Source organism: Trachinotus anak, unplaced genomic scaffold (genome assembly GCF_046630095.1).
Source record: "Trachinotus anak isolate AG129_WGS33_773 ecotype Australia unplaced genomic scaffold, CSIRO_AGI_Tana_v1 ptg000013l, whole genome shotgun sequence".
Classification (NCBI taxonomy): domain Eukaryota; kingdom Metazoa; phylum Chordata; class Actinopteri; order Carangiformes; family Carangidae; genus Trachinotus; species Trachinotus anak.
Window position 1 is genome coordinate 23,190,806 of NW_027273864.1, and position 237,860 is coordinate 23,428,665.

At 39.5% G+C, this 237,860-nt stretch overlaps 14 protein-coding genes and 2 long non-coding RNA genes across 29 annotated transcripts; 10 read left to right on the forward strand and 6 right to left on the reverse strand.

Moving 5' to 3' along the window:
- Positions 1–23,354: 23,354 nt before the first annotated feature.
- slc16a1a (solute carrier family 16 member 1a) lies at positions 23,355–53,843 on the forward strand. The gene is made up of 5 exons (XM_071495563.1): positions 23,355–43,785; positions 48,805–49,073; positions 51,519–51,662; positions 51,865–52,638; positions 52,720–53,843. Exons 2-5 carry the CDS (start codon positions 48,857–48,859, stop codon positions 52,953–52,955), a joined length of 1,371 nt encoding a protein of 456 aa, XP_071351664.1. The 5' UTR covers positions 23,355–43,785; positions 48,805–48,856; the 3' UTR covers positions 52,956–53,843.
- A 994-nt stretch (positions 53,844–54,837) lies between these two features.
- Positions 54,838–64,038, forward strand: sycp1 (synaptonemal complex protein 1). 2 transcript variants are annotated; one of them, XM_071495560.1, is made up of 35 exons: positions 54,838–55,525; positions 56,433–56,562; positions 56,842–56,926; positions 57,048–57,091; positions 57,206–57,370; positions 57,526–57,593; positions 57,732–57,805; positions 57,905–57,963; positions 58,091–58,157; positions 58,327–58,400; positions 58,497–58,605; positions 59,250–59,344; positions 59,436–59,620; positions 59,724–59,791; positions 59,871–59,932; positions 60,044–60,160; positions 60,263–60,367; positions 60,494–60,597; positions 60,701–60,818; positions 60,966–61,036; positions 61,118–61,199; positions 61,305–61,367; positions 61,448–61,510; positions 61,600–61,662; positions 61,766–61,882; positions 61,968–62,078; positions 62,174–62,266; positions 62,373–62,447; positions 62,561–62,647; positions 62,760–62,882; positions 63,130–63,183; positions 63,317–63,385; positions 63,475–63,582; positions 63,729–63,794; positions 63,898–64,038. In XM_071495560.1, the coding sequence occupies exons 2-35, from the start codon at positions 56,434–56,436 to the stop codon at positions 64,036–64,038; spliced, it is 3,114 nt and encodes a 1,037-aa protein (XP_071351661.1). In that variant the 5' UTR covers positions 54,838–55,525; position 56,433. The 2 variants fall into 2 exon arrangements, with proteins under 2 accessions (XP_071351661.1, XP_071351660.1); XM_071495559.1 differs by having other exon boundaries at positions 54,854–55,525; positions 62,736–62,882.
- Positions 64,039–64,404: 366 nt separating this feature from the next.
- slc5a8l (solute carrier family 5 member 8, like) lies at positions 64,405–75,739 on the reverse strand. 2 transcript variants are annotated; one of them, XM_071495562.1, is made up of 18 exons: positions 73,532–75,739; positions 73,044–73,109; positions 72,770–72,821; positions 72,387–72,454; positions 71,861–72,015; positions 71,439–71,579; positions 71,221–71,350; positions 71,036–71,124; positions 70,590–70,702; positions 69,523–69,590; positions 69,318–69,404; positions 68,996–69,189; positions 67,704–67,813; positions 67,526–67,611; positions 66,101–67,409; positions 65,180–65,664; positions 64,912–65,064; positions 64,405–64,831 (listed from the first exon to the last, which is right to left on the reverse strand). In XM_071495562.1, exons 1-15 carry the CDS (start codon positions 73,883–73,885, stop codon positions 67,296–67,298), a joined length of 1,827 nt encoding a protein of 608 aa, XP_071351663.1. In that variant the 5' UTR covers positions 73,886–75,739; the 3' UTR covers positions 64,405–64,831; positions 64,912–65,064; positions 65,180–65,664; positions 66,101–67,295. The 2 variants fall into 2 exon arrangements, with proteins under 2 accessions (XP_071351663.1, XP_071351662.1); XM_071495561.1 differs by having other exon boundaries at positions 65,180–65,669.
- On the forward strand, positions 69,425–73,674 carry LOC139631366 (uncharacterized). The gene is made up of 3 exons (XR_011693364.1): positions 69,425–70,913; positions 71,029–71,112; positions 73,539–73,674. It is a non-coding gene; the product is annotated as an uncharacterized lncRNA (long non-coding RNA).
- A 163-nt stretch (positions 75,740–75,902) lies between the features above and the next one.
- On the forward strand, positions 75,903–77,632 carry tshba (thyroid stimulating hormone subunit beta a). The gene is made up of 3 exons (XM_071495568.1): positions 75,903–76,024; positions 76,139–76,339; positions 76,974–77,632. The coding sequence occupies exons 2-3, from the start codon at positions 76,178–76,180 to the stop codon at positions 77,250–77,252; spliced, it is 441 nt and encodes a 146-aa protein (XP_071351669.1). The 5' UTR covers positions 75,903–76,024; positions 76,139–76,177; the 3' UTR covers positions 77,253–77,632.
- A 4,517-nt stretch (positions 77,633–82,149) lies between these two features.
- Positions 82,150–87,480, forward strand: slc25a55a (solute carrier family 25 member 55a). Of its 2 annotated transcripts, XM_071495564.1 has the most exons (10): positions 82,150–82,304; positions 82,867–82,978; positions 83,123–83,248; positions 83,727–83,782; positions 85,109–85,199; positions 85,288–85,406; positions 85,508–85,703; positions 85,809–85,963; positions 86,049–86,124; positions 86,221–87,480. In XM_071495564.1, exons 2-10 carry the CDS (start codon positions 82,959–82,961, stop codon positions 86,378–86,380), a joined length of 999 nt encoding a protein of 332 aa, XP_071351665.1. In that variant the 5' UTR covers positions 82,150–82,304; positions 82,867–82,958; the 3' UTR covers positions 86,381–87,480. The 2 variants fall into 2 exon arrangements, with proteins under 2 accessions (XP_071351665.1, XP_071351667.1); XM_071495566.1 differs by lacking the exons at positions 82,150–82,304; positions 82,867–82,978; positions 83,123–83,248; positions 83,727–83,782 and adding an exon at positions 83,816–84,341.
- A 798-nt stretch (positions 87,481–88,278) lies between these two features.
- Positions 88,279–97,785, reverse strand: tspan2a (tetraspanin 2a). The gene is made up of 8 exons (XM_071495567.1): positions 97,525–97,785; positions 94,683–94,785; positions 90,672–90,769; positions 90,154–90,228; positions 89,965–90,057; positions 89,804–89,875; positions 89,538–89,621; positions 88,279–89,423 (listed from the first exon to the last, which is right to left on the reverse strand). The coding sequence occupies exons 1-8, from the start codon at positions 97,591–97,593 to the stop codon at positions 89,358–89,360; spliced, it is 660 nt and encodes a 219-aa protein (XP_071351668.1). The 5' UTR covers positions 97,594–97,785; the 3' UTR covers positions 88,279–89,357.
- A 3,903-nt stretch (positions 97,786–101,688) lies between these two features.
- Positions 101,689–128,320, reverse strand: ngfb (nerve growth factor b (beta polypeptide)). The gene is made up of 3 exons (XM_071493609.1): positions 125,287–128,320; positions 107,562–107,712; positions 101,689–104,293 (listed from the first exon to the last, which is right to left on the reverse strand). The coding sequence occupies exon 3, from the start codon at positions 104,280–104,282 to the stop codon at positions 103,689–103,691; it is 594 nt and encodes a 197-aa protein (XP_071349710.1). The 5' UTR covers positions 104,283–104,293; positions 107,562–107,712; positions 125,287–128,320; the 3' UTR covers positions 101,689–103,688.
- Positions 111,692–190,729, forward strand: LOC139630304 (potassium voltage-gated channel subfamily A member 10). Of its 6 annotated transcripts, none has more exons than XM_071493605.1 (4): positions 178,285–180,809; positions 181,136–181,222; positions 185,451–186,773; positions 187,772–190,729. In XM_071493605.1, the coding sequence occupies exon 4, from the start codon at positions 187,943–187,945 to the stop codon at positions 189,632–189,634; it is 1,692 nt and encodes a 563-aa protein (XP_071349706.1). In that variant the 5' UTR covers positions 178,285–180,809; positions 181,136–181,222; positions 185,451–186,773; positions 187,772–187,942; the 3' UTR covers positions 189,635–190,729. The 6 variants fall into 6 exon arrangements, with proteins under 6 accessions (XP_071349708.1, XP_071349706.1, XP_071349704.1 ...); XM_071493603.1 differs by having other exon boundaries at positions 185,451–185,569; positions 185,796–190,729; XM_071493602.1 differs by having other exon boundaries at positions 185,451–190,729.
- On the forward strand, positions 111,720–172,569 carry LOC139630305 (potassium voltage-gated channel subfamily A member 2). Its single transcript, XM_071493608.1, has 3 exons — positions 111,720–111,828; positions 165,642–165,740; positions 166,682–172,569. The coding sequence occupies exon 3, from the start codon at positions 166,819–166,821 to the stop codon at positions 168,313–168,315; it is 1,497 nt and encodes a 498-aa protein (XP_071349709.1). The 5' UTR covers positions 111,720–111,828; positions 165,642–165,740; positions 166,682–166,818; the 3' UTR covers positions 168,316–172,569.
- Positions 150,700–153,501, forward strand: LOC139631167 (potassium voltage-gated channel subfamily A member 3-like). Its single transcript, XM_071495157.1, has one exon. It carries the CDS (start codon positions 151,193–151,195, stop codon positions 152,744–152,746), a length of 1,554 nt encoding a protein of 517 aa, XP_071351258.1. The 5' UTR covers positions 150,700–151,192; the 3' UTR covers positions 152,747–153,501.
- A 7,750-nt stretch (positions 190,730–198,479) lies between the features above and the next one.
- LOC139631077 (apoptosis facilitator Bcl-2-like protein 14) lies at positions 198,480–203,039 on the forward strand. 2 transcript variants are annotated; one of them, XM_071495036.1, is made up of 6 exons: positions 198,480–198,620; positions 199,579–200,180; positions 200,395–200,505; positions 200,870–200,931; positions 201,945–202,205; positions 202,411–203,039. In XM_071495036.1, exons 2-6 carry the CDS (start codon positions 199,589–199,591, stop codon positions 202,447–202,449), a joined length of 1,065 nt encoding a protein of 354 aa, XP_071351137.1. In that variant the 5' UTR covers positions 198,480–198,620; positions 199,579–199,588; the 3' UTR covers positions 202,450–203,039. The 2 variants fall into 2 exon arrangements, with proteins under 2 accessions (XP_071351137.1, XP_071351136.1); XM_071495035.1 differs by having other exon boundaries at positions 200,359–200,505; positions 202,411–202,584.
- A 2,171-nt stretch (positions 203,040–205,210) lies between these two features.
- rplp2 (ribosomal protein, large P2) lies at positions 205,211–207,934 on the reverse strand. Its single transcript, XM_071495040.1, has 5 exons — positions 207,796–207,934; positions 205,936–206,059; positions 205,784–205,832; positions 205,597–205,695; positions 205,211–205,339 (listed from the first exon to the last, which is right to left on the reverse strand). Exons 2-5 carry the CDS (start codon positions 206,056–206,058, stop codon positions 205,263–205,265), a joined length of 348 nt encoding a protein of 115 aa, XP_071351141.1. The 5' UTR covers position 206,059; positions 207,796–207,934; the 3' UTR covers positions 205,211–205,262.
- Positions 207,935–209,364: 1,430 nt separating this feature from the next.
- Positions 209,365–210,580, reverse strand: LOC139630727 (uncharacterized). Its single transcript, XR_011693211.1, has 2 exons — positions 210,116–210,580; positions 209,365–209,973 (listed from the first exon to the last, which is right to left on the reverse strand). It is a non-coding gene; the product is annotated as an uncharacterized lncRNA (long non-coding RNA).
- Positions 210,581–210,587: 7 nt separating this feature from the next.
- LOC139630725 (adenosine receptor A1) lies at positions 210,588–216,718 on the reverse strand. Its single transcript, XM_071494408.1, has 2 exons — positions 213,397–216,718; positions 210,588–212,375 (listed from the first exon to the last, which is right to left on the reverse strand). The coding sequence occupies exons 1-2, from the start codon at positions 213,750–213,752 to the stop codon at positions 211,739–211,741; spliced, it is 993 nt and encodes a 330-aa protein (XP_071350509.1). The 5' UTR covers positions 213,753–216,718; the 3' UTR covers positions 210,588–211,738.
- A 180-nt stretch (positions 216,719–216,898) lies between these two features.
- Positions 216,899–222,039, forward strand: LOC139630726 (adenosine receptor A1-like). Of its 5 annotated transcripts, XR_011693208.1 has the most exons (4): positions 216,901–217,084; positions 218,397–218,533; positions 220,693–220,726; positions 220,995–221,097. XR_011693208.1 is itself a non-coding variant. In XM_071494410.1 (3 exons), the coding sequence occupies exons 1-2, from the start codon at positions 220,398–220,400 to the stop codon at positions 221,644–221,646; spliced, it is 981 nt and encodes a 326-aa protein (XP_071350511.1). In that variant the 5' UTR covers positions 219,908–220,397; the 3' UTR covers positions 221,647–221,648; positions 221,876–222,039. The 5 variants fall into 5 exon arrangements, 2 of the variants coding, with proteins under 2 accessions (XP_071350511.1, XP_071350510.1); XR_011693210.1 differs by lacking the exon at positions 220,693–220,726 and having other exon boundaries at positions 216,899–217,084; positions 220,995–221,132; XR_011693209.1 differs by lacking the exon at positions 220,995–221,097 and having other exon boundaries at positions 216,899–217,084; positions 220,570–220,700.
- Positions 222,040–237,860: the final 15,821 nt, after the last annotated feature.

Sequence of the window (237,860 nt, forward strand, 5' to 3'; positions counted from 1 at the left end):
TTTATTCAATGATACAGACCTCTGAGTGTTAAGTAGGATTCAATTTTCACGGAAATCGTGTCAGGAAATTGCAAATGAAAGAATTGTGCCAATCCGTTCACCTGCTGCAGTGCTGCCAGTCTGTCTGTGTGAGAGAGTAAGGCTGTAAGAAGGCTATTTTAAGGATACTCAGACCTAGATTTATCCGCATCCACTGGGAATGGAATAATCTGAACTAATTTCAAGATTAATCAGTAATTACCTCAAAACTGCACATTTCCCAAGTGGGCACATATAAGCAGATTCTCTGAAATTGTTGAACTGATTTCAAAGAGGCAACCCTCTGAGTCTGAAAAAAAACACCAGATGGTAATTTGTGGAATAATTACAGGAATGTCTTTTTTAAAGTTTTTATTTTGTGTGTTTCCTAATTACTTTCACACACTTCAAGATTTAGACTTAATGCTGACAACTGTAGATGCTTGGGTATATTACTAAAATTGCTGTACCTTGGGTCTTTGGAGATCCTTATAAAATATTGAATCACAAATTACAATAACTGTAAGTACATAATATTCACAGTGATAAACCCTCAAAACATATTGTAATACAGTAGATGCCAAAAAGTGTTCTATGCATCCTATGTTCTATGTAGCCTGTTATATTTTACAAAAATTAGTCATCGCAGTGTATGTATATGTATATGTATATGTGTGTGTCTATATATATATATATATATATATATATATATATATATATAATTTTTTCTACTGACACTTGAGGTCAAAAACAAACGAAGAAGGTTTCTTCATCTGTCACTGTGCAAAGGAGGCTGCTGACATCTCTCTCTGCCTGGAAAAAGAAAGCCATCAAATGAGAATTCCAGCCTCTCTACCTGCAAATCTCCCTCCATCTGTTGATTACATTTAAGTCCTCCAAAACCTTGGGCTGGTGCTACATCAGAGGATGTGCGGTGCCGGGGAAGTTACGTAACTCATTAAGACCTCACTGCTCTCTCCTGGGTAGGTTCCTCATCCCTCTAAACTTGCAGCCTTTGAGCAAATAAAGCCATATAAGACGGTTGAACTATAAGGCACCCGCAAACTCTGTAAAACTTTCTGATCTAACAGCTTGAATTCAACTTGAGGGCAGCACATTTGAACTGCATCCTTATGCCCACTGCTTTGCTTTCTAATCAGTGGTATTACTCCCATTCTGGACAGTATGGATTAACAACATACGGGAAATAATGGCTCAGTGTTGGTAACGTTTGTAATTACAAACAATACATGATAGTGCTCAGATCTTGACCAGAATAGGAAAATATAATTCTTCAAGTATACTTAAGAACTGAGAGACAGCTGCTTGTATTATTCTTCAGATTCTGTGGAAAAGTTTGATAAGTTTCATTGTTTTTAATGCATATTTTCTCCACCACAATCCACACCTGTCGGCTTTTCTCTCCTAATAACTTCTTTGTCCTTCAGGAGGATCTTGGCCTCAGGCTTCCATTACCTGTCTTTCATACGGCACATTAGAAGAACACTACTATGATTGGCATTCTGCATTAGCAATCCCCTCCCCTAGCCCTTTTCCTATTGTCATTCCACAGCAGCACTGGGCTGCAATGTTCTCCCTCACTCTCTCTGAACTGCCATGACAACGTGCTGGAAAAGCCTGACGAAGCCCGAAGGCCTCCTCAGTCAAGAGGGCTCTGTTCGCCTCTGCAGATGACTGCACTGTTTCATTTATTTGCATGAAGGAAAACAAAAGGCAAGATTGAACAGCGGATAAGGCAGCCCAGCTAAACATGCCTGAGAGACTGACCCCACATACTGTAGTTGGCAGTGCACAATTTGCCACAGGAATCTATGCTGTCTGCAGAGACCAGAAATGATAGAAATATTTCTGTGTGGGTTTAATTACAGTCTCTGCTTTGGGTACTGAAATAATGTTCTAGCTTTCAGCTTGATGTTCATTTGCTAAACTTGCAAAATTATCGATGCAGATCAAAACACCAAATTGATCTCTTTGTCCTGCTGATACTTGTATCACCGGCACATGATTGATGATGATAATCATGGTTGAAATTCAGAGGAATAGGTCAATATTTTGAGAAATAGCCTTATTTGTTTTCTTGTTGAGTTCTGAAGGGAGATACAAAGCTGCAGGCAGCAGCTGCTTACCTTAGTTTTACATAAACACTGGAAATGGGCAGCAAGCCAGGGCAGCAAGCCTGCCTCATTCTAAGGTAACTAAACGTTCCCTACCATCATCTCCAAAGGTCACTAATCAACACATTATAACTGGTTAGTTTAATCCATACTAAACCAAACTGCGATTTCCTGGAGTCTTGTCATCACTGACTCATTTTTACATTTCTGATACATTTGACGTGTGTTTGTTTTATTTGTTTAAATTTAAAGGTTTTGGTAGCAGGGTTTTTATACTATGGAGCTGACATTAGATTGATATCAATCTTCTCGACTGTTCCTATTTGGCCAGGGGATGTGGGGAGTAACACAAATTTAAACCCAGGGAAAAGGAGAGGAGGAAAGCGGAAATATACAAAAAAAGATAATTTATTTACAATGACTAACACAAAGAAACATCAATGAAAAGCGGACTTCTTTGGAAGGAAGTGGTCATTCTGCCTGAAACAGAGATACAACAAAGAATTAAATTAGCACCAAGACCTGGGTTAACCACTCTACCGAATCCGGTACACAACAACTGCTCACAGCTCTCACACACACAGCACTCAAGCTGCCGAATGGCCCACTGGCACCGACTAGGTTCCTCCTCGAACTTTAAATACCCAAGCCACCTGATTAGTTAAGTGAACACTGGTGGGTTCACTTGCCATGAGAACGGGGGAAGGGAAAAAAGAAGGCGGATACCTGGAATGAGAGGAGGGAAACACACAACCACACCTACACACGGCTCAACAGCCGTAACATCGACTAACTATTCCTTTGATCCACTGGATGTCAGCAAAAACGAGCTGCTGTTGTGATGCTTTTACATGAAGGATGAAGGGTGGGAATGTTCAAAAGTTGGAGGACTTTACTGCCTGTATTTTTTGGTACATCATCATAGATAGATAGATAGATAGATAGATAGATAGATAGATAGATAGATTCCTGCACATTTCTACAATTTGAATGTGATTTGGGGAAGTTGCAGATGGCAGCCTGTTCTCCTTTGGAAGCCTTCAACCATCGTTCATCCATGCCCACTTCTTTCTGCTTTGAAAGTGCTGCATCTGCCAAACCATCAGAGGAAGCATGCCGAGGAGGCCTCTCTTCTCTGAGATCCCTTGCTGCTTTGATGCCTCAATAGACCTGCAGTCAATAAGACACAAAAATAGGTGGAGAGATTACTGATGCAACATATCTGAGTTTTATAGCTCAATGAGGCACGTTGGGGTCAAAGTAGAAAGTCAGTACACTCAGCGAGAAGAACTTTTTCATACAACGTCAAGTTTGTAGCTTTATCATGTACTCACCTGTCACATCCGTGGTGGTGGTGAGATTTCTTTTACCTGCTAATGACAAATCACTTACCTCTCTGTTTGTTAGTATTAGTTAAATCACTGCTCTCTTGAAATATATTCCAACAAAACTTGGCCAGTCCAAAGGGATTGAAACTTTGTTAGTGCGGGTAAAATATTTGGTAAAACTACAAAGTAAATTTGCCCTGACATCATCTCATTTGCGTGTACATTCAGTGTATGGGATTTTATTTCTCTGGTATGAAGAAGGTTATGAGCAAAATTATTTCAAACTGGTTATGAGCAGAATTAGCAGATCTTCAGTTCATATTTCATTCATGATGCACCTTTAATCTGCTGTTCTGCTTGGATATCTCATATTTCATTCACCAAGATTTTGCTCTGCAACAAAAATGTCCATTTCACTTGAATATAAAACTAACCACTGGAAACAGATGAGAGGTGCAGAGGATGTCTGGGTGTTACTGTAGATAATGTTGGGGATATGATTGTGGATGTGCTTTTAGCCAATGTACCCTCTGCCTCAACCTTGCCCGGAGCTAGTGTAGAGTTAGGGCAGCATGCCTCAGGCCTGGTCATGTCTGAGTGATTAGATAAAGCAGGAGAGGCCAAGCAGTGGGAGCCGTAGCCAAGTTTATGCTGCAATGACCACTCTGTGCCTGACATCACATCGGCGGGCACGACAGGAGGCTGTCATCGCTTTTATTCATTCACAACACCTTGAAAGGAAGTAAACACTGCAAGCGACCATGCTGATTCGTGTAAACATTTTCAGTTCTGATTCATTTTCCAAAACAAAAAATCTTTTCCTCATTTGTGGCACTCGTTATGCCTCAAACATAAGCTATGACAGCACAGTTGGCTGGGGGACACTGTTATATATTTCATGCTGCGTAAGTGCAGCTTTTTCTCTACCCTGCTTTATGGTAATGAGATTCACTGAGGTGTCAAATACTGCTCTGGGCGTATTCCCATCTCCCAGTTCAGGTCAGAAGAGACCAACGCTTCGACAGTTGCACATGTAGCCATATCATGTTTGACATGACAGTGAGGTTTGAAAATGCTGCAGCAAAAACACTTTGGCCTTCTCCTACACAAACAGAATGTCCTTTTAAGACCACAACGCAGCAGCATCCGAAAAAAGGCCTCTGATTTAAATGAGACAGATTTTTATGTGCACATGAATTCATTACAGCCATGTTATCTATCCATCCATTAAATCAAACCCCCGGGTGCTGAAATGCATTTGGGGAAATGTGAAAATCTCATACAACAACAATATGTAGTTCTGTTGGGAACTCTGTTTTATTTTGCTGAGAGCTGACTATCAAGCAGAGAGGAATGTTTTTTAATGGGATTCACACTGCACCAAACCAGCAGTCATGGACCTCAGAGTTGTCCACGGCGGAAGCTCAGGGGATTCATGAGAGCAGGGATGAGGCAGCCCTCGCCAGGATTTCTGTCTTCCCTATCACTTAGTTTTACTTATAATCTTTGACAATAGCCACATGACTTATCTCACTGGATAAATCTATAGCTTTAGTAAATGTCACAGCACTGAGCATGTGCGGTGTCAAAACCCAGATGTATGCAAAATCCTGCATCTCGTGTTGCAGCTACAAACGAATAGTCAAGATTTTTCTTGTAGAAAAGAAGCTTATAGGAAAAGTAAGAATAAAGAATGAGCAGCTTTATCTTTGATGCAATAGCATTTCTCTTTTTTCTTCTCTCTCTTTTTTTTTTTTTTTTTGGCTATTGTCCCACAAAGGTTCATGAAAAATGGATAACAAGGTGAATGATCTTCGTGGAAAAACAGATACGCGTCACAGCATGTGTGAATGCACAATATGACGATAATTTTGAAAAACAACATTAGTTACGCAGATGCACAGCTATCTCCGAGCTAATTGACAAGTTATGATGATAGAAAGTTATTTTTTCTGAACTCCAGCCAAAGTGCTTCCATGCTCTGAAGCCCACAGGAAACGCACCATCTGCGCAGCGCTCCATAAACGTTTTGCTGTTTTCATTTTTAGACAAATGCGTTCTTGATGAGCAGGTTTTGTTTCATTATCTGCCTTAATGAGTCAAAGGTTTTGTCCCACAGTTTTATTGACATGTTTATAGGGAAGTGTTGGTTCTGTTTTGTAGTGGAAAAATATATAAATTATAATAATGCTGTGAGTTTGATTGATGGCTTTGTTAGTGTTTAACAGCTTCTGGTTTTGGAATGGAGGTGTTTCTTTATCAAATGAAAGAAATTAGCTATATAGAAATCCAAGCCTCTCCAATCCCAGGCTTTTATTTTGCAAATGCCTCTTTTTGGATTATGTCCCTCCAAGATAGCTACATTCTTTTTAATCCCCTTACCTTGCTTACTGGCAGATGTTTGCTTAATTTTGGCTTGCATGGTAGCAATTTATTTCTTGTAGAAGCCATAATAGCACAGAGCAGGTAAACAACAACTGTTAGTGCCTGTTAGTGAAATAGTAAACATGAGCTGATATAGGGCCTAAAGGTGGATCAGTAGTCAGACTCTGACTGGAGCGCACAGTATCTACATTGTTCTGTATGAATGGCCGTGTATGTTTGTCATTGCATGCCACCGTTCCCTGTCAGCCCCCATGGGAACCATAGCATGGACAGTGCTCCATCTACTTCACAGATGGAGTTTGCAATTGGATACCTCTAGTGAATAATCCTCTCATTACTTATCATGATGAACTGTGGCATGCAAATATCAATAAGGGACTGTGGTGAAGCAATCCAATTAAGGCCTAAAACCAGGAGTCTCATTAGTGCTGAGTCTCTCATAATGCAAATGACACCCTACTAGTAATCAACCTTGAATATAAATGGCCCAGGCAAATCCACCACTACAGGTGATTCTGTCTACCTGCATGTGATTAAAGACTCAAGTCAACACTGCTCTGTTTGAGATTTCAGAGAAGAAATTAGCATCCACCCTCTCTGTGTAGTTACAATGGCCAAAAAGCAGTGCCCGAAAGGAAAATATGTTTGAAATCTCAGCTGCGTATATGTGGCCTCTGTTCAGCGTTTTGCATATCACATTACATGTTTGCCATGAAACTTTTGGATGCAGATATTTTATATACACAAGCTAAACCCACTCAGGGCCTGTCATGTCATCATCTTCAACCCTATTAGCAGACACAGATGGCATTGGACAATTTTACAAAACCCCAAGCCTATGTTCTTCAACATCTGTGCATGACATGTGCATTGTGGTTACAACTTGGGAAGGATAGTAGCTTTGGCAAATCAACTATGGCCAAGGTTAGGCAGCTATTTGTAGTTTCTGTAATGTACTGTACAGTTAGTTTGAATGCTGGCAGGAAAGGACTGAGGCTTTCCACAATTAATAACCCAAAAAGATCACAAACAATACTTTAGTTAAGGAAAGACTGTGAGTACGCATGACAGTAAGAAGAATGTTAATTGCAGGTTTATAACTGGACGTAAAAAGCGTAAAAGGCTGACTTGCTACACATCCGTCCTTCTTCCCTTACTTTCAGCCTCACTACATACTACTGTATATAGGGCACTGTGTAGGCACTGAACAATGACATTAGACATAAATCTTGAAGTGTGGAATCCACCATAATGAAGTAATGTCTAGTATACCGAGATTCATCCACAATTTGTTACAGAAGGCTTTCCCTCTCTCTTATCCAGCATGAGTTGTAGAGGTAAGGAAGGTAAAACTGCTACAGGGTTAACAGCTGTTTACTTCAAGGGTCATTGAACAAGTTCAGCTACACAGCAAACACCTCTTTATTCACATTTAAAGCAATGCTCCTTGAAGAAAACAAGGGTTTTAAGACAATACAGGAATTGTATTGCACTACTTCTTTTTGCAGTGTTATCAATATACTGGCACCAAATATTGATGTTTTTATTAAAACACAGAGGTGCTCTAAACGGATCCAATTTGACTTACCAGTTTGATTCACTAGTGGTTAATGACTCCTCATGGTGGCTGTTATATAATGAATGAGGGTAAACCTGCAGTGAAGAGGGAGAAGATCACAGGCAGAACGTGGCAGACAGCGGTGGAAAGAAAATCAGACAGGCACTGTCATCTTTCGAGTCGAAAGTCTGAACCAAAAGTCTGTTGTCAAATTCTGTGAAACTTATACCACATGGCAATGAATGAATACATAGTTCCTGCTTTTAGTTGTTTTAGGGGTATTTTTCTTCTTCACTTACACAGATATCTTGCAATTTATCAAGCAGCACAGAATCACTGTATCATGATCCTATTGTTATTGCGAGCAATGTATCCTGATAGTATCATATTGTGACTTACTCTGTCACCCCCCCCCCCCCCCCCCCCCCCCCCCCCCCCCACTACTTTTAACATTGCATCAGTCTTCACTGGTTTTGAATTAATAATTAATTATATCTTTTTATTGAGTTGTAATGCAGTAGATAGGATGGGTCAGCACAAGCATCACCAGAGAGGGAAGAGAGACATGATGCAACAAAAATGCAACCTGACAGAGAAATCCCTCAGCGTTATTAAAGTCTGTCCAGTGCTCCCATGGCCACATCACACCAGCTGTGGGGGCCTCTTGAGTTTCAGGCACATAGATGGTGATGGTTTGTTTCCACACAAATTACATACCATAAAATCAATCACATTTAAAGTCACAAATTAACCTGTTATATCTCTTTGCTTGCTTTGTCATTTTTACGCTTCTGGTTTTTTACAGATTGAACAAATGAGCTATAACGTGTTGGGGAGGTGTATTTCTGAGCTCTGGAGAGAACCAGACAAGCTGCTGCGCCCTGCTCTGAACCAGAGGTGGGCGAAGTACTCAACTTCAGTACTTAAGTGAAAGTACAGATACTACTGGTCAAATGTTACTCCGCTACAAGTGAAAGTTGCCTGTTCAAAACTCTACTTAAGTGGAAGTACTGAAGTACTTGCTTTAAAAAATACTTAAGTATTAAAGTACAATTTGAAATTGCATTTGTAAGGTATGCCTGACTAGCTTGTAGAAGCCGCAGAATAAGGAACACTAGAATGTTACAGAATGAAGCAATCCAAATGAAATAGAAAATAGTTTATTTTCCATCAATACTCCCTCATTTAAAATGAAAAAGGTGAGAACATTGCCCCTTAAGCACAGAATCATACCTACATATACATACCTATTGTGTACACAAAGGCTGAAATGCATCCCTATGGAGAACACCACATTCAGCCTGAAAACTGACACCATTATCCCAGCGGTCACCGACAATAAAACTTGAAATTTCACCAACTTAAAAAATAAAAAGGCATATGGTTTGTTTATTGGCAAGGTCTAAGTGTAACGGCTGTTTCCTTTTTTTAAATTGGGATTAAAGTGATTAAGTAGAACAAAAAAGCAAGTGCCAGCTAATGACAAACACAAAAAATCCTGCCATCAACTCAGTTTGCTAGAGACTCTTGAAAAGGTCACATTCTCCCTCTCCAGATATACATTTGTGTACCGTCTGTATACATCAATGAACATAAATCAGTGTACTTTTAAACTGGCTTGACTAGCTAAACGGACAGCTGTTAATGCAACAAACAATTTATCAGAGGTCCAACAGTGGCAATCTACTCAACAGGTAGCCATTTAAGTAAACAGAACACACATGGCTAGTGTTTATAGAGTCAGACGCATCAAATCTCAATTGTCAAGTCAGTTGAAGTTGTAAAAGTCCTTATTCAACTTAAGCAGAAGCTGATTCTCGAAGTTGCGGGAGCTGATGGTTGCCCGCTTTGGCCTGAAGATCAAGCCAGCCAAAAAAAAAAAAAATGAATATAGGTTCACCATACTTTATCATTACATCAAGGAGCTAAACTATGCAAGTTAGTTTCAATGTTTCAGAGTAGGCAAAATTAGGACATTTAGAACATCTTCCTTACCAAGCTTGAGGATATTCTCATCAGTAGTCCAGGAGGTTTTGAACTTTGGGTTGAGAATGGCGGCTGCAATAAGCTCCGGATCACCCATCATGCCGCCAAAACGTTTGCTCAAACCACTCAGAAGGGCCTCCACAAGTGGCTTGCAGAATCTCAGTGATGGCTTCATCTTCTCAAGCTTGGTGATGATGGTGGTGATTGTAGGGAGCAGCCATCCCATTTGAACATCCTTTTCTCCTTGCAAGGTGTTGATTGCCTTAGCAACTGGGCTCATGGTGGTGACGTATTCACTCAAAAAGGCCATATCAGCTGGACTGTACCTAACATGCAAAAAAAAAAAAAAAAAAAAACCCTCAGATTACTCATGAATTACACTTAAGGTGCCCAAGAGATCCTGCATGATGTCACTTGTCAACGTTCCACAAAAAAAAAAAACCTATGCTACTCAAAACCATGCTGCTAAAGTAGCCCCTTAAGATTCCACGTACCTCTAGCGGGATGCTGTCAAAGTCGCTGAAAACACTTTACTACAGCACTACACTACTACGACAGTACAGTGAGCCTTTAGTAATACATTACAACTTAGTCATTGCCATTTTACTAACAGCACATTTATTACAGGGGCAGAATCTTAAGGGGTTAATTTTGCTCATGCCCACCCATCCGTAGTGCATGCTCACCAACTTACAGCCCCTGTGATGTCTCCAGAGATCAGACTTTCACTAATGTGTTCAGGGGCAGATGGCAAGCTAAATCAAGGGAAATGCATATGATGACAAAAAAAAAAAAAAGAAAACGTGCTAAAAACATGCAAGATCTCATAGGGCACCTTTGAATTAGAACATTCTTTTCTTCTGTTACCTATTCACAAATAATGTCTAACAGGCAGGTAATGTGGCAAGCATTTCTATAGACAATGAAACCATTAAAAGACAAACTTACATAGGAACTTTGAGTTCAGCACAGACAGCCCTCATGGGTCCTTCTCCTTCATCTTTGAGGATTCTGACGATGCGCTCCACAGCCAAATATAAAGAGTTCCATCTTGTCTTATTTGGCTGTACCAATTGCAACTTGCAGTGCTTCTCAACTGACTCTGCAGCAGGAGTTGACCTCGAAGTCTTGTTCCAGAGAGCCTGGGACTTCGCGAAGGCTGACCTGGAGAGCTTCTTGTAGGCCTCTGCACTGTTCGCATTCTCAACATCCACCGTAGAAACCAAATTGAGCAGGTGGCAAGCGCACCGATGATGCTTTGGTAGTTGGTACTGGAGGCCATCATCTTCAGCCATGATCGCTTCAACATCGAGGAAATCGGTCTCTTCATCAGATCCATCAGAGCCATCATAGTCACCATCTCCTTCCCCAGTTTCCTCCTCAGCAATGTCATTGTGGTTTTCATCCAGTCCAAACTCACGAAAGGCTTTGAGAAAATTTGAACCGTTGTCAGTTGTGGTTCTGACTACCTTCTGTCGGATTTCATACTCCGTGTGTATGTCATTTAATGCACTTGCTAAGGCATCAAATGTATGAGGACCCTTAAGTTGCCTACAAGCAAGTGCCACAAAATGTCTTTGGAAACTGGATGAATCCAGCCAGTGTGCCGTCATGCCTATAAAACTCCTCCTTCTGGCAGTCCAACAGTCAGTTGTTGTGCCGATGTAGGCAGTCTTACTCATTGCTTCTTTGATCTTTGCTTTCATGGTCATCATGGCGGTGTCAATTCTGCGGCACACAGTAGTTCGAGACATTACAACAGCGTTTGAATTCAAGTCCAGGACTAGGGTCTGGAAAGATGGCTGTTCAACGATGGAGAAGGGTTGGAAACCTTGAACAATGAAGCGCAGTATAGAATTTTCCACCGTTTTCTGAGACACTTGCCTTGTTTCCTCAAGCTTTAGTTGTTTGACTTTAGATGCCGTTCCAGGCTCAGTTTTCCTCTTGGAGGCATTTGAGGTTAGTTCACAATACTTTGCCAGTTGACAACTGTGTCTCCTCTATAAAAGAATAGAATTTTAGTTAGCCAATTCAAATCACCACAACCACCCTCCCCCCTCAAATCCAACCAAGACAAACCATATTTAATTATACATTAATCAGATAGTAGTAGCAAGAGTTTTAGCCTATATCTTAGTATACGGATAAAAACAATTCACCCATCAAGACCATGCAGCATGACTTGTTAAGTAGCCATGCTTCTAAAGCAAGTGTTGCTACTGTACAAGAACAAATGGTTTAAAAAAAATCCCTTCTCTCTATACTACAGCGAAGAGCATTCAGTTATTCTCTGAAAAGTTTGACAGAAATGTCCAACTTTATTTTGAAGTCAGATTTATCTGAGCCGTCACAGATGAGAAACACTAGGTCTACATTTCAATAATAATAATAAATCATATTAATTTAAATTAAATCAAATGAAAATGGCTGAGGTGGAGGTATAGTAGCCTTTCCCAGAATCAGTTATTTCCTATGTATATCTCAGACCTTGAGGTACTTAAACAATTTATGTACAAACATTCCACAATTTATGGTAAGTAATGTTGAGCCATTATTTTTGCCTTCCGTAGAAGTCCTGCGTTGTGTTCATTGTGGCTCAGTAGTTTGTATGGACAATGCTTCCCCTTTGTGGAGATATAGGTCGAATCCGCGCTACCAGCCTAATAACCCATTTACTTCCCGCTTTCGTTTCATCAGACAAATATGACAACAGCCCGCAGCCAGGGATTATTGCATGAGAACAATGACTTAAAATAAATACCATATTACTAAACCACGGATTAATGTAGAAATATAGCCTACTACTACCGTATATTAAACACAAACGGGCCACTCCACGTTGCCATTTCACTTCTCAGGATTTTAGGCTAGATAGTTGTTCAGTAAATAGCATTGTCGAGAGCACACGCCCCACGAGGTTATATTAGACCACTTTCTAACATATTCTGCAGATTGGTATTGCAACACTAAAATAAATGTCGTATAGACACGGCAACAAACAGTTAACCTGTGCAGACCTTGTGGTTTTGACATTCTAAAGAATGGTGTGGAAAGCTGCCAGAGCTAACACGAGCTATGCCAACTTGCTGGACCGTTGGCTGTAGGCAGCCAGAGTTCGTAGCCACAATTCATGAGAATTAGGTTTCACGATAGAAACGACAGAAGAGAAATGTCATGATGAGACACTTCGTCCAGCACTACTATTCAGTCATTCTGTCTGACCCCTGGAGCATCACATTAAATTAATGTTATTAGCGTAAATGGAAGTGCATAAAAGTAATATGCAGTGCGTTGGCTCGGTAGCTAGTCCAACCTGCAGTAGGCTATGTCTAACGAAATGACTGCCCTGCCACGTTAAGCCTTATAGCCTTATTTAAGTTTGTAGACAAGTTTCGTTGAGTTAAGAAGTTGTCATTTCACTGGCAATGATAAGCAACCCGAACTGCCACATAGCAAACGTTCACAAACAAAACATTTAGGCTAGTTACATACCTGAATATGCTTCCGCAGGTTCGACGGTGAATTTTTGTATGACGTGATGTAGTTCACTTTTGGCAAACATAGGAGGCATTTGAAACGATAAGAATCGTTTATGAGCTCTGTAAATTGGAACATTCCCTTCAGGTATGGCCATGGGTGTTCCTGCTCATCTGAGCATCCACCACCGTCTCCATCTTCGTCCATCTCGCAGTAGGAAAAGAATGGAAATGACGTTGAACTTTTATTTATAGCCCACGCATATACGTGATGCCACCCTGATTAGTGATAGGCTCCCACCTGGGGCGGACACCCGAGAAAGTAACGAGTAACGAGAGTCTTAACAGAAATGTAGTGAAGTGAAAAGTATGGTATTTGTAATTCAGATGTAGTGAAGTGAAAGTCAAAGTATTTATAAAAAAATAAACTCAAGTAAAGTACAAATACTCAAAAACTGTACTTAAGTACAGTACTTAAGTAAATGTACTTCGTTACTGCCCGCCTCTGCTCTGAACTAAGCTAATCGCCCTCTGGCTCCAATCTTCTCATCTAACTTCCAAAATCTTGAACTATCCCTTTAACTAATCAGTAGAGAGGATGAGAAACTCCACTCAACTTGAACAAATAATACTATGTACTCTTCTTTTTTCACATTTTGTATTTATCTCTGTAGCTTCTGCTACTGTGTTTTTCATGTTCCCGTCTCATGTTTTCTGGTATTCTTGTAGTATGACATGGATTTCACTTAGATCATCACACAGGGGTGTCTTAGAAATCAAGCGACACTGAAAAAGATCACTGCAATTCATGCCTCCTTCATGTTTTTGCATGTTTGCTATTACAAGATCTGAATATTTTCAGAAAACTCAGCCTCACTAGCTGCAGTATGGGGGCTTCTGGCCATAAGAGGAAATTTCTTGAATCTCTCTGGTTTTTACTTGTCATCTGCAGATTCCGCTTCTCAGTCTCCCTTTCACACCATGACTTCTCCCCAAGCACTTAGGCCAGATGACAACAGTCACAGCAGAACTACAACTTTTTAGATATGTCTGATTTTGTCCAGTCTGGCAGTGCAAGCTGGTGAAGCTTTCCAAGATCTGGCAAGAGTGAAATGAAAGAGCCGTCGTGCCAATAGCCAACGGGAGAAGTGGGAGAAAAAGACAATGAACTGGAAGAAAAGTCATTTTTAACAACTTCCCACTCAGAAATTTCACATCAATAGCAGTTGCAAAATCCATCTGCTCTGCTCTTGATGTTAGTTTTATTCAAAGGGAAAAACAGAAGGAGAAAACATGTTCAATAATGGCAGATGTATCAAAGTTTAATGTCTTTTGCCTGTTATCTTCTAAATTTACACCTCTGCTGCTCTATCTGAGTTTAGTTCAGAAGTAATAAAACACAAGTTTGAGAGACCACAACTGTGTGTGAAATACCATAGCTTTAATAGTGCCCCATGTGTTGCACCATTACAGCAGTTTTCAAAGCACTTTAGATTGGTAACACCTCAGATTATAGGTAGCCTCTTCCATAACAGTAGAACTACCATCTGCTTAGACTTCAGCAGCATCTAGCAAAGATATGGATATGATGCAGCTTGAAACACCCAAACAAACATTCACCAGACCTTTAGGAAACTTTGAAAGTTATATGGTGAGAAATTAAAAAAAAAAAATTTGTATAAACCTTGCAATGCAGTTACACAGCGACTATTAAATTCAGCAATTATATATAATAGAGTCCCATAATGAATTATTCATCATAAGTGTTGGACGAACTGTTCACTGTTCATTAATGCCATACTACACAGAAAAAATATTTAAAATGTGTACATTGTACATCAAGAAATTTATCCTAAAACTGCATATCTTATCTTATCTAATACATTTTCATGTCATAAAGCAGCTTGATTAAAACGGCTGTAAGTATCAGCATGTTACCAGATTACTAAATTATTCTTTATACTCAAACTGGATGTTCTCTGAAGTGCTCCAGCTGCGAACCTTTCAACACATATTATAAGTGAAGTGGGGCTCATTAGGCAGGATGTATTCTGAGGGGTTTGAAGTGTCAGCTTCCTGTATACTTCTGTTAACTTCTCAGGGTCTTCATGTGTGATACAATCTCTGATGCCCTGCCAATCTGTCAAAGCTGTATTTTCAGTCTTCATGTTTTTCTTTTATGGAGCTGTGTAGCAGTTTTCTGTTTCTGACTGTTTGCTAAGCCCCAACCCCTTAGCTACAGCCTGCCACTCAGGTGTTGCTAGCTAGCTATGACTATGTTAAAGGACTTTAATGACATGATATTATGCTAAAAGACTAAAACTGCATGTCACAGGCACAAAGATGGCATCCTCACCAGTTAATGATAATGTCGTTGATATGTAAATAGAAAGAAAAAGCATTGTTGTTGGTTGGCAGTGTGACGCTGGTTAGTCCTTGTAGTATGATAAGGAAGAATGTAAGACCAGTCTGTCATTTGATACTAACATAACCCTGTCTGATTGCTTGGCTTGCAGTGGGGAAATATTACACAGTGTATGTGAGAGTTACAAACAGTTCTTTTTCAGTGTAACCTACAACCCCACAATGAACAGCTGATGATGTGCTCCTTGGCTTCAACTACATCTGTAAGCAGTGAGCAGATAAACACACAGTTTAAATCACTCCTTACACTTTTGCTCTTGTGTTTTTGCTTTCGGCAAGGCTAAAACAAAGACACAGGCTTCCTAACTCCTGAAGTGCAGCGTATTCTTCTTACTACCATCCCATTCATGCTGTTTGCACCGTGTGGAGGATTCCAGTGCTGCTGTGACCTGTGGTCACTAACTTAAGACTAGATAGTCACTCTTTAGAAAATGTGCCTTGCTTTACTTAAGAATAAACTGTATTCTGGTATTGCAACACCAATTCACACGGGTCTAGAACCTCACAGTTCATTTTCAGTTTCTAAGGGGCACTATCAGAGGTCGCAGACCTAAGTGCCTCTGGATGCAATTGGATAGACCTCAAAACAATCAGAGCAACGAAACATGACGCAGCACAGAGCGGGGTCATTCGGTAAATTAGGCTTTTAATCAATCCTCTCGGTGCTATGGCAAACACATCTTTCTTATCAACAAACACCGTGAGTGCAGTTGTTTGTTCTCCTTGTAGAGAAAATACACTGTCCACTTTATTTAATATTGCTGCAATAGAGGATTCCGCAGACCTCTCCACATCAGCAGCAGTTGTCTTGGTTGGTAACGAAACAGCTTCAGCTGCGCTCCTCCGTCAGTCACTTCAGATAAATGGTTGTGATTGGCCCGACCTGTCCCAGGGTGGATGGTAATCTGTCAGAACAGGAGGGCGGCTACACTCATCTGTGAGACCAAGTAAACATGAGCTTGCTGATTGGTCTGGTTTCCAGGCTGAATAAGACCATTTTGTCAAAGGTTTCTCACTTTGTGATAAAATTATTTTTCTCCTCCTCCTACTCCTCCCTTCCTCTTTTTCCTCTTTCACATAAAATCAATGTACATACTGTGAATCCATTTAAATTGTAAAAACTCTTGGGAGGTTGGTCCATGATAGCACATTCACTGCCATCTGGCTTAAGTTATAGACGGGCACCTGTAGACGAGGCCATTTTTCACCGAACTCACTCTCAAGCTCAGTCGGCTTACAATCATTAATATGATAGTGGGCCGAGACTCTGAAAAGCTTTGAGCAGCCTTGAAGAAAATCCAATTATGATCTTTGATTCCTCTCCAGAAACAGATTACCTATCTCACTAATGACATTTTCCTTCCCATTCATGCCCTCTCTAAATGAAACGATTGAGAGACTGTGTGGGTGTTCCAAATGTGCAGGGATGGTGATGACTATCTATTCGTTACAGGTCTATCAGATGGACAGCTCGCATTATGTAGAAATGCTTTTCTCGGGATTCCCAGCTGCATGAGTTGAACTTTATAAGGATTATTCAAACTGCTCCTTATATTAAGTGAAAGCAAGAGAGGAAAGATTTTTTTTTTCACTTTACCAGGATTTTAATTCAAATGAAAAGAAGACAGATTGACATCCAGACAGCTACTGGGCCCTTCATCAGCTGTAGCAGATGGGCTAAAGTCTGTCTGATCCATGAAGGTCTCTGTAGATCCAACCAGTTTAAAAATAAAGCGGTAATTTTGCTTTTTAGCATAATCTAACGACCCCATAAAATATCTTTTAATATTTTGAGGCTAATGCAACAAAGTTGAACTTTTTCACAATGTCAGCTTTTTTAACTATTGTCATTACAATTTACTCTTTTCCTTTGAAAAAAAAAGTACTGTCTTTAAATGATGAATAATTCCATAATTCACACAGCTCATTACAGCTACTAACGATCTTAAAACCCCTAAAATCACAGTGATGATAAGAACCTGGAAAGCTTTCTTTCCTGGGATCACACTGGGATCAGATACTGCAGTCACTTTGTGCATTTTGTTTATTGACCATGCTTTGTGTGATGGAAAGCTACACCATGTACATCAAATCTACTTGGGTAGTGTCAAGCCAGTTGCTAATCACAAGTAGAACATGACTGCTCCCTCCTTAGAGTTGGCACTGATAATTAATGGGTATTGGACATTACATATTGGGGAGATTTTTAAACAATCCTGTAAACACTGTGCCTACAGAAAAAGTTTTTTTTTTTTTCGTCCTCTGGGATTTCATGTCTTTTCACACAGTGTTGCTGGAGGATAGCATGACATTTTCTCTGTAATACACCAAAGTGTAACTACAGCACCTGCACAAATATTCCTGCCAGTGTACCTCTGATACTACCTCCAAAGCTCTGGCAACATTACGGGCATATTGGCACTCAGATGGAGTCCTTACTGCCAACCATTAGAGCTCCACACCTGAGGCTAAGCGAGCAGCAGTCACACAAGCCCCAAAAGAACCAGCTCAGCTTTGCTATGTTGTTGTGTTTGCTTTTTTTTACTCTTCAGACCACATTGAACGAGGGGTTCGTCCTTAATCCAGGTCTTTCCGTTTGCATATACATGCTACAGCGTGTAAACATGAGTGTTGCAGAATAAAGAGCTTATTGTATGTCTCTGCTGGTTTCTTACAATAAATGTCAGTGGTCTTTCATCTTAAGCTTTTCATTTCGGAGAGGCACCCCTGATTCAGCAATCTTTCCAAGACTGAACTGAACGTGAAGGCATGTAACTTCTCAGGGAGAGAAGCAGAAGGATGGTCAGCTGGAACGATGGACAGATCGACAGTCAGAGGGCACGGCTGACTCCTCTTTTCTTCCTTGTCTTGAGTGATCAGAATCTTCATTGGAATTCGGCAATGTACACGGCCGGGTAGTTAGCATGTCTCCAAGGTTAACATTTTTAATGCAAGACTGAGGGATTCAGAGAAGTGCTCCTTTGAAGTTTCTTGTTGGAGTCAGAAGGGAGGCTGCAAGGCTGTTGAAGACTGTCTGCAATATTGACATTAAAACTCAACACATAGAATGATGCCAATTGAAATTTCATAGTGTTCCCTTCGGGAAGCTGGGGAGTTGGGCATGCCAGTGTGAGATGAATAATGAAACTTCCCTCGCTTTGCTCATTTTTTATTTAATGTGGAACTCTCCTTTGTTGCTCCCTGAAGCTCCACAGGAGCCGGTGTGCACATAATACAGGTGTAGAGTCAAAAGAAAAGAGTCAAGTTCTTATTTTATATATGCATAAAACTGGGCATGAAGGTTAAATGATTATGAATAGTCTTTTGTTATGGATTTATGGATCGCTGCTGGCTTTCTCTGTTGTTTGTCAGCACATGCTGAATGTGTAAAGCAGGCTTTTGTAATGAGTTTGGGCTGCATTTTGAATCAGTTTCTTTCTCTCAAGGATTGACAAAGACACCTCAGGGTATAATTGAGTCATACTATTATACACACACAAAAAATGTGGCATGCAGATTTACCTCATCTTCTTGCACATTCAAATTGGGTCACGTGCGCTTACTTACACTGTGAAGTAAGCTCAGGGATTTAATAGGTGTGGTGTCACTTGAAGTTAACTGAATTTAGCAAGAAGTGTTTTTCATGATCTCACCAGTCCAAGGATGGGTGTTGCAGCTAGACTTTAAACTGTTTCATCTTTGCCCACTTGAAAGCATCGTGGCCACATATAAATGACAAAAGAACACAGCAATATTCTGACATTCAAAACAGTAAATGTGTATCAGGCTGCAGCTGATAGCAGACCCCAACATATGCACAATTTACATCTGTTTGACTACTGTTTGCTGAAAACTGGTTTTTGGAAATTCCTGATGCTTTCCAAAAATAAAACTTTCCATTCTTCTTTAGTATGAACAAATGAGTTTGGATTTTGGACATTGTAGGTGAGGTTTGGAAATAAAGATAACTCACTGTTTATTACTGACAAAAAGAAGATTTTAAAGAACACCAGCCTCATTCTTTAACCTAGACATCTTCAGTCCATGTGCTGTAGCTGTGCTGTGCTTGTTATGTCAGCATGAGAGCGAAACCTGTTGCATTGTCACTTGGCAACAGGTATAACCTGGAAGGTAGACTTGACAGCACAGTTAAACCTTTGGGTAAAGGGTACAAGCTCATGGCTGCATTAGAAGCGAGGTTGCAATTTCCCCACAAGGCTGATATTCAACCAGTGATAAATGACACTAGTATCTCACCAGACAAAATAGTACTTTTTTTTTTTTCATTTCTCTGTGAACAATAGTTGTAGGCGTAATGCATTCAGGCAGTGATACAGGGACTCAACACAACAAGACTTTTTAAACATCTGTTGTTTTCCATTTGTCAGAAACAGCTGCCCTACCTGCTCCCATCTCATCCACCCTTCCCTCTCCTTGCTGTTACATCTCCCCTGTTTCTCTTTGCCTGAGTCATCTGATAGTGTTGCAGCGCAGCCTCCGGGGACTCTGTGCTCACCTCTGAATCATAGCTCACCTCCCGAAAGGTTAATAACCTAATGAAAAGTCAAGGGCATCTGTTTGAGTCGTGCCACAGCTGAGTGCTGGGGAAGCAAAAAACAGGAGAGAAACTGCCAGGGCAGTGTATTGGATTTTGATTTAAGTAAACAAAGGTGCTCACCTACTTCAAACCCCGGAAAGAATGACAGTAAGAGCAGTGGTTTTTGGCTTTTAGCTTTTTTTTTTATGAGATCACGAGGTCAAGGAGCGAGAGTGTTGTTGTGTCTCATCATAAGAAAAATGATCCCCTTAACCTTTTGTGATATGAATTGAATCTTTTGCTCTGTCTAGTGCAGACCTACTTTACTCCTGTGCACAGCACCACATCATGAATCACTTCTCATTTCACTGTGAGAAAGCTATCCCCAAAAAGAAGAGTGGTGGCTCTCATATTTAGGGAAAGTTGGTTTTAATCTAATGACTTTGTTCATGAGGTTTCCTCGCTTTTTAAAACCTCCCGAGAGTGAAAATGATCCACCTGTGAGCCTGTGGAATCAGTGAGTCATGCTAATTAGCAATTACATCCACAATCACCCATGTTAATTCACTTAGGGGGAGGTCAGTGTAATTCATTCTCATTTTCAGAAACTAGGAATGACATTAAATTAATGCACCTAAAATAAGTGGCATTTAAGAAGCAGAGTCTCCCAGTCACAGAGGCAGCCACAGGCACACACACTTGTCTCTGTACTATTTTATTCTATTACTCAGTACCTACACACATTCACACTTTCTGTTTGAATCTTTACCTCTCACAGGTTCTGTTTGAAATCTAATTTTCCCTCAGAACAAAGCTTCTATCTCTGTCCAACACACATGTCCTCACATGGGCAGTGTCCTGTGGGACAGCTTACTTGATTTTCCACTTGTTTCTCCTTGAACTACATCTCCTGACTGCTCAGTTACAACCTTTGGCATTTATATCAAATGCAATCTCCAGAGGACAGATTCAATATTATGAGTTATCTGAAACAGTCTGCAGCTTACACTGTCAAGCAAACTATAATCCTATTCACCACACGGTTCTAGGTATTTGTGGCAGATAGCAATATTTGAGAGTTGACAAAAAAATCCAATAATGTATCGGCTGATGTTCTTTTTTTCCACAGAAACATGTAACATTAATAAAAAAAAAAACATTTTTGATAAGGAGCCCTTTAGCTTAATCCAATGTATCTGCGTTTAGCTAAAATCAGCTGATGGAAACCCATTAGTTTGAGGTGTGGCACTTAGGAGGGAAATACTCTTTCAGGATCTAGAGCATATGTTTTTTCATGAGATGTTAAGAAACATGTATAATGAATAAAGCCGCAGACCCAGCTTGAAACCTTACAAGTAAAAGTATCTTTGGGGAAACAGAACATATACTAATGTGTCTTTTCTGTGGCAATACCTAATTGCAACAAGCAATTAAGAATACATTTCAGGGAAAAAAGACAGCACACAATCCATCACGCAGTTCAGATGACCTATCAAGAGATTACTTGATAAGTTGCCCTGCCTAATCTAGTTAACATGGTAATTTTTCAGATTTTAATGATTCATTTCCTCAACACAGTCCAGAGCCAGCCACACAGATTGTGTTGTGTTGTTGCTTGCTCTTGTTGTTTTTGCGAGTGCATTGTAGCAGGAAAAACAGCTCATTAATACAAATTCTAAAATGTTTGTTTATTTATTTATTTATTATTGCTTTTTATATCTAGTCATTTTTACAGTTTGTTACATGCACATACTGTGTATGTGTCAATGTTTTCTAAGCAGTGAGCACAATTATTTGAACTACCCAGAGGTTCAGGGTTCAGGGCCTCAACCTTGTACAGTTGTCATTTAGACACCACCCAAACCCCATGGATTTTCCCATCTGCATTTGCAGATAAACAAGAAACCCAATCCACAGGCTTTGCTGTTTAAGACCAGAGTTCAATTCCAGCTGACAGACTCAGAGGAGATTTTCTTTGTAACCTGTGCTTTCACCATTAACCACAGAATGTGAACTAGCAAACCTGGACATGGAGTAAATTGCATCAGATGCTATCATCAATCTCTATCTGTTGGCAGCATGTCTTATAAACTTACCAGGGCCAAGGAGCTGTAGTTGGCTGGACTGTGCTGTATCTCAGTCACACAGGTCTGTTCAGAAAGTCCTGTGTGACAGGCCATGAAAGAACTCCTTGATAGACCTTCTGTGCCCCTGGGATTTTCAATTTATCCTGAATAAAAAACAAACAAACAATTATTACAGAACAGCTGATGTTTTTGCCAAACTGTTCTCTTATTTGGGAACTAATCTTTATAAGTCATGGTATGATTATATTTGTATTTAAGAGACAGTACTAGCAAGGCATGGTAACGTCAGTCTGTCAGTCAGTCCACCTTGTTAGTCCAGACTCATATATTTCAATAACTGTAAAAGGGATTAACCTGAAATGTTGATGATATATTCTACTTACTTTGGTCATCCTCTGACTTTTCACCTTTGCTGTTCAACCTTTATGGTTCTGAGTGAAGTGTCTCGTCTATTATTGGATGGATTGGCTGAATGTGATTTACATAGTCACATTCTGCAGTTTTAATTGTAAGAATTTTGGTGACCCATTAACTTTTCACATTGTGCTGTCAGCAAGTCATATTTTAATTCTGTCATTACTGGTTAATGACCTAACACTTGCAAAACTAATGACATGCTTACTATAGTACACTGACTATACTTTGTGTTCAGTGCTAATTAGCTTATTTAGCATCCTCACGTGCTAAACTAAGAGAGAAAAACAGCGTTAAACAGAAATTTAAAAAAAAAACTAACAATGTTTAAATAGTATTATAATGACAGTGACATATGTATCATAGATACTACTTATGTTCAGAAAAAAATAAAGACTATTTCTCCACACCTCCTGTTTGTGCTTATGCTATATTCACACAAATAAACTAATACTCCCACACATGCAGTATATCTTAACACTTTCATGCACCTTTCTGATACCCCTCTGATATACAGTAAGTCTGATTTAAGACCATTTTGTGGACCTCACCCTCTGCACAATTAGACAAAAAACAAAAATGCAGGTCCTTACAATTAGCATTGCACTCTCATAGATCTGCCAGTGCTGGCTATCAACTTGATTTTTTAATGATATAGTAAATGTTTTTATTTTTTACTTTTCGTTTACTTTTGTTGCACTCAGATTATGAGTGCACCTAACTTTTGTCATAGTCCCACATTCATAAATATCTAATACTGGAACTTTTTTTGCTGTTTGACTCATACATAATATATCATCTACAGTGTTTGGAAAAAAAAGTGTGTGCTGTACACTTTATGTTTGTATGTTCAGACTTCTGCTGTTTATCCTACAGTGTCTGTATATTCCACAGTATATATATATATATATATATATATATATATATATATATATATATATATATATATATATATATATATATATATATATATATATATATATATATATATATGCAAGAAAGGGTATATGACTTCTTTGAATAACTTGGTTTTCGTCATGGATTGGTAGTAAATTGTGATCTGTTCTTCATCTAAGTCAAGAGTATTATTATAATGTGCTTAGACTAATACAACTCAAACACTGTCAACCTTTCATTTCTTTATTAATCACACCCATTAGACATTCACATCAGGGTGGAAAAAAGTAAGGGAACCCTTTGACTTAAGAAGTGGTTGAACCTCCTGTGGCAGCAATAACCTCAACCAAGCACTTTCGGTTGCTGCAGATCAGACCTGCACAATGTTCAGGGGGGGTTTTTGACTATTCTTCCTTACAGAACTGCTTCAGCTCAGCCAGAGTCTTCAGACATCTGGTGTGTAGAGCTCTCTTGAGGTCATTCTACAGAATCTCAATTGGGTTCAGGTCTGGGCTGTGACTGGGCCACTCCAAAAGGTGGATTTTCTTTTCTTGAAGCCATTCTGTAGTGGATTTCCTTCAATGTGTAGGGTCAGTGACCTGCTGCATCACCCAGCTTCTACTGAGCTTCAGCTGGCACCCTGAAATTATCCTGTAGGATTCCTTGATAAACTTGGGAATTCATCATCCCCTCAATGATGGCAAGCTGTCCAGGCTCCAAAGCAGCAAAGCAGCCCCAAATCATGATGCTTCCTCCGCCCTACTTCACCGCTGGGATGATGAATAAAGTTGAACAATTCAACTTTAGTTTCATCAGTCCACAAAACATTTTACCTGTAGCGTTGTGGAGTGTCAAGGTGCTCTTTGGCAAACTTCAGACACACAGCAATGTTTTTTTTGGACAGCAGCAGCTTCCTCCATGGTGTCCTGCCATCAACACCCTACCAGTTCAATGTTTTTCATATAGTATTCTCATGAAGAGAGATGTTGGTCAGTTCCAGTGATTCCTCCATGTCTTTTGCTGTTACTCTGGGGTGTTTTTTCACCTCATTAAACATCCTGCGTTGTCCCTTTGGAGTCATCTTGGCAGGCGCCCACTTCTAGGCAGAGTAGCCACAGTACGTAATCATCTCCATTTATAGACAATTTGTCTAACTGTAGACTGATGAATATCTAAACTCTTTGAAATGACTTTGTAACCCTTTCCAGTTTTATGTAAATCAACAACTCTTCTGAGAGCTCTTTCTCTTTGACCCATCAAACATCTGTTAACGTCTTCTCCAATCTCACTGAGGAATTTGCTTACTTAAAGGAACATTGATTTCTAATCATAGTATTTTTTTAAATCTGTCTACAGGGAAAAACAAAATACTCTCTCACTGCAAGCTGAACGCTGCAGCTCCATTCGTGAATCACTATTCACTTAAAGTGACTACAATAACTGTTATCAGTCACAGATCAAAGACAAGGAGCAGAGACCAGTCGATTAATTCTGAAGTATTCTGGAGTGCTAACTATCCCCTACTTGACAAATTGCAGCCTGAGATCCTCAAGCAAGAATCTCATAGGCTAAAATCTTTGAAATTAATTCTTTTAAATTTCTGAGTAAGTGCTGTATAGATTACTTCAGGTTTAAAACTTAAGGAGTTTTTGTGCATTTGTGTAGGCAGTCAGTATAAACCTGTGCCAGCATGCTGTGATTTGAGCAGTGAGCAGTTTAGGGACTCAAATGACTATGTGAATTTCACGAAGGCAGCCCTCGTAGTCGCTCTCAGTGAAATTAGGCGCAGGTCAGCGGTTTACTGCTTGCTCCACGTTGTTACCCTGAGAAGATCAATATCCAATTCAGACTACACTGGCTTTCGCCAATAACCACCTTACAGACTGAATCACTTGTCCTAAAAATCTGTCGCGCCACAACTGCCTTTGTCTGCTTCTGCCTCTGGCCTAATGAGATGTCGCTATGACAACAACCACTCATGCCAGCATCACCACCTTCACCATCACTGTCACCATCATCACTCTGCCTGTAAAACTTCATCCTGGTGATATTCCTGTCACATGCACCCTGTGGTCACTTCATTAGGTACAGCCAGTGGCGTAGCGGGACACTGAATTTTACCAGGAAATTACAAGTTCCAGCGGCCGTAATAATACACATATTATAAGATATCTTGTCCGAAATTTCTATGTGTTGCAATCATAACATTCATTTTCTAATTTTATACAATATAATTCTGCAATATTACAACCTAGCCCTAAATAATCCATCCCATCCTTTGCACTGACAATGCCAGTTTGCACACCTGTAGCTGTGCTTTCCCTGCTACCTCCACCTAGCCCTGTCACTTCAGCGTCACTGGGCTGACTTTGTGGTAACACACAAATGATGTGAAAAATGTTTTATATTTGAATTATGTGTGTTAGCCAGCGGTTAATAACACACAAAGTGAAATAGCCAGCTAATACAAGCATTTTAATTCTAGCCTTCTCAGCACCACCTTTCTCCTTTCTCTTTGTGCTGCCGTCTATGCATCCGATCCCATATGAACAATGAGCACACATTCCCTGGATAATACTAACACGACTCTGATAACTTTAAATGAGCCTGAAGGAGAGCTCATAGCTGTTATTGGGTCTCTAGCTGACCAGTTAGAAATTCAGGGCACTCTGGGGTTGTCCCACTTTAGGAGGGGCCACTCATTTACCCCCATACTGCAAATAAAATTGGTTGTGGCGAATGAGCAGGGATTTACTTTACTTTATTTAACGCAATATTGTGAGCCTACATAGTAATCAGTGCAGTTCTTACCACTCTGCTGATGGGTACAACTGTAAAACCTAATGAAATCCAACACAGCAGCTCAGCCTTAAATTCAACATTTACAAGATAAAAATGTTCAGTTATAATTGACACTGTCAGTTTCATATATGGCCTGGCTGAATCACCAAAAATTCTAAGTGGGACTGAGTAGAATACATTACCTTAATTTATTAGTGGTATACAATTTTTACTTGTGTACTGTTCCATAATGGAAAAATGGAGCTAGCAAGGAGGACAAAAGTATGCAAACCTCAGAACAATTAGATTTGAGAATTGCCAAATAAGGATGAAATAGACCAACTTTTTTTTACAAAGCTGATGTCACCTGAAAAAACAACTGGGGGAACAAAATGATTTGACCTGTAAGTAAAAAAAAACAAAAAACAAACAAACAAGTGAAAGTAAAAAGAAACAGCAATGCCACCGGAGGGGTGCAGAGTACTAGCTAAGTGTTAATCGTAGACATTCATACACATCCAGCATGCAGAGTCAGGATAAATGTATTGTGTGGTGTCAGAGTTAGCAGGGATGATGACTTTGTTGAGTTGTCAGTGTCTATGTATTAAAATCCCATATGCATATGCATCCCATGTGCAAACTGGAGAACATCTCATGATTTATTGGCCCACACATTAACTTTCAGTATGCTGCCTGGTGGTCCATAAACTACTTAGTGTGTGCTCCTGACAGTCATTCATGGCAAAGCCATAATTGCTGTGGGCTTGCCCATATTTGTGATTGTTAGAGAGAAAACTTAATTGTAGCAATGAGGGAACAGGTTTGTTTGTCAGCATGATTAATACTGAGTCAATGTGCACCAAACTTGGTGGAGGGCTGGGGCATAGGCCAGGGCAGAACCTATTTAAAGGAGCAGATCCAGGAATTTTTTATCACTTTACTAGACATTGCGGGCATTTTTTGACACTTTGGTCAGTTTCTAAGGAAGTAATGCATGGACCTTGATGTATAAAATCTTTCACATTAATGGTGTTCAGATCTGTCTTTGTACAATGTGTTGCAGATCCACATGTGTAGGATTGCTTGGCCTTGGTCGGGCTATGCGCTGCTGAGTACCATTCTAGTTTTGTATGAATTGCAGTTACAAGACCATATGCAAGCTTTGCATCTGACATATTCGGCCAGCAGCACATGACCTTTTAATTAAAGTGTCTTTGCTCCTAAACCAGAGCTGTGGATTGGAAGATTATTATTAGATCATGTCAAATTTATCACAAGTCTGAAATGCAGTGCTTTTTTCCACAACAATTCCCTCTTTCTTTGAAAAGATAGCATGTTTTGTTGTGTATAGATTTTTTTTGAGAGGATATAAAGACATGAATCACCTTCAGTTTAAAAAAACACAATTTAACAGTTGGTATAAAAATACCTAAAAAAATAATATAACTGGTTTCCAAACCTTATAAGTATGTTTCTCTTTTGCCTTTACATTATAATCCACCAATTGCAATATTTTTTGACAATTCAAATATTTCTTATACTTGACAGCTACACAAACCTTTTGTAGCTTTTCTTTGAACAATTCAATTGTATGTTGTATGAATTATTGACTAGGCATCATGGAATACCTACAGAATCAGAAGGTCTATCAGGATGGTCAGTGTTTTTAGAAACTGTAATAACTGTAATAATCTAGATTCAGATTCATCCTGTTTTTTGCTTACATCAGATATTGAATGGATTTAGGTGGTATAGTGTATTAGGAGCTTTGGATTTAAGTACAGATTATAATTGTTTGAAATAATTTTTTATCTGTGAGTGAGAAAAAATCCTTAATGCAACAAATGCGTAAAATCTGCAACTTTTACAGTGACCTTTTGTGTTTCAAGTTCAATCAAATCAGATCCTCAAGTCGTCCACCACCTGATCTCAGCAAGCTGTGAAAAGCAGGAGTCATCATCCAACACCAGCAGCAGACAGATCCTGACATTTAAATAAAAGATGATGCAATTCAAAAGAAACGCCAGGCTTCATAGAAAATCTGATAACACGGAATAGCTTTTACCTTGATTTCATAAAGAGGTCCTCACTTGAAGGCAGCATTATTTTTATCTTCTGTGCTACATTGCCAGAAAATTAAATATTCATGGTCTCCTTTCCCCATATTTACATACAATGTGTTTTTTCTCTGTAGGTGAGCGTTTTTCAAGGACAGTGTTGTTATCACTGTGATTCACTAACCTCTCATTTAATTGTGCTGTTGAATTTCAAGTGTCTACTTCGCTTTGGCACTTGAGCTCTGAATTAAACAAGCAGAAATTATGTAATGAAAGTTCCCTTTTGAGGCATTTGAAAGTGAGACCATTGTCATGTAGCTTCATTGTCAAAAGACAGCTACTGATAAATATTTCAGCCCTCCTGCCTACTGAACCTTTCCTGCCTGCTTACAGATGTTCACAGCATTAAAACGTTGTTGTGGTCCATGGAGTTTCTTGTATCCAAGGTCTTAAAGTCATAAAGCTGCATTTGATCCTTTCCCGATCCCTTGCAGCAATACTGAAGCTAGTTAAGTTGGAGGACGCAATATGAGGGTAGAGTTATTGATGAAGTATTATTTAAATATTATTAGTGTTAGTGTAATTGTTTTTATTATATAAGAGCTAGGATATCAACATTTCTTGTTAATAACAGTTATATGCAGGAAATTATTGTGCAAAACCAGAGAATCTGGATTGTGTGTACAATCCCAGTTGGGTACCACTGCAAGAGAAAAGCAGTGTCATACAATGAAAAAACAGTCGTTGTCTGCACAGTAAGCTGTGTAGGTTCAGAGGTATTTAATTAAGCAAAAAGCTGACCAACAAAGTGTTTATGGGAGAAACAGTCTAAGATGACAGCTTCCACTACAGTTAGGAAATAACATCATCCAAAAAAAACCTCCAAAAAGCCAAAAATTATCCACTATATACATAAAACTGTGCAATTGCCTTAAAATAGTGTGGCACTGTAAGAGAACGGGAGTACAATAAGGGAGATATGTGCTGTTGCATGATGATGCATGAGAGAATAACTTGCATGTACTAATCTAGCTCAGGTGGTAGTATGGGTCATTAATGGAAGAGGTTTGTGGTTTGATCCCTGGCCCATCCACATGTCGAAGTGTCCTTGAGCAGGACACTGAACGCCAAATTATTCCCTGTGTGTGAGTGTGTGTGTGTGTATGAACTCTTTCACAACAGCATCTGTTAAAGCATCTCAATATTAACCTAGTTACCATGAACACTAATAAACCAAACGGCAGTTTTAAAGGGAGTTGGGTGGATTGTTAGGCTTTAGTCGCACAAACCTAAATATGTCTTTGATGTAAGTACAGGGGCGTGACAATTGAAAGCCCCTTAAAACTTGGAATCAAATCTGAAATATTTCAATATAACATTAAGTATTGGTGATGAAATAAGCAACAATCAAAGTTAAAGTTAAGAAAAAAAAATCTAAGGTAGTATTTATCAGGAATAAGGCTGTATCTGATATATTACTCAAATAACAGTATGTTAACATTTTGCTCGTATTAATGAACCTACACAGAATTATCTCTTCCCACAGTGTTATGGAGCTATTTAGTGAGTTTCAGCTCATTGTTTGGCTGTTTAATCCTTAAATTTACTGTTTTCAGTTCACAACAGTTTTTACTGCCCCCAAGTGGCCAAGAAAAATCATGTATTGCAGGTTTAAGCACTCAGGGACAAACCTGTTTCATCTGTGTGTGTGTGTGTGTGTGTGTGTGGTTTTTCATTGACAGTGGGCTGACAACATAAGCAAACAGCTCCACAACTGTCTTTAGATTTTGAGTGTAATGAGTGAAGAGACAGTTGTGCATTCATGTAGAAAGACGCTGATTGAGAAAACAGGTTCTCAGGACAGGTCAGTAAGCACAATGTACCAACAGTCCAAACAAAAACTATGGAGAGGCAGCTTTCTGTCATTATGGAGCAAAACTGTGCAACGGCCTTCCCATTAATATCTGACGGATTCTGTTCGGATTCTGTGAGTTGCTCTGAAAAAAGATTTTGTTTTGTTTTATTTCACATTTTATTGTAGTCTCTTGTTTGTCTGCAAACTAAGTGCCATTGCTAAATGCCTTAGATTTTTGTTTTTATGAAATCTATATAAGGTACCTTGAGCTGCATTTATTAAAGGTGCCATGCAAATAAAGTTATTGTTATTATTGTTATTATTTAAGTATTTCTAACTAGGGTTTAATAACAAATTATCATCAGTAGCAGAAGCAGGAGCAGCATTCTTGTCCTGAATGTGTGAAAAAAGTCCTGACTGACTGTGAACTTTTTGGCTCATACAGTATGTACTGCACATACAGGACAGCATGGTAGTGTTTCCACCGCTCCCCCGCGCTGCGCCACCATTCTGCTGCCTTATTCCTTGGAGACCGCCATGGCATTATGAGGTATGAGAACAGCTCCTCTCAAGCCATTTGGCCTCCTGCAGAAAGGTTGCCGCAAATCCACCACGCACAGGCTGGAAGAAGCTATGAAGCATGCCAGGCTTTTACAACAGGGTGGGATTTGTTGATGTCATTATTGTTTTTTCCAAATAAATCCTCAGGCTATGAGCTGTTGTCCCATGCATCTTTTCCGTGATGAATATTGCATGGAGTCCAACTTGACTGGGCCAGCCAGCCACGGTTCTTAATAAAATCGCTGTGAAACGATGAGGTAAATTATGCCCTAACTGCAGTGGCACCAATTAATTATTCATGAGGAGCTTTTCAAACAGTCCAGACCTACATACCTTTACTGACAAAGCGTCTGATGACAAGGTAGAATTAGCATTCAGAGAAAGTTCTGTAAGGCAGAAATAAAGGATTGTCTGTACCTGTCATGGAAACAGATGTATGAAATGCAAATGGCATTGTATTACAGGCTTCTCCACTTCCTCAAAACTTTGTTTAGTCCGTGTTTGTCTTGGAATTACCATTTTTATTCACTGAAAAAGGTGAGATCATTACAACGGATGTGGCTGTGTCGCATGCTACCACTCTTGAGCTAGCAAAGTCAAGCACACACACATTACACAAGGAACTGAAACATTTGATACAGTAGTGTCTTGATGCATTCAGGGTTTCAATTAAATTACTGTGCTGACCACTGCAGTCCAGGATAAAAAAGAGTGGGCTCCTCAAATAAAGTGCAACATGGGAATTTGTTGAATATATCAAAAGAACTACACCTACATGTACAAGAAAAGGACAACCGTATAAACAACTGTGTAATCCTTCCTAAATAGCCAACAAACCTGATTTCAGAAAGAGACCAAGGTAGTGCTTTGGCTGCATAATCCATTATTTTACTCAAGCATACACAGCATTTTTTTTTTATGTGCCTCTATGGGAAAGAAGCTGCATCCTAAATTCCTCTACACACCTCAGTATATTAATGAGAGTGCAAGTGCTGATGGTTTTTGTTTGCAGCATGGTCGCGCAAGGTCTCTTGAGCTGTTGAAAACCATGCATACCTGCGCCACACTCTGATGCCCTGTGTCTAACCATGTGAGTGGAAAGTGCAGCTACTTTGCATGGAGCAATTCGAAGTCAATTTTCCTAACTTCCTCAAGCGGAAAATGAGCAGAGCACAGATAAGGTGTGAAAGTGCATTGTCGACTGTGTAGTATATCTGCTTTATGATGGCATACAGTTAAAATCCTGTAGACTATCAGCAGGGAACCAACTGTAACTCGGATCATATTGCATAAATATTCTTCCATGGTCTCCACGGTAATGTGGCCAGCTCATCCGACCATTTCTGGCTCTGATTCTGTTTTGTTATGCTTTCATTAGGTGTTAGCCAATATATATGCTTCACTCCTCAAGCTGACAAAGCTGTATAGTTCTGGATTCATGGATAAATGGATTTACTAAACCTGGGATAAATGCTTGCGATGCAGCCATGGCATTGCAAAGACATTAATGAATGCAGTTAAATCAACATATAACTAGAATGAATGAGTCATTGACCCAAGCAGTCACACAATGATGCGATTTGAATTATAATAAGATAGAAAATGTTTTAAAACCGTACAGCACTTGGATTGACATGTCACCACTAGAACAGCTGCTGAAAAATATAAAATATGGTCATATGTGTTTTTTTTTGTTTTGTTTTGTTTTATCTATTGTCAGTTTTATTTATTTCTGTATTTTGTCATAACTACACTATCAGCAGGACTGAAGTATGGCAATGTTGGTTGGTGGATTGCCATGATATTTTGCACAAGCGGTCATGGTACCCTGACCTTTCATCTACTGCCACCCATGTTTTAGTGACATTTCCCCTATCTTATCTTATATCATGACAATTGTTGGATGGATTGCCATAAAGCATGGTACAAACATTTATGTCCCCCTCAGGATGAATTTTTACTGGTTTTTCATTTCTCGCATCACCATCAAGCCAATATTTAAGAATATTTTGGTTTGCTACCAAAGAGCTGCAAAATTAATTCCATCAGCCTCAGCTGTAGTTTGTGTATTGCATATATTACAAGATGTGTGTGTGCTTATATGCTAAATTAAGATGCTGAACATGGTAAACATTATATATGCTAAACATCACCATGTTAGCATTTAGCTCAAAGTGCTACTGTTCAGTCTCAAAGAGCCAAATGGCTGCAGACTTTTGGTCTTCTCTTTGTTGCTTGAAACTAAATGGAACATGGGTCAGAAGCCTGTCCCTCTTTGATCTGCTACAGTACATTGCCAGACCAATGATGCATCCCTCCAAAAATGTAATGTCCACTTCCAGCGAATGCAAATCCATACATGCAGACATACTTGCAAGCAGCTTAGTTAAGTTTAATTGTTAAGTGACCTCTAGTCGACAAAACGCAGGACAGGAAATGAACAGCAGTCCCTTGTGTATAGTCAGCAATGTCACCTCTTTTATCCATATCCCATAATACCTTGACAATAAAGGTTTAGTATGCCTGCTGCTAGTACACTCCTATGGGTCATTTCCCAGCATAGGGACTTATTGAAGGACTTGTGTATAGTACATGCCAACAGCAAGTGAGAGAAAGTGCACATAAATACAAAACATAAAAATAATATTACAAGGTAAAATTCTCTCACAAAGCATATAAGAGAGAAATAATTTGACAAATCTATAGACTTTTAGTTGACTAGATCTTCCCCCAGCATGTACCACTTCCCAATTCTCATGTCCCACCCTCCCCACAAATAAAGAAATCCAAGAGGCTTGATCTGATCTCCATCAATACAGCTTCCCAGAATTCTTGTTACAGATTATAGCGTTTAGTTTTATTTTGCTTTTTGGTGCAAGAATCTGAATGAAAGCATGAATGTAATGAATGAATGTAGCCACAGATATAAAAACACCAACACCAAATTGATGTTATCATTTAGTATAAACACTTGTTATGAATCCATCAGATCCAATAATGGATCTGATGGATTCAATGATCTGGATTCTTAAGAATGGCACTGATGAGATCTGTTACAGGATGATCTAGCTTGACACCAAAACCTATTTACTCTCTGGTGGCCTCTTTTGCATTTCACATCAACACAGTGCAAAGTAACCTTTGTCCACAAGGTGTCCTCAGTCATTAATATATTATTTGGGTTTATGAGTCAAATATTTTGCTTCACAAAAAGATTTTATTTTTAGAACATCTCAGCAAAAGCCCATTCAGTTTGAAACTATTTGCATGTGGATGTCCTGTATAACTCACCATCTTCATTATGTTGTCTTGCCGCTCTGTGAAAACTGCAGCATCTGAACTGGGCTCAGTCTGTTGGCCACGCAGGAGGGGAAGATAATGAAGGGGAATTCAAATGTTGTGCCGGAGTTATGTGCTCATTGCAGCCTCGACTGTAGCTGGGGCCCAAGCCAGAGAGTCTCATGCTATAACAGTGCTCTTGTCTCTCAAATTTTATCACTCAATAGACCTGCCATCTGGCCAGTCTCAGAGGTGCAAAGAGACAGTGATCCAAAATAGAAGCAGTAATAGAAAAAGGTCAGACACAGAGTAAAGGCATCTGTAAAATTACTCTCTCTTGGCATTACACCGTAACAAAGTGACAGATTTAGTGCAGATCTTTGATGTCTTTTCTATACTGAGGAGGAATATGTTTTGGTCACAGATGAGGATATTCATTTTTATCGCCAGTAATAATAACAACATTAATGCCTGTATCCTCTAGATAATAACCTGTTCCATGTCCTTGATATGTAAAATAATTGAAGGGAACATTGTGTAATTGCCTCTTAAAGAAGATTTGAGTTGGACCGCAGCCAGCGCGGCAAGGCCACAAATAGCAGGAGATAAATCTGCTGATGCATGTTTTCCTGCATCACAAATCCTCATGATTACCCCCCTCTTCTGTGTTTTGTGTGAATGATTTGCCGGAGCTTGATCAGTGGTTCAGTCATTCAAAAATGGATCTATCCTAACCTCTCCCCATGAAGGCACGTGCAGGCTTGAAAACTCTGATGTATGGTACTGCAGCAGGAATTGACCCTCATCGGATAAACCGCTCCAAATTGCCTCCCTGATATATAGCTGGCCCTTGTTACCGCTCTCCCCTCTGTCAATTTTCCCTTCCCCTCAAGGTCAGCTCTCCGTGCTGTTGGACAAAGTAGCAGAACAGCTCTCGTGTTATTGCCTGCCTACCTCACATCCAGCTCTCCAGTCCTCCTGCCTCCACCCCTCTGCCCCTGTGGTCCAATCACATTTCAGATACGTTAATGACTACAACCACCTTCCTGCAGCACCACAAGGGTTAGAGGGGAAGGAACAGGTTGACATCACAAAATGGCTCCAAATCAAGGAGATTTGAGGTTTAGGAACACTATTAAAGCCTAAAGGCATTCAACTATCTCCAAAATGCATGAGATGGCTCAAGAGTTGTTTCATTCTTGCAAGTCCCAAAAGAAAAACTACATTAACTTTATCATCAGATAAAGATTTGGGAGAGCTGCAAGCAATGATCATTTTCATTACTGATCAATCTTTCAATTTCATTTTCTAATGAATGATTCAGCCTGTAAGATGTAAGTACAATCACAGTTTCCTAAAGCCAAAGGCGACGTTTTCAAATATCTTGTTTTGCCTGACCAAGACTTCAAAACCCAAAGATACTTGGTACTAATCTATTAAATAACTCATTTGTTTTAGCTTTAGTTGGCTCTAACAAGTCCTACAACATAAGTGGCCAAGCAGGTTGTTCATCAGCGCCCTCCAAAACGTGTACTGCATGGGAGTGACAGAAGTTCAGGCGACGAAAACTATTTGGCTAAGGTGACAGAGAAAGATTGTGGTCAGGGATAAAAAAAGAACAAAAAACCCAATGTTGACTGACACTTTGTACACTCACCCACCCACCCTACCATGACCACCTCTCTGTGAGCTTACACACTGTCATGATAACATCATGCTACTGTACTGCCTTCTTTGCTTCTGAGAGACAACACTTCTATTCAGCCAGCCACATGAAATCCTTATTAGGAAGACATAGTTTGTTTTCCTTGTTTAGGTATATTTTTATTAAAACATGAAACATATACTTTGGTATAGTAAATATCTAATCCACCTTTGTAGGTTTCTGTTCTGATCTAAACATCAAGGGCACAAAATAAAAAAAAGAACAAGGGACAAGAAAAAAAAAGAGACATTTCATTATTTTGTAGTGTATCCCAGTATTAGGATAATACCCAGAGAGACTACAGAGATAGAATTTATAATTAGAGAATAAATGATTAGTTGATTGGTTAATCAACAGAAAATGAATCGGCTACTACTCTTAAGTGATATTTCTAAAAAAAGTGACTTTCAAACATTCCCTAGTTTGATTAAACCAGCACTGATATTGTTGTTCCACTGAGGGCAGTGTCCACTGTATCCTTTTGTTCATACTTTAAAGCAAATCTATGTATCTTTTGTTGACAACAGCCACTGTGGCCACAAGTCAAGGTCACATCATTTCCTTAAATGCCTGTTCATCAAACAATAGGACCCCTGCGATGACGGAACATTCCCCACCATAGGTACGTTATCTGTTTACACAGGAACCCACTCTGCAGAGTGTTTGATGTGTGACAAGTCTCCACTAGACTGAAGGCGACATTCTCCACAGAAGAAGAAAGACATGTTAGATACTTACAGTTTTTTCTGTGGATAAATATGTGCTTTGTGCAGGGTGTGTGTTTAGATTAGATTAGATTTTTTTTTAGATTAGCTGAATCTGTAATGATCCCCGTAGGAAAATTGGGCCGTTGGTGCTGCAGGAAACGAGTTATAGATAAGACTGGAGCAAGAACAGAGAATATGGAAGATAATAAAACAAATAACCACAACAAAAGAAAATTCTGGAGATAAAACAGCTAGTACCTAAACAAAAGCACATGGTCTTTGTTGCAGATGTAGGTAGGAAAAATAAAAAATGCATTTGATAATCTGAAATATTAACAGCTATAAGAATGCTTGCATCAGATATACTCTTGCTTGTGTGTATGTATGCATAAAAAAACACACTGACTAACCTGTGCTGCTGGAGGTTTTCCTTGACACAGATAATAACATTTGACTTCATTCAGGCAAATCTGTACCGAAAGCCATTCACATGATCTGTCTTTCAGGTGACATTTTGCTTTTGGCTGAAAATTGCTTCAAAATTTAAATGTTTCAGAAAAATAAATGAATTAAAAACTGCCTAATCAAAGTTTGATCTTGACCTTGGAAATAGTTGACGAAACAATCTCACGGTAAGGTTTGTGAAGTAACTGCTCTGGAGCTTTCGGTTGTATCACAGGGTCTACCTCAGTAGATGGAGCTGTTCAGATTTCCATTTTTCTGATTGTGTGAAAATTAAGAAGAGCTACTAAATAGAGTGCTCCATACATTCCTGCCACTGGTTTTCCACTATTCCACTAAATGTGAGTGTGTGTTTTGGATAGAAACACTTCATGTAAACAGAAACCTCTGATCTGCCCATAACACGCAGAAGTGCATTGTCTGATTGTGTTTTAAGACGGAAGTGTCCCTATATATGTCATGTTCATAAAAACATACCAGCTCCTATAAACGGCACAGGAAAACTGTGCACATATGGCAGGTGCACAGAGAGAATGGAGAAGGAGAGAGTGCAGCCTGTGCCCCCAGTCCAACACAACTTATAGAGGGCTACGATTGAAACCTTTATGGCAGGAAGTATTGTGTAACTAGATGCCTGTCAACACAAAGGAGTGCTTGAAGTGCTCCATTTCAGAAAGAGAATACACTGTGTGTGTGTGTGTGTGTGTGCGCACGTGTGTGTGTGTGTGTGTGAGGGTTTGATGGAAGGGGAAGGGGGCTTGTAAACAAACAGAAGATCAAAACAGACCTTGTATGACTGAGGTATTTATCAGGAAACCTTCAAGTTGTAGTTTCCGATCCTTTCACCGACAACTTTGTGCGGCGCCCATTGGTATGGATCACTGTGTACCATGTGTGTCTCAAAATCTGTGCGATAACATTGAATTTGCTCTAACATGTAACAATGCATTCGACAACCCCCCCCCCCCCCCCCCCAAAAAAAAAATAATTGTTTGTGTAATTTAATAGATGTAATACATCTGTGCATGTTGCGGAGGCCCAGGCACAGACCTGTACACTGGCCTGTTTGTTCACATTAGGATGCACAGTCACCCTTGTGTTTAGCCACGCAACACGGTACAAATTAGAAAGATTAAATTGTGTAGTAGCATTATTGCACTCAGGTGTATCTAGAAAATAACTGAGTGTTGTAGCTGGTGTAATCATTATCCAGGATGCACCCCACTGAATGTAGACACAGCTGGCAGTTATGATACATGATCAGGTTAATTTTCAAATCGCCATGGACACCAGGTTTTTAATCTTAACATGAAATTTAAAGTTTAATGACGACTATAAATAATGTGGAGTCAGTTTTCTGTGTTGTTTGGACTTTACTTTGAAGAATAGAAACACGCCCAGTGTTTCTCAACCTGGGTTGTCTTCTCATAATTGTGGGTCACACTAACATTGATCTGTGTGTTAGGGCAATCAGCACAAGCCTCCTAAAGCTTTCCAAACAATCTCAGTGCATATGATCAATATTTTTATATAACAATGGATCACATGACTGCTTGTGATGGATACAGCTTCAGCTTGCCCCCTTTTAGCATCTTTTAGCTAATTGTTTTGATTTTTACAACACATGACTTTACTGTTTTGTTTGACTCTCACCTCTCTCATGTATCTTTCCACCGCACCAAGCAGCTGTTTTCAGTGAGAGAGCCTTGATAAAGCCACTTCTACACTACCTGTCCAGCACTAAATGTCAGCCAGGCAAAGGTGGGGAAACGCTGGTGAACATATAGTGGAGCATTTAGTAGTTAAAGAGCCAGCTGTTTCCCATAGGAGTTGGTTGAGACCAGAAGCAGAGATAACAGGAAAGTTGATACTTGATTTATATTCATTATGTGAATGGTAATGTTCCTCCATGTCTGCTAGAAGCAGGGTTGCCATGGGATTGTCCTGTATGATACGGGATTGTTCCATACTTGAAAGTGAAATGCTGCCTCCCATATTGAATCAATACGCAACGCAATTTGACCCATATTTTTGTACACATAATTTCTTATGTAAACCATGTCCTCAGAATGTGAATAATGTAACGTCAGGTAAAACCAAACCAGTTATAGTCTTCAAGTGGATTGGAAGAGTTTATTGATGAGCAGTGGACTGGAAAGCTCCGTGTGCCGTATGAAAAAAAACATCTCGTGACAACAGTGTCCTGGTGGTTCACCTGGTAGAGCACATACCATAAAGGCTTAGTCCTGACTGCAGAGCCCCAGGTTTGATTCTATCCCTCACTGACTTTCCTGTCTGTCTCTCACTGTGGATATCAGAAGAAAGAAAAAGAAAAAAAAAAACTGTCTGCAGTTATTTATTTTTTAATTCATAAATATAATTAATATCACATGCACAATTTCAAATTTCTACATAAATATACCCTACTAAATAAACCATATCCTGTAAAATTCATAAACATAACCTACACATTTAAAAAACATTTTTAATCTGTCTTAGGAAAAAAGCTCTCATCACATAAACACTGTCAAGTTCACCATAAATGTCATATGACAGTGCTGGTTTAAATTTTGCATATGATTTTGAGTCTCTAAGCCTGACCAAAAGAAACAAGCCCTGCGGATTAGTTGCTTTTGCTAACTGTAATAGTATCTGCATGTATAAACAAGACCTTACAAAGCAATCAGTGCTAACGTTTGGCACTTGGCAGTTCAGTCAGTTGGTACTTAAAAGTACTGAGGTTCGATACAAAGCCACGGCTCTGTATATGAGGGTAGTCTGGGTCTCCAGAGATAAAACAGAGCATACTTTGGGGATCCAAAAAATGCATCATATCCCTGTGTGATAGGTGTGTTGCCTCAAGGATCTAATGAGAGCTTTCTATCCTCTAGTAAGCCATTCAAGTGACTAATGTCCCCTGAACTGCTTTTTCTGAGCAACTTATGCATTGCTGTTGAAGCCAGAGCTAGACAGACCCTCAGTCACTTTCAGGCTCCGTGTCTCAGTGACTCTGTTGCCTGGCCTTGTTCCACTGTGGAAAATGTCTGCCAAAAACGGCTTTTCTGTCCTGAGAGCACCAGAGACAAACACACAAAGAGTTTATGTGTGATTGAGCTGGAGGCGCGGTAGGGCCTTTTTATACATTGTACCAAGTGAAAGCTCTCCTGTCTCTGCAGCCACTAAATGAAATAGATGTTTTCCTACTTTTATGTGTGAGCTAATTGGCTTTTGCAACACCCTGCCCTCACCCTGACCCTTATGAAGACCGCTGTCTCTCACTGTCTCTCTCAGTTCAGCTAACCAGGATTTACTCCACTTTCATCTGTACCAAAAGGTAATTGCCACTGACTTTCGACCTGTGAGTGTCAATTCTGTGGGCCACAATGCCATTACATTGAGTCCTGTCCATTCTCTAGCTGAAGGTGGTAAAATGTTTATTCGAGTCCTGGTTGCACTGCTGATGTTGTTTTTGTAAACTTTGTGAGACGTCCCTTCCTCTAATTATATAGCCGATCATATTTATTTTGTAATATCTGAGTAATATCATGATGAAGTGGGGTCCACAGTCTAGTTCAGCAAAGTATTGCATTTGAAAACAAGACAAATCACTCACAGTAATGAACAAAGAACATAAGTGGGAGTGTCCCAGTATGACCGAGAATGTATGGCACTCTTGCTATAGCTTATTATAGTGTATAGAAGCTGCATTTCACATAGCTGAGCCAATCAATTTTAATCCCTCTGACAATGCTATAAGTCTTTTAAAGCAGGGGTCCCCAACCACTGAGCTGCAGGCCAGTACTTTTGGTAGCAGCCAGAGAGGAAATATTATTATTCATTTAAACACATACACACACACACACACACACACACACACACACACACACATATACCTTTTGCCAGGGTTTCACCTTTTGCTTCTGACAATTTCTGTTACTTTCCAGAACCAACAATTTGACAATCTAGCCCACTTCACGCAGCAGGTGTGCAGAGGTGAAGACCATTTACTTCTCCCTCAAACACTGTTTTCATTGTTTACACAACTATTTCTGTTGCTTTTGCTGTGTACATACAGGTGCAACAGTACAAATGCCGGCCAGGAAAAATTGTCTGAAAGTGTAAACCATTATTTATCATATTCAAACAGTCATTGCATCTTCTCCCTCTTAATACGACAAGTTTTTGAGTGTGGCCATAAATATTTTTTCCTTCCCAAATGGTTGTATGAACTACTGTATATAGAGAGTGTTTCTGAATGCTGCAGATACTGAGATGTGGTCTGGCTTTTTTTTTTACATGTAGCTGTAGCTGTCTGTTGACACTGATTATTGGACATGAACCCCTGACTAAGCATGCCCCCCCTGCATGCTCAGAAACTTCTCTGGTTCCTGACTACTCATACAATAGGATTAGAACAATTAATTCCCAGGGCAGCGAGAGGTCTGACACGTAGGCCACAGACAACCAGACATCATGGGATGGGATGGGAGAAAGGATGATGTCATATTTCCTGAGTCGTCCGGTCGGGATTTGGCTCACTAAGAGTGATTACGCTGATAAAGCGTGCAGGTTCTGTACCTTCACTGATCTGCTGCACTACTGAAAATTCTTCATTTCTTCAGAGGGATTGCACAGGGAGACAAACAGCGAGGCTCAGACTGTACAGACCCTCGCAGTTCACACAAAAGATACAATCAGAGAAACAAGAGAAAGGCGTGCTGTGGTGATGTGGTTTAATCTGACAGAAACACTGGAGCCCTTTTCAGATTTAAAGCCAAAATGTCAGCTAATAGTAACTGTGTATGAAGAAACAAGACTAAAATTCGACAACTATGCTAGTGGCTCTATGAGGGTACACTTAAGATCTGTGGATACTTTTAAAAAGCAGGTTAAGACCAGCCTTATTAGACTTGCCTTTGGGTAGAATTTTACCTATTTACCTCTTAATATTTTATAGTGCATCACTTTGTGATGTCTGAACTAGAAAGCTGCTATATAAATGGATCAAAGTTATTCCAATTCATCCTCTTGGGAACCGTGAATGTCGGTACCAAATTTCATGGCAATCCATCCAATAGTTGTAGAGATATTTTAATAAAAATGTGAACCTCATGGAGGCACTACAGGAAAAGTCAAGGGATTACCAAAGTCATTAGAAAATATCATCTTAGAATCATAAATGTCAGAGCAAAATTTTGTGCCAATCAATCTCGTAGATATTGCAACCAGCCCTCCAACCTGAACAACCATACAGGTCATTTTTCTCAACCCCCTTATACCACTCATAGGAGTGTCTCCTGGAAGAGCGTCCCTATGGCGGCGGTGCACCAGACCTTAGCACAATTTACACTAAAATAAGTACTTCTTAAACAACAAGACTTTGTTGTCATGGTTACAATAATAACAACAACGTGGTCAAACAACAAGTTTGTCTTATGGTCATAGATAATTGAAATAACATTAAATGCTACTTCTACATGGGAATCAAACAGCACTCTCCTGTATCAAAGTCCTGTATTTTGTTGGCCCATCATTCCACCACTACCTCCTCCACACGCACACTTTGTCGAGTTACTGCACTTTTCCCTTTGCTCCTGTCATAATTACCTCGGCCACTGGATGTTGCCTAACAACAAAACATAACTATGGGTCATCATAATCTTCTGCACAAACGACCTATGGCCTGTTTTTTTTTTTTTTCCAACAGGAGGTCAGTCTCAGATATTGAAAATTTCACTTAATAAGAAATATTTGACCTGATGGTGGCACCACAAGAAAAGTCAGAGAATCCTCAAAGCCATTAGATTTTATCTTCTACATCTACAGACTGAATATCTGTGGCAAATTTAATGGCAGCACATATCATCACCAGGGCCATTAGGATTCATCGTTCTGGGACCATGAAAGCCTGTACCATCCAATCCATCCAGTAGTTTCTGAGATATTTCAGTCTGAACCAAAGTGCTGGACTAACTGAGCACCAGACCAACACTGTCATCACAGTGCCACTACCATGGCTAAAAAATAAGGAAGATGCACTTAGAGGCTTCACAAAATATATGTGTTTAGAATTTTAAAGCATGTATTTTTGGAAAAATGCAGGTTGTATGCATATGTGTCTATATACTGTATAAATGTCTGTTTGTTTGAGTGACTTTGTTTCTGCAAATATGAAAGGTTTTTCACAATGACGAATGAATAAATGCAAGCACAGGAGAAAACAATAAATTGTAGGTGCAGCTCTATTTCATCCTCAGTTTGAAGAGCAATAAAAATTCTTATTGGCGTGAAAAAATGAAGGGAACAACATAACAAAGAGAAATAATGTATCAAGCATGTCAGGAATTTGAAGGCACTTTGCAAGTACACTGTTTCAATAACCTCATGTACTCAGACCTTTCCTGTCCCAAGCCCTTCCACAGAATCATTTATATCTCCTCAGGGAATTCAGGAGAAAGGCTCAACCAGGACTGACCCCTGAAAGCTTCAGAAATCTTTCTTCCAGGTGGTTGAAGTAGACAATGCCTGTTGTTCAAGTAAACCGGATTTCTTATAGCTGCAACTTCAATATTCAATGGAATAACACAGATAAATCAGCTGTTACAGGATATCAGCATCTCACAAAGCATCTTATCTCTTAGAAGGCAGATATTATTCGATATCCTTTAAGGCCACACATACTATAGGGCCATGCAATGAAACTCTAAGCTTGTGTGTGAGCTCAGCACATGACAGAGGGGTGGAGAAAGTATTGTAGGGGCACGGCACTAAGCCTCCCACAGCCAATAAGAACTTGACTGACCTCACCATTTACCAACATAGTGTCCAGATCGTCCTGCAGTTTGATCTGGGCACTGAATGAACTCAACTTTTCAACTTCACTTTAGTCACTGGAAACAGATGAAGTCTGAGGCTGAGGTGCCACTGGCAACGTCTGGACTGTCACAGCGGATATAGACTCAGAGATCACTTCTGGAGTATCTGTGAAACATATGCAGTGACTTTTCTTTTATTTCATACATATTGAGAGACTGTCAGTCTTATTCAGTGATGTCTGCAGTGTGTTAACGTGCCTCAGGAACCACCGTTGACCTGCAGAGCTCATCCTGCCTTGTTCAAGAGCTCCTCTAAAGGTAAGATGCTTGACAAAGACACAATGCACATTCAACATTTGCAACATTTGCACATTCAACAGACATCACTTTAAAGATAATTACTTGCACAAGTAGTCTATTTTCAGCTGGATGTTCATGAAAGATGTATTGCTTTTTCAATACTTATTATGTGAGTGTGCAGTTTCCCTGAGCAAATATTTAACACACTATTTTAATCTATAATTAATCATACAAATTCACTAGATCTAGTAGCCTAAGTGGTTTTACAAACCTAAGGTCATTAGAGGCCCAGAGCATGAATGAAAACTATTTTGCCAGAAGCACAAAAACAAATAAAAAAAAGAAATTAGCTAAAGATGTAAAATTGTATGTTCATTCAACATTATTTCTGCTGCTTTTGAATTAACCAAACTCTTAATCAAAAAGTAAAGAAATGAAAAATAAAAAAAGATAAATCTGAATTTAATTACCTAAAAAGAAAGTTTGGCCTGACACTCTACTAGCAAGCATTTGAATGCAGCATATAGGCAATATTTCTATGTGATCGGGTGTTTTTTTTTAACAGGGTTTCACTGCTTCACAAAACGAAACCAGGGTCTTGGCTGGTCTGCAAATAAGTGACCCACATTAGTCAAATGAATTCCAGAGAAGATTCAACCTTATATTCCTTATGCATTGACATGTTGTCCCTTTGCTACTACTCTGCTGACTACTCATGTCATTCTCCTACCTGGCTTAAATGAATCAGCTCTGCACTTTTCACTGAATTGTTTTATACTTTTCTCTCCATTTTACATCCAAGTGATCAATCCTTAGTGTGAAATTATCTGTTTTATTCATTACTTCCACACTTGTGTCATTTTATCTGGAGTCCTGTCTGTCTTAACTCATTCCTCTATTCATCATCTAATGTCACCCACTGAATTTTTCATTCTTTAAAACTACTGTCAATGCTGTCTCTGCTGCCATTTCCCCAGAACACTGTCCTATTTGAGAGGCTGCCTTGTGGATGTGTGCTGACTATTTTAAGACAGTAAAATCTTTCAACCGACCTTTCTTGTAACTGTGCAGACGTCCTGTTTTGAAAATGGAAACAGTGACAGGTGTGAAGTGAAATCCAGATCGTTCACCTCCTCTATTTATCAAAGGTGGACACAGGTCATAACTGTTAGACTAAACCACCACATGACAAAAATCACAGTCTTACTTATATGTAGCCCACATTTAACAACACTGGTATCAAGTAAAAGAAGCAACCACTAAAAAGTTCCTCCAATAAGAATGTACTCCAAACATCAGAAAGTAGAGGAAGAACAAATACTTAATATGCAAGCTGATTGCCAAGTACCATCAATTAGACTAATGGTGTCTCCAGCTTGGACATTGGTGATTTGTAAGACAGTATTGCAGCATTGCAGCCACTTAACAGTGAAAAGTCTGGGCTGCGGTGATTATTATACTGGCAGAATAGAACTCTGGTTAGAAATCTAACCAACCGAATAAAGTTGAATACAAATATTTAATATCACATAAGAATCAAATATTTAACCACCATGGAATTGTCTAAGGAGTTAAAACAAATACAATAAAAGACAGAACTAATGGGAAAAAGGAATATTTATGACAAAAGAAATAGCATATCAGGAAATTCACACACTTGCTTTCTTTCCAAGAGCAGGATGAGGAGATCTATAAGATTTGTCTGTATGTGCAGTAAACACAGAGCTGTGCTTAGCTTAGCTTTTTCTTAGCATAAACCCTGGGAGTACAGGGAAACAGCTGACTGTTAAGAACTCACTCTAGCATATAACCTTTACATCCCATCCCTTTTTACACACTGGTTTAATTAATAAAACACATTTCATTTAGTATTGCTGTATGTTGTAATTTTTAAAGGCTTCCTGTTTCTCCATTGTGCTAGGCTAGGTTAACTACACCAACCCTGTACTTCATGCACAGATTAATACTGATTATTCTCTTTGCCATATTTGGGTGTAAATGGTGGTCTAAAAACCTTTAAAGAATGTATAAAGCACAGCACTTTATGCTCAAATATGTTCACTTTATGTGTTTCCCATATGCAAATATAATTTGTTGTAGCCAAGTGGTTACTATCTAATTATTCCACAACGTCAGAATGAATAAAGACAAGGAGACAAGTTCCTACTTCCATTACCTATTGCATCTGTAAAATAATGCAGGAGGCATATTTACAGCTGCATAGCCACAGCTAAAATCCCAGCTCAATAACAAAAGTTCTTTAACACATTAAATATTCACTACTTGCTGCACACAACTGGCTTATCCAATAGGTTTTCAGAGTGCTAAACCAATTCATCAACCAAATCAAGTCCTCCTTGGCTGAAAAACACTAGATCATCACCTACTCCCGAGCATAGCCCTGAGCTATTGAGTTGTGTGAATTCAACCTGTATTCACAGTCTGATCGATGTTCTCTGTGGATATTCTCCTCTGTGTAAACAATACAGTAAGTTGTTTGACTCTGCAGATGGACTCTTATTCATCACCTCTAAAGAGAATGTGGAAGATGTGGTGGGAGCTCAGTGAATACATGCAGAGAGCAATTCAAATCAAAGCAAGACCGGAAATGTATTCCTTAATCTTAAACTGTCATTGAGTTAGGGAAAGCAAAAACATTTCAGATGTGACGAGCACTTACTGGTTGTTAAAAAGACATGAAACATGGCTATAATTGTATAATTGAAGGGTGAAAAGGTTTGCACTTTTGCAGTAGCAATTCTGGGTGATTTGCTTCTTCTACTGTCTGTTTGACGTGAGCACAGTGTTTTGTCCTCAGTTTTGAAACATTTGACACCAACGCCTCCGAACAGTGCTGAACAGTGCTGTAGCAAATATGCAACTAAAAACCTTCAGTTCAACCACATCTTCCCACATTTCCACCCTTATAAATGTTCTTTTTTTTTAATGAAGTAAACCCTGCATAAAAAGTGTTTGACAAACAGGTGTCTGAACCACAAATCGCAGCCATAATTCATTTCTACCATTGCTGAGAGTCAAAGGTGAACGTGCAGGTGATAGGGTGATATGTAGCCTAGTGACAATGTTAGCAAACTTTAGCAACATAAAATTTCCAAACTGCCTGTCTCTTTTTTTGAAACCTTTATCAAATGTTTTGATTCGATTCTAAAATTGTAATAAATTACATTTATTACACATTTACTATTTAAATATTTTATTAACAAATTAGATACTGTATGATGAAATACTTTATAACCAGGGGTTCAATTGGGCCTGAGCTGAGCTTCCTCTTAGTTAAAATCACATCATCATGTCTCACTTGTACTCTTCTAAATCTGCCAGACCTGATAGCATATGGCTCTTGATCAGTCATTCTCTAGACTTCAAAGAGAAAGATTTGAGCCGATTGCTTCAACCAAACCAACGTTAACAACGAGCATTTTATGTCACTGTTATCAATTATCAGACGTCATCAGACGGAGACTGCGCGATAAGAAACTGTCAACGCACCGAGACGCAGGACAGAGCAGCACAGCGCCACAGCAGCGACTTACTCAGACCAGGGGGAATTGAGAAATATTCACATATCTGTTCTTGTTATTTATTCCCATGCAAGTTGCTCCAGGTGCGTTAGTGAGTTGCGTTAGTTACAGCGACACTCTGTGTCTCAGTGTCTCCGAAACATTCTCATGATTCAATAACAGGTTTGCCTTTAGAAAAATCATGAATATAATTGACCATCTATACTGAAATCTAGTAATATAATTTTAGATATTTGGTTAACATAATTAAAGAAAGAGGAAACCTCAGCGCCATCATGAAGAAATATAATTATATAGGCCTATGTTAAATAGACTTTCTGAGCACACAGGACAAAGTCTGAACATCAGGGCGCAGTTTATGTGCTTCATTTGAGATAATGTGGGTTCAAATGATCTGCTGTTGAAGTTATGATTATGCATTCCTGTATAACATTAGAATTACAGTAGCTAGTGGGGCCATGAGAATAGCTACCACTGGAGCGAGTAAAATAAACAGGTGGTATTAGATAGTTGTTATGAGACCACTTCATTCATCCCGATTGTTCGTACTTTGTTCCAGTTGTTAGACTTTTAAGATGGTCTTGTGAGTATTGAGCAACCTTCAGGTTTAACATTGTTTAACAAGCAAGGGGTTTGATCATTCAAATTATATTGTGATGTGTTGTAAGGTCATAAATGTAAATCGTTTGTCATTGTTTGAACCTGAAGATGGTCTAGTAGGCTGCAACCTACCAACCCTTACTACATGATACACTACATGATGTTTTTATAAATACCTTTTTAAATATGAAATAGCCATTCTCCTAATAATCACTTCCTGTCCTGTTCCAACCATTTATAAACTGTCCTTGATGCATTCTTGGTTTTTTTATCACACCTCAATCTAACTAATCCAGACTAGTGCAGGTGCTGTTTCTTGACTTAATCCAAGAGGTTGGGTGGTGTAAAAATCTATGCATCTGCTTTTTATTTTTTCTTAAACTTATGTCCAATATGCACACCCCGACACACACACACACACACACACACACACACACACACACACACACACACACACACACACACACACACACACACATAGACAAAGGCTCCCCCTCATCACAAATCACATCACAACCCCTGTTTATAACCATTTGCAAGGCTCCTTACAGGAGTATGTGTTGTTGTTGCTGACATTTTACATTCTGCTGAAAAAGTAAACAGAGAGGTATCACCAGCAGACAGGGTAAAGTCATATAATTTGATGTATTTAGTGATGGTTTGTTATATTTATTTCACTCCTTTACTTTAAACGATCCAAGAATGTATTATTTATTTAACCCTCAGTCAATTAACTATTCTTAAAAACATGTTCTATTAAGTTCTTCCGGCCTCAATAGTAAACAGAAATCTGAAAGAACCGGGAAAAATACATACATACATACATATAATACATACGTACATAACGAAGGCTAATCAAGCAATTTCCTGTGCTGCTTTGTTCTCTTCTGAACAGGTACTCATTCATAAAAACGTCTTGAAGTTGAAGAGGAGTTTTGTGAGCAAAAATGGCTCCTGCCATCGGTGGTCCTCAAGGCTACACACCGCCTGAAGGTGGCTGGGGATGGATGGTGGTTATTGGGGCCTTCATCTCTATTGGGTTCTCATATGCATTTCCGAAGTCCATCACAGTCTTCTTCAAAGAGATTGAGGTGATCTTCAATGTGAGCAGCAGCCAGGTGTCCTGGATCTCCTCCATCATGTTAGCATGCATGTACGGCGGAGGTGAGTTATGATCCAAAATACAGCCTGCCAAGAAGACTTATAGATTGAATCAGTTTCTGGCTCTTAGCACAATTGTAAAATGTTTATTCTTGCAGTGTTCAGTGAAAAGCCAATCCAAAAGCCACAGCTTTTTGCTTTCATCCAGACTTGTACACTGCAGCCTGTCAGCCTTGGTTTGTCCACAAAGAGGCCACAGATTCTCAGGATTATAGTACATCCTAAATCAAACATTTCGTATTGAGATAAAACAATACTGTAACTCCTTTACTGACGTGTTTATGAAAGTGAAATATTATATGTCTCTGGAGCACATGAATGGTTTTCAGCCCTGTATATCCCCTGATTGTTTTCCCCTGTGCCTTGAGAGTGAAAGACCACCGGGGGTTTGGTTGTGTTCCTGCGCTGATGAAATGACTGAGACACTAGGTGATGTCACACAGGTCTGGCTAGTCCGCAGATGATAAGGCTCTATTCTTGTGCATGATATTCAACACGGAGAGAACAGAGTTCAAAGGAGCCCTCCTCGTCCCTCAAGACCGTCTGCTCTGAAATCAAAACACTGCTCTTCTCTTTACTCTAATGTGTGATAAACTGGGAAAATGATGACACAGGCATCTTTTTCTAATCTCATGGAGGTTTCAGGAAAGTTGCTTTAGTGTGCCAAACTGATGGTGGTGAACTATAACACCATATAAAAACACTGTATATCGAATCTTCTATTCTGGCATTAGTTTAACATTTATTTGCAAGGGATGCAAGCAATCAAACAGTAAAGTATTTTCTCTCCAGGCTAGCATTGCATCCATTGCATTGTGGTCAATATTTTACATAGAAACTTAAATTCACATCATATTTTGCTACATATATTCTCTACAAGCAGATACGTTTCCATATATCTCCTGTTTACTTACAACAGTATTACATGCAAAAGGCAAGCGAAACATCACATCCAAGTTAAGCCCTCATTACTGTACAATGGAAGTACAGGGGTCCCTGTAACGGAATCAATGCTGCTTATTGTTCAGCAACGCATTCTCTTAATAAGTAGATGCAGGGTGGCATGCAAGCGTTGGAAGAAGTGGCTAAAGTTTACTGAGTTACACTGTGAACTTGTCTCTCATTTGGCATTGTGTTAAGTAATATTTTTTTATCAGAAGCAGCACATAATGGATTTAAGTTTGTGTGGATTTACCACCTTTTGTCATGGCTGTAAAGGCGACATGTGCACCTCTCCAAGTTATGACACAGTGCCACAGTGGGGTCAATATCTCTCCGTGTCCAGGTGTAACATTGTTAATTAATGCGAATGCCTATATGTAAATATACACATATGGACGGGTGATAATTGACAGAAAGTGAAAAAGTGTTTATCAGTGCTGTGAGTAGATGACAGTTGACTCTGTTTTTGTCTGTATGTTAAACATGCTGAGCACATCAGCAGGAGTTCATTAACAGCCCACTGTTGCGAACCTCTGTACTCCTTCAATTTTTGATTCATTACATTCATAATATTCTACATTGGTTTGTCTCCAACCTTTTTCATCCAGAGCAACTCTCCCTGCAAGGCGGAAGGAAAGAACTCATTGTTAGTGTGGAGACTCCCTGTATTACAATTTAAAAACCCTTTGTCTTGCATCGTGCTGGCAAATGAGTCTGGACAACCTCTAAACAAAAACTGTCAGTTTCTATTTAGGTTCATTGGGAAGTGCAGAGATTTGGCAGGGAGGCAGAAGTGTCTTCCATGTGGATCCTCATACTCATTTAAGCCAGTTGTTATAAGCCATAGATGGAAATGGTGTTTTGCAACCTGAACCCTCCTTGCATTTTAGGCATTTGTTTACAAGCACATAGTGATTTTCTTGAATTGCTCTTGAATCCAAGGTGCAGACATATTAATAAGTTGATTTACTGTTGCCTGATTCAGTCACTCTTTCTTTGGAATTGTTGTAGCAGGTGCCAGAACTGCAAAAAAAACTGTAGATAAGGACATTTCAGTTGTTATATTAACCCCCACCCCCCTCTCTCTCTCTCTCACACACACAGAAACATACATACATTAATACCACAACCCACTTGTCTGATCTGAGGTACCTCCAATAATCATTTAAAATGCATTTAGAGTCCATTTAATAAGAATTCACAAACAAATTATTCCTCTGTAATTCTTTATGAATCTCTGAACCAAATAAATGATTATTTAATTACACCTTTCATGGTTTTTCTGACAGATCGCATTATTAATGGCATGAGAACACATCTACTGCAGTGCAGCACTGACAAAAATGATTGCAGAAGTTGTTTGAATTTGCTGAGCCACAGCTGTGGCGCCAGAGCCCTCTGGTGGTTAAACATACAACTGTGTATTGATGACTGAATAGAAATCCCCATCTCTCAGCTTCTAATGTGTATGTGTCTTTTGTTGCATTGTTTTTTTTTTCTCTTTAGGTCCTATCAGCAGCATCCTGGTTAATAAATATGGGAGTCGTCCTGTTATGATGGCAGGAGGATGCATGTCTGGATTGGGCCTTGTTGCTGCTTCTTTCTGCAATTCTGTTCAAGCACTGTACTTTTGTATTGGTGTGGTGGGAGGTACCTTATTTTAACTTTATATATCTTTAAGATTGGTCATGACTCACCCTATTATTTTCCTGTGCACTGTTGCCATCTTGTGTTCTTATAAAACAAAAACACCAAGAAATACCTAAAATCTCCAAGTGCTTTATACTTAAGCTCATATTTTTAAGATCATATTTTTAAGATTAACACAATTATTTTGAATTTATTCTTTTAGGCTTGGGATTGGCCTTCAACCTTAACCCAGCCCTCACCATGATTGGAAAGTATTTCTACAAGAAGCGACCTATTGCTAATGGGATTGCCATGGCTGGCAGCCCCGTCTTTCTCTCCACCCTGGCACCTTTAAACACTTGGTTCTTTGACCAGTTTGGCTGGAGGGGAAGCTTCCTTATTCTTGGTGGCCTGCTCTTCAATTGCTGTGTTGCTGGTTCCCTCATGCGGCCTATAGGACCAAAACCAAAACCTGCAGAGAAGACCACAGAGAGGAGGACTGCATTGCAGACAATTAACAGCTTCATTGACCTCTCTTTGTTCAAGCACCGTGGCTTCTTGCTTTATATTTTTGGCAATGTTATCATGTTTTTTGGCCTCTTTGCACCACTGGTGTTCCTCAGTAATTATGCAAAGAGCAAAGAAATCCCCAAAGAAAGGGCAGCTTTCTTATTGTCCGTGCTGGCTTTTGTTGACATGATTGCCCGGCCTTCTATGGGCATTGTGGCTAACACTAAATGGGTGCGTCCCAGAATACAGTACTTCTTTGCTGCCTCTGTGCTGTACAATGGTGTGTGCCACATTCTTGCTCCAGTATCAGTAGACTACAAAGGCTTCGTCATTTATGCGATCTTCTTTGGTTTTGCATTTGGCTGGCTGAGCTCAGTGCTTTTTGAGACCTTAATGGACCTGGTGGGAACTCAGCGCTTCTCCAGTGCTGTTGGGCTGGTCACTATTGTGGAGTGTGGTCCTGTGTTGTTGGGGCCCCCTTTGCTTGGTAAGTTCATCACCCGTTATGTGAAGTGTGGAATGATGACTCACTGATGATTCTGAAGCATTTCTCTTTTTATCTTCACAGGGAGGTTCAAAGACATCTATCACGATTACAAGTACACGTACCAGGGCTGCGGGATCCTCCTCATCGTCTCCAGTTTTTTGCTGTTTGCAGGGATGGGACTCAACTATCGACTTCTGGCCAAAGAGAAAAAAGAGGAGGAGAAGAGGGCCAGGGTGGGAGGTAGAGAACAAAAGTCCAACAGGGACAATGCTGCCAAGGAAGTGGCAGAGGCTAGGAGCACAGAAGACACTGTCTAATATTCTGTACATGTGAAGTTACATTTTTGTTCTGTTTTATGTTGTCTGTGAGGTGTATATTCATGAAAAACAGGTGCTTGTGTGAAACAGTGCAGATGAAGGTTCTTCTGTCTCAGTTATGGCTTCTCTCCTGTTTCATAATGCCCTGTTTTTGAACCTCATATGCAATTCAATGTAAAATATTAACACACTAATTAAAGTCTTTTAAACTCTAATGAACAATCCACATAAAATACCTCTACCATTCTTATAGGGACTGTGTTTGGTAGACTATTCAGGTTTGTTTAGCCTTCTATAGCATTGTATTAGAATATTATGGTTTTTTTTAAATCTCATATGGTATAGCTATAACTCTTCTGTAACTTTGCCTCAGCACATTATATATAGTATACTAGCTTTCTAACCTACCTGATACTAGCTATCAGGTAATTGAAGCTATTTTTCACCAGGGAACTTGTGCAGTAAAGGGTTTTACTTTTTAAAAGAGACTACATTCAAACATTCCCTGTGAACATAATTAACTATAGTATTCACCTCACTTCACATATCATACCATCTCTCAACACATATATAAAGAGCTTTTTTTGTTCACAAGGACCTGATAGCACAGTGCCATTTTTGAAGGTTTGAAAACATTCATGGTCCCACTATCATTTTGTATATTCCACAAATATATTCATAAATTTTTTTCTCTTTTAAACATGTTGTCCTGGTCCATTTCAGATGATGGATGACTGGAATTATCAATAATTCTAAGGGCTTTAAAACTTGTTGCACAACTTTGTGTATTCACATAATAGAAGAATGTGCCAAGGACTACAAGTGACTGTATATGAAACACATGTCAAAAAATCAAATAAACTGTCATCTGACAAGAATATAAAAGTCCTCTGTAGTCTGTGCTTCTCATAAATCTTAGATGAGGAGAAGCGTGAGTTCTTTAGAGATGTACTAACACTATTTTTTTTTTGTAACGACAACCATATCATAGCATTCTTTTTTAAACAATTTGGACGAAGGAGAGTCATAATTAGATTTACTGACACTTGTTGTTTTATAAGACAAATGCCTCCACAGCATTAAGTCATTTTATCAAATTATGCTCTTGCCATAGCTAGACTATAATAATAGTCTAGCTGACATAATTTCCACTGGTTGAGCGTCAACATGTCAACATGTCAACATGTTCAAAACTGTTCATTTGTGCATCGTTGGCAAGTTTCAAAGACACAAATCAGTGTAATACTGCACTTCTCATTAAACAGAATGATATTAATCCAGCCCAGCCGTGCCCTCTCTTGGTACTAAAGGCCTACTTATGAAATAAGTAGCAGCAGATCTTCTACATGAATCAGGAGATTTTTTTATTTTATTTTGCTGCATAAATAAAGTTTAGAAACAGTGGTTATAACAGTGGTGAGAAGATGCATTTTCCCATTCCACTTTTAGACGCAACAATTTTGGTTGTAACTAGAATGAGAAATGTTTTTAGAGAGGTTTAGTCTTAACAGTATCTTTCTTTGGACAAGACTGAAGTGCTGTGATGGGGCCTGGGTGTCATCCTGGACTTGGTCCTTTGGATCAAAATATTACACCTTCAAAATTAATTAAAAACAGCTTGTTCAGTCATTCTTTTTTCCATCTGAGAAATCTTCAAAAAAAAAAAAAAAAGCATCTGTACTGAATTTCAGGGACACAGAGAGGCTGGCACTTTTTCATTTTATTCTGCTTTGCATAATGCACGTCCTGTTCATAGGCCATAAAATGTGTTTAATCACTTTGGAACCTCTTCTTTTTCTTTTTTTTCCCCTTCCAAATTTACTTGTGGCTTTATTGATCAGTTTATACTTGCATGGAAGTAGTGGCACCACATAACACCTCAAGTAAATCCAATGAAGTACCCCCGATTTACCATCACCCACCACTAGTACATGGAAAACTGATCATCAGCTGGCTCATGTTGAGTGACTATAGTTATTGAGGATTAATGTGTACACCAGTTGGTAAAGACACATTTTTATTTATTTATTTATTTATTGATGCTATTGGGTAGCTTGTGAGTTTTCCCCCATGGGCAGTTTTGCAAGTTTTATAATAGTAGGATACATTTTATATTTTTTAAAATTATTTTATACTATTAATCTGAATCTGAAAAGTAACTAAATACATACATGTAGTGGAGTAAAAACCACAATACTTGCCTAACTGGAGTGGAGTTCAAGTATAAAATGATAGGAAACGGACACAGTGAGATACACCTCACTTGAATAAATGACTGAAGTTACTTTCCACACCTGTATGTCAGTAATTCACAGATATTTTAAGTGATTTGTTTCTAAGAAAAGCATGTCCATATCAATTTTTAAAACAGAATATAACGTTGTTTACCGGATTGTTGTCCGATAATGGAAGTAGCCCTCCGGGTGACCGTTGGAATATTTGAAATAAACCGTTAACAACCGGTTGAACAAGATTGTAGCCGGTGCCCGAATACGTGGTCAGATTAAAACCCGTTAACAGTTAACGGTTTAACTAGTCTAACTAAATATTAATTTCCCAGCGACTGGCAGGTAAGGTTGTAAGGCTGCTGTTTGCCAACATAAAGTTTAATGCTTTTGGCTTGTTGCTATTTTGTTTTTTGTTTTGTCGGAATTTCTGATTTTAGCTAACCTACTAGCTAAGTAAGCTATGGTCAAGTGATACCGGTTAACTTGCTATTTGAAACTCATTGGTCAGCTAATCGGTTAAATTAGCCAACGGCTAAACGTAATAATAATAATATATATTAATAATGTGAATAATGGAAATGTGAATTATGTGAATACTGTCTGATATTATCTGTAAAAACTTTTTCCTCCCGTAGTCGATGAAGTTAGACATGAACAGTTAACGTTAGAGCTCAGTAAACTACTTCAGTGGTGGAAAGTAAGTAGTGTTATTATTCATTTAACGTTACTCAAGTAATGTTGCTGCAATTGCAACATAGAGGTACTTGTACTGGAGTATTTCCGTTTTCTGACTCTTAATACATATACTCCACTATTTGATGGGGGAATACTATACTGCATTACATTGATTGGACAGATGTAGTTACTCTATGAATGAAGATGTTATATCAAAACATATAACAAGCATATAAAACACAGGTATAGCAGTGGTGCAGGGGTCAAGTTTGATTTTAATTTTACTTCCTGCAACGAACCAGCACCTGGTCGCTAATATTGGCTGTGCATGGGGAGTTTTGCTCATTTTAGTCATATAAGATTAAACAACTGGCTCCCTAACTTTATGAGTTGTTGCAAAAAAATCTGTGTCTGGTTTGGGCCTCTTGTCAGTTTTTAGAAGTATTCACAGAGACACATCCACTCTCAACATCTCAGGGGGCTTCAGTAAAATAACCGTCGCCTAAAGATGTAAAATTATCTTTCAATTCACGATTCATAATAACAGCTATATCTAACTGTCTGGTCATTTCAGGATGGAGAGAGACAGAGGTTTTAACTTCAAACTGTTGGTGCCCCCAAGGGTGAATAATGGACAGGTATCTGCTGTTAGACCTCAGGAAATTGTTGAGAACTGTGGTGACTTCATGAATTCATTGCAGCAGGTAAGTTAAATAACCCAATAGTTAACCAACAGTAAATATTAATGAATAAACTAATGCCAAAACACTTTGATGCTAGCTCAGCACTGACACAGTCCTTCAGCACAATAATTAGCCAACTTTTTTATAGCATTGAAAGTTTTACACATAGAGTATGTACACTTGTGGGCATTGTTTTCCGTGTTGTAAGCTGAATGTGTTAATGAATGGGGCAGCTGTTGTCTAAGAGGCAGTAATCATTAATGCCTTTGATGACTAAGTGTAATTGCTGTTTTTCCCTAGGGTTACAGCAAGTATTTTGAGAAAGGACAAAGCGTGCCTTTCCAAAATACAAGCATGGTTACACCAACTAAACCAATCAGACAAGGTATTTTCTATTAAGCAACACTAGCTTCATAATTCAAACGCAAAGAACTGGCAGTTATCATACATGTTGATTAACATCATACATGTTGATAAACATGTAAATTCATTATTGTCCTTCAAAGACTTCCCCAAGATGAAAGTTGTGCCACCAATGGAAAAAGATGAGGTAATATTTCCATTGTACAAAAATGTGGAGCATGAATAGAATATGCTTGGCCTTTGCAGCATGTTGATTGCGAAGTACCTCAGTTTACTTCCCATCATTGTGACAATTCCCCAGAATAATTGCAATCCTGGACAGCTTTGTTCCAAGCTGTTTGATGAAGTTGAGAAAATTCAGTGTTGGAAGGTCAAAGTTGACTCTGACACTGTGCAAAAGGAAAGAAGACTCCAAGAAAACAAAAGGACAATAGAAACTCAACGCAAAGCCATTCAAGAGTTACAGGTATGTTCCTTGTTGAGTTTTCTGTCTGTCTCTCTTTCTCTAACCACATACAAAGATTATTGATAATTAAGGAACAGCTCTAACACACTCTAACTCTCTCTAACTACTCTCTTTGACATCTAGTGTTATCTGTTGTGTGTGTTCTCTTTTTACAGTTTGGAAATGAAAGTCTCAGTATAAAGCTGGAGGAACAGATTAGTGAAAATGAGGATTTGAGGAACAAGTATGGGTTTTGTTTGCAAAATGCCCAATAGACATGCTCTGAAAAAGCCTGATAAATGTGACAATCTGAATTTCAAATATAAATGTTTTGTTTATTTAAAATGTTTTGTTTATATATTATTTCAAATTTTAAATGCAGAAACAATGGAACCAGGAACTTGTGTAATATACTCAAAGATACTTTTCAGCGGTCGGCTGAGAAAATGGAGCTGTGTAAGTAAAAAGTGCTTTAAATTTTTCTGCCCATGTACGTCAGCTATATTGTTAAGGTGCAGTGCCACATATTCTATAACAAAATTTAACATTTTGCAGTTGAATCTGAAAGAGAGGAAACACATCACCTCTTTATGGAAAATAGTGAGAGCATTCAGGTGAAACACCTCTAAATTTGTCATAATGAAACAGTTTTTTACTAAAGATTATTTAGTGGACAGGAGCTAGTAAAAGGATAGGACATGAGGTTTGATTGTCAGTTTACAAGTAACTTTATTTCTGTAGAAACTGATTGCAGCATTTGAAACCCTTCGTATTCGAGCAGAAGCGGATCAACAAGAGATGCAGAAAGGTATATTTTGTCTCTGTGTGTTTACTGGGCTATTCACTAAAGTAATCCTTCATAAATAACATGAAGGACAAAATCAACCCTCGAATAACACAGGATGAAATATTGATAGATTTACAAGCAAGATAATATGTCCACCAATAAGAAAATTAATAATTTTATCTTTTTCCAGTGAAAGAGGGCTTGCTACAATTTGAAGAACTAAAAGAGAAATATTGTCAAGAATATAACATGAAGGAGGAAGAGGTTAGTTTAAAAAAGAGAGATCAGTTTATTTGGGAAGTTGTAACATGTAATTACAAGTTTTGAAACAAAACCTAAAGAGTGATGCTGCATTCACAGGTTGTCGGGCTTCAGATAAAACTTAAGAATAAGGAAAGTGAACTACAAAAAATGCTGCTTGACCTCCATGAAACCCAAAAGCATTGCAAACAACTCCAAGAGGCAAAAAGTAAGATCATATTAGCTTTCAAAATATGGTGTTTGTATATGTTTAAATTCAAAATGTTTTGTAATTTGTAGTTTTCAGTTGTTTTGTTTGAACATCATTTTGTTATATAAAATGTTTCAGTGTCAGTTTTTCAGTTTAACAACATTCAGTGTTTTGTTAACAATGTTTTGATAAACATTCCCTTTAAAAGAGAAAGAGAGAAGCTACAAAACATTGTAATAAAAACAATAATATTCACTCACCAGAATGTCTAATTTAATAACAAGTGACAGTGATATTCAAGTAATTCTCTGTGAAGCAGTAGGATTGAATTAATTCAACCATGTGACCCTGAAACTGGGTTCACAGATTTGCATATATCCTGTATTTCACAACAGCCTTTATTGAAACTTAAAATAAATGCTAAACCACCAACTCAGAATGAAATTCTAAAATTCTAAATTCTGAACTATCCATCTAGAAACATTTCTGACCTCTTCAGTGTGCAGTGTCTCAATATGAAAATATGTGACATATTGTAGATATTTTTTTATGTTGCGTCCAAGTCAAGTTCAATGGACTTGAACTTCAGTATTATTTGTGATTTTTTTTTTTTTTTTTTTGAGGATACCAAAAATTATGGCATATATTTACTATCTTTACAGATCAACAATATGAACTTCTCAAAAGCTCAAAAGCTGAACAGGAATCCCTTCTTCAAAAATTACACACTGCTGAGCAGTGCTTTGAAGAAACTCAGGTGAGTGTGTTAGGATTCTTGTCAGTTTCAGTGAAACTGGGCTCTGTTGTGTTGTATCTGCTTTGACTGAGTCATTATCCCTCCCTCAAAGAAAAACCACGAAGCTATTGCTGCAGCCCTGGAACAAAGTAAAGAAGAATATGCACAGATCATCCAAAGCAAAGACTTAAGTTTGCAGGAGCTCAGCAGAGTAAAAAATCAACAAGCAGAGACGCTGGAGCAGATTCAGACAACCATTAAAGAGCTACAGAATTCATTAGCCCTAGAGATACAGAGGTATTATTGACTCCTGAAAATTCACAGTATTCACAGTAGACCAAATGCAGTTTTTCCTTGTCATTGCATATTTCATTCATTCTTGTTTTCACTCATTTTCAAGCGCCAAAGAACTTGAGGATAAACTCATGGCAAGCAACAAGGAACTTGAAAGGAAAAACACACTTTTACGTAAGTCTCACTGTGTGAAATATGTAGATATTTTTATTTGATGTACTGTCAAGCTAAAAGAAAATGTTTTACTCAACAGGCGAGACCATAGAGCAGAGTGCAAAGAAAGATGCGCAGATCAAAATCCTTGAAGATGAACTGGTAAAGTGTGTTTTAAATTTGAGGAAGAGCGTCTGTGTTTTTTAAGCACTCATTGTAATTTAAACACCACATTCATTGTAAACTAATCTCTGCATGTTGCTGTGTTCCAAGGACATAAAATTAAAATCTATTGAGTCCATGAAGGGTGAGATTGATGTAACTGAACTCAGAGTGAAGGAACTCACAGCTAAGCTTTCAAGGACAACAGAAGAGGTCAAACTATTTAAGGTGATACAAATAGATACTTCATCTCAGAAAAAAGGATGTTTATTTGATAGTCTAATACAAATGCCTAAAATATATGCCTATATGCCCTTTTTATTGATGCAGAATGAAGCAGAGATAACCTTTGCTAAAAATAATCTTCTGAAGAAGGCCTGTGAAGCTGCTGAAAAGGCACAAGAAGATTTAAAGGAGAAGTCAACTGTGACTGAGGTTTTTGACATGATTTTCATTTTCTTGCTCCATTCGTTATCCCTTACCCACTGTGAAAATCTTTTTGGGAAATTTGTTTTATGATGAAAAACTATTCAGTAATATGATGTGTTTTCATGCACTCAGATCAAAGTGCAGGAGCTAGAGGGACAGTTGTTTACTGAAATAAAGAAAAATGAAGAACACACCTTTCAGATGGAGCAACTGAGAAAAGACATCACACTGCATAAGTGAGTTCTTAATAGCCAGCCATTCTACAATATTGGCTTATAGAATATTATATTGAAGTGTTCAAATCTTAATGTCTAATGTTTAATTTATGTCATTTTAAAGAGTAAAGTATGAAGAGCTATTATCCAACTTTAATGAGCTTCATTCTGAGAAGATGGCCATTCAACAGCGGTTCGAGAGTGGATCCTCTAATGTGCAAGCTATTGAGGCAAATATGAAGGTCTGAATTACCCAATCAAATGTAATTTTCATCACACCATTTTCATGCGTGCAGTAGCTGTTTGCGCTATGTGTCAGTTTGTTTTATGTAGTCATTAGTTACTGTATATATGAATGGCAAATGCTGAAAACTGGTTTGACTGATCAGGTCAGCAAGGAGAAGGCTGTGAAGCTAACAAGAGAAATTCAAAGACTCAAAGAAGAAAACCAGTGTTTACGGTGAGTTTGCAGGACAGAGACCTTAAATCTTTGACATTGTGTAGTTTTTTAGATTAAATTTTTACTATTTTCATTAAATAGAGAAGAAGTAAATTCCGTTAAAACCAAAATCCAAGGGAAATGTCAAGAAACTGAGACTCTGCAGAAGAAAATTGAAGAAAATGTAAGAATGCCAACTAAACTAATTCTCAATAGACACACATTGCTTCATAAAGATGCCTGTTCTGAAAGTAGTTAGCAATGATTTCTTTGTGCTTTTTGTGTATAGTGTGAACATCTGCAGGAAAAAATCACAGAAAAAGAAAAACAGATCAAAACTGTTGAAACTAAGGTAATTTAAAAAACTGAAAACTGAAAAAGCTGTTATTATTGTTTACTATTTTCTGGAAATAACAAGAAATGTTCTTTCAGCTGTGCAATCTCAGGAAAAAAATTGAAATTAAACTTAAAGCCCAGGAGGGATACCAGAAAGAGGTTTGTGATGACTATAAAACTATAGATGTATGATACTTGAAATGAATTTGTTATTTATTTAGCTGAACAGTTCACTTGTATATTTTCAGAATAAAATACTGAAGAAACAAATGGCAAAGGAGATTGCAAAATCCAGTCAATTTGAAAATGTGGTATGGTGGTGTTTTTTTTTCTTCCAGTTTGTAATATCAATATAAATTATTTAAACTAATACTAAATACCCTGTTAAATTTAGATGCTTGTTTTTGCCTTTAGATCAGCAGTCTTCAAGATGAGTCCCAGAACCTTAAAGCACTGAATGAGGAGGTCCATCAGAAATTGCAAAAGGATCTTGAGCACAAATCAACCTTTGCAGCAGATCTTGAGAATGAGGTTACTTAGATAATACAAAGTTATTTGGGAGATTTTTGGCTCCCTAGAATTGAATTGAACTGAATAAAATCATCTTGACTTACAGGTACAAAAGCTCAGATTAACAGCAGCAGAGGCTGTCAAGAGAAAGGAAGATGCAGAACTCAAGTGTCAACATAAGATAGCAGATATGGTTGCACTGATGGAAAAACATAAGGTTAGGTTATTATAAATTACATTCTGTTCAAAATGGTCTGTTACAGCATGACTGTCAGTCCAGGAAGGAACTTGACTTGTCCATGTCATTACTAGAGCCAGTATGACCGGATGGTTGAAGAAAAGGATGCAGAGCTTGATGAGAACAAGAAGAAAGAGACGGAGGCTGTTGCCCAGAGGAAATCACTTGTATGAGGCTAAACAATTATAAATGAAGATTTATCTCTATCTATTAACAATTAGATAATGAATCAGTTATATCCTAATGTTTCCAAAATGAATTTCTTAAAATCAGGAGTTGGATCTCTGGAAACATAAGAGTGAAAATGATCAGTTGAAGAAACAGCTGGAGATTGAAACAACAAAGAAGGTATGTCCTAGTCTGAATCCATTACAGTTTTATTTTTGTTTTTTATGGATATGCTTTAACTTTTGAGAGTCAGTTAATTTCTTTTTTCAAAGAAACACTTTCATTGCTATTAGGAAAACCTACAGAAGGAGCTAACTGATTTGAAGAAAGAAATGTCATCACTGAAAATTACTCAGATGTCAGAAGCAGAGAACAAGCAGGTATAAAGTCTGTACATCTGCAAATATGCCACTGCTGATGATGTTGTTTATCATCATTTTACCAAGAAATTATTTTTCAAAATTCTAGTCACCTGCATTGAACTATGAACAGGGACGGTGTTCAGACACTCCAAAAGATAGTGCTTCAAAGAAATGCATGTTTGACTTCTCCAAGACCAGGACAACTCCTTTCTATCGCAAAGATAATGGAAGTGCTGCAGTCATGAAGAATGCTGTGAGTTCAATCTACTAAAATGTTTTTAGATAGGCGAAACAAATTGTCTCATTTCAGGTTTGAATTGTTGCAGTGAGTCAGAAAATAATTTAACAAGCTGTCGTAACTAAATTTGTATTCTTAAGTAATTATTGCTGGGATTTTAATTGGCATTTTCAGGCTCAGGAAAGTTTAAGTACAAATACTGTGTATGAACTTAACTATCATATTCAGACCATCAACACATTTAATGTTTTCTATGGTTAAGGAATCTGACACTGAATCCATCAAAATGTCATGTGGAACAACACCAAAGACCAAGGTAGGTAACAGTTATATCTGTTCATAAAGTAAATAACTGACTATGATAATTAAGACAACTAAAATGTTTTCTTTGATCTGTGTCTCTTTTTACTGGATCATTCATACTAATTTACACTGACTTTGCATCATAGGACGTTCACACTGAAGACCTGAAAACCCCAACAATGACAAACAGGGTTGGCAGAACATCAAAAATCAAAGTAATATACAGAATCATTCTGACATTTTCCCAAATTAATAAAAATATAAATGAATTTTGCTGACATTTACTCTTTGAATTCATTTACAGTCCTACAGAATAAGGACACCACCCTCTGCTGGAAAAGCAGCACACTGGGGGAAGAGCACCATTGAGTTTGACCCCAAGTCTGACAGCTCTGATCCAAATGATCTGTTGGTGAGAAAGATTTTTACTGGTTGATATTTGATTTGTCAGAAGTATGCAGTATTGTACCAGTCTGTTGATTTTTTGAATTTTATGCGATTTTTCTGTGCAAGATGAGCAGATTGGCTGATTTGGCTTTCTCTTTGTCTTCCTGACAGACCTTTGCAAATGCACCCACACCCAATTTTTCAGCTCCACACTGCATACTCAATCCTTTTAAAAAGGTAACACACTGCCATGGTGGTGTGATGCTATTTAAAAATCAGATAGAGATGAAATAAGTCCTGTAATTCTTATTTAAAAAACTAGATCAACTTTTTTTTTCAGATCCAGAGCCCTGTTGGTCATAAATCACCAGGGAACTCGTTGAAGTTAGCTGCAATGAAAAGGATGAGAGATGCTGGTTGGACTGCAGTTACTGGTGGTGACAAGAAAAAGAAGAAGAAGAATGAGAAGATCTTTGCATAAGTAGTGCTATTAAAGGTCAGATAAGCAGTATTATAACAATATTACACAGGAGTTCATACTCAATGAATAATAATATATAATAATAATAACAGGCAAATAATAATAATAATAATAATAGGCAAATATATTTCTTAACATGCATAGAAAATATTCTTATGGATCAGTTAAACAGTATTGTTAATGACAGGAAAATGTAGGTGTTCATACTCCAGCTTTTAAGCAAGTCGAGATTTTGAGTGGAGTCACCCTCACCTTCCATGCTGTTAAGTATTTTGCATAATATTCTGTTCTATGAAATGATTTATATAACTGATGTTCAAATTAAATCTTATTTATTTTGCACAAGTTCATATTGTTAGTGTGGGAAAAGTGAAGAAAAAGTGTTGTTGTTATGTATTACTCTCTTAATATATTTATCTATCCTAGTATTGACATTGATATCAGTAAAAGTTATGTTCAAATTGATCAGTTTTTCCTTTGTTTGAATATTCTCCCCATCATCATTTTCTCTTCCTCTATGCCATTAGCTTCTCATAAAGAGCTTAAATTACAATGTCAAATTTCAGTCTTGAAATTGTACAAATTGGTGGATGTGGAAAAATGTTAGTGTCCTTGTCTGTTATGTTTCAAAGGTGACATCTCATACTGTAGTTAACTCTCTCTCCTCAATGAAGGAACTCAAGTCGAAATTGAGATTGGTCTTCTTGGGCTGTAGGTACATTATCGTAGATCGGATGGCCATCATAAAGTCCTCCAGAAATTATGAGCGCATCATCATCTGCCACGAATGCATCTGTTGAAAATTAGATTCAGGTATTTTTAACTGCTAATAATAAGCAAAACAGATTGTATGATGAATGGGGAACTCCTTACCCGTGTCATTAGTGTTGTTAAGAGGCTGATGCAAGTATTGGATTCTCTGTTTGCATCTGTGAAACATAAACACAACCAATGCCACAGCAAACACTCCCAGTGCAACACTGAAGACAATGGTCGTGTTCTTTTCTGACATGTTCAGTCCAGAACCTAGTAGCACAGGGGAAAGGGAAGTAATTGACAGAGGTTAGATAAAAAGCATGAAATGAGCAATTAAACTATTGATAAAATTCTGCAAATTAGAACATGTAAGCCTAGTACTTACCTTGTTTGATTCCGTACACTGAATCTGAAGTTGTATTGACAGTGTTAGATGAATTTGTAGTTGTAATTACTGAACTATCAGGAGTGCTCATGAAACCTGCTGTGGTCTGGATTGCTGATATTGTCACTGCTGTAAATGATGAAGTGTGAGTGCGAGGTGTGGTGGTTGTCAGTGAGGTACTATTTGTTAGAGTCAAGATGGTTGTTGACTCAGAAGTCTGGGGGTGACTTGTGGTTTCGTTGAATGTTTCATTGTCCCAGGTTGTGCTGGTAAAAGGAGTGTCCACGGTCATGTTTGAGATACCAGTTGCATGTACAGAGGAGTTAGATGACGTTACAAATGCACTTGTGTGTGTCAAGTTTAAGCTAGGGGTTGTTGATGTAGGCGTGATAGTCAAATTCCTTTTTTCTGTTTGTGCCTCAGCAAGAGAAATAGCCAGAAGGCAACAAACCATAGTAGAAAAGATGGTATCCATGCCACTAAATCTGTGCTGAAAAACAAAACATGGGCTGAAAAACACTCAAATCATCAAACATTAAAACGACCTCTTTCCATTAACTTAGTAATATTCAGTTTAAAAACAGAGTCTGAGTTTGCTCATTATGCAAGTTTCTGACGATATTATACAGTAAAAACAATACCTTAACATGGTGCCTTGTGTAAGTAGGTCTTATGCAATACATTTGCAGATTACACTGACATATTTTCAGCAGGAAATGACTGTGCACACTAAATGTGATTTTAAACACTGGAGGAACATACATACATAGCCTTCCAACTCTTTTGTAGTTTTGTAGAAACGTTTTGAATCTCTCTCTCTCATGCTACAGCGCAACTCAAAGTCCAAACTTTGATTAAAAAGTAAATCACTTTTACAGAATTCACTGCTGTAGACTATTTAAAAAAGAAACTCTGGCTCACCTTGTTTTTTCGGTATGACAGAACAGTAACTTAGTTCACTTCCCTGGCATTGAGTTTGCCTCCCTGTCACGGCTGACTCTCCACTTCCTACAAACTTGGAACAGCTAAAGGTTTGATTTGTTGGCATAGTGGCAGGTAAAAGTGGGCAGGTCAGTGCTTTGTAAACTTCCTCTATTGTTTGTTGCCAAGGAGACAAAGGGCACGGTTATTACATAGATCAAAGCTCAATCTCTTTCTCTCTGTCTGTCTCTCACTCTCATTCAGTCCAAATGAATTCTAAGTAGAACAGAAACAACTGCAAAGCACTAACTACACAGCAAATGTTTTTTCCTCACCGTTCTGTATTTTCTTTCACATTCATACACAGGTCATACACTGAAGTTTTCTGAAGTTTGTTTTCAGTCAACACATTTGAACTTGGTACAAAATATTTATTAACAAGTAGATTTTATTTTATTTTCTTTACAGGTAATTCATAAAGAGTGAACAGTTTCTTTATAAAAAATAACAAGGCAATAAAAAAATTTCATAAAGAAATAAACAACAATATTTCAATGTGCTTTTCTATGTCAGTATGAAATGAAGAAGGACAGCATGTAGAATATAGAGCTCGCAGCCGCTATCAGGGAGGACAATTGAGGGCAATAAATGTAAAATGATTCCGCCACATTACAGGACATGAGAACAGAACAATTTGTGTGGGCCAAAAGACATGGTAACCTTGTGCTACTTTAAGTGCACTTTTCCCTATTGTTCTGATTAAGATTACAACACCCAAAAATGTCTTAGTTTAATTAAAGAATTATGTTACAGAAGAACATTTTCCAGCGATTTCTTGTTTTTTTTCTGCTGCTTAAGCTCTGACTTGAGTAACAGCATAAATAGGGAAGTTTTTAAATTTAAATTAAATTTTTTGTAAGTTCAGGTTTAGGTTTATCACTAGTTGTCAAGGTCCTTCTTAATAGAAAAACAAAGTAATTATGTATTTTTAGGAACATTTAAACAACGTTTAAACCTGATAATTCATATTAGGATAAATACAAACATAACAATAATAGAGTTGTTTTTTTTTTATCCAATCAAATGCACCACATCAATGTAGCAGCTAAATAACTGTGGCTTGTCATTTATGTGTTTATAAAAAAAATAGAAAGTAAAATATCTTCCTGAGGAATAGTGTATTGATAGAGCAGCTTTACAGTTTGGTGGCTTTTCCAACATCTTTGCTCATCACATCAAACTCTGTGAATGTGAAGTCGTCCGCTCCAATGTGAAACTCTGGTGCAGCCTTTTCTGTGACCTCTGATACCTATAGTGGGTTAAGAGCATTAGCATAGCATATTAATGAGTATAGTAATGAGTAATCCTGGTACAGTTTATCCTTACTTTGCTACCAGTTACCTGATAAAAGGGTCAACATCTTACCTTTGAGTTACTCAAGCAGCTGAAGCAGATCAGGTCACTCTTCTTCACAAACAGATCAGAGCTCAGCTTCTTTTGTTTGCATCCACCTAAAAAAACAAATTCATATCATCATAACTACAAAATGGCAGCATTGTTCTGTTCCTGCAGTGGAAGTTGAGGTTAGAAAAGGATGTCTCACCTGTGATCATGCTGAGCAGCAGGCCAGAAACAATTGTGGTCACTGTACCCAACAGAGAGAGGTAGAGATAGGACAGAGAGTACCAGGAGTCTGCCAAGGCTGGTCTAACACTGATACACAAAGGAGATCGTTGTCATCAAAGTGCTACATTACATCACATAGTTACAACTCTTAACAATGTCTTCAGTCTTATCACCACATAACACCTTTATGAGGTAATTTAAGCACTTGGTTGGTTGTGAGATATTGGGTGAGTTTGTGTTTGTTTAGATTGTGACTCCATTAGTAACCTTCTGTACAACACTAGCTTCTGATGATCCTACTGTTATTCTACACTTTGATACATTTATCATTTTGACCATGATCTGGTGGAAAAGAAAATTCTAAATCTGCATTACACACAGAGTTGTATTTATTATTGATAGTAAGTAACAGTGCATATGACACCAGCAGTATTTAGGAGTGCTTACAGCAGTATTTCAGTCAACATGCAACTCATAAAATTAGACAATAACAATCACAGTTGCAACACAGCAATGGGACAGTGATACTGCTGTAGAGCTGTATGCTGACATCATGATTTTACACAACAGGTTATAAAACCATACAGCTGTCTTGTGAAAGGGTTAAAGACAGTAAATAAAGCTATACCTGAATAAGTGATTTATGGGATCATTTGGCCTTGGCAACCTTATGTGCTCTGCTGAGTGCCACTCCTCGATTAATTATTTGGTCCATAAAATGTCAAAAATATTCTGAGGTGACATCTTCAAATGTTTTGTTCAGCTAACAGTACAATACCCAAGAATTTCACTTTATTATTATATAAAACAGAAAAAAGCTGCAAATACATCTGACAAAGTGGAAACAGAGAATGTTTGGCATTTTTATTAAATTGGGTAATTAACGGTTTCTGTTGAGTTTTCTGTCTGTCACCCAATCAAACAACTATTAGTTGAATCTCAGGTATAAACTATATATTTTTGTAGGTATAGATTTAGCATCTTCTCTTGATGTAATTATATTTTTACTCTGTCACTGTGCATATGCACATATGTGCTAGCATGCACTGATGAAAGCTGTGAGGCCAAAATGTTTTTAGAGATGGTTTTATTTTTCATGATTATGACGACTTTTAGGTCTTTTTTTAAGCCTTGCATTCGTTTCATCCTCAAGTTGTGGTTTTACCGAACTTGTTTTCAATATGATTAGTGTTTGAAGTCAGCCACCAGTATTCATATTTACTGTGACCATATCATGTGCTTGAGTATTATCAGATGGACATGACTCACTCAGGCTGGGAGGTCAGAGTCACAGGACTGGTCCAGGGTGCTGTCGTTGTATAGTTCTGGCTAATCGTGCTATTGCAGCCTATAGTACTAAGATGGAGAGGATTTGTCCTCTCATCTGTTGGTGGGTAAAGCTGGCCTCCAATTCCCACCCACAGAGTCAGCACTAGACCAATGATCATTCCCAGTAGTCCTCCCTGCAAAGTAAATATTGCAGTCAAATATTTCATGAATGTGTCACATTTGTTTTTTTTAGCAGGATTTGCATGTGTTGTCAGAGGGTGCCATTGTTCTAGTAAATGTTCCAGTAATAAAAGATACTCACTATTGAATTTGATGTGCGGAAAAGCATACCTAACAGATAAAGACCAAGGAGAGGCCCGCTGATCATGCCAAAAATGGACAGAGCTGCCTGAAAATAGAAAATGAAAGGAGGCTTGTGGTTCTTCATATTCAGCTCATGGTGGTGCTGTAGAGCAGTAAATGGCTACAGAAGTGTGTGTTACTGCATGGTGTTGGGAGAGGTTTACCTGCAAAACGCTTCCCATCGCTGAAGCAACTCCAGCCATCCCAATACACACACCGCCAAAGAATACACCTGGAAGATGTTAAAGTCAAGATTATAAAACTGAAAGAAAAGACCTAATCACAACTTCCAGAGTACAGATTCAGATTTTGAAGACAGATGAGCTAATTTTGTACGCACAAATTTTATTTTTATCATATGGATTAAAATTTTCTGACCCAACCTTTCTCATAAATGCAACTGGAGAATAGTGCTTTGTCTTTTTTAATCCAAATTTGGGTTGTCAGTAGACATTTGATGCTTATAAACTAAAAGCAGAATTGTTGTGACAGTGGATTGTGTGTACAGGACGTATCAGTGCCATAATAATGTGAAATAATAAATAATTCTGGATCATACCAACCCAACTGATTTTTGACTCATACTTTTGTCAGTGTGATCATGAAGCACTTCTTAAGTTGCGTTATAAGTGGAGTTAAAAAGGTCGTAGAAAGTTATGAATTTAACAGTGAACCCTGCAGAGACCCTGTTTTCTGTCTGTCTCTCTGTGTGAATACACTGCAAGGAACAGAAACATTGTGACATAGTGACATTGTGTACAAATAATATACAGATCCATAGGAACCAATGTCTCTATTAAATGAAGAAAAAAGTTAAATTAGTTTTCCTGCAGCAGCATTGTTACAGAAAATGAGATTGTACAGTCACGCCCTTAATCGCCACCTTTCCAAAGGAAGTTTACATGCTCCTGTCTGTGCATGTTTATCGCACTAAATCTACCTGCCTGCTGCTTGCTTTGAATAACAAGATAAGATAAGTTATCCTAATGTCTACTGGAATTTAGTGAGTCATACTGTACGGTGATTACGGTGGGATTCATAAAAAAAGAATCTACTGTTAACTCATCCTAGATCCTATCAAGTGTTGGAGGATTTTCACTCAAATTTCCATAAATGTCTTTAATTACTAAGAATGGTTTTTTAAAGTATTTTTCTGAACCATTTCCTCTGTAAATGACAAAAACATGATTAGTCTTTAGCAATTGTGAAGGTTTTTTTTCACACAACTTACTCAGACCCATGTTCATCCAGGACACTTGTTTCTCTGTGAGGTTTTTACACACGGGGAGAATAAAGTCCTCCACAGTGACAGCAACCAGGGCATTAATGCTGGAAGACACCGTGCTGAAAAATAAGCAAGCAAACAGCAAGCTTTTAGTCTCTCAAGAGAACAGTAAGGCAGATGCATTTAAATGGCAGATTATTGAAAGATCAGTCACAGGTGGCATGCAGGTGGTTTCTTGCGCAATATGTAAATAAAATGACTGGAAATGTGAATGGAACAATAACTTGTTCTTTAGTAGTAAGCAGAGCAATGATGTGCAACATAATCCAGGTATTGCTAGTTTATTACTTCCTTACTGCTGTACCTTATCTGCCACAGTATTTCTTTATTGACGCAGCATTCCTGACTCTGTTGATAAATAATACATTTTTCTTTATTTTTGCAGGCCTCACCTAAGGGTCCCACTGTATGCAGCAGCCACAAACAAGCCAGGGACTCCAGGGTAGATTTCCAGAATATCCATCACAAGGTAGGGCAGCAGCTGGTTTACAAATATGAACCATTTTACTATTTACTGTAATACTTTGTTCGATAACAAACAGCATGATAACATGAAGACAATAGCAGCTGCAGTTACCTGGTCAGGTGTGCTTATATCACCGTTTGTGAGTGGGTCGCAGTTTTTGTAAATGGAGTACATGGTGAGGCCAGAAAACACAGCTAGACTCACAGTTACCCACAAGCCAACCATGTTCACGTACAAAGACCTGAGAGATAAAAGAAGACTTGTTAGTTCATGAACCTTTTCCTCACAGTCAGTAGTATAGTGTTGCACGGCCTTGCCAGAACACTCACATCTTGGCATGTCCCAGGGTTTTACAGGCAATGTAACGCTGCACCTGGGACTGGTTGATGGAGTAGATAGACACCCACATCACGCTACCACCAATTATAATGGTCCAGAAAGTATGTCGCTTCAGAGGATCTGGGTCAAAACTGTGAAAAAAAGATCAACAACACAAAAGGATACTGACGGTAATGTTTGGGGACATGACATTACAAATAACATGGGAAGCCATTTTTAAGGTGATAAGAGATCATTTAATCATTGCTACTCATGAGTTACAGGAAATTATAGGAAGGTTGATCTAGTTTGTTTTCCTGTGAAATTATAAGACACTAAATCAATTGCTCTCATTCAGGAGGTCCCACCTTTCTGTTGTAATCACTTCAAAACAAACTCTAACAGCAAACATCTAGTCTGCTTGTGTACCTACTCAAATGCCTTTAGTCGGCCTCCTTGGCTAGCATCTTCCCAAATCTTCGTCAGGCCTCCCTGCAGCACTGCTCCTCTTGCTATAACAGCTGCAAAACCTGCCAGCATGATCACCATCTGAAGCACATCTGTCCAGATGACTGCTTTCAGACCACCCTGAAACAAAATCCACGTTGGGATATCTGAACATTTTCATGTACGTTGGTAGTTTTTCCAATTTGTGCAAGTTAAGGCTTACTGTGTTTTAAATAGTTACAACTATGCATTGTCATGCATAAAATAATTTCAGTTTTATTAACCACAAACTAAAATAGATAAATTGTGATGGTACCAAAGTTTAAAATTGGTCATGAAAACCATTATGAACCAGACTGTATTTGGTCTGACGCGTTAAAGTTGAAGCATGCTTGCGTCTTAAGGATTTCAGTGCTTTTCAGTATACATTATACACTGCTTGTATACTGTTTGGTCCACAGATCATTAATTCCATACAATACATTATACTTTCTGAAATGTACAGTACGAACCAAAGTGCAGTAGAGGATGCAGACTGCTCCTGTAGCCACCAGCACTCCCCACAGATCAAGTCCCGTTACTGTGCAGTAAAAAAAGAGGAAGGCTCCGTCATGATCCATATTTTAAAATAATGTATCCATCTTTTGTAATTTGATGCTCTATTTTGGTTTTCTATTTATTTATAACAAGAACACAAGTGGGACACAGGTTTGACAGAGAAAAAAACTGCACTATATAGTATATTAACTCTGTTGTCTGGACAACATGTATAATAGATAATTGTAAAGAGACTAGACAGACCATTGTATCACAAGGCTACAGTTCAGTAAGGCTAAAACCTAAAAGAAACACTCGTCTACCCTTGTTTTGTGAGCTTTTGTGTGCTTTGGCTTACTTTGATTAAGTGCAAGAGCTGGAGCATAGATGACTAGACCAGTGTACAGGACCTGGAAAAAATAGTCACCATTAGTTGATTAGATAGAAACACAACAAGCAGGTGATTCATAGTCATGGTTTCTTGGGATTGGCATCAAGAATCAGTTTTACATAAAGTCACAAATAAAGGGGCAGGTGCTGTTTACTATGCTAGATTAACACAGCAATTTGTTCCAATCATCACAGTTTTGTAGTTTTATTTTCAATTATCTAGATACAAATTTTTTAGTTACCGTCTGCGCAATGTACATTGATGTCCCAATTAGACGAATGGGCCGGCTGAAGCGCATCTCCAGGTACTAGAAATAAAACAGAAACTTGTCAAACATCAGTAAACTGATGGTTTGGATTGTTCACACATACTGGCTTTGTATACACATCCACATTAAATAAAGGTTTTTGTTATTTTGTTTATTACAAACTTCCCCTCACCTTTTGGAGGAAACACTTGTATAGCGGGTTGAACACAGTACAGCCACATGAGCCATTGATGATTTTAAACAAGGCATGTTGCCCACTATAGTGGATGAATCAGTAGCCACGTTAACCTTTAAGAGCCTTGTGTTTCTGTTGCCTACCAATAAAGTGTGGTTGCTTTATTGATCTTTACATTTATTAACTGTTAACAGCAGTTAATAACTTAAAGGTTACTAACTGCTGCACCTGTCTGCCAGCCTTCAGCCTACTAGTTGAAGTGATTTAGATGTATGTGGCATCCCACCTCATAGGCGCTGGTGATCCCCAGTCGGTAGAAAAGAGGGACAAAGATCTCAGCAGTGACAGCAGACATGATGGCATAGGAGAAGCCGAAGAGCCAGAAGGCAGCTCCAAACCGGTAGGCTTCAGCAGGTGTGCCAATGACTGTGATGCCAGACATGAAGCTGGCAGTGAGCGACATGGCAACCGGCACAGCTGACATTTGCCGTCCACCCAACAAGAACTCGGCACTGCTGGTCTCCTTACGGCCTCGAATAGCCTGGAAGAGACCAATCCCAGCTGCCCCCAAAATTGTCCCTGCGAACACCACATAATCCCACACAGAGAAAGTGGCCACTGGACCACCTGTGCCAGCCATGGTTAGTTCAACAGAAGGAGCTTCCTTCTACACTTTTCTTTGAACTTTAGTTAATGCTTAGATTCCACAGGATTCCTCTATTATGCAATCTTGGTAATGTTTAATGTTCCTGCCTATAAATTATCCTGAAATTGTCTTCAGGTCCAGTACATATACGAATACCAAAAGCAAAAAAAAAAAAAAAATGCTGTTCTCAGTACTTTTCAGAATCAGTCAACTGTCAGACATACTCATATTTAAATCAGCTGCGTTCATATCAAGAGTTTGTCTTCAAACCTTCAAGAAAGAATAGAAAAATCCAAAGATTTCAGGGTTTTGGTCATCTGTGGTTTCCCTTCTCTGCCAATCTGTCAACAGAGTCTCTCCTACTGATAGTCCAGCTCTTAGATCCTATGTCTGGTCTGGTCCACACTGATGTGTTCGGCAGACCATAAAGATTTCTTCACTTTAGTTAATAATCCATCAAGGACACATGGTCCTGTAGTCAGCCATAATTTCAGTGATAGTAAAAGGTGAAGATCCTGTGATTTCTCTGAGGCCGTGTTGACGGCAAATAAAAGACTCTCCGTTGTCAAGATGTCTCCATTCCTTTTGATATGAAGTGATAAAGTGATACACCCAGGAGGTTTCCATATATAGCTTCAGGTTACTGAGTAATTATTGGTTATGTCAGGAATTTTAGGAGGCAGGGCAGGTTTAATCTTTAAGATTGGGTCACTGCTCCTACTACTCTCATCATTTTATATGTAATAACCATTGCTTACTTATCACATGTTTAATCACTCCTGTGGTGCATAAAGAAGCCTGTCATCAGGAACACGTAGGTGTCACAAGAAAAATGTGATAAGTACAGCAAAAAAATTGCACACTTGAGAAAGGAATAGGTGTAAAGCTGCAGCCACATACCTTTGTCAGTACAATGGATATTAAGTGTGATTACTTATAATATTAGTAATCAAACAAACACAGATTTTACAGTTGATTTCATTCAAGTCACTGTTGATGAGAGTATCAGTCCCAGTAAAGTCTCAGAAAGTTAATGTGAAATGGCACACACCGTTAATGTTTGTGAAGATCAGCAGGGGAGAGGGAAAGAGCAGCTAAGATGGACCCTGAACTGTTTTCATTGCATTGTAATATATTGTGAACATTATTAGTCACTGATACATGAGAGAATGGCAACATATGCCAGACAATTAGCTATATGCATTGTAAAAGATGAGACTTAGAGATGAGGATTCTGAGGTACTGTGTACTGTTGTACTGAAATTAAAAAGAATGTAATCAGTCTTTTCAGTGTATTTGTTATATAGGGTGTGTGTTTGTCCAGAGGAATCCTAGTGAAAATCAATCACATACCTAACAATTGTGACTTAATGTGTCAGAGGGACTTTGGCTATCTCGACAATCATTAAACGAAAACATAGATAAGAAAGTCCCTGCAGTCTGGAAGTGCTGTTTGTATTTGAGCATGACTGCTAAGTAGTTTTTATTTTTTACTTACTATGAGAAAAGATTAGATAAAACCCTCTCTGAACATTTTCTACCCATGTTCAATGCAAGTTTGAACTGTCACAGTTTGTTTCTTGACTTTGCACATTGCTGACAGTTCTTAGTGCCATTTTTTTAACCTACAATGCAAAAAGCATCATTTGTACATGCACATTTAGAAGTGCGCTGAAATATAAAAAGCTTCAGTTAATTGTTTATTCAAATGACAGAAAGATTGGGTTTGTTTTGGAGAGGGAAGTAAAACTCAGGTTAAAATTTGAATAGTGCTTTCAAGCAGGAATGAGGCTCTTGGGCATTTTTGTGATATCTACTGGACACTGCTTTAGACTTCTTTAGACAGAATCAGATAGAGAGTTTGACAGATGCTTTCAGCTGGTGCAGACTCTCTTGCGTCATTCTTGGTTACTGCATGAACTCGTCCATGTCCACTGCCCATGGAAGAAATCATTAATTCATGTCATTCACATAATGGACAAAAAGTTCTGTTTTTCCTCTCCGTCACAGATAGAAGATAACGGCTAGCTTGATTAAAGGTTGATCACATAATGTTTGCATAAATACTGTTCAGCGGGGACGTTCAGCCTCACAGCATCATCAGCCCTGCAGCTGACCACATCTCTCGAGCAGGTGACTTTCACAGAGCAGAGCGGCACCGGGAATGCCATGTTTAAGATACCAAACATTCGGTCATCTCTGTTAAATGGTTGTCAATTTGTCTCTTTATCTTTCTCTCTCATGCAGGTCCAAAATTGTTTGGAGAAAAAAGTTACATTACTTAACATGGAGACTGCCGTGTTCAACTGCTGGCTCCTTTTTCTGCTGTTCAGCCCAACAGTTCCTATGTGTTTACCCACAGACTTCACTCTGTATGTGGAGAAGCCAGAGTGTGACTTCTGTGTGGCAATCAACACTACTATCTGCATGGGATTTTGCTACTCAAGGGTGTGTACTAAAAGTCCTTTGTGTGGAGAGAGTAGACTGTCATTACCTTTGCAGGTGGAATGAAACAAACATTGTAAAACAACAAAATCAATCAAAACAAATTTCCTTTTTTATCATAGTCACGCATCTAAGTGTGTAATCAAGTGCTAAACATTGTACATGGAAAGTAAGATAATATATAAAAAATTCTAGGACATGAGGTTCTATATATATATTCTGTATATATATTGTTTGTATGTAATTTTAAGTGGTTATAAATTATATAACATGAATATGAAGACTGAATTTAAAATCTTGAAAATGACCACTAAAACATGACCACAAGTTCCAACTGTAAAAGAGATGAGTATTTCAGTTCATTTTACAAAAAGCCTTATCTCGCTCATCATCCATTACAATTATGTAACCTACGGCTTCTTGCACCCTTACATAAGTACAATATAAAGTATATTCATTGAAAAGGCTCACTGTTTTGTTGACATTAGGTAAGGAAGTCACTAATAAAATGCAACAATCATGGCGCATTTTTCCCCAGCTGCATCTGAACTCTAGCACGCTAAATAATGAGCTCAAGTGAAATGTATTACAAGAGCATTCATGTGCTGTCACTCCTGTGTTTGTGTATGATGAGCAGGACAGCAACATGAGGGAACTACTCGGACGACGCTTCCTCATCCAGAGAGGCTGTACCTATGACAAGGTGGAGTACCGTACAACCATACTGCCTGGCTGTCCAAACGACTCCAACCCTGTTTTCACCTACCCTGTGGCTCTCAGCTGCCACTGTGGTGCCTGCAGGACTGACAGCGATGAGTGCGCACACAGAGCTGGTGGGGACAGAGCTAGGTGCACCAAACCAGTTAGACGTATGTACCCATATCCTGGCCAGAGCAACTACATGATCCCTTTCTGATTGTTTTGTTTTTGTTTTCATTACGTATGTCTTTATTTCGTTAATGTTACTGAACTGAACCTGCATGACCCAAGAATGTTTTTTCATGTTTTTGTTTACGTCACCCTTTAGCTTGTGATGGATACAGGGATATCTGCACTGCCTGCATTGTTACCTACTGTACCAGCCAGTTTTATTGTGCCTTTGTTTCCCGACATGTCTGTGCTGCAGCTCTGCTTCTCAGTTTACAATGGGGGTTTATCCTGGTGCGTATTTCTGACAGCGTCATTATTTATCCTCTTGTACACTCGTGTCTGTGTGTGACCCTCAGATTTGTTATGTTTACTCTGAAAGGGATAACTCTGAATGCAACTCAATTAAAGCTGAAGTCTCTAAATAGCTCTCTGACTAAGCTGTGCTTGACTTAATCACATCCTGTGTTGGACCAAAGCTTTCTGTTTACTACATAACAAACACAAGGCCATGACGCTCCACAATGTCACCTCGGGATGCTATATTTGCCTCCACAGTCACACTGGAAGCACATGATTGTTGACACACAACTTCTTATTAAATGGATTATCAGTGACAATGTCAAACCACAAAGGTTTGGAACAACCCACATCAAAGAGAATAAAGAATCACCTAACATCAAACTTACATTGTGAATTTGTTAGCTGTAGAGTTTGTGAGTAGTTTCACATTCACAAAGGGAATTTGGCAGGACAGCTGGAGCTTATTAATAGCTCAGCAGTTCACAGTGGGAGAACGTGTGATAAATCCATCACATGGATCTCTGACATCGCTCTTTCATCTCTTTATATTATATTCTGTCACTTCTCTATATAACAGTGTTCTGCTACTGACAGTTTTTATGTCAAAGTGTCTCTGTGTTGATAAAACAAAAAAACTATGTTGTTAGGTTTAGACAGTTACTGGATGTAACTGAGCCTTATTTGTCTTATATGATGGCTCTGCAGCTGTGACAGTATCTCACATTTTGAGCAGAATACAGTGAAATACAAAGTAAAATAGAAAGTTGGTGACCTGAAAGACAGCACATCAGAGAGTTAAAGCTATTTATGGCCAAGAGGGTTTTTTCTCTGACAGAAAGAGAAGGTCTTAGTTTTATCAGTTAACAGGAGTGATCCCCACCCATATCAAAAAGACTTTGTGCCACTGATGCCTGACACAATTCACAACATAATGACCCTTGAATCAACTTTGTGTTTCGAGGGCAGAAGTGAAAGAAACTAGATTTGGTCCAGTTCACTGTGTGAGGGGACATCTGGATAGAAAACCAGTTCATAAAATGCTGACACTGGTTGCACTTGTTTTCTTAGCCACTGCAGCTTTGAGGAAGCTTGTACAACCTCTGACAACCTGACACTTTGTTTAACCTAGCAAACAGCTGACAAAATGGAAGAGTATTGCATCCATTCTGGGATTTGTAGTCCATTGCCAATGTCTTTGTCCTCTTGAGTGTATGAAATACCATGCAGCTCAGTTTCCTTTGAACTACATGTGGCTTAAATTGGCTTAATTTGATGTGAGAATTGGCTTTGTTCTTGTTCATACTTTCATTATAATTTGTATAATTTGTTCCTTCTGCAAAGGAGTCCCATATTTAGCGTATTTAAAACATATGGTCCAGATGTCCCTCTGCCCAGCAATGTTTTCCAGATCCTCCAGGGGGATTCCAGAACATTCCCAGGCCAGACCAGATATATATGTCCACCATATTCTGGCTCTCCTGCCTGTTGGATGTGCCCAGAAAACCTCCAATGGAAGGCACCCAGGGACCATAATATATATAGGCATAATATATATTTGTATAGTATATTATAGAATATAGTATTTGTCAGGTCATGACTATTCAAAAGCATAATTTGATTACAAATTCTCTTATGCTCTAGTATGACTTTCCCCATAAATCCACATAACTGGAGGGTTAATAATGCCATTGTTTCATATTGATAGTTGACCTTATATGACTCTAAAATCATCAGTCTGATATGGCACAATGGTTTGAATTGCCCAGCCGAAATTCCATGTGTAGTGGTGTTTTGAAAACCCTAATACCCTAATGGATAAAGCAGTGGATGAAATGGAATTTGCTTCCATCAGCACTCCGAGAGAACCAGCTATGTGGCGCGCATACCGATCACTCTTTCATTCAGACAAACCATACAGTTTTGTTTGTGTTGTGTTTATTCAACTAGAAAAAATGTGAGAATTTTGTTTTAGCTATGCTAGTGGCGCGGCAGGGATGCCAGTGGTGGTTTGTCAGTTGGTTGGTTTGTCCACACAGACTGAGGCTGAGATATCTCATCAACAACTGACTGCAGTGATCCCCTGACTTTTCCTATCACACCACCAGCAGGTTAACATTTTTGTTTTGTAGTGACGTCTTGACAACTATGCATATAAGTACAGATGTCCATGTCGCCCAGACAATGTGAGGACTTTGGTGATAGCGCCCCCTGCTGGTTAAGGTTTTCACTTGTCATATGAAATATCTCAAGATCTATGTAATGGAAATTTTTTGTCAGACATTCATGGTCCCCAGACAGTGAATCCTAATGGCTTTGGTGTTCCCCTGGCCTTACTGCTGGCACCACCACGACATTCACATTTGTAGTTTTAATGTGAAATGTCTTGACAACTATTGGATCAATTGCTATGACATTTGGTTCAAATATTCATGTTTTTTACCTTTGAGTTGAACTGTAATAGCCTGGCTTAATAACTCCTTCACCATCATCAGGTCAACATCTTAATTTGACCATTGCTTTGTCTTATGACCAAGTACTTGCAACAATAATGACATCATTCCAACGTCCCATGATCCAGAGCTGTAGTTCAGATTAACTGCAAATTAGCAGATGATAGAATATCAGCTTGCTAAACTAAGATGTGATAGCATTAATTAATTATTAGATTACATTATACACAAGAGGATACAGACATATTGTTGAATGTGTACAATAGAGAAAGTCAAATGTAACATTCATTGTGACACATACTGTGGTTCAAATTTCTGTGTTGCTTTATTGGTAAAAAAAAAAAAAAAAAGACAAAACAAACCATTTCTTATGCCACTTCTATTAGATCCCAAATATCTATAAAATTGTACAAAACCATTGACGAAACAGACTGTTTGCCCAACCACTGGTGAATTAATCTGAACTATTGTTCCTCCTTCCACATCAGAGGGGTTTTTGATGAATGCTAATATGATACTTGATTATCTGATTCCCGTTTCAACTTCACCTATTCTTAAGTGGATAACTAGATGTTTGGCAATCGTACATATATTTACATAAAAGGAAGAGTTAACAAAAAAGGGTAGAACACTATGGTTATGTATGTATGAGATGCCACAGCTGTATATTTGCAGATCATATGGCTGTTGGACAACTTTTCAGTGTTAGTTATGTAGCTGCAATAAAAAACTGGTTCTTAACTCTATGGAATGTGACCATGCCTTTAAAACAAATATCTCATATAAACTAGTTGTAATGCTAACAAGACCCATCAAGCCTTTGGCATCCACCTTGTAATTTTCCACATCATGCATCTAACACTCACCACCTGTAATTGAAACCCATTCAGTAGTATATAGCAGATGGTCTGACTAATCCCAGGAAAAATCTATTTTGAGTAATTCACTAGGCTACCTTTTGTTCTTGATTTAACCCAGACAAGCAATATAGCATGCCTTACCACATAAAAAAAGATTTTTTCATATTCATCTAAGGTGGATTCACTGAGCATGAGGTCTGCTTCTGCTTCAGTAAAAATCTGCTTCACATGCAAGCACTGGCAGAATCACAAGTGAGTACCTGCCCAGCAGACCCACAGGTGCAGAATAAGAAGTGACTTTCTCAGACACCTGAACAATGGATAATAACAACTTCCGCGACCACATTTATCCTGCTGAGTGACAGAGCGGAAGAACCAGGAGCAGTGGTGGAAGATGAACTCAGATACTTTCCTTAAATTAAAGTAGCATTAACAAAATTTTAAATACTGTATAAAGACTGTAAGACCTGCATTTTAAATTATACTAAAGTAAAAGTGTAGAATTATTATCTGTACCAAAAGTTAAAGTACTCATCATGCGGTATAACAGTCCCATTCTGAGTTAAATATACTGTAGTTTTCATATTGTTTATGCATAAACATAAGCAGCATTTTTGTTGCAACACATCAAATTAGCACATTTTAACTATGTGGCATACTGTTGGATGACAATGTATCATTCTATAAATAATATGTGTTGTATAATCTTAATAAAATAAAATGGAGTAAAAAAGTATAATATTTCACTCTGAAATGTGGAGTAGAAGTGTAGAGTAGCCTAATGCAAATACCTCAAAACTGTGCTTGTATTTAGTAATGTGTTTTGTTGCTTTTCACTATTGGGATTAACGTTTGAGCACCTGAATAGAACAGAAAAGACTAGAAAAGCCTACAATGAAGTGATGTCACTCCACCGGTGGAGTCAGTAAGCTTACCACATGAACTTAACGCCATGATGATCTTAGCTTTGGGCCAAGATCATATTAACCTTAAGATCCTTTTGGGAAACGGTGTCGTCACCGATTCACCGATCTTTGACAAATCTCTCCGAATAAAAACCTAATATGAATGTCTAACCTTACGCACTGCTATGCGTATACTTTAAATTTAAACCATATTTGAGAGAAGTGCTAGCCGAACAATTAGCCGAACAATGGCTTCTTTCATGTTACACGCTTGACCGTCTTTGTGGCTGTGTGATTGGTGGAACAGTTTGATTGACCCGTCTAGCCTTCTAATGAAACAAGGGGAAGTTTAAGGGTAGCCAATCAAATCCATGTACGTCCCAAGTCCCGGATTAACTAAACGGTGATTGGTTGTAATTCACCGGTAATGTGGCTCTGGGCGTGACGTGCCCGCCCCCCCGTTTAAAATTCAGTGGAAATTTCCTCTCCTCACTCACAGTTAACAGGCACTACCGGCAAAGCGACAGAAAACGGGAACTAAGCTCAAACCAACCTTAAAGACTAAACCCGAGACTATCTTTTGGTAAGTTAAATTCACGTTTTAATCATTAAGCATTTGTTTTAACGTCATTGAGCTGCTCACGATAACCAGCTTGTTCGCTTTTAGGAGGTGGTAATGTTGAATGGGTGTCTGTCTGACGCGGCCTGTTAACCTAACCAACCGTTATGTTTGAAACCGATACAGCTCTTAACCGTTACGAGACAACGCTGTTTAGAAATAAGTGTTTGCTTTGTTTTCACTTACAGAAGGAATTGAAGTAGCTTCTCGTGAATTTGCTTTGCTAACTTCACTTTCAACATGGTATGGGGGGGCTGCTAGAAATTCGGCTTTAGATCGCTATCGGGAATGTATGAAAGGCGGTAATGCCCATGTATGGTGTTCCGATATGTGAACTAGGACACGCCCACCGGGTGTACTTCTCATATTGCAAGTAGCACAGCTGCTACGTCACGATCCCGTGACTCTGAGGCACCTACATAAGCCAAAGCCTCTGCAGTGGGTGGGATCTTTGTGTATATATATTCCTGACTGAAGCCTACCCATATATTCTAAGTAACGGACTCCTACCATTATCTCTGTCTAGATCTCTGTTAATTATTTTTGACTGAAGAGCACTTGGATTTACATCACTTCGTTTCTACATCTTCACTTTTGGTCACTTCATTCAAAGTCATCATGTCTCAGCAGCAGATTAGGTAAGTCTCATATATTCTCCTTTTCTCCATATGGCTATTCTGTTTTCATATATGTGTATACTGGTTGTTTTGTGTTTGACTATTGTTTGAACTTAACAAGACAAGACTTACTTATTGGCATTCCTTTTTGTCATCTCCTTTCAGCCTCCCAGCCAAGCTCATTAATGGTGGTATTGCTGGCATCGTTGGGGTTACTTGTGTCTTTCCCATTGACTTGGCAAAGACCAGGTTGCAGAATCAGAGACAAGGTCAGCAGGTCTACAAGAGCATGTGAGTATTTATAGTTGCTGCTTACTACTGTTGTCTGTTGTTTGACACAACATAGTCAGCAACACTGTTGCTAAATCTCTTGGCATTATACCTACTACGCCTGTGTATAATCCTGTATTATTCTTGCTAATCCCACAATTACACATAGAGGGCATCAGGATGACAGTGTATAATTAGGGAAATTCCTGACTTGGTGGACCATGGTGACTATTCATCTTTTCCATTCCAATCCAATGAGGCCATCCATATCCCTTAGACTGCCTTTGGAGGGTGGAAATATACTTTTTGTCTTTGCTCCATTAATCACTTCAGCATCTGTGTTTCCTTAGAGCAGTCACTATTTTCTCTTGTTAAATATTGTGATAAATATCTGGCCTTAAATTCTTTAAAATAATTAAGATTCTGTCACATATTTATTTATTTTTCAAACAGCTGCTGGATGTGGCCAATAATATTTCTTTGCTTTCTTGTTCTCTAGGATGGACTGCCTTGTCAAGACAGTTCGATCAGAGGGCTACTTTGGCATGTACAGAGGTAAGATTTATTTATGTCTGAATATTAAAAACCAATAGTCTAGAACATGTAGAGGAAGATTAAATCTAGGTAAGGGGAAGATCTTTCTGTGGTGAGGTTGAACATTGATATGATTACTCCCGGGCACTCTTAATTTTTACTGAGGTTTCAGATACAGTGTATCTTCAGTGTCTGGGTTGCTTAATATACTTTAAAAATATGGTAATGAGTTGGAATAAATTGTAAAAGAGAAGTGGCCAAAGCTGTTCTCATGCAAAGTGGGTTTGTAGCTTTAAGCTCTGGTGTTTGTTTGTTTTTTTTATAGCAAACATGCTCAGTCAGTATGAAAACACATGTCCTGTCTTTATCAGTTCACTGATTAAATGTAGAAAAGGAAAAGTGAAATCTTGTGGACATAGTTTAATATGAGCATAATGGAGACCTTTAGTCTGGGTCTCTGCTTGTGTGAGGAATGCTGTTTGTTTGCATCTGTGTTTTTCATATTACAGACTTGGGTCCCCCTGGGATATTGAAGGCTAGCCGATAAGGCGCAGCCACGCTGGAGGCAAATCATTAAATGGTTCTTACAATATTGCTCTATTTAAAACTATAGGCACACGTTTTTGTTTTGCCATCTATTTTTTCTGTAATTTGACTCCTTTTTCAATAACTACTTGGCTGTCTCTTCACTGTCCTGTCAATTTTGTCATGGATCCTCATTTTCTAGACTATGGATTGTGCTCTTTTTAAGACTTTGGTTGATCTTGCAAATGTATCTGTGGTGAACTAATAAGATGATAACTATGATTGTCTGAGATGGTCTCACAGATCCATTTTTAAGTTTGCCCAAAGTCTGTGCACACAGTACATAGTTTGGGATTCTGTCTGTTCTTCCACTAACATCACTGCATTTCTTTAGTTGTCCTTAACTGGTTTACTGACTTGTTGACCTTTGTGTAGACATGTATCCTTTCTGAGAGTTTTCTCCACACAAAGTGGGCCCTGTTATTACAAACTGACTCACTGTACTTCATAAACTTTGTTTGCATTGCATCTTCCTCTGTAATTCATTACCCTCCTCATTTCTTCTCCCATCTTGTGTTTTGCTTGTGTCTCATATTCTACTGAAACATGTGTTTTCAATGTAATTTTTCTTGACATAATCCCCCTCCATCATTATTACTCAAGATACTGTAAATTATTAATTCGTCCTGTCTGTAGATTAGCTATACATTGGCCTTATAACATTCTGATGTTGTAATGATAGTGGCGGGGAATGTTTTTGTACATGAGCTATATAAAAACCTGATTGTGACTTCAGTGCTAACTGTGTCTTTTTTTCCTCAGGTGCTGCTGTAAATCTGACACTGGTTACCCCTGAGAAGGCAATCAAGCTGGCTGCTAATGACTTCTTTCGCCATCATCTTGCAAAGGAGGGGTGAGTAAAAGGATCTTTGCAAATAATTTAATGGAAATGCAGTGTCCTATCGCTTGTGTTACTGAATATTTCTCTTATCTGTTAACAGAAAGGGGCTGACAGTGTTGAAAGAGATGCTGGCAGGTTGTGGTGCGGGCATGTGCCAGGTCGTTGTCACCACCCCCATGGAAATGCTCAAGATCCAGCTACAGGATGCAGGCAGACTCAGTAAGAGGACTATTTAATGTTATTGGTTTACTTGACTCATTGCCAACCTTAACCCCAGTGTCACTGAGTGTATTAATATACATTTTGTCTTTTCCCCAAAGTGGCCCAGCAGCAAAAACCAGTCATGATGTCTCCCACAAAGCTTGTAGCCACCAACACCATGCTCAGCCGCTCATACAACTCTGGCACGGTGGTCTCAGCACCACGAGCTGTGTCAGCCACACAGATTGCGAAGGAACTGCTTCAAACACAGGGCATCCAGGGGCTCTACAAAGGTCTAGGGGCGACACTGATGAGGTAAATATCTTGCTTCCTTAAGAGGAAGCAGGTGTGAACTTGTTAGACCAGTTACTTTGAATGAGAGTTTCATTATGAAACAACACTTTGCTTAATTTCTTTCAGGGATGTTCCCTTTTCTGTTGTCTACTTCCCATTGTTTGCCAACCTGAACCGCCTAGGTAAACCCAGCCCTGAGGAGTCATCACCCTTCTATTGGGCTTTCCTCTCGGGGTGTGTAGCAGGATCTACTGCTGCAGTGGCTGTCAACCCTTGTGATGGTGAGGTTTGAGAAAAATGTCATTGATCTGTTGGGTTAGTAGCGGCTCTGGATGTTATCTAATTAGTATTTTCTCTCTTTTCCAGTGGTGAAGACTAGACTGCAGTCACTGAACAAAGGGTCCAGTGAGGAGACTTACAATGGCGTGGTGGATTGTGTGAGGTAAGACAGTAGAGTCATTCATTGTTGCATAACTACCTTTCTTTATTCTCTCCTTTGTGCTTGTGTATAAATAAACCCATAACTCTGTCTCCACAGTAAAATCATGAGGAAGGAGGGACCCTCTGCCTTCCTGAAAGGTGCAGGCTGCCGAGCTCTGGTCATCGCCCCTCTGTTCGGTATTGCACAGGTTATGTACTTTGTTGGTGTTGGAGAATACATCCTGGACAACTCACCTCTGAGACTACTGTCGGCGTGAGACCACATCAGGTTGCTGGCTATGCATAGGACCTTCTGAGCATAAATGATGGAACAACTGGCAGCTACTTACCACTAGTTTACAGTATAAATATTACACAAGGCTTGTTTGACAAAGTCAGAAAAGCTTCGGCATGTAAGGACCTATGATTTCATCTTGTGTATGGTCTGACAGCTGTGTTGCACTGAAACACTTTCATGACTAATTCAGTAGGCTGTGGCCAATGTTTGCTCAGCTGTTAGCCTTACCATGTTGAGGGACTCAGAGTTGCAGTGTTATTCTTTCTTTGTCCCGAGACAGTCCTGTTCTGTTTCCCTCTGTGAGGGAGGGGAGCTCACTCCATCAAAGAGACAGACCTGTGTCTGTGTTTTCTTCCATGCTATCTCTTTCCATATTATTTTATATGCGTGAGCTAGAGTTTTATTTTTAATTGCTTAATGCAATAGCTTGCAGTACTTTCCGTTTGTATGTTTTGTTTTTTTTCTTCCTCCTCCATTGCTGTCTCATGTTACAAAGCCTTCAAGTACAAGGAAGAAAGGCTTAAAATGGGAGAGACAAAAGGGCCCAACTTACACAACCCATTACAAAGGGATCTTTCTTTTCTTTTTCTTTTTTTTTTTTTTTTTTTACATAAACCTACAGCAATAACTGTGAGTACATGTTTAATTTGACTGATCATGAACCTTCCTACTGACATGGGACCATATAGGTTGCCAAACCATTACCAGCGTCCTGCTATATACTTGACATTAGCCCTAGTCTTGTTTTGTAATCTGTGAACCACAGTCTTTCTATTTTAATATTTGCAAAACCTTGAGATGCATTCATGCACATTATATATGTCAGGTGTTTGACACGTAAACCTCAATTTAGAGATTCACATATGCATACCTACAGTTTCTCTCAAAAGATACATTTTTGGTCTATGCCTTAAGACAGATGATTGGAATTTGTCTCTGAAGGAACATGCTTGTCTAAAAAAAAAAGCATTATTACTGTTACTGTGATCATGTGAAAAATGTCTGTTACTATACTTTATGTGTTTGTGTTCGCTTTTTGTACATACTGTGTATATATTACATAAAATTACAGTGCACTCATTCTGTGTTCATGAATCATTTAATGGCCTTATGGGGTTTGTAGGGAACCATTATGAATCTACATGAAGGTGGTGAACAAAATAACTAATGTTGTATGAAGGTTTTCTTTATTAAACTACTACAGATGGAGTCAATTAACAGATACAGTTTGTGAACTATATTACACGTATCTTTGACAAATTTGAACAATTATGCTGCTTTGTCAGACACTTTAATACCTTAAACTGAAGGTAAGGTAGTGACAGTGCAGCAACAGGCAGGAACAAAAGCATTTAATGTGCAGTGGTAAGAAAATGGCGAAGGACCTTGGCATCAGTCAGCATTATGCTTTAAAGGATTATTAGGCTATGTAAAAATTTGGTTATGGTTATTATTATGTAGAAATTACAGTTGGATAATAGCATATTGATACTGAAGTCAATGTAATATTTGATCTTTAAAAGTTCATTCTTGACCTTGAATAGACAAATATTCTCAACCCATGGTCCATTTGTCAAACCAATGTCATATTGTTTAAAGAATCCTGGGTTTGTCACATATATGTCAGGTTTCGGATTTAGTTTCCTGAACTTACAACCTCATGACTCCAGTTTTGCATTGCGCTGCCATTCTACATGGCTGCCATTTCTCATCAATGTGTCCTCACAGAGCTGACGTGTTCAGGAACCTCACCAACCACAAAATTTACATTCATGCAACAGCACTGCTCTGCTGTCTGCACTCGCTGACACCTTTCACAAAGCAACTTCATGATTCATACGCCTCAAAGACAGGAAACAGAACAGCCAAACATACCAATAAAAGCACCCAATATTTGTTTTTTATTGTTTAACAATATGGCATAAGCTATATTATTCAAGAACTCATATCTTATTGGCACACCAACAAGATCTGCATCCACAATAATTCACACAAAATGGAAACTAGCTCACTGTTACAGATCACACGTGCTCCAGAAGAGCGCAGGATGTGGTGTTAATCATTACTTTTTACATGAATTTGGAAATTTACAGAGTGTCAGTTCTTCATCAGACCTTCCTAACCCTTTGGGTTGATATCATGTGTACACTTCCTCTATTGTGCTTTAAAGTAGCAATACTTCAGAGTGGTGGCAGGGAGCAAGCACACTCTTAATGTACATCTTCAGAGATCACAAGGAGTAGATAAATAGTAGAATAGCTAGAATGTGTGACTAAATAGGCACGTAAATTTACTCTGCAAAGGAAGGCTAGCCCTCAAAACATTTAAGCACACAAAGTATGATTGGCATTAGGCCTTTAAATTACATAAAAAGGACTACAAAGGGCACAGAATAAATAATGTTAACAGCAGATGCATAAAATAGGTGTACATATTTACAACAAATACTCCTCAGTCACAACATTCGTGTGTCAAAGAAGGCTTCGTGTACTGTGTTGTAGCTGCAGTGCAGCAGAGCCGGCAGTGTAACAACAGGATGTTATAACCAGGGAATGTCACGGAGTCGTGCCGAAAGTGGAGCATGTGTTATGGAAGAGAACGGAGAAACAAATGGGTGTTTCAGTGCTGGTGGAGTTGAGGAGAAAGTGTGAAGATAATGATCCAGCTTATCGTGTTGAATATGGCCCGTGGATGACTGGGACGACTGGGATGTATTGTACTCTCTCTGTTTGTGATATCCAGTGAAAACTCCAGATCAGTCTGGACTGTGAAAGATGATGCTGAAATGTGACTTTGGCGTTTCCCTTCTTCTTCTGCAGATGGGTTGATTACGAAGGGTTTGGTGGCCTTGTTGGGGGTCTGGCTGGTGGGGGTGGGGGTGGGGGTGGGGTGAGGGGGGTTGGGGGTGGGGGGGGGTGGGGGGGGGGGGGGTGGTGGGGGGGGGGACGACTCACCATCTATATAACCTCCCTGCTGTTCCTGATGGCACAACACAGCACCATACTGAAAATCATTCCTATGATCTGAAATCACACACATTTTGGGGACATGTTAAAGTAGCAGTTTGAGGATAAATAGTCAGAAATGGTCAAAAACTTCATTCCGTGTTATGAAATTTAGATTTTGCAAAGTCTCACCATTACGCCTGCGACACCAATCCCAATGTATCCAATGATATGCAGCTTTTCATTGAAGAAGTCTGTTATTGCAGACAGACAGTCCTAAAAGAAATCAATAAATGTTTCATATTGATAATCGCAGATACTGTACACAATCCTGCTGTGAATTATTCAGTGATGCACGTGCCATAAAACACCACATTGCAGCAAACTGTGAAATTCTGAAGCAGTGCTGTACTGACACCGTGTGGGTGTAAAGTGTTAGAGCAGGCAGAAGGGTTTACCTGGGTGTCAGGTGGAGCCTCTGCACACAGCTCATTAGACACGTCTGACGAGGAACCTCCACAGCAGTTCAACTGTAAATGTAAAAGTTAAGAACAGTAAAATTGTGACACTAGTGGCATCGGCTGTGACAACCTTATGAACTATATGAAGTTTTACTCACAGTATTGTGGTAAATGAGTGCTATTCCAGTGCCGTTTGAATTGGTGGCGTCAGCAATGGAGCTACTGTAAAACTTTTGAACTTCCTCAACAATCTGTTATTGAGAGAAAATAATAAGAAATCATTTCACTCATGGTTATGAAAAGTATTACAATCTGATTAAATAAAAATGACTTAATTAAGTCTGTACCTGTTCCTTGTTTATGAATCCAAACACACCAGCAGCAATCTCTGCACCAAAGATTATCATAAGGCAAGCGAAGAACTGCAGAGCAGAGAAGAGGTTTATTATTGCCTTCTAGCAAGAGCTCTCTTTAATACAAAAAGAGCTGGCTTCAGTGATTGACCAAGATGGCAACACTTAATTTTACAGGTCAGTTATTTCCCAAGAATTTTTTACTAATATTGGGATTGAAAGTTCATTAAAATTAATTAACTGGAAGTGTAGCAGTAAAATTCTATTTCCCCTCCAATTCGTACCAACTCAGACATTTTTATAGCTTTTTCCATGAAACTTCATGGAAATTATTCAGAAATAACAGACCTCTAAAATAAAGCAGTACCACGAAGAATTTATAGGGATTGTGCTACATATATATTTGAAATGCCAGTAAAGCTGTGGTTCTCAAACTTCTTCTGACATCAACACAATACTACAGAACATGAATAACGCCACGAGAGGCAGCACTTTTGAGCACTTGAACTGACCGATGCAAGAAGACACTGAGATTCACGTACGGCCCCAAAACAACCAAAGAACCCAACGATCATCATCAGGCCTCCTGCACCAAGCAGGATGTAGACCGCTGGAGAGAGAGAAAGACACATAGATGAGTTGTTGTGTTACTCTGTAGAATTAAATCAAGAAATGACCAATCTACCAATCATGTAATGTTCCTGATAAAAGAATTTACAGCCTTAATAGACTAGAAGACAGGAATCCTATCATGGTGTGTTAGTGCTGTCACAGTCGCAGTTCACAGCTTCAGCTAAGGATGGCAGCATTATCCAACTGCTCTCATGTCTTTGTAAGAGTAGGATTTATAAAAGGGGTCTTGTTGTGTTTGACTGCCAGTGGAAGTGTAGGTGGAAACTTCTTTAGTAGCTTAAAACCTCAGAATCGCCTCCCACACTTTACTCTGATTATCAGCCTACTCCTTTGAGTTGAGATGAAACAAGTCTGAAACAAAAAGTCTCTAACATAAACCGCTGCCACTTCTTGATATTTGGTTTATGGCTTCTTTGATCACTTTTAAACAGATTTTTTTTTGTTATTTTGTCCTCACCTGATGAATTAGTACAGTTAACCTGTCAGATTAGGATTGGTGTATAAATCCAGAAGAATATTGATTTCATGATGAATCATTGCGTGTTTAGACAATCCAACAACTGATTCCACTGAAGATAAAAACCTGCAGCAGCCATCTGTCAATGTGGTGAAATAAACAAGATGCGGGACTCTATCCTGCTGCAGGCGAGCTACAAATTACTGGAAATCCTACCTATCTATACATGTCTCAGAGGTGTGGTGAGACTCTGTGCAGTGTCACAATTAAATCTGAATTAAAGCCGATGGAGCTGGAGAGTCTATTGAGAAACAAGGCCTCCGGTTTACACTTTTCATACATTAGTGTTACTTCCAATTACTCAGACTTTGTGCATTTGTGGTCCTGCAGATTACAGCAGTAAACCAGATGCCATCTGTCTGGTAAAAAGGAAAATCAAATTTCCAGGGGTTTGGTTGCTGCTGTATTAGAGTACATCCCTCACCGTCCTAACCCTCCGTGAGCCTGGATGTCGTCACCTCCCCGACCTGCTCCCCTGCTCCCAGCCCTCACTACTGAGCCCTTTAGACTGTAACTATACACCAGGCTGGCCCCTGAGGTCCATGCTAAGGGCCTAATCAGTGACATAGACAGCAACCGCTGCAGCAATTTAATTAATCCACATGGGGGGAATGCAAGCTGTTGTTTTGCTGCTGTTGAACAAAAGGGGAGGGTAAAGACGAGGTGAATCAACTGCTGCGCTGAAGGGAGCCGGAAAAGAGGGATACAACGCTTCAGAGCAGAGTCTCTGGGTTTGCAATGGAAAATATAATGGGCCAAGACAGCCTCTACTGTATATACAAAGTGTCTACACAGACCTGATCTTGGCTGCTGATGTTTCCATCACTTTAATATGCACTGTTTTACTGTGGCACTTCCCCTTAGTGAAATCACTGATATCTTAGAGACAACTGGACTTCCACCTTGTCAAAGGTGCTGGCAGGGACCAGGAAGCTGTCCAAAGTAGTGAGGGTAAACATCTCTTGTATGTGCACATAATGGCTGTTTACTTGCTGGAACACAGAGCAACAAAGGTGAGAGAATGGAAAGTGCATCACCCACAGGAACGCTGCCACTTTTCCTTGTTATGGTATCAAGTCTGTTTAGTCTCCTTGCTGGAGGAACATACAGGCAGCAACACTATTCTGCTCAGGAGGCTCATGAAGATATTTATTTTGTTGCCAAGGCTTCCCTGTAAGATGATCGATCCCCTGCTAAAGTAAATTGATAACTTTCCTTTTAATCTCCTGCAGTCTGTTGTTGCCTAGAAATCCCCCACAAGTAAAAGTATTGTAAAGTATTACAAGCAAAATCTACTTGAAGTATTTAAAGTATAAGCATCCACTATCCACTTTCAGCATTTCATTATAATGACTGGATTATTGTTAGTGATGCATTAAGGAGTAAGCAGCATTTTCTTTATGCATCTGGTCAAGAACAAACATTATTCTGACTGCTTTATACACTGTTGGTTTATATCAATGCATCATTTGTTAAATGATGTATTGTTTTGTGTGTACAATCTTAAAGGAACAGTTCACAGAAATCTTGGGAAATATGTTTATTTGCCTTCTCGCTGAGGGTTACATGAGAAGGTTGATACCACCCTCATGTCAGCCAGCAGCTGGTTAAATTAGCTTAGCATAAAGGTTGGAAGCCAGGGGGAAACTGTTAGCTTGGCTCTGTCCAAAGGGAACTAAATCCACCTATCAGCACATCTAAAGCTCACAAATCAACTCGTTATATCATTTATTCAAACTGAACACAAACTGAAATGTAAAAACGACACGTTGTGGTTTTATGGGGAGGTCATGTGCCAGACTATTTCTGGGCCAGGAGCTGTGGTTTCCTGTGAACCTCGAAGTGACAACAAAACTTGAGGAAGTTGCTTCACGTGGCCAAGAATTCGCCTGTAAAGGCAGTGAAGTGAGAAGAACAATCAATGCCTCTGAAGTTTAGAGGAGCAGAAGTATAAACTAGGAGAAAATGGAAAGACGCAAGTAATATTTAATAAACTACAGTCAGATACAGAATGTGAGTCTATAAAAAAAAAGATGTGGGACAAGTTGGTGGTTATCTCAGAAGTTGAGATTTGCATTTCAGTTTGATCCAAACTGAACAAAAATTATCTCACACTCTGTACTTTGCATAAATATTTGACTCTGAGAACATACAGTAACTGTGTTTTTATGCTTTTCAACTGTGCAAACAAGGATTCACTACATGATATAAGAAAACCTGCTACTAAAGCATAGACTCTTGTCACCTGCCCCACCCAACCTGTTACTCATGTCCTGTGGGAGACAGCCAGTTCCATGAAAGCACAGCAGAGATCTGATGAAGTGAAGTCACCATTTTAGGTCATGTTCTAGACGGGAGTAACAAGAATAGGCTTCTTTCTAATCATCTGCTCCTACGCACAGCGAGGGAGACAGGGCCTATTGTATGGAGTCCTGCAACGCTACTACACACTCCCGGGTGTTTGTTTTGTCTACTGTATATTTTAATCATCCACTGTGTGTTTTATGGGGATCTTTGTGAAGGAGCTCTTCATTCAATAGCAGTCAAAAGCTGAGAGCACAGTGCTTCAAGGATATTTTCAAACAAAGAAACAGAGCTGTCCATTAATCAGCTAAAGGCTCTGGACCATTTGTCACCATTTGTGTATGTCTGATTGATCACCAATAAACCCATAAACCAGAGCGCTACCCCTAATGGTGCATTTCAATAATCATTTGTCTGTTTTTTCCTTTCCCTCTGCACGCAGCACCACAAGTGTCCACCTGCGGGGCGAAGAACATGTCTGAGGATTTAGAATGGAAAACACTTTCCCCTTAAACAGCCCTAATAACTGAGGCTATAAACAATGACTCAAGCCACTCAGAGTTTCACCCATGCACTGTACAGAGGAAGTGTCCCCTGAAAGGTTCTTCAGTTAACAGAAGTTAACAAGAGCTGATTATTCGATCATTACGATACACCGTAAAACGTGATGCCATCAGGTCTGGTGTTGCCCTGTCGAGGAGATTCATTTGGGGGCTTAGATAACACTTACACCTGAAAATATGTTTTAATCTCTGTTGAGCCTGCCTTATTATCTTTTATAGTTTCCCACTTTAAACTTGTTAAACTTGCACCACAGCATTCAAATTCTTCCATATAAATCAAATTGGAGCTGCTTTATGGCCAATAAATCCAGGTGACTTACTCCTTCTCGATATCACTTGTTAAAACCCATAACGAGCTGGATCCCCACTGAATTGACACTATTCATTTATTTTAAATGACTTTACTAAATAAAGACTGTCCATCAGTTCATCACAAGACAACAAACTAAAATGATTTTACTTTAGATACTTTAGTGAGGTGTGAGGCTGCAGGAATTGTGACGTACCTATGAAAAAGGTGTCGGGGGCGCGGTCATCTGTCAAGAGCTTCACTGTTTCTGGGTCAAACCTGAGCCAGAGTCCCACAGCCAGCACCAACAAGCCTGACAGCTGAGGGATGATGAATTATTAAGTCAACATTCATGTCATACTTACACACTGTTGCAGAATACACAATTTTAAAACTGTCTTGAAATATGGTTCCTGTTCTTCAGGCTGTAAGTGACATCATTGGTGATGTGCTGTCAGTGTTGTGGCACGTTTGCCCAGACATCATGTCACACTTTAACACATGTTTCTGTCTTTGGATCTTCAGCTGATTAAGACATGGTGGCGTCTTGATGCTAACTGCCTGTATTTTCTTCAATTTATTCTAAACAAACCAGAAATGTTAATGACCTCTTCTTTAAAAACTCCACTTTTTCCTCAAAGATAATATCCTGTGTATAATCTCATTTTCGTGGCCATATGTTTGAGTATAGACTAAGATGAAAAATAGGATCTCAGGTGTAATGTGGTTGATGAGTTTGACACAACACGGAGAGGACATCATTGCTCCCTTGGCAATCTTTAGCAGAAATAAAACAATCGATTGAGACCAAGGTGTCACTCTGAGAAATTCATCCTTCTGACCTTCTACACAAACCTAGAAAACAGTATTTGGTTTAAACCAGCCTTGTTATATTTAATAAAAGACAGATGAAGGGTTTTAATACTAAATGTGTATAAGTCTGTACTGCTAAAAGTTCATTTTACACAATAAATCAAAAATGCAAACAAATAATTGACAGGTTAGAAATAAAATTACAACCCATAAGTATTATGGGCTTTGGTTATCATGTATGAACTCTAAGAAAAATATAAATCACATCTATAACAAAACCAGCCTGTCTGGTCTAAGATTCCTTTTCTGGTCATTCAGACCTGAGAAGAGAAATATCTGCTGTCAGCGAACGACAGAGAGAATAAAAACGACCGAAGAGGGAACTGAACACTTTGTAACAGCAGCTCCTGTTTCCATATGGACCATCAAAGTGACATATCTGAACGCCAGCACCGCCATCAGCATCAGTGGCCCATCTCCCATGGTGCATTTCAGCCACAGGCTGTGCCAGCCTCACGGTGCCTGGATGATGTAACTCACACTGGCATTGGTTGCTTGTTTGGCTCTGCAACCCAAAATGACAACGTACTGTACACTCCTTTTGGCTCCGACCACAACAGCTCTGCTTTCAGTCCCAAAACTGTTCAACAAAGAGGCTGCTGTCTGTTCGGGTGACACAAGCCAGTCAATGCAGCCGCTTAAACCCATATACACTGCATCATTTAGCAGTAAAACATCAGCATCTATCAGCAGCTGAAACGATTAATCGATCAACAGAAAAACTGATCCTCTACTTTGATAATCGATTAATTGCTGAAGTCATTTTTCAACCTATATAACCAAACATTATTTAGCTCCAGCTGTTCAGCTGTGAGGATTTGTTTCTTTTGTTGGTTTTAAGGTAAAAATCTCTTGGTGTTGTCAGACAAAACAAACGGTTTGAAGATGACACCTCTGGCTTTCAGAAACGATGATTCGAGGAAATACTTGGCGGAGTAATCACTGATGAAAATAACTTTCTATTGCAGCCCTAATAGCATATTCATTTACTGGTTACATTCAAAAAAATGAAGTAATTTTTTACAAAATACACGAATATAGGTTTACAGTGAAGTGGAAGCATAAACTGATTTTTTTTCTCTAAAGTGAGTGGGTCCAAACCTGGGAGCTGCAAGATACATGTGAGGGGTTGTGAACCCGAACAAGAGACTGCTGCACGAACCTGTCTGTGTTTCCAGACTGTCCTTCAATCTTCTAATATTTGCTTTTTTCTTGTGGGTTACTGATTTTTTTTTTTTTTTTACTTCTTTGGGCCTCTTAAAATGATTTAAATGAGGCAATCTGAAACCGAAGATTTTTTTTTAGACAAGCAGCACAGTAGCTTTGTTTTAGGAGCCTAAAAGGCCTGAAAACCCCTGCTCTGAACCGCCTTTACCAAATGCGCACTCTACTAACACAACTAACTGAGTGTCCCTGCTGCAGCTGGAGCCACAGGTAACACTATCTGAGCAGATCTAATGTAGTATAACAAAACCTTCAATGATGTACCCAAAACAGATTAACCCTGTGTGTGAAATAACCAGACCTGCAGCGGGAAAGTCACAGCTCAACGGCAAATCAGGAGAGAGGATCTGAACAGTGGGTGTGCTGGAAAAGTAGCAACACACTGCAGCTCTGTGTGTGCTGCAGGATGACCATGGTACATCACATACTGCATAAATCACACCAGTGGTAAAGACTGAGTGGCTTACAGGCTCTTATTTGATTTACTCATTCATTATTAAAAATATTTCATAGACACAGGATGTGTAAAGAGCTGTAATGAAGCATGATAACACACTTCAATGGAACAAGGATGATTGAGAGTATGATTCAAATAGACAATCTAGGGAAGTGTGAGGCAGAGAGTAATGTGAGCAGAGCAGGTGAGGAGAGGCAGTCTGCACGGTCCCATTATCAGCACCTCAGTTCTGAGGAGCGATGAAGCCAGGTTCATTAAAAACCATATAACAAGATTAACGGACCAGACAGACTGTTCACCTGCAGGATGCTGAACATGTGAACATGACAGTGAGGTGGAGCGCTGACTGGATGATCACTTCATATGAATAAACCAGTCCAAACCACCATCAGCTCCTCTGACAAAACAATAATAATAACAATAACAATGACAATGATAATCAGGCTGTTATTTTAAAATAGCAACATCCTTGTTTCCATGCAGACCGTTTGTGGCGCGGACTTACCCAGAAGATGAAGTTGAACACGAAAAGCAGATATTTCACACATTTCATCCCGCCCTGCACTTTGCTCATGGTTACACCTGACGTGTCCGTGTCTCCGATCTGAAGCCCTCTGAACGCGATTATCTCACAAACGCTCGCTTCCCTCCTTCAGTCGGACATGAACCCATGTAATGATGATGACCTGCGCCGCTCCACCATCCAAACATTCAAACATGCGCACAAGCTGCCCGCACAGGCAGGCTGCTGTTGTTGTTTCACGCCGCTTTGCACCGCCCATCTCCGTGCGTGCCTGCGCGCCTGCGTGCGTGTGGACGCTGAGGTAGCCAAGGTGGGGTTCAGGGACCCCCCCCCCAGAGGGAGGCTCCAGGATGCCCCTCGACAACTAATTATAATGTTATAGCAGAGAAATAATCCCCCAAACTAGATCCTGGTTTACAGTCTTCACACTTTCTCTATTACACCACATTTGCAAAGGAGTATGTGGATATGACTAAATACCAAATGATATAACAGTCTGTGTGGGTGGGAGATGTGAAACCAGTGTAGAAACTCGCCATCTGTTTGCAGTCCCTGTTTTTTGTGCTACTTTCAAGTGATTATAGTGAATTGAAACTGTCCCTCAGTTTGTTGAGGACACTCAGCGCTCCAGTGAGGACTCTCCTCAAGAGCCTTAGACAAGAGTTCATCATCTCAGTGATCGTTCGTTCCTCACACAGATACTTCTATAAACCTGCCCATCACCCTACGTCCTGCCACTGATATCAGTGTTTATTATGAAAATATGGGATCTTGTCTACAGTATGCACCTGATATACAGTGACCTGAGATATGCCACATGACTATAAACTGCAGTCAAGCTGCTAATAACCAAAGACAACCTGACCTCAGTGTCCACAATGGTAGCTACAGGCTAACCATCATTATCAATTCATCTATTATTTTAGTAATTAATCATTTTGGCCTATAAATGTCAGAAAATTGAAAAGTTTTCAATGAAAATGTCGTCATGTGTGCTGATATGTCCCGGCAACAGTCAGAGTTTACAGTCATATCATGCATGACAAAGAAAAGGATGAAATCCTCACATTTGAGGAGCTGGAACAGTGAAATCTCTGACTCAAATGTTTAATCAATTCTCAAAATAGCAGCATGTATTGTGGCGTTGCTTTTGCACACTGAATGCCAACCAGTCCCTGTGAATGAAGACTGCATATTGGAGCGTCACCAAAGCTCCTCTGTGTCTTCTCTGTGAGCCTGGGGGGGTCAGCTCGAGTTCACCCGCTCTCACATTCAAGCCTCTCATGTTTGTGCTGCCTTTGTTTGCTCCCACTGATGTGGGAGGGAAACAGCGACCCCCTGTTTGTCTGCCAGAGTATCAGTGAGCATCAGCCCGGTTTGGATCATGAGACACATCACATCACTGCCTACTTTTTCTATTTTCTGTCAGATGCTCCAGCAAGAGTCATAAAAATATAATTCTGACACACTTTAGATAGATAGATAGATAGATAGATAGATAGATAGATAGATAGATAGATAGATAGATAGTACTGTACCCAGTTGAATTACAAGTGATTAATAGTTTCCATGTAACCCTAAATAGGATTACTGAACTGCATCAATGTTAACCTAATATAAGTTTGGTCATCCAATCCTGTCATGAATTCAGAGCTGTAATTATCACAGTGAAAGTAAAACCCAAACTGAAACCATATCCTCAGGGTATAATGGAGTCAAAATCCCATTATCCTTCCTCAGCCGCCTGCTCCTCGCCCTCCTCTTCTGTGGTTGATATGTAAATCTGAAGCAATAACGTAACCTGATCTCAATATGGCGCAACTGTGAGTCATCCTTATGATCCAAGAGGCATCAAAGGTGCAGAAACAGTGTGATGACACCAAAGTAATTATTGAGCTGGGTATTTTTATGAGGTCGGGGCAATGCCAGTCTGTTCTGGTGCTTTCAACGTGTCAAACAACATTTTGGGAATAGAAGGACAACAAACAGGGTTCAGGTGGTAACTTCATTGTGATGTGACAGTGTCTGTTGGTGCTTTTGTTTTTAAAACTACACTTCAGTATCTTGACAGTGTTTAACAACCCCTGAACACTTGAATGATATATTTGCGTGTGTCACCCAGAGGGAAAAGTACAGCGGAAGCCTCCGAAATGAACAGAGACACAGAAGTTATTATGAGGCTTGATGTCTGCTGTAACCGTGTCACTGTCTCCATCCAGTGGACAGATTGAGATCTGCTGGCTGTACCTGCCCACACTAGTTTGCTGCAGAACAAAAATACTTTTGTCTTGTCTTGATTTAAAGGTATTATTGTCACTTAACCACCTAACCAAGCGTTACGTGGTTTAAGATGTTCAAAATACTTACTCGTCGCAGAACTTTTTGTTTCACATATTACAAGAACACAAACACAGATTCTCTTTAGGCAATTTGACGTTTCTACAGGAAAAATATTACTTACACCATCATCTAAATCTAATCTGCCATCAAACTTGACATTGGCCTGACTGATGCCTTCTTCTTGTGATAATGATGCTTAAATATATAATCTGTGTTGAGGTGTGCAACTGATTAATGGTAGTGTTATAACCATAAGGTCTTTGTCTGTATCCCACACCTGTGAAGCTGTGATTTCATGTATTCACTAGGCTGCATGTTTTGCATTATTGTTCTGTTCAGTAACAAGAACTGAACATGACGCGTGCACAGGGAGACGCACAAACTAAATCGATGAATCAAGAAAATAATCAGCAGATGAATCCGTAATGAAAATAATTATTAAATGCAGTCCTTTTTTCTGCAATGAGTACTTTTACTTTTGAGATTTTATCTATAGTTTCCTGAATATACTGACATACTTTTACTTAAGTAACATTTTAATGGCAGGAGTTTTACTTGTGACACTATTTTTACAGTGTGTAAATAGAGCTTTGTATTTTTACAGTGTGGTATAAGAGCCTTATGTTTGCACAGTGTGGTGTTAATACTTTATGTTTGCACAGTGTGGTATTAGTACTTTATATTTTTATAGTGTGGTATAAGTACTTTATGTTTTACAGTGTGGTATTACTACTTTACATTTTCACAGTGTAGTATAAGTACTTTATGTTTTTACAGTGTGGTATTACTACTTTACATTTTCACAGTGTAGTATAAGTACTTTATGTTTTTACAGTGTGGTATTACTACTTTACGTTTTCACAGTGTAGTATAAGTACTTTATGTTTTACAGTGTGGTATTACTACTTTATGTTTGCACAGTGTGGTATTAGTACTTCATATTTTTATAGTGTGGTATAAGTACTTTAAGTTTTACAGTGTGGTATAAGTACTTTATGTTTTACAGTGTGGTATAAGTACTTTATGTTTTTACAGTGTCTTATATTTTAAAGCTTTGACTTGCAGGATCTGAATAGTCCCTCCACCGAGTTTGGCAGCAGAGTTGTTATTCTTCCTTGGTAAGTTTTACAGTATGTGAAAACATATTAGACATATACCAACGTTGAACCTGTAGAGGGCAGTGTTGCATTATGTTTTGGTCAGTGCAGTGATGCCTGAGATTGAGGTAAACACAGCCAGTAGTAAACTAAACAAATTTGCTCAGAGAATTCAAATTTACAGCTTACAGCTCTTTGGGAATAAAACTCTAGTTCTCCAGAAACATAATCTTGGCAGCTGCCCTCTGTCTCTGTTTCAAGTTTCCCTCCAAGCTCACAAAGCTCACATCAGACATTTTAAATGTCAGTTGTGACACAAACTTGGGCTATGAGCCTAAAAGAATCACGACTGATACCGACTGTCAGCCTTGAGTACAATTAGCAGAGCGCTCACGACACTGAAATGTCACTGGCAAATCAAAGAAAATGACAAGCCATGATATTATCAGCCAGAGTTAGACTGATGAATCATCGGCAGTCTTATTTATGTTTATGTCCCCTTTGTTCCATATCAACTGTAGAGTGAAGAGCAGGCGGAAAATACAAAGCAAAGCCAAAACACCAAATTACTGGCAGTAAACTGAAGCCATATGGCTTTTCTTTTCATTTTTCCATCGAGGCCAAAAAACTAAATTTCTTCTCACGTCAAGACCTAAAGAGATGATAGGGTTAGTATTCATATAATAACCTTCATAAAACACACAGTGCATGTATGTGAGTGTTTAATAAATAACAATGTCAACAATAACATTTTAACAAAGGTTTTGCTTATATCAGACCTGGGTCAAATTGTATTTCTAAAATTTGGGGCGTGGTGTGTGCTATAGGAAAATAGAATTGGTGGCAGAAAAATACTATAATTATCCTGATTGTGTTGTTGTCAAAAGCCTTTAGGGGCCGTCGCTCTGTGACAAGCTTTGCTGTGGTTTCTAGTTCAAGACGTGCTGTCTGGTCTCCTATAGCTGGTGTTGCTTCCTCTGAAGCTGCAGTTTCAGCTCCACCCAAGTTCAGTCCAGACCCAACTACTCTGTCCTGTTGAAATCATCTAAAGGCCACTAGAGGTCAGCGTATCTGAGGCTTAAATGAAAACCTGCTGCAGAGGCTTACGGGTGAAGTTTGAGCTTATAGAGTTCACTATAAATACAGATTTCTACAGCTAAAATCATTTTATTAATCTCTCAAAGTTGCAATGTTTCAACACAGACAATGTCACATCTGCCTTAGTTTGTTTTTGACTCCAGAAAAGTGACTGATTATGTGACAAACTGGAGCAATGTATAAACTAATGTAGAAGCACAAGTCCAGTCCAGTTCCTGAAGACATGAGGTCAGTTTGTCACTAATTTAGGAAAATGAGGCAGGAATTGTTTTAGTTAACTGAAGCTAGAAGTACAATATGATATGATCTGTATTAATTCAGAAAGAAATATTCTTGTGCTCATCAAGAGTATAACTCGACTATAAATGATTAAAAAGAAAATACACTGTATGTTGCTTCAGTGGGATTTTAGTGATAATGGAAACCACACAGCTCAAACCAGACTCCTTAATTACAATTTTTTAATCTCGATCACCTGTGACTGTGTCAAAGCTGCTGTTTAGCTGTGGCAATTTTGGAGGCGAAAGATCAAATTAACTTGGAATAAAAGCTATTTATCAAATCCCCCATGCCTTGAAAATGCTCTTTAATTTAAGAGCATTTCAGAGTAGATCCTAAATGACTGCGGTGCAGAAACACCCTCTGAGACATGATAATGGTCCTGATGAATAATTCGGTAGCTGACGCAACATGTATAATTTGGATTTGGGGTAGTCTCAGCCCATTATTTATACTTGATAGGCTGTTGAACCATTTTTTTCTTTTTTTAATTTCTGTTTGTCACATTATTTATCACACTTTTCATGCATCTTCTAAGTCTGCACTCATTAATGTGGTAATAAATTTCCCTTCTCTGATGCGCCTCATCATACAGGCAGCAGAATTTCTTCCCTGCCTCCTTATTTAATCCATATTTATTGATTCATATACTATTAATATATTACATTTTAATAATTTCACTTGGTTATTGTTACTGGAGATTTACGCAAACAAAATAAATCTTTGTTTTCAGAACATATCAGAGGATAAAATGTAAAGATTTTTCTATAGCTGGTTGCACAATATGGCTGATGTGGGGTAAATTATTTCCTCTAACTGGCTGCTTCTGCTCTGAGCTGACATGTGATCAATCATGTGATCACTTGAGAGTTGCTCCTTACACTTGTGAGTGGGTGGAAGTAGCTTGATAAATGTGTTTTATTCCTCACACATGATGAGCTTTTTTTTTTTTTTTTTTTTAACACCTAAGCTATTTTCTTTTTAGAGCTCATCTCACACAGCCGTCAGGTGCAACTGAGCAGCTGTGTTTTAAAGCAAACTGAGCCTCCTCTAAACCACGGCTAAAACATCCACACTGCAACTGGCCCTTGATATTTGGTGTTCAAAACTAGCCACAAACCAACTGCTGATACCATTTGACCCAGGCCTGCTGTATATACATGCAGTCCTGATACTTTGACATATACCAATAATTTACTTTGTGCAGAGTGAGAAGTCTTTGGTGATAAGTTATGCAGAGAGAGTCACAACTGCATGAGTATGTCTGTGTATGTACTGCACTTGACTTGAGTGTGTGAGCCTGCTTGTGTGTGTGTGTGTGTGTGTGTGTTTTCACTGCCGCCACGACTTGCGGCTGAGCACACACACACAGGCCACGTTGATGCGTATGAGCCTCCAGGCCACCAGGTTTTTGAAGGAGGTCAGCGCTCGCACAAAAGTGTGTGAGTTGGTGCAGTAGGAGTTCCAGTGTCTCGCATCGATTCCCAAACAGCCTGAGCCCCCTGAGCGAGTGCTGTGACACGTCGTCTCAAAGAAGTACTGCTTCTTGTTGACATTGTTGATATTCACATCTGGGAGCACTGTCACCTCGTTGCCTGAGATGTCCGTGGCCTTGGTCTTGTTGCTGACCCAGACGCTGACGCTCTCACACACTGAGTACACCCCACGGTGCTGAGACTGCCCCGCTCGCCTGCGGCTTCTTCTCCCAGCTGCTGGCTCCGCATCAGGGGGGTGAGAGCTGAAGAGCACCCTGGGTGAGAGGTAGTGGCGCTTGGTGAAGAGTTTGGGGTCCACTGTGGGGATGGAGCTGGGGCTATCGCCTGGATCCTGCTGCTGTGCCGCTGTGGCGGCACACGAGTCCCCTCTGATGGCGGCCACTGCCTGGGCACTGTAGAAGAGGAACAGGACCAGCATGGACGACCTCATGGGCACACAACCTGTCAGCAAGCACAGAAACACTTCTGTCATTGTAGATCTACTGTATCTTCACATGGTGGCGAGGCCTGGTGCTATACTGGTTTGTTGACAACTACATTCATCATGCAGTGAAAGTTAAACCTGCACTAACTGAATTTGCTGGGTTCCTGGGGGCAGTGGGAACAAGCCGTTGGCAGAGCACTGACATATTATCACCTGTGATATAGTGATATAGTAAATTGTTAGCAAACAATTCACGTCTAGCTCACAGAGAGCAACGTTAGTATTCATTTGATGTCATGTTTCAAGTCATCTGTAATGTAAATCCATTATTTTTTCCATTTAGCTCTGTCTTTGATCTTGACCAGCTCCTGAGGGAAATAACTGCCTGAGCTGGTGCTAGGTAAGACATGTAATGTTGGTGTAGAGCATTTTAGGTGAAAACAGCTGCCTGCAACACTGTGAGAGCAGTAAGCCTGGACTAAAACAATAGAGTTGAAGGTCAGAAAACCAAAACAAAGAGCTGTATGTTGCTGTAAGGGTCTAAATAATAAAGCTGCAGGGAACTGGTAATTCTCAGAGGTTTCATCACTTTGACTTCTCTCACATCTAAGCAGTCATGTGATCCATCCTTAACATGAAAAATATTGATTATAGTAGCCTCAAAAAAAAAAAAAAAAAATTTCCCTGTGCTTACCACGACACAGTGAAGATACAGTATTTTATATTTATCTGATGCAGTGTCAAGGTACGTCCATCTTATCAAAGGCTGGGTGGAGGATAACAGAGAGTGTCTGAACACTGGATTGGAAGTTGTGGGAGCTTGAGTTCAGTGTGTGATTGATAACAACCAAATTTAGATGTAGCAGCTCCTCTTCACAGTATGAAAACACGTCTTCCACAACACCAAAGGTCAATGGCCTGGCCTCAACTACAGCACATCAATGAAATCAGTGCCTGACATGTTTGTAGTCCAACAGGACTTTTGTGTGGACACTTTATCCAAGGCTGCCTCCTGACTGCAGGATAGATTTAGGTTGGAGATGGTTAAAGGTCCAATCATTTGGATCAAAGATTTTAGCTTTAAGCAAATGAGCTATTCAAAAAAAAAAAAAAAAGAGTCTACAAATTCTAATGGCATTGGCAGCATCCTGAATATGAAGCACTGCCTGAGAGGCTCAACAGAGGGCAACAATGTCCCCAAGTTTGTATTTGTGTATGTAAACAGGAAGTGATTGGAAGTTTCATATCTAATTACATTGTTAATAGTGAAGTTGTTGACTTAATTCTATATACAGAGAGGATGATGAACTCTTTACAGTGCAATGTCCAGCTGTCTGACGTTCTTATGAAGGCTGGAGGACAAATACAGTATGAGATTAGATGATGTGTTACACACACTAAATGGTATTTTCTCTGTTTTATTTCATATATGATGGGACAGTACAATCAGAAAGTTGTAAGGAGGACATAATCCTTATTAAACTTAAATATTAGTTTTTACTACTATTGTTTTTAGTCTGTGGTTTTATTTGATGGATATCTGTTTTTTATGTTCTGTATTCAGCGTTGGCTGGGAATGGGAGCATTGCACTTTCAGGATTTAACCTTGAATATCAAGTTTTCTTCATGACTCCTAAGATATCCACGATTTGATCTAAGCTCTGCAAAGCCCTCAGTTGAATCTAATCTTCAAACTGTGTTCACAGACATGAATAAATAATCGACGAGGCTGTTTCTGGTTAAGCCGGAAACACATTAATTAGTATATCAGGAAAACAGCAAAATACCCTTTGTGGAATAGAAAAGAAGATTTTGTATATCGTTATCCATGGAAATAGGTGTCACATTATCCACAGGAATATAACTGACATTGTTGTGACATCCCATCAGTTTGAAACTAGTTGCTTTTCATCACACCTTGACTCCACTCCACTCTGTGCTTACTGGCTTGCATAAATCTGTCTGTGTACTGTGTTTAACACATTACAACAGGAATCGCAGGCGTGTTTACACCTGTGTTGGCGCTGCTTGCAGGATCCGTCAGGTAGGTTTATTATATGCTACATTCGCCTCAGGTGTGACAGTGAGTGCTCCTGGATTCAAACTGTTGGCACAACAAATCAAAAGAAAAACATAGCCTGTACAAAAGTACATAATGTGAGCTATGATTACACTAATAAATGTTTTTGAGGCAAGTCCAATTCAGCTGAATGTCTCTCGTCACACCTCACCACTGGGCCCTGTCTTCCTGTGTGTGGTGCATCATTTGGACATAAAGAAATCATTACTGCATCAATTTTAGGATGATTAGTATCATTGCTAAACAGGGCAGATCACAGCAGAGGAAGGACACACAGGAAGGTTGCTTTACAGCAGGAAACAGGAGACGTTCACCCAGTGGAAAAAAGAACGAAAACCTTTGGAGTCAAGCATACGGCTGATGAAAAAGAGATGAAGATGAAAGATGATGAAGATGAAAAAAATTAGCACAGTGCCTCCCCAGTGGCAGCAACTCTTTTGCAAAAGGAAGTAAAAGGAACATGATATTGAGAAGCACAACTGATGTGAGACAGGATAAAAATGATCTTTTTTACGTATTGACATATTGATATGTAATGATGATGAAACACAGGTGATTAATAACATTAATGGTGGGTGGATTCCATTCATGTGTCTTAGTTTCAGGGCTTTGTTTTATACTGCTGGATCTCTGACACAGGTGTAGCTAACATTAGGTGTGTCAGTGAGCTCACTGACACACCTAATGTTAGCTACACCTGTGTTTCCTGTGTTAAATCATCTGCAGTGAAAAATGTCTGTAGACAAAGAGGAATACTGTGGAAGTTTTGTGAGTACAGATCAAGGCCAGTTTTTATTAAACTGTTTTGAGTAAAATTTTGGATTCAAGTGGAAGACAAAAGTTTAAAAAAATCTTCACTTTTACATCTGCTACTTTATGAACAAAAGCTGTCACATTTCACATTGCAACTTTGAAATTGCACGTAGATTTGAGAGAACTCCAGAGGTCTGGTTGAGATTAGATCCCAGAAGACTTTTTTGTGAAATCCTGTAAATATTGCATTTTGATTAGTGCAAGTCTGTAATTAATAAAACCTAGTCTTGTTTAGGATGTCATCATGTAGTGAACAACTTGTTTATTGTGTTTGTGACCCAACAAAAGGTTTGAGTGGTTGATTTATGTGCTTCTACATCAATCAATTGACTGTATGTATTTTTTTGTTCACTTCTTTTTGTTTAGAAACAACCATCCATCCATCTTCCTACCTTTTCAGTGTCTCCACGTGAACTGTAGCACCTCAGAGGCTCCTAGAGGACGTGATTAGAGCTCGCTGTGGTCCGGCCTCCTGCCATCAGGCCCAGCCGTGCCCCCCATCCAGCACAACTCTGCCCTCCTCAGCCTCCACTCTTGCAGCAACTGTTGAGAGACAGGCAGACAAAGTGTCTCAGCCTTGCTCATAAACCCACTATAAACACATTCTTTCTGAGACTGATACAGGAAGAGAAAGTTAATATGTTATTCCCGCTCACCAGATCCTCACATACTGAACATACCAAAATATAAAAGCAGACCTGCATAATATAGATGATCTAGTATGGAAACATGTAGTGTGCATGTGTGTGTATGTGGAAAAATCAAATTCTCTGCATTATATGTGTAAACTTTGTCATTTTGTTCTTAGTGAGGCTTAAACACTCCTTAAAAGATAGATATATAGTAGGACAGCTGACGTTTAAAGATTACTTAAGAGCCAATAAACCATATTATTTAGGAGGTTGGTCTTTTGTGTATGAAGCCACGGGTGTCAACACTACATAACATTTTCTTGAATCAGGATTTTGCTGTTGGATGATTCCACCTGGTTTGACTTCCTACATTGCAAGTACCATCATTTATTTTTGAGCAGCGTTGAAGTACAGCTTCCATTCCAGCTAGATAATCCATCACAGTAAAGCAGAAGCTTTAATTTTGTTTTGTAATTTTGTCCTAATGTTATGTGACTGTGCTCAAGAGTGCTTGAGTCAAGTGTTTTCATGTCAACGCACTAGGTGTCATGTTACACCTTACTTAGTGTCAGGCACCTGAAACCCACAGGAATTAAGCTTCCAAAAGCTTAAAATGCTCCAAAATAAATAATCCCTGAAAAAATTGTCGCTCACAAATGTAATTATCATTTTCATATTTAAAACAATCTTTACAAGTAGTTACTTTCCAGTAGCAGAGGAAGTTAGAAACAGTCATTAGGATAAGGCACACTTACAGGAATGTACGGTAAAATTACAGGAATGTAAGCTCAACATAAACAGAAGTAAATGGGCTGTAAATCTAAATGACACTGGTGTAGTCCTGTAAAGAATCCACACAGAGACAGGAGGTGTTCTTGCTCGACAGCCCCTTAACAACGGTGGTCTCTGTCAGACAGGGGATTTTAAACCTGTGACCTTTCATCTGCAAATGGGCTGTTTAATATAGAAGCCACCCTGATTCAGTTCTGTCTGGAACCAAGCGAGCAACGCTGACCGCTGCGCTGTCCTCACACTAACCCCTGCAACCACAGCGTGTGCCTGCGGTGAAGTCCAACTGTAACATATTTGTCTTTTCTGCTGTTGGACGAACACAGAGGATGAATATTTACCAAGTTGCTGGTGATATAAAAGCCTTGGATGAACTGAGAGTCTGCTCCAGCTGTTTGTCCTGGTCTATTTTGTGACAGACACTGCTCGCACTGCATACGGTACATTTATGTGTAGGCAGTTATTTGTATATACATACAATATATACTATTTATTTTAAGCATCAAAGTTCTTTTTCTGGAGCTTTTAACATTACCACACAGCCTTCATCAGCAGAGGACATTTGCTCAGTTGTAATGGAGACGAATTTGTTGGTATGTGATCTCAGTAAACTTATTTATCAGGAGGAGAGGTTTACTGAGATAACAGAGCGATATTGATGAAAGCTCTGGGAAAAAAAGTATGTAAGTCGACCTTTAAGAAAACAGTAACAGGCTCTACCACTGAATTCATATGTATGGAAATAACTCACAAAACTTCTTCCTAGATTGTTTCCTTTTTTAAAATATATGGATGTTTTGTGGTTCTGCCTTGCACAGCATGTATGTGTTGGACCCACAACATCTTGTACAATATCTGTGTGGACCCAGTTGACTGCTGCTAAGGGCTGAAAAAATGTAAAAATGTAAAAATGTAAAAATGTAAGAAAAGTTGTGAATTGAGTGAACCTTGAGTTGGGATTGTTTTCTCAAAAATGTTGTTAAGCTTTCTTCCACACTCTGGTACAAAAGCAAACAGGACTGAAAGGTTCAATTACAGTTTGACTAAATGTTAACATGGACAGGAATGGACAAGAAGTGTGAGTGCCAGATCTGCTCTGAGCCCACATTACCTGAGATTTAGAGTAAATCACAGAATAATACCACAGTGAATTCACAGCAGTGTCATCTGGAGACATAAATAATGTCAATTTGAATCTTTATTTGATCTTGATTGTGATTCTCATTGATAAGTTTCATTATTATTGAAAATTTAGAAACTTAAGGCTACTTGATCTACTCAAGCCGATTTTTATGATGCAATACAACTGAATTAGAGCAACAAAAAGTGAAATCCTAAAAATACAACATTTATTTATTTGTCTTCTTATTTTGCTGCTGTTCAACAAGAACATTATTGTATATTATGGAATGAAAAACATGAAATGCAGACATCATCTTAGTAGAAAACAAACGTCTCAGTTATTAGGAAGATCTGATTTACTCAGTGGTTGAGAAACATGCGGTCAGCAGTCCTGTCCTGTGGTGAGAGGAGAATGGCAACATTCATTCAAACTTCTAGGTGGGCTGCAAATATGCACATAACACCGCTGTACAACATTAGTGTGCACTGGTGCATCTCACATAACTACCCATTGAGCCTTGAAGCAGATGGGCTACAGCAGCACACGTCCACCTGATGACTGAAGAGTGGAAATATGTTGCTTGGTCCGATAATGGTGATGGCGGTGCCACAGTATAGGAAATGGTATTTCTTGGCACAGCTTAGGTCCCTCTGTGCAATTATTAAATTCTCTCAGCTGGATAATGTGCCATGTCAAGGTGGCTGTCACTTTGCCATGTTAGTTTTGATTTGATTTTAGCCTCCATAAAAGAGCCTCAACACTTCCCAGACCTCACCCTATAAAACACGGTGGTGTTGGGCAGGATGTTTGTAGGACAGCGTGCCAGGGATAACACTGCGGGAAAGATTGTTGAATCAGCATGACAAAATCCTTGTTAAGGGCCTGCTTGGGACAATTCAGGCTCTTCTGGGGTCGTATCTTTTATTTGGGACAAAAGTTGAGAAGTGCAGCAAAAACTGTAGCATTCCATGTTGATTTCATCCCTTCAAGTGCAACTTTTGTATATTGCAACTTCCTTATCCCCTTGCTTTATTTGTGATTGTGCGTCAGTGCACTGCACCAGTTAATACCTATGTATGATGACTCTATTATTTTTATTTTTCATGATTCATATAGTGGATGTGTAAGGTAGCTTATTCTAGTTGTTTTTTCTTTATACTGTATCTGGTCTCATCTTCTTTTTACAGCTGCAACAGTTTGGATTTCACATAGATATATAAATATAGTGGAGAAGAAGTAAGAGGTAGGCTACCATAAATACCCAAAGTACAGTACTTTAGTCACAATTACAGATCAATTTTCATCCAGATTCTGAGTCAGTGTCAAAGGGATTTAGCAGCAATTCTGCATTTTATAGCAATTTGCAGTGACAAGGTGCTGCGTGCTATTTTCGCCATATCAAACTGAAGGGAAAATTGCTGCTTTAGTGCGTTCACATTGACAAGTATTGGCAACAACAAGTACCGGGATGGTAAAACTGAGTGCGGACCTATGGTGCGGACATGTCGTCAGTGCCGACGGCGGCCCAAAAAGTTCATTTTCAAGTCAATTGAGCGAAGCAGCTGGCAGACGGGCAGCATGTTGGGTCATTTCAGGTGAGAGGACAGCAAGTGCCACATGTGAGTGTACCTACTGAAGTATCTGATTTACAGAGTGACGGCCGTAACGTAAACATATTGTAATATTATAAATATCCAATCAACTCCAGTGTTTCTCTGTGAAGGAACATCGATTATATCACTGAAAGAACATTTTAGAATCAGGGAGTTATCCACACACCACGTCCAGCACACCTGTCCCCAGTTAGGCTGTTCAACCCACAATGGACTGGAGCTGGTGTAACACACGGATGCATTATGAGCAGAGGATGCCAAAAACTGCGCCCATTCAGTCCAATGCGAACTGCTGGCCTGGCCGTGCATGTACATCCATGGTGGATGTACCTCACACCTCACCTGCCGAGCCTCACATGATCAGGTTGCCTTATAATCGCAGTACATTTGCCACACATGGACACTTCACGCCGGGTTGGCAGAGTTTTGGGACCTCCTGACAAGCTACTTCCCAACACTGAGATGCCGAGGACCACTGCACAGCTTCCCTTCACCAAACATAGTATGTGTTTATTATTATTTTTACCTGTGAGTGAGTGAGTGTTTGTGTTTGTGTGCTAAGCAGTTAGCTTGCTTAAAGGCCTCCTGGCTGTTTGCTGGCTCGGTGTGCTGATGTGCTGATGTCATTTACCTGTATGAGTGTTTTGCACTCTTCATTTTGGGTAATGTGAGCTTAATTTGGGTATTTAATGCTGCCATGCTGTTTATTTATTCGTCGTTGAGGGAGTGTATGTTTTAGTATTATTGGCTGAATTGGTTTTTGCAGCATTTCCTCTTTGGCTGTTGCTGTTGTTCTGTTCCTGCTGGAGACCAGGTATGCAGACATGGTTATACTGAGTGTGTCAAATAACACACAAACATATGATTACTTGCTAGGATAACCTTCACATTTTGTCAACACACTTAATATTCAGTTAGACACTTCTCCTTATTCTTGCTGTCATAATTACTCTAAACTGCTGAACTCTCGTCAACCTGAAGCTTAATTTTGCTGCTAATTAAACTTCAACTCTATTTTGCCCAAGGGGAACAGTTAACATGGCTTTCTGTGATGTTAATATGTGTGAGTTATAGTTGTGTCTGTGCCTGCTGATGCATATCAGTGAACAGCTTTTTTTTTTTTTTAACCTGTTACTGCAGTAAATACACAAGTGCAAGTAACAATATTCATTATGTTCCATTCAAGTGTCTCAATAAGCTATACCACTGAGCCAGCATGCAAAATACCAAAAGTCCTGGAGGTGGGAAACCTAAATGAAAGGCAGACATGGTTGTTATTAGGAACATGTGCTGTCTCTGCTATGATATATCAAACTGTCTGCTTTGAAAATGCTCTAATGCTAAGATTAGATCTATCCATGTCTGTTTACTAGGAGACATAATCCCTTAAAGTAGCTGGACGTGCTTTGATGAGAAATATCCACATATTGTAGTTGCTGCTAGCTTGCCTTCAGGTATCGTAGAAGATGCTCACTTGGTTATTTGCCTTATGTTGGAAATGTCTGGCAGGGTATACGTTTTCGATACATATTTCATTCTTATTCCATATTCCTATTTCCAGATTGTGCGGTTGATATAACAGCTGCTGTCTGTCTCTGTAACTAATGAGGTTTTGTGGCTGAAATTCACTGTTAGTGGTGTTCAGTCACTTTTACTGTGTTGAGGTTGATGTATGCTCTTAGGCAGGGATGAGGTCAGAACCTAGCCACCATATATCTTCTCTCTACCATGTCCTCACGCAGTGATGGCTGTTATATATGTGAGATAGCTGACTGAAATGGGGCAAAGCTTGCACGCTAGTTACTATAATGGTATATTGTTTCAGTAGGGGCTGAAATTATAAGTCAACTGATCAATCGGTCGACTAGCCAAACTGGTCAGAAACTAGGCGCGGAAACAACTTCTGAGACTATTTTATTGAGTAATTTTTCAAGTTAAAATGTTAAATATTCTCTGGTTCAAGCATCTCATCATTGCTTGGTTTATATCATGTCAGGAAAACAGTGAAAACGTCCAGCACGGTTTCTGAGAGTCCAACGTCATGTCTGCAAATGTCTTGGTCTGTAAAGAAGAGTTTCAATTTATGATAATATAACACAGAGAAAACCAGGAAATAATCATAATTGAGTGGCAGACAGAAGTTTTTTTGATTTTGTTTTGTTGCTTGAAAAATGAACGATCATTTAAATCGATTGCAGATTATTTTGCTATTGATCAATTTACCATTTTTGTTGTAGCTCCATAATAGCTACTTTGAGCCCGACTTTGCAGCATTTTGGTGTATCTAAGTTGTCCCGGTCTGTTACTCTGTTACTGTATGCATTGGCCCTCTAGATGCTATAATACTGCTTGGGCCAGCACTTACTTTAGTACTACTGACCTGTATGCTTGACTCGACTTGAGCTGCTGCTGATACTAGCCTTGTGCAGACCATGACCCATACATACCAAACTGCAGCCTGTGTACTGCAGAATACTGAAGTAGCTGCTTTGGAGCTTAGGGGTTCACAAGATTTGTTCATGTACCAGAGTCACGGTAGACTCCACGGTTGTTATCCTGTGGATTTCTGATTCCTGCTGCCTGTGGACTTTGGAGAGACTCGCTGCTGTAGTTTGGTTAAGTTACATGACTTTCAGTCCTCTTTAGTGTTCATTTAAATAACTGAATGTCAGCAGGTTATTATTTCCTATTTCTTCTGCTGTTATAATACAGCATACATTGGTAGGGTTTTGTTTATTTACAGTAAAAGAACACGCACAGCACTGAACTATGAACATTTGTGATTGTTTGAACCTGCCATTAATTCAGATATGCAATGAAAGCAGGCAAAAAACAGCTCTTCCCTTGTTGGCGTGAATTAACTGAATGAGCAAGCCAGTTAGTTATTTGGTCTGTTAGTCCTGAATGGAGAGGCCACCCACAACCACTGACCTACAACTCATTAGCTCTAATGGAGGCAGTTTAATGAACCCCGTCTGGGTTGACTGACACGAAGCCCAGTGTGGCTCACAACCCAGTGTGCAGACCAGGAACAATCCACCTCCCTCTGGAAAAAAAAAAAGGCCGTGGCTTCATTCATATGGTAAAAGTCACACAGTCCCTCTAGTAACCTGATCCACTGAGGCTGGCTCTCATTCAAAGAGGAAGGGAGGTGCAGGTGACTTTATGTGAAAGCCACCAGTGGGCTTTGAATGACATGCCGCTCATTATGTTGCTGCGGTCATTCGTGCAAAACTGCTCAACAGGTTGAAGTGTAGCTTTCTTTCTTTCTTTCTTCCTTCCTTCATTCCTTCCTTCCTTCCTAAATCTACCTTGCCAAAATATGCAAAAGTTTGTGTTCTTCTTAAATAATAGGATGGTTCTGGTTTTGGTGCCAAACCCTGCAAACATTATTATTATTATTATTATCATTATTATAGGTGTCAAAATTGATAAAGACAGAATGCTATAACTCACAAATGTTCTTAAATGCTCCTGTAAACATTTTTCTCCGTATTGAAATGAATTTGACGAATGACTTAATTTCATTGATTTATCGTAATGTTTTCTAAAGCAGAATCTTCATTGTTGTTATCAATATTACAACAGGGACTAATTTATTTCATCTTTAATATTTTCCCACAGTCCCGATTGAAACTTTACACCTTTGCAGAATGGTCATATGTTATTTAAAGAGCAGATCTTATTATGGGGACAGTTTTACCAATGGTGGGTTTATAGAAATTGCTGGAATTTTAAAATCTTATTTTAACAATAGATTCAGTTTCAGTCGCTACATACTGAACAAATGCCAGAAAAAACATTTTTCTCCTTTGTGACTAAATTGCCAGACTGTCAACATATTGCTGCTTGCCACTATAATTAGACTATAGTTACTGGCAGATCATTGCAGCCTGTGCAGTTGTTACAGTAATGTCCTGTTTCTTGAGCCATTCACATCTTAATTGATGGATGAGAATCCCTCAATTAACCGTGCATGCAGCTCTGCTGCGGTGTTTTCATAGATACACAATGAGTAACAGGAAGATACACCAGAGATAGTGTCTAAACATCTCTGAACTTGAATAGTGTTTTCTGTCAAAGGTAAATAAGGCATAATTTTATTGCTATGGCAACTGTACAGTATATTCCTTCCTCAGGCTATTTTTTTTTTTTTACAAGCCAAGTAGATTAGGTACACAGGAGGAGGTCCTGTTAAAGTGGGAGGGAAAAAGTGCTGAGGGGCATGGAAAAGAGAAAAGGTAGCAGCACCTGAAAGTTAAACATTGCTTATGTGCAACTACATTCTGTTTTACTACAAAATAAAGGAAGGGTTTAAACACACAGTGAGGCCTGTTCCAGATTAATGAATTCAGTTCTTGACTAAGGTCCAGCACAAAAAGGTGAATGATAGTTCAGCTCTTGCCCTCTCATTGATACTCCCGTTGGAGAAGTGATGCTCTACAGATCTTGCATCAGGCTGCCCTCAGTGTATTCAAATTAGAGTCAAAGGCCTGAAAACACCTACACAGCACAGCAGAAACATTAGCAGGTGATAGCTGGTAGTTGGCTAAAGACAGTAAGACATTAGGAATTTGTGTGAATGATGAACTGCAGAGAGATCTATCCAGATAGCAGTGTTCAGTTGTGTGCTGTGTTGACCTTTTTAAAATACTAGAAAACCTGAGTGGAAGCAGAAAAAAACTGCATTACTGAGTGATAAACTCAACCACAAGCAGCAGCTTTGCTTCAGGATGAAGTCAATAAATGTCAGTTTAGATCCATTTTGGAGATGTCCAGTAAAAACAGTCTCCTCCTTCACACTAAGATGAATCATTTGCAGTTTTTTTTTTTTTTTTTTACAATATTAGGAAATATCACCTTTACACCAGAGCTTTAAGACTAACCTTTTGAACATGCTTATTTTCTTAAGTCAAACTGTATGAAGATCTGAATACAGAATGGAAACAGAAGCCTAGTTTAAAGGAGACAATCAAAACCACCACAATATGATGTACAGAGTAAATGCAGGTCTTTAAAGCATCAAATTCAAAACCATTAAAAAAGGCCTTAAAAGATAAATTATTTTAGTAGTATTGGTTGTAACTTTTGTTTATGTGGTTGGCAGCTGCTGGGAGATGTTTTACATCTGTAATCTACAAGTGAGTCTGGTACAACACTGGATTGTGCCTGTAAGAGCCCGTTTTATCCTTTTCTGCCACCGGATTCACTGTTGCCACTGCTAACCACAGGGGCTAGGAATCTAATAGACTCATAACAGGCAAGTGTCAATTTTAGCAAAAATATATAACACAAGGAATTATTTTTATGTACTGCACAGGTGGAAAATGTTGACAAAAATGTAAATGTCATGCACTTGATGATAATTGACGCTAGGGAAGGTATTAACTTGCATTCTGTTAAATTAATCTTAAATGTAATTCAGTGAACACTAGAGAAGCTCTGGATGTAACGCAGGTCCAACTTTACTGCACGAATCTGACACAAGCTAACACGTGCTTACGTGTGCTATTGGACGGCTGGCTTCAACACAGTTGTGAACATTGCCTTCAAGGACACACATGCAACACATTTAAGGTTACGTTAGAGATTTGTGCCTTTGCATACCTGCCTCAGCTTGTCCACAAGTTGTAGGGAAGTGAAATGTCTTATTTTGTCTTTTTGGCAACTAGTCAAAGGATACATGTTAAGAAGGATAATAGCATGCCAGCTCATAATTTCCCATTCTTCTCTGCTACTGCTGTCCTGTTGCATCTAGTTGAGGCAATTTTCTGTTTTACCACTCAGAGAGCTATGTGGGAAATCATTTCAAACACAATATGACCTTTGGTTAAGAAATAGGGCCTCTGCTGGCAGTCGGTCGTGATTTAAGGCAGATGTGTGAAAGTCTGTCTGGCGCTGAAACCACATCACGTTCAAACTGAGACCGAACGGAGTCGAGCCAGAGAGCAGATCAGGGAGGGCCAGTCAGTCAGCAAATGCTCAAAGACCAGATTCTGACTTTTCATCCAAAGCATTCAGTGATGCAACAGATAGAAACTTAAGAGTTATCACCGAGAACAGACTCTCTGATTGCAACATCTGGATGACAATAGCAGCCTATTGTTTATGTGCCCTGCGATAGGATACACAATCTGCAGAAAGCATAATGTAGCTTTGTTATTTAGTATTTATAAGCTGAGGAGTTCCCACAAAAGGACTTTGAATATACTTCCTGATGACTGCTGAGATTATACAGCAGATCAAACATCTGTACTGTACAAACACACAACAACATGTAATGAACTTTTTGATGTCAGCTTCAGAAACACTGTGTCATAAACATGTTCAACATCTTTCTTTATATCGCACAAAAACCAAAGAAACCTGAAATATAATCTCTGCCTGAGACAGAAACAACCACATGAGAGCGGTAAATGGCAGATTTAACAAGGACAGTTTCATTCCTCACTGATGGTTGTGTTTGGTCTCACTGCGCTGAGGAAACACAGCTGACCCCAGTCTCTATACACAGTGTAACTAAACACAACGGACTCGGCGGAGAAACAGGCTCTGCTAAAGTACTTCAAATTAGTTAAATAAACTCTTCCATCATTGACTCAAGGGAGTCAGCGTATGTGCGTTTTCATCATCCAGTGGCTCACACTCAACAATGCAGCGGAAGTTTAGTTTGTGCAATTTGCTCAAACCTTGACAGACCTCAAGTCGCCTTAGATGAACTGTACGGTACATTATCATCAAGTCTGCTTGTGAATTAACTTTGGTCCAGTTAAGAGCTGAACATAAAAAAAAAAACAGCCTCAGTGAACTGGAACTGTTTCGAATTCCCCGGCTGATAATGATTGTAACCCCACTTACATTTTTATTTTTTGTTCTCAGGATTAGAGCCAATTATTAGAGGACACTACAACAGCAGATGCCAGATCAGATACGGCTTTCAGCACTTGGACAGAAAAGCTGCTTTGATTTCTCTATTTACTTTAGGAAATTGTTTGGCCAGACCTTTATGTCCCCCAGTGTCCACACTTGGCTGGTGTTTAGTCTATTACTGTTAAGTCTTACCAATAACAACCATGCAGATCCTTTAAAAACAGACACACCTTATTTTTATTTTTTTCCACATTTCAGGAATTCTGCTGAAAAACGTGAAGACACAGTCCAGCTATTTGTCAGTAGAAATACGAAGGACTCATCTGTTTCCTCCTCTGTTTGTGTCTGTCAGTAGTATTACAGAGGAGCACCAGTTCAAATACTCCCAGATTGAATGTTGCTTTTAGTAGCTATGTTATTCTGAAACAATATATTCTTGGTATCAGCCAACCATCCAATAGTCGATGTGGTGGTTTGTAAGATATAGAGTTGTGGTCTGTTGTGTTTGTGGTGAATTTTCTTCTGTGGAGGGTTTTTTTTTTTTTATTATACTGTTGTTTTCATTTTCTCTAAATGAAAACCAGAATACAGAGGGGCCAAAGTGACTCGTAGTGACTCTTTATAGAAGAAAGTACACATTTGTATTTGCAGTAAAAGTACCACATATTGGCTTTGGGCTGTGAAATGCTGACCTTCCTTAGCTAAAGAATTTCAAGTCTCCAAAGGCAGTATGAAGTCGGTGTAAACCATTGCTATCGTTTTGCCACCTTGAGGAAGAGGGACTCCCATTTCCTTTTCTGGCTTTTGTTTCCACCTTTGCTTTGACATTTTGTGGTAAAGTCTGTGCAGATTGATTGTTTAAAGTCTCGGTTCACCCAGTGCGTCATATTTCTGCACCTTTTATGGCCAATCAGACAGCTTCTCACATACACTCTGACACCTTTGTGGCTCTTTTACTGCAGCCTCTGTTTTCGTCACTGCAGTTTTCTGTATCCCTACATTATGGTTACGCCTTCTCCAAATAAATTCATCCCTGCTGTTGTGGAGGGTAAATAAAGTGACGCCACAGAAGTGGCGGTGTGTATGTAAAAATGCATACGTGGTGCTGTGTTTGACGTTTTCTGTTTCTGCACATTTGACTGTTTGTATTCTGTTACTTTTAGTGGTCATGTGGGCGTTTGCCTGATTTGTTTTTAGTGGCTAAAATCAAAAAGAGGATTCCTTTTCACAATTAGTCTGTAATCTGTACCTGACAGGTGACGGCTCAAACTAATTACAAGCTTGAAAAAGTGGAGCTGCCAAAGAGACTATAAATCTGGATATTGGACCAGCCCATTGATCTGTGAGCACAGTTTGCCTTCAGCAGCTCAGTGGAAAGCAACCGTTGGTATCAAGTTTGGATTGAAACACTTATTTAGATTTTAAAAAAGTAACCATATACTGAAAACTTTAAACCTCAGTCATTTTTTATCTTAAAAGCAAGTTTCCCTTCTCCATGTCCATGACTGGACTGTGTCTGGAAGTAACAGATGGATTGTTGGGTTACAGGGTTGAGTTGTAGTTGGCGTGCTGGACGAGGAGCGTGAGTCACAGTTCACACTCTGTGTGTGTGGCCTTACTGTAACTCGCGCTCTGAGATGATAAGGCACTCCTGCTTGCAGGGACACTTCACTGGAGAGAGGCAATACAGCTCAATCACAGGCACAGGCCTGCTGTATCTCTGCTGCTCATTCTCTCAGATATTCACTTTCACAGTGTGTGTGTGTGTGTGTATGTACACACATGTATGTACATATACACATACACATATACACACACACATATATATATATATATATATATATATATATATATATATATATATATATATATATATATATATATATATATATATATATATATATGTGTGTGTGTGTGTATATATATATATATATATATATATATATATATATATATATGTGTGTGTATATATATATATAATATATATATATATATATATGTGTGTGTATATATATATATATAATATATATATGAGCTACATTATAGGATTTTTATAGTTATAAATGTCAAACTTGAACCAATCAACTGCATTAATGTCATATGTGAAATCAGAGGGAGGTGTTCCTCCTGAGTTACTAAGAGAGATAACAATATCTGCCATTGCACAGCAGTAGGTGTAACAGTAACCTAGGTTTTTCTTTTTCATGTTTTGCCAGTGAGTGCCATGTTCCTTGAACTGTGCCTGAGGCTATAAGAGATGATGGGACATGTCTGCGTGGAAGGATAGATGCTAATGCAATTATATATGAAGGGTGGCTAATCAGGTTTAATCCCAGTGAGGGGAGGAATAAGGCAAGCTTCTGTAATTGTAGGCAATTACAGTCCTGCTTATTTGGGGACAGGAAGAGAGGAAAATTATCAAAATATTCATCTTTTGTATTATGACCCTTGAACATGTATAAGCAGATGAGCTGTAAGATGTCAGTGCACATAATTTTAGATTTAAGACTTTAACCACTTTTTACAGTGATTGGCCAGGAGCTCTTGGGCGGAAAATAGTCTGTAAATTCCTTCACTCATTTTTCACATGATGACTTGTCCCACTGTACTTGTCAGCTGCTGACTATAAAACTGTCAGAAAAAAGTGTGTGTACGCCTTTATCGATATTTATTAGGTCCTCTGTAGCCCAGGGATTACTGTCCTTGAGATTTGTTTAAGAAAACTGTAACTGTATAACTGTACCTTCCTGAGATAGGAGCCTTATTGTTTTCTGATTTGCTGCTTTCTTTGTATAGCTTTGATAGGAAGCTGAAACCCCTCCTCAGCTGCTTCATAAATTAAGGACACAGTTTTGATGAAAATATTCTGTAATACACTGCCAGCAAAAAATGTATTCTAACAAAAGTCACAAAGGAACCATCGCAGGTCCTCAACATGAAAAGCTGAAGTATGACATTGCACAGAGTAAGTCCGTTCTTTCCAACGGAGAGAGCGGTGGTGGCCAGCAGTGGCCTGAGTTTCCACCTGGTTTTGCTGCAAAAGATCACCTCAACTGAAATTTGAACTTTGAAGTCCTCCACAATGAGCAGCACTGACAGGAGGAGGAAAAGTTGACTCTCACTTCCTTGAAGTCATGCAGTCTGTAGTATTGTGGTCAGCTGCGCCGAAAAGATTTTATAACAATTGATAAAATCTTTTCTGCTACTTTTCATTAGCTATATTTTCTGATATCTCACTGAATGCCTGTCACTGGCTTGATGAGGCTGGTGTCATCAACACAGTAATGTTGTTTGTTGTTGGAGTGTGGTCAATAAACCTAAAATTATGTGGTTCTCTTGACGCACCACGTATAATTCGCTCAGATGAAAGATTTAAAAAAACTAAAAACTGAATGTAACAGGTGCAAAATGTAGCTAAAAAACACAGAGTGGCATACTAAGAAAAAAGATATGCTGCAAAGATATACTTTGTCAATTTCTCAGGAAATAATGATGAAAAAAATCATCATTTATGGTGTTGAGATCTATGTCTTTGTACAACTTGGTGCAGATCCAGAAAATGTTTGGCCTTGACAGAGGTATTCATGTACTGAGTGCCATTCCAGTTTATCAATGGTTCACTTTGAAACATTGGAAGGTAGGACCGGACCTCATTCAATCTCCAACAAAGCTAAAGAGAAACAGTCAGGTGCCTGTGTGTCGAATGAAAAGAACAGCAGGAATGTAACAGAACTGAGAATGCATTTGTATGTTTATCTCTTCCCTTTTGCTACAACAGACGTTTCTCCTCCTGTCATCTTTTGTTTTATAGCTAGTTTGGAAAAATGTATCAGTGACTGTCCAGTGTGGACGGATGTTTCTTTGAGTGAACATGTTTGTGCAAAAGCCTTTACACGCTCACTCCACTCAGATGGACCATACAGCATCTGTAACCTCTCCAAAGAGTCTGAGCCTGGACTGCCAGACCGTGTTCATCCACCTGTGGAACAGATTGTTCAGCAATGAGGAATTACAGCTGGTGTGCAGAAAATCCTCACTGATATACATTGTTGCTCTGCATGCCAGCAGAGATGGAAAAAGACTGAGACAGAGGACAAGAAGAGAAAGCTGGAACACCTTTTACACTGAGTCTAACACTGAATATAATCATAAAAATGTGAAAATGTGACCAGATCTGGAAAAAATGTAGCGTTGTTACAATATGTGGTCTTTTATTCAGTTAGTTTGCAGCCAAATAGAAGTCAGTTTGGGGTTGAATGAATGCTGGCAGTCATATAGTGTTTCAGCTTTCCTCAGTTGCTATTTAAAAATTTCTTGTTGAATATGTATCCATGTTTCAATATGTATCATTTACATTTTCAGGAATGGTAACATAGGCATGTAGAGTTCAGCATCCATAACTTTTTTTGCTGGGCAGTTTTTCTGTTATTACTGAATGGACGAGAGGGTTTAGACTATTGCTGAAAGATTCAGTTGATTGATCAATTAGGCGATTGTCTTATATGACTTCAAATCAGTATCTCGATTATCCTCCACATATTAAACAAATTAAACAAATTGGTGGTGTTGCCTTTTGCCCGTCCAGAGTACAATGTTTTCGAGAGTTTTCTAACGTAAATGGGCCGGCAGAGTTTTATGGGCTCACAAACGCAGCAGTGGTTTGGATGCCAGGTGTAAACGTAGCAAAAGTGACAAGTTTTAAAACTAAGAAGCATTTGTGTGGACGTAGCCTGAGGCTCAGTGTTTGTGCTTATGTGTGTCATCCACATCGCCAGCTTCGCTTTGAAGGTGGACTAATGTTAGTTGGATGGGGCAGAAGGCGTGTGACTGAGCACAAGGTAGTGTTTTTTTTAAGGGGACAGTTCATGCCTTTGGGGAAAGTACTGACAGAATTAATTAATTAAGAGCAAATGAAGTTGGTGAGAGTCTAAATGTCAGTTTTGATACTCGTTTGGTTAATTGCTCAACCCTACTTTTGCTTGTAAAAGGACTTCAGCATCTTCTGTAGATTAACTTTCTCTCATACATCTCTCTTTCAGTTTGTTAGCTGTGGCGATGTGTTTTTCTCTCTTTTACCATGTTAATGAATAAATTATTATCCAACCAGCATTTTCAACTGCTGGTTGGACAAAGACATGACTGTGGGCTCTGGGAACTTGTGATGGACATTCTCTCCTTTTTTGACATTTTATAGACCAAACAATTGATCATTTTAATTTAAAAAGATAATAAAGAGATTAACCAATAATTAAACAAATCGTAACTTGAATTTATGCCACAACAGTCTCTCAACTGAAGATTCAGAAAGACAGACCAGATGAGGACAAGCCATGGGGAAAACACCCTCCGAACATCCTCCACCTTAATGAGCAATTTAGTTAGGTTAGGTTCAAAGATGCTGAATTACTCTATCATAGTCGAGACACACAGACAGAAGCATGTAGACACACTTTGAGGCATGTAGTCAATAATGTACAGTATAATTTATATCATCAGATCTCTCGTTCTAGTTGCAGCTATCATGTTTGTGGCATCTGACAAAATGTAGCTTCAAGCTTTATTTGAACTTTACAATCTCTTACTGACTTGATTTATGGTGCCTTCAAATGTGGTTGCGTTTATTGTCTTCAGAAGGAGTCCATATGAAATGTATTGTTTAATTGTTTTACAACTGAACAAATTATCAGAAACTTTAGTTTTTTACTCATGCAACCTGTGGAGGGTACATTCTTCTTTTTCCTTGGTTTAAATTCAGTACAAGCAAGAGTCGTGTAGCGTCGCTGTTTGTCATTTGCCAAAACCAGTGCCGAGTCAGCTGCCAAGCGTACTGTGTGCTCAACTTCCCATGTTAAAAAACGTGACCGCAAGTCGACTACCGGCGGCTAGTTCAAAGAGTCTGAAAAAGACTAGATGACAAACTCCACCCCTCATTGCGTGGAGTACGACTGGCCTGAAAATGAAGCTGCCATTGATGAAGGTGAACAAAAAAAACTTTGAACCAACCACAGATACCATCAGAAAGATCTTGAGGCAACGATGCCATTGTCTGCTTTTTATTTCCTGTCCTTTACAAATCAAAAGTACCTGAGACTAACATCCTACCTAGAGCCCAGCCCCCCCGATTTCATCTCCTGACTTCATCACTCTCATTGTCCTTGTAAACTGACCACTGCTTCTATTGTGCAGAGAAGCCTCTCTATTGATAATACACTCTATAACAACCATATGGTTTGCTTTCTGTAAGATGTCTGTAAACTCACTATATATTTGGAAACTAGTGACCACTGTACCCTAGCAAACATCAAGAAAAAAAAATTGTGTTGTTTTTTTTTTTTTTTTTTTTTTTTTTTTTTCAATATAGGAACATAACAACAGGAGAGTAAAAAAATCACATGTGTCCAAAATGAACCATATGCATATTTAAAGGTCTGTTTGAAGTACCTCTTATCAAAATAGCGGAGCAAATCCTCTTGGGTATAATCACCTGCTATTATGTCTAGAATGCAATCATTTGTTTCAACTCTGTGGCACACATAGTTTGAGAAAACCACCCTGCAGCTAGCTCATTGTTTCCAACCCAACATACCATAGATATACAAAAACTCTGCAGGAATATTTTGAGAACAGTACCTAGCCCGAGGAGACGGGTGAAGGTCTGATCGGTGCTATTGTAACCTGATGAGCTCGAGGCTAAGCTTCAGCAGTTTCTGAGGGCATGGAGGAGATGATCAGCTCCCTGACGGGTCTGATCTTCAACAATAAACGCTCATGAGCAGTCTAATACAAAAGGTATTCATCAACAGGTAACTATCACAACACACAGAAACAGGAAATGTAAAAATGCGTCAAGTGCAGCATGTGAAAGAACACCTTACCTTCTTTAACACTTTCCTCCTAACCTTCTTAAAGAGGTTTGACTTTACTTTGAAAAGCTGCACATTAAAACTATTTATTATTCTAAAAAAAAAAACTTGTCAGTAAATTTCTTCAAAGTAATTAAACACATGTCAATATATTTGCTTTGTATTTTATACAGTAGTAAGTTAGTGTGGATCCATGCAGTGTATGTGAAGATAAGATAGTTTTCTACCTCTGCTAAAGCTCTGTCTTCTCTCCACTGATGTAAGAATCCAGAGGATTCCTGAAATATATTCCCGTTTCCAATTCCACAAGATGCCAGGGAGGGGAAGAACAAACTCTTTGTCAATTATCCCAAACAGTCCTTTCTGAGTCTTGCACTTGTTTGAAAATTGTCCTGAGAGTAAGTGAGAAGTGTCCCAGAGGCTGCAGGCTCTGTCTGACTGTGGACTGCTGCAGGTCCTAGTGCCTGCCTCTCTGTGAGCCACCAGCGAGGGTTCATAATTCACTTGATTATATGTTTAAGTATGGTGGTTTACATTCAGAGAAACTTCCACGAAGCAAATCAGTAATCTGCTACTACTATTATTACAGTTACTACTGTAACTTACTGAAACAGACAGAGGTGGGGATTATTTTTCTTTCTTTCTTTCTTTCTCAAACTCAGTCAGCTGCTGTTAACTCTTCCTTCTAAATTGAGCCATGCTTGCAGTGTGTCAGTCAGCTGGTCCACCACTGTTGTCCGGACTGAATTATCTCAACAAATACTGGGTATCTTGCCATGACGGACATTGATGGTCCCAAATTGAATCATAATGGCTTTGAGTTGACATTTTTTTCCTGTTAGTGAAATATTTCATGATGATAAATTGCCATGAAATCTGGATTTAAGTGGTGCCCAGAGTACTTTCACTTAACCAATGACATATCTCTAAAGCTACAAGATTGATTGGCACAGAATTTTTCTTTTTTTTTTTTTTACAAACATTAATTTCTCACAGAGAATAAATCCTATTGACTTTGGTGATCCATCTCCATGAGGTTCACATTTGATGTTTTGAGTGAAATGTCTCAACAACTGTTTGATTCCTGTGAAATTTACAAACTCATGTTCCCCTCAGGAACGAATGCTAAACATCAGCATGACCATTGTGAGCATGTTAGCATGCTGGTGTTAGCAGTTTGCTCAAAGCACCACTGTGTCTCCAGTGACCTGCAGCCTCGAGGATTGTAATTTATAACATAGTAACACTGATTCACCTTATCTGTTTGTGATATTATCTAACTGTAACAAAGATGTACCTTTACCTCTTTTCAATTGCCTATATTTTTTTAACATGGTAACTTGTAACTCATTTTACTGTTTACTAATACTGAGCTCCTATCAAACACACTTTGAACTGAACTCCACAAAACTGAACATTTATAGTGTTGTCTTTAGCCTTTATCAGGTTATGTAGCTATCTCATTATGATGTAATGCATTTTAAAAAAAAATGCAGATTGTTTTCTGTCTCGTTATGATTTCCCAAAATTCCCGAAAGTAGAGTTATCTCATACATGTTCAGCCAGTTCACTGTTCTTATTTTGGGATTCTTCCTGTCAAAACAGGAGCAGATGTTTATGAGATCACCGTCTCAAGCAATCAGTTTCACAGATCAGTGCCTTGGGAAGAGTTGTCATTACAAACGTACTCATTTGGCTGATGTTGCAGTCAGTACTAATGAACCTATGAACTCTAATGCCTGATTACAGTTTTCTGCTGTTATCTTGCTAACCAGGAATCTAAGAATTCATTCATTTATTGATTTATTCATTTACATATCTCATCAGAGTTATTACAGGCGTTTGAATTCCCCCTTTGGTAAATTAGTAAAATTGTTCAACTGTTTTTTTTATTTTTTTTTTAAACTGACGTGATTGTGGACACCAGCTCTGACACAGGATAGAGTTACACGTGTTTGAAGCTCTGAGAGTGTGTTTGAGTGAACAGTCCTAATGTTTCACAAGGAGATTTTGAGCTTGGAGCTGAGACAGCATAAACTAATCCAGGTGTATAAGTACATATGTGGCTATGAGTGTGTTTGCTTGCATCTGTCTCTCCCATCTCACTCTCACAACAAGTTTAACTCAAGGCCACTTAATAGTCTGTGTTTGAAGTTTGTTTTTTTTCTTTTGCCCTCTCCTCATAAATTAGATAATAGTTGAGATTTTTTAAAAACTAAGGGCTTCAGTGTGTTCATATTTATGTCAGCACTAGCCTCCAACATCTGGATCCCAATACGAACATATGGAAGCAAAATCTGCTTACCATATTACATGAGTATTACACACTGGCTTTGATTATTGCTCTGAACTCTTCATGGCACAGCTGGTATTTTTAAGACTGGTCATGGTCATGTTTTGAAAAGCTGCCGTCTCTAGTTTTGTGATTCTTTTTTTGGTAGGAGCCTTTCCATAGCTTCCCTAGCCTACATAATGGATTAGACCCAATTTGTCATCTGTGAACATTACAGTCAGACTTGTCTTTTGGGAATCTGATTGACCAGACTCCCAAGGAAGACGAGTTACAACAGTTGTTTCTTCCTGCTTTGGCATTACAGGGCTTTGGGGATTTGAAACCTGGCCTTCCACTGATCTCCTGTAAAACTCATTTGCAGGAGCCCATTTAATCACTCAAGCCAGACCAGACTCTTCTGCTGTTTATTACAGATTTTAGACAAACTTAGATGTGACCGGAAATAAATGTAACAGAGGAGGGAGTGAAAGTAGCTGAGGAGGAAACATAAGTCATGCATGTTTTCTTGGCGGGGGATACATTTGATCAATGTTTCCAGTGTTAAGGTGTGAACCTGCAGTCACTTTTTATAAGATGTATTTAACCTGACAGGCTGCGTCTGTCTAGCATCTTGTGCAACCACAAAATTGTTTTGAAATTGGGCAGTTTCACACAGCCAATCCATCACTATGGGAAACTATGCGTTTACATGTTATTGGGCTTTATGAGCCTTCCTTGTTCCAGTAACTGTGCTGTTGTGTGAAGGTCAGGATGGGATATACTGTACATTATTACTTTATCTTTGTAATCAGTGTTATTTGAGAACCTGTTCTTGTAAAATGAGATGCAGGCTGGTCGTGCAATGATTGTTTTTTTTTTTGGTGGGGGTGGGGGGAGCTGTTGAAAGTGTGCACAGTAAATAACAGGAAGAGCATTATGGCTCATGTTTGCAGTAGCTCCAGTGGGGAGATGTTGGAGGATGTTTGGCAAAAAGGAATATTGATCACTGCTCTGATAGTGAAATTGAATTTTAAGGGAATGTGACATGCACATAGTAAGAAACCAAGGATTTTACAACTCGAGCAAAATTTGAGCCCTGTCTTAAATTTTTTTTGGTACAAAATTTTCTTACCAAGTGGTTTAAGTGGAACAGCACAAAAAAGGTTTAAATATAGGTTACTTAAGATCTCAAGGGGAGTAAAATAGCCCCAAAAATGTATCCAAAAACGATTGTCATGTCTGTATAATGATAATTTGTGATAGACAGATTCTTGGTAAAGAAATAAAAACCTGAAATTGCAAAAATAATATACTATACTTGTGGTATTAAAGACATCCTTTCCAAAACTAAGCCAGGGTGTTGCTTAATACAGTGTGAACTACGAGTGACATGAATGGTTTCACAGAGGACCTCAGATCAGTTTGTGTGTGTTTATAAAGCAACACTGTAACTCGCAATTTCTCTGAAGAAAGAAAGTGTGTGTGTGTGTGTGCTGTGACGATCCACATCTGGCCTTCATTAGCCACATCAACTCAGACCCAGCGTTTGAAAAGACGGCTGACTTCGTGGAACCGAGCAGGAAGTAAGGGCTTAATCTTCATTCTATGAAACATTCAGATTTGATTAGCACAAAGACATAGCAGAGCAAGATGCAGCACAGGTCATTTTTCTCAGCCTGCAGTAGCTTTCCTCGTTAACAGTGGTTGTGCTACACATTATTTAGGATGCTCGCTTGGAATGAGGTCATATTCGCATTAGCAGATTATATGAAACTGTATTCTCTTGTTTATTAATCAACAGTATACTGTGTTAGATAAAACAGAAAAATTGTGTTAAACTCTGAAAAGTGGTGACTCCAGACAACTGGAATATAAAACTGAACATTTTTTTCAATTAAAACATTCAACCATGAAGAACCGGAACCAGAGGTTAAAGCTTTCTATCTACCAGCCGATCCTGGTTCCAACTCTCACCTCATGAGCTTTGGGTAGTGACTGAAACAATGAGCTTGCAAATACAAGTGGCCAATGCGAATTTTCTCCATAAGGTGGTCAGGCTTACCCTTACAGAAAGGGTAAGAAGCTCAGACATCTGGAGTAGAGCCGCTGCTCCTTTGCAGCAAGAGCTCCAGTTGAGGTGGTCTGGGCATCTGATCAGAATGCCCCTGGGCGCCTTATATTGGGGATTTTCTGTGCATGTCCTACTTGTGGGAGGCCCGGAGTGGACCTAGAACAAGCTAGAGAGACTACATATCTCATTTGGTTTGGGAATGCCTCGGGATCCCTGGGGAGGAGCTGGGCCAAGTTGCAGGAGACTGGGACATTGGGACTACCTTGTTTGACGTATCTCAGGATGAGTCACAGTGGCAGCAGAGGATGGATAGTAGAATCCTGAGAAACACTTTTTTTTTAAATTGCCGCCATAGACAAAGACTGTTTGAGTTTTTGAACTTTAAATAAGTTGTTGCGCACTCCTCATAATTTCTGGCTTGTTTTTTACCCATGCATTTTATCATGGCTCACCCCACCCACACTACCTTTTTGGAGCAGTGATGCTGCTTTGGCTTTCAGTAATACTTGTTGCAGTCAGAGTGGGTTTCAACTGGTTAGTGTGGCCAACAATAGCATTCTATTAGATAGAAATTACACAGCGTTTTGTCAAACATTATCATTATCCTCAATTAAGGCAAAAGTTTGACATCTTGGGAAATACAATTACACAATTATGTCTTGCTGAGAGTTAGATGAAAAGATCCCTGCTACTCTTATGCGAATCAGAAGGGAAAGCTGGCGTGATCGCAGCCACAATGTATTTTAGGATATGCTACATGGGTGGCATTTAAATAAATTCAAACTAATTGTGCTTTCGTTATAATTCAAACATGATTTTTGGAATGAAAAAAAAGATCTTTTACAATATTGATGTGCATGTTAGCAGACACTGTTTGAGTGGCCTGAGGTCGTCTTAATCTGGTTTGAGTTCAGCTATCAGTGGTTGCTTGCGTCTTCTGAAACAAAAGTACCAAAAAAAGAGAGAACCTTTCAAAGGTATGTAAGCACTTTTGTCAGATTATTTTAAGCAAATTGAGCACCTGACCTCAGCAGTGATCTGAAGATTCTGTGCTCAGACCACCAGCCAAAACCAGGCAAAGCATGTGCCCTGTGACCCCCACTCTACCCAGCCCAGATTAGCCTGGGGCCACCAGGCAGATAGCCTTTCAGGAAAAGGCTCCCAAACTCTGGAGGACAATGGCCTTGTTGTATGTGACAGAAAAGACCATTTCTGCATTGGATTATATTTCTTATAGAACAGAAGAATTCAAAAAATTTCCCAACCACTCTATGTAATTTCATGTCAGACAGTTTGAGTCTTCACTGTCTTGGCAGGTTAATGGTTCTCAAATCCATATCTGCACCACATGCAGATATGATCTATAACAGCTGTAATCTAAACTTCAGTTCTCCTCTGGTCTACTTTATTATTAACCATATGTGGCTTTATATCTTTCTAGACCTTGCATGTGTGCATTGGATGTGTTCACAACCTACTGTACTTCCTGTTCAGCCTTGTCTGTTTCTCTGCGATGACACGATTCTCAGCACATCTGTGTTTACAGCTGTGCGATGATGATCGAGGGATCTATTCTCTCTAGTTAGCCTTTGTTTACAAGGGGTTCAGTGTGTGTAGTTGGTGGGAGGCTGCGTCGCTCTCTGAGGACTGACTGCTGACAGATGAGCTCTCATTTACCGCGGTTGTCAAAAGGATGTGCTGATGGTTCAAACAATCACACCAGGACTGTGTTTCTCTTCCTCCTCAGGTTTCTTCCCCGAAGGTGGAATGACCATCCTGTCTCACACTGATGAGTTGCAAAGGCTAAATGCCTAAAATTTAAATGAGTACTGAACTCCAATATCTCTGTCATTTACTTTTATCATGTGCTTTCCCTTTAGAACAATATACTAAATATACTTTAATTTCATCTGCATATAACCTTTGCTTCCCAGTTTGTTTCCCTTAGTGTTATTTTATTACTTTGAAGGTCATGGTGGTTTTACATGATTTAGACTCATTAACTACAAATGCTACTACTTTCTGTTATCAGTGATCATTTTCTGTAGAATATCATACATTTTAAAATTGATAATCCTTCCTTCTAGTAAGCCACGCGTTTTACTGGTTGCTATGATACCTGCACAGCCTTAAAAATGACTTGAGATAGTTGAGTCATCATCATTTCACTTTTTTATTTTTTGCTACCATCACAATGTAGTTGTGGGCAGGGACCAATTTTTTTATGCCAGAAATTTGTTAAACGACCAATTTATGTTATCGTCTTCACAACAAGTTGATTGCTTTAGCTCATTAATGCAAACCTTTTCAGCCACTTATTTAAATCTTGGATAGAACCAAGAGGGTTTTTACAGTGGGCCATACATAACCATGAACTGATAATCTGATTTAGTATAAATAAATAAAGGTCAAGATTTTTTCACTGTGATGTATTGGCTATCTCAAGCAAGATTTAAGTATCAAAAAATATCAACAAATGGCTCCTTTGAAGGAAGAAAATTAATTATTTTCCAAAGCATAGCTTCTTAGGTTAACTATTGCTTAAAGTGCTGTGCAATTTATAAGTAAGTGCCTAAGGCTCAAGATAACACAACAATAGTTGTTTAAACTTCTGCCAGTTGTGTTTCAATGAACATTAAAATTGTCAGCGATACTATAATTTCAATTTCTGTGATCTCAGTGCCAAAGAATGTACATCAGTCAAAGTGGCATTCTGTCAGATTAAGGGTTTGTGATATAGTCTACCATTCTCTACAAGGCTCTAGGGTCTCTGGGTTCGCTCACTCCCCACCACTGATGCCCTGCGGCATTGATTCAAGGCTACTGCCCAGCAGTTTTGTGCTGGAGGGTGATAGACTGAGTCAATGGAAAACACTTTTCAACAGAGGAGTCTACTGTCACATACATCAAGATTATTCTATGAATATTTGTCTATGCAGTTGGAATGTTTCTCTATATGAAATGTACTTGTTGTAAACTGCCTGTATTATTTAGCCCCATTTCCTCATACGGGTACAGACATCTTTGTAAAGTCTCAAGCAAACATTCTCTTGTTAAACACACTGGTTGCCATTGTTTTCCATTTCAACTGAGCTGTAAAATTTCTCCTCCTGGTACCTTTAAGAAAAACACATCTAATTGTTATAAATAGGCATTTTTAACCAACTAACGTCTTAGATCTTAATCTAGTCATAGATTTTAGATTAACATTTACCCTTATCTTTACACCTCTTCAGTTTGCCTTGCTAAGACCAGTGACTCCACACCTACTCATCCAGAAATGCATTTCTATTCCATTTATAAACTACAGAATGGTTTATAAGCCATGACCAATGCTTTCAAGTGGTTGACAAATGCATGAGCCTCAGAGGATCGCTGCAAGGATGTCTCATGTGTCTGCCAAGGCCTGATTTTACAACTGGTTCATAATTTAAACAATTTGCTCTTACTTGCTGGTGGAATTAAGCTAAACCTTATGTAGAACACCAGAGAGGCATCAATACAAGTTTCTGATCTTTTACAAGCTTTCATTTCTTCATCTACATTTCTATTTTCTTGACATGCTTGTCTCTGAACAGCTGAGACGACTTTACCAAGCACAATCAAAAGAGCACAATCCTCTCCCCGGTCTCTTTCGTACCTGTCCAGAACTCATTGATTCCAAGATTGGCCCTTGAAATCAAATATGACTGAAGCTGGTCACTTTGTCCAGGGGCTGGAGAGCTTTTGGTCTGGGGGTGGATTGTTGCCTATTATACTATTGCCCCAAGGCATTGAGGAACCCCAACTACCACACACACACTCACACACACGCACACAGAGGATCAAGTGACCTTCCAACCTTTGAAACTGTGTATGTGATCAAACCTTCCATCTCTGCTAAGCACACACAGGCCTGTGTCTCTTTACAGGCAATTTTTCTCACCCGTCATGTTGCGGTTACAAATACTTGGAAAGGATAAATACAGTAAATGCTCTAAGTTTAGGGCCAACAAAGTGTCCTTGTTTTTTTTTTTTTTTCTTACCAAGGACCCAATGACCGAATGAGAGTGGCGAGAACTGTGTCAGCAGTAATGATGAATGAAGTCAACTTGGAATTGTGTTCTTTTAATTTAAAACTATTATTTCCCCCCTACAGGACCCCTCGGTTTCCCTACACTACTTTTCTCCCGTTTTTAATTCTCTCCACCAGCTATGAGGCAATGTCTTGAATTAGTCAGGAAAGGCTCGTCTTGTATGTTTTTCAATAATGTCACTTTGAACTCTTATGTAACACACTGGCATACTTGTTTTGCACATATCCACACCGCATGACTTGTATCCAATGCAATCAGTAGTGTGCTCAACATGCACGCAGGCAGAATGTGAGGGCTGTTTTATAGTCTCTCAGAAGTAGTTTACTTGTTCATTAACAGTGCCCCAGATGTTGTTTAACCAAAAGAAAATCACCAGTCATACCAATCGCGCTGTAAAGTGGGTGTGAACATCAGATCATTGGTGTCAGAAAGTCACAGAAGCAGGGGATTTCTGACACGGTGTGACCCTTGCAGTTTGGAAGGAGTATATACCATTTAATGGTGTGGAGGTTGGCATGGTGCATAGTTGTCAGACTTTCATGTTGGAGTTTGCAGCCTGTCACAGACCCGCAATTGACATGTGCCTTTTAATTAACCCATTAAGACCAGATGCAATACATGAGCGTATGTCTGCATTCTAAACTCAGCCAAACTTAATTACGCCCACTTGTAGCATGAAAACTAACACGGCTCCCAAATATTTGACAGTCTGTTCACCAGATGTGTCCAATCTATAGCAACATAATTCCCAACACGGGTGCTCCAACACTGCCTGAATTATAATATACTCTCAAAAAGTTGATGTGCTGTAGATGATTTATGGGTTATCATTTACTGGGGTATCCTGTGTGGGATTTATAGTATCCCACAGGTCCCAAATATACATATGTTTTTCTATAGTATAATCTGCCAGAACATGAAAAACACTGAAACAGGTGCAACCACTCACTGAATACTGGTTGAATATATTATACGACAACATGGTCACTATCCAGCCTGTGACCTTCAGGGATGATTTCACCTGAAGAGTAAACACACACTCCTGTGCACCATGCTTAACTGCACATTTTTGTCCTTGACCTGTGAGACCCCAGGCGGCCCTGAAGTTGCAGAGAGCATGTGATTTTCAGTTTAAACACCCATAATCCACACTCAGGTTGGTGGGTCAGTCTGCCATATGAGAGGCTTGAGGAAAAAAAAAAACATTACTAAGCTTTTGCTGTCAATTCCAATTAATCCATCTGGCATCTGTTTCACCGCAACAGTGCTGTTGCTGCTGAATGTCCACAGAAGTTAAACAAGATGGCTAAAAACACCTCGCAGTCTGACATGAGTGAGAGCAAAATCTATCTGCTGCCCTCCTGTGGATTCAGAGCAAAACTGTTCATGTTAGAATATCATACCACATTAAAAATATATATATATACTAACCGAGGCAGCTGTCATGATAATAGACTGATTGTTGTAATGTACATATGGCTCAACTGGATTATCCTACTTTCATAAAGCTAATTCATGTATTTTATTTTGTATCACTGACTTAACATCTTGCATCATCAGTGTAATGTTTTCCTGTGGATTCAACCTAAATATTTAGATGCCAGGGCTGATTATTTAGAAGAAACATAAAAGACATTAAAGTAGGTTTCATAAAGCATTTAGTCATTTAGATGCTGCCAAATGACGGCACTTTTTTTTAAAATTTATTTACTTACTTACTCATTTATTTATTTATTTAAATTTTCTTGTGATGTTTCTCTCCTGGGTCCCCAGCCACTGGATTAACTGTATAGCATAACACATCCTGTTTTGATGCCTATATCCTCAGAGGAGCAGTGACAGGGCAGGTACGCCTGTCCAACTGCTCATTAGAAGAAACGGCAAATTAATCCTCTCAGGGATATTTTCACTATGCGAGGCCATCAACAACAGATGCACAGACAGGCTGCTGGAAAACGCCATAGTTTGGTTAATTAAGCTTTCTTTCTTTTGTGAAGGAAGGTTTGCCCAGATCGTATTGTGAGGACCTGTGGAAGTAGACTAAATGCCAGCAGCAGCAGCAGCAGCAGCAGCAGCATCCACAGCTTGGCATACAGATTAAAGCCCCCAAGGCATGAGCGACGTCATCTTTGTGATGGTCCAAGACTGGAATGAATCATGGTCCGACTGGATGTACACATGGTATAGCACTTTATCAGATAATGCAGAGTGAGTGATCATTCAGGAATAGACAAAAGCTATACAGACAACTACTTTGGAACGAATGCTTTATGCATGCTCATCCATAACGTATTCCTGCATAATAATGATGACTATATATAGACGGCAACATGTATTTCATGCTGCGCAGAGCCTTGGAGTGTAATGTAGTGTAGGATGTAGGATGTAGTGTTGTGAACGTAAACACTGATGGTTCACATAGTATTCTGTCAGTTAGCTGCGTTATTGTATCTGGCATACTATACTGAGAATTAAAAATGAGAATATAAAATGAGAATTACTGTGGTTACAGCCGTTACAGCAGTCTCATTTGAGACCGTCAGCACAACAAAAATACTACATTAGTCAAGTTCCTTAGAAGACTCATGAACAAATTTAACCCAGAAAGGATCTCTAGTGACCACGTGAATTAGGAATTAATACTGATTATTATGACTCTCGTTTGTGAGGCGCAAAGATGCAAGTAGCTCTGCAAAACCTCTTAAGGGATCTGTATGCTTCTTCCTTAGTTTGCTGCTTGTTGGATGGTTGCAACACACACACACACACACACACACACACACACGCACACCTTTCTGACACTGGATTGGGGCTGCAAAGCAAATCTTTGAATGTGTTCCTGTGCACCAATATCCCCCCTTTTTTAAACAGTATCACATCCTCTGGGGGACTTGTTGCTGCTTCATAGAGGAGTGCATAATGAAGCACCTCTGGTGGCTGGACAATTTTAAAGGAATATGGCAAATTTCTGTGAACCCACAGATTCAGAAATTTACGATTAACCCGATTTTGCTTTCCATGTGCTTTCTATTTTGATGAGCCGTAGAAAATCTGGGCAATACTGAATTTGAGAAACGATACAGGAGACCTTTTTTTATTTGATAAGCATCGTTTCATCAGCGTGACATTTTAAAGTTGTAAAAAGTGTGAAACTGACTGTCACTGTTCTCTGATGGACAGACTACTGTATGCAACGGTGACACTGCTTCTAATTTACCTCACACATATCAGTGTTTTTATGTCCCATCTCCATGGTACATGCTGCACAGGACATTATGTGTTCATGCTGGCGTCTGTGACGTCTGTGACACGTTCATGATAACTCAGAGATATAAAAACTTCACACTCAGACCTGATTAGATTTCTGTGTGAAGCTTAAATTTGCAAATTAAGGAGTGAAACACTAATATCCCAGAAATCGTTGTAACTCCTTAAGATAACAAGTTTAAAACAAACATGTTGGTATGAAAAAGATCTTATTTATTTAACATGGTCTGATTAGATTATTACTCTTGCTGCATACATTTGCATATTAATGAGGTAAAAATGTGGTTAAACTGTCAGCCTTCTTAATGACAAATTATTAGTACTGTAAAAATAAGTGTTCTTTCGTCTTGGCAATCATGGTGAGACATAAGGCGATCTGACTGCAGTTTGTTTTTACGGCACTTATCAGCGGACATACTGTATTTTCCAACACAAGTAGAAGCTGATCAGGTAAAATCAGCCAGTTTTATCAGCCGTACAACATATGCGTTGTGCTCTGCTGAGCAACAGCAGCCAATGAAATCTTGACGCTGTGGTTTACAATCCAGGCAGACTTGACTTTACTGTCCTAAATCAGGATAGTGAAATGAGCCTTTTGCTTTAGGGGGGATTTTTCATCACAGAAAATTGCCGCCAATTCTCCTGGGTTCCCTAGAAAGAGTAAAAAAAACAACAAAAAAACATGCACTGATGTGTTGGCTTGGCAGTCTGCTTGCTGGATCAGGTGCAGGTAGTAAATAACTGTGGCTGTCCTCCGACTTACCACACATGCCATTAAATGACAAACATGTCATTATAAAACAACTCTTTGTTGTGTGTTGTATTAACATGTGACAGATGTTTTTTGTATGAAATATTAGAGTAGAAACAGCTGAGTTCAATGAGCCCCAATGGTTTGGAACAACACCACGAATGCAAACTCATTTGTTTTATGAGTTTTTCCTGTTTTTTTTTTTTTTCTTTTTCCCTCAGCCCTTGTTAGAGAGATTTTGGTACCTGATTCCAGCACAGTTCTAATCCTCTTGTCATAGATCACCTGAAGCCAGGAGCAGAGTGGTCTGCTTGTGACGGGTCAGAATATTTATATCTATGTCCCATCTGTGCACAGATTGTTCTCCTTTTCATAAATCATTGAACTAAGGCAATTGCACAGGCAGGAAGGAGTGAGACCTCCTCGTGTTGTGGCAGGAGCAGCTACTGAGTCCAATATCTCTTACTTATTTGTTTAGTGAGATGTGCGGCGAGAACAAATGTGAGCAGTATGAAACATGACACATTTAAAATCTGAGCGGATGTTTTTGAATAAATGTGTCACTGTGTGTCGTCTTCATCATGTGCATGAATTACTGTATCTGTGTACGAGCTCTGCAAGCTTGGCTCGCTACAGTAAACGAGCCCCACGCGCCTCATATTTTATCACATTTTGCACAAATTTGTTCGCTCAAGATAACAGACAGTGGTGAGAGCAGGAACATGTGTGTGCCCGAGTGTTTATTTAGCTGCAATCGTGGGAATGTCTTGTTACTCTGTTCTTAATGTTTTCATGTTTTTATCACAGATGCCGTCTTCAGAAATGTCTGTAATGTTTGTGATGTGTATTCCTACAAGATCTGGGACACATCAGGGGAGGTTTTGGCCTGAGAAGATTATTATTCTTATTTATTATAAATTCCCTGAAATTCAGGTATTTAGAGTTTATATTTTGTTGCTTATTATATGTTGATTGAAGGGTTGTACTTTTCACTAGGTGTGCAGTAGTTTTTCTTTCCTTTTACAGTTGTTTTGTTATTTTGTAGACCCTAACTCCCACTCCAGGAGTTCAGTCATAACAACCACACATTTTTAGCCAATGGTTCACTGTTTAGCTTCTGTTATGAGTGTGTGGGTCTAGATGGAGCCACATTTATCCTCTGCAGCTATAGGATACTCAAGGTCTTATAAGGATGCAGGGAAAAGCATAGGTTTGAGACCTCTTCCAGTCAAGTATGAGTAAAGTAGGCAAATGACAAGACACATAGTATAAATTAGGTAAAAACTTGTGACTGTGACGATGTTTAAGTGACCAAGAGAGTCTTCACACATATAGGTCTAGGCTATAGTTTAGCCTTATTTAACAACATTTAGGTAAGATGCAGAAGAGTTTTGCAACCATGTGATATCAAGGCATGTACACACCCTGTAGGACTAGACATCTTCAGAAATGGATGTGGCATCACTCTGATGCCCTTGTTGTTGTGTTTACTGCTCATCTTTTTCTCCTTACAATAAATACCTCTGCCTGAGAAATCTGAACTCCCGGTGATCAGAGGATTTAAGCCATATTAGAGGTGCACTGGTTTGACATGCTCCATCAGTATTGGTGTAACTCATTAATCAGATATGGTATTGGACATGAAGTGACCAGTCCAGATAAAAAACAAGCCTTTGTCTGTGTCAATATGAAATTCATTGTTCTTGCGATAGGTTCGTTCAGTCACAGCGTGCCACTGACTCTTAAGTGCCACAGCAAGTTACCTTAAATAAAAATAACTTCTAGTGCTTTCCATGCAGTGACATATGCAGATTTTAAATTCAGGGGAAAAAAAACACTACCATTATATCGGCGTTGGCAAATATTAGTCATCAGAATTTGTATCGAAAGCGAACAAGGAGGCTTAATGCATCCTCACCTTTTTATGTTGCGGAGTTGATCGAGGAAGCAAGTTCTCTGCTCTTCTCCGACAAATGCTGTTTCACCCCAGTAACGCAATTTTTATGTCTATTTATCCATATCCACAGTAGACCAAATCTAAACCAGTCTAAATCAGTCATCTATTAGGCCATATTTCTGTACTTTCTCTGGTTCCAGCTCCTCAGATGTGAGGATTTGCTTCTTTTCTCTGATTTATTTTATTGTAAATTATACATGTGTTTGGGTTTTGACTGCACAAAAGAAGCTGAAGATATTTACAGTGGGCTCAGGGGAACATCTGATTTTCACAATTTAAATATCTCTCAAATTAATTAATCAAACAAAATAGATATGGAGAATCAATAGATTACTGGATACTGAAAATAATAAGTAGTCACAGCTGTACAATAAATACCTAAAATGACACAGCATATGATTCTGCCTGACATTGTAGAACACACCTTACATAATTTCTCTAAATCATGTAAAGAGAAATAAAAGGGGCAAACTGGATGTTAAGGGTTAATACTTGATACTGGGTTATGATCTATTATTTTCTATTAACTATGAACCCTGAGGCTGCACAATATGTTTCCGAACCCACAAACAAGCTAATTACAAACTATTTCTCTAAATGGTTTGTGCAGTAATTGCCCTTATTTCTATCACATTTGATCAGTGGAGCCAGAGTCAGTACAAGCCACCAAACCTCTTAATAGAGCCAATAAAACAAAGACTTCAGCAGGATTTATTGGTACACTTTGGCACTGCTCTGCCTTTCAGCAGCAACGTGCCGGCAGTGGAATTGATTAGACTGGCCAGTGATAGTATACACGCACACCACCACTTTGCTTGTCACAGGCTGCAGATATACTACACATTTAAAGCCAAAAACAATACATTCAGCTAATGTGTTCATAATTATAGGAACCCCAGTGGGAGGAAAAGGGAGCTTTCACAGAGATCCATCTGTGATTTAGCACTGAGGATTGTTAATGTCTCTTCAAAGGCATAATACGTCTGATGAGGACTCGCGCTTTGAAGTCTGCCTTCATAAGGCTTTCTGCTTTTGTTTTCTTTTGTTTGGATTTTTTTTTAGAAAAGATGAATTGCTCGACCATTACCATTAAAAGAGAAATCAAGGGCAGCTTCATCATTGGGAGGATTGGATTGGATTGTTATGGTTTAGTAATTGTGATAACCCTTTGAAATTACATAGCATGGTTCTTGGAGAATGACAGCCCCCTATATGCTGCCTCTCCAACTAACCCGTTATGTAACACAATATGAAATGCACCTATAGCAGATGCATGACGAGTCCGCTGTTTTGTTTTGTTTTTTTTACTTCTTCTGGGAAATGCCAGAGAAAATATTATTATTATTATATTACTGTTATTATGCATAAGTAAATGCTGATTATTCTGCTGATTGAATGTGCACTTCAACACTCTCTCCTCTATAATACATTGTGCCTGTGAACGAACACGGGATGCGTTTTTTCACTGGGTCTTTTCCCACAGCTGTGCCCGTGCTCTCTCATCATCTCCACTGACCTGGATCATTACCTCAGTCAGGCCCTTACAGCACTATTGGTAAATATTTCAATCCAAACTGCTGCTGAGGGTGGGTGTAATGGTCCTGTAACACCGAGTCATGTAAGGATGCTGTCACTATCATGTGGTCGTGGTCTCATATCTGCCAACCCACGTGGGGATACAGGAAGTAGGTGGCAGTTATGGGGGTTTTGGTAATAGTCAGTGGAGATGAGACAGATGTTGTGGACTGTAATGGTAACAACAGGTCGTCATTTTTTCATCTATATATTCTGACTCGGTAAAATAGTTGATATCACATTCTCATTTTTTCTATCACATCCTTTCAGGCAGGATAATAAATCCAGTCTTGCTACTTAGAGCTTTATCTCAGATCAGTTGTATCTACAGCTTCGTTTTAATATTTCCTGTTCATGCAATCTGATGGGAAATGTGTATAAAATATTTTATCACAGTATGGTCGATGTTGCTGCATCAGCGATTTAAATAATAATAGATTATCTACAAATGCAATTGAAACAACATCCATTGATAAAATGACCAGATGGGAAGTAAAGAACAAATAAAGAACTTGATCACACTGATGCAAAAAGCCTGTAAATGTAACATTTCATACATTCATAGATTCCACTCCCCATCATATATTTATATATTGCTTACAATTGTTTACAATATCCTCTAAGATCAGAAATATTAGAGATATTTCAGGGGTTTTACACAAGATAATAGCACTTTTCAATTCAAGTAACAAACTTAGTCTGTGCCCTCCATAACTGTAACAAATCACTACTTTTGATATCTGTTTTATGACCTCTGTGGTTAAGGTTTGCTCAGGTTTAGATGCTAAAATGGCTTGTTTAGGTTTTAGGAAATGTGATGGTTTGGGTTAAAATGGCTGCTGTGTTGAGGTTAGGGGACCTTCTTCAGATTAAAGACATGGCTAAGGCTAGGGAGTGATCGTTGTCATGGTTAAAAGAAACCCACATTGGTTTCTGGTAGAAAACAGGAGATGAACAGTGCTCTCCCATGTTAAAGTCCAATGCTTTGTTTACCTATCCATCCCTCCATTCATCCATCGACTCCATTGTTTCATGCTAAATACAGTTTATTGTCACAATCCACATCTGCTGTAAAAGCCTGTGAAGTAAAGGATAGTTCCACTTTTTCTACAATTAAGATCCTTCATGTTGTAGCTTTGGCCATTATTTCTATTAAAATAACGTTAACATAACACTGAAACATTGAAACACTCAGACAATCACAGCGGTTGTAAACAAGCCAACACTCAAACCAGGTTATCTAAATAAATTTATTTGGATGTAAAACTAAAAGCGAAGACACTTTAAATGTCAGAAAGATGTTTATAATGGACAGTTAGGGTAATAATTAGGGGATGTGTCTAAATGAATGATGGACATAAAGATCCAATCTGTAATAAATCACAATGATCCTTTAAGGGATGTACAGAGAGCTCTAATGCAACCTTCCTGCAGTCTACAGCAGGTGTCAGTGAGGAATAATTGGAGTATTCATGATGTTCCTGTCATTGTGCTGATGCTGAGACAGTCAGTCACAAGTGACAGGAACATAATAAGAATCTACTGTACCTGGGGCTGCAGACACTTGGAAAACAACCTCTCAGACAGGCACATCATTAACTGCAGTTGTGTGAAACTTGTGCACGGTGTCAGACTGTTTATGTTTCTGTCCATGCATGGAAGTATGTGATTTGCATTCGTCCACGTAAGCGTACACATATACCGTATATTTCCAGTGTAAATGTGTGCCATGTTTAGATTTTTCTTCTTACTGCAGGAAATGGAAGCCAAATAAGTAGGATATCGCTAATCCTGCTTTGCATATCTCCCTGCCCGTGTGTATAAAAGCATTTAGCGTGTGTGTTTGTGTTTGAGTATACACTTGGGACTTCAGCTGCTTGGAAAGCGATGTGTAGTGGGCAGCAGGCTGTGAAATTTAATCTCAAAGTGTTAATTTGACAGCCTGGAATATGGGTAGGAAAATTCCCATTGCATCATTGAGGCGCTGGGATCCCCCCTTTTTATCATGGTTGCCATGGTTACCTCCAGCATGCCAAAATACCATCAAAGCAATGTCACCATCTGTGTGCGTGCTGATATTAGTTTGACTTGGTCTTATACAGTATACAGTATTGTTAGGTAGCTGGAACAACAGGGCTGCTAACCTTTTGCTTTTTATTTCCTTTTCTTCCTCCTCCTTTCTTCTTCTTCCACTTCCTCCCCCTCCTACTGACTATCACTGGAGCCAAAACAAAAAAAGAACAAAGACCACAAAAATATTCAACAAGTCTGTCAAAATGTCCAACATATTCAGGTATGGGCCTAGGTCTCCTACTGGTGACCCTATAGCAGCCATGTACATCTTTTTTTTTTTTTTCTTTTTACACAAAACATCTATTTATGTCTTGGTTTCTATCCCAAATCAATGTGTATTAGGCTGCGGTTGGCAATGTTGCAGAAATAAAAAGCAGGGCTGCTTCATGGCAGCACTGGATTTTCAGTCATGTTAGTGGTCCACATACAGTACATCATAGTGCAGACCATGTATGTCTGTATTTTTGCTTTAGAATATATCAGTGTGTGTGTGCATGTAACATGGAATAACATCTGGCTGCAAGCAGGTCTATTTTTATCTGTTGAATTAACAATATTAATCACTGATGACTACTTTGTAAAATTACTGTATGGGGCACAGAAAGAATAGTTGGTGCTATGTAATGGTTTTGCTATGTAGTAGTAGCAGTAGTAGCAGATTTGAAGATATTGAAATCAGACTCTTAAATATTACAGATATAGATCTTTTTGCACATCTCTAATGTAGGAACACACTGTGTATTATTATTATTATCATTCTTCTCATATGACTTTTCCTGGAAAGGTCAGTGTGCCTCTGGGGTACTTGACTCTGGAATACATGATTTGTCTCTAAATGGCAGTTTGGCAGTGTTTGTTCAGTGTGTTACCATCAGCATTCATTTACTGACAATGTCAGGGCTGAAAGTGACACATCAGTCAGATTATCTACATTTCAGTTAACGTGTCACCCTCCCACACTCTTAATAAATACCTTCTGACTGGCACATATTTTCATCAGTATTCTTGTGCAGAGGTACTCGGAGACACCTACATCTCGAGGCTCGCAGTGAATCAGGAACAACATCATCTCCTCAGATAAACAAGACAAGAGAATCAGTAGCTGAGAGGACAGAAATTAAATAAGCATATGTCTGGTGTTGTTTATTGTGATAACCACTTAGATTGAGTTCTTGTTCCTCTCCATCCTAGCGATTCCTGCTGCAGCCTGCTACGTTCCCAGATGAGCCGATTTGCCATCTCTCACTGTGACTTGGCAGCGAGACACACACAGCACCAGTCAGGAGTCACATTAGTCTGCCCATCTGCTCCTTACAAACTGTGGTTCGCACTTCAAAGATGTCTCTCACACCAGCTACTGCAGCGAGGTGCAAGCCTGAGACATATTGGAGAAAGACGGTGAAGGAATAACATTTGTTTTTCCCTCCCCAGCTGCATTAATACTGGTTACCTAGTCGATCAAATGCTGATAACTAATGAGTATTACCTATTGAATGTCAATATTCAGACATGTGTTCTCCAATATTGCCCAATATAAGCTTTGTACTGCAGTTATTGATCAATAAATTGATCTGCTAGTGTCTTATAATTGTTAATAATCAAGCCACTGATCAAGTAAAACACCCAAACATTTTATTGTCTCCGCGTCACAAATATATGAATTTGATGCTCTCACCTTTTTTACATTATAGTCAATTGGCTTTTTGACTGTTGGTTAGACAAAGTAAGACACTGAATGACTTTACTGTGCACTCCAGAAAATTAAGATGGATCTTTCCTCTATTTCCTGTTTCCTGTTGTTGTTAGCTGAATAATGGATATAACATTGACCGATGGTGAAAGTAATCTTTAGCTGCAGCCCTAATCAGTCTGCACCTTATGCTAGAATTTATACCTGCATGCAGTTTGTGGAGTGAGTGAGTAAAACTCATTCTTATTCAGGTTTCAACTCAATCTGATTCTGCTTCAGATGAAAAATGATTACTAAATGCAAGACGTGTGTGTGTGTGTGTGTGTGTGTGTGTGTGTGTGTGTGTGTGTGTGTGTGTGTGTGTGTGTGTGTGTGTGTGTGTAAGTAAATCCCAGAGGGCCTACGCTCTCTCTTGATTTCTTCGGCCCTGTCCCCACCTTCAACATTTTAACAAAATATACGACCAAGCTCGGTCTGCATTGAATTGAAGAGACTTTATTAGCATCCAAGCCCATGCCTGTGGTCCCTCTGCTACCGAAAGTGAACTCCTCTCAGCTCAGATATAAAGCAATGGCCCAATGCTCAGGGGGGTCTTTGTGTGTAGCCCCACCAATCCATAACTGTGACAGCATGTCATGCAGGGGCCGGGGAGCTCGTTCTCCCCAGGGATCTCTAATCCAGGAGGCTGGATCTTTTCCCCAACATACACCCTCCTCATTGGCCACGACCTTCACATTTCGCTGCAGGGATGCCATTTGGAATAGCAATGACATGTACGGCGGCACATGCCATATCTGGGGCTGTAATTCTTGATACTTGCATCACATCCTGTCACATCTCAGAGGGTAGTGCGACTCTCGCTCGTGGCTGCACCTCAAATGCCAATTTTGACCCGCTTTGAGTTGAGAGCACCCTGATAAAAATTCATATTTGCTGCCTGTGCTGTTTAAGGTCAGATGATGCTAATCAGAGGTATTTATCATTCAGCTATGGGATTTTGTGTTTGAGCAAAAAAAAAAATTTCATTTCTTTTTTTTTTTTTGTTCTCTGTCCACATTTGCAAGAGATTGTCTTGGAAAGTTCTTGTGTTTTCTGGCCTCGGCTTCTGGCTGTGTGTGTATGTGTGTATGCATGACATGCACAAACACAATCATGCACTATATATAAGTATGCACTGTAAGTGGCATGTCTGCGCTGCCTTTGCGATTGTTTTTTGTAGAGCAACCGTAACATTAAGGCGCAGAAGCTGATGAGATGCTGACTTGAATTCCCTCGTCCGCCTCCACGTGTGTCACGCTCGTTTTATGCAACGCTGTGGCAGCAGCTGCTCGCATTTCCTTGGTGGTGAGACGAACTTACTGAAGCATTTAGCATGTCAAATCAACAAAAATAACATTTATCTACCAATAATTTGCAGCGTACAGTCTGACCCATGGTTTTAATTAACTTACTGACCAAGTAGCGAACGGTTTATTCAGAATATATTTATAATATATTTGTATTGTATATATCATTGGATTCATCAACTAGGTTTCAGTATTTTACAACTTATTGCCCGAAAGAGAAATCAATCTCACTTATTATTTAACCCCTTACTTGCTTGCGCTGAATCGTGGCAGGAAAAGTGTTATATGACCTTGGCCTTCACCTTGACTCATAATAGCTGTGGCAGCGGACTGTGTGAATGTGTAATGATCCAGCACTGGAAGGGATCACATCCAATGCGTGACTGATCAATAGACGCTGGTCTCTCTCTCTCTCTCTCTCTCTCTCTCTCTTTATTGATCAGTCAACATGCGCCTGCGAGCCAGACCGAATAGACAGAGAAAAAGTAAGCCTAGCTCCTCATTACTCAAAGAGCAGTCCAAGCATCATCACTTTTGATGGAATCCAGCCCTCTGTTCCCTCGACACTGTCGACAATGTTGAAGAATGAAAAATGCACTTAAGAAATTTTGGGAAGGATTATTATATCAAATATCCTCATCCCCCTCCAGACCAGTTGTACAATGTCATTTGTAACATCACTTAAAATTCCAGCGTCTGCCAGAGTTAATAAGTCATCTTTTAACTTCCCAGACTGATAAAAAGTCTATCTTTAGCTGCTTGTATCTCCAGAGGTTTGGATATATAATAGGCCCGTTTTATCCTCAGCAGGGAGCCAACAGAATGGCCTAGAAAATAATGGAGAAAATTGACTGATTGACCTATATGATCTGTTTATAAATGCATGTGCGACACAGGCTTGGGTACAGGGACATTTTTTGACTTGTGTTTACAAAGACAATAACCGACTGCTCAAAAAACAGCCTTGTTATGTAGTCTGACACCTTGGCTCTCACACTGATCTTATCTGCATGGGAAATGCATTATAACGAAGGGGGTTTGGGGGATTTGTTCTCTCTCTCTTAAACCTACAGAGGCACACATGCATTCAGTCTCATAACAATGTAATCAGGACAGCATTTCACTTCATGTGAGAGTCTGTCTGCTGCTCTGGCAATCAATTATCGTTATCCCTAACCCTCATATTAGTCAGAGCCACAGAGCAAATCCAAACAGTTTTTTTCTCTGAATCTGAAATCAGACCTTGAGCTGATAGACTGACTCAGTCTGTGTTTACAAGTATAAATACTGCTGTCATAGCCTGGGGGAAATTAAATTTAATGTATTTATAGCTATTATGTTTGAATGGAGAGTGAATTGAAAAAGGGAGAAAGGCTGTTCCATAACAAGTAGTGGTGCGAAATGAAAGTGTCTCTCCTGCCTAGGATCTGAGCTTCATATCTGTCCCTTTTTGTTGAGCTGATTGCTGTGTGTTTGATAAGTGGCCTTGTAGTCCACACACACACACACACACACACACACACACACACACACACACACACACGCACAAAGAAAATCGGATGATTCCTTTTAATCCTGATATGTAACATGTCCATTCCTCAGTGGGAATGTGAAAAATAGTCTCTGGTCCACTTGCTCCTGCACGAGTTGGAACCGGAAATTATATAACTTCTTTAACTAAACTCCTTTCCCCTTAACAAAACACTTGATGTTTTGTTGCCAGGGAGACGAAGACCCAGACAAAACTTCCCATGCTTACTGAGATGCAACTTCTTGGAGGTTGTTAATAGCAGCATGACTTTCTTGCTGCAAACTATTGTTTTGCCTGTGTTGTGACTGATGAGCAGGTGTGGCTGCATTGTGTTGACAGTGATTTAGACAGAAACAGTGATCAGACCCTAAACAGTTGGTCAATACACACATCACTTAGCTGTCAGCCTTTTGTAATCAAATGGAGGAGACAATCAATGCCTGTGTGTCATTAACCCTTAGATTAACATTTTAAATATTTACTGTCACACACTGAGGTCAATAAAAAAAAAAAAAAAAAAAAAAGCTGAATAAAATGAATATATATTTACAAATATATACATTTAATTTTAGAGGCCTTGGATCAGCTCAGTGTTGCAGCAGTTTTTAAGCTGTAATGTAAAAAGGAAAGAAAATGTCATCATAAGTAGCAGGTAGATCATAGTATCAGTGTAATTATTATTACACGTGTAATTATTATTATCGTATTCTCAAGTGATTAATGAATCATTTGGAAAATAGTGAGAAATGCCCATCACAGTTTCCCAGAGAGCCTTCAGGTGTCTTGTTTTGTGTTGAATGATGTAAAACTGGTTGTAATTTGTGCCTTATAAATAACTTGAACAATTAATAAATCCTCATTGTAGTTGCTTTTTAATTTTCTGACAGTTGACTAATGTTTAATCAACCATTTTCAACTCTAATGTGAAACCTGGTTCAGGTGAGGGATCTGGGGTGGAGGTCAGGGGTCAAGGTTCAAGCGCTCCTCTCACTAAGATAGTATTGGGAAGGATTGGCATGCTACAGTACCTTTATAAATGTTTTGAACCCATTTCACTCAACTTGAAGATCTACCATCTTTCTCTTCCCTCCAAAAAGAACCACAATGGAAATAAACTCATATTAACCTGTGAAAGAGCAGAAAGTATCAAGGTTGTTAGCGATAGAGTAAACATGGGAGAGAGTCAGCTACATGTTTGAGCCTCAGTCAGACCCAGACTCACATGAGGAGACTGCAACTAGCAGATGTATCAGAACAGTTAGTGTAGTTAGCATCTTTCATTTGTTTATGTTGTTTTCTTAGCTTGTTAGCAAGCAACCGGCAGTGGCTGACACAGTGTTAGTGGTTGTGCTAATGCAAACTCTGGCTCTCTGTGCTGGTAAGGTTGTGGGTTTGTTTTGCCTGTCCCCGCAAGTTCACTGGATTGGTTCCTATATGAATCCCTGGCTGTCTGAATCTGACTTTCATCAGTGGGGGTCTTTAACTTTTTGGTACTAAGTGCAGCGTTGTTACTTTTGAGGTTAAATAGAAGTCAACTTTTCTGTATCGCATGTTGTTTACTTTACAGTGTGTGCTATGAATAATGAAAACAAGGGTGGGGGGGCTGTACTGTGTTTATGACATTGAGCATTTTGTTTCAGTGCGTTTTGTGTGTGTGTGTGTGTGTGTGTGTGTGTGTGTGTGTGTGTGTGTTCACGTCATAGCAATCTAATGGTTAGTTATGGCATTTTGTATTTTTAAAGTTAGTGGTTTGTTTGCTTGCTGTGTGGCAGTGTACATGTACGGAGTATATAATTTTTAAATGGTTAAATACATTTACAAGCATTCAGTGGCAGGTCAAAACCTTGTTAGGAGTTTGCGTGTGGGTAATCTGGACTCCAGACTTCAGTATTTCCTAAATCCTGTCAGGAAGCTCTCTGTGATACTCTGAGGACTCTGGATCAGTGGCAGAGGAGGTTTAACCAAAGGCTTCCAATACTGTAGTTCCTCAGCAGTGAAATGGTTAAATGTAATAAAGTGTGGGATTTCTTTTTAGTCTTGATATTTTCAAATACTGGCTAATAAACTAAAATGTATTACCTCAGCTTTCTTTCTAAAGTCAGCTTTTCTTTTTTATGCGCAGTATTGCTGATGGTGAGAGGTTTTCCCATGCCCTAGAACTTTTTTTTTTTTTTCTTCAGGCAGCTGCAAAAGAGGTCAATAGGTTTTTTAGATGAGTGTCATCCGCTTTAAGAGGATTTTCTGAGTGTGTTCATAGTTGAGTACTAGATGTTTGCCATATTTGGATAGAAGAGAGGCTCGGCTTTTCCTTCCTGTTTCACATGTTGAAATTAAAACCCAGAGTGGCACAATAAAAACACAAGCAGAGCGCGTTTACTGTGCATATGAGCTGGACCCCATTTGAACTCATTAACCCCGTCTACAGACAGTGACAGACGCCTTTGATGAAGGCTGTCAGCATGAATTACAAACAGCTCGGATTTTGCATTTTCGTCATTAATCACAGCTGTAACAAAGGCTGACACTTGAGACGCTTCTTTGGGGCGATTCTATCACCACATGGAGGAGGGGAGAGTGGAAATGAGGTGACCGATCCCGAGGCTTCCGTCTTATGTTCCCAATAACTGCAAACGCATCTTCAGACGGACACAAACACACACACACACAAACAAACAACACACAGACTGCGCACATACCCAACTCCAGTCAGCACTCATTTGTTGAAGAGAGAGCGCATTGATTTTACACGCTGGTGCGCGCCTGTTTTCAGCACCATGGAGAGCAAAAGCCCCTCCACAACAAATAAGACACTTATTAAAAGAACAGACAATTAAATATTCTGCTAAGTCGCTTTTGGACAGTGGATATTTTCACACCCACGGTGCAAGCCTTTGCTGCCAGTTGTGAAAAAAAAACGCCCTGCTGTCAAAAGTGTTGGATGCAAACATTGCAGGACTTCACTGCACAGAGGTGATATCGCCTCCTGTGTTACTGTCGATTTTCCAAGCAATAAAATTTGGACTCATGTGCTGGGCTTTTAGTGCCGCTGTCATTTTTTTTCGATTGTTGAGGAAAGGAAAACTCTGAATGTGTTCAAAGCTGCAGCGCTGATCTGTTGTCATTTCCACATGATGAAGGCGCACAAGCTCACAGGGAAATGACATGAACCTGGATCAAACAGGTGATTCATCAAGTGCGTTTGTTGCGTTTGTGCGCTTGAATGAAGGTGTGCGCTCCACGTTAAGGGTCAAGTTAATTTCCGATTGGACGGGTGGTGGACGTCTGTCAGACATATGCGCGCCGTGGGCGGATGTCAACGTGTTTGGGGAAAAAAAAAAAAAAAAAAAAAACACAGGCAGAGGGGAGTGCCGCGCTTCAGTGTGTGGAGACACAGATAGGTGATGGTTAGAAGAGATGTTAGTGGCGTCGGCCTCAGCTCCCCAAAGCTGTAGGCTTTGGCTGAGAGAGGCGTGGCGCACCCGCCCCCCCCCCCCAAACACCTCCCAAGACCACAAACCACCTGTATGGATGAGCAGACCTCCGGCGTGATCCAGTCGCATTCGTCCGCCAGGCACAGGGGCAGCAACGCGTCTGACAGCCGGGGTTATGTGGAGGTGGAGAGGGGCGTCATGACGGTGGAAAACATGCTGGAGGAGTCCGCCGTGCTCTCGGCGCCTCACCTGTCCGTGGATCGATACGAGCGCGGCCGCCAGGGATGCTGCGAGAGGGTGGTGATCAACATTTCGGGTTTACGTTTCGAGACGCAACTTAAAACTTTCAACCAGTTTCCAGACACGCTGCTGGGGGACCCCAGGAAAAGGATGCGCTACTTTGACCCACTGAGGAACGAGTACTTCTTCGACAGGAACAGACCGAGCTTTGATGCCATCCTGTACTACTACCAGTCAGGGGGGCGCATACGGAGACCTGTCAACGTCCCCATTGATATTTTCTCCGAGGAGATTAGGTTTTATCAGCTGGGTGAGGAGGCCATGGAGAAATTCCGAGACGATGAGGGGTTTATAAAAGAAGAGGAGCGCGTACTTCCCAAAAATGATTTCCAAAAGCAGGTTTGGCTTTTGTTTGAGTATCCCGAAAGCTCGGGGCCAGCGAGGGGGATAGCCATCGTTTCAGTGCTTGTTATTTTAATTTCAATTGTCATTTTCTGCATGGAGACTCTCCCGGAATTTCGGGATGAGAGAGACCAAGCCACGGTGGCACCCACGGTCAACGGCACCGCTCCCTACGTGCCAAGTCCGTTCACAGACCCCTTCTTTGTGATAGAAACTCTGTGCATCATTTGGTTCTCTTTCGAGTTGCTGGTCAGATTTTTCGCCTGCCCCAGCAAAACTTGCTTCTCCAAAAACATCATGAATATCATTGACATTGTCGCCATCATCCCCTACTTTATCACTTTGGGGACAGAGCTGGCCGAGAGGGAAACCAACGGCGGCCAGCAGGCGATGTCCCTCGCCATCCTGAGGGTGATCAGGTTGGTGAGGGTCTTTCGCATTTTTAAGCTCTCACGACACTCAAAGGGACTTCAGATTTTGGGACAGACCCTCAAGGCCAGCATGAGGGAGCTCGGGTTGCTTATATTCTTCCTTTTCATCGGAGTGATTCTCTTCTCCAGCGCGGTTTACTTTGCAGAAGCAGACGACCCCTCGTCCAGCTTCACCAGCATCCCAGATGCGTTTTGGTGGGCAGTCGTCACCATGACCACAGTCGGATACGGAGACATGCATCCAGTGACCATAGGCGGGAAAATAGTGGGGTCGCTGTGCGCAATAGCAGGCGTGCTGACCATTGCCTTACCCGTGCCTGTGATTGTGTCCAATTTCAACTACTTTTACCACAGGGAGACCGACGGAGAGGAGCACCCACAGTGCCTGAACACGGGCAGCTGTGAGCACCTCCCCACAGAGGAGCTGAGGAGGTCGTGCAGCTCCTCGTCCCTCAGCAAGTCGGAGTACATGGTGATAGAGGAGGGCATCAACAGTGCGTTCAAACAGCCCAACTTCTCCACCGAGAACAACCAGAACTGCGTGAACATCAAAAAGATCTTCACAGACGTTTAAAATGAACCCAAAACGGGTCATTCATGGAGCATGAACAAACAGTAGCTTTAACATTATTTTTTTATATAGCCGGTCGTAATGTGTCAGTCCATATCTGTGGATGAACTCTGCGTAAATGTCCGTTTTAACGAGTAATTTATCCTTTTTTTTTTTTCATTGACGCAAATGAGAAACTATCATTCTACTCATCTCTAGTGTAGATTCACATGTTTTGCATATTTCTAAGAGATGAAGTATTAATGTGACCCAGAAACACTGGAAGAGTAGTCATTTCGATCCGTTATCTGTTGTCAACGAAAAAAAAAAAAAAAAGAAACTACATTCAATGAAGAAGTAAGCGGCTTGTTAAACCAGATATTTTTCAGTGTATAGTGCCACATGATGCCTGCATATCTTGATGTTCTACTGCGATGATTGGGAAACACGTGTAGCATATAGTCGACTGTAATGTATGTATCCGCCAGTCAGAAACGACGTGTTGTGCTTCGTGGAGACAAAAGTTTCATTGTGCAGTAATGTAATGAATAGACTCTGGTCATTTACATAGCCAAAATGCCTGTTTAGGTTATATTTGATATCATAACCTGTGGAGATATGAATTCAGAGTCTTGTGTCGATTATTATTCAGGTAATAAACCGCAGAGTGGTGGAGATGGAGACGCTTATCATAAATTATAAGTCGAGCTTTACGTAAAATTGTATTTTTATTCAGAACTGCCTATATAGCCTATATTAAATAAAAAAAGAAAATGAAGAGATCCACGACTCAAAATGTCATCATCAACTTTTGGATAAATATGCATATGTTTACAAATGTGGTCGAGAGAGAGAGAGAGGGGGGGGGGGGGGGGGGGGGGGGGGGGGGGGAGAGAGAATAGGTCTAACTGTGTGTGTGTGTGTGTGTGTGTGTGGTCATGTGATGATGACAGGATAAAAACAGCATGGATAAAAGGAGGGAGAACGTGCGGCAAGTCCCGCCCCCCCCCCCCCCCACTGAACACGCCTTGTGATGCAGTCTCCATGACAACGGTGGTTTCCTGGGTAACCCCCTCTAATGTTGCCATGGCATTGTGTAGCAAGACCTCCCAGCTGTAGTTCAATGTCACCTTTATTCTCACCTTTTTGTCCTTGAAGGGGCAACTGTGGATGCATGATTTTTTTGACATCGTGTAAAAGTAACGTGGAGTTAAATCATTTGTCTGTTTCTGTAAAGACGGTTAAAGCAACCAATCACTCCATATTTTGAGTCCTTTAGGTGAAGTTCATAGCGCATAGCTTCAGGCGGTGTAGGCTTTTGGCGGATAAGTAGAAATATCTCAAGAAGCTGTTGTGTCAGTGCGGCCTGAACTTTGTTTCCCTTCACTGAAACCACCCCGGCTGCTCTGTGTTTCTCATGTGAGCTCCATTCTCTGAGTTGGCATGCCAACTAGGCCTGACGTCAGCTGCCTTTCATCACCTCCGACAGACACTCGCATGTGTGCTTATAGCACAAAGTGACACAAACAAACAAACAGTGACACTCAAAGGAGTCCACTGAAATGTAATTGCAGGGCTGTATCTCATTTTTGGCGTCCAATATGTATGAGAGCTTCTTAAAATTGCTAATGTGGCGGCTGCAGCAAATGGACGTTTTCATTTTAGATGAATATGTTTATTATTTCCAGATTCATTAATTAATCATTTAATGTACATTTTCCCAGAATACAATGACTCACCTGTTCTCAAATGTCTTGTTTTGTCTGACTTAGCATCCAAAACCCAAAGATATCCAGTTTATTCATTTCATTTTTTCATTTAGTCATTTAGCAGACGCTTTTATCCAAAGCGACTTACAGAAAGGGGAACAATGGTGATAGAAAGCAGAGAAAGCAGAGAAAGCGGCAGACCTTCACAATGGACAAGCATTTTTACTTAACATCATTTAAAATATTAATTAATTATCAGTTGCCAATTAATGTAATGTTGACTAACTAATTAATCACATAATAATTTCACCTCATTTGCTTTGGAGAGCAATAAGGAGTGCTCTCTCTGTGTCATTTCATTTCCATTTGTTAGTATGTATGAATAATTATCAGAAATGAGGTTAGCGTTTTTCTAAACTACTTGCTGTATCTATTAAGTATAGGTAAAATGGTGCAAGTAAAGCTGCTGAACTGTCCTGCCTGGTTTCATGCTGAACTGTGTTGTTGTTGTTGAACATCACTAAGAATAGCTCTGCACTGCTCTCTAGTGGATTATCTGAGTTATTACTGTTCAATTAACATTGATCTTGAACCTATACTTAACTCAGTCCTATTAGATTTTAAAGGCAACAGTCCCCCGGTGTAGGATTTACAAATAGTGTAAACACTATAATGTAGTTGTAAGCAGATATACGTGTTTATTAATGTATTTATCAACAACTCTACACACCAGCCTCCACTTGTAGGGGACCACAGGAGGAGTTTAACAGATAATGAAAGAGAATATATTAAAACACAGTCATAGCTATATAGAATATGTCTTCATAGGAGAAGTTACAATTGTTGACAAGTATTGTATAATAGTAAACAGTTAAAGTATACTTATCTGTGTGCAACCACACCACCTGTGTATTATAAAGTAGCCTTTATTAAATGTTCGTAAACTGCTGATAAATGCTAATTGCAGGAATTTTTACAGATTTGAAGTTTTACAGAGGGAGTATATTATTGTGCCTTTGATAATCATACTATTAAAATACAATGTGTAATTTAGTCTATGTTTTGTCCTAACTACCCTGACTCCCTGTGCTCTTAAATGACTTTTCCACAATGAATGAGAATTGCTTATAAACATGTCTCATGTTGTAGATATGCGCTTCACAACAAGACTAGTTTGAAGTCCTCAACTGTAAAACATGGTTTAATATAAATGATTTTCATTTGATCTATATCTGTAATTCCCAAATGAGTCCATGTGAGTTCCCTTAGTGGAGTTTTAGAACAGTTTGTTCATAAGAGGTCAACAGGGGGTTAAAGCTCTCTGGGGTATAACTCACCCCAAATATAAGTAATATCACTACTGTATATATTTCTTCATAAATAATGTCCACAGGAGTGGCCACTTTATTAGGTACACCTGTACAGTGTAATGTCGTCAAATTCATCAGCTCTTTCTATCTTTGAAAAAGTTTATAATGTGCAGTTTTTGGTTACATTGTCAGAAATGTGTAAATTAAAAGATGCATTTATTTTTGAGGTCATAGTTAAAGCTGCTGTTGTACTGGACTGCTTCGTACTGAGAGGTGTTTCTCGTGGTTTTTTAAAAATCCTTCTCATTAACATACATAAGAGCGGAAGAATATCAGAAACACCTCTGAATATAATGCAGTCCAGCGCAATGCCACCAACAGCTAAACACGATAAAGTTTATAGCAAAACAGTTGTTCTGGATTGCATTCGACTGTAGATCAGAGGAAAATAAAAATGTATCCTCAAGAGTTAGAATTGCCAATATTATGATTATTATCGTTATTATTATTATCGTTGTTGTTGCTGTTTGTACACATGCAGCACTGGTGTTTGTGTGACCCCCAAACAGTGAGACAGGAACAGTGCTTTGTCCTAGAACTGGCCATGTGTCTGGGATTTTTCATGCAGGACAGGAAACTACCTTAAATTTCCACCCAGAGGCTTTTAGTCTGGCCCATAATTTCTGTTTCCCAGGAGACAAAGGGAATTAAAGTTTGTGAGCCAGAGCGAGAGGAGGAAAAAAAAAGCTCTTTCTTACTTACACTTTGCATGACTTTGAACAAGCAAAGAATGGGACATCAAGGTTACTTGAAATTTGCTGCGCAGTGTGCTGGGTTGTCACAAAGCAAAGTGTGCTTTATGGAGCATCACATGGAAGCTCATATAGTTTCTTAAAGCAAAAATTAAATAGACATGAAGCTATGAGCTATGAAAAAAAGCTTTATTACAGCCTCCTGAAATTATATGTACAAATGCAAAGCTATCCTCTAACCACCTCTGGAATTCATCATTCACTGTAACTGCAAATTTGCTCTGAAAATAATTTGGCTAAGTTTAGGTTAAATAATTGTTTTGTCAAGTCTGTTTTCTTATGGTAAAGTTTCATCTTGAAGACAACATTTAATTTGTGTATACAAATCCTTCATTTCTTCTACAAATCACACTCTACACACACAAACAAAACATTTGGGGGAGATAAACACAAGCTTTAAATAACCTAACATCACAACAAATAAAATGATTTGTCTAAACAGGATGTCGAAGCAGTGAAATTCACAGACTGTAACCCTTCGTAGCCCTGCATGTAAAACTAAAGACTCAGCAAACCCGACAAAGCCCTCACTCCTCCAGGCCAGATACCATGTGTCCCACAGCTCCAGGTGCTGTGCCTCAGAGCTGCTGAGTTGCTTTGTTCCCTCTGTCTTCTCTGCTGGAGTTTAAGTCCTTGTTCAATGTATTTTTAACCTGGAGAAAATGAAAACGTGCCTCCAAGTTACCCAGCACCCTTAATCATCTCCTGCAGAGTTCGACCTCAGCACTATAAGGAACACCTGCAGTTCGACCTGTCTAGCTGTGGTCTGAGGAGGGAGAAGCATTAGAGGTAAACTTGTTAGACACTAATAGGCTGAGATGTCATGACCTCATGAGGAGATCAATGTTGCTTTTCTGTAAATTATTAAAAGACCAGTCATTTCTGTTTACTCATCTCATCAGGAAATCAGGATGCTTATTACAGAAGATGAATTACTAAGAATCAATTCCATATTTATTCTGAATCTTTTATGCATTATTTCAATAAACACTCTTTTCTTGTATTGTCTGTTTGTTGCATACAGATCTGGGTATCACATCGTATTATCATCTGACTGTGCAGTTTCCCTCAGCTCCACAGTGTTTTCACATCTTTCTGCTCATTGTTTTGTCCACCCCCAGGTGGACAAAAGTGAGCAACTAGTTGGTGAACATAGTGCAGCATTTAGTAGCTGGGGAGCCAGATATTTCCCTGAGGACTTTGTGGAGACAGAATATTGGACTAAAATTTGTCATGTTGCCATAAACACAAATCCAAATGGATGCTAATGTTGCTCTGTCTCCACTGGGTGTGTGAATAAGCAACTGTTTGCAAAGCTGTTTGTGACGACGTCTGAAGTGATGTTAAGTCAGTGTTGTGTATTCTTCTTGTTCCACTGCCACCAAGTGGCCAAAAAAAAGGAAAATTAATGAATGCAGCCTTAACTGTCCAGTCATATTTGTAATCTTGATCACTCATTCTTTGATCAGCTAGCTCCCGATTTCAATCAAAAACAAAAGTTTTAAAGTGTTTTGCTGTGGAAGCTGCTTGTGTTTAGACAATGTGTAACATCTGAGAACGTTGGCTTTTGTTAAATGAAAAAAGGGAGTTTTGTAGAAAAATATGTTTTTATTTGTCAAAGTATGGTCTCAAAGAATATTATTCTGGTATCAGAAACTCTGATATTGAATTCATAACAGTATTGAAAATTTAAAAATGTTATCCACCCCTAGTTACCTAATTACATGACACTTACTTGTTAGCATATAGACATTTAACAGAGAACGCAGCCTTAAGAAGGATTTAAAGCACAATGCACACATATGACTTAAATTGTTATGATGTGTCTAATTGTCTCACTGTCCCTGAGTGGATGTCTGTGTCTACGTGTATGAATGAACACGCTTGAGTGCTGCACAGCTGTAAGACGGTCACAGCTGGTACGCCTGAATGCACTCTGCTGAGGGAGCCTGGTCATTAGAAAACAGAAAGTACTGGAGAGGACGTTTGCACGCTCCGCACCGAGTCAGAGGGAGGGGACTCACATATGTGAGCTCACATGTGTGACACACAAATACACACACCGACGCAGGAAACTGCAAGCAGGCAGCTCCGCAGCTGGTCCTCTCTGACACTGCTGCTCCAGGCGGACCAGAGGATACGAGTCCAGGATTGTGCTCAGTCGGGGCGGGGGCTGGGTGACTAGAGGAGACCCTGGGCTTCCCCCCTCGTCTCGTCTCCTCGCTGTCCTCATCACAGCAACATTCACCACATGAGAGAGAGGAATGATGCCTCACAGCAGCGCGCTACCTCTAATGATACCCAGCATGCCAACGTGGGGAGTGTGTGCCAGGAGAGCCGCCGCTTGTCATCTTTGAACTTTACCAAAGCACGTTCATGACACATCGGTGAGGGAGAAGAGGGAAGGCAGCGGCTGTATCCGGAGCAATTATTCACAGCACTGCACATTTTTCTTCCTGCTCTGGTGATATTTTTATGTAGTACAGTATTTGCCCTAAAACTGTAACTCAGTGCTGCCAAAAATAGAAACCATGAGACATATTGCCATTATTTCTCTGGGTGCCATTCATCCATCTGCTCTTTGGAGAACATGTAATGGCACTCTGGGGGCTATTCATAAAGTTCACTTCTCTGCATCAAGACTCAGTGTTCAGGGCTTTCAGTGAGACAAAGAAAAGCCCAGAGAGCATGTCAAAGAAAGCATATACCCCTGCCCCAGTGGGCAGACATACTAAAGCTGACAGTGAAACCAGTGTCATATCCCAGGTGTGGAGCTGTGAAACAAGGAAAATAATAATCCACATATTCTACGCTTTTTCTAACCACTAACTCATCTTTAACTAATGCAGCTGACTGCAGGGGAATGAAAAGTGCTTTGTCATCGTGCTGTAACTTTACCTGAAATATCCCAGCGGCACCCAGAGACGCTGTAGGCGTGATGTCACCGCCCAGCCTCCTCCCACTGCTGCCCCCAGAAACAGTCTCCATAGCAACCAATTGAGGCTGAGCAAAAGATTCGCCCAACTACAGTAGCAATGCTGACCTCGAACAATTTCTCTTGATGCTCTGGTGCTTTCAGGCGCTTTCCAGGAGTCTGTTTATCTTAAGCTTGACAGACAAGATTAAAATTGTTAGAAGGGAGGGTGGGAGTCAGATGCCTTGTCAGGACCTTGTGACCCTTGAAACCGTGAAACCCTGGCTCATCCCTCAGGTGTCCTGTGAGTCAGAGTGGCTGCCGGGTCCAGCAGCAGCAGCAGTAGCAGTGTTGACTGTAGATGAGACCGCTGCTTGAGGCTTTTGTTTCCTTGAATCACTGGCAAACCAAGAAAAAAAAAACAAAAAAAACAGCATTGCATCATCACAGTGGCACAGTAGCTGTCACTGTAAATGCCAGATATCCCATAATGTGCGAACAACCACGGCAGCTCTCAGACATGGTAAAGCAGACCTGAATATGTTTATTACATGTGCTTTTAATTAAATTATTTCAGGTATATTCAAACAAGTAACAGTGGAGCAAAACATTGATTTGCTAAAATATTCAAAGGCACTGCTGTATGCAATCCAAGTAATCCACTACCCCCTTTTACAGCCTTACTCTGCATGTAGAAAGCTTATTGCCACCGACAACAATCGGCTTTATTTTTATTCTCTCATCCTCATACCAAAGGTATCTTGTTCCTAGTGTGACCTTGGTGTAATATATCCCAGTGTTCCTGAAGCAAGCACTTACCTTGACTTGAATTTCACTCAGTCGTACCGACACATTGTATAATGCAGCATAAGGGTATCCCTGCAACAGTGACACTGACTCACTCGCTGACTGACTCACAGTCCTTCTCTTCAGCATCCGGATAGCACACTGCATTGCAAGATTATAATTTTGTTTTGTTTGTTTTGTTTTCATTTTGCTGCTGTCAGTACAAATGAAGAAGCCGCATACTAGAGTGTGCATGTGTGTTCATGTCGGCCAAATGTTGCATGCTGTTACTTTTGACTTTCCAGAGCAGCAGCATGTGTCAATGCAGTAAAGTGTTATCATAAGGAAAATGTCTGCAGGCAGTGAATAGTGTTCTACAAACCCACAAGTTTAGACAATAAGCTTGTGCAGTGGGTGTGTGCGCTGACTTCTGTGAGGCTATCAGTCTAAGTGAGCCGCAGCTTGGCAGTATACCGCAGTGGACCAGTGTCCTTGTGTCTCTCCCCTGGTTTCTGGCTCTTCTCCAGCATCTGCCCTTATCCTGCTGGGCCTCAATCTGACGCGCACGACTCTCTCCTTTCCCTCCCTTTTTCTTCTCCTCCCTCTCTTTGCACAGGGCTCCCTCTTCCCTATCACTCTCTTCTTTATCTCCATCTCTTTTTTGTCTCTGCCTCAGATGTAGCGTTAGCTCCAGGGGACACAGAAGATGACACAGGGAGCTGCATTGCTATATTTTTGTGTACCTAATCCACTCTTTTTATTTATTGCCTCCACTTTCTGAGCCCGCTCCCGTAGTTGTGTGTTTAACCTGGCCTCTTGTGCAGGGCACCTCAGTTTTCTATCTCCTGAGCAGTGATGCTAGAATGACTCATCTCCCAGAGGGTTAAATAAATTGAGTCTCAGTGAAGATGCATTGGAAAAAAAAAGTGTTTAGCAGCAAGGTTGTGAGATTGCGAGATACCCTGAGGAGTGGGAAAAAAACATGGCAGAAAATAGAAATTTATCAGAATATATATACTATGAGACCATTTAAGGTTCTCATTAAATATGGTGATGATTTTGCATGGTAGAATTTGCTAATGAGGAATTATACACAGGAGGGTGTTGAATCAACATATCTAGAAGCAGGAAATGTGAATATCATGCTCACTCTTTGATTTACTGCTGCATTAAAACAGAGTTAATCTGTTCCGTCTTACTGCATTATGTTGACTATTGTATTGAGCTTGTAATAAGCAGAGCAGGGTCTTGAAGTTGAATCATATTGGAATTCAAACCTTTTTGTTTGCAGCCTTTTTCATACTGTGTGTCTGTGTGTGTGTGTATGTGTGCTGGAAACCTGTGGCTGCTGCAATGCAGTATCACAGAGCAAGGAGGTACAATAGACCTCCAGCATCCATGAAAAGAGCACTGCACTCCAGAGACTGGGCTAAGCAGCACTGACACTTGCAACTGATAAACGAACATGTCGCATGGGAACTTTGGGCACAGCTAATTTTCTGGTTTTCAAGTTTTGTAACTACTGACTAAATATACAAAATAGGCATTTGTCCGCTGTATGTCTTTGGTTGGGCTGGCTATCAAACCTGAGTACTCTTTGCTCCAGAGTCTTCGGACACTTTTTGGCAGCTCAAGGAGGAAAAGTACATTAAAAGCCTTTCTATAGTCAGCCATATTGATTTAAAATGCTGACCTCAGGGAACCTTCATCTGGATGGAAAAAATAAAAACAGATTGATTACACGTCAGATCCTACTACATATAGACAGTACCCAGAGAAATAAACGTTACTCCATCACATAATGACATGTTTTTGGTACCGATGAGTTTTTGTCACCAAGTGCTGTATTAATCTGTCAAGTCAAACAAATGTCAATTTCAAGTTTTGCCATTTTTTTAACTGCAGATTCCCATCGAGTCCAGAGGAAGCAGAACTCCTGTGTTTAATATGTGTCAGATTGTAGGAATTAAACACAACCTTGGGAATGTGAACTACATCGGCACAATATAAACCAGAATAATAAAGGTATTAAATTAGACTTTGACACTGTCTCACTTTAAGGCATGGCTGCCAAAGCATTGAGTAACATTGGAGCACAAGCCATAGTTCAGATTTCATTATAACAGTACAAAATTTCAAGTAATCCAAGGACCAAAACCAACTGGCATGTAAGGGAACTGGGGCTCTGAGTCCCTTTGGGGCCTCTGACACCCAGGGCATTTGCCCACGTCACCCAGTTGGTAATTGACATTTTAAGTCTTGTTCTAATTAAAATCTAATCTAATTCAAATTCTTTAATATTTGGGGTGTCTATTTGTAAGTTTTGCTATTACTACATAACATTAGCAGCATTAATAGCTGTTTACTTACCAGTGCAGAAGGAACATTGCAAGTTCAGCATCAAACTTCATTCTTTTACTCGTTAAGAGCTGTGTCCTGCATTGTAGAGCAACGTCATTGTTAACTTTTGTCTCTTCATGTTTTATACTGAAATTAGTGTGCTAACCCATCTTGTCACTTTCCGATATTGACTCACTGTGGCCTCCAATCTGCCTTGAGGTGTAGTGCTGCTCAGACAGCCTATTGTAACCTCTTCTGTTGTAAGCGACAATCACCACCACCCTATCACAGCAAGAAACCACGTTCAGCAGCAGAGAAAACTTACAACTAGCTCCTTTAAGACACGTACATTTTAATTTAACGTCCCTAGTTTAGTTCAGCCTGAGTACTTTAATTGCCAATCAAACCCTTTTCTCTCACCAAATTTTCTTTGTTTCTTTACTTTCAATTATCCAATAGAAAAGAGAAAGCAAATATTTGCCAGATGTAGAGATACGATCTTAAGTTTCTTTTGTTAAATGAAAAAAGGCTCTTGTAGAAAAGCATGTTGATGTATCTCAAAAGAAGACATTGTGTAAAGCTGTTTTGCATTTTTTTGTATCAGTGGAGGGTATTGTATCAGCTGCTGAATTCATGTGTCACCTGACTGCAGTAAAACTAGAGAGATTTTTTACTGGAGGAAATCCTCATGTGCAGCTGAAATTCAGATCAGTTTAAATGTTCAGAAAAGACATTTAAATCCTCCTTGACCTGTCATTTCTGTACTAATGCACCTTCAGCTTCCTCAAGTTCATTTTCTCCTCTCCCTGTCCCTGCGCCAATACAACATCTGATGGAGACGAGGATGAGTCCTGAAATCAATACCGCTCGGAAATAAATTCATCGTTGTCACCCTCATCTGCCAACTTGCACAACCACCTATTTTCACGTCCCCAAATGATTAAAGCACACACAGCATTTACAGTGCTGGGACCCTTCGCTTTTAATTAAAGCAAGCCAGATAATGCAAAGTGAACTGAGCTTTAGAGCCTGCATTAACAGTCTTTGTAACGGGCCCCTGGCTCATAAATAATGGCTGTGCTGTCATGAGGAACCTGGGAAAGCCATTAAGAGATAGTGAGAGGTATCCGCATGTGTGGCAGCAGGCAGGCAGGCAGACAGACAGAAGGGACAACGCCGGGAGCCTTGCTGGTCTCAGGTCTGCCAGGAGTAACCTTGGCAAAGCCAAGTCTCACACAAATCATCCTGCTGGCCTCCCCCACCCCCACTGCTTCTCCTGATTCACCTCCCTCCCCTCCATGACCAAGGGATTCCCGCTGACCTTTGGCTTCTCTGGAGGTCACTTCTGGCCACGGTGCTTTCATTCTCACCTCCAATGATCATAATGGGGACAGGATTTACTATCGATCAGTTCTTTCTTCATTCTGAATCTAGCATGGTAAGATGATGTAGGGTTTGCTCTATTTTAGTCGCCGTCCTATTTATTATTAATGAAGCTTGTTGCCAGGAAAGGTTACAAATATAACTGCTGTGCACAGTAAAAAAACAGGAATTACAAGGCAGACAGTGAATGTATGATTGTTGTTGCCTCTGTATATAGTAATAATGTCCCCATTAAAGCTCAGGAAGACACATGAATGAGAAGGTAGACTGTGGTTGGGACATGACACGATAATGCCATCACTTGCTGTAGGCCTTCTTATACAGTTCTCATGTTTGTCACTCAACCTTATGATGATCTCATCTGGAAAAATATTCAAAATAAAACATTAAAAATGGGCTGCAATTAAAGCCCATAAATCTGGCATTGCGGTTTCAAAACATGAACCCAGCTGACCAACAGCATTGCTGCTGAACAATGCAGGAGATGTGTACCCCTTTAAATTGCCCACACTGCAGATAAGGTAAGGAGTGGTTGGCTTCAGTGCGGATGGAGAGCGCGTTTTTTCGCCCTTGCCTTCTCCATCACCAGCACGTCTCTTGGTATGCATAGCAATGCCCGACTGCAGGTTTGACTAAGCTGTATATACCAGCCCAGCGGCCGCTGCTGACTACAGGAATATTTCAACCAGAAATGTTTCTTTCACCACCACAAAAAAAAAAAAAAAAAAAAAAAAAAAAACCAGCCTCCCACCTCCTGCACAGCTGAGACCATGCAGGTCCAATAAAAGCCGCTTCATATGTGTGTTTATGTGTATGTGTGTACGCGGGGCTGTGGCTCAGTGAAATTGCATAATCTTCTAGCCCACTACGTAGGGCGATTCTTTCACCCATGTCGTTTCCAGTCAGTGTCTGAAGACGCTGCTCACCATGTAGGCTATTAGAAGACTCACACAACTGTGTCTGTGCGGCCAGCGCTGGGACGCACTTGACTCTGCCTGAGCATATCTGCGGCTCACACTCTGGATCCGTGTCGTCTTGTCGAGATGCTGTTTTGTGATTGAATTAGAAATAATTAAAAAAATAAAAAAAAAGGAAAAAAAAGTAAATTGGCTGGATGACGCATGAATACATTTAAATTCTCTGAGAGGCAGATTTATTCTCATTTTGAAATGAAAAGATGATTCATTATTGATGCATATGTCCATGAACGCGTCTAATTAGTAAATCTTAGTAATAAGATTAGATTTTTTTTAAGCTCACTCCCACCTCGACACCCCCCCCCCCCCCGCCCTTGGCAGATGTTGCCTCTCTGAGCACCTTTTCAGGACTAGTTACCTTTGCGGCTGTCTGCAGCCACAGCTCGTCACACAGTCACAGTGGCGTTGGAGGGGAACAGTGGAGGCAGATCGTTCTGCTGATCCCAGCACCTTTGGTTATTAAGGGAAACACCAGCACCTCCTTGATCGGTTCCCTCCTCCCTTTTTGCCAATCGCCATCCCACGACAGCCTACCCGGAGGAAAGGAGTCGGGGAGGGGAAAGCGAGGACACACCCGCACATACTGTACCCGGTGTACACGGCGAGGATGCTGCAGACAACATGAGGTGAATATCATCGACTGTCCCAAATTGGAAAATTCTTTTTTTTTTTTTAACCCTCTCTGAAGACAGAAGACCTGATTGTCGCAGCTGGTTTTTCTTCCTCCTGGTACCAGTGTCCAGCAGGAGCCTGCACTCACATCCAGATATGAAGAAGATGTCAGCAGGTATGTATGAAATAGAGACAGAGCTGCTTACGTTTACCTTTCATCTCTAATGTCGATGAAATGTTTTTTTTTTTAAGTCGTGGCATTGTATAGTTAATGCACTGATCGTGATAATTACCAGTAAACATGCAGTTACATATTTGTTGTATGTTTCATAGGGATTTTATTTTTGTAAGACTGTGCTCCCACTCTGCGAGTGGAGATGATGCAGACAAGAGATACAGTTTTTTCTCTTGGAACCTATTTCCTTCTATGGATAAATTATTTATAGATGTTTTTGAATATTTCAGAGACAGGCACCATTTCAAGACTAAAATGCTCCAACAAAACTAAAACCGAAGTCAGTTAATAAGATGTGTTTGTGTGTTTGTTTGGCACAGCAGTAAAGCTTAAAAGTGTCTGGTACGTTTGTGTGTTTAGACTGCAGTGGTTATCTATGATATCCTAGACAGGATGCTGTCTGTATGAATTTGGTGCCTGCTGCATTGCCATATTCATGCATGGCTTCACTGCAAAAGGTATTCCCATTCATTTCATTGGATATTGTCCATTGCAGCAGATCAGTGTCCTCATTTATGAGCTTCTGTACGTTTTCTATGCCAGTTAGTCTCTTGAGTTTACCTGCATTGAGGCGATTTATATGCAAGGCGGATTGTTATTTGCATATTCATTTTTCCAAGTCAGGAGCAGTAGTTTCCATGAGCCGATTCATTTTGATATTGACTGGCTTCTCATGACTAACTTTACATAAGTCATATCAAATCTTATGACATTGTTTTAGAGGGTGGCTTCATTTTCATCTGTTTTGAGCTGTTTGATCTTCAAGCTAAAGCAAAGTCCTGTTGTCTTTGGGCTAAATGGAAGCAGTATTGAGTGCTGAATCATGTTTCAGGTTTACCTGACCTTGTTGTCTGTCTTTGCTTTATCTGTCCTACATGCAGTCAGATCCTAGGTGACATCCTGTGGCCGTCAGGTCTTTACGGTGTTGAGCCCCCTCCCTCTCCTGACCCCTGCCTGCAGTTCTCCAGGCTGCAGGACCCAGACTCACTGAAAAGTGCAGGCCTCCTCCCCCTGCAGAATGACTGTTGCCACAGGCGACCCCTCTGATGAGGCGGCTGCACACCCAGGGCACCCGCAGGACTACGACCCGGAGGCCGACCATGAGTGTTGTGAGAGGGTGGTCATCAACATCTCAGGGCTGCGCTTTGAGACACAACTCAAAACCCTGTCCCAGTTCCCAGAGACTCTGCTGGGGGACCCCAAAAAGAGGATGCGGTACTTTGACCCGCTGAGGAATGAGTACTTTTTCGACAGGAACAGACCCAGCTTTGACGCCATATTGTATTATTACCAATCAGGGGGACGGCTAAGAAGGCCGGTCAACGTCACCCTTGATATTTTCTCAGAGGAGATTCGCTTCTACGAGCTCGGTGAGGAGGCCATCGAGATGTTCAGAGAAGATGAGGGTTTCATCAAGGAGGAAGAGCGGCCCCTTCCTGACAATGAGTTTCAGAGACAGGTGTGGCTGCTGTTCGAGTACCCAGAGAGCTCAGGTCCTGCTAGGATTATTGCCATAATCTCTGTCATGGTCATCCTGATATCTATAGTCAGCTTCTGCTTGGAGACCCTTCCCATTTTCCGCAATGATGAGGATGAAATGCACAAGTCTCATGCGGAAGTCTTTTCACCTGAGACCAACACCACAATCATCAGCTACACTTCCACCTACTTCACTGACCCCTTCTTCATCCTGGAGACTCTTTGCATTATATGGTTCTCCTTTGAGTTCCTGGTGCGCTTCTTCGCCTGCCCCAGCAAAGCAGGCTTTTTTGGTAATATAATGAACATTATTGATATTGTTGCCATCATCCCTTACTTCATCACTCTTGGCACAGAGCTAGCGGACAGGCCAGAGGATGGTCAAGCAGGTCAGCAAGCCATGTCTTTAGCCATTCTCAGGGTCATCCGCTTAGTACGAGTCTTCAGAATTTTCAAGCTCTCTCGTCACTCCAAGGGGCTTCAGATTTTGGGTCAGACCCTAAAAGCCAGCATGAGAGAGCTTGGCCTGCTCATTTTCTTCCTCTTCATAGGGGTCATCCTTTTCTCCAGTGCCGTCTACTTTGCCGAAGCGGATGAGCCCGAGTCGCAGTTTGAAAGCATCCCAGATGCGTTTTGGTGGGCTGTGGTGTCCATGACAACAGTCGGCTATGGCGATATGGTCCCGACTACCATTGGTGGTAAAATCGTGGGCTCCCTCTGTGCCATTGCAGGTGTGCTGACCATTGCCTTGCCGGTGCCTGTCATTGTGTCCAACTTCAACTACTTCTATCACCGTGAGACTGAGGGTGAAGAACAGGCGCAGTACCTGCAGGTCAACGTGCCCAAAGCAGATTCAGCAGAGGAGCTGAAGAAGAGCCGGAGCGGCTCCACCATCAGTAAATCGGACTATATGGAGATCCAGGAGGCTGTGAACAACAGCAATGAGGACTTTCAGGAGGAGAATCTCAAGACAGCCAACTGCACGCTGGCCAACACAAACTATGTAAACATCACCAAAATGCTCACAGACGTGTAGTCATCTTCTATTTTCCTCCCCGTGACAGCGGGAAATGTGGAGCTGAGCAACTGGACGGGACAGGTGTACAGCCTCCCACCTCACGTGTGCTGGAAAAATCAAGGCAATAGAATTCAGGATGCTGTTGATGATGATGATGATTGATGATGATGATAATGATGATGATGATAGACAGTGAAAAAAATATTACATAGACCATTCGCTCACTCTGCACTCATCTTGTCTTCACTCCTCACATCTCGCCCCGTAAAACTTCTGATTGCTGTCAAACAGAGTGAAATTTCAGATTTTGTATTTCTGCATGGAGTTGGCTTTGTCTGTGTGGCTGTTTTAAAAAAAATAATAATAATAATGATACTTAAAAATTTCCTGCTCACAACAGTAGCCAACAGTAGTGCACAAAAAGAAAAGAAAAAGGGAGAAAACTGCAAGATAAAAATTAATTAATGCTTTATGAAGGCAACACAACACAAGCCCTGCTTTAGTCCCCTGGCCCCTCATTTCCCAAGGCACACTGCTCTGCCATGCGCTTTCTGAAGAGCTCTACGTGCTCGCTTCATATGCTGCTTCCTGGAGCCCATGAAACAAAACTGTCTTATGCTACACCATTTAGAGATAAGAGGATGTGTGAGCATAAAACGAGCTCACTCCAGCGCTGATGTGGCCTGTGGGTGACTTGTGACGAGGTTCGTGGTTATGTACACCACGTTATTTCAAGGATGAATGACAGCCATCAGCTCTAAGCTTATGGTTCGACGCCTTTTTTTTCCCAGTAGACATCAGTATCTGATGAATGACTGAGAATGGCCTTGACTTTTCACTGCTTTGGTCTTACATGTACTGTATGTATTGCAATGCAAGCTTCCCCCCTTCCATTCACCCAAACTGGTCTTACTGCAGAGCTTTGAGGACAGCTTGAATGTTTCTTCTTGTTTTGTTTGTTTTTCACGGTTCCACACATTACAGTACTTATTCATATAGATAGGTAGGTTAACTGTGACTTAACTGATAGCCAGTAGGTAGGTAGGTGCTGTTAGTAGTAAATGTAGTCAGTAGATTATTGCATGACATTTTTATCTGAATGAGAATTTCCACTTGTTTCTCGACTGCCACTTGCTTCATCACACCACTGTATAATTGTCTGTACACTGCCTTCTATACAAATCCACAGTTTTAAAAGTATGCCTGCAGGTAGCTGTTTCAAAAACCTAAAGCTGTATGTTAGAGGATTTCTTAAGGAATAACCATAAGCCCAAATCCTACGCTTAACAGGATGCGGCGTCCGCGTCAATATTAACATTCCATGTAGGAGTCATTGCTGTTCAACTTTTGCTGCAGCTGAGCTGTGATTTTCAGGCATAAACTCACACTCCAGTTTTGGACATTAATCCCAGTTGAATATATGATAGACTTGCAGTGCTGTCTCTTTCACAGGTTTGTCACATGATCACATCCTCCTGATCAAAATAGTAACTTTTAAGGACTCGTGTATAGAATAATGCTTCCCCTGAACTGCATTTTTATCTGGGTTTACGCTACTCTCCTAGTGTTGCATGACCTCAAAAACATTCCTAGAAGCATGCATTTAAACTCAAAGAAGAAGCCTCTGAGACGAAAAAATTATTATATACAATAGATATATTTATTTCTTATATATATATATATATATATTAAAAAAATATATGTATACAGACAGAACACATATACAACACATACTTTTATCAGAGAACTGAAAAAAAATTTAAATAGCAATGTTTAAAAGAAAGTGAGAGCCTTTCCACAACACGCAGGTCATCGCCATGTTTTTACTTCTAAAGATAATAATAACTGTTCTGAGCACTGTTCTATGTTCTCCTGTTTCAGAGCCTGTTCAGAGTGCCAAAGACACACTCTAACTAGCCATTTCAAAAAATATTTTCTTGACTGGTGATTTTCCCATCAAACCTGACACATGTCCTGGATTTAAATACTGAAAGTTCGCCTCACTTATTTCAAAACTGCCTTGTGTGAAGTAGCTGTCAAAAGGCAGGGCGCTGTTCAAAACTGTATCGTCCCGAAACCAGATTCTTGGATCAAAAAGCTTTTATTGGCGTTAAACTGGTCAGAATTTAAATGGAGTCTGGCTGTCCTCTGAGAAGTCTCTGATGCCAGAAGCTCAATCTGTCTTTAAAAGTTGGCCTCAAATGTGAATTAGGTTCTGATTCTAGGATTGTGTCCAGCTGAGATGTTCCTGCGTTTGCTCAACACTGCCAAGGTAACAGTCAAAGGCAGTAACGTCAATATGGGAAGTGATAATTAGCAGCAGTGTAGCAGATATTGGCAAGGGGTCCTCTGACTTTGAGTCTCTTGCCTTTCTCCATATTTTCATGGATGTCTTAGGTAATTAGAAAGGTGATGGATTAGGAGGAGGTCTGTAGCAAGAACTGTCTAAATGAATTCTGTCATGCCAGGATGTACATCTTTATTCTTAGGGTTTCATTCTGCTCACTACAGTCTTTAACCTGCAGTAGCAAAATGTTTTTACGCCATCGCTGCCAATATGTGCTCAGGATGCCTTGTCCACCTGCCTGACATGAGGCCTCTGAGGTCGTCTCTCTGTCCAAGTCCCTGTTTGTTTTCATGCATCTTGAAAGGAGTTTTAGAGAATAGCAGTAGATGAACTGGAAGCATAAAGGTGGACTGATATGTTAAAGTGGTCAGTAACCCAAGGTAGGACCAGGTTAAATAGTTGTTTAGCAATATTCCCATAATCCTTTGGTGGACGGGTCTGAGTGGAGAACATAGATGTTTGTTTGGTTTTTTTGTTTGTTTGTTTTTAAAAAATAATGAATCTTTTTGGACCTCCACAGTCCAACCAAGATCTTATTGATCATCAGTTGAGTATTGATGTGGGTGAGTTGATACAGAGATATGTGGGAGTGTGTGTGTTTCCATGTGTGTGTGTGTTTGTGTGTGCGAGAGAAAGAGAGAGAATCACTGAATGTCAGTGTCTTAGCCTGGTTGTACAGCTGCATGTATGCAACAGCCATTTGCATATCTGTATATGTGAAAAAACAACAACACACTCACAGTCTGACCAAAAATATTTGTCTATGCATGCAAATGCATCATATCCTTTTGTCCTCATACCTTTTTTTTTTTTTTTTTTTTCCAGATAAATGTTGCCGATTCATGTCAACATTTATCTGTTCCGGTTTAAATCGTGCACGTTACTGTACCTCAGCCAAATTCACTGTAGCAACTCGTGTACTAGAAAACACAATGTTGTCGTTGACGATTATTTCTGCTTAAAGCACAAAGACGAGTAGAATCATCCTCATCTGTACACCTGCACAATGTATTTATTCAGTGGAAACAAAGTCAATTAAAAGTGATCTTGTATCGCTTTATAGGGTGCACCACAGCCTCTAAAAATATCATCTCTCACCTGCTGAGGGACCCACCAGCAAATCCACTCCATTAGAAGGGTGCCCAACACTGGATACACTGAGAAATCTATGCAGAGAATGATTAATAGCTGGTAGTTTGGGGGGGGGGGGGGGTGTTTAAGTACAGATTTTTGGGTTTTATCTGGCACTAATTATACGTTGATCCTGAGAGCTGGCAAAGCATTTGAGACAAACCTTTAAGCAAAAGTGAAGCACTTTGCAATATTCTGCTGCTTGCACGTCAAACACTCACACGTTAGCTGAATGTGAATATGAGCTTTCTGAACCTCGGGTTTGTTCCAACTGCGATGTCAGCTCTTTGAGACAAGGCTCCTACATGAGAAACAAACAAATAAACAAAATTCATACATACGGGAAACAAGATGATCAATATGCAATCTGTATGCATGTGTGTGTTTGAGAAAGAAAGATTTTTTCTTTTTTTCATTTGACCCCAGAGCCTGATAGTGTGGCATCCACTGAAACGATATGTACAGTTGTTCACCCCACCCCCGTCCTCCCCCATATCATAGAGGCCTGAAAACATCCATCAACATTGGTACAGTGGATAATTGATTTTCTTTCTATGAAATGAAATGTGAGAGAATAATGTAAATAATAACCAGTGGATGATGGAGCAAAAACCATGTACTATATACTGTATGTGAAGTCTGGATTTAAAACGTAGTATTATCTGCACTTTACAAGACAAAAGGGACAATCTATGGACAAGAAAAACATGTGAAATTAAAAAAAAAAATGCATATAATCCTTCCAAATGATCATAACCCAAGTAATATCAATAATGAAGCCAATAATAATTCAACTGAAATTGTTCTCAGTGTGTTTATTGTGTGCCATGTCTTTAATTCTGATACTGCATTTCTTTTTTTTTTCTTTTTTTTTATATAGAAGAAGCACGACTATCTGAAAACATGTTTTTCAAATGTTTCTCCAGCCCTTCTTCCCTCACATCACATTGTTCGCAAGGTATTTAATCTGCAAATCATTTGAGGAGCTAAATTTAGCCGAAGAGCGTCTGCGCTGATACCAAATGCCATGGATCGATCAGAGGCTCTTTGTTGTTATTCTTAGGACATCCAGCGTCTTTGTAGCCTCGGGCAGCGTGGAGGACATTTTCAAATGCCTCCTGGTATCTTCAGCTTCTTTCTCCCTTTAAGTGCACAATATATGCTCCCTGCAGTTAAAAAGGAGAGAGCAGGGTGTTCTATTAATAGCCTTTTTGTTAGAGAAAGCAATAGGAGGAGGAGGAGAAACGTGAGCAGAGGAGGAGACAGAGAGAAGGGTGGAAAGGAGATGGCAGAGGAGGAGAAAGGAAAAATTCTTGAAGAGATGCTTCATTTAGAACTTTCATTGGTACCACAGGCCTGACACACACATGTAGCAAGCCACACTCAGAAAAATGAGACATATTCATAGTTTGTTTTTTTTTTCTCTCTATAGATGCTTTTTGTGTGGAAAAAATGCAGATGTTTCTTTCAGATCCCAAAAATTCTACTGCTGCAACCTGAGATAATACAAGTAGATGTAAATATGTTGGAGCTATACCGTTAACGCGAGGTCGTACTGCTGCGGTCTCATATTTTGTCTGCTTGAACGAGCCTCTTCTCCTCACCTGTCACATCTACACCCGAGAGCACAGTTTTCTAGAGTTAGCACAAGACAAGACGGCAGCTATCTGCTATCTTTAGTCCACTTGTGGTTTAACTACAGCTCTGCATTGCGAGCGGGAAACACTTGGGGCCTCGGTGATGTAGCTACATCTCTGCTGTAGTCATTAGTCTTGCTTTGATCAAGCGATGCAGTGCAGCACTCTGCAGCTCGCTCTGCTGAAACCAGGGCAAACAGGGGAGAGGCAGGCGGCATGAAGCAGCCCAGCCAAGGACACAGGCAGCAGGAGCACAGGCCTGCTGCAGGTGGCCGCGGCTGCCACAGCGTCATTGTTGTTGTTGTTAGGGAGGAGTGAGTGAGTCTGTGTGTTGTTTGTCAGGGGTGGTAGCATGCCCACAGGAGCACGGTTGAGCAGTCATACAGGCTTGCACTGTGCTTACCAGCTTGTAATTAGGAGACAAGCGCTGTGGGACTTGCTGCTAATCCAACAGGGCTGCCCTGGCACCGGACCACACCCCGTTATTAGAGGTGTTCAGCTTTTACACTCATTAACTCCTGCCCTGATATCTGCCAGTGAAGCTTCCCTGTCCTCACCTGAAAGGCACTGCAGCCAGTGTTTAAAAGGCTGAGTTCGGATGGTTTTCTTCAGCATACTGTAGCAGTCACCGGGTTTTAGTTGTTTGGCTTGAAATGCAGATTTTGTTGGTCGATGTTCAGTTTCACTTGGAACCTTGTTTGTTTAGTGATGGATAAATGAAGGAGAAAACATTATTGCCCTCTAGAGGTGTTTTTGTGAAATGACACAGTGTCTCTGATACTGGTCAATGAATTAGAATGAAATTTTTTAATAAATTAAAAAATCATAATAATCCTGCATAGATACCAGTGGTAGAAAGTACCTACATTCACTAAAGTACTGTACTGAAGCACAATCATGAGCTACTTTAATTGGGTATTTACAGTTTACACTTCTTCAAACTTGTACTCCACCACATTTCAGAGGCAAATAATGTACTTTTTACTCCACAACATTCATGACTGCTGTAGTACTACTACTACTAATTTCTTCTCAGACTAACATATAAAAAAACCCAACATAATCTAATATAAAATATATTGCATTGTTAAACATTAAACTCACTAGTGGTTTTAAGCTTATGACCCCTGACAATAGTCTTCTCGGGGCCAACTGTCATATTTCAGATGAGTTGACAGCAGTTTTGTTGAGGAGACAAAGACCCAAAGAGGTAAAATTATCCAATATATCACAAAACGATAGAAGACTGGAGACAAATTTGAAAAGTGAATACAAATGAATATAGGGTAACTTGTTTCTTAAGCCATTAATCATGTCATGACTCCTCAGATTTATCTTGTGATCCTTTGGAGGGTTCTGACCCCTAGGTCGGGACTAAACTAAATAACTGTATATGAATTAGATGAATTTGCACCAACTTGACCTGCTATAATGTTAAACTGCTGCCATTTTCTGCAGAACCAAGTACCTTCACTTTACTGATAATACTTATGTACTTTTAGAAGTACAGTACTTTCTGTGTTTTTTGAATGCAGGAATTTCGCATACAATGGAGTATTTTTGCACTGCTGTATTGGTACTTTTACTTCAGTAAACCATCTGAATACTTAATTGGTCTCATCAGTAATTCAGTCTCTAGTCTAGATAAGTAACAGAGCATTGGGTTTCCAAGCACAATAGGACACGTCTACCCCTGCTCCCTCCATAGTCAAATGGAAGATCAATATACTCATTGTGTGATGGCCCCATTGAGTGGGTATGAGAAAAAATACACACACACACACACACACACACACACCCTCCTCCACCCCTCTGGGGTTGACAAATGGGCTGGGTCAGCCATCCATGCATCCCATCTCGCAGTGAACGGTGAACCTGTCAGAGCACACCTCACAACCGATGGACAGATGCTCCGGAGCTCATAATCGCACACAAAACCAGGGGACATGAAGTAATATGAAAAACAAGACCAGTACGGAGAAAATCCTCTTTTACATAATGACAAAGTGGGCTGAATAAACAAAGGGGGGAGAGGTCACAGGGAAAACCAGTGATTATCAGGCTGCAGAGCTCCATAAGATTCACAACCAGGTGTCAATGTGGTGTTTTTTTTTTACTGTACACAACGGCCCTCTGACCTGAGATGTGGAGGGACTGATAAACGCTGTGTGCCATCCTTGTACGAGGAGTGGGTTTAATCTGAGTAATGGAAGATGGAAGTGGGTTTGGCAATCCTGTGTCATCTGAGGCGACGACATATGGAGTCCAAATGAAGCAAGTTCATGTTTAGGAGCCCCGAGCTGTTTGTGCCTCAAGGTTAGAGGGTTAGTCTGGAGAGCGGCAAGGTTTATGAATGAAAAGACAACAGCAGAGTGTTACACCCCCCCCACCCCCCCCCATGAATGTGTATGAAATCGTATAGAGCAGTGAATAAATGACCATATCGATGTAGTTATGATAGATTAAAACATAGGTTCATTTCATACTTCCCTGTGCTAAACAATCTAAACACTGACCTTCCTGCCACCATAAAATTAGTCAGTCCAGTAAATCTGTGATCAGGATCATTTGATCATTGACTGAGAGTGAAATCTGCATCCCTGCTGCGTGCTGCATCCACATCTTGTGGAGGCCATTTCCAACACACCAACCAGGGAAAGAATGTCAGAGGCTTTAAATATCCTGTGTGAGTTAATATTTTATCAACATCTCAGTCCCAAGGCCTCTCCCCCCTTTTACATCCCACTTCCAACTCTGAGATTGTGCACAGAGCAGAAATGGGAAATCTGAAATGCCTCCATCGCACTGCTTTTTTTTTTTTTAGACCCTCTAGCTCATTTTCCCTTCCCTTCACCTTCTCTCAGCTAACAAATATTGATTTTTTTTTTTTATGCAAAAATGCCTTTTAACACACATTCAGAATTGCATTTTCACTTATAGAAAATGCTGTAGCTCTTATTGCAGAAGATATGAAAGATTGTTTTATCACAGTGATGAGAACAGAGAGGAATCATTCGGAGGAAATTGAATCTTGATGAAATGAGGACATTCAAATGTGCTTAATAAGCAGTCCAATTTTTAGTGTGGAACAGAAAATTAGCTCGGTAACAGAAGGAAGGCAATGTCTTCATATTTGGGGGAGGGGGGGAGTGGTTATAGTGAATGTGTCCCACTGCGTTCACGGAGCTTATTCATTATGTATGCAATGATCTCTTGATGAAGAGAGGCCCTCTTGCCTCAAACAAAGTGGTGTTATCACTGTGTGGATGGCGCCACTTGTGTTTTTCTGCCTTAATACAAAGATAGAAGAGTCGTTGTGCATGTGTGTGTTCATGGATGTGTACTCTTTGTTTAATTATTTGTGGGTTTTGAGAAAAAACCTGCATCAGTCATGAAGCAGTCAAAAGGTCATACAAAAACAACAAACCAGCAGGCTAACTAAACTAATTTGGAAGAGAAAACAAAGGTGGACAATAAAACTATTACCCAAACTAGATCGTTTGTTCGTAAACATCCAGCCATTCATTAACAGATCATCTTCTAATTAGACCTCAACCCATTGTACTTGCTGTAGTTGTCTGTGCCCACAGCTTTCCTGTCACTGTGAGAGGTTTTTACCTAGGTTTTGGGTGTTGGGGGTTTTCCTCCAAAAGAAGCAGTGGGCTATGGAGAATCTGGATAAACACATCGGCTTGTTTGCAACCTTTCTGTTCATCTCACTGCTCATCTCTTGTCCCACAGCACAATGTCACAATGTCATAACAAATAAGTAGATGGACAAAACTGCTAAAATCGACAAACTACAAAAAGATCCAAGTTGTTAAGGGTAACATTAGCAATGGTGACATTAGCATTTGTTGGTCTAGAAGTGAGTTTTCAGGCCACCCATATAAGTCCTGTTTCTGCTGACCTTTATTTTATTTTTTTTATCTCTACCAACTCCTGCGAAAAACATCTCTATCTACTGTATATCTATCTCTTAAGCTGCTAAATGCTGCACTACGTTCAACAAGTTGCTAATTTTGTATGTTTTCATTTTGTGCTGAGCAGGTGTGCAGTTGGTTTCTCACTGAAAACAGGGCTGACGGTTAATTGTTCACAGTGACAGTGAACCAAAAGTAATTTAAGCTTTGGGCCGTAAAACCAAAACAATGAGCTGAAAGATGCTGAAACGCTCCATAGAGCCGAGGGGAACTGCAGGGTTGGGTGGCTATTCTTCACAGGTTTGTCACTATGAGTATCTCCTTTCATGTTACACATGGTCATTTGATCCATTGTTTGACATAGAAATATTAAGTAGTGCAGCTTTAACTGCAGTGCAGTCAAATATGTACTGTACTGCCTGACCCTGAAATAAAATAATAAAAAGTAAATGTCTGTGTTACCATGTCACAAAGTGGAGCTGGCTGTCTCTTGACGCAATGGGTTCCTGGGTGGAGCGTTCATGCCAAGTGCAAGAATCAAGGAGGAGAGATAGTGAAGGAGGTTTAAAAGCTGCCTTCATTCATTATGTATGTTTGACCAAAGACAGTAATCCAGTACAAACCTCATGTAGGTGAACAAAGCCTTAATACAATGGAGGAAATTATTTTTTATCATGTAAAGTAAATATTTCAAACACAACATAAAAGATTCATGTTCATAGGGGCAACTGTAAATACCGCATATCAATAAACTATCATTAGCCTTTTTTCTTTTTTTTCTTTTTTTTCTTTTTTTTTAAATTATTATTATTTTACTGTTTCTTTTTATTTGACCCACACATATTGCGTGAAAACCAGTGCCATCATTTGTGGACCCTTAAAGATTGATAGCTGCTCCATTGTCCCAAAGCAGCAGCCCATGCAGCCACACCATGGCAACAATAGCTAACAATGCTCCACTGGATAAGAAGATACCCGGTGTTTCGAGTTGAATGCCTGTCCGTCTGTAACCTGTCCCTGCGACATGGCAGCAACCAGGGCTTTTTCAGCACCATTGAGACACACAGGCCAGGATATCTAATTCCTGCACATACCAACACACTGAGGCTACACAAGGCAACCAGAGACCTCACAAGGATTCAGCACAAGGGTTTACTGCAGAAATATTTTATAAGCCCAGAAAAAATGTTGTTTCAGGAGAGTATATTAGCAGCAGGGAAATGCATGATGGGTATTATGTGGGTCTTAAAGCTGCACATTGGTGATAAGGCCCATCCTGGCCACAGTGACTGCATTATGTGGGATATAGATGCTGAATGTTAATTATCTTTATTAGGTAGAAAATAATTTATTAGTTTGCCATGTTCACATTTTAATGAATATTGGATATTGGTCTGTTGATATCAACCATAAAAAGAACCTGGACTATGATAGCAATAGTCCTGAAATAAAATTTTATTTCATTTTATTTGAATTTTATGAGTTCTCTGACATGTTTCTTTAATTAGCACTTAACACAAAGGACAACTGAAGCTGATGGGACATGATTTAAACTAATCATGTAGCAGGTATTTGGTCAGAAACCAAAGTATGAGTGAAATTAAAAATCTGACCTGATGATGGTGCTAAATGAAAATGTCGGGGTTGACCAAAGTTATTAAAGTTAATCCTGACAGGAACATGAATTTGTGTACAAATATTTTCATTTTGACACCTTATCCAGAAGTTGACATTTGGCCAAAAACCCTATGTGAACCTTCATGGTGGCACTAGAGGTTACTTCTAGCCTAACTAAAAATTAACTTTTGTTCAAATCATTATCCATCTTTAAACTTTGTTCAGAAAGGTTTTAAGTTAATCTGCTCCTTTACCCAGTTACAGTAATTGGTTGTGTGAGAAACAAGTATTGCGGTCAAAGGGAACTGGTCCCCCAAGTTATTCACTAATCTCTAGTGGTATCTTGTGGTAATTTTCTCGTGGTGCAGAAAGTTTTAGTTTTGGTTTTGAGATATATGATCAGAGATTTCTGCTGCCATCTTAATGTAATGTATTTAGTCAGTGGGGTTAAATTTTAATTAAAGAATTGTATCTAGAAAATTCACGAGCACTTGATCCTTTGGTAACAAACTTTTTCCACTTGTGGCCCTTAAAATGAAGCACAGTCCATTTGTGATCCGTCTTCACAGGTTAAGGCCTCAGTGTGAACGTAAACTGTGAGTTTAGTTCAGTTCAAACACAGAGTCAAATTTCATTCTCGTATTTCAGAAGAAAAAAGTCCAAATGTTTCTTTTCTTCCTTATTCCTTTTATCATCCAATGATCCCCTTATATTTACAGTTAGACCTATTGGATTATCCTGATCCCCAGGTTGGGAACAAAATTAACTGCTTCTGCTTTAAATTGCATTCATTTAATCACAGTGGGATGCCAGATTTTTCCCTGGTGCATTAAATTGTCTTATCTGTCCTAGTGAGATCCACACTGTAGATGTGAGAGAGTGTATGGTATGTGCAGATATCCTGAGTTTAGGAACCGGGAGAGGAAACAGTTGGGTTGGTGCATCTAAAAATAAAACCCAAACTATGGACACGAATGTAGGAATCTAAATATTCTATACAATTTCAGTGGACTTACACTTAAATATATGTTATCTCCTGACCAGTGATTAGCTCAATTAATATATGACTATAGAAATGTCTAATACACTGGCATTGGTCTTAAGAAAATCAGTATCAGACAAACTTTGTGCGTGTTGTGTAGCTGTGTCAACATGAACTGTCTCTCTCTCTCTCTTTCCCTCTCCCTCTCTTTTTTTAATCTATCAGCTGCCACTGACTTTCAACAAAGACTAAATGGACAGGAGAGAGGGCAGAGAGGTGAACACAGAGACACAAACTGGCGTGTGACCAGTGAATCCTACGCACAAGTGTGAAATATGATAGAGAGCCAAGCAAGAGCACCTGGCAGGCAGACGGACAGGTTCAGGACTTTACTAGCAATGAGAAAAATGAGCCCCGTGCTGCACAAACAAAAGTTCACTGAAGTTTCTGGCTTGTTACACTGATGGGGGACAGATGGACGGACAGACAGACAAGGAAAAAGACACAGAATGTAGAGGTTTCAGGTGACGTCTACTGACCTTATGTGAAGGTCTTGTAGATATTGTTGCTACATTATGCATGTGTTCCCTGCACAAAAGCTGAAGTAACACAACAAGAACTGGGAGAAGTGTGAGGATTTGTCTACTTGCGTGTCACTCAGTCCCTTAAAATCGATTGGAACCGTGTTGTCGTCCAAAACATCTGTCTTGTTTATGCTGCATCTAACCGTCACTGCCCTGCCTTCTGTCAAAACCGTGCGCTTTAGAGAGATTTACAACTGCTCCTTAAGACTCTGCCATCGCCTGGTCAGATACTTAATCTGAGAGGATGCGTGAATGAGTTTAGACAAGCTTCTTTCACCACTGGATAACAAGGTAAGCTCAATTTAATGCCTCTAATATTAAGACTAATACAGTATGAGAGTATGAGAGTACTGTTGAGATATGTGTTGATGGTAAAGCAAGCCAAATTAAAAAAATACTCAAGGAGACTGCTTTTAAATATTAATAGCATTGAATTATAGCACAAGGAATAGCACTGGCACCGTCAGGATCGTGATGCTGAAAACCTTAATTGTGCGTCACAATTCATCATGAAACATCTTTTTTTAATCTGATCATCATGGTTAAATGTTAAAAAATGTCAGCTACAGTTCGCTCTCATGAATCCCACTGATCACTTCCCCTTATTTACACTGCAGCAGGACATATGGGGACATAAGGAGGTAACTCAGGAGGCTTTGGATGAGCTCAGGACACCTGCAGCCATGGATCCTCCCTGTCCAACGGTGAGCAATGCTGGGATGAAAACAGTGTGTGTGTGTGTGTGTGTGGGGAGTGGGGGGGCTGTGGCATTTATCCTCTCTGTGTGGCTGTTGGATGGAAAATGACTCTTCCCACTGTGTGTGATTTTGCATTGGAAAGAATCTGCAGTGTGAAGCATCATCAGTTGATACAAAAGGATGGTTTCTTGATGGGAAAGGAAAGAAAAATGCAACCAACGAATGGTTGTTTGCGAAAGAAAAGCGTAATTTAATCAGTGAGTTTAAAACCACTGAGGATTGTGGTGTTAAATGTTGTGGCTGCGCTCTGATTGGTTTGTTGCGAACACGCGCCTCCTCCCCTGCCGCGTCGGGTCCAAGGAGTCAACAAAGATTAGCACTTGTCTTTTGATTAGTGAGGCTGGAAACAATCCAGACATTTCAATTAAGTCTGTAGCATTTAGTCCACACTGTTCATCTATGAGAGTGAATCTCCAGGCTGATCTCCTGTATTGCATAATCTCCTTAGTGGAGTAACAGTGCGGTACAGGAGTCAGAGTGGGCATCTTTATCAACTACAGACCAAATCCTCAGTCCAAACGACGAGAGGGAGTGTGCACTCACAGAGGATAGAAAACTGTTGTCATAGGTGAGAATGCACTGGTACAGAGGCTGATTTAAAGTTCATCTTCATTTGAAAATGTGTTTCAGTTGTTATTATATTATTCACTTTGACCTTCATGTTTGACCTTCACTGTGCAGAATGATGTATGTGCAGAGTTTGACACTAAGGATTGGATGAGTACATATGAGATGATTTTGTGACTTTCCAACTAGTCCAGTAGTCAATAATGGTCTAATACATGGCTTACACAAGAAATTATGTGCACAAATAACTATGTGCTTACATTTTCTATTAATTTCTTACCAGACTCCCCCAATTCTGAAAATAATGCACACAAAATAAAAACGTTCCTGTTGTTCAGGCCTTTGCGCAGATAGAATCGGGAGATACAGAGCTTTCAAACAACATTAGCATTTTTAAGAGTTGATGTAATGAGGAAATGTTAATTTATGTATTCGGCAAGTTGCAAATATTATGACATTGAATGTAGCTGTAAAATATGCAGCAAAATATTTGAGAAGAAGCAGAAGAACTTTTAAGAATTTCTAACTAGCAAAAGTATTTGTATTATAGAAACATCATATGACATGTTTGGAGGGGCTAAAATCTATAAAGATTATTGAACCATTTACAGTACACTGTATATATGATGTTAGGTAACACATTGTTAAAGGGGATGTGACAGGGGGGGCATGTAGCAAAGGTCTGCAACACCCTTTGTAAAAGGGTTTTCATTTCTGCTGCTTCCTCTGCTGTCGTTCTCACACTTCAGATTTTAGTCTCTGTGAATTCAAATCACTGATGCTGGAACTGGCTGCTGAAGAATCTTGATGTCTGATTAAGTTGTTGTTCTATATTGTTGTTGTTATTTTTATGGTTTTAGACAGCTCTCATGCTGTTTCAACTTGCCATTTGTTAAATTCTGATTTTGAGGCATATTGTGTGATATCTGTTTAAAGCTCTGTGTCTGTAACTTGTTCTTATTGCTGCCTATCTTGGCCAAGGAACACTTGATTAGGAGATTTTTTATTCTGAAACTTTCCTGGCTAAATTAAATTAACCAAAAAACAAAAAATAAGCCAGACTCAAACTGGGGCCACCTGTTAAAACACTCAAGCCACCACAACGTCCCTGCAGCTATTGTTTTCAGTTGTATTTTGTTTACAAAACCATAAAAGAAACTCCAAAAGAAACTCCAAAAGATTGAAGACAAAAGATAATATTCTTCAAACCTATTTGTATCAAACATTATCAAAAGAGCACCTTGTGTCTGTCTTTAAAATCTCTTCTGACCCCATCTGGATATCAAGTGAACCCACAAGGGATCCCAACCCTGAGACCCTGCAAGGGTTGAGCCACTAACACTGAATCCATATGAACTTGTGGCACTCTATGAGATTTTCAATGGACTTTATCTTACCTAACGCTACATGGGGGTTTTATTAAGTGTAGCTATTGATGCCCTTGTATGTGCGTGACCCAACCTCATGTGTTATTTGCAATGTGAGGAACCTTTGCTGCAATATGTAGGATTACTAGACTGGAATAACCAGCTTCCTTTACAACAGCTATAAGATTACTAGGCTGGAATATCTAATCCGTGCTACCTGACATGCACTTTGAGATCCTGTCACCCTTAATGGATGAGCATATGGGCATTTGAGATTGAATTACTTAGATCATGTGCACAGGAATAGCTCCGGGTCTTTGTTACTGCCATCTGCAGAAGACGCTGTTTAAAATCAATTTTTCATTACTATTCGTTTTTGTATTTAGTGTGAGGTGAGACAAATTTTAAAAAATAAAATAAAATTACTGCAACACAGATGTGATAATATCCCGAAAAGTATGACTACTTCTTTTCAGCAAACACTTGAAGATAAAGACATGACTGTTTCGGTGGTGATGAACTGACAGAGAATTATCACCCGTATCTGCAGAAGCTTCAGAGAGAGTCTCAGTTCAGTGTCGAGCTGTCCACCCTGCAGCTTCACTCTCACTGTTCTCATAGCATCGCCACAGTAGACAGCCGAGTATTTAACAGCTAAAGAGTCAGATTTTCCACTGGAGTCAGTTGAGATCAAAACAGAGCTATAACGAAGAGAATATTGGATTTACATTTGCCAAGTGCCAAGAAACATGACCCCAAATAAATGATATTTGCTGTAAATGCTGAATGTGTTAGTAAGCTACTGTCTGCTAACAAGTTCACCATATCAGCTTAAAAGATGATGATATTCTGACGTACCTGTACTTATAGATTATTTCTGTTTTGTACGCCATCATTGTACTGTTCCTTTTCAGAGAGAAATATTGTGCTTTTTACTCTGGTTCCGACCTGACCAACTACAATATGCATTTACACCTTAATGCATTACTGATGATAATCCAGTGATATAATAGTATTACGCTGACAGGAGCAATTTTTTGTATTATGGTTATTTTATTTTTGAAAACTTTAAGTACATTTCGCTAATTCTATTTATTTACTGGTTTATTTAGTGGGGATAGTGCACATTACTAAACATTGCTGTAAATATGCTGAAGCAAGACAAAAGGCATTTTGTCATCTGCAGTTATTGAAGTAACTGGAATCAATTATAGGAATGCAGAGCAATATTAAAATGAGAATAGAATATTGATGAAAAATATCATACAGGACATCCATTCTATATACTTGCATATATACTTTTACTTATGCAGCAAGCAGGCTACTTCCCTCACTCACAAAGTTCAGTCATAGTAGTGTTGCGGATGTAATTTTGTCTTCTCAGCAGATGTTGTTATTCTTACCAGGCAACCATGGCTCAAAGTCAAGCTATATAAAGGTGTGCAGTTGGTGTTTATACCTATGCAGAGTCAGTATAGTTCACACACGAGCATACTGATGGAGGAATTGCTTTGTCAACACAGTCTGTTAACGGGTAAGGTGACAGTGTCATCGAGGGAGGGCTGGACCGGACGCAGGGAGGGAGGAGGGATGGATGATGGATCAGGGCTGTATGGAAGGACAGAGGGAGGGACGTTATCCCTCTGGTCCCCTGTCAGGACTCCTGAGACGAGTGCCACTGCAGTAGCTGCAATCCACCTCCTCCTGTAGTTCATATCTCACCCATTTACCTCCCCTTTCCCACTTTTACTGACACAAATCGTTTTGCAGGGGAATGGATTGATTATTTACCCTCTGAGTTGTGCAGTCTGTGGTCCTCCTCTTCGCTGTCCATCTTCCTGTCTCTCTTTGCCTGCAGCAAATCCTGTTATGAAGTGTTTAAGTGACAGGTCGTGCCTCAGCTGACTGCCTTCTCAATGACATGTCCAGGACAGTGCAGGATCACAGAAGAAAAAAGAGCCCTATTTGTGAGAATGTTATGTCAGTATGATGTTTGTGTGTGCATGTCCCTGCGTAACCATATACTCAGTACTCTGTATGCATGGCCATTCCTGAGTCTATATCTCAGGTACAAACATGTCAAGTTTATCTTTATGGATGCACATGTGCATGATGTTCCCGTGAGTACACATAAGGAGACTCCGGGAGGTGACAGTGTGTGATGATCTATAGCTAAGCGTAGAATGTAAAGTCTTAAAACAGTTTTCTGTGACCTTGAAGCCGTGTGCCCGTGTCTGCAGTGGTGCTGCTTGCGCCGCAATGTTACAGAGGACCAGCAGACAGCCAGCTCCTGGCTGCAGCAGGATGAGGGTGAGATGAGGGAATGATTTCTGACTTCAGACAACTGGTTCTCTATCAGGTAACACAATATTCAACCCATGTTGCCAAATTGGCCGCCCTTCTGAAAAAGTACAAGATTAACTTTGATTAAAGTTTTAGTTCCTCGAGAGAGTTCAGCAGACCTTAAAAAAAAAAAAAGGTGTAGCCTTCCTCTGATTTAAATTTAAACTTTTAATTAGGATTGCATATTTTTTCAAAGCCACAGAGCTACTTTATTAATCTGACAGACCTTCAATTGCTGGCAGGTGCAGAGGTGCTGGAGCTGGCAGGGACAACAAAAATGGAAAAAAAACCACCAACACATCTGCAGGATTGTCTTGGAAAATGGCTGTTTTTACTCCCTGTCAAGCCTATTAACCCTCATCCAAATCTATATTTAGCACCTTCAGGGGAAATGTGTGCCCAGAATAAATTACCTTTGTGAAGCATTTAAGTATTTATCAATAAAATAGATTCCAGTACCTCCTAATTCTCATTTTTTTTTCCAAAGAGGAAGTGGCATATGTTTATAGATTTGCATCAGGACCGAAAAGTTGCCTGAAGGTCTTTGGGAAAATTTTGGAAAACATCTGTGACAGTTTTAATATCAATAGACTTTCACAGAATACTGATGTCAGATGAAGTAACAGCTCACGTCAGCATGTATTACTATGGATGTAAACAAGAGAAAGCTGAATCCCCCAGGCAGATGTGCAGGTATTGAGAGCTATGACAGGTACTGTAACAGGGGAAGAATACAGTATAATCCCCAAGGTGAGGGTGGATTGGATGATCCTGCATGTGGATGCTTACTCTGCAGGAAAGGGGGAAAAGAGCGGGTCCCCACTCTCCCTTCGCCACATCAAACAGCGATTGGCTCCTGCAGAGTAAATCACCTATCAGAGAGCTACCTATAACGTTCTCACTTATCCCACTGACGGAGGAGGGAGCAGGCAGAACAAAGTCAGGTGACCCCCACATTTAGAATACAGAGTTGCATGCATGTGTGTGTGTTTGTGTTTGTCTGTGTTTGTGTGAGGGCACATTTGTACGTTTGTGTGTGTGTGTGTGGGTACCTCTGGCATCTCTGGTTTCGTAAGGGATATCAGGTTACCCAATGGGAGCTTTAATAGAGCTAGAGACACTCTTGATTGTGAGTCTGAAAGAGGGAGAGGGTGAAGGGAGGAAGGGGGAGCAGAGCGCAGCTGCCAGGCAGGACAACTTCTGCAGAGCTGGGGACACGGGTGAGTGTTTGCGGACATCTGCACACAGCTGGATTTAAACTTTACACTTTTTGATTAACTGTATATATGCATGTATTTGTGGACATTCAGATGTTCTGATCTAATAAGGGTTGCAATGTAGCTGAATTTGATATCTTTTTTCAATGTCAGCTCAATGTGATAAAAGGCAAAGTTAATTCAGTGGTAAGATTATATCAGCAAAAGTGCTGCTTTAAGAAACAATTGAAAGTGCCGAAGATGCAGGGAAGTGAACCTAACTGCACTTTTCTGTTCTCTGCATTTTCAGTTGTCCTTTCTCTTGGGGTCGGTCATCCCTCTCTGCTGACACGGCACAATCAATACACTTATTTTTTGCATAAGCGCTATCATGATATCCTTACATAAGAAGATTCAATTCTATATCCTGGACTGTTACGTTATCTGCTGCAATGCAAGTGGAAATAGAGTCAGATGAGGGCCCTCGGTGTCAAGTGGACACAGAGGTTGCAGCTTAAAAGCGTGTGCCGGGATTTGGTTACCTGTCCGAACCAGACAAACAGAATGATAAACAGCTACTTAGATATAAAGTAAATGTGATGCTGACAGACTATACTGATCAGGACTAGGCTGGATTAACCAAGTCAGTAGTTATAAATTGACACACAAACATTTAAATATTGAGAGGGATAAATTCTCAGTTTTGACGAGTTTCTTCTTTCAGTCATAAGTGAAGAGCTCAGGTCTTTTTCCATAAGGAAATGAAACGTTCAGTTTTGTAGCACATGATCAGCAATAATAGTATCCATACTCCTTGTAAGCACTTTCATAGCCGAACCTGCCGAGTTAGTGTTTTCGAGATAATTTGGGAGGGAAGAAATAACTTTACAAGCACAGTATCAGATGGCAGGTTCTCTGCTGATGCAAACAGGAGCTGACAGAAAAATCTCTTTACCAACAGAACTGATTTGCACCGTTTAACAAAATTTAACACAACTTTGCTTCCTCCCCCCTTTTTACAGATTACATAGAGGGCTGAATTCAAAAGTAGTGTACAGCTGCCTGAATGATAACCAGGAGGAGAGAGAGGCCCTGCCAGGATCTTCGGCGTGGCACTACTGTTGGTGTCTCTTCTGTCTCCTGCACTCAGACCAGGCTGATAGACGGACCTGTGGGTAGCGTCAAGACAGGCAATGGAGGTGCCTCTTGTTAATTTTGAGAACATGGATGATGTCGGCATCAACCTGGGTGACCCAAGCGACTCTGGGTACCCAACTTCACCCACCTCAGAGGCCCCTGATCAGAATCTGTTACCCCACCGTCTGACTTCTCCTCACCAGTCGCCATGCAGAGGACGACGTGGGCATAGGTCTGGTCAAGAGGGGTTGTCACCGTCCTCTCCCCCAACCCTGACCGCAAAAGGGAACTCCAGCAGTGGCAGCTTGATCTCTAATCTGAAGCTCCTTATCAACAGCGAATCTCCAACTGATAGCGTCTTCAGTAAGATGGCGAAGGACTGCTATGAGAATGAAGATTTGTTTGAAAGGCATTGCATTGAAGAAAAAGATGAGAAAGTTGTCATCAATATTTCAGGCCTGATGTTTGAGACCCAGCTCAGCACCCTGAATAAGTTCCCAGAGACGCTGCTTGGTGACCCCATGAAGCGGATAACTTATTTTGACCCAATGAGAAATGAGTACTTTTTTGACAGGAACCGTCCATCCTTTGATGGGATTCTGTACTACTACCAGTCCGGGGGCAGAATCCGCAGACCAGCCAATGTTCCCTTAGATGTTTTTGCTAACGAAATTGTTTTCTACGAGTTGGGTCACGAGGCAATGGAGCAGTTCCGTGAAGACGAAGGGTTTATTAAAGAGCCAGAGGTCCTTTTGCCCACCAACGAACTCCAGCGACAGTTCTGGCTCTTGTTTGAATACCCGGAGAGCTCCAGTGCAGCCAAATCTGTAGCTCTGGTTTCTGTGTTTGTCATTGTCATTTCCATCTTTATCTTCTGCCTGGAGACTCTGCCGGAGTTCAGGGAGGACAATGACTTTATCCAGGGTGTAACCCAAACTATCAATGGCACCCAAGACAGCTCTGCCCCCCATCCTGCCACTAAGGACGTCATTGCCTATATCACAGACCCCTTTTTCATTGTGGAGACTATTTGCATCATTTGGTTCTGCTTTGAAGTCGGTGTCCGCTTTGTGGTGTGCCCCAGCAAAAGTGATTTCTTCAATAACATCATGAATATCATTGACATAGTCTCTATAATTCCCTACTTTGTAACCCTAGGCACAGAGCTGGCTACGACTCCTGACGATGATATGAACTCTAGTCAGAACATGTCCCTGGCAATCCTAAGAATCATCCGACTAGTGAGGGTGTTCAGAATTTTTAAGCTCTCCCGACACTCAAAAGGCCTTCAGATCTTGGGTCAGACCTTGAAAGCCAGTATGAGGGAACTTGGACTGCTCATTTTCTTCCTTTTCATAGGAGTCATCCTGTTCTCAAGTGCCATCTACTTTGCAGAAGTGGATGAGCCCCAGACACAGTTTGTTAGCATCCCTGATGGCTTCTGGTGGGCTGTGGTGACGATGACCACTGTGGGATACGGAGACATGTGCCCCATCACCATGGGAGGCAAAATGGTCGGCACCCTCTGTGCCATTGCAGGTGTCCTGACCATTGCCTTGCCCGTCCCTGTCATAGTCTCCAACTTCAACTATTTTTACCACCGAGAGACTGAGCAGGAGGAGAAACAGGTGATGGATGCAGCGGCAGAGGCTGCCCAGAAAATGTCAGCTGCTAACAAGTATGGAAGCACTCCTTCACTAAACAAAAGTAATGGCACCTGGCAGAATGAGAAGAATGGCATGCACTGATAGAGAAACTAAAGTATTTATTTATATCAAGGGCATGACAAACACATGGACAAATAAAACATATCTGTTCGTCAGATACACTGGATGATAACAGTTTATCTTTCTCACAATTTTGTACTCCAAACATGGCAGCATCTGTGCATACTATAACAGTATTAATAGGCACTGTGTGGTGGTGAGACAGCCTTTACACAAGTTTTCTGTCTGCTTGTGGATGTGTCAAAGTGCAATTAACACAACTCAGCAACTACTATGTCAGTTAACTTTGATGGGAACACCTAAAAGGTATAATAAATATCTTTCATCCAGTGCAATTTGAAGAAAAATGCAATGGCTCATTTGTACTGTAGACAAATGTTTCACCTTAAAAACGTAGAATGTTAGTGTAAATGTAGATGTGAAAGGCAAAGTAAGTAGTAACTGTTTTGATAATAGTAGCATTTAATGCCGGGTGTATAGTCGGAGTTTAGATTACATTACGTTAGTCTGCACTTCGTCATATTCAGCAAAATCTAGGTAGAACTTGGCATGATTTTCAAGGACAGGCCAACGTGTCCAGTGTAAGGCAAGAGGACATCAGCACAAACGTTGTCTTATCAGCAAATCTATAGTTGTAAATGCTCAGCTGGCAGCACTTCTCCATATGACACAGCGTAACAATATCTGTGTGATAAATAGTTGGCACGTGAGCACGTCTTGTAGATACAGTAGGCTGCAAAATATACATCAAACCATGAAACTGCTTAACACTCACTGTATAGTACATGCAGTAGTTGCATGCAGCAGTTTCAGTTATTAAATCAGTTATTTTTATCTACATGGTTTCATTCTAATTATTTAGCATTTTGCACCAGCTGATGCAGATGTAGCTGCATATGCAATCACCAACGGTGGTATTATAATGTGAATTTACCCTTTAAAAACCATATCAATTCATTGCACTGAGAGTTTTTTTTTCACGTATCTCTTAAGCACTTTTGGAGCTTTACACCATCAGCTGTTGGCAGGGAAGACGTATTTAGTTGACAATAGAGAAATGTGAGAGGAGATGTATATTTGTGTTCAGACTGAGACAATAGACGAGAGGGCAAAGACTTTGAACATTTCTCCATTTATCTTTGTTCTCTCATTTGTATTGCATGGCATAGTGTGCCGAAATGAGGTTGAACTCATTTTGTCAGTAACTGAAGTTTGACATATTTATTGTAGCTAAATATACTATAGTATTTTAATCATATAGTGATGATCATTATATTCCAGGTGATAGGGAAAGCCAATACTTCAACTGGATTTGTGAATTGGTGACAACAGATGATGACATTTGTGTCTCATCGGGAAATATGAATTGGTACTATATACTGTGTGCATGCCACATTTCAATCTTGAAAATGTACTGTATGTGAGTTTATTATACTTATAAATACAGCTTGTATTGAAACGGCAATGGATGTAATTGTAACTCAAAGAATGCCTTTCTAGTAATCCTGCAATATGCAATAATGATGACATGTGGGTGGAAAAAAAATATGTTGTATTTTTCACTCATGGAAAGAGCAATACGTGTATTAAAAATGAACTGCAATAAGGTGACATCAGTTAGTCACGTGGGTACTCAGCACTTTACTATGTCATGAAGCACTTAATATATGAGGGCTGTTACTGTATGTGTCAGCATTGTACAGTATACAGTGTCATAATTTGCTATGTTTAATTTATCCTGTAAAGAGTGCCTTTCATTAAACATGTATCCTAACTGTGTGAAGTTGCCCCTGAGATGATTTAATTTCTGGGTAAAATTGCACCTGTCACATTATGACATCGAGCAAATTTAAATTTTTTTTACTTTTTTTTTTTTTTTTTTTTTTCCTGTGTTCAACAATAATAGTGATGAATGGAGGTGTAAGTGTCAGTGTATGGCTTCAGGGCTGAATACTCATTATCACCTCATGTTGGCTGTTATTAACGCCTTCTCACTGCTGGTTCTCAGTACTGATATCATTATGGTATCCCTCTCTCTCCCTCTCTTGTCTCTCTATCTCTCTCTATCCAAAACTTTTTCCCTTTGAATCCTGCCTGTGTGTTACATCACAAGACGGAAAAAGATCCGTTTTTTATATATGTGTGTGTGTGTGTGTGTGTGAGTGTGTGTTAGAAACTGCCGGATACTGTATATATATTTCTATCTGGTGTGGCGGTGTAGATAGCAGACTGGAGGAACAGACGTTTCTCGCTGTGTGTTCTGTAACAAACCCGTTCTAATGAAGAAATGATACAGCCTGGCTAAAAATAGGTGGTAAGATCAAAAGAGATTATGAAATCATGCAGAAATGCAACAGATGGACATATTGAGGAGTTTTTGTTGTTGTCTGGGATGTTGATCAAGATAAGTTGAATAAAAACATAATTAGCTTTTTCCTTCTACTGGCACAGCTCTAGATGGAGAAATTTTAGTGCTGCGTGCTTGACAATGTCTTTGACTGGGATAGCTTCAAAAGCAAAAGCACCTAATTAAATATGCAGACCAAATGAATCATTTATTAGATTATCTATCTTGGCCTCCCAAGCCAAGGAACTGGCTGTTTCACTTGATTCTTTACTGTCCCATACAGTCACATCAAGGACACGTTGGTCAGTATGTTAAAATGTTACATCTTGTTTGATCTGCGCGCATTTTATAAATGTAATGATTGTGATTCTAGATTTTCTGAGCTGATTCCTCCCTCATTAGGATGAAGCTGTGGAAGTTGTTTCCTGATGAAACATACTGGATGTGTTTTTGCCGTCTGTTCTGTTAATCTAATCACTAGTTAACGGCCAGGTCAGCAGGCCGCTCTTCTGCCCTGCTGATCACTGATCGTACAGTGATATCCCAAAGACGAGGCCTGATAGCATTTTAGCATTTAACAGGCAGGTGGCTCTGGCAAGGTCAAAGCCAAAGTGAGTCTGTCATTTATAATTCATCATGTGTTCCACAAAGAGATCACATCCATCCTGCCTTTGATAAATATTCACACCAAGAAATCCATTCACGGACCAGCACCTAGTCCAGTCACTGTGACACAGCAGACTGTACTGCAGCTCTTAATGGATCTAAAAATATCACCCTCGCATGACTCCGTTCTTCCCTTTCCTCTCCAAGTCGGTGACAAGCTGTGTCCCACCGCTTTAAGGGAAACCATGGATGGATCTCACACGAAAGTTCAGACAGTGAGTCTCATATCGGTAGATTGGATTACTGTTTTGTCAGCAGACACGTTATAAGCAGATTTCAGAGCTGCACAGACAGCAGCCTGTGTACTGTAGTTTCACGCCCTCCAGAGGGCAGAGCCACTTGGTCCTGTGCAGCTTGTGTTTGTTTTAAATCCTTCCAAAGTGTCCAGTTTCTTCCAGTGACGGTAACTCTCCTGGATGCAGGACGGAGCACACAGTGGCATCAGGCTGCTGCACCTCTGCAGTGACCTTGCCGTTACATTTTTGATCAAAGTGCGAACACAGTGCTGCTTTGAAGCACAGCAGGTGTAATACTGACTGGCAAAGCAATCCTCATGAGCATAATATTGATTTAGGTTCAGCCGAGCTCACCTACAGTATTACTTGAGCTATTGATTCTATGCCCTGACTTTGCTGACCAAGAATGTTCAGACATGGGTTTTGCATTACTTTTATAACTTCTTCATTGACTGCAGGGTTAATATGATTAAATCAAAAAGGCAAAATCATTGCATTATAGTACAATGCTTTATAACAAATGAGTAGCCTATCTTTGGCATTAGATGAACTAATCATGCAAGATCCACCATCTGCTGTCTCAGCAAAGCAGATGAAGGACGGACAGGTGGACACACCCAGCTTTTTACTGGGAGCAATGGAGGCTGAGGCTTCCTGACAGTGTGATACACTGTGATAACACATTCTTTCTCATTCTGTTTATAATTTCTAGTTTCATATGCTTCACCTGCACTGGAAACCCATGATGTCATTAAGGTGTCCCACACATCACTGCAGTTTCAAATTTCAAAATGACACATTAATCAACTTGAATATCTTATGATATTGTCTGGGTAATACCTAAACAGTAAATCTGTCCGTTTCCTCAGTTTTATCTTTAATCAATAAGACTGGTTGTGTTACTATTTTTCCATGAAAAAAAAACAAAACCAACAATGAACTGATCCTGCTAACAAGAATTCAGCTTATTTCTCTGAGCCCAAGACCTATGCTTTTTCCGACAACTAACACATTGAAGTAGTAGTTCTGGTCATTGGACGTGGGGTTGTGTGAGGTACTTAAACATCGTCAGTGTATTACCTGCAGTAGATTTGGATTGGCCCCATACCAGTTTGGAGAAGCAGCCGGGAGCACCGGCAGAGAAGCTGAGTGATGCAAAAAGCTAAAATGAAGTGTGCAGTTCATTCTGAATATTTTCACCATTTTATCTGACCATCAAACAGCATTTTACTTTGTAACAACATTTTCTCAACTACTGTAATATTGTATCAGCTGTTCAAGTCAAACAGAGCTGTTGGCGTACTTGTGCATAGTAATACAATAATGGCTGAGAAAATGTAAAATAAACTGATATTGGTGAGCTTTTTTTTTTTTTAAATGAACAGCAGTACGTCACGTAGCTTCCATGCCGGTACTTGTGTCTACTTTTCCAAACTGGCAGTGTGCCGATCCACATCTACTGCAGGTAATACACTGACTATGTATAAGTACCTCACACAACCCCACATCAAATAACCAGAACTATCACTTTAATGAGCTACAACGTTGTGTTGGATGACGCACTGTAGTTTATTTTGATTTAATGTCACATACACCGTCCTGCAGCTGTGAATACTCAGTAAAGCACCAAATGTGTATTAATCCACTACTGAAAATAGTCCCCAACAAATGCACTAGTTACTCCTATTTGAGTGAGCTTTGGTAAAAAACCGCAGTGCCCAGCCATATAAGGAAACAAGTGAGCCTTTTTTCTTGAAATTAATGTATATATTTGTGACCCAATACAAAAGATTTACATCTTCAGCAGGAATCAGTGACCATGGAGACCACCTTCCAAACATATTGTTGGTTTTGGATTTTTCATGCGATTTGTTGCCAATAAGAATAGTGTAGAATATTTCCAACCTCATCCTTCAATGTCAGTATTCAAAGAGAACAGATATTTCCAGTGTTTTCATTATGAAAGTAGAACGCCTGAACATTTCAAGTGTAGGAGTAACGTTTGAGTGTATTATCTCATATGTTTCCAGGAAAAACAAAACTATGTTACACATTAGTGAATTATGTCTTACTCTCTCCTTTGAGTGATATGAGAGGAAACTCCTGTGATCATGAGTCAGAGTTCATGGCAGGTGGACTTTGTTCCTTAAAACTCTTCAATTATTCAAATGACATTTTGATTTACTTTAATAATTGAGGATGGCTTTAAGAGATGTTTGTGATGACCAGCTATCAATATATCAAATAAGACATTATAAATTATATAATATTAAATCAATAAAGCATTTAGGGTATAATGTATGCACGGGCAATTAATAACTTTGGATGTAGACATAAATGGAACCTTTGTATTCCCCAGTATCTGTTTAAATATGCTTTGTTAGCTCAGTTCTGCTCTGCCTGGGTTTGCTAATTCCAGTCTATCATTTTATGTGGGCTGTGGAGTGGAGTCCCCAGATGGGAGAGAGTGAGTAATGATTCAGGGAGATAAAAATTTATGACAGGTAACTGCACGGCGACTGCTTTACTGCACGGTGTCAGCCCCAGAGGTCAATGACCAGACCTTGTGGGGCGAAACGTGAGTCTCACATTTGTCCTGCTTAGCACCCATGAAAAATGAAGAAGGTGACCTGAAGTTTCACTTGGGATCAGACAGTAGACGACATGTTGCCTTCAGGTGACCACAGGCTGCTTTTCACATCTGGGACAGCCAGAGCTTTTACATGGTCTGATAAGAGAGGCGATGCTACAGAATACTGGTCATCCAAATATAGGCAAATACAAAGATTAATCGGGGTAACAATAAACAGATAATTACCTTAATTATTCAGACAATGAAAAAAAAACCCTGCTACATTTACCAAAGGGAAGGCAGATAAAGAAAAATTGTGAATCACAAATATTATTGACTATTTTTTATTTATTTTTTACTAGTTTTTATATGTCATAGCTGCTTTATAGTTATTTTGTATACATCAGAGCTGCCTCCCTTTTCTATACTATTAGTCATTTTGTACATTAGTTTATATTTATCTCTATGTGCACTATTTCTACTGTTTGCACTTTCTGGTTAGGTGCTGAACTGTATTTCTTTGCTCTGGTACTTAGTGTGAGCAGGTACAGTGAAGGTGAAGCTAATCTGTCTGACTGTATACAGGTCCAGTGAAGGTTGCTATTAGGAAATGTAAGATTGACTGGGAAATGTGAACAAAGTTAAAAAAATAATGAGTGAGGCACTTCAGCTACAGTGGACTGGATTATTATTACTAATGTAAATAACATTTTACTGTTGGGAATTAATTGGTAGAATTCAGACTGAGGCTGTGTTCAGTCTGACACCTTGTGGCTTTATTGTGGTACTACACAAAAGCAAACTGGTCAAAGGTTTTCACATATTTATTTTGTGTAAAATTGTTGACTCGTATACATGTTGTAACAGAGAAGTGTGGTTTTTAATTAGTAATTAATTAGTGATTATAAATCTATTATCTTTTCTGCCAACCAAATAAGTGTGGGTTATGTCCAACAAATGCTGCAAAAGCTGGATAACAGTTTTCCCTGTAAGTAAGTTTAAGCTTGGAAAAATCATCTCATTCCACAATATCACAGAGTAATATTCTGTATCAGGTTGTTCCAGCGCTTTTTTGAAGCAGTACAATGTTTGCACAGTGTGAAAAATTCAAAATATGATATTATTATACTCATAATGATAAATATTTTAATATTGATTTAATGGGGTTTTTGAATTATAGTTACTATTTACATTCGATATCAGAATGTGGAAATCCGAAACCGTGCAATTTGTATTGTAGGTTAATTTGAACATTATGTGGCAGATTTATACCTGTTTTTCTCTAATTACTTCAAAAGAATCACCATTATGAAGAGATATGTGGGCCAACGCCAGTCACAACATCACCGAAGGCTGATAATAAGCAAATGACCGTCTGCTGTAATGTTTCCAGATACTGTTTGACATACAACATAAGCTGTTGTTTTGTTTTTTTTTTTATTCTAAAACCAGTTTCACCGCTACACAGCTGCACAGTCATGATACTTAAGTTACAGAAGAGGTTTGGAGTTTCCAGTAAACAAGCCAGATAAGAGATTACTCAACAAGTCAGATGCACTGATCATAAAAACTGCTGGTTGATAGGGAAATAAGCGTCTGAATGAATGACAATTGTTTTATACTTTGATCACTATCGCTTCCTGGAAATCTTTGGCGCTTCATACAGACACTGTGTCAGGCCAATCCCAACTCATGTGAGTCTACAAACTAGTGGGAAAAAGTGGTAATTACAACAACTAGGAACTGTCTGGGGGCAGGTAACAGCTTGATCAGTTCAATGGCATGTTGTGTGTGGTAAATAATTAAAACATTGTAAATGTGAAAATGCTGATGACATGGATTATTAAAACAGCCTAGAGAAAACTCATGGAAAAAGAATTTGCTTTCCAGAAAAAGAGACATGACTGATAGGATATTTGAGTAACAAGCTACAAATGAGGGAAAATTCATTCATTTTAGTTTTACTATTCTTACTATTTAATGCTTAAACAATTGGATGGAAAATTAATCAGCCACTATTATGATGATTTAGGAGTGTTTCTCTCAGTGTAAGAATTTGTTGCTTTCCACATTACATTGAGTATTTTTGGGTTTTGGGACAAAACAAGACATCTGCCCGAGGAACTTTTAATGGGGACTTTTCAAGTTTTTGGACACATTTGAAACAATTGATCAAAGTAATTCTGAATTTAACTAAACATTAACCAAAAATAATAATAACAGTTAGCCAAGATACAGTTCTATGATTATTAGTGTTATTAAGAGACCCAAGTCTTAGCAATATCATGTTACCTAACATCCCTTTATTATTACATACCCATAAACTGTAAAACAATGGTTCCCAACCTGGTAGGAGCCATAAAAAGGATCATGAGATAATTGATAATGAGATAAATAAGAGGATAAAAAAATATTTATCCTACACAAAATTATGGGGGTGACTTTCTGACTTTTTTTTCTAATAATTACCTTTCATTCAGACATACCAGATAGTTTTACCTTGTCAGGCCTCTAAAATTATTGAACAAAGGGAAAATAACTTTTTAAAAAACCGGTTATAAATCAGACGCACACTCAGCTGCTAGTATATATATATATATATATATATATATAAAGCTATAGCTATAAGTAAAGCAGTCTAATAGTGTACAGCAGCCCTGCAGTGAATACTACATCCATGAAGGATATAATGTTCCCTTTTTATTGAAACTGTTACTGAAATAAGTGCACCTACAACAGATAGACAGACAGACAGATGACATAATATCAGCATATGACCGTTCCGTGTTTCTCTGATAGGAAATGTGCTCAATGTCTGACTTCCTGTAAAACGAAGCCCTGCTCCGAGGTTTAAACAAAGCAGAATCGAGAGCCGAGGCGAAACCGTAAACAAGCGTTAGACCTGACGTCTGTCGGTTCAGATTTCAACGAGGAAGACGGAGGATGTTTTCCCGTCCCCCGCCCACTCTGTCTCTCTCTGTGCCTACCTTTGGTAAAGGCGGTGGGCGGCCTCAGGTGAGGGAGGAGGGCGTATACGTGCCCAAAAATGGGTGAAGTATGTGAGCAGGTAAACGCACCTGGAGTTGGAGACAGCTGTTCTTAAGGCAACCTGCTGCCAGCCGCACGTACTCAACAACCACTGCAGTCGTCCGCGGATTTCCTGATACCGTCGGGGTAGGAGACGAGGTGAGTCCGCAGACACAGCAGCATTAAATAACCACGCTTCAGCTTCTCTCTTCTACTCTTCTTCCTGTTCCTTTTGACTTTTTACACTGTTTGAAAACCTTTATAAAGTTGCTGCTGCTGTAAAGGCCGTAGACCTGCAGCAGAATAGACTTAATGCACAAGTGTATAGTTTAATAAACAAGTTTTTCTTTCCATGAGTGATTGAATTGATTGTCCATTAACCAATAACTCAACTGACAGAAGATTATCTGGCAACTGTTTTGATAAATGATTGACTGTTTACATCAAAGCAGCCAAAAGAAAACCAAACAAAATAACCCCCAATGTTTTCCTGCTTTTCCAGTGTAGATATAAAAGTCTTATCTGGTAGTAATGTTAACATCTTTGGGTTTGTGACTGTTGGTCAGACAAACATGCAATTTGAATAAATCAACATGAGCTTTGCACCTTTGTGATGGAGTTCTTTTCACTATTTTCTGGTATTTAATTGGTTAAATGATGTATTGAATAGACAAGAAAGTAATTGACAGGGTAACTGATCATTTACATGGTTCTTTTCATTACTGGTAACTGTTTTCTTGATTAACTGATTAATCTTTTAGTTTATTAAAGGAGAAAATATTGGGAAAATGCCATTACATTATTCTAAAACCTAAGCTGATATCTTCAAATTGCTTGTTTTGTCTGACCACCATAAAACCTAAAGATATTCACTGTATTATCACATAAAAGCAGCAAATCCTTAAAGCCGAGAAGCTGGGACTAAGCATGGTTTGGCAAATTTTCTTGAAAAATGATTAAAACACTTATTTTTCTGTTGATCAACTATTCAAATAATCAACCAAGTGTTTCAGCTCAAAAGACTTCCTGCAAAAAGCTCTTTGTCTGCTGAAAGCAAAAGTGAAGTTCAACAATCTAATAACCTATGGTATGTGTGTGTTGTTTCTTCCTCTCACAGCCATCTCACCATGGAAACAAAGATAGAAAACCAAAGACCCAATAATGGCCAGTTGATTTCGGTGCCTCACAGGGATACAATCCGGCTGCTGGAGGTTTATGTCAAGCGCAGCCTCAGCCTAAATGATGGCGCGCTGGGGGATAAGAGGGCTGAGAGGAAAGAAAAGTGGGTGACTAACAGGCCAAGAAGACACTCCAGCGACCCTTCCCTTCACCTGGCTGAGGAAATAAACGAAAGGGAATACAGTTCACTTCCGGTGATCAAACCTTCCGCAAATCAGCCTCAAACACGTCCTGAAGAATCAGAGAAACCGAGCAGAAAATCAAAGAAGAACAAGAAACCCTCCCTTTGGAAAGCTATAACTGGCTTTTTCTCTCGGAAGAGCAATGAGGACAATGATGAAGAGCACGACAGTCCTTCAGAGACGACGAAGGACTCCACAGGAGTAGAGGTCTCTAACTCCAGTCCAGCCAGTTCACAGAAGAAGAAGTCCATGAGAAGAAAGTCCATAAAAAGAAGGTTCTCCAAAAGGCGGCTATCTCTGATCAAACCAAATAAGCCTGCTAAAGATCTCAACCCTGCTGACATCACTGAAATTGAAGGTAAATTTTGGGATTGAACTCGACTGGATAGATGAACTGTAATTGTGTTATATAAGAGATGACAAATAACATGATTCAGTTTTTAATTACTTGTGTTATGTAGTCAGAATCAGTAGAAATGTAGGTCATAGCACCATTGTAGAAATGCTCTAACTGCATGCGTTTTTTTTTTTTGCAGAAGTAAATTTACAAATAACCCAATGTTGCTTTGCAGCTGTTGTCAGCGTAGAACCGACGTACTGCTACTATGAAAAAGTGTCAGAGGAACTGGAGAAAATTGTCCACGAAGTCAAAGAAAAAGAGGAAGATCAGCCTCTCTCAGATGGTGAGAAACGGCCTCTCTTCACGCTCATTAAACCACAGTTCAAGTGTGAAAAATGTCAACTGCATGTCAGTCTTTTGGCTGCAAATTTCAAAAGCAACACAGCTAGTGCACAATAAAATAGTTTCTCTTTCTCTGCTGAGTTTATTATTTAAAGTTTTGTTGACTGTGTGAACTGAACAGAATTTATTGCCACCCTGTCATCTAATCTCCTCTTTGTTGTGCATCTATGCATGTTACACATTATTCTCACAAGAAAAAATTATATCGATTGAATCCCTGTACCTGTGTTGTAAAAACAGAATCTGCCGTCATGAAATGATTCTCCATATTGATTATACTTCCCTTTGCTTTTGTTTGCTCTCAGAGGAAGTGATCAAGAGGATCATTGCTTTGACGAAGGAGCAGGGTGACGCCATAGATGACAAGGTTGGTATTCATTGCTGTTTTGGGTAAAATGATTGAGTTGGTGAAAGTACAGTTTAGTTGTTCGTAAAAAATGATGCATTTAGTTAATCATTAAAGAAATAACGAGTCGAAAGGCTTTTATAGGGCGGGTGCCTCAGCAGTTTCAACAGAAAGTAAAAGCACAGAAATGAACCATAAAAAGTATCATAAAGTTAAGTGACAGAAAGTACAAACTCCATGGTTCATGTTAATGGGAGAAGCCACCAGTTGTACATCATCAGCTGGTGGTGTTTAGTGAGTTGCCTCTTGATGAGTTATTTTACACGTTTTACACAAAATATTTTGTAGTTTCTGTTCCTCTAAAAGCATCTTGACAAACTGGAGAGATAATTTTTCTAGTAATTGTAACAGTAGCGAAAGTGTTAAAAGAGGAAGTAAGGAAAAGGTTCAGAGAAGAAGATAAGAGTACGTAGTCATGTGATGATGCTGCATTAATGTTTGTTTCAGGAAGACGTGATAATGACAGAATGGATTTTAAATGTGTGTAGGGCTGCAACCAGTAGTTGACTGTTTTTGGTAACCATTTAATTTTTGAAGTGAAAATTTGAGGATTTGCTGCTTTAATTTGTCTTATGTGGTTGTAAGCTGAATATATGCTTTAGTTTAGTACATTGTGATGGGCATTTTTCATTTCATTTTAATTACAACAATTCATAGAGAAAATAATCTGCAGATCAATCAATAATGGAAACAAACAGGAAAAATCTTTGACTTGTATGGCTTTTAAATGCTCCTGCAAAATGACAGAGATGACAAACATCATATTACCTGAGCTGAAATGATCTTGATGTCACATGAAAAAACATCATCGGTTTCCTTCTGGAATAACATTACAAAACTGTATTTTACCAATATCTGTTGTTTAACAGTGTTTAAGCTATTTTATGGCGTTAACTCTTACCATGAACGTTTATAAGCAGTGAACCAAAGTGTGCTGCCGTTACTGAGAGCCTTCTTCTCCTTACCTCCTCCAGATGAAAGACAACCCCACCCTGAGCAACTTCTTCCAGCGGATGTCGTACTCTTCCTTCCAGAGGCTGGCCGATGCTTATCTAGAAAAAGAAGTGACACCGACCCACAATCCTCCCACCGTCCTACCGACAGCACCCGAGCTGGTCAAGCTGGCCTTTACGCTGGACTTCACAGCCAGGATAGCTGGGCTCTCCAGGCAGAATATAGGACACATTACAGGCCTGGGGAACCGTTATCTACAGGACCGATTTGAATACAAACAGGTAAGAATCAGGTGTAAGGAATTAAAACTGTGTTCTTCTTATATTATTTAACCTATGTGTAAGCTTAATATTGATTCAGTTCTCCCTTTGATGATCTAATTTATTTCAATATGTGGAGTATATCTGTGCATATCTATTTAAACGGTCTGAGAAAAACAGACACACCAAGGGGTTTGGTTTAAAGCTCTTTTGTTCTCTTTTGCAGGCATGTACAGATCATCCATGGTCTGACAGTGATGACTGAAACACAAGTGGAACCTTTACTCTTCAAGTTTTCTCAGCACCACGGATGTGGCTAAGGATGTGTGGCAAGAATCAGTTCCCTTCACAGACATTTTTTTTCAAGATCAGAGGAGCTGCCCGACACAACTTTTAAGTCTATGTGCAAACACAAAATTGTTGCCATTTTCATTTTTAAACGGAAACCTTTTTTTTCAGAAAACTTTTGTAATTCTGTTGCAACACAGCGTTTACTGTGAGAAACCAGTCGAGTGGCCTTGGTAGATTTGAGTTTGTGCTTCTCGGTGGTGAAGTGATGACTGATGCCCTTCACATGGAACATCAACTTCAAAAGTACACATCTTAAAACATGTGGCGATATTTCAGAATCGCAGATTGCTGCTTCTACTAATGACACTAAACATATGATGCTCTTTTTCTGCACATTAATTTGTAATAATATGAAAGAGCAATGCAATAACCTTTGATGTATATAAGCTAGAAAACTGTGCAATGTTTTTTTGTTTTTGTTTTTTTTTTTTTACATTTCTAGGATTTTTTGATATGAGTGCTGGCATTCATATAACATGCTCAAATAAAAGATACTTAATTTGACGTGCACCCTGTTATTTGTATTTTGTCATTATCAAACTATATATCAGTGTCAATCTTTATTCTTTGGTAACTGAACTTACACCTCCATAACCATACATCTCTTCACAGTGAATAAAGCAATACAAAGCCAAGGCTTGCTGAGACAGGCCTCACTTATGGCCCCCTCAGTCAAACACCTGCAGGCAATGTAGTTTCTCTGACTTGTGAAGGGAGGGCAAAGACTTGTGGATGTTAATATCTCTTTTTATGACTGGTTCAGCACCCTATTGGGCTCTGAAGTAGTGTATGCTTGCCTGGTGTGTGGACCCCCCGCACAATGGACTGCACGGTAAATTTGCAGGCGTGCGAGACGATTTCAAAAAAACATGAACCGGGAAAAGACACAAAACTTTTCAGACTTGTGAGAGGGGTCACAAGTAAACATCTCTTCATGTTAAGGAAGGGTGGAGTAATTAACCTGGATTCTGCCTCACCTCTGTAGTCATACTTCCTGAGAGTTAACAGCCTGCAGCACGCGAACATGTATTTTCAAAAAGTACATTCCTGCAACGACTGAGACTGAAATATGAAACATGTCATGACAAAAGCTGCTGCAACCACATGCAAAGTGTGCATTCATCAGTCAAATAAAGATAAAGATAAAAATAGCTTTACATTGATGTGTTCATGTGTGTTGAGAACATTGTAGATGTTGACAGCATCTATCGTAGTTTCACAGCTGTCTGGTAATTCTGAGATGGAATGTGACAGTCTGTCAGTTGCGTGGTTAAAGCGTGCACTGATGGCTCTCACCTGTGGAACAGGTTCCCCTGCAAGCAGCAGACCTTTCCAACAACACAGAGGAACGCCTCGATATCCCGCCACAACTAATGGGCTCACAAGGGATGTTTGTGCAGCACAGTGCTATGCAACACATGCACTCATATACACCAGAGAGAAGAGGATGGCAGAGATGGGCAGAGAAGTAGATAAAGGAGCCCTTGATGAATACAGTCACACTGTAAATCTAATTGGTGTTCATTTGAACTATGAACCTAAATGAATTCATGTCTGAAGTTCAGATTAAGTTTTTGGTTAATTTCCTCTAAGTAAAGGTCATGTGTCAAGCTTAACTCGCTTAATTTGTTGACTCAAATTCAGGTGACCATCAGGTAAGAGAAAAACAAGTACAAGGAAGAAGGCAGTGGAAAAAAAATGAGGTCACATTTCTTCCAAGGATTACTAATGTGTTGACAGGTTCAGTGACTCAATATGCTGTCACACAATCAAAGCTGAATAAAAATGAACTTGATGACTCACATCTCTTATATACAAGAGGTAGCGACACAACTACAATATGATTAATCTTTTTAACAATAGTCTTGCTTCGTAACAGCAGTAATTCATAACATTAATGACAGCCCTGTTGCACTGTGGTGCCGCTGCACGCCCAACAGCAGGACTGACTGACAGCAGCCATTATTAATGTTGCTTGGCAAGCAAATTTTTTTACCATGGAACTTGCGTATTATTGAGGAACATTACCATCAGTGATGTCTTCTTTTAATTTGTGAGGTTGTACCTGTTACACAACAGTTAATGTCAATTACCTGACAAAAGACATTTCAGATGAAGTCTGTCTTGCAGAGCTGGAAATTATGTTACATTAATGTGTAAACTGTCTGACAATAAAATGTGAGTTGTTTCAAGTAACTGAAAAATGACATGTGGAAAATCAGCTTTTTGTTTCTCTGACTAGTCTGTAAAATATAGGCCTAGTTTTACTTCTGTGAACCAACCTGTAACCCCATTACAAAATCTTAACTTGTTATTCAGTCCATGAAATAACTGAAACTATCAGTCAGTTGTGGAGCGACAGCAGGCGCTGTCACCTTTGTGTTTGGATCATTGCTTGCCCCTTTAAGTCTTAAGTCATTATGTGGTTTCAGTTATCTGGTCAGCAGCAGGACAGACTGACCACATGCAGGGTCTGGATTGCCTAATGATGACGGGTTGTCCAGTCTTGACTATTTTTAGCAGGCAACTAAATAGCTTTCAACATCAAACCCAGAAAACCAGACAATTTATTTCGAGAACACTTAATGCTAATGTCTTTATGAATAATTACCTGTGCACAGTCATATTTTGTAAGATCTATTTTAAACTAATTAAAGGACACAAACACAACGTCATTTGTGTAAACCTTTTACGTTTTTATTGCTTTTTGAGCATGGAGAAGAGAGCTTAATCAAAGAGTCCAAAACCCATATCTTCGTCTGACTCCTCTGATTCCTCTTTCTTCTCCTCCTTTTTCTCTTCCGCTGGAAACAAGACAGATGAAGACAAGTCAACTCTACAGATAAATGTCAGCAACAATATTCAGCGGCGTAGATATCCAACATATTCATTCCTTTGTTTTAGGACAGCTAAATGTGATTGCAGCTTTACTTATGAGGATATCATAGTATTTGTAGTGCTACTGCAATGCAATAATATGATCTAATGTCATTTAGAACTTTAAGCAATGATACAGGAACTGAAAACATTTATCAATTTAAGCAGGATAATAGATACATACCAGCAGCAGGCGCAGCCCCAGCTCCAGCGGCCCCGCCAGCAGCAGCGGCAGGAGCCGCCACAGCACCACCTGCTGGCACAGAGGCTAACTTCGAGAGGCCTATGGAAAAAGGAAAGAAATAGTTTGTAGCCACGCTCCATGTGCAGCATCTTGAAATCTTCAGTTGTGTTTATTCAGGGGCCTTTACCTGAGTTCATGACTTCATTGATGTCTTTTCCATTCAGCTCACTTATGACCTGCAGAGAAATATATAAGATTTAACTTTTGACACTTTTCTTACTGGAAAAGAAGCTGAATTGTTTTTATAACTGCATAATATACTATCGTTAAATGGCATACCTTGTTTAAGCGTTCATCATCAGCCTCAATTCCCACGCTGCCCAAGATGGCTTTGATGTCCTTTGCAGAGGGGCTGGTGTTTCCACCGAGCACAGCCAGGAGGTAAGCGGCCACGTAACGCATTCTGTTATTGACACAAGAGAAACAAAATGACAGTACCTGTCATTTGCAAGTTGCGCAACACTGGCGTCAAATCTGGGAAAGTAAAAGAACAAAGTGACAGCACAGCTTTGAGGCTTTAATGGGTGAAAACCTGCTGGAACTTTGTGATCCTTCCTGTTTTTTTTTTTTTTGTTTTTTTTTAAGTGAGTTAAAATGCACTACAAATAACTAATGAGGACCTTACTTGCCTTAGCAGAGTTTACTGTTATCTTAAATAACTAATTCCATAATTCACAGCTGAAATGATTAGTCAGCTAATGGAGCATCTGATATCAATCAGCAGCTATGTTTATAATCAATTGTCAGTAATTTTTCAAGCTCAATTGCCAAACATTCACCAGTTCCTGTTTTCAGATCATCATTAAGTTAATGAGATTTGCTACTTCCCCTATTTCTATCACTGTGACATGAACATGTTTGCATTTTGGACTTGGTTGGACTAAACAAGCAATATGGACACGACTACCTACGCTCTTGTAAATTGTGATGGGCAATTGTCAACATTTTCTGATACATTACTGACCAAATGAGAAATTGTGAAGATAGTTATGTAATTACCTATCGATTAATCAATCAGTTAATTGTCAAAACATTTATCTATTTAAATGATGTTGATAAAAGATGTCTGGAACATTTAGACCATTAAAGAAAAATTGAACTGTTGCTGATTTGAGCTTCTAAAATGTGAAGATTTGAAAGGGTTTATATATGATGGCTATTATTAGTAGCTGGGGGTGCAAATAATGATTATTTTTATAATCAATGAATATGCACAAAAATAGCAACATATTCACATGTTTTCTCTGACCAACAATCCAAAAAACTAAAATATTCAATATTTGTATGTATCGATAATGAAACATTATATGGAGATTTTTTTTTTTTTGCAAGCCAGTATTTTATTTACGGTTAATTTCAGCTTTAACTGTGGTATAAAGAGTCGTAACAGGGGGCATAAACATTTTTGGTCATGATATTTCATGACTCTTGTATTCTTAAACATAACTAGTACAAATTTCTGTATTCTCTAAAGGACCCAAATGCAATAGCAATGCAAATCCGGTCATTTACACATATCTCATGCTTGCAGCTTATAATCACCACTATGAGACCGACGTACTTTCCTTCCTCACTAGATAACTTTAACTTTATCCATCATATGACGTTAATGTGGATTACATACATTACATTACGTAAACACTGTTAAACATACAGAACTCAAGCATAACAATAACAGGAGGTGGGCCTACATAAAATTACTGAGAAAGGTCTAACTATTGAGGTGGTCTTACGGCAAGTGAGGAAATCTGCTTGGGAGGAGCCCAGTTTAGACTTCAGCTTAGCTAACGTTAGCCTGGGTTAAACGTATACTAATACGATGTTAAACTTCAATCATACAAGGGCAAGAAGGTAGGATTAAAAAACATGTGTTAGAGTTTTTATTTCGCTATTTCACAGCTGCTGTAACAGCCTCTGCAGCAGCATTAAACCGTGTTAAATGTGACATGTGGAGCTAACGGAGGCAGCATGGCGCCCAGCGGTCGTCTGTCTGTCCTCCATTTGTGCCGAGGCTCTCCTCCAGCAGCGTCGCATTTATTAGTTATTTAAAGCACCCGTACAATACATGTCCTATTAAAAACACAGTGATACCCCGAATAATCGAAGCACGCAGTTTATAGTACTGAAATCTTGACTTACTTTAAGTCTAGACAGACACGAAACGTCGGTCACGCTAGGAAGTCCGGGAGAAGGAGGGGGCGGTACCGGAGCGTTTACAAGAATGGAGCGCGTCGATTTCATTGGTCCATTTGAATGACAGTCAACTACGTCAGTATTTCAATAAACATCTCTTCTTTTTCTACACAAAAAACAACAAATACAACAAGTACACACCTCAGGTTTTTTTTTTTTTGCTTAACTTTATACTCTGATAACATGTTTAATCTATAAGTTACCTTAATTAGTTAATGTGTGAAATTTCTATTTCATGTCATAACCGCGTCATTGTTGTTAATAAAGTTAGGGTCCTCCATTCTGCAAAACTGTCTATTTTGGGCTCAGTCACTGAACATCAATGCTCATACTTCTCATCCTTTGAAAAGAGATGGATTATTTTAGGTTTTACAACAGCTAAAAGAAAAGGATTGAATAACAGCACATGTCTCAGCATAGAGGCTTTCATACATCCATCCTTTTTTTTTTATTTAAGTCAGTCAAAATGCAGCACAAATAACTGAAGAAGGCCCAACTTGCTTTGGCTGAGTTATCTATCTTAAAGCTATCTTAAATAGCTAATTACATCATTCAGAGCTGAAATTATCAATAAATTGGGTCTGATATTAATCAGCAGCTATGCTGATAATCAATCCATCATTTTTCATGAGATATGTGAAAATGACAACCTGGGCTCTGGTTGACTGACAGAAAATTAATTGATTATCACTTAATTTGAAGTCACTGATTTCAGCTGTTCAGATGTGAAAATTTTTTCCTTTTTTTCAGTCTTAATTGTGCAATAAACTGAATATATTTGTTTTTGTACTGTTTGTGCTGTTACTTTAGAAAACTATGATGGACATTTTCACCGTTTTCTAATGTTCTGTAGACCAGAGATTTAATCAATTAATAAAGAAAATAATCAGATTAACTGATAATAAAAATAATAGTTAGTTGCAGCCTCACATTATTTACTACTACTGTATGTATTTAGAATACAAATTAAAAAGTTAACCCAAACACTTTCTATTGAAATATTCTTTGGATTATTTATTTTTATTAGCATTAGTTTTTACTCAGTATTGATCGTGTTAGAAATAATTCAATCAAATTATCTCCAATGAGGGAAGGATATAAAAACTACATATTTTTCTTTTTACACTTTCTCCTCCTCTTTCCATTCTATTCTGTCTTGCTTAAAAAATTCATTTAAGCTGCACTCTGTGTTTGTTCCTAAAATATGTACATGAAATTGATTGCAGTGAATATTTTCTTCAACAATTTAACTTTCCATCTTGTAAAATGGTGTAAAATATTACAAAAAGAAAACAGGATTATCTTTGCAGTGTAAGAAAGTTCACATGGATTCCACTGTTACTGTCATGTGCAGTCACAAGTTTGCTTAAATTATCACAGATTCTGTATCTGCCCTGATACTAGTTTTCAACATAAATGATATTTTATTGAGAATAAAACTGGAGCGCGCAAAGAAAGGATAACAACCGTGAAGATGCTACAAATCTTGTGTCTAGGATAGAACCAGAACAATGATTCAGTTAAATGCAAACATCGTTTATTTCCATTAAGTCACCGTCAAAAGTAAAGTTCAGAAATCATTCATACATTACCGTATCACTAGTGAAGATGTAGCTATAAATGAATTATTTATTGGGCATTTGTCATACCACATGCGCCTAGAACACTTTATAACAAACAACCAATCATCCACAATCAAGTGATCATCCCAAAAAGCAATGCTGGGTATTCTCAATAGATTAACAGTTGCTCTATTATCAAACTATAATTCAGCCAGCTGCTCCTGTCTGTCCTGTGTGAAGAGCCAGTGGAACACAAAGACCATTGAGTCTGACACGAACTCTGCGATCTTCTTCACGTTCGTCACATACCACATCTTATAGCCAAACTCTCCCAGCAGCATGAGGAAGAAAACGATCAGCAACCCGAGGAAGACACGGTCCATGTAATAATTTGCCTTCTCTCTGAAGGTCCACTGCTGCCAAGGTAGCGCTCGCCGGGCTTCACTGTATTTACTGAAGTGCAGCAGGGCTTGCTGGTCATCATCCAGCTCTTCCCCTGGAGCCTCCAGGTCTTGGCCCCCCTCTGCTCCATCTGTGTCAGCCATTTTATAGTGGTTGGGTGCTGAAAATTAAAGTTTCCTTTATTCATTTGAGAATATTGAAACAATATTATATAACTGCGTTCAGAGACTAAGGTACAGCGTCTCCTATGAAATTTAACAAACTTGCTGCAGCTGTCTTAGGATGGATATGAAAGTTCTTACCTCACAGAAGATTAGTCTAGTATGAGGACAAGGCAAAAAATTAGAGATTCTTGGCTCTTTGTCTCCACACTAACACCATGCTTGTTCCCCTCTAGCATTCGGTAGGCCACCATCCACAGTGGTGTGTGGTGTGAAGGCAGTAAATGCCAGATTGGTTATGCGGCACCTACCTCACTAAGACGAGGGCTGAGGATTAGACCACACTCAGCAGTTTCAAATCCCTCTGCAAGGATGAAGGTTAGGCGACAGATGGTAAAATACGTATTGATATGATTGTGAGGGAGGGACAGGCAGAGGCAGACAGATAGAGGGTGAAGGTTTTATATGTTAAAGTCTCAGGTTGTCAGACTACCTGGCAGGTGAATCTATATACATCTGAGTTAATGTCTTTCTGGAGCAGTAAGTACACACACAACTTGGCGATTTAAACACATCAGATGATTAAAACATTTAAACATGCATGGTCTATAAATTAGATCAGATTAGACTCTTTTTATATATGTGATTGAAAGTAGTGCAGCTGACACCAGGCAGAAGTCAAACTGATGACAAAGCAGAACTGATACAGCTTTAGCAGAAGCCTTGGAGTTTAGTGAAGGAATAAATCACTTCAACATAATTCTCTGTGGGTAATTTACTCAAATGCTTCAGAGCCATTTCAACAGTCACCCACAGCAATTGAAATATGGCTTAAACTAGCTGAATTAGCTAAAGAGGTGCCTGCATCCTGTGATAAAGAGTAATGGCTGAATTGCTTTGATGTTGCCAGAGTTTTGTTTCATTAGGTTTAGTGACTTCACTGTCCATTTACATTCCTGGCAGGGCTTTTTTCCCTTCTCTGTATATTCAATGGTCTTGAAATGTGAACGCATTGTACTACTCTCTATTGATCTTTACTCAATAAATCTTCCCCTTCTGACTCTGTTGCTTTTGTTCATGTGACTACTCCAACATCCAAGTTTTAGTATTTCCAAATTAATTCTTTGTGCTAAATCTAATCTCATTTTTATGTCACTGGCATGGCTCTGTTCGTCAGTCAGTGCAACGCTTTGGTCCTGACCAAAATATCTCGACAACTGTGTCATGGATTGCCATGAAATATTGCATAGACTTACCTCCAGATATCTGCAAAACTTATGTTGCTAAGTGATAATTATAAAATGTCAGCATGCTAAGATGATACTGGTATATGAAACATTATACCTGCTTAGCATCAGTATGACAGCATTGTCATTTGAGCATGTTAGCATTTAGCTTAAAGCACACTGTAGCTTCTCTGTCTTGTTTAAAATGTATTTAAATTGTTGTAAATATGAAATAAGAAATGAAAGATTAGCATATTAAATGAAGTAGCCATGAATGTTTATTCTAGTGAAGATACTGACAAGCTTTTTTAACATGAAACGTTTGTTGCATTATTTATGTCGACAATTCAATAATTAATAATTCAATATGAATCAATTCAGAAAGCACTGAGTAAAACCAAAATAATACAGAATGATGGGGATATTATTATTATTCTTGGTTGCAGGCTCATTTTCTTAGGGTCTGAGGTAATCCGACAAGTCTCATTGCTGCACCATCTCACTGTAGGCAGTGCACACAGAAATCCTCCAGTCCCTGTTAGAAGTTTCTATCTGTTTTCTCTGTTAAGACGGGTACACTGGTGGGGCACGGGGTGGGCTCTGTGGATTTACATAACATGCAACGGCGGGTGATCTGGACCAGCGTGACACGGAACCGCTTTATCCTGAATGCATAAACCAATGGGTTGAGGGCTGAGTTCACATGGGACATGAAAATCCCTGTATATGTGGCAAACTTGGGTAAATCACACTTTGAGCAGAAGAAGTCAACACAGTTTATAATGTGTATTGGCAGCCAACACACAGCAAAGAGAAAGACCACCAAGGCCAGTGATTTGGCCAGCTTCAGCTCCTTCCGATAGTACCTGTCCCCATCACAAGTGGCCTCAGCACGTCGGTTAAGCTGCCGCCGGATCACCCTAAAGATCTCTGCATACAGGGCGATCATTATGGTCAGCGGTACCACCACCCAGCCAAAGAAATTGAAGTAAACCATGTAGTCCATCCTTATGACAGTAGTGAATTTGCAGACAATCTCGCTAGAACTGCTGATGTTTGCTTGAGCATCACGGTTATTCCAGCCAATCATTGGAACCAATCCAGTGAGGAAGGAGAGGATCCAGCAGAGACAAACTGCCACGTATGCCCTCCCCTGGGTCACTACGATGCTGTACCTGAACAAGGATGTTGGACATGAAATGAAGACAAGAGTTTTCAATCAATCACCTAAATGCACACATCCATACTACTGTAATAGCATTTCTTTGAACAAACGCCAGTCCATAGATTTGTGTCCAGAAGCATCTTTCTCAAGTGCCAGCTTTTGACATCAGGGTCCATCTTGTAAACACAAAGTAGTATGGGAAACTGCCTAATCGCTTAACAAACTCTGCCTATGTCAGTCATTTAGGCTGACAAGGACATTTTAATTTGCTTAAAAGCTTTTGATGCGCAGTCCATTGATTTACATTAAACAAAGCAATGATATATACGGTGCCATGTCAGACCTCAACACTGAGAACCACCTCCTCTTGATTGACTCTCTTCAAGATAAAAGCACACATTTGGTTCTCTGATGCTAAGACCAAAAAGTAAAAGTAAAGGACAGAGACTATTGGTACTACCGCTATGAGTATTATTCTTCTAGAATATTCTTGGGGCAACTTTAGAAAGTAGCTTTATCATAAAATTAAGGGGTTTTGATGTTCACTTATGAGACTATTACCAATATGTTGGTTCTGAGGTCAGGCTGGGACAATTTTGTAATTTGACATTACATAATTAAAAGTCTTTTGTGTGGATTTAACTTGTATGGGAAGAGACACATGGTGCAATGTGGTGTCAACTGAATTCTAGTGAATCAGGTTAATAATATGAATGTGTGAGTAACACATTGTGTGGGAAGAGTTCAGATCATATTAAGGGGCCTGTAATAGCACAGAGAAAGCAACCATACTCAGTAAGAGATCATGTTAACATCTACTTCCTGTTGCTCTCAATTATGAATATTTTATTTGTTCTTACCGTAAGCAGGCTGTCAGTTACCACATTGATACTTTAATGTCATCAAAACACATCCATCAACAGTCTTACAATCTTACTGAACCAACCTATCCTCAGTTTATGTCAAAACCATGTGTTGACCAAATTACACGATATAAAGTGTAACCGAGTGGTTTTAAAACGTTTTCTTACCTGGTGGGAATCTTGACTCGGAGATAGCGGTCAATGGCGATAGCCAGCAGGGAAAGGATGGAGCTCTGGGTGATGACCAGCAGCAGGCAGGAGAGGAAGAGGCAGGTGTAGAACTGAGTGTTAAATCCTAGACTGATGACAATAGCCAGAGGGATGACCAAAACTCCCACAGCGATGTCAGCCACAGCCAGAGACACGATGAAACAGAAGGTGGTGTTACGGAGAGCCCGGTTCACACATACCACCAGCACCACCAGCACATTCCCCAGCACAGAGGCCAGGGCAATGGCTGTCTCAATGGAGATGTACATCATGTCCACATGCTCCTGAGACTTGATGCCAGGAGAGGAAGACATCTTCACTGTTCAGTACAGATCTCTTTTACCTTTGCTCAGATTGTAAAAAAAATTAAATAGGATGTTGAAACTTCTTGTCTCCACTTTGGGTTTTGCTTCATCATAGAAACATCCTCCATTACGTATATTTTCTAGCTCAAAGAACAGCACCTTTGCCACATTTGCACAATGAGTGGCATGCTCATGAAAGGATGCTAATCCTCTGTATGTTCTTGAAGCTCTGCAAGAGACTGGCTACCGGTGCATCACCACGCCTCTACACCCTATACTCTCTCTCCCTCTCTCTCTCTCTCTCTCTCTCTCTCTTTCACTCTCTCACTAGTCAGTAAAATCTAGTCATTAAATTGAGGGGAGGGACTTTGCTTTCTGCAGCACCATGCAGCAATAGTTCTGCTCGCATTAAGTGAGTTTGTGTGTGTGGTTTTTGAGATGTGATTGTGTGGTCTTTACGTAATAAATGGAAGGATGCACTGTTTGATAAGGTTGTAAATATAGCAAGCACTTGTTGGATTTGCGTTAGAGCTGATTTTATCTTATGCAACGCCAAAGTTATGTTTGAGATGAAGTGTCAGTATTATATAACTTGTCAGTGCTCTCTGACAGCATCAGACAGCACTGACAAGTCTCATCCTAATCTATAAAATGTCCTGCTCAGTACAGATCTTGGTCTTCTATTCAAACCAAACTTGAGGGATTCTTTTCAAACACATTTGTTTGTTACACAGTTATCTGATGAAAAATTAAGACTGGCCAATATACTGCTATTTGACCTTTTACCCTTTCAAAAATCCAGTAATTCACTGTGATGACAAGACTTCAGGGAAGTCTCTACTCCTGGCGAGAGATAGTCAACCAGCCACAATAGTGAAAGCATATTTCTGTGCAGCATTTTACCTCTAAGCTGTTAATTAGAATCTGTCCATGTGGTGCAAAAACATTTATTCTTTTGTCATTTATGAGCATCTGTGATATTACTATGTACACATTTAAGTGTTGTTTCTTAAAGAAAAATGATTATCTGTGAGTATCTCTCTCACAGGCTTGCATTTCATTTATATCTTGCATTCTTTATGTTGTTCTCCACACAATTTAAATCAAACATATCTATTTCTTGGACTCTGCAGGGTAAAGAGCATGCAGGAATTAGATCCAAAAGTTCAATTACTTACGAAAACCTAATTTACTTGTCCATCTGAGGATTAAAGACTTTGGCAGCAAACATCACTGAGCAAGCAATCACTGAGATGGTCTGCAGTTGCTTAAGGAAGCATATTCAATAGCTGCCTGTAAATATATTCAGTCAGTCTGATCACTTAACGTTTTTGTTTTTTTGTTTTTTTGTTTGTTTTTTAAAGAAAGCGATGATTCAGCATGTTGTTTTGGGACACTGCCTATGGTCTCAGGCTCTGGTGTATGAATTAGAGTGTTCACGAGCAGGCGCTGAATCAGTTTTATTAGGCCTCTGTCATCCCGCATGCCTTCATTAGCCCAAGTGGGAGAATACATGAATTATCGCGTATGGAGACCCAGTGGCTGTGAATGTCAAAAATATTTATATATTTTTTTAAAGCACTACACACAACACTATTGTAGTGTATTTATTGCATTTTTATTGTTTACCCATTTTTTTGTTGCAGTTTGCTTGTTCCCTTTTCCTCTTGGGTTGATAAAGTGATGTAAAAATGATCTGTCCATCTCCTCTGGTAGTGTGATTATATATATTAACAATCAATGTAACATGACTGGGAAATATATGGTGCAAAAGTCTAACTGACAATTGTAACAGTAATTAATTTGATTATGGTCTTGCAGGGATCCGCTTGTGCATTTGCTACAGGGAATACATGACAGTAAAGTTTCTATTACCGGTTCCAAATAACAAAATTATTCTCAACGTCCTCACCAAGCAGCGCAGCTTAATGCAGAATTAATAATGATTCCACTGCTATTCTGTCTCTGTTTGTGTCTATATTAATTGGTCAACTTCAGTAGCTTTCCAAAAGGATATGAGTGTGCAAATGAATAGGCTGAACTGAATGAAATTTACAAATAAACGGGGAGTGGCTTTGAAAATTAATGTAAATGTACAGAACTATCGCCTCTACAGCAGTGAATGGTGCACATGAGATAAAGTCTGCTTGGCACCAGCCTCAGAGCGTGTTATGCTGTTTGTTTCATGCCTCTGTATTTGGTTAATTTGAATGTAGCATGGCTTAAACAAGGCACAGTTCTTATTTTGTCACGCACACCATGTCAACCAGGCACTGGATTTACATGAAGTGACTATTTCTGGAGACTAGAGGGAAAAAAGAGATGAAACTGTCCCTTACTTTCCCACCAAACTAAAGGCAGTTGTTATGTAGATGACATGAATACAGAGGTTCCTCACTTGAAATAGCAAAAACCAATTAGAGGACAAAAGTCAGTCAGGGACACAGCTGTATACCATTAGGTTGCTGAACATTCATAGAGTGATATAAACTGTGAAAGTTGTCAGGCCATTGTGGACGGAGAAAAAATAAATTCACTAGGGATTTTGCCTGTTGAACAATGTTGCTATCTTTAACAACCATTAAGCGTAAATGTGCCCATTCATTATTTATTTCATTTTTCACCACACACACACACACACACACACACACACACCTATTAATTAACACCTCCTATTAATACTGTACCTCCATGCTTTCCACACATCAATGGCCCCTCCCCTCTTTACTCCTGCATAGATGCTTTCAAGAGATCCAAAAAGATGTGCGTTCAATTGATCAACTCGGAAATTAATATGGAGGCCCACAGTAACATCTTCACACTTTGTTCTTGTCTTTACAAGGAGCAGACAAGTTATTGCGGCTGCTTGCCATCGATGACAAACACGGAAAATGTCAACATGAATGCACATATAATAACAGTCTATTTGATTACTTTTAACAAGCAATTTTTTTACTTGTTAAAAGTAATCAAATAGTGTTTCTTATAGTGCTATCTATACCATGTTATGACGTCAAGTCGGGTAAATCGGGGACTAAAAAAAAAAAAATCCGACCAGTTCATTCTTTTTTCCGAATGAGAGCTGTAATTTCCGACCTGCAGGGCGTGTCATGAACGCAGCAATAGGCCTGCACACCTGGCCTGCGCTTGATTGAGGTTAGCCCTCAGCTCACCTGATGTGTTGTTGATGCTTTGTTCACTGAGGCGGTGAAATGTCAAACACAGCAGATAGACATCGTGTTAACAGTCAAACTCACTTACTTCTGGATTTTGGAGATGCTCGGAGGATTTAGCCCACTGGTGCACATTTGGGATTAACCACCGTTAACTGTCGCCAATTGGTGAGCCAGTTTTGGTTAATTGAGCAGTTTTAATAAGTGTGTTTGTGTGCATGTTATTGTGGCTAATGAACAAGAGCTTATTTATTTTTTGTTTTGACCTTTTAACTGGCTTCAGTGTGCTCACTTGAAAAAAAAAAAAAAAAGCCCCTCCTGTACCTTATCTGTTAGCTAGCAAGTTGTTATGTGGTCTAAAGAGAGAAGATATATATTGTCAGCTGCTTCCAAAAAATTAGGGCGACTTTAAAAGTAAGGTCATGAATTGTTTTGCTTTAAGTGCGGAGAGAACATAAACCAAATTAATCTTTGCTGTGACCCTACTTGGCCTGCAGCAGTTCTCATCAGGACACTTGCACACAGTTTCTTAAGATACTTGATAGCTAGGTTGCCACATCTCCTGTGGATTTAAGCTGTCTCAGTGTCTTCTGTCTCTTCGTGCGATCCCTTACTGACTCCATGATGTTGAGATCAGAGGAATCTGGGCTTTCTGGCGAGTTTCATTTTATTTTGAAGGTTTTGTCAAGTCTCAGTGTTGTCACTTGTCAATTTTCACAGTCATGATTGTGAATTCAGGCATGATTGATAAACTCCTTCTAAATTATACAGTATACAGTATACCTGCAGAACAGCAGCAACATGCCACTTTTAGATTTAAAAAAAAATTTTTTTTTTAGTGATAGTCACTTTTATTTATATTGTTTAGATTTTTAAATGTTCGCATAAGGTCTCAGAACAACAACCGGTGTGTCATTGTTAGTTGATTTCATAGTTTCATGTTGTTGGTATAAATTTGCTTGATAGAAGCATTTTCAGCAAGAACCCACTAGTTCCACATGCTACAATCATGACTTTCATATTTGGCTGCCTGTTTTATGTTTAATGTGGTGTTTTTCTTGAAAGTCATTGTTTGCTTCGCTTGCACATCTTTTCTTAGTTGCTGTGCTAGCTCAGTAACACTGGGGTACCCTTCATGAAGGAAAGGGAAGTGAAATTGGTGACTTTGTTAACATCATGAACTTGTACACAGTAATCACAAAATACTTGCATTTTTCAGCCCCCTTCACATGAATGTTCTCAACAACCTTTTTACCGCTGCATCTGTCAGATAGTACCAACTGTACATAAGGAATGACAGGGGACTCCATTACACCACAGAGAAAGTTATTTTAGTCAGTTTTAATTTCCTGTTGCAAGAGTGGAACAGGAAAGAAAAAAAAAGGAAAAAAACAGGCTTTCCTTGAGCTCTTCACAGATGATTAACATTGCTTAACCAGTTACATGTGGTTTTATGTCACTTCCCTTTTCCTCAAACAAGCTGCAGGCTTAAATGGCCCAGCCAGAGCCCTGACTTGAGATACCTGCAGATACCTGAATATGAGTGTCCACTGAGTGCCCCCATCCAACCTGGCGGAGTTTGAGAGGATCTGTGGAGAAGACTGGCAGAAAATCCAGGTGTGCAAAGCTTAGGTGGTATTGTCACTCATTGGTGGCAAGTTCTGCCAACATGGGTTTTGCAGTATTGTCATTACCATACTACACACATTTTCTGGTTTTATCACACACATGAGGGAGTGCTATAACAGCATGGCTGTCACTAGTAACTGCAAATTAATCACATTTCATTTACAATTGCTAAATTACGGGGCAGGCTACACACCTTATGAGTATACATTTTTATTATACATTTTTATTCCTATTTGGAGCCATTATTTGATACACACCCTTTTTTCTTTGTTATAATATGTTCTCTTATATATCGGAAGAGAAAAGAGGCAGAATTATGTTTTGATTGGAGTATTCCATTTAATTACTGTAATATAGAGGTGAGAATCACCAGAGACCCCATTATATGATAATATCACAATACTTAACTTACTACCAGTATATGATATTATTGCGATTTTAAACATTTTGCGATATGCTGAGTATTGCAATGACATATATTGTGATATTTTGCGATTTATCAACTTTTTTTCAACTTCAAAGTATTTAGTCGCGTGAATCCACAGCACATGACGTCCAGGCATGTCGAGTTAATGCAACCCTTTCTGCTGTACTCGAACTTTCATCAACTTCATGTTATTATTTTCTTAGCTCGCTCTGAATTGGGTGGGAGCTTTATCAAGCTAACTGTGTCCAGTGTTGGTTGTTCTTTTGGCGGTGATTTAACATCATACATGCTAATCCCATGTGTTATATCCATCTCATTTGTCCCATCTTTGTTAAAAAATCCAAAATAAGGGGCGGCCCGATAATGGAGTGGTTAGGGTGCGTGCTGCAGTGCCGGTTCGACTCCCAACCGGCGTGTCATTCCCTCTCTCTGCCCCTTTCCTGTCACTCTCTACTGTCCTGTCAAATGAAGGCAAAAATGCCCCCCCCCCCCCCCCCCAAAAAAAATCCAAAATAAGTCCATACGTTTAATTTAAAGGCGGATGGCGCCTTTCTGATTTCTCTCTCCGATGCCTCCATCTTTGTTTTACCAACTTCCACATGCACACTGACGTCACCTCTGACCACTGCTGACCTCACTGGAAAAAACTCAACAGCACCATCTGATGGACAGAAAAAGCAACTGATTTTATTATTGTTGTACTAAAAGGTTCAATTTGTATTTGCAATTTATAGAATAAGATACCGATATTTGGTGTCCCTGTAACGATTCAATATAGCCACACAAAATATCGCAATACTATGCTGTATCAATTTTTTTTTTTTGACTAACTAGTGAGTAAAGGGTCTTCTTAATAAATTAGCAAAAATTTCTCAACTTATGTTTTCACGTTGTCATTATGGGGTATTGAGAGTAGATTGATAGGGGGTAAAATTAATTATATGAATAAATGATTTTAGCATAAGGCTGCAAGATAACAAAATGTGAAAAAAGTGAAGGGGTCTGAACACTTTCTGCATACACTCCCTTGTGATATAATGTGATCTATAGGAATCCACCCTCCCTTGCATTTGATGCACATTTGATAGATCATGTATGCATTTCAAATAAAATGCACAGAAAATTGAATAACTTGAACTTGTTTTTTACGGTCACACATGTAATCTATTGTGACAGCCTACAGTTTGACCTGGTACATCATTAATAGTTAAATGCAACAACAAACAAATGCATAAGCCTGCAAAACTTGCAGGAAAGTTTCATAAGGCGTCATCACAACTTGAAAAAAAGAAGAGTGACCAAGGACTTCCTCAATGGTTTCACAAGCTTGAGATGAATTGATAAATGGTACAACACTGTCAGCCTCCGACTCACACTGAGACGCTACATCCATAACCATCAAACATTAGGCAGTTAGGAGGCACAATGGTTGTGGGTGAAATTATCTACACGTTGGTGGAGGTGCTCATTGCTGTCAGCTGCTGTTTGGGTAATTTTTTGGTTATTCTGGCTCTGTGGACCAGTAAAAGCATTCAGCTGCCCACCTTCTGCCTGATTGTCTCTCTGGCTGTTGCTGACTTTATGGTTGGCTGTGTAGCCATACCGCTGGCTGTGGTGGTGGATGGACGAGTGAAGACTTCATTTCATGGCTGTCTCTTCATCAGTTGTGTGGTCATCCTGTTGACCTTAGTCTCAGTTTTGTGTCTTATGGCTATTGCAGTGGACCGTTACCTCCGGGTGTATATCCCTCTCAGGTAAGATTTTATTTTTTATTTTTTTCTAGAAGTGTTATTGTGCTGAGAAAAGTGAAATAGCGCTGCTAAGCATTGTTTTGAAACACAAGCGTTACATTTTTTATCTCAACCTCAACTCTGACTCTTTTGCATAGCTTGCAAAACAAAGAGGCATTTGTTTTCTGTACATTAGTAGAATGACTAAATTATTCTTTTATATAATTTCTTTTTAGAATCTAATCTAATCAATTGATGATATTATATCAGTAATTAGTGTCTTTCTTTTTAGGTACAAAAAGACTGCCACACGGAGATACTCATGGCTTGTGGTAGCAGCATGCTGGTCTGTTGCAATACTATTAAGCTTTATTCCCATGCTTGGATGGTACAACCACAAAGCCTTGCCTAAGTCAGTCAACTCTACCATCGTCTGCCAGTTTATGACTGTGATCCCCATGTCATACCTGGTCTACTTCAACTTTTTTCTCTGCACTTTGACACCTCTGTTGGTAATGACTGTATTGTATGGCTTTGTATTCTTTACCATACGAGGGAACCTTAGAGAGAAACCAGGCAACGGTGTCCAGCAACAATCTCTGAACTACCTGAGGAAAGAGAAGCAGCTGGCAGGATCTCTGTCCCTGGTATTGGCCCTGTTTGCTCTGTGCTGGCTCCCTCTCCACATAATGAACTGCATTGCTCACTTTAAAGAGGTGATGGTTCCAGAGCCAGCTTTCCATGTGGGCATCCTGCTTTCTCATGCTAATTCAGCTGTAAACCCTGTTGTATATGCATTCAAAATACAAAAGATCAGGACTGCATACCTGAAGATCTGGAGACGGTATATTGCATGTGGAGAAGAAAATCAAGCATCCCAGTCAAGCCAGACGACAGACAACAATCTAAGCAGTAACAATAACAGTGTGGCCAATGATGACTAAAGGTAGATTTCTTTTTTTGTTTCTGTCTTCATAAGGTCTGAGTTTGATTGCTTATAATTAAACATTGTAAAACATGCTGACATTGTATGAAAGGTAAAGAAAGCTAGTTACAGTAATTTAAGTGTATTGAAATCCTACATATTAATTGATGAAGATGATGTCGGTGTTTACTGATGCAGTAAATAAATCTAGGCATGCACTGTTAGATTTATTTATCTGTTATTTTCAGGAAGCCTGTGTCACTGTCTTGCAGATAAAAAGGACAACTTCCACTTGTTTTAAAAGCTTTAGTTTTTACAAGTTTCAGATCACTGTCGCTTTTTTGTTTCTGTTCAAGTTCCAGTTCTTCATATTCACTTAAATAGAAATTGCATACTGTCTTGGAAATGACCATCACTATAGAGTACAACTTTTACATTAGACATATGTAAACCAGGTCTGTCAACACAGACAAACTTTAAGAGACACATTTTAAAACAGTGCAGCCCAATACAACACCACAAAGTACAGCCTCAGGAATCACCATGGGGTTAAGACAACTCGTCCCTGACAGTCTCAAAAAAGGGAACCTTATAAGTTCAGTTTTACGAAATTCATGCATTTCTGCTAAACCGAAGAAGACATTAAGCCTAATACCTGTTGGAGTTTTTAAAATGACAGCTATTGGCAATGTGCATTGCATTTTGAGATCATTTTTATTTTTGTAATTTTATTATGAAGTATAGTGTCATAACTAAAAAAAGACAGACAGAAACTGCCACATGAATTTTATTCAAAGATCAATACAACTTTTATCAGTAGTCATTGAATTTGCTGTTGTGTGTTTGTGTTCATATTAGTCTAAATGTTTTTCCCACATATTCAGCGGAAGTTCATCACTAATTAAGTATGTACTGTATGTTGATTAAATGTTTTTTTTTATCCGATGTGTGTAGGTTTGTGGTGAGTCAAGCGGTTTGTTTCATTTCCTGACTTTAAGGATCCATATACAGCTTGTTTTTCCTCTGCATAGAGTTTTTTCTTAAGAATACAGTTTTTTAGTGAGTATTTACCTTCTGCCTGCTGTAATCAGTTTTGGCAGAAATGTCCGACAGAATGTATGATCAATAAATTGGTTTAGTCTACATGAGCAACTCTCCATGCAGCATAAAGCTACATTTGATATGAGTCAGAGTTTTAGTAAAAGTTTGAACCTCAATGTCTCATTTCCGGTTTCCACATGTAAGACTTTGCACAGCTCTTTCTCATGAATTAAAGTAATATCAATCACTGAATAATGCTGTAATTTTACTGTGGGTATGAAATGTCCAGGCATTTCCAAAAGGGCATTCTTTGAAAGAAACTGCTGCAAGAGCACCACGACATCTGTAACTTGCTAACCATACAGCTTACTGACTGACCTTTTACACACTTTACATTTTTGAACTTTTACCCAAAGCATATTGAGTGACTTAAGGCTGCAATGTATCACCATAACACTGCACAACAATCACAATTCTAAACTACCGTGTCTAGATTTTCTTAATTCTTTATTTGTCTGATACACCAGTGCATCTGATTGACAGCACTTGCTGCCCATACAAAGAAATAATTAATTATATACTGGAATCAAATACCATCAGCATGTTATATTTTTCCTGCTAACGAAACAAATCATCATACTTTGTAATTATTTATACAGCAGTCATTTTACTGGACGATGTAGTGATGGTCTTGAAATTACCTTCAATTATTTGTTAATTGCAGTTGGTAATTATTTAATGTGCAATTAATGATGTGTCTGACGAATAGGAGTCTGAAGAGTGCATTTTTGGTGTGATGAATGATCTGAGGCTGCCATCATCAGTGCTGCAAACTGTATTGTATCTGTTTTGATGGCTAGTAAAATATGGTTTAAAAGTTTATTATTATTCTGTTTTTATAAAACATTCCTGACCGTGAGTAATTGTGACTTCATCTGGTACTTCTCTAACATCTCTCAGACTTAGGACATACTTTTGCTTTGTGATTTGCTCTTAGACCAAAAGGAATTAAGGAGTTAGTTTCAGCCTTAGGATGTTTTGTGAATATGTTCCAGATGCAAACATAGGTCCCATAGCTTAGATTTCCTTAGTGATGATATTCTTTGGCCACAAGGTGGCATCGGAGTGGCTCCTTCTCTATTTGGCAAGTGTGTGTGAGTGAGCTTCATTCCAAGCACTCATTGTACCTCTCAAGGAAGGTAATAGACTGTATAGTTATCACCTGAGTAGGATTTACTCCATCCCACAAACTATACAACCTACTACCTCACCTTGCTAGGCTCAACTTCAAGCACAGCATCCTTAAAAACAAGACTTCACTCAACATATACTTCACAACATATTGTTAAAATAATAAATATAAAATAAATAAATTCCACCATTGCATCTGGTAAATATATGAAGTCTTTGTCTTTGTGTTGATAATCTCTTCCCCAGAGGTGAGGGATGGGTCATCTCTTAAATTTACTTCACTTGGTCCATGAGTGCCTTCATCCACGGAGCTTCATATGTGCTCACAGGCTGTTGGCATCACAGCAGATCAACCTGTCTCCTTAGGAAAGACAGTAGATTGCATAGTTATCTCAGAGGGAGGACACGAACCCCACAACTATTCAATCTACTACCTCAGCCTTAAGGACAGATGCTTTTGTAGGTAGCAGTGGAAACTTGTCAGTTGAACTGTGAGACAAAATAAAGAGAGAATAAGTGAGTTTTTTGATGTCAGCGTCAAGGAGGGGTAAACAATGGTTGAAAAGTGACAAAATGTGAAGGGTTTCTCACATTGAGTAATTTCGGATTGTGTTTAGTAGCAGTGCATCACAAAACAGCCTACTAAGTATACTTTCAAATAATTTCCTGACTGTTAAAACATTTGGCAATTTAATTTAATATATTATGTTGTAAACTACTGCAATTGCATCCAAAATAATAGCTAAAACATGCACACGTGCATATTGTTCAACCTCATTTTTCAAATGACAACCACTACCATGGAATGAGTTAGTCTGGTAACAGTTTTATCAGGAATTACCTTCAAGGAGCAATTTCCCTCTAGACTACACTGCATTGTAGATTGTGTTGTAAACAAAGGCTTGGTTCAACAGGCTTACAATCAGCACTCCAGTGATATAAAGTATCTGACCACTTGCATTGGTCAGTGCAAATGTATTTGGCCAGTGTTTAAGATGACAGGTGATGGACATACTGTATATTAGCATACACTGGACATGTATAAAAGAAATGCTGTTTTCTTAATGACCTGCACGCTAAGGTCAAAATATACTACTTATGTCACAATTCAGTGTGGTGATCTGGGGGGGAAAAAAATCACATTCAGATAAGTTGGCACATAGTGAAGGGCAGCTGTGCCAAGAATTAGTCCCTATGTTTCTCTAAAACTTTGCTTAGGTCTTTGCAGGTCTGTTTCCCAACAGGAAAAAAAAAGCTAAATTTAAGAATGTTTTCCCCAGTTTGGTCCCAACCGTCTCCACAACCAGAAACTAATGCAAAGCAAAGAAAGAAAAATGGAAAATGGCTGTACCTCAGCCATTTTAGGGGGCTGTTTGGCACCCAGACCCAACATCTGTGGTGCAACCTGTTAACTTCTACCTCCTCCTTCAGAGCTGTATCCATAAGATAGACTGTTTGTTTTTCTACAAATAATGGTGTAGCAGATGTTGAAGCTGACTTAAAGGAATAGCTTTTTCATAAATTATCTTCGAGAAATCCTGCTTGTTTTTTTTGTTTTTGCTTTTAGATATTTTAATAGACAAGCTGAAGGTTTGACTCCAGGAAATTGCCCTTTTTTGCTCAGTGTGAAAGCCACTTCAAGTCCATTGAAAAAAGAGTCTGTTTACTGTGCCAGCTAGAGTCTGGGACACAAGCTGGGCAGAACTGACTGGGCCCCGACAGAGCCATTCTTTGGCTGGGCTCAGTGAGTCCAGACAGTGTTATGGTAGACGACGATGGTCAACCCATGCAAAGGCTAGGACGTTTTGCATAAATTAGCATGTGAACCATGGTCGCTGAAAAGCAGCTGGGCAGTTCATTAACATTCTGAATTCCTCTTTGGTCTAATTAATGCTGACAGTGATTGAAACGTTTTGGCAGGCTGTGCGAGTGTGGTACCAGGCCATGCTCACTGGGGCAGAATGAAAAGCCACAAGGGCATCAGAGAGCGGGGGGCCTTAATTGAGATGTTGAATTAATTAGACGGTAAATGGTATCAAACTCTTCTTACTGGCTGGCCAGTGCAAAGGGGATGAAGTGAAAACAGGCCTACATTCAGCATTTTACAAAAGAAAAGTTGTGTGAAAGACAAACAAAATTTGTAGCCATTACTGTGTGGTTCCCTGGTGAAAGATTAATAACTTATAGAATAATATATTGGTAGGATTGACACCTGCTTGCTAATTTATAATGATTAATAGTATGACTACTTTAGGCTTAGAGCACAGTCCAGACAGAGGCAATTCAACTCACAAGTTGCTGTATCAGTTTTTGCTATCTTATGTGTTCATCTGTTCAGTCACCACACAACACCACATGGCATTATCTACCATTATTTGGCTTGCATCTGTTTCTCAGAATAGTCTTATCTTAAAATAAAATGTTCACATTCACTTTCATTAAATTATCAGAGCTCGATCTGATTCAAACATCTGTTCTCCTAACACAGCTGATTTTAAAAATCACCAAACTGCTACCATAACTTTACATAGAAAGTAGCAGAGTACAACTCTCAACCAGAGGCCAGTAAGGCATGCAAACAGGTACACTTAGATTTTTTGTTTTTAGTTATTCTTACCTTGATTGTCTTCAAATACCCCGTTAGTGATTGTTTATCAACCTTTTTTAATAGAAGCTATGCTAAAGGTAAAGACTGATTAGCACCTCCATTGAGACTCCATAAGGTTGAGTAGATAAGCTTGCAACCAGCTGGAAGTAATGGTCTGACTTTCACACTATATCCCCAAGCTGCTGATGATAGGAAAATGGCTGCTCTGTGGCAGAATATAATGAAGGAAAACTGTTATGAATCCATAACAGGTACCGGAATAATCAACATGCCAATGAACATATCCCTGACACTGTCATTCATATTCACAGCTCTCCTCATCATACAGTGGTAAACATTATGAAAGATATCCGTGATTTCATATGCCCAGGTGCCGGACAAACTGAAAATTTAGTAGACGAAAGCACAAAAAAAAATACCCATTATAGGTTGGCGTTGGTCCATGATGATCGGCGGAATTCGGGGGACGACTGTGAGGGAAAGGATTGAGGTTGCTTCTCTTATGCGGTTCTCTCCAATATTTGGTGCCAAGAAATGGGCATTGTCTGTGTGCCAAGCTGAATCTCAATGAGACAAAAAGAGGGTGATGTCGTGGATGCAGCATGGCAGAACCCACCACTGAGGGGGGGGAGGAGAGTATTGGCAGCCAAGCAATGAGAGGATGCCATGTCAGAAATGGGGTATGACACTACACAATAAGATATGGTGGCATAGCTTGCTACCAGATGCTTAGTGCAGTGCTCATGCTGTGTGAACTAGGTGTTAACACATCTAGAGAAAGGATCATTGTTCCATAAGCAGACTTTGTCCATATGTTGGACAAGTGGTTGTGTTTTGTATGAGCCTGAGGTTTCAGTTGACTTTCATCATCTGGGGTGCATCCTGGTTAATAAACTCAGGTCAGTGGGAGTTTAAGTCCATCTGGCACGCTGACTCAGTCTGCCATACATCTTCACTGGCAGGAATGATTTTGATGGCTTTATTTAGGCATTTAGACACAATTTTCAAATTATTTGTAATTTCAATGAAGTATCAAATAACTGAACTGTCCTTAGTATTTTCTTACAGAAAGTATTTGCAAATAGAATCCAGAAGTAGCTCTGTCCAGTCTGTCCATATTGTCTGCACGATACACACACTGATTGACACTGAGTACATGAAAGTTGCTTATTTGTGAAGGCAATCAGCAGCATACCTGGAGAAACTTCAGTTTAGAGAGGACCTAGAGAGGTTGCTGTCACATTATTACCCTCATCAAGTCAGGTGTTTTAAACTATAAGTTAGTATTTGTTAATTCCCATTTAAAATTGTCAGATTTCAATTTCAATGGAGATAGCAGATATTGTGGGGAACCACGCTGTTCCCCACGTAGTCATTTCATAGAGTGAAGTTCCTTCTTTGTTTGGTGCTTATTCTCCATTCTTCTTCTGTGTTTTTTTCTTTCTAAAATTACATCTTCCCTATAAGTATCAGATAAGTTATTTTTTGCATTGAGGTTCTGGTAGCATACTCTGAACTTCTAGTTCAGAATATATACAGAAACACTTTTTTTCATAGTTTTTCACCAGGAGTTGCAATTTACAAACATTACAAAACAAAACAGGGGGCAAAATCACACACACACACACACCTCCCGGCTGACATAATTACATTCAAATTACTAGGGTATGCTGTAGTCACTACCAATGTCGTTAACTTGGTGGAATGAAGTCCAGTCCAGAGGGATCAGATGAGCACTTTTAAAATCTTAGGATATCAGGAATTTGGGGGTAATTCTAATACTTAAAGCTACAAACCCATTTTTGAGGAATATATTGTCATATCTCTATTATTAGCAGCTGTTGTCTAGTCTACACCTTTGTGACCCCTTCCTACAAACCAGTATGATTTTTACTTGACAGCTTGTCAGAGTTTGCATGACTGAGTGATTAGCGGTCAACTGAAAGCCTGATTTCCCTTCCTTAGATTATTTGATTTTAGTGTATTTACAGGTTTGAACTGGTAAAGTAAGTATTTCATGAGAAAAGGGTTTTATGTCCAAAAAATAAGCATAATTTTGTGTAGCAGATTGTTGTTTTATCTTATTTCCTTCCCCAGTAATCAACTCACAACCCCTTAGATTGATCTTACAAGCCCTTGTGGGGGTCCAGACCGCAGGCTGGACTACACAATTCAATATCTGGTACTAATTGGAGAGGAAATTCCCCCCTACAGTATGTCAGGGGGTCATTAGACGGACTGACTGTGGCTCTAGAGCCTTAGGTCAAACTTCTAACTACTGTATGGAGGCTAATAGGTCCCTATGAAAGGTATGTGCCCACACATGAAGTACATTTGGTCTGGACTTTGATTTAGTCTCAGGAGCTGCCAGAGTTGCCGCACCACTTTCAAGATAACATACATACTGCTACTCCTTCTACTTAATGTTTGAACGTAAATGTCAATGACCAACGTAAAATGCCCCTACACAAAAGGTGTTGGTCATTTCCTACATTACAAAGACTTTTTACTTGACTCAGACATGTCCACTAAATAATACTGAACTGGTTTTCAAATTCCAGAGCTACATTTTGTGGTACTGCTTATATCATCAGACATTGTAACACAGAAACCATTCAAATATTCACTAAAACCCACTACTACTACTCCTCGACTGCATGTGCTCTCTGCTTTAGCTGTTTATGATCAAAAGTTGTGTCTGTCACAGTGTACTTTTTACTACATTCAGCATTATAATATCTAAATTGTAGTATAACTGTGAATTATGTTGATAACTCTTATTTTATTGTGTTAAGATCAAACTACAATGTATCAAAAGGGCAATACGTCTATAAAAGTACACATGGTTATTTCTTGTAATACTTAACACTCTCTCTGAAGGGTAATTGAGCATTAAAGGCAGGACTAAAATACTTGACGAAATGGACTAGAATAACATTTTCCACTATTGCTGGTATGCTCAGGCTGGTGCGACAACCCTTTTCATGATGTGTGAAGTGCTTTTAAGTGCTCTGCCGTGGGTTTGTTTATGTCATGATGTTTTATTAGAGTGATGAAGCTAGAAGACTCGTTGTTTGTGGTGTATATTTGGTTAAGGGCTGTGTGTCACATCTATATACTGCTGTACTGCTGTGCTCAGTGAAGTACGACAGAATGATCTTTCTATACACGCTGTGACATTCTCAAGAGACTTAGCTGAAAAAAGTCTTTGCAAGTACTTTTTATGGTTTGTTTTAGTCAAAGTTATCTGCTTGATGTAAATACAATGACTGCCTGAAAGTTGTGATGATCACAGGAGAGTGTTTGAGAGCTTACGTACGTGAACTATTGTCATACGTGGCTCTATCCTGTCACAGGAAACCAGCCAATCTAATATTCCACATAGGTTAAGACAAATGCTGAGACACTGCTGTAACATCTGGACCATCCAGATGTTACTCTTAATGTGGCTTTCTCATGGCTTTTACAGTGTTCATTTTTTGACGTCTGGTGATTGGTTGGTCAGAGCTAGAATCGTGAGGTAAGTGGGTTTCTATGTGATATGGCATTGACAAAGGAGTCAGATCAAATGCTGTTTATAGCCCATGAGTCAGTTTTGCTCACAAACAGGAAGAGCTCAGTGTGTGTATGCAGTATGACCTGTTAAAAGCAACAACCAAAGGAAAAAGAGACTTTGATCCTGGTAACCACAGAGTCACTCTAACTTCGGGGAGGAGAGAAACGCAAATAGCAGAGGATATGGCTTTCCAAACAACATGTCATCAAGCAGCATAGCAAGTTCATCTGAGGAGAACTTGGGGGGGAGGAGGAAAGAAGTTCATTTTCTCCCTCTCTGCCAATCCTCCCTGATCCCTCCCCCTTTTTTTGCTTCAGTCACCCTTTCTGTACAGTACAGTGTGCCTTAATCTGTCGTTATCACACACTCAAACACAGACCAAAAAGCTGACTCAACTATATGTAAACACGACCACAAATAACTGCACACCACGTAACATATGCTCAAATGTTTACACAATCAATTTGCAACAAATCTGTTTCCTATGAGAGAATTATCTGTTCAGAAAAAGCGCTGTTGTTTTTCTATATGTAACTAATTTTAATATTCATGTTTCTGTAGCTTCCGAGCTTCTTCCACCTTAAAAAATAAAACCCAAACAAACCGATTAAGACCTGATCAGAAACTGAGACCCTGCAATCGTATAATACAAGCCCCTTCATGTATAGAACAATGCTTCCAACAGAGGGATCTGGTTCTTACTGGTTTTCGAACAGGTCTATCACTAAGCAGCATTCGAGAACAATTCAGAAATGATACAGTTTGCCTGTCTGATATTAAAACCACATATTTTTCCAGATGCTTATTCCACATGTGTGGTATACTTTTTCATTTTGTGGTGAAATAGATGGCGAACAATAGCCCACGCTATAGCTGAGCCTCTGGTTGCAGATTTCTCGCGTTTGCAACACAGAAACCAAAATGTTTAGTAAAAAGGGCGAAATGCCTTTTATCTCGGAGAGTTTCCTATTTCAAACTTAGAGGTAATTATCTCTTTTGATGAGGTGAAATTTATTTGTTCAAGCCACTGGAGTTGTGGTGTCTTTAGGCCCCGACCTGTAAATTATCCCTAAATGTTGTTTTTTACTACAGTTGTGTACTTTAAGAGGCAATAACACAACCACTAACATTTCTTTTTTACTTAGGGCATGTGTTTTATCGAACATCGCTCTGTAAACAGACTGCTCATTACGGTAACTATTCACAAATGATTTGGTCAATATTTCTTAATGCTTTTAGCCCAAGACACAGCATTAAAACAAAATTGTTGTTCGTCTCGAACGAGCAAAAATGGTGGAGATTTAGGCATTGTGTTCTGTGCAAGCAGAGCAGACACGTGTACAGTGTGGAAGGTGACAATAAAAGACGTGTAAAGGTGCAACAGACACAAATAAGGGGAGATTTCAGTACAAAGAGGCATATCAAGGCCCAAACAGAAGCAGAATCAAAAATCAGAAATACCTGGAGGTGACTTTTTTTGTATAGATCAGGCTAGTGTTCACCCGCAAGGAAGGCCATGGAGGCGACAAGAAAAAAAAAAAAAAAAAAAAAGGCGGGTTAGAAAGGAGACAAGAATACATTTCCACATCCCTCTCTTTCGCCTGCAAGACGAGGGAAAGGCTGAGTAGTATACCAGCAAGCAACCCCACTCGAACAGGGGCTGGGGCTTGAGAGCAGTTTCTGGGCCATGCCCTCCTCTCTCCCTGCCCACTTTTGCCCCGTTGCCAAGAAGGAGAGACAGCAAGGAGAAAGGTAGAGAGGAAAAGAGATCATGAAGTCACAAAATGTCGCTCACGTTTGTATTAAAGATATGAAATCTACGTGGAGCACGGATAAAAGTGGATGAAGTTTTATTTCAAGTTGAAGTTTACGGAGTTGACACAGAGACTAGTCGCAGAATAAAAGGAAAGCAGTCTCATGAACTGTAGATTGTGTGTCATCAAATAGACACTCACTTGACTGTAGGATTAGGGGCTGGGAGGGGAAAAGAAATAGAGACAGGCAGAAAGAGAAATAAGCTCAGGTAAAGGAATCAGACGTGAGTACTTACATGCTGTCTTGTAACAAAGCCAAAAGATTTGATAGATTTATCTACAGTTGGGCAAACATTTCAGTGTCAGATATTCCTGAAGCAGGGCGAATGAGTTAAAGGCTTCTCTCAGAGCCGTGCAGTAAAGCCTTTTGTCAGCAGTTGGCATCATTCCCAGGTAGTACATGCCTCACAGTTCCCATTTTCGGTAGTCATTCCGGACGTCTTTAGTTGTTCTGCACCTGCCTGTGTTTTTATTCAGATTTGTTGCACAGCAGATAGAGGAGAATGCTAACCAGCGGGGTTCTGATTTAATTTGACTGAGGTGGTGAATGGAAACCAGTGTTTGCTGTCAACATAACAGACCAAACAAGTGATCTGGGATGTTTACCACAACATACCCTCAAGTCACGACATGTGTCATGGAGAGCTGAAGTGAAAATAAAGGCAAGGGAAGAGTCAATCTCCAGGAACGATCATATCCGAAGATAATATTTTGTGTTGATCATCATCAAGAAATGAAAATCACTGAATTAATCCAATGTACAAGTCTTGAAAAGGGCGCAATGTAATGCCACTGCGTGCCATGGACACTCATCAGTATCTTTCATCAGGCAATATCCAAGACAGCTTCCTGTGTGACGTCACTGACTCTTCATTTTTGAAAAGAAATTATAACCTCATTTATACTTTTAATCCTTTCTCTCCTCGAGCAGTCTTCTTTCCAAAACACGTTGTGCATATTCTTGAAGAATTTGCAGTGCAGATGAACAAAGAAATCAAACACAAATCATTGTGCTGACAGGTCGAAGAAGAGGAGAGGAGCTGCAAAGTCCCTTTACAAATCTCACTTTGTGTCCTTCTCTTCCTGCTCGCAAACACTGAGCTTGTAAAAGTTTCAGCTGCAAGAGTTTGAGCCAGCCTCCACTGGCACCGTTTCAAAAGAGCACTGCCTGCTTCAGAAAAACAGAGGGGACAAGTTTGCTGGGGGAGTGCTGGCTCTCTGCACTCTCTGCCATTACCCCCCCCCCTCTCTCTCCACCCTCTCTCTTTCTCTCTCTCTCTCTCTGTCTCTCTCTCAGGGCAGAAACCGCTTTCAGGGCTGCTACTCTCTGCTTCCAGGGTAATGCCAGCTCGTGCCAGCTCAGACGTTAAGACGTGTTCATCTGTTAGCGTCTGGATCGCTCCGGGGAAGCTGGTCTCTATCACAGACACCTAGAGAATAGGAAAGGCAAGCTACAGCACTATTTCCTGGATACTTTGTCCTCCATTTCAGATGTGTGTCAAGCTCTCACGAGACTCAGCACTGCTTGTGTTACAGTTCACACAAGGTTCTGGCTGCTTTGCCTTTATTTCTGCTCTGAGTGGCTCAGGGATTCTCATCTAACCTTCCACATTGCTTCCCTCTTGAAAATTTATAGTGATCCAAACGTATTATTCTTCTCTTGCCTTGTTTTTCAATGCAACTTTTACACAAAAGTTGCATTGAAAAACAAAAAACTTAATTATAGAAAGGGCACAAAAGTTGGTTTATGTTCACACTTCAAAACATACACCAACACACAGCAATTTAACCCTCCCTCGTGTTACTGTCATTTTCCAAGGGTGAGCTCTCCGTCTTATGGTGTACTGACTTTATTGAAAAGCTTCTCTGTGCAGGTGTTACATAGAGGACACAGTTCTCTGACCACTGTGTACTGCTGGAGCCACGCCAGAAGGAGATCTTTGTGAAATAGTATTTGCCAACACTCTACAGAGCCCAGAAATTATATAATGACATGACATGATGATTTTTCAACATTTTGCTACATATCGATCAAAATATCATCAAAATCACAATATGGCCAAGTGCAATATCCAAATTGCAAGAACTGCATTTTTTTTGATAAAGGTAAAATATGTCACAACATAGACAACATGAAACATTGTGGTGCTACAGAGATGCCCCGGCCTACAATACATATTTTCCAGGCATAAAGGAGCATGCTTGTTTGGTACAATCCCCATCAAAAATCACATCATCTTCATTTTTATATTTTTTCACTGAAAGTGAAATGCAAAAATGACCATTCTAACTGAAATCACGACTCATATCACAATCTGCCAAAATAATCACAATATGATTTTTATGATTTGCGTATTGCTCAGCCCTAATACAAACTGAAATCCTGTAAAGAATTATTTAAACAGTCTCAACTCTTCCCTGCAGAAGTCATCCTGGCAAAGTTGTAGACTACTGTTGTCTGTACTGACCTTTTAACACAGCAATCGGTGCAACGGGAAGCATGTCAAAGATCACACAGCCTACTGTAAAAATGATGAGGAACAACTGCTTCTTCTCAGAGTTTGTAAAAACACAGTTGCCTGTGGAATTCACATTAAGCAGCATACTGTACACACAGGGAGCTGCTGCACATTCCTCCAGTTGTTTGATGCAACCAACTGTGTCTTAAACTAGTAAGTAATTGTCAAAATCTGAAAGCTGTCCATAGTATAACACAAATGGACTCTAAATATTCATATACAGCTCTCCCAGTCCTCCACAAATTGCCATCATCTACACTTGATAACAGTTGTGTGTGTGTGAGAGACTGTACAGGAGCATGTTTATGAATTTTTGAGGATTGAGTCTTAGTCTCTATGGTGCCAGTGTCTGAGGACTCTCTCTCTCTATTGGGACATCCATTTGGGAGTCTACTTACAGTACAGCAGTGATAACATCACATACTGACTGTACATTGTTCACATCGTTGTGTTTTTCAGCGGCCTCGCCCCCACTTTTTTTTCTCTACAGGTCAATAAGGATAAGTAATACACCATGTGTTGTATAGCCCTGATATGATCCCCTATTATCTACTGTAGCTGGGAGGATTTTATTAACAAGGAAGAGATGCAGTGGGGGAGTGTTCTCAGTTTGCTCTTTATTAGATTTGGCACATTGTGGCTTGAGCCTTCATGGGGAACTTGTTTCAGCATTGTCTCTTATCTTCTCACCAAACCAACCATGGTGGTCCAATGAAGAGCACATGTGTACAAATACAGAGATAATTTTATGTTTAGAGGAACAGAAACTTGATACTTTAGCTCCTGAGACAGCAGCTGAAAATTAAACTCAGTTGACAGTTCATTGGACACACCAAGCTCAAACTAATGCAGTCTGATATCAGGTTTTGAGAAGTCTTATAAAGCATTGAATTCAGTTCCCTCAACAAAAGTCTCACTTTTTTTTTTTTTTTGTATGTGGTTGTCGGCAGTGGGGAGATGTTCAGACCCTTACGAGGAATTGTTATTATGAACACCTAGGAATTACTTTAAAAAAGGTGTAAGGTAAATGTCAGTAAATCCACGAACCTTAGATATAATTGTAGGCCTTATTCTCCCTCTTGCTTTTCCGTCTCTCTTTGACCAGTATGACCATGAAAAGCGTAATGAATTGTCTTTTTTGTCTTAAGTGAAAAACGTTTCTATTAATTCTTTTGGTAGTTGAAGATTAAGATGCTCCGGCCAGTCACTCTCATTTAGAGTGAATTAGTGTGTGGGAGAAAATGTCTTAACGTTGTATTTTTGCATAGTAAACTATTGAAATGTAGTTACTGGCTTTTAAAGATTCACAATTATTTACATTAACATTAGCTACTGTATGCTTTGAGCTAAATGCTAACTTCTACAAGAGCTTAAAGTACAAAGACAAAAAAAGTACAAAGTACAGTGAATGAAAACTGAGTCTGACCATGTAGAGACTGGCTTTTGAAGTGAAGAACTCAAGGCTTTTCCTCTCACACCACCCTCAGGCCACTATTTATATTTTTTCCACAAGTAGTGATAACAGGCTGCTGTTGAGCCACATTTTCAGCGCTGACTCAGTTGGCACTTTGAACAGAGGCATTGACTCCAGCAGGGTTGGGGTGTGGCTACAGAATATGATTTTATATGATGGTAGTTACTGCATAGTGTAGTCTGGGTCGATGTTGTTTCATCATAAATTTGGTTTCATCATTTCTGAAAGTATTGTGTATCGTCAGTGATGCTCTTTCATTGCACATGATTAGCCTTTATTAGATGATTAGCCTTTGTGCAGCGTTTGTGGCTGTGGGGCTTTCATCCAATAGTTTAGTTTCTAAGCAAGCATCTCCAGTCTTCAGTCATCATCAGTAAGGCGGCTGTCACAGTCATGTATGTTTCCAGTTACTGTGAGCTCCAGATGTGGCTGATGAAACTTCATTTTTTCCTTGACCACCTCTTTAGCTGCTTGCAAAATTGTATGTCTCTTAGGGATTGTGTACCCTGCCTCTGGCGTGCCGATCATTTTTTAAAATGCTTGCCTCATGACAGTGTTTACTGGCATCATATACGGTGCAACAAATTTGGCGATGTATACTGTAGTGGCTTTTTATTTTTTGTCTGTAAGTTGGGGGCCCAGGTCCAGAGTTGCCTGAGTGAACCTGGGGCTTCGCAAGCCCTGTACCTAGCCAGCGATATTTAAAAAAAATTTGCCTTCTACAGTGCCAGACTGTGTAAAATATGTACTGCCCTTTGTCAGAGTCGACAGAGAAACAGCATCAAATCTATATCTGATGATTCAACCCCACAACTCTGAGGGGGCAGCCCTATCTCTCTATTTTTCATCTATGTGCAAATTTTATTTTCTGTGGCATCATGAGCATTTCAGCCTCAAAGAGCTACTTGTTTGTCTGTAAACTTTCTGTCTTAATTAACAATAGTTTATTTGACCCTTTTGTAAGATATCTCAGATAGAGTCCCAAAATTGGCATATGAAGCAGGATGTGACCTTCAGTCAGTGTTGAGACTGAGTTTCATTCTATCTACAACCTAAGAGACTATTTTTGCTCCTGAATAGCATCTTTCCATTTATTATGAATGGATAAGACCTCCTGCTATTGTCTTCTTTTCTACCCCTCCTCATTCCTTGAACAATCTCTCCTTTGGGGATAGATTAATTTAACCCAGATTTTCCTGTTTCGTCTTCATTGTTTGTCCTTCCTGAGATGTGGGCCCTCTCTGAGTTGATGATTCACCCAGCTCTACAGTGCCACCGAGTTCACGTCCTCACCAACATGCTGTTTCAGCACTAAACCCATGGGTGAACTAAAATATCATCATCGTACCCCCTCCTCAAACACAGGTCACTGCCACTGGAAGCTCTACCTTTATGTATTTAACATAATTCTTCCTGGCTTAGTGTTTGCACAACTGCTTTGAATGGTCCCTGTTTCACCATAACTTTGAATAATGTGTTTTCATTTCATTCAGGCTTGTTGTTACAGTTGTTGGTATAGTAAGAGCTGGTTTTACAGCCTCTCTGGTATTCTCTCTTGCACTGCTTCTCATTGCTTCAGCAATGTTTACCATCTTGCTTGCAGTAATAAAACAAAACTGACATGAAAATGATTTGGAAACACCGCATGTTGAGAAACACACTGCAGTTTCTGTCTCTTTAAGATCTTGATTTCTTCTCCACTGCTCCCTTGAGGTCGCTGGCCTTCCTTAGGCTGCCTGCCAACTGCCATGTTACTGTCAGCCGTTTGCAGAAATGCCAGCAAAGCCATTAGTCTAGACTCTTTTCAACAGTCAGCAGACTGGACAGCGTGAGCAGCACAGTGATGCTGAGAGACAAAGGGTCTGGCCTCATAAAACTACAAAACTTGTTACTTTTCTGTCTTTGTTTCCTATCACATGTCATTGTTCACTTCAGCTGTGATTACTCTCCTCCCATATCCTCTTGTGATCTCTGAGACTATAGCCAGCCAGGACTGAGATAGCTTTGAGGTTATAGAAAACCACCTTTCC

Excerpts from the sequence above, each read along its gene's own strand:
- slc16a1a (XM_071495563.1), top strand. The coding sequence starts at position 48,857 with ATGGCTCCTGCCATCGGTGGTCCTCAAGGCTACACACCGCCTGAAGGT. Across the intron at positions 51,663-51,864 it reads TTGTATTGGTGTGGTGGGAG|GCTTGGGATTGGCCTTCAAC; the intron begins GTACCTTATTTT and ends TTATTCTTTTAG. Across the intron at positions 52,639-52,719 it reads GTTGGGGCCCCCTTTGCTTG|GGAGGTTCAAAGACATCTAT; the intron begins GTAAGTTCATCA and ends TTATCTTCACAG.
- sycp1 (XM_071495559.1), top strand. The coding sequence starts at position 56,434 with ATGGAGAGAGACAGAGGTTTTAACTTCAAACTGTTGGTGCCCCCAAGG. Across the intron at positions 58,158-58,326 it reads TCAACAAGAGATGCAGAAAG|TGAAAGAGGGCTTGCTACAA; the intron begins GTATATTTTGTC and ends ATCTTTTTCCAG. Across the intron at positions 62,448-62,560 it reads AGATTGAAACAACAAAGAAG|GAAAACCTACAGAAGGAGCT; the intron begins GTATGTCCTAGT and ends CATTGCTATTAG.
- slc5a8l (XM_071495562.1), bottom strand. The coding sequence starts at position 73,885 with ATGGCTGGCACAGGTGGTCCAGTGGCCACTTTCTCTGTGTGGGATTAT. Across the intron at positions 69,405-69,522 it reads CGATGGGAAGCGTTTTGCAG|GCAGCTCTGTCCATTTTTGG; the intron begins GTAAACCTCTCC and ends TTCTATTTTCAG. Across the intron at positions 69,190-69,317 it reads TCCGCACATCAAATTCAATA|GGAGGACTACTGGGAATGAT; the intron begins GTGAGTATCTTT and ends TTTACTTTGCAG.
- tshba (XM_071495568.1), top strand. The coding sequence starts at position 76,178 with ATGGAGACTGCCGTGTTCAACTGCTGGCTCCTTTTTCTGCTGTTCAGC. Across the intron at positions 76,340-76,973 it reads TGGGATTTTGCTACTCAAGG|GACAGCAACATGAGGGAACT; the intron begins GTGTGTACTAAA and ends TATGATGAGCAG.
- slc25a55a (XM_071495564.1), top strand. The coding sequence starts at position 82,959 with ATGTCTCAGCAGCAGATTAG. Across the intron at positions 85,200-85,287 it reads CATCATCTTGCAAAGGAGGG|AAAGGGGCTGACAGTGTTGA; the intron begins GTGAGTAAAAGG and ends ATCTGTTAACAG. Across the intron at positions 85,964-86,048 it reads GGCTGTCAACCCTTGTGATG|TGGTGAAGACTAGACTGCAG; the intron begins GTGAGGTTTGAG and ends TCTCTTTTCCAG.
- tspan2a (XM_071495567.1), bottom strand. The coding sequence starts at position 97,593 with ATGAGCAAAGTGCAGGGCGGGATGAAATGTGTGAAATATCTGCTTTTC. Across the intron at positions 90,229-90,671 it reads CTCAGTGTCTTCTTGCATCG|TTCTTCGCTTGCCTTATGAT; the intron begins GTCAGTTCAAGT and ends TCTGCTCTGCAG. Across the intron at positions 90,058-90,153 it reads GATTCATAAACAAGGAACAG|ATTGTTGAGGAAGTTCAAAA; the intron begins GTACAGACTTAA and ends TCTCAATAACAG.
- ngfb (XM_071493609.1), bottom strand. The coding sequence starts at position 104,282 with ATGAGGTCGTCCATGCTGGTCCTGTTCCTCTTCTACAGTGCCCAGGCA.
- LOC139631167 (XM_071495157.1), top strand. The coding sequence starts at position 151,193 with ATGGATGAGCAGACCTCCGGCGTGATCCAGTCGCATTCGTCCGCCAGG.
- LOC139630305 (XM_071493608.1), top strand. The coding sequence starts at position 166,819 with ATGACTGTTGCCACAGGCGACCCCTCTGATGAGGCGGCTGCACACCCA.
- LOC139630304 (XM_071493607.1), top strand. The coding sequence starts at position 187,943 with ATGGAGGTGCCTCTTGTTAATTTTGAGAACATGGATGATGTCGGCATC.
- LOC139631077 (XM_071495035.1), top strand. The coding sequence starts at position 199,589 with ATGGAAACAAAGATAGAAAACCAAAGACCCAATAATGGCCAGTTGATT. Across the intron at positions 200,932-201,944 it reads GTGACGCCATAGATGACAAG|ATGAAAGACAACCCCACCCT; the intron begins GTTGGTATTCAT and ends TACCTCCTCCAG. Across the intron at positions 202,206-202,410 it reads ACCGATTTGAATACAAACAG|GCATGTACAGATCATCCATG; the intron begins GTAAGAATCAGG and ends TCTCTTTTGCAG.
- rplp2 (XM_071495040.1), bottom strand. The coding sequence starts at position 206,058 with ATGCGTTACGTGGCCGCTTACCTCCTGGCTGTGCTCGGTGGAAACACC. Across the intron at positions 205,696-205,783 it reads CAATGAAGTCATGAACTCAG|GCCTCTCGAAGTTAGCCTCT; the intron begins GTAAAGGCCCCT and ends CTTTTTCCATAG. Across the intron at positions 205,340-205,596 it reads TGGGGCTGCGCCTGCTGCTG|CGGAAGAGAAAAAGGAGGAG; the intron begins GTATGTATCTAT and ends TCTTGTTTCCAG.
- LOC139630725 (XM_071494408.1), bottom strand. The coding sequence starts at position 213,752 with ATGTCTTCCTCTCCTGGCATCAAGTCTCAGGAGCATGTGGACATGATG. Across the intron at positions 212,376-213,396 it reads CGAGTCAAGATTCCCACCAG|GTACAGCATCGTAGTGACCC; the intron begins GTAAGAAAACGT and ends ATCCTTGTTCAG.
- LOC139630726 (XM_071494409.1), top strand. The coding sequence starts at position 220,398 with ATGGTTGTGGGTGAAATTATCTACACGTTGGTGGAGGTGCTCATTGCT. Across the intron at positions 220,727-220,994 it reads CGGGTGTATATCCCTCTCAG|GTACAAAAAGACTGCCACAC; the intron begins GTAAGATTTTAT and ends CTTTCTTTTTAG.